The following is a 288,358-nucleotide window of genomic DNA, read 5'->3' as shown; positions in this document are numbered from 1 at the left end:
CCACGAACCCCATCGTTGGGGCTTACTCTCGACTCTCTCGCAGTTGAGGAATTTCCTGCCCACCACGCATGCCAACTGCATTCATCTTGGTAGCAGGTATAGCTCTTGGCTGCATTGGTAGCGGACGGCGTGTCAATGGGCGGTATAAATTCAAAAAAACATTTAATGGGACATTGACAAACGGACCCGGATAATTGGACATCGGTGAACTGCAACCCATAATGGACCCGGACTGGATAATAGGAACAACCAACAGCCACACATAAACATCCTCGTGCTCATCATTCTACTATGATACACGGTAAAAATTCTGCACGCTCAATGTAAGGGAAAAATCCCTTAACTATCCAACATCCCAATCAGCATGATCAGAAAGGCTTTTCCTTTGAAATCGCAATGCTGTCAGTGTTGATTTGAGAACCAAAACAAACGCACCGGAGAAATCAACTAAAAATCACTTCACTTTGCACTAATGTACAAAGCAGTACGATCCAAAGTGAAAAGTTGTTGATTTGATAATGACTGTTTTGGATATGAAAGTAAATACACCAAAACCTCCATTTAGGTAATGAGTCGGGACTGCCTCAATAGAATTTTTACCTAAATGGAGTACAAGGTTGCAAAAAAGTTTAAGAAGGAAGAGTTACTAGGAGATTTAAAGGAGGTCATGCGGAGTTTCAGATGGGAGGGTTGGGTGTAAAGGGGGTACATCTCAACATTGTATCCCCCATACCCCCTTGACACCACTCACTATTTCTTTCCCGTAAACCAACCTTATACCTAATCTTAAGTACTGCAACTGGTCTGAACACAATCGAATTCCATTTAGGTAACGTTACCTAAATGGAGGGACCTAAATAGATTTTACCTAAATGGATCCTACCTAAATGGAGGTTTGAGTGTATAGATGACAGCTGGTAGAAAGTGTTTCGCTTCGAATCGAACCTCTCTAACAGGTGTGAAGTAGTGTAGTGGTAAAACAGATGATCGTCAATCTCAAGGTCCTGGTATCGAATCTGGATGCGGAGAGCACTTTTTTTTTTAAATTCTAGATTCGAATTCGAAACATTGTCAACAACGAACTGAGTGAGGTTCAATTAAAATTGAAGAGGCTTTGGATGTTCTTTTTTGAAAGATATTTAATTGATAACAAACTGATTAAACAGTAGTGCGAATTCAAGTGCCAATCAGTTCATATCACAGTGCAGATTTTTTACCGTGTAGGGTAGAAAGTGAAAGCAGTGCAACGACAACCAATTCGATATAGTACAATTAGAATTGAATACATTTAGGCGCTGTTCAAAGTGTAAGTACAGCTTCCAATTGGCATCGCTCACGAAGTGGACAAAAGAGCTGTAAATTAGGTTAAGTGATTGAAGAAAAAAAAATAGTGGTGAGTTCGTTGTCAGTTTGTGGATCTCCAAGAATTTCCTTGAGTATATCATGGGATCTACTAACGTAATTGGATGTCTCTAAGAGATTTACGACTAAGGTTCATACTCACACAACCTCAGGTGAAGTTTTGAGTTCGAAAAACCTTTAAGGGTCTTCAAGAACTCCCTCGAGTACAGGTCATCGAATCTACGAGGGCTACTAGTTCAACCTAAGAGCATTGAGGATGAGGTTTATACTCACACAGCCCCAGACATCTATATTCTGTCAAGTGGTCAAGAGCTCTCACGGCCATCTGATCTACAAGTGTAATCAGTGATCGATTTGAGCATTATGAATGCAATTTATGCTAGCACAGCCTCATGTAGCTATGTGCTATTAAGTGGTGAGTTCATTGTCAGTTTAAGAATGTCCAAGAACTTCCTTGAGTGTAGGCCATCGGATCTACTAACGAATATGATTGTCTCTAAGAATTTTACGCAATAGAGAAAAAGTTTAATGGGCTTCTATATTCCCCTGAAGCCGCTCTGAAGATCATTGAGATTACTTGAAACGCTTTGAAACGTCTTTAGAACCCCTATGAAGTCTTCATGAAATGTACCTGAGAGCCTCTGAACCCCCCTGAAACCTCCTGAAACGCCCTGAAACGCATTGAATCGCCTTGAAATGTTTTGAAACGCCTTCAAAAACCCCATGAAACTCCATGAGCCTCTGTGGCCCCCTTAACCCTCTTGAAACGCTTTGAAAAGCTTCTAAAACCCCTACAAAACCTTCAAGAAACATGAGAGCCTCTGAAGTCCCCTAAAACCCTGTGGGCTTCGTGGCCGAGCGGTTAGCGGCGTCAGTCGTTTAGGTGTCTCGTAAGCCTCGGAGTGTGGGTAGGATTCCCGCTCCAGTCGGGGAAAACTTTTCGTCAAACGGAAAGTTCTCCACTGGGTCACTGGGTGTTATATGTGTTGTCCGTTGTCGAATGTTAGTAATGTTCAGTCTGCAGAGGCCGCATGGTCGAAGACGGTGTAATTGTCTTTAAAATCCTGTGAAACGTCTCTGAAACCTTCATGAAACCTTCATGTAATTCACTTGCCAGCCTTTGAAGCCCTCTTAAGGTTGAAGGATTCGTCATTGACATAATCGTCATCATTGAAAATTCAAAAGCAGTTTTCTCGCTCAAAACATGAATGTTTACATTGAAAAAGTATTCACTGTACTCCATTCTGCATCCGCAATACAGTGAATACATTTTCACTGCGGAGTTTTCAGCTTTGAACGAGAAAACTGCTTTCGAATTTTCAATGATGACGATTATGTCAATGACGAATCCTTTAACCTTAAGCCCCCCCTTAAACCTCCTGAAAAGCACTGAAAAGCATTGAAAAGCTTTAAAACGTCTCTAAAACCTCTAATAATCCTCCGTCAAATTCACCTGCGACTCTCTGAAGCTACCCTTAAAACTCCTGAAACCTTCTGAAAGGCCATGAAACGCCCAGAAACGCATTGAAACACCTTGAAAGTTTAAAAACGCCTCTGAAACCCCAATGAAACCTCCGTAAAACTCACCTGAGAGTTTCTGAAGCCCCACAAAACCTCTCTGAAACTTCCTGAAACGCCTGGAAATACCTCTAAATTCTTTTGATCATGATTCGGACAAACGGCATTCGGTCGAACGACCAATTCAGCCAGATGGCATTGGGTCAAATAGCGTTCGGCCAAACGACATTCTGCCAAACGCCATTCGGCCAAATGGCCGGACACCCTGTGCGTCGTTCTCAAACTTCTCTGCAAAGTGATCCTTAACCGGATACAGAAGAAGATTGACGCAACTTTCCGGCGCAGCAGACAGGATTCCGTGCCGGACGATTCTGTGTGGTCCTTATTGGCACGCTCCGTATCATCCTGGAGCAAATCAATGAATTCCTAGAATCTCTTTACCTGGTGTTCATTGATTACGAAAAAACTTTTGACCTTCTCAATCATGAAAACATGTAGGCAGCCCTCAGGCCTAAGGGTGTCCCTGAGCAAATCATTGGCCTCATTGAAGCACAGTACAGGGCATTTTCGTGCAGAGTACTGCACAACGGTTTTTTGTCCGATCCCATTCGGGTCGATGCTGGAATGAGGCAAGGATGTATATTATCATATCACAACTACTGTTCCTCATCGTAATTGACGAGATCCTGGTAGGTGCGATTGATCATGAACCATTACCATGGAGCACCTAACCCAGACAACCAGTCATCGTATAAGATGTTGCATAAGATGATAAAGTGGAGGCCATATGCGTGCATGCCTCCATTTAGGCGCATGTAAAATGTACGCATATCGCCGCCACTTTAACATCTTATACAACATCTTATACGATGACTGGTTGACTGGGAAATGTCTTCGAACTGGTTGATGACGTTGCTCTCCTAGCTCGACGGCACTCTGATATGCAGAGCAAGCTCGATGATCTTGCCAATCGCTCCTTAGCGGCAGGTCTTACCATCAACTTCAACAAGACCAAATCGTTGAATGTGCACACGGTCAACCCTTCCAGTTTACTAGCTAAACTTACACCAGGAACCAATGCGATAATTGTTTGGGACTAACAAGCATCTTCATTTAGTGTAAGAGTGTTAAGGGTCTTCTATTTTTAGACGTGAAAGGGACGGGCCGGAGATTGAACCCATGATTTTCTACAAAATATTAAGAGACGCTGGCCCCTATACCACTAAGCCCATCATCAGTCCATCAACTTCATAAGGAGTGATGAAATACTCAATATTCATCCTAATAGAAACATGTACAGGGGATAGACAAAATGATCGGAACAGGAAAAAATTTTACTTTTCAATTTTTTTCAACTAGCTGTAACTTTTCGAAAAGTGCATAAAATATTCTCAATTTTTTACTGTAAGTTCAATAACTAGTTGTGTATGAGTGGTCTAAATTTGGAAAAGATCGGGCCATTCTTCACGAAGTAATAAAGATTCTTAAAAAAGGTAAAATTATCCGATAGCCAACTTTGAGCTGATATATCTGCGGATTCAATGAACCGAATGCAATGAAATTTTGACTATTTATGACTTATATAATGAGCTATAGAAAACCATTGACTTAACTTAAAATTCTTAACACGGAAGAAAATTATAACGATAAGATTATTTTTCTAATGAATCACCAAACTATTCAAAACATCAACATCGTTTCAAAACTCAAGATGCAAATTATAGTACATTTAATTTCCCTCTAATTGACTTATATATAAATGTGTTTTAAAAGAAAGTAACAACAAAGTCGCCAATAAATTGAAAAAGTAATGGAATGCATCTTAAAAATGAACCAATTTACAAAAAAATCGTGAAAAAATTAAAACTGCTATAACTTTTTCTCTTGTTAAAAATTTCAAGTTAAGTGAAATGTTTTTCAGAGTTCATTATATAAGTAATGAATGGTCAAAATTTCATTGTAATCGGTTCATTGAATCCGGAGATAAAACAGCTCAAAGTTGGCTATCGGATAATATTACCTTTTTCAAGAATCTTTATAACTTTGTGGAGAATGGCCCGATCTTTCCCAAATTTGGTCCACTGATACATAACTAGTTGATGAACTTACAGTAAAAATTTGAGAATATTTGATGCCGTTTTCGAAAAGTTACAGCTAGTTGAACATTTTTTGAAAAGTGAAAATTTTGCCTGTCCCGATCATTTTTTCTATCCCCTGTAGTTGTTAATTGCAATTTTTATCCTCAATTACCCCATTAGCGGTACGGTTGGTCGGGAAGCCTTCTATACACAGTTCAGAAATTATTCATCGCCAACTTCAAAACGATACGATAAACGATACACGCAAGATACGATAATGCGTCTCACAATATATATTGGACCACTGAAAAATGCCATCAACACGCAATTTAAGGACTTAAACATTACTCTACCCCTTGTCCGTCATACTCTGCATCTGCCTCGTCATAATCAGCAAGTGAATTTGATATCAATTTAATAACTTAATACAAAATTTCATTCACGCAGATGTCGGCACAGCGCTTGTTACAACCAACGACGACGGACGAAGCCGCTCTCGATCCTTGCGAGGAGAGTGTTGTTAAGTGTGATTATACTCGCGCTCCGAATTTCCATGACCCGCCGCCATTCGCAATTTCGGACAACACTCCCAGATGCTGACGCGTCCAAATCCCTATTTCTCATCTTGATGACTTAATGATATGTATGGTAGTTGGTAAGCAAGCCATTAACACAACGAGAATCCTAGCGGCGGCGGCGGATGCAGCAGAGCTCGTTATGAACGAGTGCCAGCGATGAAATCGAGTTCGTCGCTCCCGCAGTTTGCGGCGGCGCGAAAACTCCGGTCGAAAATTGAGATCGCTCTTTTGGGGTCCGTTCCGTGCGCTGACTGAGACCCAACGCCTAATGTGATAAAAATTGCATTGCAGCGATTTCGCAGGCTTGGGTCTTTGCGTCGATCGTTCATCATTCATCGGAACGCGTGGGATCGAAGCGATTGGACGAGAGGAACAAGTGATTTCCGACGTGAGATCGACAGACACGCGAAATTGTCATTTGAGGTTCGGATAAACGCTTACAAGGTGGAATGTTTGATTAAGTCATTATGGAGATTTTGTTGGTGTTGTTCAACTTTGTTTGGTCCGATTTTGTCCGTGTAGTAGCCCGAGGGGTAGATACACGTTGGCCCTACTCAAGAAAATACTTCACCGAGAAAAATTCTACTCAATGACTGAGTAGGTCTTATGGGTTGTCCCACTTTTAACGGAAACTGAGTAAGAAAACAAAGGATTTTTCGGTTTCTGAGTAAGACCAACTCAGCCACTGAGTAGAATTTTTTCCCTGTGAAGTGTAGTGCGCAAACATAAATTGGTCCTTCGAGCCGGATCATACGCGGTGTGAACTAATTTCGCGCGGATTTGTGCTCCGTTTCGCAGATGAAAAGTGCCAATTTTGGCTGAACAATAAGTGCTTTGTGGAGTGCGGATTAATTCATTGATCGCCATCGCACTGCGGCGTAACGAAGAAAATTGTTGGTGGATTGTGTGTCGACGATCAACGGCGATTACTTTGCTGATACGGAACAACCACCGGTGAACGAAACCCTCATTAGGACGACGGAGCGACGACGGAACCAGGACTCAAGGAGTACTGTTTTGCATGTTGGGTCTGTGGCAATTGCATGAGGAAAGCCACTGTGGGTTAGCCATTACGGTAGCGATTGATAGGCAATAAAGCTATTTTTGCATGCGAAATTGTGTTTTTGGATTTAGTGGATTTAGTGGTCCCTGTGGTGTTCGCAACCAATCGATCTTGGATTCCGCTGGTTCTGGTTGGCTTGAATCGTTCGTTGGTCGGTTTTCCCTCCACTGTTGCTGTCAATTTGGGTGGTTAGTCTCGCGCGGAACGATGAGTCGATCAACAGTTAGCAAGTGCAGTATTACAGTGTGGCAGTGAATAGTGCGGCAGCGTATAGTGCGGTGTTAGTGCACAGTGCAAACGAACTCCTCAGTGTTGTGAACATTCTTTGACTAGTGACTTCAGTGGACAATAGTGAATCATGGCGGACGATTTGCGTGGTTTGCTGAAACGAGAGAAGCGCATACGGAACAGTTTGGACTCCGTGGCTTCGTTTGTGCGTGATTTCAAAGAAGAAGATAAAGATGAGGTGGTAGTTCGTTTGCAGCTGTTAGAAAGTGCATTCCATGACTTTCACGAAGTGCGTGAGAAGATCGATGTGATTCTGGATGAAGCCGACGAAGATGAAGTGGTCGATACAGAGGAGTCGGAACAGGAGCGTCAAGTGAGACTAAACTTGCGGCGAAGAAGCGGGAAGCTGACAGTGCAGTTGTTTCGAGGTACGTGGAGAACTGTTGCTGCAAAGCCAAGGCTGCGTTGATGAAGTGGCAGAATCAGATGAGACCAGCCATTCCAAGTTCTGCGGTCCCAGCTGCACAGCCGTTTCTCTCGAGAGTGAAGCATCCGGAGATAAAGCTCATATCGTTCAGCGGCGTACTGTGAGATTGGGTTTCGTACCGTGACGCGTTCCAAAGTCTGATCCATCGGGACCGGGAGCTCACGGACATGGACTAGTTCACCTACCTCCGATCATCGTTGTCTGGTGATGCACTCCTCGAAGTCAGTTCCATAGAGCTTTCCGCTGCCAACTACTCGGTAGCGTGGGACGCACTGGAAGATCGGCGTCACAACCGAAAGCTAATCGTGAAGGCGTACCTCGATGCCATCTTCGGAATTAAGTCGATACGACGAGAGAGCTACGAAGCGCTGAGCCAGCTCATCAGCGACTTCGAGAAAAACCTGTAGATGTTGCAGAAGATGAAACAGGACACCGAAAGCTGGAGCACGATTCTGGTGCACATGGTCTGCTCAAGGCTCGACAGCACTACCCTACGATTCTGGGAAACGGCGCACAATTCAAAGGAAGTATCCACATATCGAAACCTCATCACTTTCCTGAAGAATCACTGCGCTGTTCTTCAATCCGTCGGTCCGAGTAAAACCCCCGTCGTCGAGATGAAGAAACCGAAGATAAGCATGAGCCATCCTTCGACCAGCAGCACCGGGCGATGCTGCTTCTGTTCGGAGTCATTCCATCCAGCGTTTTTGTGTGGGAGGTTCCAGAAGATGAAGGTACTGGAGCGATACGATGCTGTCAGGAAGAACGGTCTGTGCATGAACTGCCTGTCATCGGGACACTTGGCTAGGAGCTGCAGCAAGGGATTGTGCCGACAATGCAGAAGGAAACACCATACTCTACTTCACTCCGAAGCAAACAGTGCTAAAAAATCCTCCGTTCCGCAGACGTCAACAAAACCCCCAAGTCAATCTCAAGCGCAAGCACAGCCGGGAACACCAACACACCAGCCAGCATCCACCACACACCAACAAAACGAACCATCCACTTCATTATCCATCATCCACACACATTTGAAAAACCCACAATTCGCCACAGACCAACACCCTCATTGCAAAACACTGTCTCCCTTCCGTCACAAATAAGACCTTCCTCAAGGCAAGTCCTGCTATCCACTGATATTGTTCGGATTCGTGATGACGACGGAAGCACGCTGTTGGCCAGAGCGTTGCTGAATTCGTGCTCGCAGTATTGTTTCGTCACATCCGAGTTCTGTCGACGAATGAACCTTAAGGAATTCCCGAGCTACTTGACGGTGAAGGGGATCGGAGGTTTAGCTAGCGTCTCCCAAAGGGCTGTGAGTGACACGGTCAGTCCACGCTTCGCAAGCATCTCAGATTTCGAGGAAGCAATGCGTTTCAACGTGTTGCCGAAGCTTACAATTCCACTACCATGTGAAGGGTTCGATGTCAGTCCTCAAGAGAATCTTCCCAAAATCGTGTTAGGGATTTTCCATAATTACTAAGAGGGACTCTCCCAGAATCCTGAATGGATTTCTATGAGCAACTGCTTCAGAATAAAGAAAACAGAGTTCTACTGGGATTCTCGTAGAATGCTGAGATGGATTTCTTCCGAATCCTAAGAGGACTCACAAATCTATGCAAGGGATTTTCCAAAATCCAATTTTTTCTAGTGAATTCTGCCCAGAATCTCGAGAGAGATTCGTCATTAATTAATAACTGCACTACAATCTTGAAAAATATAACCCCAGAAACCCAAGGATTTCCCCAGAATCATGAGACAAATTCCCCAGAAAATTTCCCCAGATACTTGATGGGGAATACCCCAAAAAGCTGAATTTTCAGAAAATCTTGGGAAGAGTACCCGCAGAATACTTAGTGATATACCCCCAGAATCATAAAAGGATCTAACGCAGAATCCTGGGAAGGATACCACTAGAATCCTGCGTGGGATTCCCCCAGAATCCTCAGAAATATTCTCCCAGAATACTGAGAGGAATTTCGCCACAATTCTGAGAATGCTGAGTATGATTTTCCAAGAAGCCTGAGAGGAGTTCCTGAGAATGCTGAGAGAGATTTCCTCAGAATTCTGAGTGGGATCCTAAGTGAGGATCTTCCATAATCCTTAGAGGAATCAACCCAGATCATCCAGAAATTTCTTAGAATCTTGAAAGCGATTTCACCCTTGGTAGGAAATACCCCAAAATCGCGGAATGAATTCCCTTAGAATCCAAAGATTGCCTAGAATTCTGATAGGTATTCCCATATAATACTGCTAAGAAATAAACCTCCAAAATTTTTGAAGGGACTTTTTCATAACTCTCCTAGAGTTTCTTCGTGTATTCCTCCTGGAATTCCTTTGGAGATTCCTTCCATTATTCTTTCGTAGATTCCATTTGGAATTCCTTCGAGAATTCACCCTACAGTTGCCATTTAGGTAACAAATCCATTTAGTTCTAGCGATTGCTGGACCATACCAGCTTTCAGGTAACGGCACATGGAAAGCATAATATTCTAGCGTAACATTTGTATAGGGCCTATCTGCTTTTTCTGAACAAACATGCTTCTGCCTCTGTAGAGCCTATCTGAATCTACCCACGCACTTCAACATCCTTACCAGATAGCTTGAAGGTTGCTCATTCTGATAAGGGTGTTGACGTGCCGTGCTAGGGTGGATGTCAATAGTCCCTACAAAGACAGAAACATTCTCAAACGTTACATTAGAGTTTACACCACCTCTACGACTAAAATGATGTGACATTACAAGATTTTTTATTTGCTGTGTAGCAAGAGAGGCTCTTAAGTGACTTGCCCAGAATGACATGGAACGTGCCAATACGGTCCTTATAATATGTATACAAGATCGTCCTGTATGGAATCCTATCTACCGCCATCGCAGAGTTGCGACAATATTTTCCTGTATTCGGCTCAAGATCACTTTACAGAGGACTTTGAGAACAAAACAAACCGATCATAGGTTTCCCGACTAGATGGGAAAAACAAAACTATTACAGGCTATGTTATTTTGTTACAATGATTTTTGTAACAACGGTTGTTATAAAACATGTACCGTTTGCCGAGCAGAAATGAATAACTGACCCATAACTGCAGCATACCAAAATCAGGTATCATACCAAGACAAGGTATTGGTCAGTTACCCAGGTATTGAAAATAACTTATTTTGGTATTTTTTAGGTATTGATAAAATACCTCAACGAGTTATTGGTTTGGTGTTGAGGACTGCTCGAGATATTATTCAATTATGGAAAAATCACTATTTGTATGGAAAAATCGCCGATTATTATTTAGGTATTACCATATCTGATGTCATTATGCACAGAATACACACCAGTTATTATTTTAGGTATTTTACCTCTTATGCAGGGCTTCTTAATACCTCATTCAGGTTGTAGGTATTCAGTTTCCCATACCTGAGTTTGGTATTATTCAGCTATTTTCTCCTGCTCGGGTAATGGTTAAAATAACAAAAATCGTTTCAATTCAAACAAAAAAAAATAACAAGTTGAGATATAATCATAACAAGATTATATCAAAATTTGATAGACTAAACATGCGAAATCATAACAAAATTATAACAAGTCCTGTTATATATTTCAGAACAAATTTGTTACAAGTTTTGTTATGAATCTCTTGGATCGAGTGACCAAAATAACAAAAAAATAACAATCTTTTTCACAACAACACAAAAAATCTTATAAATTCTGAAATAATTTAGTTACAAAAATATAACAGAGATTGCAATAAACGTGTTATGAAATAATGTTAGAGACAATTATATTATAATGCATAATGTAACAAATGTTGTAATACATCTGTTTGTATCAATGAAACAAGTTTTGTTATAATTTTGTTACTAAAATTATAACAAATGATAATATAAGGGGTACTCACGAAACAGATTAAATTGCTGCGTAAGCCATGATTTTCGGCTTATTTGAAATGTTTCACGATTTTGCGAATGAAATAATCAAAGATTGCCTTAGTGATCGCGACGTTTAATCAGTTTACGCTGTTTAGTAAATCCCCCTATAGTTTTGTTATGGATATTCACATGGAATAATCCTTAAAACAGAATTATATCAACTATTGTTATTTCTAACAACAGTTGTCATAATTTTGTTATGCCTTTGTTATGTACTTCTGGTCGTTTTGGCACTTTTCCAAAAAATGAAAATACATAAAGAAACGAGCGGATGCCTTTAAAACGCTTTCCTAAGAATAATGCATAGCCAAATGTTGGAAGTAAGCACCAAGTTTGCACATGAATCAAGCCTCGTAACAAACCGATGGCAATCTCCAAAATAAAAGTCTCGTTACCAAATGATCGCCCAGCAACGTCGCCATTGATTTTCTTCTTTTTGCCACAGTCGGAAGCCATCCCCTCGAATACCACGTCGCTGTTATCGTGCGTTCCTCGAAGCAATTCAGTAGCAGCAGTGTTGCCATCAAAATTCCTCCGGGGACATTTCTCAGCGCAATTTATGGATCATTGTCCTGCCATCGCCAATCGCGACGCACACACCACGATTGATATGGTGGTTTCGCGAATGCCGAATCTCGAAAGTGCCGCCCTTTGTCTTTTCGATTTTCTCGCTTTTTCTTCGATTCCGACCATCTGTTTTTGGAGTGGGCCTGGAGTTACCACCACCAAAAAAATAAATAAAACAAGACCTACCGGAATGTGATCCGGATTGTTCGTATTTGTTGACGAATGGCGCGAGCAAAGCAAAATTTAGTCAATTAAAATGGATCATGGCTGGGAGCTCCGATTGGAATCGAATTCCGTCGCGTTTTTATGCCTTTGTTTTTCGAGTTCAGAAAGGGATAACCGCACGCATTGGAATTGCCTTTATTTTGTATTTCGGCTTTGATTGGCGCGATGGAAAGCATTCCGATTATTTGGGAATTTAAACGGACTGGCAACGAATACGACATCACTTTTTGTTCTTTCAGGATGAGCTACTTCAGCTTATGAATCGATTCACAAAACATTCAAATATTGGACTTTCGCGAGTAAGCGCCTTAAGATCTACAAGCGGAATCGATGGATTGTAGTTACATTACTGATACCGTGCAACATCCTACAAGTTCTTTGAGCATAGTTCTGTAGAGACGTAGTTTTCAAAGATATTCTTGAACCTCCGAGTACTTCCGCGAGTACAGGCCTGAAAATCTACGCGCGTAATCAATTAATTGTTGCTATATTACTGATGCGGTGTAACATCCTACAGGTCCATGGAGCATAATTCTGAAGAGAAGTTATTTTCAAGGATATTCTAGGGCATCCAAGAACTTCCGCTATTAACGGCCTTAATATCTATAAGCAAAATCAATGGGTTATTGCTACATTACTGATACAGTGTATGATCCTATAGGTCCATGGAGCATGGGTCTGTAAAGAACTAGGCGCATGGTTCTGTAAACGTGTTCTAGGTCATCCAAGAACTTTCGCAAGGATATGCCTGGAGATCTACTAGCCGACTAGCGTATTCTATCAATTGTAGTTACATTATTGATACGGTGTAAAATCATAGAGATTTATGGAAAACGGAGATGTAATATGCAAAGATGTTCCAGGACATCCAAGAACTTCCGCGAGTAAAGGCCTTAAGATCATAATCAAGCATAATCAATAGATTATTGAACATTACTGATGCGTTGCAACATCCTATGGAGCATGGTTCTGTAGAGAACTACTTTCCAAAGATGTTCTAGGTCTTCCAGAATGTCCACGAGTACAGAGTTTAATATCTACAAGCGTAATCGATGGATTTTTTCTTTACATTACTAATACGGGGTAACATCCTACAGGTTCATGGAGCATAGTTCTGCTGAGAAGTTATTTTCAAAGATGATCTAGTGCATCCAAGAACTTCTGCGAGTAAAGGCCTCAAGATCTATAAGCAAAATCAATGGGTAATTGTTGCATCACTATAGGTCCATGAAGCATAGTTCTGTAGAGAAATACTATCCAAAATATCTAGATCATCCAAGAACTTCCGTAAGTAAAAGCCTTAAGGTCTGTAAGTATTATAATGAAATGTTGATACATAACTGATGCGGTGAAGCATCCCACAGGTCCTTGGCGGGTTCTGTTAACGTGTTCTAGGTCATCCAGAACTTCCGCAAGTAAAGGCCTGAATCTACTAGCGTAATTAATCAATTGCTTTTACATTACTTATAAGGTGTAACATCATACAGATTTATGGAGCACGGTTCTATAGAGAAGTTATGTTCAAAGATGTTCTAGGTAATTCAAGATCTTTCGCTAGTAAAGACCTTAAGATCAATAAGCTTAATCAATGGACTTTTGTTGCATTACTGATGCGGTGCAACATCCTACAGGTCCATGGAAGACAATTCTGTAGAGTCTTCATTTCCATGGATGCTCTAGGTCTTCCAAGTTCTCTTGCGAAGTAGGCCTTAACAAACAACTATCGACGGTAACATCACGCTTGTGATGCATGTAATAAACGCTATATTCCAATCACGGATTATCACTGCACGATATGCACGATGGTTTTGGGATTGAATCTTCAAACATTTGCATTATGGTAAACAATTGGACCGCAATTCCAAATGTAGTATTGCAACAATGCATTTGGAGATTTCTTATGCGGGAAACGTTACTTTCGTACGAGTGATTTTTTGGGTGAAAGAAATTCGAGCGTTTGTCATTTAGGTATTTGGAATTCGATCGGATGACATTCGAGTCTTGTTTCCAAAGCATCTCACTTTTTGAGTATAATGAGGTACTTTTTGGGTATGTATAATCGGTAAAACTAACTTATAAATCAGCAACATTTATTTTTCGTGGCGACCAAGCCCAAACAGAAATTACTCAATCATCTCTCTTTTGGATTTATTACCAATGCGAGAACTCAATAGAGTCGCAGTCGCAACCGGAAAACCTGAAGCATGTTGGATTAATCCTAGAATTCCACCGTGGATTCATCCAGGAATTCCTTTAAAAATTTATCCAGCAATTCCTTCAGGAATTCCTCAATGAAATTCTGCAGGAATGCCTCTAGAAATTCCTCCAGGAACTTCTCCAGAGTTTCCTTCAGGAATTCTCCAGGCATTCCTTTATTAATGCGTCCAGGGATTCCTCCAGATGGTTCATAAGGGATTACTTCTGAAGTTTCTCCTGGAATGCCTCGGATTTCTCCAGTAATTCCTTTAAGAATTCTTTCAGTAATTCCGCGAGGAATTCCTCCAGGAATTTCTCCAGGAATCCCTCCTGGAATCCCTCCAGGACTTCGTCCAGGAATTCCTCCAAAAGTTCCTCCTGAATTTGCAGAGATTCCTCCTGAAATATTTCCAGGGACTCTTCCAGGAAAGCCAAACAAATTTCTCAAGAATTCCTCCAGGAGTTCCTCCATAAATTCCTCCAAAAAATCTTCAGCAATTCCAGGGATTTCTCCTGAAAACTTTCCAGGGATTCTTCCAGTAAAGCGTCAAAAATTTCTCCCAAAATGTCTCAAAAATTCCGCTAGAAAGTCATGCAGGAAATCCTCAAGAAATGCCTCCAGCTATTCCGCCGGAAATTCCTCAAAAAATACCTCCAGTAAAACCAGGGATTTGATTGATTTGTCTTTATAAAAGAGACTTTCAGCCCTTGGCTGGTTCGTCTCTATAGATAAAATCAGGGATTCCTTCTGCAATTCATCAAGGAATTCCTCCAGGAATTTCATCAGGATAGCCTCAAAAGTTTCTCCAACAATTCCTTCGTAAATTTCACCAGAAATTCCTCCAGGAATTCTTCTAAAAATTCCCCCAGAAATTCCTCCACGTATTTTTTCAGGAATTGCTCCAGAAATTCTTCCAAGAATTTCTCCAGGAATTCTTCCAAGGATACTTTTAGAAATGCCAACAGGGACTCTCCAAAAATTTCTCATGGGATTCCTCCTGAAAAGCATACATGAATTCCTCCAGGGAATCCTCCAGGAATAACTCCATGGATTTCTTCAGGAATGCCTCCAGGGATTCTTTCAGGTATTCCTCCTGAATGTTAAGCAGGGATTCCGTCAGGGTTTCCTTGAAGAATCCCCCCTGGAATGCCTGCACGAATTCCTCTAGAAATTCCTCCAGAAATTCCTCCACGGTTTCCTGCAGGAAATCTTCCAAGGATTCTTTTAGTATTGCCTCCAGGGATTCCTCCAGAAATTTCTCCAGGGATTTATACTGATGGAATCCTCCAGGAATTTCTTTTTGAATTTATCCAGCAATTCTTTCAGAAATTACTCCATGCAATTCTGCAGGAATTCTTCTAGAAATTCCTCCAGAAACTTCTCCAAGCATTCCTTTGTTAATGTGTCCAAGGATTCCTCCAGAAGGTTTTTAAGGGATTCCTCTTGAAATTCCTCATGGCATTTCTCCTGGAATGCCTTATAGGATTCCTCCAGTAATTCATTCAAGAAATCCTTCAGTAAATCTTCGAGGAATTCCTCCAGGAGTTCCTCTAGGAATTCCTCAAGCAATTGCTCTATGAATTCCATCAGGCATTTTGCTCGGATTTCCTCCAGAAAGAATTCCGCCTCAAATTCCTTCAGGAATTCCCATAGGAGGTTATCCAGAAATTCCCGGGATTTCTTCTGAAATTCTTCCTGGGAAAGCCTCTAAAATTTCTCAAAAATTTTATCAAAGAATTCCTCTAGAAATTGCTCCTGGAATTCTTCTAGGAATTCTTCCAGGAAATTTTCCAGAATTACTTCCAGGAAATCCTCCAGAAATTCCTGCAGCAATTCTTTCAAAAAATCCTACAGTAATTCCAGGGATTCCTTTTGAAATTATTTTAGGAATTCCTCCAGGAAAGCCTAAAAAAATTCTTTGAAAAGTCCTCCAGGAATTCCTTCATAAATTCTTCCAGAATTTTTTTCAGAAATTCCTACAGGAACAAACTTGGAAATTTCCCCAGGAATTCCTCCTGAAAATCCTCCTGGAATTCTTCCAAAAATGCATTCGCGGATTTTTTTTCAGGAATTTCTCCAGCAATTACTATAGGGATTCTTCCAGAGATTCCTCCACTGATTCCTCAAGGAATTCTTCCAAGGATTCCTCCAGGAGTTCTTCCAAGGAATCCTGCAGGAATTTTTTAGGAATGCCTCTAGGGATTCTTTTAAGTATTTCTCCTGAAATTTTTTCCAGCGATTCCTTGTGAAAATCCTCCGAAAATTCCTCCTGGAATTCCTACACGAAGTCCCTCAGGGAATCCTCCAGGAATTCCTCCATGGATTCCTCCAGGATTTTTTACCAAGAATTCCTTCAGGAATGCCTTCAGGGATTCCTTCAGGTATTTCTCCTTAAAATTTTCCAGGGATTCCACTAGGGATTCCTCCAATTATTCCTCCGGGAATGCTTTCACAGATTCCTCAAAAAAATCCTTCAGGAATTCCTTCTGAAAATTCTTCAAGAATTCCTCCTGGAATGCCTACACGAATTCCTCCTGAAATTTTTCCAGGGAATCCTCCATGGATTCTTCCACGAATTCTTCCAAATATTTCTTCCGGAATGCATCCAGGGAATCCTTTAGGGATTCCTCCTGAATATTTTCCAGGAATTTTGCCAGGGGTTCCTCAAAGAACTCCTCCTGGAATGTATACAAGGATTACTCCAGCCAGGGATTCCATCAGGGATTCCTTCTGAAAGCTTCAAAATTTCTTCAGAAATTCCTCATAGAATTCCTTTATAAACTCGTCCATAAATTCCTCCAGGAATCTTTCCAGGAATTCCTCCTGGAAGTCTTAAGCAATTCCACTAATTTCTCCTGAAATTCTTCCAGGGATTCTTCCAGGAAAGGCTAAAAAAATTCTCAAAGAATTCCGCTAGAAATTCCCGCAGGAAATCCTCAAGAAATACCTCCACCAATTTCTCCCTTAATTCCTTCAAAAATATGTCCAGCAAATCCAGCGATTTCTTCTGCAATTCTTCTAGGAACTCCTCCAGGAATTCCTTCAGGATAGCCTCAAAATTTTCTCCAGCAATCCCTTCGAAAATTCGTCCATAAATTCTTTCAAAAATTACTTCAGGAATTTCTACAGAAATACTTCCATAAATTTATCCAGTAATTGCTGCAGAAATTCCTCCAGGAATTTTTCCACGAATCCCACTAGAAATTCCTCTCGTAATACTTCCAGAGACTGTTCCAGAAATTCCCACCGGTATTCCTCCTCAAATTCAATAATTTTATTCAGGATTTCGGAGTGACGGAGGAATCCAGAATCCAGAAGATTCTCCAATAATTCTTCCAGCAATTCCTCCAAGAGTTCGTCCCATGATTCATCCAGTAATTCCTCGAGAAATTCCTCCAGTCATTCCTCGAGAAATTATACAGTTTTGCAAATATTTGAAATATTGTCCGTCCACTAAAAGCGTAATATCTCAGCTTCTGGACAAGATATTTTCATTTTTTTAGAGAAATGACGCATTTCTATAGTACTATCAGATAAAACTGTCATGGTTGATAATAAAAAATATACATGTGTTTGTTTAGCAAATTTTTAAGAAATACTCTTAAAAAATAATCCTTCTACCAGCACTACATCGGTTCTTCAGTCAATAAAAACACAATATTTCAAAAACTAATACCCGCCAAGAATCTCCTATCCATAGAAAAATACAAAAATATGGAAAAATTCAGAAGATGAAAAAATATTACGAAAACATTATTTTTTTGAGAATTTTCATGAAAAAGGGTATTTTTTCAAAAATCGCCCTGGCGGAATCTCTAAATAAATTTTTAGAAAATCAAAATGTTCTGCAAAAATGCTTAAAATATGCATATCTATCATTTAAGGGTTGAGCACCTTAACTTTTCGAACATCGATTTTTTGGGGAAAGCCTAATAGGCACGGGGAAGTGATTAATCATGCTTTCGTTACCATTATTATCCCTTTCAAACAATGATTTCTTGTTCGACCTAGTTTTCTGTAAAGTACAAACCAATTTGAAGGTCCCTCAAAAGCAGAAAATTGCAATCACCTTCAACAAAACCCACAACCCATTTACCGCCGTCGTCGACGGGACGGAAACTGCACAGCCCAGGCCCAATTAAGAGCCCGTTGCGATTCTCATTACGACCCGTAAAAATTTACGACACTTCGTTAAAACTGCCCGTGCCCATCGACATCTTCCCAACTGCCAGACAGACAGACAGACCAATCACATCCGTGGCTAATAAAATTTGCCAATAAATCATGCCCTTAATAATGGTCCTCAAAACAAGGCCAAATTGGACAAAAGGGAAAAAGGATTGCCCCTTCGCGATGTCGTTAGCTGGGCGAAAAGTTTATAATTTTCGCTCTCATTTCGAGCTTTCTTACGTCATAAAATGGGCGCACTAAAGGGGAAAATTATGAATGCCGTCGTCGTGTTCCTCCAAGCTTCAAGAACTGAACTCCAAGAGTTGATTGAGTGGTCATAAAATTTTATCGATTTTCTGTCATTTGTGAACGTGTGGCTTCGGGGCTCTCCTTCCCTGAACTGAACTGAGCTGAAAACAAAAGTCCTGACCAGCCTTATTATGTTTTTTTTTGTTTACTGGTCGTAAATACGAGGGCAGCATGAAATTGGGATTTCGTTAACAGTTGCGAGACGCTTCATTACCGATTGTTATGACTACCTGAATTTGCTGGATCGAGGAATTTTTTTTCTCATGCCATGTTAGAGAGAAGATCGATTTGGCAGCTCCAGAAGACTTTTTTCAGGTGGGAGCCTTGGATTCTTTCCTAACAGAACCATACCCACACACCAGTGTGGACTTCCCGTGTAGAGTTGACCTCCCAATTGACCCAACATTTTAAGTTTTTTTTTGCTCTATAAGAGATCTTCATGACCAATTTCATAAAACTTGCAATCAAGAGCGTAGCCAGCTTTTCGGCCAGGGGGGGCGAGCACCCTTACACTGAAAACCACTTTGTAGTAACAAGGAGTTCAAATACTTCATCATTTAAAAAAAAAATAAAAGTGAAGTATGAACTATGGGTGAGTTACAGGAATGGTTCAATGGAAGAATCATATATGATTATAATTCTGAGGAATTTCTCAAGATATTGCTTCAGGAATTTCTTAACAAATGCCATCATGAATTTGAATTTATGCAGCAGTTTCTCCAGAAAATTCTTTAATATTTTTCCAGGTTATTTTAATGTAGATATTCCAGCAGAAATTACCTTCGGAAAACTTGCAGTAATTCCGTTGGGAATACCTTCCGAAATTTCTTCAATAATTCCTCCAGAAGTTTTATTACGAACTTCACCATGCATTCTTTTGAGAATTTCCCCAGTAATTCTTTACAAATATCATTCTTAATTATACCAAAAATCCGTTTGAGAAGCTCCAGAAAATACTTAAAAATTTCTCCGGGAATTCTTTCAAAAATTCCAATCAAACTAAGATTCCTTTCCTTGAGGAACACCCTAAGAAATTTTCGGAGAAATTTCTTCGAAAAATCCTTTAATGAATTCCTTCGGAATTACCGGAAAAAAATCTTTAAAAATTTCTAAAGGAATTCCTTTGGAAATTCCTGGAGGAATATCTTTGGAAGTTACTAGAGGAATGTATTCGGAAATTTTTAAAGGAATCAATTAAAACTAATTTCAGGAATTTATTTCGAAAATCCTTGAGGCATTCCACCGGAAATTCCTTGACAAATTCTTCAGAAATTTCTTGAGGAATTCCTTCATTTCTAAAGCTCCTTGAGAAATTCCATAAGGCATTCCTTCGAGAGTTCTTCTACGATTTCCTTTAGAAGATTCTTCGGGAATTCCTTGAGGAATTTCTTTGAAATAGATTTAGAATAGGGAAGTGGAACCATCTCGGCAGGGGTCCTATTTTGGACAGTTTTCTGCAATAACTCAATCAATTCAGAACCAATTGACACAGTTTTTGGAACGCGATGAGATACTGTTAGTATCTAGCCGTGTACAAAATTTCAAGTTATAGCGAAGAGAGCCCAAAATACCGGCCGCTGCCCAAGTTGGTTCGCTACCCTATTCCTTGAGGAACTCCTTCGGAGTTTTCGTGAGGAATTGTTCCGAAAATTCCTTGAGGAATACCTTCAAAAATTCTTGGGGGAATTCATCCGGAAATTTCTCTAAGAATTCCTTCCCAAATTCCTGAAGCAATTCTTTCGAAAATATTGAAAAAATCCACTAAAAGTCTCATGAGATATCCCTTCTGAAATTCCATAAGGAATTTCTTTAGAAAACTTTCAAAACTTCTTTAAAAAAAAATTCGGAAATTCCTGAAGAAATGCTTTTTGTGATTTTTTTATTTCCTAGAGGAACTCATTCGGAAATTCTTTTAAGAATTCCTTTAAAAATGCCTTGATTAGGAAAATTCGGAAATTGTTAAAGGAGTTCGTTTGGATTTTTTTTGACATATGTCTGAAATGTCTTATGGAATACCTTCGGAAATTCCTCAAGAAATTCCTTCAAAAATATATTGCGGAACTCCTACGAAAACTTGAGAAACTTCTTCAAACATTCCTTCAGAAACACGTTTGGGGATTATGTGAGAAAATCCTAAGGAAATTTTTTGAGGACAACCGTCAAAAATTTTTGGAGGAATTCATTCGGAAATTTTTGGAGGTATTTCTAGGCAAATCCATAAGAAATTTCTTTGGAAATTCCGGGAGGATTTTCTTTGGAAATTCAAAGAGGAATTCCTTCAGAAATTCAGGAGAAAATCCTTTGAAAATTCCAGGAGAAATTCCTTTGAAAATTCCTAGAGGAATTCCTACGGAAATTCCTAGACAAACTTCTCCGGAAACTCATGGAGGAATTCTTCGGGAACATCCTGGAGGAATTCCCTCGAAAATTCTTGGAGGAATTCCTTCGAGAATTCGTGCAGGATTTCCTTCGGGAATTCCTGGAGGAATTTCTTCAGAAATTCCTGGAGTAATTCCTTCGGAAATACCTGGAGAAATTTCTTCCTGAAATTTCTGGAGGAATTCTTTCAGAAAATCCTTGAGCGATTCCTTCGCAAAAGTCCTGGAGGAATTCCTTGTGAAATTTATGGAGGAACAACTTCGGAAATTCGTGAAGGAATTCCTGGAGAAATTCTTTCGAAAATTCCTGGTGGAATTCCTTCGGACATTCATGAAAGAATTCCTTCGGAAATTCCGGCAGGAAATCCTTTGAAAATTCCAGGTGAAATTCCTTTGAAAATCCCGGCAGGAATTCCACCGGAAATTACTGCAGGAATTCCTTCGGAAATTGCTGGAAGATTTCCTTTGGAAATTCCTGAAGGAATTCCTTCGGAAATTTATGAAGGAATTCTTTCGGAAATTCCGGGAGGAATTCCTTCGGAAATTGCAGAAGGAATTTCTTTGAAAATTCCTGGACGATCTCCTTCGGAAATTCATCTGAAAATTCATGGAGGAATTTCTCAGGAAATTCCTGGAGAAATTCGTGAATGAATTCTTTCGGAAAATTTCTGGAGCAATTCCTTCGGAAATTCATGGAGGAATTCCTTCGGTATTTTCTGGAGGAATTCCTCCGGTAATTTCTTGAGGAATTTCTTCAGAAATTCGTGGAGAGATTCCGTCGGAAAATTTCTGGAGCAATTCCTTTGGAAATTCTTGTAGGAATTCCTTCGGAAAATTCTTTAGAAATTCCTTCGCAAAATTCGTGGAGGAATTCATTTGGAAATTCATGGAGGAATTCCTTCGGAAATTCCAGGAGGACATCCTTTAAAAATTCCAAGAGGAATTTCTTGGAAAATTGCTAGAAGAATTTCTTCGGAAATTCTTGGAGGAATTCCTCCGGAAATTCCTCGAGGAATTTCTTCGGAAATTCGTAGAGGAATTCCGTCGGAAAATTTCTGGAGGAATTCCTTCGAAAATTCATGGAGGGATTTCTTCGGACATTCATGAAGGAATTTTTTCGGAAATTCCAGGAGGAAATCCTTTGAAAATTCCTAGAGGAATTCCCTTGAAAATTCCTGGAAGAATTCCTTCGGAAATTCCTGGAGGAATTCCTCCGGAAATTCTTAGAGTAATTCCTCCAGAAATTTGTGGAGGAATTTTTCCGAAATTTCCTGGAGGAATTTTTCCGGAAGTTCCTGGAAGATTTCCCTCGGAAATACCTGGAGGAATTTTCTCGGAAATACATGGAGGAATTCATTCGGAAAATCCTGAAGGAATTCCTTCGTAAAATTCCTGTTGCAATTACATCCGAAATTCATGTAGAAATTCCTTTGGAAATTTCCAAAGGAATTTCTCCAGGAATTTCCGACAGAATTTCTCCTGGAATTTCCTAAAAACCATCCTTCAGGAATTTCCAAAAGAGCTTCTCCAGGAATTTCCGAAGGAATTTCCAAAGGAATTTCTCCAGGATTTTCCAATGGAATTCCTCCGGGAATTTTCAAAGAAATTCCTCCAAGAATTTCCGAAGGAATTCCTCCAGGAATTTCCGAAATAATTGCTCCACGAATTTCAGAAGGAATGCATCCAAGAGATTCCGGAGGGATTTCTTCAGGAATTTTCGAAGAAATTCCCCTAAGAATTTCCGAAAGAATTTCTGCAGGAATTTCCAATGGAATTCCTCCATGAACCTTTAAACGAATTCGTCCAGCAATTTCCGAAGGAATTCCTAACGGAATTTTTAAAGGAATTCCTCCATGAATTTTCGAGGGAATTCCTCTTGGAATTTCCAAAAATAAAATCCAAAAAGACTTTGCGAAAAAAATTCTCCAGGAATTTCCGAAGGAATACCTCCAGGAATTTCAGAAGGAATTCCTCCTGGAATTTCCGAAAGAATTCCTCCAGGAATTTCCGAAGGAATTCTTCCAGTAATTTCCGAAGAAATTATTCCAGCAATTTCCGAAGGAATTCCTCCTGGAATTTCCAAAAGAATTCGTCCAGTAATTTCCGAAGGAATCCCTCCAGGAATGATAAAAAATATTCCTCTAAGAAGTTTAGAATGTTTTTTTTTCAGTAATGTCCTAAGGAATTCATCCAAGGATTTTCTCAGGAATTTCTCTATAGATTTCTGAAAGAATTCCTCCAGAAATTTCCGGAGATATTCATCCAAGATTTTTCGAGGGAACTCCCCAAGGAATTTCTGAAGGAATTCCTCCAGAAATTTCTGAAGGAATTCCGAACAAATTTCTTCAGGAATTTCCGAAGGAATTCTTCCAGGAATTTGCGAAGGGAATCCTCCAAGAATTTTTGAAGGAATTCCTTCTGGATTTTTTGAAGGAATTGCTTCTGGAATTTTTTTAAGGAATTCCTCCAGGATTTTTTGAAGGAATCGCTTCAGGATTTCCGAAGCAATTCCTCCCGGAATTTTCGAATGAATTCCTCCAGGAATTCCTAAAGAACTTCCTTCTGGAATTTCCGAATGAATTCCTCCAGGAATCTCCGAAGGAATTCTTCCAGCAATTTCCGAAGGAATTCCTCCCGGAATTTCTGAAAGAATTCCTTTCGAAATTTCCGAAAGTATTCATCCAAGATTTCTTCCTTGCCAAAGAATTTGCGATGGAATTTCTCCAGAAATTTCCGAAGGAATTCTTCCAGGATTTTGCGAAGGGATTCCTCCAAGAATTTTGGTAGGAATTCCTCCAGAAATTTCCAATGGCATTCGTCCAGCAATTTCCGATGGAATTCCTTCAGGAATTTCCGAAAGAATTCCTCCAGGAATCCTTAAAGGAATTTCCGAATGAATTCCTCCAAGAATCTCCAAAGGAATTCGTCCAGCAATTTCCGAAGGAATTCCTCCCGAAATTTCTGAAAGAATTCCTCCAGGATTTTTTTTGAAGGAATTCCTAATGGAATTTCCAAAGGAATTCCTCCCGGAATTTCCGAAAGAATTCCTTCAGGATTTTCCGAAGGAATTCTGCTAGGAATTTCCGACGGTATTCCTCCAGGAATTTCCAAAAAAAAAATCTAAAAAGAATTTCCGAAAATTTCCTCCAGGAATTTCTGAAGGAATTCCTCCAGGAATTTCCGAAGGAATTCTTCCAGGAATTTCCAAAAGGATTCGTCCAGCAATTTCCGAAGGAATTCCTCCAGTAATTTTCGAAGAAATTATTGCAGGAATTTTCGAAGGAATTCCTCCTGGAATTTCCAATGAAATCCGTCCAGCAATTTCCGAAGGAATTCCTCCCGGAATTTCCGAAAGAATTCCTTCAGGAATTCCTAAAGGAATTCCTCCTGGAATTCCAAAGGAATTCGTCCTGCAATTTCCGAAGGAATTCCTACCGAAATTTCTGAAAGAATTCCTCCAGGGATTTCCGAAGGAATACCTCCTGGAATTTCCAAAGGAATTCCTCCAGGAATTCCGCTAGGAATTTCCGAAGGAATTCCTGCAAGAATTTCAAAAAAAATTCCAAAAAGTATTTCCGAAAAAAATCCTCCACGACTTTCCGAAGGAATTCCTCCAGGACTTTCCGAAGGAATTCCTCCAGGAATTTTCAATGACATTCGTCCAGCAATTTTCGAAGGAATTCCTCCATGAATTTCCAAAAGCATTCCTCCAGGAAGTTTGGAATTATTTTGTCCAGGAATTTCGTATGGAATTCACCTAAGGATTTCCTCCCGAATTTCTCTATGGATTTCTGAAAGAATTCCTCCAGGAATCTCCGAAGGTATTCATCCAAGATTTTCCCAAGGAACTGCCCAAGGAATTTCCGAAGGAATTCCACCAGGAATTTCCGAAAGAATTTCTTCAGGAATTTCTGATGGAATTCTTCCAGGAATTTGCGAAGGGATTCCTCCAGGAAATTTGGATGGAATTCCTTCAGGAATTTCCAAAGGAATTCCTCCAGGTACAGGGTGCGGCAGGAAAAAATGCGAAAAGTTCAAGGCACTATTACACGCTAAATATGGGATATATATGACTATTTTTTCATGACAGTATATCAGTCAATGTCTATATTCTAGCACTGAAAAATAAAAATGAACATATTTGATGTTTAACATGTGATAATGTAGGCCTAATAAGCGGATATCAACAAACTGCGCGCCCAATGGTCATTAAACAAAATGACTATAACAGTATCAAAATTAGCTCAAATTCGATGAACAACCAAACCACACTGATCCAGAGCCATGTAGTTTCACATACCAGATGAAATAAGTACATATATTTGATGGTATTGTAGAGAAAATCAAACATTTTGTTTTATCAGATGCGAAATTTAGCGACCTGTGCGATTTTCTGCGGTTTGAAAATTCTGGTTGTCTTCATCTTCAGGCGCCGCCCTGTAAAGGTTAGTGACCAAAATGGGAAATTTTTTAATTAACTTTTCAGAAAACTAGCCTATTATAGATCATGGAACGTTGAAACATAGATTGGTTAATGTCAAATGGACGAAAATGAGGTTTGAAGTTGAAAAACACTTTCGCATTTTTTCCTGCCGCATACTGTATTTCCGAAGAAATACCCTCAGGAATTTTCGAAGATATTCCTCCAAGAATTTCCGAAGGAATTCCTGCATACATTAAAAAAATACGAGGATCCAGGAGAATTTTATTTTTACTAGTCAAAAACAGCTCTGATCATCTAGGTTTTTCGGTTAAGTTAGAATATAGTTGCTCGGTCAGGGGGGGGGGGGGGGGCAACGCCCCCCCCCCCTGCCCCACTCTGGCTAAAACTGATTTATACATCAAAACCTCTTGATAACCTTTTTAAGAGCATTTTCCGGCCATGTGGACCACTCTCGGAGAGGTGCTTCACCTTCCCCACATTTATCTACAACCTGACGTAACAGGCACCATTGTCGCCTAAAAAAAGAAAATCACCAACACTCACACACTGAAGATGCCTGCTTTGTCCCCGGCAGATACCTCATTGGCTCCCTGTGTGTGTGTAGCTGGTTTGGCGATACTGAAGTAGCATCCACGGGTCAATCAAGCTCAAGCTTCTGACCAATAGCAAAATTTGATATTTGAAAATCAATCAAATAGCTCACTGCTATTGGTTAGATCTTATCAAGAGCTAAATGTGCTATGAGGACGATGTTCCACGAGTAAACTTGAAATATTATTTTAAGTATTTTTACCTCTTATCTCAAACAAACAAATATCACTTACTGATCTCCAGATCAAAATTTGCTATTATTGAGCTTTTTTCCTCTGCTCGTGTTATCACCTTTGGTACCGGGAGGTGACCGAGTACCAGGGCATACGGATTGCTCAGGCGAAAAAAGCCTTGACATGGCGGGGCCCATCCGGATGCAACTCTATACAAGCGATACGGCACCGCTTCCAAAGTGTCACATGGCGTGCCATGTCCAAGATGGCGGCCACAGTATGGTAGTTTAAGCTATGGTACCATTCAATATGGGTATCTATCGATCGGGCTTTATAAGAGTAGAGTAGAGGGTCAGGGTAGATGCTAGGGTAGCGGGTAGGGTAAACGGTGGAGCAGACTGTCGGGTAGAATAGAGGAAGTGGAGTAGAAGAGTCAGGAATTCTTTCCAGGATTTCTTCTGTTCGAGAATCTTCCCAGGTTCATTCCCCGGATTCCTTCAGATATTGCTTCCGAGATTGCTGTACGGATTGCCCTGGAGTTCTCTGCAGGGATTTTTGCAGGGGTTGCTTTCGGAATTCCTGAAAGGATTCTTTTAGTTATTTTTTTCTGCATTCCTTAGGGATTTGTGCTGGAATGCTTTCGAAGATTCCTTCCAGGATTCCTGCTGTGATTCCTTAAGGGATTCCTCCCGAAAAAAATATGAAAAAATATATATTCCTTCCGATATTTTTTCAGGCAATCCTAGATCATAGAGACATCTTTTATGGTTCTTGCAGGAATACCTGCTCAGCTTCTGGCCGGCATTCCTGTCATCATTTCTCTAAGGATTCCATTATTCTTTACGGGATTTCTTCAGGAACAACTTCAGAGATTTCTGCCAGAATTTCTTTAGAAAATTCTGAAAGGATTCTTTCTGAAATTTTATCCACCATTTTTAATGAATTTCTGCTGGAATTACTTCACAGATTCATTTAAATATACTTTCAAAGTGTTCTGTCGAAACATATTCAAAAAATCCTAATGGAATTCTATCTACGAGCCGGAATCCTCGCTCGGGATTCATACAGTAATTTCTCACGGGATTTCTTCTGTGATTATTAAAGGGATTCCTACCAAGCTTTCCGCTGAGATTCCCTCTGAATTCTACCAGATATGCCTTTCAGAATTCCTTCAGTAAATCCTTCCGGAATTCCTTCAGGGATTTCTACTGGGAATGTTCTCCTCCCCCCCCCCCCCGCGTTATGTTTTTCAGACTTTTGTACGTAATTCTAAATTGCAATTGGTACATCGAATAAAATTTAATTTTTGGGTGGTTTATCATTTTTTCATGTAGCTGAAAGACACATTATCTTTTCGATGTAACTTTGATAGTACCCAGAGTAACACCATAAAACCCGCATATTGTTCACGAATAAAAAAACCAGATTAATCCACCTAGTGGTGATAGTGCCTTTCTCGTCGAATTTGTACTTATGAACTTTCCGTCGACGTTAGCCAAAATGTTCCTGAATCCTGAAAACACTTTATATAGAAAAGCAACAATTTTAACAAAGCCACCATCGATTTGGGAAACTTATTGATGGTACATATTCCGATGTAATGTTCAACAGCAAAACAGAGCTGAAAAATAAATGGTCAGCTAATGCATGTATGATTTTGGTTTACTTCTATTAAATCACTTCCAATGGAACACCCGCAACCGATTCTGAAATATTATTACATGTTCTACATGTGGCCTGAGACAATTTTCTTGTTGATCGTTCATCAGATTATCAAAAACGCTGCTTTGGTTTAGTTCCCTTCTATATTTTACCACTTCCGGTGGGTTACTCGTCTCGTTGCCAGTTCTGGAACACTACCAGTTCTCCCAAATATGGTCTGAGACTATTTGTTGGCTAACCGTTTATCATGTTACTGAATAAGTCATTGATATGTCACATGTATTGGTTCTCCTTTACATTTGTCCATTTCTGGCGGGACGCCCGGAATCGGTTCCGTAACACACTGATATGTCGGGGCCCGTGGCGCAGTGGTCCACACGTTCGCTTCATAAGCGGATGGTCATGGGTTCGAACCCAGCCCCGGCACTTGCAATTTTTCGTCAGTTGCTCTTCCCCCCGAGAGCAGCTGGCACCTGACCCTCTTCGGAGCATAAAGCTCTAACGGACCCGGAATTTGGATATCGGCGAACCGCAACTCATAATGGACGACCCCCAATTGGACTGGAAAAGGAACAGCCAACCACCAGCATCATCGTGCTCATCATTCTACCGTGGACAGGGTAGAAAAGTTGAGGCAGCACAAGGCACCAGTTCGATACAGTTGAATTAGAATAGAATACATGTAGGCGCTGTACAAAAGTGTAAGTGCAGCGTCCAATTGGAATCGCTCACGTAGTGCCCAAGTGGACAAAAGAGCTGTAAATTAGGTTAAGTGATTAAGAATAAAAAAAAACACACTGATATGGCTTGCATCCATTTCCTATAGTCTCTTAAATAGTCTGAGCCTATTTGCTTGCAAACGTTTATTAGGTTATCAAAAAAGCCGCCCTTTGCTGTGTCGCATGCATGGGTTGGGTACAATTTTACATTTAGCCGCTTTCGGAGGGAAACCCGGAACTAGTTTCGGAACCACTGACAGTCCATAATGTGGTCGTAGTATTTTTCCTTGATAACCGGTCATCAAGGTGTCGGAAAAGCCGTGATTTTATGGTGCATGCGGCACGCAAAAGTTTTGTCAAATTTTATATACGGCCACTTCCGGTGGAACTCCCGCAACCGGTTCCGTAACACTACTGGTTCAGATATGGTCTGAGTCTTTTTTATGCCAACCTTTCATTATCAAGAAAGCCGCGCATTGATATGCCTAATGCATGGATTTGGTTCTCTTTAATATTTGGACACTTCCGGCAAGACACCCGGAACCGGTTCCGGAACACTCCCGGTTCAGATATGGCCTGAGACTGTTTTCTTGCTAACTGTTCATCAGGTTATCGAAATTGTCGCAAGTTTGATGTGTCGCATGTATGGGTTTGGATCACTTTTATATTTGACCACTCCCAGCGGGACGTCCTCAACCGGTTCCGAAACACTACCGGTTCAGATATGGTCTAAGTTTTTTTATGCCAACCTTTCATTGGGTTATCCAAAAAGTCGCGCTTTGATATGTCGCATGCATGGATTTGGTTCACTTTTTTATTTGGACACATCCGGCGTGACATCCGGAATCGGTTCCGGAACCCAACCGGTTCAGATATGGTCTGAGACTGTTTTATTGCTAACTGTTCATCAGGTTATCGAAATTGCGGCAATTTGATGTGTCGCATGCATGGCTTTGGTTCACTTTAATATTTGGCCACTTCCGGCGGGACACCCGGAACCGGTTCCGGAACACTACCGGTCCAGATATGGTCTGAGACTGTTTTCTTGCTAACTATTCATCAGGTTATCCATAATGCCACAGTTTGATGTGTCGCATGTATGTGTTTGATCCATTTTTATGTATGGCCCCTTCCAAGGGTACTGGTCCGGAACACCTAAATGGCCATAACTCCGGAACGGCTGGACCGATCCGAACCACTTTCAATAGGAAACAATGGGATCAGAATACGCGTCGAATGAACCGTCGGTCATTAAAATCGGTTGAGGTTTACTGCCAAAAAGTGATGTGAGTTTTTTTGTACACATACACACATACATACACACACACATACACACACACATACACACACACATACATCACCTCAATTTGTCGAGCTGAGTTGATTGGTATATGTGAATCGACCCTCCGGGCCTTCTATCAAAAAGTCATTTTTGGAGTGAACATATAGCCTTTCCAGTACACTTAGTGTACGAGAAAGGCAAAAACATGGAGTAGTACAAACATAAGTGGAGGAGCCGTGTAGTGTATATGTGGTTGAAATTTTATATCAAAACATGGAATGATGATGAACCTGGGCGTGTTGGTGGAATACCTATGAGTGCGAGACACTGCTCTGAAGACGATCTTATAGTTGAGGTCGAAATACGTATCTGTTAAAGGATACAAATTGAAAGGAACACGATTTTATTTTTAAAACATGCAAAATTTATGAAAATCTCACGTATGGTGTGTACGTAAAGAGAGATAGCAGGGTACTGAATGAAAACTCAATTACTTTATTAGAAATCATTAGCTGTGTAAAATCTAATTTCTACAGTATTTTAACTTTTGGATATGCTACACATAGTGGGGCAGCAGGGACGGATGTCCTGGGGCCTGACGCACCCCCCCGCTTGCGAGTCAGCCGCGTAGTTGCCGGCTAAGAATAGGACTACTAACCCCAATTCAAGGTGTCAAGCGACCCGTGCCGAGGAATGAGTGATCGAGGGGGTGAAAAAGATGCTCGATCTTTAACGGAGCCTGTGGGGCACCTGGGCACCCCCCACAGTAAGCTGTCCCTTACCGCGTTAATGCAGAGCTCTGGCGTGGTGGACATTCTTTCTCGTGCGACTCGTGGGAATAAAATATGAGTAACAAATCAATTCAGAAATCTAGTGCAACAGGTAGTAGTGGTGCGATCAACCCCTTCGCAAGAAGCGGGTTGATGAGGTCTCCAACAAGGAGAAGCGAGGAGTCAGGTGCTGGAAGCTGCTTACGCAGCTCAAGCGTGGGAGCTCCTGTCCACTCCACGGCAAGCCAGCCGGCGGAAATTATGGACGGAGCATGGTTGCTGAGGGCCATCAGCCAAGTAGCAGGAAAAGGACGGCCCGCATTAGAGGTAGCTGAGCAGCAGCTTGGCAAAATTATCGACTTTGCGACAACTAAGTCGAATATAAGCAATGACCTGAAAACGGCCTTGCTTCGGCTTAGAGCGTCTGTCGATGAGGCCAAGCAGGAGCACGCGGTCGCGTTGCTGGCTGCAGCAGCGGCGGAACCCGCAAAGGAGAAAGCGTCTAAGTTTACACAAACGGAGGCCTTCTCCTTCGCGGGTAGTCCGAAGAGAGTGGAAGCGAATGCTCGTGACAAACGTGACAAGCATTCGCAGAAGCGGGCGAGGCAGCCGTCAGATGAGGAGCTGTCTGGCGGCGCCCGCAAGGCCAGGCGTATAATAACCCCGAAAGCCGGTGGTAATGCCGAAAAGTCGGACCCCAGCCAGGGTTCCCGGAAAGCTGGGAAGGGTGGGCCTGAAAAGGCTGGCCCGTCCCGGAACGACGGGAACAAGGGGTTGCGACCAATGGTGGGCCCTCAGCAGCCACTGAGCAGGGCGATCCAAGGAGAGGACCCTTCTTGGACAAAGGTAGAGCGGAAGAGGAAGAAGAAGGTGAATCCGCAGGCAGAAGTGCAGGACGCCAAGCCAAGGCGTAGGAATTCAGGTGCCAGGCGCGAGAAAGGCGACGCTATCCTCATCAAGACCGAACAGTCTAAGTACTCGGACGTCTTGAAGACGATGCGAAGCGACGCCAAGCTTGAGGGTCTTGGAGCCGACATACGCAGTATTAGACGTACTCGTACGGGTGAGATGATCCTGGAGCTGAAGCGCCAGAAGGAACACAAGGGCGCCGCCTACAAGAGGCTGGCAGAAGAGGTCCTTGGTGAGTGCAGGTGAGGGCTCTGACACATGAGGCGACTCTGAAGGTCAAAGACATTGACGAGATCACCGAAGTGGAAGAGCTCGTCACGGCACTGCGGCAACAGTGCGATGTGCAGGTGGCCGCCGCAGCCGTTAAGCTACGGAGAGGGCCAGCAGGGACACAGATAGCCTTGGTTCAGCTACCTGTGTTGGATGTTAAAAAGTCCGTTAAAGTAGGAAGTATAAAGGTGGGCTGGTGTGTATGCCACCTGACATTCCACGAGCCACCAGAGGTTTGCTTCAGGTGTCTGGAACCAGGACACAAGTCGTGGGACTGCAAAGGCCCCGACAGGCGCAAACTGTGTAGGCGATGCGGCGCTGAAGGTCATAAGGCCCAAAGCTGCACGAGTCCGCCCATTTGCATGATCTGTACCGGGAAAACCTCGAAAAACAGACATACGATGGGTGGTCCAGGGTGCCCGGCCTTTAAGAAAGCCGCAGTGAACAACAAATCACAGTGCAGGTAACGCAGCTGAACCTGAACCACTGTGATGCGGCTCAGCAACTGCTTTGTCAGGCGGTTTCTGAGTGGGAGACGGATATCGCCATCATTTCGGACCCATACCGAGTACCCGCCGGCAACGGCAACTGGGCCTCGGATGGGACCAGGAAAATGGCGGCGATATGGACTACGGGTAAATACCCCGTGCAGGAGTTGGTGTCTACTACCTACGAGGTGTTCGTGGTCGCCAAAGTAAACGGGGTCTTCTTCTGTAGCTGTTATGCGCCTCCGCGGTGGCCGATCGAGCGGTTCACGCAAATGCTGGACTGCCTAACGACCGTGCTAACAGGGCGAAGGCCGGTGGTAATAGCGGGTGACTTTAATTCCTGGGCCGTGGAATGGGGAAGCCGTTTCACGAACCAGCGGGGTCAGATCCTGCTAGAAACACTGGCCATCTTAGATGTCGACTTGGCTCACGTCGGTACCAAGAGTACCTATAGTCGAAACGGAGCGGAGTCAATTATTGACGTGACCTTTTGTAGTCCTGGCTTAACAAGTAGTTCGAACTGGAGAGTAGATGATGGCTACACTCCCAGCGACCACCTGGCGGTTCGCTACAGTATCGACTACAACAACAGCAGACAGCGGATAGAAGAAGAGGCGGCTAGGCCAAGGCCAAGCCCTCGTAGGTGGAAGACATCATACTTCGACGAAGAGGTATTTAGGGAAGCGCTCCGCCGTGAGCGAAACTTAATCGGTTTAGACGGCGACGAGCTGGTAGCGGTGCTCTCACGTGCGTGTGATGCGACCATGCCTAGGCGAGTCCACCCTAGAAATGGGAGGCCACCGGCTTACTGGTGGACCGACGCGATTGCGGACCTGCGCCGCGCCTGCCTACGGGCTAGGCGGCGGATGCAGCGAGCACGATCAGAGGAAGAGCGAAACGAACGGCGGGTGGTGTTCGCCGCTGCAAAAGCCGCGCTTATTACCGAGATAAGAGCAAGCAAAAAGGCCTGCTTTGAGGGTCTCTGTCAGAGTGCCAATACGAACCCGTGGGGTGACGCCTACAGGATCGTTATGGCCAAGACGAGAGGTGTGATGGCTCCTACAGAGCAATCTCCAGAGATGTTGGAGGGGATCATTGGAGGACTTTTTCCGCGTCATGATCCTAGTCCTTGGCCTCCTTTCGTAGGACAGCCGGGGACTGGGGCTGGCGATGAGGAAAGGGTCACCGATGTGGAACTTGCGGGGATAGCTAAGTCCCTCAGCGTAGGTAAGGCCCCAGGTCCGGACGGAGTTCCGAACCTGGCCTTAAAAGTAGCTATTGCAGAGGCTCCCGAGATGTTCAGGTCTACTATGCAGAAATGCCTGGACGAGGGCGTTTTCCCAGAAGCTTGGAAGAGGCAGAGCCTAGTACTATTGCCAAAGGCGGGGAAACCACCCGGAGACCCGTCGGCATATAGACCAATATGCTTGATTGACACGGCGGGGAAGGTGCTCGAAAACGTCATCCTCAATAGAATGTTGAGGTTCACCGAGGGCGAAAATGGTCTTTCGAGCAACCAGTACGGTTTCCGGAAGGGGAGGTCCACCGTAGACGCTATCTTGTCGGTTACAAAAACCGCCGAGAAAGCACTCGAGCCTAAGAGGAGGGGAATTCGCTTCTGCGGGGTAGTGACTCTGGATGTAAGGAATGCATTTAATAGCGCCAGTTGGGCTGCTATTGCCGATGCGCTCTTGCGTCTGGGGATACCGGAGTACTTGTACAAGATTCTCGGAAGCTAGTTCCAGAATCGCGTACTAGTTTACGACACGGAGGTGGGTCGGAAGTGCTTTCACATAACCTCAGGAGTCCCGCATGGTTCCATCCTGGGTCCGGTGTTATGGAATGTCATGTACGACGAGGTGTTGAGGTTAGAGTACCCAGTGGGAGTGGTGATTGTCGGATTTGCCGACGATATTACGCTCGAAGTCTACGGTGAAACGACAATACCTTCTTGGTGGTTCCGGAGAGACGTAGGGTTTGGCGACCATAGGAATGTGTTTTAGTGGGTCGAGGAGAAAGTAGTCCTGGCTTCTACTGGCGTTGTAGAAGACGGCCTTAACCCCACACTACCCTAACCTTCCTGTTGGGGTGTCTGATGAGCAGATTTATCCCCCTATGGTTTAGAAAAAAAAACACGTAGTGAGCATTCTTTATTTGATTTGTTTAAAAAAAAATGAGAAATGTTGAACACTGCAGTCGAAACTACAATAAATTACAAGGACCATGCATTGCATACTTTTAAGCGTTTTTCGAGTTACATTTCTGCCCCAATTTATAAGTCCTTTTTCCATTTTTTTTGAGTGATTATCATCTCTCTCACTTGTTTAGAACTGTATTGTATTTATACGGATTAGAATACAACGATGACGTAGAAATTGTGCTGAAATAGAACTCGAGAAAATTATCAGATGTTGAGGACCTACAATGAAGACATTTTTTGGAACTACACCATAGACTTCCATTTTTTTCGTCAAATCATGCTTATTTTATTGGAACTTGACCTTTGATTACTAATTCATTTAAAGATTTAAATTGTGAGACGTCTTGGGCATCAACGGGTTAAGATGAAACAGGCTCCGGGTCCGGATGGTAACCCGACATCAAAACGTCCATCGAGGCATGTCTTGATATGTTCAGAACGGCTCTGCAAATGTGCCTGGATAAAGGCGAGTTTCCGGAGAGATGGAAAAGGCAAATATTGGTTCTGATGCTGCCCATATCCGAGAAGCCACCCGGTGACCCGTCGGCATACAGACTTAGCAGCCTTCTGGACACCGCCGGGAAACTGTTGGAACGAATCATTCTGTCAAGGCTGATGGTCTATACCGAGAAACCAGATGACTCTGGCCTCTCGAATATCCAGTTGGGCTTCCGGAAGGGTCGATCGACGGTGGATGTTATACAGGGCTTTAACTAAAACGGCCGATAGCGCACCAAATGATATATGTTACGGTTTGCCAAGGCTAGTTAGGCGGCATGCAGACTTACCTTTGTTTCATCCCATGGGCTGCTGAGCCTTCAGATCCTGTTGGTTACGACGGGCCATAGCCGTCGGATGCTGGACGCCTGGTTCACTGGCTCCCCGAGCGGGGGTGGTTGATAGAAGAATATTTCTCCAGCCGACAAGTCAGCACCGTATTACATATAACTCGTAGGAATCATATAACCACTTCTGAGGGTAGGTTTCAATCTTCGGATACATTTCACTGCGGAGGACACGGTTTCTTCACGCGATACGGTTGTTCGGAATTCTCCTCGTAATCTCTTTACGTTATTGCTTTTAGCAATAGTTTCACAGCACCAGCGTACCTGAGCGACTAGACCAATGAGACTCGCCCTTGGTTCGCCAGTCTGGGACGGAAAGTGTGGGATTCCACCGATCATGGCGGTCGATAATTGCCCATGACACCAGCCGAACGGGAGCACGTCTTACCTGGATGACTGTCTGCTATCGAGAGAGGCCGTAACAGTCAGCCTTAGGGAGTCGTTCGTGTTCGAGCCGAACGACGCCGACCTACACGGAGAACTAAAACTACCTATTTTTTGGGTTTATTTTACTAAACGTAAGTATATTAGCATTGGGCAAGTTTGACTGACACATCGGTTTTTGTGAATCGATTCAAATCCGACCAGCAGAATCGATTCACCGATTTAATCGAATGCTTTGAATCGATGTTTTCACATCGATTCGATTTTATACAATGTTGCAAAACCATAAAATGATTCATTTGCAGTATGGAGTACATACAAGTTCATGGGATGATTTATTTGTCTAAATAAATTTAATATCAAAAATTGAGATTGAACATCGAACCGTCTCTGGAGGAATTCCGGGATGAATCCGTAGAGGAATTCCTCAAGAAATTGCTGGATGAATCCGTTGAGGAATACCTGAAGCAAACCCTGAACGAATCCCTAGAGGAATTCCAGGAGAATTTCCTGATGGACTACCTGGAGAAATTCTTGGATGTATGCCTGGAGCATATTCTTGAAAGAATCCTTGGATGAACTCCTGAAGGATCCCCAAGAGCAGGGCCGGATGTACGGGGGGGCCGGGGGGGCCCGGGCCCCGGGCCCCCACATTTTAGGTTATTACACACCAACTTTTTGTTTCATATTGCTCAAATACTGTTTGAAAACAATGAAATTTGTTTTGTGTCCATCGTCAAGGGGCCTTCGCATCCGCTCGGGCCCCGGGCCCCCACAATCCTTAATCCGGGCCTGCCCAAGAGGAAATTTGGGAGGAATCTTTGGAGAAAAACATCTTGAGAAATTCCTTGAAGAAACTTTAGAGAAATTTCTGGAAAAACTCTAAGAAGAACTCCTGGATCTTCTGGACAAATTCCTGGGGGAATTCAAGGGAAACTCCTGGAGAAATCCCTAGAGGAATTCTTGAAGAAATCTCTAGATGAATCTTTGGAGGAATCTCTAGAGGAATTCTGGAAGGAATCCGTGGAGAATTTTCTGAAGAGGAATTCCCCGAGAACTATTTCTTGAGGAATTTGTAGAGGAATCGTCGGAGAAATTACTGGAGCTATCTCTGGAAGAATCCTTAGAGGAATCCCTGGAGAAATTTCTGAAGAAATTTCTAGAGAATTTCATAGAGGAGTTCCCAGAGGAATTCCTGGAGGAATCCCTTAAAAAAATCCTAGAGGAATTCCTGAATAAATTCCTGAAAGAGTTTCTGAAGGAATCCATGGAGGATTTCCTGGAGAAATTCATAAATTCCTCTATGTAGGAATTTCCAAAGGAATTCCTGGACCAATTCTTGGAAGAATTCCTGGAGGAATCCCTGAAGAAATACCTGGGGTTATCTGTGGAGTAATTCTTGGTGGAATTCTCGGAGAAGTCCCTGGAGAAATATCTGGACGAAATCCTAGAGGAATGCCTGGAGGAATGTCTGGAAGAATACCTAGAATAATTCCTGGATATATTCCGGGAGGAATTCCTGAGGGCGTTTCTGAAGGAATCCCTGGCGGATTTTTTGGAGAAATTTCTGGAGAAATTGTCGTAGGTATTGTGGAGGTATTGTGGAGGTATTCCTAAAGGAATTCATGGAGGAAAGCAATCCCAAGACGATTTCTTGAAGGAATGCCTGTAGGAACCCCTGGAGAAATTCTTGAAAACATGCGTGTATGAATTCCTGGAAGAATCTCTAGAGAAATTCTTTGAGAATTCTCTAGAGGAATTTCTGGAAGAATTCCTGTATATATTCCATGGGGAATCGCAGGTAGAATTTCTGCGAAAAAACTACTGAAGCACTTTCAGGAGAAATTCCTGGAGGAATTCCTTGAGGTATCTCAAGCGGAATACTTGTAGGAATCTCTAAAGGAATTCCTAGAGGAATATCTAGACAAATTGCTAGAGGAATTCCCGGACGAATTCCTGTAAGATTTTCTAGAGGAATCCATGTAGGAATTCCCAGAGGAATCCTGAAGGAATCCCTTGAGGAGTTCTGGGAGGAATTCCAGGAAGAATTCCTGAAGAAATTCATGGATCAATTTCTGAGGGCATTCTAAAAGGAGTTTCTGAAGAAATCGATGAAATTCCAAAGAAAGTTTTGAAGGAATTTCAAAAAGAGTAAGCAGAGCAACTTTTAGTGCATTCCCTGTTGCAGTTCCTGAAAGAATCGCTGGAGGAAGCTAAACCGTTCCTGGAGGAAGTTTTAGATTAATTCTTGAAGGAGTTTCTGGAAGAATTCCAGGAGCAATTCCTTAAAGGATCCCAAGGAGAGTTCTCGGAGGCATTTTCAAAATTATCCTGGAATTTGTTCCTGAAAAAATCACAGAAGGAATTCTCAGGTGAATCCCTGGAAGAAGCTTGGAGAAATTTGAAAAAAAAAAACCATGTAGCAATTCCATGAGGAATTCCTTAGGGAATCTCATGAGAGCTCGAAAGAAAAATCGAATGTAAAAAATCGATTTGGTCGATTTTGTGAGGCTTCAAAATCAATTCAAAAAATCAATTATTCGAAAAGAAAACATCGATGTTGCGAACATCGATTTAAAATTGCCCAACGCTAAAGTATATCGATTAAACTTTCTACCCAAAATTAGGTTGTTTTCTCTTTTTCCCCCACCGATGTTGTCAAAAACAAAGCGAGCTGCATCGACCCACCGGGGGTACTTTGGGTCAATAAGCCAATTTTGGGTAACTGTCGTTTTTGTCAAAATTAGGTTGAAAAAACTCACGTTTGAGTTTAGTTTACCTACTCTTCAGTATATTTTTTTTGCTGGAGTTAAAGGCAAACTACCTAGTGTGAGTTTGATCGATTTACTCAGATTTGAGTTATTGGGCCAAACTATGGGGTTGCGTCAAAAGAACTCAAATTTGGGTAGTTTGGCGGCTCCGTGTAGGCGTCGCGTAGGTCGACTAGTGCTTGTACTGATGTAGCTGTCAAATACCTAACCCGTCAGTGTTGTCCGAGGAGTACATCCCACAGAAAGCATACTCGCCCTGTTTTTTCTTTATCTCTTTCTTCCCTCTTTGCTCGTTCTGAGTAGAGAACAGATAGTTCGCGCTCGCCGGGTGTCGACTTGTGAGTGGGTTTTAGGTCCGCTTATGTGCGCGTTCGATTAAGAGCTCATAATCACTAGAGCCAAAGATGGAATTTATCGGTGAGTTCGATCCATATTAAATCAACTATTTGATGATTTATAAAACCAAACCATTCGTGTATTTTAGCACCAAGAGTTGAAGGGCTCGTCACGTCAAGTGTCGGCACAAGTGTCCAAATCTCCTTATTAACCTTTCAGGACGCACACCATCAAGCAGCTGAAACTGCATCGCGCACGCGCAGTATACGACGAGCGAGGTTTTTGGGTAGTGTTGTACTATTTACAACGGTGTGCGTCCTGAAAGGTTGAATATTTTTATTTAATTTATGCATTGACAAAATTATTTTAATAGTTCGTCATCCTCGGTGTCAAGTCAAATGTTCAAGTCATAATGAATACGTGTTTTGATTCAAATAAAGTTTTTTTTTGTCGGGATTTGAACCACTGCTACCATTGCTGTGATCTATTGTGGTAAAATAAAGGTTGCATGATCACATTACGTATCAAAGTGAACCCAGATCATGTAAGTTTCTCCCCTTCCCACTAACAAAAACTCCTTCCCGTGACAGTCGTGTTGCTCGATCTCCAGTAGCAACGTACGTCACACTAACATTCCTTCCCTTCTTCGATAACCGTAAGGACGTTGCCGGTCCCGTTATTGACTTAATATAGTTTGGAAATCTCGAAAATGCACATTGAGAGCGATAGCTACTCCCAAGTTCCGTTTGTTGGTTCCTTGTGCAATTTCGATTATTCTGGTCAATCACGGAGCAGCAACTACAAATTGTATCGTCATCTATGCTCATGCTCACGCTCAATTGGTTCAAAATTGACTGAGTTATAGCAAAAAAGTGACTTCGTGGTCGTGTGGCTAGTGTCACCAAGCATTTAGTCGCATCGTGCTAAGGAGCGCGGGTTCGATTCCCGCCGCAGCTGTCAGGAAAAGTTTTCGGCTGTGCCACTGGGCGTTGCATGCTAGTCCGTTGTCTAGTGTCGTGCTTCCTTCAAAGAGCGAACAGTTCACTGGATGTACTAAACGTGTCCGTGTTTTTTGAAAAAAGTGACTAAAATAGTGGGAGTGGAAGAGCGACGGACAGAATTCGAATCGACGACGACGGACAAGCTGTGGAGCCTCCAACGCTAGACGAGGTCAAGACAGCCATTAGGGGACTGAAGAACAACAAGGCTGCTGAGAAGGACGAACTCCCGGCCGAGCTTCTCAAGCACGGTAGTGAGCAGCTGTATCAACTCTTACACCGTATTATAGTGAAGATATGGGAGGAGGAAGAACTGCCTGCTAGTTGGTTGGATGGTCTCATTTGCCCTCTTTTACAGAGGAATAACACTCCTCAATTCAGCGTACACAATTTTGTCCGGAGTTCTGTTCCACAGGCTGAAACCGATTGAGGAGTCCTTCGTCGGTGAATATCAGGCAGGATTTCGTGAGGGCCGACCAACGACGGACCAGATGTTCGCCCTGCGGCAGGTTCTCGATAAATTTCGGAAGTACAACTTGCAGACCCATCATCTGTTTATTGCTTTCAAGGCGGCGTACGATTCAGTGAAGAGAAACGAGTTATGGCAGATTATGATCGAACATGGATTTCTGGCGAAGCTGATTAGACTGATTCGTGCGACGCTTGACGGATCGAAATCAAGTGTACGGGTTGCGGATGAAATTTTGTCATCGTTCGTAACCTTCGACGGACTGAAGCAGGGCGATGCTCTATCGAACTTACTGTTCAACATAGCACTGGAAGGAGCGATAAGGAGAGCTGGTGTGCACAGGAGCGGAACCATTGTCACGAAGTCGCATATGCTCCTGGGCTTCGCGGACGATATCGATATCATCGGAATCGATCGTCGGGCCGTGGAAGAGGCGTTCGTACCATTTAAGAGGGAGACTGCGAGGATTGGACTTACGATTAACACTACAAAGACTAAGTACATGATTGCTGGTGTTCAACGTCGGTCCGGCCGTTGTAGTGGTGACGAAGTAGTGCTAGGTGCTTATCTTGGTACTCTAGTGACGTGCGATAATGATGTTACCCGCGAAGTGAAAAGACGGGTTGCGGCTGCAAATCGGGCCTTTTTCGGTCTGCGAAACCAGCTGAGGTCCCGCAGGCTGCAAACGAAGACAAAACTCGCGTTGTACAGGTCTCTGATTCTCCCGGTCGCTTTATACGGTCATGGAACATGGACGTTGAAAGAAGTTGATCGGAGAGCCTTTGGATTCTTCGAACGTAAAGTGCTGCGAACAATACTCGGCGGTAAACTGGAGGACGGCATCTGGCGGAGTCGCATGAACTACGAATTGTACCAGGTATATAAAGAGATGGATATAGTGAAGCGAATACAACACGGCAGGCTGCTGTGGGCTGGACACGTAACTCGTATGCCGGAGGAACGACAAGCTAAAATTATATTCAGCAGAGAACCAGGAAGCGGTCGTCGGCTTCGTAGAAGGCCGCGCACACGTTGGCTTTTGCAGTTGAGGAGGGCCTAAGGACTCTATCTAAACGTTCAGGGTGACTGGAAGCGATTGGCCCAGGACCGAGACCAGTGGAGGCGAATGCTTCATTCGGCGTAGACTCACCGCTACGAGTGGTAGCCCATCAAGTATCAAGTAAGACTAAAATAGAAGCCCTGCCAAGAAGGTTACATTTCCCTACTCATCACTCTTGCCAATTAAAAAATTGTGAGCTCCGTATTTAACGCTCACAGGGCTTAGCAATGTCCAGTGGCTCGTTTATGTGTGCAAGTGCATGTTACCCGAACCGAACACGTAAACCCAAAAGTGCATAAGTCTGCTCTTACACTGCGCGCGTTTGCTTTTGAGGTTGGCTCACTGATAAGAAATTCATGAAATGCAAAATAAATCATCGGGTGCGAAGTTATGCCCAACGTCGTCGTTGCTGGTTCAAAAGCGCACTGGAAAACTGCAGACAGGGTCTCTTATCGGTCCTGTCCTATCAATATGTTTAATTAACGCGCGCGAGTGCGCTACCACTCGTATACGGCCAGCGCAGCCAGTCAGTGCACACAGCACACACATAGCGGATGCGGAAGGAATTCAGGGCATCAAATATTTCAACGGACCGCCACGCTGCTGCTCGAGTTTCGAGCTGCAGCTGACCCCTGCGGGAGCCAGGAGCTTTGGCGAGTCGTGACGGGGCTTCGGGCGTGGCCCAGTTAGGTATTTTCAGTAATCGATACTTTGGCACTCCTACCGAGAGAGGACCACGCTCGGAAGAGGCCAATCGTCGCGGAATCACTTATTAAGTCATTAAACTGCCTCCTTCATGACCCTAATTTGGCAAACCACGGCCCACGAGAGCACAAAGTTGAGAGCCTACAAATTATTGCAGAGCAAACACAGTGCGTCCACGCTGGCTGGGACCCCCGTTGATAATGGTGATGATGATAATGACGGGGATGTGCTGCCTGCCCTGGCTAGGATCCTTTGGCAGGGGGGTCGTGATTACATTTTGGTAAAGTTTTTTTTTTTTTATTCGAGGGTCCTTCTTGGGTCCGCGTGACTAAACTTAGTGGTCGGCTATTTTTGACGGTGGAATTGAATTTGAATCGCCGGTCGTTAACACAGGATAGTTATTTGAGCAAAAAGCGGGAATGCAAAATCAGTAATCAGGCTTGGACTTTCAAGTACTGTGATTAAACGAAGGTTGGTCCACAAAATCCACTATGAGTGAGTCGATGACGGCTAATGATGTTAATTTTTAAACAAATTTTGAAACAAAAAGCACACAAAGGCAGCATGGACACCCTCTAGGATTGCGCCTTTGGGTAAGAAGAACAATCTGTGAAAGATTCAGCTCAATTTGTTAAAGATTGAGCTGTCACAATTAAGATAAAGTTTGTATGGGGAATTTCGTCCAACTGCATGGGAAATTGGCTGATATTTAATCTTTGATTCAGTTTTTTTGATAGCTTTTGAAGATTTAAGGAAACAACAGGGGCCGTCCATAAACCAGGCCGAATATGGGAATTACTATAAAGATTTTTCAAAAAAGATTCCCCGCATTGTAAAGCATTCACACGTGGATAATATCATAGGGTCAAATCCAAACTGAATTCTTCTGATCTCAACAATGAATGTTACCGGATCTTATTTCGACAATCAGGAAAAAATATATTGCACAAGTTTTCACTCGCAGGTGCATCTTTATACACGATGTCCTATGCGCGAAGGTAACACGCATACTGTGTCAAGCTTCTCGCTCAATCCGTGATCTTCTGTGCAAGCATGTACGTTACGTTTCAGTCTTGGGCACCCACGGTGGTGCAGAGGGCCGAATTGGAAGATCGCCATCCTGGACGATTACCCGCCATGGCTTTGACCTGTGACCAGGTGAAATTTCTGTCGACTAGATTGCTGAGGCTGTGCTACCATGAGCCTATGGGTCTGCCCTTGCTGCGATGTCCTGCTGGGTTTCAATCTAACGCTTCAGAATTCGTTTCTGCCCCTGCATAGAGTGTGGTCGACCCCATTTCTCAAACTCGCAGAAGTAGCCCTCGCCTTGTTGATTCGAGCACCTATGTAGACCTTGGAGACCTGCCGCCGAGGACCAATTGGCAAGATCATCGAGTATTTTCTGCATATCAGAACGCCGTTGAGCTAGGAGAGCAACGTCATCAGCCAGTTCGAAGTCATTTAGGTGCTGCATGGTAATGGGCTGCCCCAGCAATCCACCATTTGGTTCAAGATCAATCGCTCCATCCAGGATCTCGTCGATTACGATGAGCAACAGTAGCAGGTGATAGTTTAAATTAGAGTGGGTCATCGTTTATATGGAAAAATGAAAAATTCAATGGTATCCCATCGGATCAAAGCTTTTTTGATCCCATTTCGGGACCCAAATAAGTGTGCAAAATTTGGGCACGATTGGTTATGTCTACGTTTTGCGCATCGCGTTTGAGATTTGTATGGGGTTTTACATGGGAAAACACACTTTTTTTTGCATTTTTCTCATAACAAGCTCGATTTTTTCTAAAATCGTGTAACCGATAAAGTGAAAACATAGCCTAGGGTGTCCTGAAAATCTTTGTCGAAGACCGCGAAGTGATGTGATGCTTATGAGAAAAGTTATAGCGTTGGCATTGCTTGGCGAAACAGCATGATTTTGTTGCTATTGTTATTCCTATACATGTTAAAACATAAACACATGCATGTGGTTCGTTGGTTATCGGATCGCTTTGCGGTCTTCATCAAAGTTTTTCAGAACATCCTAGGCTATCATTTTACAGTATCGGTTAAAAAGTTTCAGACAAGCTTTTTCAACTTATGACTAAAATGCAAAAAAGTATGTTTTCTCATACAAAATCCCATACAAATTTCAAACGCGATGCGCAAACTGTAGACGCAACCGATCGTGCTCAACTTTTGCACAGATACTCAGGACCCGAAACGGAATTAAAAAAGCTTTGATCTGTGAAAACGGTTCCGATGACCCACACTAGTATACATTCTTGCTTCCCGGGTAGAGGCTAATGGCAAACAAAGGACAAAATAATAACTGGTTTTGCCATCATATCTCATTTTGCCATTCTTCTGTTATTATGAAAAACTTAAAATGGCAAATCAATAGCAAAATATACAATCATAGCAAATCTTGTCATTGATATGTTATTCATGAATAATGCTAAATAACACATCAATAACAAAAATTACTATCATGGTAAAACTTGCAATTTAGCACCTTTTATAATGAATTGTATAAAATATCAAAAAAATAACATAATTTGCATTCCTAGCTAAATTTGCCATTATTTTGATATTGTGAGAAACTATTTATAAACTTAGGCACCATAACATATTTTACTCTTAATATACCATTAACTATTGTATTGTATATTTCAAGCATAACTTTTCAATTCGACGTATCTCGCAAAAGTAAACAAATCCTCAGCTGTGTGTTTGATTCGCAATGGATTCTATTTGATGCACATCAATTCATGTTAATTTAGAACTCAAACAATTAAAGAGTATAATTTGTAAAACGACGTATCTATCTTTTTTCGACGCAACGGTGGCTACGTTCACCAAAGTGAATTTGATTTTTAAGTTCGTTTCGTTTTGAGTTTTTAATTTCCACAAAATAAAACTGTTTTTTCATTGATTGATGTACTTAAATTTTATTGAAGAAAAAAAAAAGAAATAGCTCATTTTACCTTTCTTCTGCTACTTTGAATTAATAACTGAATCTACCATTATTTTAAAATTGAATTTGAACAACTAAACCTACCATTATTTTGATCGCCACATAAACAGCTAAATTTGTTCTTATTCTGTTATCAATAACTCAAGAATGTCATATTTTGTTATTCACCGATTACAGTCAATTTGGTTCTTATTTTGTTATCAATATCTCAATAATAACTTATTTTGTTCTTCAATTTAATCCGCATGCCTAACCATTACTTTGTTATTACAATGGCAAAATAAGTTATTTTTAAGTTTTTCTGCTACCAAAATTTTGTTATTATTTTTGTTATTTTAACTCTTATTTCAAACAAACAAATGACACATTTTGCCATTCAAACATTCTGTTTTAATGGTAAAATTTGCCATTCTTTTGCCATTAAGCTCTACCCGGGTTCACTCCAGCACAAGGATGGAAATCTAGTGATCATGATAGGATCCCAAACGTGTCGCGGTTGGAAGGCATTGCGCGATCATAGCAACAACGATAGAATTTTGTCAACCCATGCTCCGCGAATAATGAATCGCTCGGCATGTGCGGCCGCGATGCGATCGTTATCATGAAGTCGAAATGATTAATTTCGATTTTCGATCACTTTTTGTGCATTCTTATTGCTGAAGCTTCACGATTTGCATATGAATGTAATATTTCAGATCATGAATTTTGGTTCCGGGTGCAAAAGTGGCCATAATCGTGGTGAATAAAGTTTATCGCGACTTGTAACATGATCCGATAACGATAGATCCCGCGATAAAGCGTGCATCAGATGTTTGATTGCTCTGTGATACGAGCACAACGTGAGGGTGTCGCACCAAGCTACCGCAAGAGCAACGGCTACCTTTGATTGTTCGTATGGTGTATCATTTATCGTTAGAAGTGATTTTCTTCCATCCTTGCTCCAGCCCAGCAACGACCCGGATGGGATCGGATAAAACACCATTGTGCAGTACTCTGCATGAAAATGCCCTGTACTGTGCTTCAATGGGGCTGATGATTTTCTCAGAGACACCCTTGCGCCTGAGGGCTTTCCACAAGTTTTCGTGATTAAGACGGTCGAAAGCTTTTTCGTAATCAATGAACACCAGGTAGAGAGACTCTTGGAATTCATTGATTTGCTCCAGAATGATACCGAGCGTGACAAAATGGTCCACACAGAATCGTCCGGCACGGAATCCTGCTTGCTGCCGTCGGAGAGTTGCGCCAATCTTCTCCTGTATCCGGTTAAGGTGAATATATAACGAAGCCACACCTCGAATTTTCAAGAGCACAAATCTGAGAAATTAAAAGACGGATTGTGCTGAAAAGTTGATCGATTGGTGACCCGCTGGTGGTGACTAATCGATCAACTTTTCAGCGCAAACCAACCCTCGGTTCTTCAGATTTGTGCTTTTGAAAATTCTTTGAGAACGATGCACAGCAACATGATGCCCCGCCAATTATCACATACAGTCAGATCACCCTTTTTTGGTACCTTTAATAAGACGTCTTGCATCCAGTAGACCGGAAATGTCGCGGTTTCCCATATGTTGCAGAATATTTGATGCAGAAGTTGTGCAGATACTACGGGGTCAGCTTTGAGCATCTCGGCTGAATGCGATCGAACCCCGGGGCCCTGTTCAATTTCATGCTACAGATGTCTGTTTCTATCTCCTGCAATGATGGAGCGTCGGAGGTTTCCAAAGTGCTCGAACCAGCGTTTCAACAGGTCAGCCTAGTCAATAGCTGTCCAGATGTGTTTCATCTTAGTCCCACAAAGGCAACGTGAGGCAAAGCAGAGGAGATGAATGTCACCGGTATTTACGGCTTTCCCACCTCCGTCGGCTAGGGAGTTCGCCCACGCTCTTTTGTCCTGCCTACATGAGCACTTCACTTCCTTCTCGAGAGCCGAATAGCGCTGACGGGCTACAGATTTGGATCCTCGTGTTTTCGCTCGCTCTACCGGTGGCGATAAAGGCGTTTCTGTTGGCGCACCATTGATCTTCTACGCTTCCACCTTCCGGAATACCCGCAGCACGGTTCTCCAGCTCCTCGAAGAAAGACCTTTTCACCGCAGCGTCTTTCAGTTGGCGTGTGTTGAACCGGCACACGATTTTCTCCTCCTGTAGAAGGATCCTCGCAATGCGCAGCCAGATCTCGCCGATTAGGAGATGATGGTCAGACGCACGCTACGCTTGTTACGCACATCAGGAAGGCTCCGTTTTCATTTTCGGCTAATGCAGCTGTGGTCGATTTGATTATCCGTGACGCCATCACGAGAAACCCATATAACTTTGTGCACAGCTCGATGAGGAAAGAGTGATCCCCCAATCAGCATGTCATTGTTGCCACAAAACTCTGCAAACAGCTCTCCGTTATCGCTGATATCTCCCATGACGTGCTCATAGCCCGAGTTGGTGGTACCAACCTTCGCATTGAAGTCGCCCATGAGGATCTTGATATAACCTTTCGGAATCATTTCCACGATAGCATTCATCGATTGACGCGTAACATTGGATCATGGTAGGGTTTCGAACCCGTGTTCTGAATCTGGCTACATTTATCCTCTCATTAATAGGCTCCCACTTCATGAGCGCTGCGTGGGCGTGAGCGCTGTTCAGGAAACCTACTCCACGGTGGCGAGGAGCGTGTTTACCTCGTGTGCCAGAGTATAGCAGAATTTGACCTGACGCCAATCTGTGTTCTCCAAAGTTCGGTCAACGGACTTCGCTCAGTCCTAGGATCTCAAGCTTCATATGGCATGCCTCATTGGCTAGTAGTGCCAGTTTACCCTGCTGGACTAGAGTTAATCTAGGGCCGGGACAGCGTCTAATACCAATTCTAATACCTCCTACAGGATCGTGATGGCCAAGACGAAAACACCGATCACACCGATGACTCCTACAAAGAAATCTCCAGAGATGTTGGAGGGGATCATCGGAGGACTTTTTCCGCGTCATGATCCTAGTCCTTGGCCACCTTTCGTAGGACAGCCGGGGACTGGGGCTGGCGATGAGGAGAGGGTCACCGATGTGGAACTTGCGAGGATAGCTAAGTCCCTTAGTGTAGGTAAGGCCCCAGGTTCGGACGGAGTTCCGCAGAAATGCCTGGACGAGGGGGTTTTCCCAGTAGCTTGGAAGAGGCAGAGCCTGGTACTATTGCCAAATGCGGGGAAACCACCCGGAGACTCGTCGGCATATAGACCAATATGCTTGATTGACACGGCGGGGAAGGTGCTCGAAAAGATCATCCTCAATAGAATGTTGAGGTTCACTGAGGGCATAAATGGTCTTTCGAGCAACCAGTACGGCTTCCGGAAGGGGAGGTCCACCGTAGACGCTATCTTGTCGGTTACAAAAACCGCCGAGAAAGCACTCGAGGCAGCCAAAGAAAATCTATGGATATAAGATTCTTCAATGCTTTCAGGATCGAAAATTATGATTAAATATTATGATCAGGGATGTAAAATTGTAACGTAGTTACAAAAGGTCAACAAAAATATAATTTTTATCCAAACCTAATCGCCAAGTAAGATATTTTTCAATTTCAAAATATGGGACCAGGGAGGGTTATCGATTACCTTTTAGTAACTTGAGAGCCCCTGGTGGTGGGATTTAGAACCACCAATTTAAACCTATCCTGCAGCAAACTTACTGGGAGGATCTCATCACTAAAACTAATGACGATTAGCCTCATCAGTTTATACGAGAACTGAAATATTGTTTTTGCCAAAAAAAAAAAATACAATAGATGACTATTGAAAAGAGGGCGTCGCGTAGGTCTAGCATTGTTAAGTCATCCGATGATCTAGCATTCTCAAATCGATCGGTGAGCAAGCTAGATGTGACCAAACAGTTAATAGAAAAAAGTGTAATCTTCTCCTTAGTGATTGAAGATCGAACGAAAGATTGTGTAAGCATGTAGTGTAAACCTGAAAACAGAAATCAATTTACATTACTTATTTTTCAACAATTCTCGCAGATAGAAAAACCTTTGAAATAAGCGTAAAAACTGAAACACTGTAGTATCGAATACTCCCACGAGGCACAGGTAATGAGTGATTATGAGGTTATTGTGACTGTGTTATTGTGTTAATGCGAACGTTTGTTATATTTTCTCCTTGAAGGACACTGCTATCCTTCAAGCGAAGGTGCTAGTGTAGCGTGTAGGGGATAGCGACCAACCACGCTGTCTCTAGGGACGAGGCAGAAGCTCGGCGGCTTGTAGGCTCGCCTCGTCGTCCGCGCCAGTATTCGACCCTCGCGCACCCTGGGCCGAAGGAATCCACGCCTTCCGGAGGAATTCGGACGCTACTAACCGAATATCGCTCCATCGGTCTCGAAGGGGGATTCACACCACGTGAGCGCATTGGCACAGCCCATCACCACCCCGCCTGTCGAACCCCATCGATCGGTGCTAGCAACACGAGAACGGCTCGTAGCCACGAGTGATAAGCACGGATGGTGGTGTGATAGCCCGTCATCGTAGTTCGACTGACAGCATCCCCGGTCGAGCGATCGGACTGCTCGAATTACTTCGATAGCCGAGAGCCGAACCCGCTCCGACCCGGTATCACGAGTGAGCAGAGAGACGGTACCGCGTACGGTGTCACGTGTACGGATCGACCGGTAGTCCACCGGAGTGACGGCGACATCGCAAGGATACAGCCAGGACCCTCACGGCTGCAAGCAGGTCAGATCGTTTTGGTTTTTTTTTTTTGGTATATGATAATCGTTCGCATTGAACACCCATAGACCCATTTTTAGTCGAAGAAGCGTGCACGCATTAGGGAATAAGAGATATCTAGAGTGTAAGATTTTATTGCCCCCTACCTCATTATAAGATGTTTTCACCCTGAATAGATTTAGAACCGTTTTATGGCACATACTAGTAAATTAATCGAAAGAGGAGAGAAAGCTTGATCATTGGTTCAGTTTGTTTTCGTCAGAGATTTGCCTCATCGTTCGTTGGTTCTGGGTATGCAATTTGAACAGTTAACTGTTGCACGGTAGGTTCGGAATTGATCTTAACTTGTGACAAGGACACGCCTTGAGGAGTCTGGCCGGGATACTCAAGCTGATCCACATGCAAGCCGATTGGAAGTGCTTGCTTGGCGCTTAAGTGGATGCAGTTGATACCAATCTGACCTCGTAACACGAAACCGTTGCAAAATGTCAAAAAATGTCATATGGTGTGTGAATATTGCGCTACTCACCGAAACAATCCGTTCCCAGCCATCTTAGCAAACTACAGTAGAATCACTTGGCATTGTACGGGGCTCACGATCCGGGCGACTTACTCCGCCAAAGCTAAACTCCTCAATGAGGCAGCATCACACTGACGACGTCGGTATGATGCTTGCTAGGGGAAGGGCAGGCAAGGGGAATAATACTATCGCTGTTCACACCCCACATGGTTATTTGCCTATTTCACTGTCCCCAGCAAAACACATTTATCGACGACACCGTTAAAGTGCTTTGCTACTTTCGACAGTTTTATATTATCTTAAACAATAAGCATATTCCATCGAGACATGTATCAATTTTCATTATTGTCTGACGAAGTTTTAAAAGGGAACCAAAACGGTGTCTCCAGGGGAAATGGGTCAAGGGAATTTAAGAGGGGTTCTTGAAATAATTGAGGGAGGAAACAAAGAAGTTCAGGTGGTTAAAACAGGAGGGGGTGGATGTTTAAAAGGAGTAGCAAAAGCGGGTCTAATGGTTGTATAAGGTTTAACCCAGGAAAAAGAGAGTCTTAAGGAGTTTCAAAAAAGGGGCACGTTGAAAAAGGTTTGAGGATTTTTTATGGCGGTGACCAGGCTTGTAAACATTCGACATTTTTCACTACCTTCGTTTCGTTGCCGCGGTCGGGTGTCAGCTTGCTTTGTTTCATTCGAGCGCAACCGCTACCTCTTACACACAACACGAGCGGCAGAACGAAGATCAATAAACAAAAAAGTGGATCAAATCATCGTCGTCTGACACGGTGACATTTGTCTAATTCCAGCATTTTGCAAGATTTCAGCCAATTTTGATTAGGATTGGTATAAAATTAGTTTATTTGTGTGTGATAAATCGATTACGATACATACATTTATACAAAACAGCTCTCTTTATGGGAAAGCCAGGAATAACAAAAACCGAACGATCTCCCGAAGATGCAATCGTGGTCAAGCGCATTCATTCGACATTTTTGTTCCGGACAGTAGTTTGATCGCTTGTGTTGCGAATGTTGGAGACAAAGGCAGCCGAATATCGACAAAAAGTGTCAAAGACTGTGATCGCTAACAAGACTGGCGGTGACAAATGATGGTTTCAGGGGGGGGGGGGGGGGGAGGCGGAATCTACAGAATGGCAAAACGTAGCCTGAGTAGTGAGTAACGAGGAATGTTGAGAATCGGACATCGGACGTTCTACAGTGGCGGAGGCAACTGAGTGTTTCAGAAAGTTTTGAAAGTTGAGCGAAAGAAATCCTAAGCCACTTAGAGAACAAAAGAAACCCTCTCTGGAAACGAGTGTAGAATTAGCATTTAAGTTAAAATACACATTAATAAAAATGAAAAAAAAAACCTCTCTGGAAACCCTTCATGCTTCCTCCCCAAACTTTGACCCCTCCACTCTACACCCAGCGAAGTAAACTACCGAAATTCATCAAAATACCTTATGAAATTTAGCCATAACTGTAAAGTATGGATGTCATAAGAATACCTTATGAAAATTGAACATGCTTATTATGACCTAATTACATAAGATAAACTTATGAAAAGAGCAGAAAAATCACAAAATGATGCAGACTGGAATCGATCCATGAACGTCGAGATCACTGAGCTCGTGCCCAACCCACGCAGCTATCGACGCTTGAAAATATCGTGTTGCTAAATGTGTATAAAAGCCATACTGTGAGTCGACTCCCGAGCAAAGTCCAACAACAAAATTACAGCAAATCGAAAACATGATTTGTATTCAGCAGCAAATTGATATCACATTTTGATATCATTTTATCTTTACTTAATTTGATTTCAAATTTTGCTTTCGGTTTGCTGTCATTTTGAATTAATGTAAATATTTAGTGTTACTATAATGTTCGTGTTCTATACTTTAAAACACGAGAAGATGATCAGTAGAAGGTGGACACACGCGAGCGGACTTGATACGGAGGGTTAAGTATCACTAGAGGTTTAGGGTTATGACTCTTTAGGGTTTCACTTTCGGAGCTGTCGAGAAGAAACGTCTTACTCGTATGGTGTCTGGAATCAAAGAGAGCCCGACAGTCGCCGGTCTGTTTATTGAACGCTGTATGCTATAAAAGTATTTGACATTTGTCAACTACACAGTTATCTGAATGTACTCATTTTTAGATATAATTAACACATTAATTTTATAGCAAAAGCACTTCTAAAATATACATTTCAGAGGACATATCAGTCCTTCCCCTTTTAGAGTTTTTGAATAACTAATACAAATTCGATAGAAAATTATTCCTAATAAAACATACAAAAAACTTTCGATTATTCGTTATCATAAACATTGGAATTCACTATTGCAATCAGTCGTTCGCGTTCGTTTCGAACGCCATGGCTGGCCATAGAGCGCCAAATCTTTCTTAATTTTCTGTCTCCGATTCGGCTTAACCGATGATGATATTCTTCTTCCGTCCTTGTCGCACTCCGGGAATCCCCGGAAAGGCTCCTCGTCATCGATCGCTCCTCGCAGTGGTAGTGGGTCGGGATCACGAACCCGGAAAGGCTCCTCTTCATCGCGACTTGGTAGTGGCAGTGGATCGGTTTCATCGACATCAGGATCGACACGCACCACCAACCCCCGACGGACCCCTCTGCTAGATTCATTGCCGATCCTGATTTGGCTTCTGTGTGCGGTTGTAGTTATGCCGTTTCCAGTTGTAATCTGTAAGATATGTTTACAAACACGCTTAATAAAATGCACTTTTAACCATTTAGCCTGATGGTGAGGATTATGGTTTTTGTACCATAGTACATCTCCCGCCATCAGACTGTCCAGTGGATCTTTATGAACCCCATTATTAAGGTTATAGTTAGATCCGGTGTAAGGCTCATCATTGCGGTTGTTATTATTAGTCACTTGTATGTTATGATGGTTAGAATGTCGCCTTGGATTAACCAAATCGATTAATAATTTCGGAGTATATGCTAAAACTTTTTCGGAAGGGAAGAAACCCTCCATCGTCAAACTATTGTTCCTAAAATTTATTAGAAATAAGTTTATCAAGTCTTCCAATTCTACTTTCGCGTATTCTGGGTCAAGAAGTAACTTTTTCAAAACATCTTTAACCGTACGAACAATCCTCTCCGCCTGGCCATTGCTAGCAGGATTGTATGGAGGACTGTTCAGGACCCTTATTCCTTGCCTTTCAAGAAAGTTCTTAAAATCATAACTATTGTATGGTTGACCATTGTCTGATACTGAAATATACGGAAAACCAAATCTAGCAAAACATGCTAGTAATTTCTTTATAACTTTCGAACACGATGTATCATTTTTCAATAACTTATTTTCCACCTTTTTAAAAAACTGGCATTCTTTTACTCTGCCAAAAAAATGCAAAACAACTGCACCAAACGCATCATAGACTACAACGATTTGTTTTCGTGGATTGGAAAATTCAAGGAAATCTTGTCCAGGAAGTAAACTGTTTGATTTTTTAAAGAAATTGTTAAAACTACCATTCCAAATGAAAATAAATTTGTTCTTCAACAAACTATACAACCGATATAGTTTGTAAGACCAATCTGGAATGTATCTTTTATTGTTATAGAAGGGAGTTTTCCATTGCAACAAACCTTCTTTGCAAATGGCATGATACAGATATTTCAGCCAAAATACAAACACTTTCGTAGCCTTCCAATTTGCCTTAATATTAGCTTTAGACAATCTACCCAAAACAATAAAAGGTTTTCGTCTGTAGTCTGCACTATTTTGCATGAGAATTTCAAAATTCTGACAATCTGGACTATCAAAACATTTAGTTACTTTGTCCCTCAACCTGAAGGAAATGTCATAAACTTTCTTAAATTGTTTTTCTGTTTTTAAAACCAACTCGGCTTTATAACCTCTAATAGGAGAAAAAAATTCATTGAGAAAAACATCAGGAAATTTATCCTTAATTTCATTCTGCAAAACATTTTGTTTATCATCAATCACATTATTAACAGTTATTAATTTGTCAAAATAATTACGCCAGTTGGGAAAGAAAACATCCAACCATGTTCTGCCTAAAAGAGGAATAAAATTATGCTCACAATCCAACACCACAAGTTTTAAAATGCTCGTTTTATTCCGAAAGTCTACCGAAACAATAGCTTCCCCAGCAACGTTCAAACTAGAACCATTCACCACAATTAAGTTTCTCGAACTTTTCTGAAGAGGAATATCAAATTTAGTAATAAATAGCTTTTTCCCAATAACAGAAACAGAAGCTCCACTATCGACTTCCATCTGCAATATTTTCCCCTCAACAGTTAGTTCTAGTAAACATGGACTGCTTATTTGGTTAATTGTTGAAATGTGCATACATTCTAATTCACCTTGATCCAAATTATCGCTTTTGTCCTTCCAGGTCATCTGATTCATCATTTTGGATAACTTGTTCTTCATGCTTGGGCCAGGTTGCTCCAGGTCGATGTTGTTGATCGGGTCCTTCTTGAAATGCTTCAAGTGGAAACAGTTCCTCTCCACATGTCCTCGCACACCACAGTATTCGCACACTCGTTGTTCGATTCTATGCTGCTGGTTGTACCTCATTTCCGCAGGATAAACCGCTGCATCCTGGTATCGGCGATGCTGTTCCTGGAACCGCGCCGGTCTGGACTGCCAAGAATGACTACCTCGATCGTTGTACCTGTTGTACGGCTGTACTGCAGACTGAAACTGGGGCCTCTGCCCTAGTCGGCTTTTCACAGGACCACGACCCCGCGCTAAAGCTGTGATTCGCTGCAAAACAGCACCTCGCCCTCCCGTCAGACTACCGATGGAGGCGATTTGTGTGGAAGAATCTTCCTTTGTTAACGCTTTTGCATGAGAAGCAGCCAGTTCCCAAGTGGTAATCATCTTCTCAGCTTGGGCAAGGTCAAAATTTTCCCCTTCTTCGGCCAACAATTTCTGTCGTAGGGCGTCATCTGACAAGCCAATGAGGACACGATCAAGAATGCGACCATCTTTGTCGTTCTTGAAATCACAATTTTCTGCTTGGAGCTTTAGTGAAAAAAGAAAATCACTGGCCGTTTCACCAGGTTGTTGAATCCGAGACCCGAATTTAAAACGTTGAATCAAGGCTGAATCTGATTTATCCAATTTTTGTTTCAATTTCTGAACTAATTCTTCAAGCGGAGCTGCATCAAGCAACTGCTCGCTGAGATACAAATTCTGTGCCACTTCAAAAAGGTATTCGCCCCCCAAAAGGAACATCTGGTCCTTTCGATTCTCCTCCGCCACCTTATTGATGCGAAAATGGTATCCAAGTCGCTTATACCACGAAGCAAAAGATTGCCCTTTGCGGTACGGGGCAATATTCGGGGATACGTAGGCCATTTCAAATTCTGTTCAAGCAAACTTGCTCTTCAAACGCCGAAAATTAAATCAGAAACACTAATATCTCACACACCGGTAATTCCAGAATAGAAAAAAAACTCGTTTTGTTCACCGTTAATCACAATTGTCCTGCACTAAACAGAAATAAAAAAGAAACACTCAAGTTTACTGAATTAGCTTTCACAAAGTAAAACAATGTGGGTATTGTGTAACCCCTTTCATTAAAACAAAAGAAATCACTAAGCGTCGGTTTATGCAACAAAATGGCGTTTGCCTAGCACAAAACACACAATTGGTCGTTAAAAAAAACTTTCTTTGTTTCTTACCTCTACCAAAACCCGTCGGAAATTCCTCCGCTACGGTAGAAATCCGTCGAAACCTTTTACCGCTTCCTGGTCCGTTCAGCTGATGAAATCACCGCCACCGGGATCGAAAGGGTTGCGGTCGCCTTGAAGGTCAAAACGTCCGACCGTCGAAGATCAAAAATCCGGGCGAAAAAGCCGTCGACTGGAATCTCGCAGCCGCCGTGAAAAGGAATCCGGCCGCCTTGTTGGTTCCGTCCGCTGCTGTCCGGCAGCACAACTCACCTTTCACTCCTTACGCGTATAACTTTACTCATCGGAAGCTTCACTTCACTTTTTGTTCTGTTTTTCCTCGTCGCCAACTGTAATGTTCGTGTTCTATACTTTAAAACACGAGAAGATGATCAGTAGAAGGTGGACACACGCGAGCGGACTTGATACGGAGGGTTAAGTATCACTAGAGGTTTAGGGTTATGACTCTTTAGGGTTTCACTTTCGGAGCTGTCGAGAAGAAACGTCTTACTCGTATGGTGTCTGGAATCAAAGAGAGCCCGACAGTCGCCGGTCTGTTTATTGAACGCTGTATGCTATAAAAGTATTTGACATTTGTCAAATACACAGTTATCTGAATGTACTCATTTTTAGATATAATTAACACATTAATTTTATAGCAAAAGCACTTCTAAAATATACATTTCAGAGGACATATCATTACAATAGTTTTTAAATCTTTTAGTAAACTATGTGAAGTAATTCTAGGGATATATCATTAGTGCAATTGTATTATTGCATTTACGATTTGATATCAACCGAAAAACTCTACATTTAACGATTTTTAATTTTTCTTGCGCTGATAACAAAAACAGTTATCAATTTGCTATCATCGATAGCAGGAATGGTTTTCAATTTGCTGTCACAGGAACATTTTTCTGCTCTCATTTTTGATGTTTTAACCGTTAAAACGACCAAAACGACAACAACCTGAGTTATCAAAATTTGCAATATCACAACATCAAAATTAGTTTTCAATTTGTTATCAGACTTTGCTCGGGCTCTGCGTCATAGACCGACCTTATGAAAATCGTGCTAGCCGTTTTGAATTGTTTAAAGACCATTTCATAAGTTAGACCTTATGATAATCTTAGTTTTATTTGCCTGAGTGTACTTCGCCTTTTATCATTGAACCTCCATTGTATTTGCATTGAACACTACATAAACATAGGTTTCTTAATTTCTTCAATGCATTATGACTTCTATGGAAAACGGGGACCATCGATATTCTCAATCATTTGAATTGGTGTAGGGTATCGCGCCACTTGGGCGGTGGCTTCTATATTCGTCTGTTTGCCACTATAACTCAGTCAATTTTGAACCAATTGACTTGAAACGTTGTACACGGGTAGATACTATACCTATCTCACTGCATTCCAAAAATTGTGCCAATTGGTTCAAGTTTGACTGAGTTATAGCGGGAAACAGACGAAAATAGAAGCCACCGCCCAAGTGGCGCGATGCCCTACTGCAATTCGAACGAATGTTATCCAATTGAATCGATCGCATTAGTACTTTTTTGCGTTCGATTTCGCAGCATGCACCTGAAGCCGACTGGGCTCGTTTGATTCACAAACCACCGAGAGAGGTGATAATTACATCGTCTCTAAGTGTTAATAAAATAAATCTTCATAGAAGCAATAACAGCGCAGAGTCCAAACGACGACGACGATGTTATTTCTGCATTTGCCAACCATTACCACCGGCTCCCATACACTAATGCTCTGGTTTGGCTGGGAAGCTGAAAGTGAATGAACCAACATGATTTCAAACCTTGATATCGATTTGTTTTCCATACGCTGATCGTGTTTCGATTCGACTAATGGAAGGCCATTTGTAATGTTTCGAGTGGAGTGTTTACGAGAAATCATAACTATAAAATCAATTCTGAGCGATTGCATTGCTGTTCGCAGTGGGTGCTGGTAATTAGAAGACGGGAAATGTGTTGTATAATTACTAAAGATATCTGTCTTGCTGTGTTTTGTGTACGAAAAATTGTAAGTTATGATATTCTCACCGGTTGGTATTCATTAGAATTAGTAACAGTAATTTCTTTTTATTTTTATCTAAATTTTAATTTTTTTCGTCTTTGATCCTTTTCAAATAATTTTCTTTGTAAAAGTATTAACTGCATACCAAAGCTTTTCAAGCAATCAGTGAGTATACAATTGATTAATACCAAAAACTGCAGTTTACAATCCTGATGGATGTATAATGACCGAAAATGATGCCTCTTTGCTGAAACCGATCGATCGATCGACCGCGATCGTTCGAGCGATAATGGGGAAAATAATCGAACGCACGAAACAGACGGCGGCAGGACTCATTATCCTGTGGCCCGATCGGCAGTCCCGAGAGGTGCAATGTTTATGCAGTGCGAATAATGGAAAAGAAATTGAAAATAAATATAAAATTTTATTAAGTCATTAAAATTTTATAAAAAGGGCAAAACTGGCGCGAATGGGGTGCCCTTTCCTCACGATTGGAGGAAACGCGAACAGGAGGACGACCGCTGAAGAGGGGGGAAACTAGCAAACAAGAACATTACCAAGCTTTATGGCTTGTATCTTGGCATCCCCGGAGCGATTCCGTCGACATTTTTTCCCGTAATAATTTTATTAACAACCGAGTGCGCCCCGGCTTACAGACAGCTCACTTTTCTCGATAATGTAGATAATTTGGCGAAATTTCGGTTTCTTATTTTTCCATCGCCGGGCTCCCCAATTTCTGGTGCAGCTCGTTTAAATATAATAATAACCGATAACATGTTATCCGTTTAGTTTGGCGAGCTTGTTAACTAAGATGCTTGGAAAGGAAGCAGAAAAATCTGCCATCGCAGAAATTATCAGCCCGTATGTCATGGGAACCCGCGGAGCACAATAATTTCCCGCACGACACAGCACCCCCCGTGTGCCATGGAGCTAATTCTGTTTTATAATAAGTTTAAATTTCCAATTCAGATTTTTTTCTGTGGAGTTCTATGGATCAGAAATTAAAATTCCATGAAAGAAGCCAAAAACAAAAGCCAAGGAAAATCTGTCTAGGTTTTTTGATATAACTATTTCAATCTTTATTGTCATCATGATTATCACTATCTTGACTGTTATCTTTTTTACTATCACTTATTATTATCATTTTATTTCTTATTTTGTCATCATTATCATCATATTTGTCATTATATATTTCAATGTGTTTGCAATGAACACTTATTTTATTACTTTTGTTGCCAATTTTTCTTTTTTGTCGCACCATCACCGCTACTCAACCTGCCCAGTTGCAGCCAGGATATCGCATTCATTTGGCAGGGGCCCTATAATCAGTGTGATCAGTACCCTTCGGTGGAGCCGGCTGAAGCTGTGGGCCCCAGAACAAACAAAGAGCGAGCATCCTCGCAGCCGTGGTCGTGGTCTTCGCCGTCATCAAAAAACGCAGAGTGCGCAGATCGACTCGTAGCTCCTGCCATCAGGTAGGCTTGTTGGCGAACAATGTTGTTGAAAGATTCCAATCGGCAGCGCCGTCGACAACGGAACCGAGAACACAATTGCTGTTGATTCCGAGGAACTCAATGCGGTATTCATCATAGCTGCAAGTTGCGATCAATCGGTCCATGTTTTGATTCAAAAAATGCGAGGGCTTTGTTCGATGGTCGTCCCTCTGGGTTGCGGCAAATCTAGTAGCCGCGTTCCTTAATTAGGGAGGCGTTGCGTTTTACCGACGGAACATCAAAGATGGTTGGATGAATTGTTTCAAATGTAGATCTTATTTATGAACAAGTTTTTTGATCATTTCTTAGTTCAGCTCGGAGCCCACGATTCCCTTCTTAGAGAAGAATTCACATGTAGCGAGAATTAATGTTAATACGTTTTGCGGGTTTTACGTTTTTTTGTCTTATTTCGGCTTTCGTCCAGTATGTGAAAATTGCGGAACAACCATTGCAGGCAACTTCTTCCGATCCTCCTGGGCGTATTTCAATTTATTTATGCAAACTTATCCCGTTATCAAATAGAGGGGAGTCTGCTCTATCTGTTACTGGTCTGAGATTACATGAAAAATACGCTTGAGGGGCGCGAGAGCTGAAATTTGAAATGGTTGTTTCCCCCTTCTCAAATGTTGGTCTAGAGATAGTGTCGCTGTTGAATACTCGACCATTATGTAAACAACAATTGGTGAGGTTATCGTGGATTGTTGTGAATTCTCTTTTCCCCCCTTTTCATCTGATTACTCAGCTCAGTATGGTAGAGAGCTTTCTCAAAATATTTGTAACGCTCAAATACACATCTAAGCGCAACAGGGGTGGAGTATGCTCAGACGCAAGAAAGTTTGGATCAGAATGATATGCGGAGGTTTTACGAAACTGTCAATGGCGTGCGGAGAAAAACAGCGCCTTCTCCCGTCATGTGCAACGATCGTGAAGGAAACTTGCTGACAGACAAAACAACGGGGGCTACCAGGTGGAGAGAGCACTTCGAGGAATTGTTGAACGGTGGGAATGGAAGAGCGACAGGCAGAATTCGAATCGACGACGACGGACAAGCTGTGGAACCGTCAACGCTAGACGGGTTCAAGACAGCCATTAGATGGCTGAAGAGCAATAAGGCTGCTGGGAAGGGACGAACTCCCGGCCGAGCTTCTCAAGCACGGTAGTGAGCTGCATCAACTCTTACACCGTATTATATTGAATATATGGGAAGAGGAAGGACTGCCTGCTAGTTGGTTGGATGGGCTTATTTGCCCTCTATACAAAAAAGAGCATCGACTGGAGTCCGCGAATTACAGAGGAATAACACTCCTCAATTCAGCGTACAAAGTTTTGTCCGGAATTCTGTTTAAATGGCTGTGGCCGATTGAGAAGTCCTTCGTCGGGGAATATCAGGTGGGTTTTTGTGAGGGCCGATCCAACGACGAATGAGATGTTCACCCTGCGGCAGATTCTCCATAAATTTCGGAAGTACAACTTGCAGACCCATTATCTATTTATTGATTTCAAAGCGGCGTACGATTTAGTGAAGAGAAACGAGTTATGGCAGATTATGATCGCTTTTGGCTGAAACTGGGCGATGTTCTTTTGAACTTACTGTTCAACATAGCGCTGGAAGGTGCGATAAGGAGAGCTGATGTGCAAAGGAGCGGAACCATTGTCACAAGGTCGCATATGCTCCTGGACTTCGAGGATGATATCGACATCATCGGGATCGACCGTCGGGCCGTGGAAGAGGCGTTCATACCTTCAAAAAGAAGACTGCGAAGATTGGACGATTAACACCACAAAAACTAAGTACATGCTTGTTGGTGGTCAACGTCGGTCCGGCCGTGGTAGTGGTGACGAAGGGGTGCTAAGTGGTGAATAGTTTGATATTGTGGACGAATTTGTTTCTCTTGGTACTCTAGTAATTTGTGATAATGATGTTACCCGCGAGGTGAAAAGACGGAGCGACAGCTGCGAATCGGGCCTTTTTCGGTCTGCGAAGCCAGCTGAAGTCCCATAGGCTGCAAACGAAGACAAGACTCCCGTTGTACAGGACTCTAATTCTTCCGGTCGCTGTATAACGGCCATGAATCTTGGACGTTGAGAGAAGCTGATTGGAGAGCCTTGGAGAGCGCACGGCTTTTCGGGCCCGTATGAAGTTGATCACCAATATTAACTTCTTACCCGATCAGCCTAGATAACTGTGTTGTGCCGGTAGTGGTTGATTCAACTGGCTAAGAATAGAACTACTGACCGCCTGTTCCAGTGGTAGGAGTCCACTAACCATCCTAGCTTGAGTCTTGCTCTGCATGCAGGTCCACTTAACAGTGAAGAATAAATTTCATTACCGCTCTGAATTCAACATACCGCTGTATGAAGGGCCAAAAGGGGGTGTGGCGGACCCGTAAGTAGAGACACTTACGTGAAATCCGCGGGTTTATAAGAATCTTCTTCCAACAGTATGATCCAACAGGGTGAATAATGAGATTCACACTTGGATTCACATCACTTGTCAAGCTTTCTACGGGATGGTTTGTCACAAGAAGGGCGCGTCAAATCCATTGCAACTGTTGGGATAGAAGAACCCATCTACAAGGATGTTATAGTATCTTCTCACCTCACTTCGGCTGGCAATCCACTCCGTCGTACAGTTACAACTTCAAAGATGCCCTGATGCTCCCTCCCGACCCCATATAGTTATATAGTTACATAGTTATATAGTTATACTGTTATAAAATCATATAGTTATATAGTTATACAGTCATATAGTTATATATTTTTATAGTAGTATAATTATGTAGTATAATTCAATATGATGAAATATAATGATGCAATGTTATGCAATCAATAATTAATAATCAAATATAATAGGGGGATTCACTTAACAGCGTAAACTGATTAAACTTATTAAACGTCGCGATCACCAAGGCAATCTTTGATTATCTCATTCACAAAATCATGTAACATTTCAAATAAGCAGAAAATCATGGCTTACGTAGCAATTTAATCTGTTTAGTGAGTACCCCTAATGTATATCATGTATCATATGTATATGTATATGTATATAATGTATATAATGATGTACCCTCCCAACCCCATATAGTTATATATTCCATGTTTCAGTTCATTATAATTAGATATAATATTCTGATGAGATATGATCAATCAACTAAAATAAATGAAATAAAATGTAATGATGTAAAATGTAGCAAAATGAGATATGGTATCAATTTGTGGATAAATTAAATGAATATTATTCGCTGTCGATTCCTTTCGTGATCTGGATGATATGATGGGACATCATTACATATATATTATTACATATATATATATATATATACATTAATAATCGGTTAACGCGATAGTTTATATATTATTATGATCAACCCTCTAGTGATCTGTTGTATTTTGTACATCACCATGTGAACAAATCTCGCCTTTTGTTCTGAGCATTATCGCGTTGCTGGCGGTGTTGACCAACCACTCGAATTACGGAAGATAAATAATGTACTATAATGTATCGACGAATAATATGAGTCAGTAAAAGATAATTGTTTGAGAAAAATGAATTTAGTTTTCTGGATTCCGCATTCCACTGGATGAAGATCTAAAAGTATGGCGGACTTGTAAGTGATGCGCAACCTGTGAAATGAAGTAAATCTTACATAATGTGGTTCCACACGTCTGATATTATAATCTGCAGCACTCTTTAAGCTTTCTACTGGATAGTTTTTAAGAATTAGTAGCTCGTCCCATCCTTTACCACTGTTAGAGTTGAAAAATCCATCTACAAAGATGTTCTACAGTCTTCTCTGTTTACTCTGGCTGGAAACCTCTCTACCGTCCGGCTGTAACTTCACCTGATGCTCCATCCCAACCCCATATAACGATATAATTGTTCCGTCAATGCACGTATAGCGCCTCCACTTTTGTACGCATAAGGCACTTTTGCTGCATCTTATGCGATGTAACTTTAACGCATAAAAGTACGTATAACATGAACATAAACTTCATTATACGTGCAAATTGGTTGTCTGGGAAGCCAGTCGGTTGAACAAAATCCTAGCAAAATCTAAGGATTTTCAAGTGAACGAACTTCGTTTGCCTAATGGTGATTCCACTTCCTCTGATGAGGAAGTTTTGGAATGTTTATTCAGTACACACTTCCCCGGATGTGTGGATATTACATCTTCGGATGAACCTGATGTCTTTTCTTGTAGTAATGATTCTTTAGCTTCGGCTCGGTGTATCATATCTTTAGAATCGATTGAATGGGAACTTGATAGCTTTGCTCCTTTCAAATCTCCTGGGGCAAATGGGGTTTATCCTATTTTGCTTCAGAAGGGATTTGATTATTTCCAACATGTTGTAAGTATCGGGTCAGCCAATCGGGAGCGTCTTAGAGACTCCCCGACTCAACTGCCTCATGGTCGGCGCCTACCCTTAATTTACCGCGGGACAGGGAAATTTCGCACTAGACCCAGGAAAACCACAAGCACTTCACTTTTACAACTCCCACTTTATTTCTTACCTTAACAATGTTCCTGGCTTCTCCTTATCTTTCGCTTTCTCCCACTTTCTTACTAACTAATCTGACCTTATCTTTTCCTCTTCGGCACCCCTCTGTTCTCCTCCAACCACCTGACTTCTTGTTGCTCGCGGCCTGGTAATGGCCGCCGATGTCCTCCTTTTGTACTTTACGGTTTCGGCCACGTCTGGCCACTTTCGTTTTCCGCACGGTTCTAGCGGTTCTGGGCTGCAGCTTTCTCGGACCTTCCTCCGCGTCCTAGGCTACCGATATTAGCGGATCGGTCGTCGGCCAACAACGATGCCGGAATTTGCTCGAAATGGGGCACTAGGATGACGTAGGGCTTATAATAGAAATCTGGTGATTTCTATATAAAAACGACGGGGTCCGGTGGTAAACGAAACAGTATATACAAATATACGTGACTTCACATCTGACTTTTTGAAAAGAAATCTTTTTCTTCACTTATGAACACTAAGTCCCGAATTTTATTAATCATTCACTTTTCACTTGCTACATAAGTCTTCCCTACGGCTGAAGGCCACACTTTTCTATCAGACTTCACTTAGAACTTCTAACTGCTCGCACTCAAGGTTTTCTACTTACTGACTGGCCTCGACCACCTGGGCTGAGGGCGCACCTGCGTCCTCCGGTGGGGCTCGATGAGAATCTTGCTGGCATCAGCGAAAGGCCATCGGATGATGTTGGCCTGGATTGCGTCGATCGAAGTATTGGTGACCGTTGCCGTTCCAGGGGCATTGACACGCGTCGCTCGGGGCTTCGATGTTGCCAACGGTCGGTCCTCATGGTGGATTGCTGACTGCGTTGTCAGCAACTGTATGCTCGTCGTCCAAAGTTCGTTGTCGCCAAGGGTTGATGTTCGTTGTCGTCAAGTGTTGGTGTTCATGGCGGTTTGCCAAGTGCCTGGTCAGCATCTAGTCCACGATGGTAGAGACCGTAGATCGTGGGTAGAGCTTAGGGATGTCCATAACTATATATTTCAAACCACGGTTCTAGAGCAAAGGTGGTTCACGGCATTACCTGATGTCCACTTTCGCTTCCTTTTGTCCTCTTCCTATACTCTTCCACTAACACTTGACTTTTTAACTCCACAACTTTATTGGTTTTCGAACTTTGGTCACTTCTAATCTCTCCAACAGTATTCGAGCAAGTGAACGAGTGGAACTCTAGTCTCTGCCTTCGGGGTTCTTGACCTGAGGCATCGGTCATTGCCCTTCCATTCGGGGTTCTTGCAATGGCCCCAAATTCGCCCTCCGTATGGCCGCCTGAATGATACCCTTCAAGACATCTGGTGGTGGGTTTCTGAAGCTCCTTCGGTGGTAGCCAGGAGATAGGTGGTGGTAGTCAGGGTGTTTTCGCCTACTAACGACCTACTTCTATGTCAGGTGGGTCTGCTAGGGAAGAACCTGCACTAGAGCAAAGTCTACCTGTCCTATATCCTTTTCCGCATAATTAAACACAAAATCACTACGATACAACCAATTAACAAACCAAACACTTACAATGTTTTGAAAAAAAAAATACTTGTTTGCAGTTTTGCTACAGGGTATATTCCCAAATCCTGGCGGGATATGACTGTAAAGTTTATTCCGAAAGTGGTTCGTGCGTCGTCTGAAGAAGCGAAGAGCTTCAGACCTATCCGTTTGACCTCTTTTCTTCTGAAATGCTTAGAACGCATTGTCGATTATTACATCCGTGATGTTCATCTGGCCAATGTGCCTATTCATGTGAACCACCATGCTTACCAATCTGGAAAGTCCACTGTGACTCTTTTACACAAAGTTGTTTACGATATCGAGAAGGCATTCGCTGAAAAGCAATCCTGCTTGGGTGTTTTCTTAGATATCGAGGGTGCCTTTAACAACGTGCCTTTCGATGCCATATTGGAAGCCGCACGGGGTCATGGTATATCGCCAACGATTTCCAATTGGATTCACCAAATGCTCAAAAACCGACATCTTTTCACGACTTTGAGTCAAGCGGCGATTAGGAAATTGAGTACTTGTGGATGCCCCCAAGGGGAAGTCTTGTCACCGTTTTTGTGGAATCTCGTAGCAGATATGCTATTGAGGCAACTCAATAATAGCGGTTTTCCTACTTATGGTTTTGCCGACGACTACCTTACATTGTTAGTCGGTATGTGCATCAGCACCCTTTCCCGAGCAGAAGGGAATAACAAAAGCATAAGAGCCTGTGTTATTTGGATAAAATAACTGAATAATAGAATCGATTATTTTTAAGTTATTAACATAACAGATTATGTTATAAACTTGTCTGTCATAAGCGGCAAAATAACAAATATCATAACAAAAAAATGTTCTTGGAAAGCCATTTTAATAACTTGTTTTGTTAGTTTCAATAACAACTTAATAACAGTGCATTTGGAAAATATGTCAATAACACATTTTAATATTAGTTTGTTAATGATAATAATCGGAAAGCAAAATTTGTTATTTTATCAAAATCGTAACTAAGTAAATTATGAGACTTATTATATAAAATAATTAACTTTGTCTCACGAACCCACAAATAACATGAGTAACAATACTGTAAAATGTAAATGATCGAAAAATATACTTCCAGAAATTTCTCCGAGAGTTCTTCCACGAAATCATTCACAGATTTTCAAAGACTTCTCTAGAAATTCCTTCAGAATTATGAACAGAATTCCTTCACGGATTTCTTCAGAACTCCCCGTGATTATTTGTCCCGAATTTCATCTTGAGATTTCTCTGAAATTTTTTTTGAGAATTTCACCAGGAGTTTTTTTTTCCGAAGAATTCACCTGGAGTTTTTCAAAAGATTTTGCCAAGAATTCTAATAATTGCTCTGAAGTATTACTTTGGAATTTCTAAGAAGGAGTTCTTTTGAAGACTTCTCCAGGGTATCGAAGGGTTCCTCCAGAACTTCCAAATGTTTTCCTAAATATTATTTAAGGAATTTTCAGAGAATTCGTTCGGAAATTTCCTTCCTAACTGAACACAAAAGTGGAACAAAACAAAAGGACAGATCATTATTATCGAATTGTCGCTTTGATTTCAATACTTGTTACTGTTGTGCTATTGTTGATAAGTTAATCAATAGTACAACAATAACAAAACTTGTACTTCAACAAAACATGTTATTGAAATGTAATTGAGTGAATGTATATCAATAGCTTGATTATAACTAAATGAGATTGTCCAACAAAATTTGTTATGGAAAAGCTATGCCTTGATAATTAAATAATAACAAAACAAGATATAAAAACAGGTTATGTGATTTCGTAGTTATTAATTTGATATTCTCCTCTGCTCGGGTTTCGACCTGATGCAAAGCGCCCTTCAGGTAGTTGAGGGTTGGTGTCGCCAATATGGTAAATCCGAGTAAAACATCTATTGTTCTTTTCACGGAAAAGCGAAACCGTAATGGTATTCATCCTTTACGTCTCTTTGATTCTGAAATCAATGTGACTGATCAGGTAAAGTACGTTGGAGTCATTCTTGATTCCAAGCTTTCCTGGACACCTCATGTTGAATTCAGAATCAAGAAAGCTTGTATGGCCTTCGGGCAATGCCGGCGAACCTTTGGTAAAACTTGGGGTCTAAAATCCAAGTATATCAAATGGATTTACACAACTGTTGTTCGTCCAATATTGCCACCACACACAAAAGAGCGAAGTGAGAGCGGTCCAATCAAAGTTAGGCCATCCCCATTGCGATTAACTTAGGAAAAAATACGACTCGATACAACCAGCAAAGACCCAGGCGACGAAATAAAGACTACGATTGGAAACTTGGAACATGGAATTGCAAGTCACTTGGTTTCACAGAATGTGACAGGATAATCTATGACGAACTACATCCCCGCAACTTCGACATCGTGGCGTTGCAGGGACTTTGTTGGACTGGACAGAAAGTGTGGAAAAGCGGGCATCGAGCGGCTACCTTCTACCAAAGCTGTGGCACCACCAAAGAACTGGGAACATGATTTATAGTGTTGGGCGACAACGTGCGACAACGTGTGATCGGGTGGCAGCCGATCAACGCAAGGTTGTGCAAGTTGAGAGTTAAGGGCCGTTTCTTCGACTACAGCATCATTGACGTCCACTGCCCACACGAAGGGAGACCTGATGTCGAGAAAGAGGCGTTCTACGCGCAGCTAGAGCAAACATACGATGGTTGCACGCCGCGTGACGTGAAAATCGTTGTCGGCGACATGAACGCACAGGTAGGAATGGAGGAAATGTACAGGTCGGTAATCGAGCGAACCAGCCTGCACGCCGTATCGAATGATAACGGCCAGCGATGCGTAAACTTTGCAGCCTCCCGTGGTATGGTAGTCCGAAGCACCTTCTTCTCCCGCAAAGATATCCACAACGCAACCTGGAGATCACCCGACCATCAAACAGAAAACCAAATCGACCACGTTCTAATCGACGGTAAATTCTTCTCGGATATAACCAATGTCCGCACATACCGCAGTGCGAATATAGATTTGGATCACTACTAAGTAGCTGCATGCATGCGCTAAAAACTTTCAACAATTTATACCACGCGTCGAAGTCGAACGCCGTTTCTCAACATCCAGCAGCTGAACACTTGAAGATGGCTGGAGGGACATCCGATCCGCCATAGGTAGTACCTCGGCTACAACACTAGGCTTCGCGACTCAGAACCACAGCAGGAAGAACGAGATCGCGGAGCGATAAAAGAGCTGTACCGCGCTAAGGATACGCAAAAGTTCTACGAGAAGCTAAACCGCTTGCGCAGAGGCTTCGTACCACAAGCCGACATGTGCCGAGATAATTACGGGAATATTCTCACGAGCAAGCGTGAGGTGGTCGAGAGGTGGCGGCAGCATTACGATGAGCACCTCAATGGCGACGTTGCAAGTATCGAAGATGGCGTGGTAACAGATCTTGGAGTATGAGCACAGGACGAAAGACTTTCGGCCCCTGACCTCCATGAGATTGAGGAGGAGGTTGGCCGGTTGAAAAACAACAAAGCCGCTGGAGCAGATCAACTACCAAGCGAGCTTCTAAAATACGGTGGAGAAGCACTGGTGAGAATACTACACTGGGTCATTGCCAAGATTTGGGAAAAAGAAGTATTACCAGAGGAATGGATGGAAGGTATCGTGTGTCCCATCTACAAAAAGGGCGGTACGTTGGATTGCGGGAACTATCGCGCTATCACACTACTGAACGCTGCCTTCAAGGTACTCTCCCAAATTTAATACCGCCGTCTACCACCGATTGCAAGAGAGTTCGTGGGGCAATATCAGGCTGGATTCATGGGTGAACGCGCTACAACGGACCAAATGTTCGCAATACGCCAGGTGTTGCAGAAATGCCGCGAATACAACGTGCCCACACATCACTTGTTCATCGATTGCAAATCGGCTTATAATACAATTACGGCTTATATACAATAAACTGATACGATTGATCAAGGCGACGATGGATCGAGTGATGTGCGTAGTTCGAGTATCGGGGATACTCTTGTGTCCCTTCGAATCTCGCAGAGGGTTACGGCAAGGCGATGGTCTTTCGTGCTTGCTATTTAACATTGCTTTAAAGGGTGTAATAAGGAGAGCGGGGATAAACACGAGTGGGACGATTTTCACGAAGTCCGTTCAGCTGCTTGGTTTCGCTGATGATATTGATATTATAGCTTGTAAATTTGAGACGATGGCGGAAACGTACATCCGGTTAAAAAGTGAAGCCAGGCGAATCGGATTAGTCATCAATGTGTTGAAGACAAAGTACATGATGGCAAAGGGCTTCAGGGAGGAATCACCGCGCCCGCCACCCCGAATTTATATCGACGGTGATGAGATCGAGGCGGTTGAAGAATTCGTATACTTGGGCTCACTGGTGATCGCCGACAACGACACCAGCAGAGAAATCCAGGGGCGCATTGTGGCAGGAAATCGTGCTTTCTTTGGACTCCGCAGAACTCTACGATCGAATAAAGTTCGCCGTAACACGAAGTTAACTATCTACAAAACGCTGATTCGACCGGTGGTCCTCTATAGGCACGAAACATGGACCCTACGTGCAGAGGACCAACGCGCCCTTGGTGTTTTCGAACGGAAGGTGTTGCGTACCATCTACGGCAGAGTACAGATGGAAGACGGAACTTGGAGAAGGTGAATGAACCACGAGCTGCATCAGCTGTTTAGAGAACCAGCCATGGTACATACCGCGAAAATCGGGAGGCTACGGTGGGCAGGTCACGTCACCAGGATGTCGGATAGCAACCCGGATAAAATGGTTCTCGAGAGTCATCCGACCGGTACAAGAAAACGTGGTGCGCAGCGAGCTAGGTGGGTCGACCAAGTGGAGGACGATCTGCGGACCCTACGCAGAGTGCGGAACTGGAGACAAACAGCCATGGACCGAATGGAATGGAGACGGCTAGCCTGATCTGTAGGTTAAGGTAAGGTACCTATTCGTTAAGGAAAATATAATTTGAGTGTGCTTATGGTAACACTAGTTTTAGTTTCGTTTTCCTTATCTTCTTTTACTTTTTAAAACATTTTGGCTTAATTCCTAGGCTTCGCTATTTGTTTCTTTTTGTATTACTATTCTTGATTGCATAAAATTTTATTTTTTTATCTTTTTGTTCTGAGTCTTCTTTAAGGTGCATTGGCATCTCACCATTAACTTGCTTTTCAGAATCCGATAAGAGCAGTTCCGCCAATTCAAGTCCATCCAGATCAGGACTCCCCCTGCAGAAGATGCCTGCGGGTAGTTATTTGCATCTTTTTTTTTCGGGACGATTTCACTTCGCGCCACCGCCGCCAGGAATCGCACAATCGTAATTTAAGAGCACCAGTTATTCGCACCTTTTGTTTCCACTGCACTGCACTGTCAGTCCGCGGCACCGAGAAGTAGTTGTTGCTGGTGGAGAAAAAAGCGCCCCTGATGGGACTATAAGTGCCCTTTGGAAGTTTTCGGAGGTATCAGATTGGAACGCAGTCCTGCATAATTTTGCTCTCGTCCACGACGCGAAGGGAGCCATTTAGCGAGTGATATCATATGTTTATTCAGCTTGGTGGTGGTGGTTGTGGTGGTGGCGAAGCAGTGAGAAATCGAGTGTTAATTCGGTTTCGATTGCTCAATCAGGGGGGCACTGGGACACATGGTACATATATCTGTGACCCGGACGCAATTGGGTTCCGAGAGGGGCCTCTATAATTAGGATGGTCCGCGACGACCGAGACATGGGAGAAGAAATTCACGTCTGAATCGTGGATTCCGTCTCGGACTGATTGATGCCAAGACGACTCGAAAGTACCCATCAATTTGAGATCAAGATAAGACAATGTAGGTATGATTCGTCATTTCGCGAAGGTTATCGGTTTGTAATTGGCAATGGAAATGACTGAATTTTGTTTCACCATCCAGGGGAAGCAGTTATTCGGCATAATTGGATGAACCTTTTTCTACGTCGTAGTCGTCTGCCTGTGCGAAAGGTTATTGGATGCTTCCGGAACATTTTTGGTTTTTATGAAAGAATTACATTGTCATGGGAGATAATGATTGTAGCGGATCAACAATGATGCTAATTCGTCATGTTCAAAGATCAGTTATTTCTGTTTCTCTGCTTTCATCGCCTAGAATTTAACAAAGCTGTTGAAATTCTTCTATACCTTATTTGGCCACATTTCTACGTATGCCTACATAAAAATGAATGAAGATCTCAGTTCAAAGTTCGATAACGCAAAATTTTTGCCAAATACATGTTCGGCAGTTGCGAACATGATTTAACTGATTTGAAAACTGCGTCGATGGGCGATGCTCGCTGTCTTGACGCCTATCGTTGGTGGCGCCAAATCTCATGTCAAAATGTTATGATTTATCGAGGTCTAGGAGGAAAGGTTATATGCAGATTTAGCCACAACCTCGTGTCTCGTGTTTAACTTTGTGACCATATGTGGAAAACTAGCGGTCAGTATATAGTGAGACAAGGCATCAACCGTCTTTGTCGAATATGTTGTAGGTACGCGTGAACGGCACGAGCCAAGATGATCGACAATGATTAGGATGAAAACATTAGCTTATCGAGGACCTGTTCGCACGAGATGATGAATATGACCACCTGCATCTCATCGCATAATCAATAATAGTAGGTGCGGTGTTGTCTGTTTGATTTATGCTTGTTGAAAAGATAATAAGTAATTGATTGCGCTCGTGGAAAGAAAAAAAAATGTTGTAGACATTTTTTCGTTTTGTCTATCAAATTAACATGATGACTCCATTAAGAAAATGTTTGGAATCCTATTTTGGCTTTTTTTTACAGGACTTGAAGAACAAACTGTTCATAGGGATTTCAAATAATAGAACAATAACATTCGCGAAGAAAGTTGGGATCCACGAATTAAGCGCTGTCTGAGAAGGCACTCACCTGCAATCCTTCTCATTACCTGTAAGGTCTATTTAGGTTATGACGCGGGACTCAATCAATAGAATTATCTCCTAATTGAATTTCAAGGTTTAATAAAAGTTTAAAAAGCACGAGTAGCTAAGGGTCATCCATGAAATACGCCACTCACAGGGCTCTGGAAAGTATGACAAGCAATATATTATACATACACTATCCGCCATAAATATGGAATCGCATCGTCTGGTATTGCAACACCCCAATTGAATATTGCAGCACCCCCAGAAAGTTTGGCATCACCTGAAGATTTCATCATTTTCAATACTTTATCTCGAAAATCGTATCCCCTGCAAAGTTTAGACCTTCAGCAAAGTTGATCAGAGGGTTTGTGGCTATCAAATGGTGGCAAGTTTAGTGCGTAATTCCGCCGCCATGTGGCGCCAGTGTGCATTTAAAACGAAGTATTTTGATATGGTTTATCTCATGATTCTGACCACCTAGAAAGTTCGTGTTTTCGGCAAAGTTGGTTAAAAGTTTATAACTCTCAAGTGGTGTAAAATTTGGTTCGTAATTCCACTGCTTTGTGGCGCTAGTGTGTATTCAAAATATTTTTTCTCAAGAAAAATATAATCGCGTTAAATACTGTTCTACTTAACCTGTAAACACCCGGGACGATCTACTTTTGGTAGAAATGCAATATCTTCTTTGTTTTAAAACATTTTACCCCTGATTTTTTTTTTATAGTTAAGGGGAATAGATTTGCTAAGAAATGCATGGCACCTCCCCCCTCTGCACCCTTCCCCCCTTTTTCAAGGAGCCGAAAATACGTGGCTTTTTTGTATTTTTTATAAATTCTACATGTTTTTGCTCAAATTCCATCGTTTTGCCTGATCGTTTTTCACTGATCCTTGACATGCAATGTATTACTCCCCATCATAGTCTGTTGAAGTTTTAATCCCAGAGCTATTTTAAGGCCTCCAAATTACTCCGAAGTTTGTGACACAAATACGGTACTCAAAAAGCCTCGAAGCACCCCATTAAATTCATGGTACATGAATTGGGTGATCTAAGTTATTCAAACTACTCTGGAATTCATTTTCTTAAGATCTACAACATCTACCGTCATTAATAGTGTTCACTCTGTTCAAGAAATTTAGTCACGTTGATATCCATTAGACCTCGCAATTCTACGAGCAACTTAATATTGTGGTAGTTGGACATTCCGTGAAATACAAATGGCCTCCAAAACACTTTGAAGTTTGGGCTACGATATCTACATACATTTATCATGCTTTAGTTGTAAAATTTTTTCGTGGAATGTAGTGTATACTGCTGATGGAACCTCAGTGCACAGCTATAATGTTTTTGGTTCATTCATGGGATATTCCAGGCTTTCCAAACTATTCTGGAATTAGGGCCTTCAAGGTCTACAGGCTCTACTCTTGTTTTTCGTCACTCTATCGGCATAATTCTTCCACGATTGTGTCTGTTGCACCTCATTATATTACGAGCATCTCTATTTATTGCTATTTGGGTGTTCACTGGCATACAGATGGAGCCAATGTAGTATGGGTCGCAATATCTGTAAATCTTAGGATATTTTTATTGTAGCGAATGCTCGCGAAACATAATCTACGCTACTCTTAGTGCCTCAGAGTGCAATTCTGATAACTTAGCAACATTCACTTTGTGATCTAGGTCATCCAAACTATTCTGGACCTTCAAGCTCTACAAGCTCTACTTTTGTTTCTCTTTACTTTATCGATGTAATTCTTTCACGATTACCTCTGTTGTATCTCATAATATTTTGAGTATTTCTTTGTGTTACTTGTGCATCCACTGACAAATGATTTTTATGATAATTTGAAGTGTCGGAAATTATCCTAGAATTCCTCCTGGTGTTCCTTGGGAATTCCTCCAGGAGTACCTCAGAAATTCATCGTGATGTTCTCCTAGAATACCTCTACGAGTTCCTAGGGAATGATTCAGGACTTCCTGAAATTCTTCAAGAGTTTCCCCGCAGTTTCTCGAAAATTTCTTCAGAAGCTATGCTGGAGTTCCTTCAGGAGTTCCTCAAGAATTACTTCAAGAACCTTTCGGAAAATCCTGCAGGAGTTCCTCGGGAATTCCTTCGGAAGTTCCTCAGGAATTCCTCCCGAAATTCCCCGAGGATTCCACGGGAGTCCCCCAAGGACTTCTCCAGGCGTTCCCTTGAAACTCCCCAAGGAAATTTTTCCAAGAGTTCCTCCAGAAATTTCTCCTGCGATTTCTCCAGGGAGTTTTCCAGGGATTCCTTGAGAAATTTTCCTAGGAATTTCTCCAGAGATTCCTCCATTGATTTCTCTAGAAATTCTTCCAGGGATTCCTTTAGGAATACCCCCAGGGGTTCCTTCGCGAATTCCTAAATGGATTCCTCATTCTGCAAATTCATTCAGGTATTCCTCCAGGAACCCCTCCAGAGCTCCTTCAGGAATTCATCCAAGATTTCCTCCAAAAACTAATCCAAGGATTTCTTCAGGTTTCAAGGGATTCTTCCAGAAATTCCTGCAATTCTTCCAGGGATTACTCCAGCAATTCCTCCAGGGAATTTCTCCGGGTAATTTTCCCGGGTAATTTCTCTAGAAATACCTCCAGGAATTTCTCCATGAATAACTGCTAATTTATCCATGAATTTATCAAGAGATTCCTTCAGAAATTACTCCAGGGGTTCCTCCAGGAATACCTCAAGGAATTCCTCCACAAATTTATCCCGCAATACCTCCAGAAATTCTTCAAGGGGTTCTTTCCGGAATTCCTCGCAGGAGTTACTACAAGAAATGTTCCAAGAATTCCTCCAGAAATGACTACAGGAATCCCTGGCCAAATTCCTTGAGGGATTCTTGGAGGAAATTTTGACAGAAGTATTTGAGCAGGTCCTAAAGAGCCTGTCGGAATTCTTGAAAGAATTTCTTGGAGAAATGCCTGGACGGATTTGTGGAGCAATAACTGGAGAAATTCTTAGAAAAATTCCTGGAGGAATTTCTGGAGAAAAATTTGGAGAAATTCTTGGAATATTTGCTTGAGACATTCTTGGAATAATTCCTTGAGAAATTCTTGGAGGAGTTCTCGGAGCAGTTCCAGGAGAAATCCTTGAATGAAATCTCTAAGGAATCCCTGGAGTTGTCCCAGGAGTATTCACTTGAGGAATTTCTGGAGGTTTCATGATGAATTTAGGAGGTATTCATAAAGGAATTTTTGGAAGATTTTTTGAATGAATTCTTGAAGGAATTTCTTGAAAAATCCCTGGAGGTATTTCTGAAGAAATTCCTGTAGGGATTCTTGGCAGAAATCTTTGAGGGTTCTTTGGTGAAATTCTTGAGAAGGTCCAGTAGGAGTTTTTTGAATTCCTGGAGGGATTCTTGGAAGAATTCTAGGCAGATGTCTTGGAGGAATTCCTGGATTAATTCTTGGAGAAATTCCTAGAGGATATCTTGGGGGAGTTCCTGAAGATACTATAAAAGGAATTCCTGGAGGACATCCTCAAGGAACTTCTGGGGGAATATCTCGAGGAAACTCTGGAGGAATCCCTGGAGGAATTCGTGGAAGAAGCCCTTGAGGAATTCCTGAATGAATTCCTGGATGAATCCATGGAGGAATTTTTGGAGGAATTCGCGAATAAATCCCTGGGGGTAGGAATCCCTGGGGGTATTCCTGAAGGAATCCCTGAAGGAATTCCTTAAGCAAAAATAGCTAGAGAAATCGCTGGGGAAACCCCTGGGGGGCTGTTCATAAACCACGTAGACCAAATTTTGGCCATCTCAACCATAAAGATCATTTGTATGTTAGTGGATGTACAAGTAACTCAAAAAAAAAAATACTCAAAATATTATAAGATACAACAGAGATAATCGTGAAAGAATTAAATCGATAAAGTAAAGAGATACAAGAGTAGAGCTTGTAGAGCTTGAAGGTCCCAAGTCCAGAATAGTTTGGATGACCTAGATCACAAAGTGAATGTTGCTTAGTTTTGAAATTTGCACTCTGGGGCTCTAAGAGTAGCGTAGATTATGTTTCGCGAGCATTCGCTACAATAAAAATATCCTATGATTTACAGATATTGCGACCCATACTTCAAAATACATTGGGTCCATTTGTATGCCAGTGGACACCCAAATAGCTATTTGTTGCTATTGACTACAGCTATAGGTGCTCATTTTATAATGAGGTGCAACAGACAAAATCGTGAAAAAAAATATGCCGATAGAGTGAAGAAAAACAAGAGTAGAGCCTGTAGATCTTGAAGGTCCTAATTCCAGAATAGTTTGGAAAGCCTGGAATATCCCATGAATGAACCAAAAGCATTATAGCTGTGCACTGAGGTTCCATCAGCAGTATAGACTACATTCCACAAAAAAAAATTACAACTATAGCATGATACAAGTATGTAGATATCGTAACCCAAACTTCAAAGTGTTTTGGAGGCCATTTGTATTTCACGGAATGTCCACGGAATGATCTGGCGATAATTTCCATGTCGTCTGCAAAGCACACAAATTCACCGGATTTTGTGAAAATCGTTCCCCGGCTGTTGAGCCCGGCTCGTCGCATCACACCGTCCAGAGCGATGTTGAAGAGTAGGCATGAGAGTCCATCCATCCATGTCGCAGTCCCCAGCGAGATTCGAATGAACTGGATAGTTCACCCGAAACCCTTACGCAGTTTTGCACACCGTCCATCGTTGCTTTAATCAGTATTGTCAGCTTCCCAGGAAAGCCGTTTTCGTCCATGATTCTCCATAGCTCTGCGCGGTCGATACTGTCGTATGCTGCTTTGAAGTCAATGAACAGGTGTTGCGTTGGGTCCTGGTATTCACTGCATTTCTGAAGGATTTTCCGAACGGTGAAGATCTGGTCATCCTCGAACAGTTATTATTGGGACTCTCCCTGATGTTTTTTTCTGGAGTTCCTTATGGCATCTTTCACGAGTTTTCCTTCTAAGATTTCTCCCAGTTTCTTCTTGAATTCTTTCAATTGATTGATTGATTTATCTTTATTATAGTGACTTTCAGCCCTTAGCTGGTTCGTTTTTAATTCTTTCAAGAAAGAATTCCAGAAGGAATTCCTTCAGAAGGTATCCAACTAACCCTCCTCTCTCATTCCCAGCCATTGCAAGGACATAGCCTGGGAGCTGTTGACTGATGAACGATTGCGGCAATCTTGTCTTAAAGTCATGGATTAGTTCAAAATCTCGTGCTTTGGTAATATAAGGGTAGGATGTAACCCTTATACAATAGCCTTGAACTATATCACTGACGTTTTTTTTCGTATTGCAGAATGCTGATGATAATGTGCACCTTTAAATATTTTTAAATGAGTTTTCATGTATGGAACAAGAAGGCGATTCTTTCGGCCGTATCAGTCTTCGTAGCAGCAAAAACGGTTTTGCATCTACATCAGACGGTTTCGGTAATTTATTTTACCTTTTTCAAGGATTCTAAAATTTTACAAATAGTTTTAGTTTTACATAATTGTTGCTGTTTTGTGCATTAACTTACAAAAGCTCGTTTTCTTGTGAAGACTCAATTGAGCTCTACGGAAAGTTGTCCATGTATTTGATTTAAAATGGCGCTCACTTTGGCTAAAGGCAATAGAATTAGTGATCAACTAAAACTCTTTTTTAACAAATTTTAAAACTTACTGCATGTGTGTCAATAATTGTGGTGCACACTGTATCGTAGGTGGCGTGTTTTATGCACAGTGACTAAATCCCTGCCTCTGATTTTCGCTATAAAATTTGGTTTTTCTTCTCTACGTTCCACTTGTTTGACAGCCTACTTGCTGGTTTAGCTAACTTTGTGTGTATTGTTGTGTGGATGGGCGATCGTTGGAGCTATGTGTATATAGGTGTTTGCATGTGTATCTGTGTTGTTGACATTCGCATTTTCGTTTTGGTTTGTGTTTTTTTTTTGTCTTTCCTATTTCATATAGAATGCCGGCGTAGTCCGAGTACAGACCTTCAGTATCCGATTTTCTGTTTATACTATTTTTGTTGTTTTTTATGTGACACATTTCTAGAAATTGTAGTGTACGTGTGTTTTTGTGTCTGTCCAATACTTTTACCTTTTTCAGGTCGAAGCGGTGTTGTTTAAGGACGAAACGGACGGTCTGGGAAATATCCGCCATTCCTCTGTTGCTGCTAAGATGGTTATCTCAGATTCTACTTCATATTATGGAACAAAAACTTATCATTGTGTATGCTCACTTGTAGTGCATATGCTGGTTGATTTTCAGCGTCTTCTGTGCAAGATTACCATCTTCAAAATCGTGGGGTAAATTATTAGAAGGGGAGGGAAGATAGGAAAATTTACACCGTGTCCCGAATCACCTTAATAATGCTATGGCTCATCAGTGCCGTTCGTTCCCCTAGTGTTGTCATCTGTGGTTCATCGATGTTTATGTCCTGTTTTAACATTTTATCCAGCTTATTATAGTGTGATTGATGCCCGTTCATCCTTGTTTTTAGGCGATTAGACGTCATCCCTACGAAGTGTATTGCAATCGTTGTATCGAATGCTGTAAACAACATTCGTATGGTGATCCAATGGTTCTTCGTCCTTCACTTTGGTGAACATATCCTTGACTGTTTTCACGTTGTATTTGGCAAGTCGTATGTTGTGGTAGTCCTACTATAATACCATGTCTATTTTTGAAGACAGGCGAGGTATGAACGGAATGCGGCGGTAGGTATGTTCCAGGTTATCCAGCTGCAGTGACCGCTGCGTGAGGACTTCATCTGAGCTATTCTCGTTCATTCTGTTTGCTATTCGGTGCCTCAGAGACTTTGGACAATCATAGATTTTCAGCTGTTCATCAATGATTTTGATCTTGCTTACAATGGGTTTCTGATACCATAATGCTCTTACCTTTTGGTTGCCCTGCCTGATGAGGAGCATATCCAAGAAGGGTAATCTGTTGTCCACCTCTAGTTCGTAGGTGAACTGGATGTGGACATCATAGCTGTTGAACGTTTCTAGTACGTGTTGGAGTTGATTTAGTAGTAATGGCTGTTATAAGATCGTCCACAAACTTTCGCAGAAACGGTAGGGAAATCTTGAGCATGCGAAGCACGGTACCGAGCAGGGTTTCCATCACCCAGTGAGAGCGGGTTGCCCATGCCTGTATCAAATTCTTGAAGGTACACACTTCGAAAAAATCTTGTAATTTTGTGTCATATAAGTCCGACATATAAAAGCAACACATTTGACGCAAAATTGTGTGCGATCTTATTTTTACAGGAAACGGAAAATGTTTGACTCATGTAATTTTACCGCAACAGCTCAGCGTGTCGGCTGCTTGTATACATGATTGAGAACTGTGCTATTTATAGCACCGCATGAAACAAAAAAAAATACAAAATGTTCCATTCGGGAATCGAACTTCGATCCTCAGGGTGTCAGTTCTCGATCTTCCTCTCTCGGCTGACCCACCACGTTGAAGGGATGGCAGTCGAAGATGAACATCTTCTACCATAAACGAACTTGCCAGTTCGACTGTCGCGTCGTCACTGCTGCGTGTATGTATGTACTGAGGCAGCCGTCATCGCAGCCAAGCAGACAAAGCCGCCTTCTGATTGACTGAGCGTGGCTGTTTTCGTTTACCACTGCATCGGCTGATGGCAACGGATTATCAGTTCCAGGTTTGTGGCTCAACTCGGTGTTAAATTTATGAGCGGTTTTCATGCTGTTTCACCTTCGTAATAAACAAATTCCCGATCGACTGCAATCTTCATCTGATTTTGAAAGGTGCTGTTTGACAGTTCAACATCAGTAATCATTATGTTTCTGTGACATATCGCGTAAATTTACAGCATAGAGAACTAAATTATCAGTTCTGTGATTTAAAATTATGGCTGGAAGAACTCAAACAATATATACTTAATACGTACGTCACAAAAAGTGTAAAAATGTGGCACATTTATGTTTATGTCAAAGCTTTTTCAGGTAGTTCGATCAATTGTGTCACTATTAAAATTGAGATTTTTTTAGTGTGTAGTGTTGTCCGTCGAACCGAAAGTAACTGCTGTCAATGCAGAACTCCTCGATTTCGAGGAAGAGGTCCAAGTTTATGTTTGTATTTGAACTGATTGTACTGTTAACTAGGGATTTTGGTATCGACGTGAACAGTGCTTTGACATCCAAAGAGATGAGCACATGATCGTCGGGTAGGGTGATGCCGTTTATGAATTGGCAAAACGAGAACGAGTCTTTTATGCTGTAGGAGCTTACCAAGGATTGTTGGATGATCTACCCTACGTATTTGGACAGGTCGTACGATGGGGATGTCATGTTTGGTACGGCAGGTCTCAATGGTAGTCCTGGTTTATGAGCCTTGGGCTGTCCGTAGATTCGCGGGCATACAGAAACTTGGTGAGTCTTCTGGCTGTCCTGTCATCAATGAGGTGCAGGTTTCGAAGTCGTCTCAACAAGTTGTTGTTCTCTCGCTCGAATTTGGACATCGGGTCGCTCGTAACCGGACAGTACGTCTCTTGGTCGTTCAGCAGTTCGAGCATTTTCTGTTTGTAATCGTCAGCTTCCATTAGAACAGTTTTGTTTCTTTTGTCGGACTTGTCGTGATCACGTTTGGATTCTCCTGAAGAAACCTACGGGTGATTCTCTCGACGTGATTGTAGATTCGGGGAACTGGTTCCAGCTGTGGTGCTTGATTACGGCTGCTGTGAATGTGGTTGAGCATCACGTTAGCTACCGCGCATCGATTTTGATGTTGGATTTCGGGGTTCTCGTTCGGCGATGTGAGAACTTGTTCCACATCTGCCATGAGGTGGTAGAATGGGACGTTTTCTGCTTCGGTGATGGGTAGCACGAACTTTGGCCCGAGGCCAAGTAGAACTTCCGCCTCCGGTGGGATGTCCAATTGGAATCCGTTATGAAGTGTATTCGAATTGAGTGTTGGTAGTTCGTCCCCGACGGTTTGCCGAGCGTTGCGCTCTATGATGCTCCGAAACTTTCGTTTTGTTCTAACGGTTCTTGCTTGGATGTTCCTCTCATTGACATTTTCTTGACTGTCCAGAAAAAAATGATTCTGGAATATCGGAACTCCTGATGGTTTCTGCCAGCAACGCTAGCTTTGACTTAAACCTGTCGATTTTGTGGTACGTTTGTTTCACCTCTAGGTTAAGGATCGACTTCATGAACATGTTGATGCAGTTTTGAACCTTCAGATGTATGGAACTTGCGTTTGTGAAGCTTTAATCGCCCAAATAACATTTTCAAGATAAATTGATTTGAGGAAGTCCTTAGGCTTAGAGTCATCAAAATAAAGGTGCTGAGGTTTTGTAATGGCTTTCAGAACCCTATTGTAGACCTATTGTTGAGTGTTAGACACGTGCGAAGCGAGAATCGTTATGGCCTCTCTAAGTCATATCTATTTCAAAACTTGTTTTCATTCAAATTATTCTGTTATGAGAATTTAATATCAACGATTGAAGCTATAACTCTCAGTCTTGGCTCTGATAAAAACTGGGATTCTAAGGGCATAAAGTGGGTGGCAGTGATCTGACTAAACATCGGGTATATGGATGGAAATGCTCCCATTTTTGTTCTTTAAAGACACACTTTGCACACATAAACTGAAATAAGCTTCGCAAATACACATGTTTGCATCCTAGCACACATAACAACACCTCACTTTCAACGGCGGCACTACTTTGAACTGCAGAAATCTCCATACGACCTTCTGAAGTGGAGCAAGACCGGCAGAACATCTCTTCGACACAAAGGTTATCTGTCTCAAAAGACTGTGCGATCGCTCACTTAGTACCTACTTGATGAGTCTCCGTGAAAAATACCATTGCAAATCCATTGCACATTTGCCCAGCCTCGTCGCCAGCAGCCACAATGCTCGTCTTTATGATCCACCTGGCACGGCGGAGCGAAAACAAACGCGGCACGGATCGGATGAAGGTGTTTACCATGCGTCTTCTCAAGAGTCAGCCGCCTATGCTAGGCTAGATCTATCAAAGCGCGCGCGCGCAAATCGCTGCACACATTTTCCACGCATGACGCAATCCGGCGCGGCGCGGATCTAGTTTGACGACGCTTAACCCACTTTACGCACGGCGCTCAAGCTTCAGCAGATCAGCCAGTCACAGACTGCTTCAAAATGGATCAACCGAGCGTGGATAATCCACGCGTTCACACGGTTTGTGCACCTCTCAATCACAATTTGTTAGCCCAGTGCAGTGATGATGAGTGAGCCATTTTGCCGCAAGGCGAGTGACATCAACGGGCATGCAAACGACGAACCGCGGCGACGCGACGGTAAACTTCCCCGAGTTCACTTGGCAACGAGCGAGCAGCCTGATGCCCGGGTAATCGCTCAAGGAACAATTTTCCGAAAAAAGGAGGCTGATTTTATTTTCCAAAAACAACGATCCGGAATGGTTGATTAAGAGATAATAATAGCCATTACGGGGTGATTTGGCCTTACATCGTATCGGGGCCGTTTCACGGAGGAACTTCAAGTCAGCAGTTATCGCATCGCAATCGCCAGTGTGCATCGAGCGGGATAATTGCTTTAATGGGCTGGCTGATAATGTCGCCTCGTTAGCAACTACATGGAGCCAGATTGGAGCGGGACGCGCCGTCTGATCGATAAACGCACCGGCAGTTTTTGGAAGATTTCCGATGTAGTAGAGTACTTCTAGATTGAGTTTAAATAAGGGCGAAAGTAACATGAGCGAGTTCTCTTCATCGACTCTCTATTCTGCAAATTAAAGTGACAATATGCAAGTAAGGTTGCACTTTTTGGTCATAAATCGCTAGGTTGCGATGCAATCTAGTGTCTAAGTGTAAAAAGCATCTTGTCACTTTAATTTGCAGAAGAGAGAGTGGATGAAGAGAACTCTCTCATGTTACTTTCGCCCTTATTTAAACTCAATCTAGACTTACTTACCTAACCTGTCAGATTAAGGCCTGAGTGTCCTCTGCTGTACGTAGGAGTCGTCTCCATTCTTATCGGTCCATGGCTGTGCGACTCCAGTTCCGCACTTCACGAAGAATCCGCAAATCGTCCTCGACTTGATCGTCTAACCTAGCTCGCTGCACACCACGTCTTCTTGTACCGGTCGGATGACTCTCGAGAACCATTTTAGTCGGGTTGCTATCCGACATCCTGATGACGTGACCTGCCCACCGTAGCCTCCCGATTTTCGCGGTGTGGACGATGGTTGGTTCTCTCAGCAGTCGATGTAGCTCGTGGTTTATTCGCCTTCTCCAAGTCCCGTCTTCCACCAGCACTCCGCCGCACACGATACGCAACCAAGGATGGAAGAAAATCACTTCAAGTGACAAATGATACAGGCTACGAACAATCCAAGATTGCCTTAGCTCTTGCAGTAGCATGATGCCAACACCCTCGCCCCGTGCTTGTATCATGGGATCACAGGCAATCAAAGCATCTGATGCACGCTTTATCACGAGATCACACGTTATCGGATCATGCTACAAATCGCGATGAGCTTTATTCAGCACGATTCAAATTACTTTTGAACCAATAAACAGCATTCATGATTGAAAACAATATATATCTTGATATAAGAGCAACAAGGATGCACACAAAGTGAATGATTTTCGGTATGGTCCATGGTCCACTGCACGAATTTATGCTGGCCTGCTTACTCTCACAAAAAAATGTGTCGGCACCGCTCAAACGTCTTTCGTGTGAGAGTAAGCAGGCCAGAATAAATGCGTGCAACTTCATGATAACGATCGCATCATGGGCGCATATGCCTGTCGATTCAATTTTCGCGGAGCGTTTATTGTTATAATCAGTGCTGAGAATTTCATTTCGTCATACAGATATTCTTCGATATAACGTACCCTCCTCTCCTCTCTCCTCTTCTTGACGTAACGTCCTCACTGCGACAAAGCCTGCTTCTCAGCTGTTCAATGAGCACTTCCACAGTTTTTAACTGAGAGCTTCCTCTGCCAATGACCATTTTGCATGTGTATATCGTGTGGCAGGCACGAAGATACTCTATGCCCAAGGAAGTCAAGGGAATTTCCTTTACGAAAAGATCCTGGACCGACCGGGAATCGAACCCATCACCCTCAGCATGGTCATGCTGAATACCCGTGCGTTTACCGCCTCGGCTATATGGGCCCTAATAACGTACCCTCGATGTAGCGAATTCGATATAACGTACATTTTGCTTCGATATAACGTACAACATTGATTTTTTTATTTTTTCCCAGGAATAACCCTTCGCAAACTACGAAATCATTCAAATAAAGGTTTTGTTGCAGCATTAACCTTTTTACCCATAATTAGCGCAATTTGGGGAAAAATTTGGTGTACGTTATATCGAATTACAAAAAACGAAATTAACTTTTCATGAAAACTCATGTTTTTCATTATTAGCTTTGTGAATTTCACCGAACTCATTGATTGGGGTTAATTTCACGTCGAATACATCAACACTAGCACTAAAAATATTATTTTTTTCTCTGCTTCGATTTAACGTACACTTCGATATAACGTACAAAGAGAATTTTTTTTGTACGTTATATCGAAGAGTACCTGTATCTAAATTCAACCACATACAGCTCATTTTAGAAGCTGAACCTGAGAATATGATGCTTGACGACAAGGTTCTATTGTTGTTGCTATGGTCGCGCGATGCGCTTCAACCACGACACATTCGGGATCTTATTTATTTATCAGGATCACTAGATTTGTTGCGTAACCATCCGTTCGAAAACTCCAAGAGCGCGTCGATCCTCTGCACATAGTATCCATGCTTTGTGCCCATAGAGGACCACCGGTCTAATCAGCATTTTGTTGATAGTTAACTTCGTGTGACGGCGAACTTTGTTCGATCGTAGAGTTCTGCGGAGTCCAAAGTAAGCACGATTTCCGGCCACAATGCGCCGCTGAATTTCTCTGCTGGTGTCGTTTTCGGCGGTCACCAGTGAGCCCAAGTACACGAATTCTTCGATTTCATCACCGTCGATATGAATTCGGGGTGGCGGGCGCGGTGATTTCTCCCTGGAGCCCTCTGCCATCACGTACTTTGTTTTCGACACATTAATGACTAATCCGATTCGCCTGGCTTCCCTCTTTTGTCGGATGTACGTTTCCGCCATCGTCTCAAATTTACGAGCAATAATATCAATACCATCAGCGAAACCAAGCAGCTGAACGGACTGCGTGAAAATAGTTCCTTACTACACCCTCAAAGCAATGTTAAACAGCAAGCTCGAAAGAGTTGCGTTGCGGTGCGTTGCGTTGTAACGGAGTAATTCGTAGATTGCATACTGAAAGTTGTCATGTTAAAACTTTAATACTCCTATTCTAATTGCTTATGGAATGCTATTTAGGAAGAAACAGCTATCCAATCAGAGGTTGAAGTAAAAAAGACATGAAAACTTCCATTGCCGGCCACGCCCATCTTCTCCGTTACGAGGAAAGGAAAGGATGTGATGATATGGCACCTACTTTATGAAAGGCCAGCGACTCACCGGCGCCCCCATAGGTGTCAAGGAGTTGGATTTTTGGAATTGGTTGATAGGGGATTCACTATAAGCGAGTGATGCGGCAAGATTCAGATTGTGTAAGTGTATTTGAGTTGATCATGTAGATGTGTTGATGCGAGTGTAAGTGATTTTTTAACACCAACGTTGGGAGTGACGTAGCTAAGAAATTGTGTCACTCCATGGGCCTTTTTGCTTCCGGGTTGGGACACAGGCATTTGGACCATGTGTCCTGGCTAACAAGCCTAGGCTTAAGCGCTATTGATTGCTCTCTGAAACGATAAGAAACACGTTATGTGGATTGGAAGGGAAAATAGGGAAGGGATGACATCTATTTATCGCGATGCCTGTGACTCACCGACGCTCTCGTAAATAGAAAGGAAATAGGATTTTGGAACTGGAATGATTTGGAATTTAGTATGGTTATATTACGCTGGAATTTTGATGAGATGTAAAGGGTGAAAAACACGACAAATACGTCAATCAAATAATTTACCTTTATCGCTGAAACAGAAAGTATTAGGAATAATTTTTCAAAACCTAAATAAAAAAATACCTTTTTATGACGTAAATGTTCATTTGTGATAAAATGCCATTCCCTACTTCCGATTTTTGCTCTACAGCATCAATGAGTTTCTTCGAACTCGAAACAAACGGAATTAGATGAATATAATGCCATAGTTTTAAAAACAAGATTGTTAACTAATTTAGCAAACTATTGATAAGCAATCAATTTTAGTTATACTCAAACTGATTAAAAACAGGATCATAAAATTATAGTCACCGCATTAGAGGAATGTGGGAATAAGGAAACGATTAATTTAACGGCCTGACAGAACGCGGAACAATTCAAAAGAAAATATAAAATTTATCAAAAACTCGGCGGTTACAAAGACAGGCACGAAAACGGGGAAGTGATAAGATCTGAGGACATGTTTCGTGACCTTTCATGAATTATATCTGGAGTATTTACCGACGTCATCTTTAAAGTCGTGCTTTAAACCGTTTTTGCCCACTGTTCACCCCCCCCCCTTTTAAGCACTAAAATTTAGTCGATAGGCAGAGATATCTAATGCTCTCTCGCCACGAACCGTGAATTGATTCGTGCAATCCCAATCTCGTCAAAAAAACGATGATAGTTGTTGAAAAGTTTTGCGCACCATGCGATGCGATCCACCGACCAACCTACCTTGATAACAATGTTCCACCGGTCTTGGAAGTGACTATCGACGTCCTTCTTTATAACGTCCGGCCAGCCTTGCGGATTGCGCGAATTGCTGATGATCGGATAGAAGATTCCATCCACTATCGCGGCAAGCTTATCGATCGGGTTCGCCGGCAGATCCACCGTACTTACATGAACAGTCCACATCCAGAAAGATTTTCCGGATTTTGATGAAAAAGCACCGCTTGCCTTCCCCGTTCGCCGGGAAGAAGTCCGACATCCGGAAATCAAAACAAAAACAAAAATAGAGTTGCCAAATTCAATGAGCAGGGTCGTGTAGGGTGACCAGTTTGTCGAATTAAAAGTTTATCCCGGTTATTCGACAACAGTCGGTGTCGTATTAGCGGGGTAATACGGAATACAAACTTCCCTCAAAGCGTACCGCCAATCATATTTTTATCTAATTATTTTTCAAACTATCCGTCCAGCATAGAAAAAGAGCTGTCTGTAGAATATTTCGTTGCAAAAGGATTCATTTTGAATTTTTGGCAAATTTTTGAAATTTTGATCCTTTTCCATACCAACGCAAATTGCAAACTTTGAGCTCCATTTTCTCGCTTTTGTCGAATTGCGACTGTTATGCAGATATGGGTAGTTCTGGAAGTTAAAAAAAAAGTCTGAAGACATTTCAAAATAAACTATAAAAAGAAATTCGGATGAAATTCCCAGAGGATTCCCAAAACTTCTTGGGAAATCGCGGAAGAAAGTTCTAGAAGGAATTTCCGAAGGTATGCGGGAAGGAGTTCCTGGAGATACCTAGGTCTGAGCTCGGATAGAAAATTTTAAGAATCTCATAAGGGATCACAAATAAAAACTTCGGAAGGAACCCTTAAAACGAACTTCAGATGGAGCTCTCTGAGGAATCACAACAGGAAATCCTAGAGGGATTCTATAATATAATTGTGAAAAAACTCCTGGAGAAATCTTAGGAAAAATTGCTGGGATAATTCTAGAAGGAATTGCTGGAAGAAACTTGGAATTACTCTACAGATCATTTGATAGGAATTTCTAAGGGATCTAGGAGCTTCTGAAGTAATCAGATGATATGTAATGGGCTGTCCATAAACCACGTGGTCATTTTTTTGGGACTTTTCAACCACCCCCCCCCCCCCCGCGTGGTCATTAGTCCATACAATTTTTTTTATTTGTCCATACAAAATGGTCAATGGCCGAACCCCCCCCTCATGACCACGTGGTTTATGGACAGCCCCTAAGTATTCCTTTACAGTGGTTTTCGACTGGTAGATTCTGTTACTCGGAGTTTTCGGCTATTCAGTCTTATGATTTCAAACGGTAGTTTGTTAACTGCCCGACGTTTCGGCTGTTCTTGGCAGCCTTCTTCTAGGGGAAATTAGATCTATCGTTTACGTTTGTGAACATATATCGTGTGTTGGCTTGTCGTACATTTTTAGCGTGAATAGTTGTGGGTGGTTTTAGTTTGCTACTAATTTTCTACGTTTTCACCACTGATCACGGACACTGTTTAAGATCTAATTTCCCCTAGAAGAAGGCTGCCAAGAACAGCCGAAACGTCGGGCAGTTAACAAACTACCCAAGCAACACACATGTTATATTAAAGTTACGACAGCGCAAGTTTTGGTAATTTTACGTAATTCTAACATTGTGTTGGAATAACGTCAAATTAACTTCTATACAACCAATACTTGCGCTGTCGTAACTAATATATAACATGTGTGTTGCTTGGGTACCGTTTGAAATCATAAGACTGAATAGCCGAAAACTCCGAGTATTCCTTTAGATATCCCAGAAAGAATCTCTGGAAAAATCCCGGAAGTACTGCAGGGAAGAATCCTGGCAAGAGTTTTTGAAGTTATCCCAGACGGAGCAGAAGAAACTCCTGGAAGAACCCTAGAGGAAACTTTTGGAGGAATCCTAAATGAACCTTCGGAAAAAAATATGAAGAACTCCCTAGAAATCCCAGAAGAAACTTTTGAAAGATTCCTGGATGGAATTCCTGTTTAAACCCAGAAGGAAACACCCATGGAAGCTGGCAAAATTTTTCTAAGCCACAATCCGAAACAACAAGGCCACGAAACGTCAAAGACATCAACACTTACCTTAGCAACAGCGGCATGCTATGCCCTATCGACATCCTAGCGATCCTTACTTCGTACGAGCCGGAAACAGTTATAGGCCTTGATGGCGCCACAGACAGTGCTGCCGCCTGAGAAAAAAAACGAGACAAAACACGATTGTTTATTTTATACTTCTTCACGCACACGATGACAGATACAAAAGGAATCTTCCGTTGAAGTGTGTGCATTTTTACTACCGTCAAAGCCAATTGGGTTGCGGACGAGTCCAAAATGGCGGCAACATGGGCAATGGGTTAATCCAGTGTATGAGTTGGTGTGAACACCTCCCGAGCACTTTGTGGTCGTCAATATGAACGAAGGCTTTTTCTAAAACTGATAATTAATTTGCATTGCCTTTTCTCGGTGATATTAATACAACTCAAAGAAGGAGAGAGAAGTAATACAGGCAGGGGAAAGCAACGAAAGAAACTGTGGATAGAATCGCAAGAGTGCGACGAGAAAAATTGAATAGAAGTTGAAATTAACAGTGGGCCATAATTGAACAACATAATCACAACGACGACCTCTTTGCCTAACGCCCTGGTTTTGAGCGGCTAGGGATTAGTAGTCCGATGATGACAGTAGAGTTGACTAGATGGCACCAGCTGTGGTAATTTCTTGGTTGTAGAAAGGGAAAGCTGCTTCACTGCCTATATTCGCATAGGTGACGTAAACGCCACATAGGTCAAAATCCACTTTTTTAGCTTAACATATCCTACACCATGTATAGCATATGCTCCAATTATTGAAAAAATGTGTTTGTTCTAAAACATGTGAGTATATTGAAAAGAACGTTTTGACGTAACCACCATGTGGTCGCAATACTGACGTCTGTGTACAAGAAAACTAAAATCTCCCCATAAAACGTTATTGAACACAATTTATTGGGATAATTTATTGACATAAACATAATTTATATTTGAAATATCTAATTATTTGATTTCAGATGCATGAAAATCATTTTCAATATCAACAACTTTCATAGTGAATATTATCAATTATGTTTAATAGTTATTATGGATGCAATGTAGATACTGAAACATTTATGATGCTTTGACAACAATATGCGAATAATTTAACAAATTGATACTTGAAAGCCTACAACTCGTAATGGTGAGTCTACGCCGATTAAAGCAATCGTTTCCACTGGTCTTAGTGCTGGATCAATCGCTTCCAGTCGCTCTGAGACTTTGGAGCCCCTTAGGGCCGCAAAATGCAGTTGAGGAAGACGTAAAAGGCCAACGTGCGCACCCTACTACGAAGCCAACGGCTCCTTCCTGGTTCTCTGCTAATATGGTATAAGTTTGTCATTTCTCTAGCATACGAGCTACGTACCCAGCCCACCGCAGCCTGCCGTGTTTTATCCGCTTCATTATACATCAGTTAACGGATTTTGTCAGCCTGTTTCGGGGACACATTTTTTGTTCTCCTTAAATATCTAAGTAGATTTTCAAGCAGTAGTTTAGTGATGACCATGATTGAATTAGTTAAAGTTTGATAGGGTTCATACTGTATCGATTTATTTACATACTTGGTACAATTCGTAGTTCATGCAACACCGCCATATGCCGTGATCTTGGTTAGCGGCGAGTATTGTTCGCAGGTAACGTGCTTACTTTAAATTACTCTAAAATGGGTGTTTGTCAAATCTCCTAAGTATAGAATCCAAACACCTCATGTATGAACAGTTATATTTTTTGTATGGATGGTTGTGGTAGATCTCTATCGCTTCCTCTGAATTACGACGTAAACTCCTCAAACCCCCTTTCAGCTACTTACTAAGTGCTTGAAGCAAACTCATTGAAACCCGAAACGTGAGTTTTTGTGGCATTGTGATTGATTAATGAAATAGTAAACTCATGGTTAGCTACGAGTAAAATCATTCCACAGCAAAACTATATTATAAGTTTTACGTTCTGTTTCAAAACCATCATTGAAACAATACTACTGAACTGTTGTGGCTTTTCAGTCTAACAAAAGTGAAACGGTCAGAAGTTTGGCATAGCCGTTTTAATCCTGTTAGACTGAGAAAGCCACAACAGTTCAACATTTCTTCCCAGTCGTAAACATCCTCCAAAACTTAGATAAATTAAATCCATATCTATCTGATTAGGCGTTGGGTGTATGAGCTTTTGATGTTTACTAGTTTAATTGTAAAAACTTAGTGTAGAGGAATAGTACAAGGTTATTAAAATGAAATTAGTTTCGTAACAATCCGTAATTTGTCGAATATGAGAAAAAATAAATGAGGCCCGTGGGTGACACTTAATGTTTTAGTTTATCAAGTAAATCTAAAAAACCCAGATTAATCCACCTAGTGGTGATAGTGCCTTTCTCGTCGAATATGTACTCATGATCTTTCAGTCGATGCAATCAATCTTGCCTTAGAGTCAGTGATCAGCCCCAAATCTCTGTGCTTTGGTAACGAACGAGAAGGAGGAAATGCTCATAACAGCGATCTGGGACTGTACCACTTACGAGTTTCGGAATCATGAGAATACTGTATTTAGAAAATCCAGAATTTTATCAAAGCCATTATCGAATTAGGGCACCTCTTCCGACGTTATGTTCAACGTATGGGCAGAGCAGAAAGTATCAGTCCTTTCAGTTGACTGCTTGACCACCATCACTGGAGACTGTTTCATACCAAGATGACAATTACTAGCCAGGATTAAACTTTTTTCACAGAAATCACTTTGACAAAGTTTTATCTGCACACTTTATGCTATATTTTATTATCATTGGTTACAAGATTCATGTAAATTTTTTTATGAAGTAATTAGTTTGAATTGCCAATGCTATATCACATTCAAATATCAACCACATTAAAGATCTCGCCCTCCAGTCACATCAAAATTTTGTGCAGTAATTTTAGACGCAAATAAAGATTTAAAAGAATGTTCGGGGCTGATGCGCTTGAATTTCAATTTTTCCATACAACGTTGACCCATCCTACTGTAAATTTACGTTTCAGGAATCCAAAATGGTGTGATTTGATGAGATCACTTTTGTTTTTTTTATAGGTTTTTGCATCTCTTACACATATCCATCGCTTGCATTGATTTAGTTCATTTTCGTAATTCCGCTGAAGAACCCAAACGCTGCCTGCTTCTGCAACACCACCGCCTCTTATGTAGTCTGAGTCTATTTTGTATTGCTTACGAGACCCCCGCAACTAAAAATTCTACCGGTAGTAACTTCGGTGGACTGTGGCTATTTTCTTATTATCCATGCATCAGGTTACTGACAAAAAAGCGATTTGATGTATCGCAAGCATGGGTTTGATGCAATTTTATACTTGTCCACTTCCAGTGGGACACCCTTAACCGGATCCGGAAAATTTACATGGTTCATTTTTACATTTGACCAATTCCGGCAGGACACCTGAACCGGTTGTGGAACACTACCGGTGGTCTCTAACGTAATCTGAGCTGATTTTCTTGAAAACCGTTCATCAGCTTATCGAAAAAACCGCGATTTGATGAAGCGCATGCATGAAGTTCGGTTCCCTTCTACATTTGACCACATCCGGAGGGACACCGGGAACCGATTCCGGGACACTACTAGTTTTCCCAAGCATGAACTGAGATATTTTTTCTTGGTAACCGTTCATCAGGATACCTTAAAAGCCATTTGATTTGTCGCGAATATTTTTTGGCTCTCTTTTAAAGCCTGTATCCGCAATAATCGGGACACAGAAGTACGGCTGTAGCTCTGGAATGAATCGGTAAAATTGGCTAAATAATTGACTGAGAACTATTTGGTGTATGTTTATTATTTGTGCCAAATTTCATAAAAATCGATGCATTACTTTTAACTGTGGATGAAAAACAAACAGACGTGGTTTTAAGAATTTTGTACAATCATGACCAAATTCCATTCGCATAGTAGATGGTTCTTTTACGCTCCAGTTCAACGTTCTGTGATGATAATTATTAAATTTCGTTAGCAGTTATGATACTTATAGCGACACTTTCTTGCAAAATTTCATCAACTTTTATCAATTGGTTCGAAAACTACTGGTGTTTATATGGGTGAGTGTTAGTGAAAATTTTTCGTGTTTTTCATGTGCGATGTTTGCCTATTCATAACTTTTAAATTTCTTTGCCAATTTTCATGAAATTTTTACAGAAGGTAGTTGATTATGTGTATATTATGTCTGCAAAATTTGATGATTATTGGTAAAGTACTTTCAATAGTACAATCGATACAATAAAGGGTGCTGACTAATTGCTGTCTGAGGGGCTAAAATCACGTTCAGTCCCAATACATGTTTCAATTATAAAATAGTTGATAGTGCATCGATTTTTTTGAAACTTTGCCTATGCAACGAATGTAGATTGAGAGGTTTGTGTTCGAAATTTCAGCCATTTCCTTTGACGAATTCAAAAGTTGCAGCGCTGACAAGCAAAGCTAGGGGCTGTACAAAATTCAATGGCGCACATTCTACTCTTTCATTGCTACAACAAAAAGTACTGCACCGATTCACATGAAATTTTGTAGGTGAGATGAACATATCTTAAGATTTTATTAGGCCAAAATTGAGCAATTTTAGTGTATCTAATACGGAGTTACAGATATATTTCTGTGTCCCGATTATTGCGGATACAGGCTTTACATTCGGCCTCTTTCAGCGAGACACCTCGAACCGATTCCTATCAGTAGTTTCTATTGTGGGCTTAGCTTATTTTCTTCCTGATCGTACAAGTTATCGAAAAGGGCACGATTTGATGTGTCGCATGTACGAATTAGGTCACTTCCGGCGGGACACCAGGAACCGGTTTCGGGATGCTACTGGTTCAGATATGATCTGAGACTATTTTCCTGCTTACCGTTCCTCAGGGTATAGAAAAAGCTGCGATTTGATGTGTTGCATGCAAGGGTTTGGTTCACTTTTATATTTGGCCACTTCCGGCGGGTTACCCGGAACCAGTTCCGGAACACTACCGGATCAGATATGGTCTGAGACTATTTTCCTGTTTACCATTCATCAGGTTACAGAAAAAGCGGTGATTTGATGTGTCGCATGCATGGGTTTGTTTCACTTTTGTAATTGGCCACTTCCGGCGGGACACCCGGAACCGGTTCCGGTATGCTACCGGTTTAGATATGGTCTGAGACTATTTTCCTGTCTACCGTTAATCAGGTTATGGAGAAAGCTGCGATTTGATGTGTCGCATGCATGGGTTCACGCAACCTGAGATTGGCAGATTCTAATACAATTGGGTATGAAACATATACAAATATTGTATTAGGGCCTTGCAAATACAAAATTGGTAGATGGCAGTATACCAAAAATTGTATTGGCTTCCTAGAATCTGGAAAAGGAAAATTTCGCGTGTGTGCGTGTGCTCTGTCGCACTGGTTTCTCATTATTTGTTCTATTTTTAGACTGATCATGGCAGCAGCGGCGGCATCAAATACCAATACATGTATAAAAAGAAATACGGGCGGCGGCGGGAATCGAACCGAGACACTATCATGGTAATACACAGTATCCTGCGCTCTAACCAGCACGGCTATAACTGCACATGAATAGACAAGAGGCTGAATGCCATCATGATCAACACAAACGTGGCTTGGTGATGGAAGTGATACAGCCGCCACACTGCACAATGGGTCCAGAGCCGTATTTGCGAAGACAAAACTGTTTATGCTTCAGCCTTAAGTTTTTTGACGCATATTGTGTTTGAGAAAGTTTATTTTCAATTGTTGACCCTATTCCCTATTATTGTTATGTTAGGGTGGTTCGTCTGGTTAAACTGATTCAAAAATCTGCATTCTAATAATTTTATTTGCGATGCCATGATGGATGGTGATGGATCGTTTAATTAGAAATTCCACCAATAAACGGCAAATTCTAAATTTCATATATCTCAGGACTCTCACCACTTAGAAAGTTGGTGTCTTCGACAACGTTGTTAAGTGAGTCAAGGGCTTACAGTTAATGGTCCACTAGGTGGCGCTAGTTACACATTTGCAAAATCATTCAAATGATTGATATTTTTTCGTGAATTAATCAACAAGCTGTAAGTTTGTTTTCTTTGAACGTGTCTAAGTCAAGTCAAAAGTTTTTCAAAGAGCTATGTATTAGTCATAATTGTGCAATGTCGCATTTCATTCGGTTCACTTGATCCAGAGATATAGCAATTAAACGAAGAACACTCAAATATGAACTACTTTATTAGAGTTGCTCCAATTTTATGTAAAGTTATCCAATCGAGCCCAAATTTGTACCGTTTATAGCTTACTAGTTGTGCAACTGGCAGGAAAAATTTTGATTACTTGTTCCTCAACGAGTTTGATTTAATTGGTGCAAATTTGGGCTTGATTGATTATTCAACTTTACACGAAATTAGAGCCCTTCTATCTATATCTAGTTTTTGACTTCCGTTTATCACATTACTGTACCTTAGGACTAAGCGAACCGAATTATATTAAATTTTGAAAGTTTGTGACTAATGTATTGGTCTTCATGTATCGTTGGACTCGACTAAAATATAACCAAAGGCAAAAAAGTTGCAATTTATTGAAAACTTTTCGAAAAGTTCTAATGATTCGAATGTTTTATCCAAGGGCTGAAAGTCTCTTGAATAAAGACAAATCAATCAAATCAATCGAATGTTTTAATTTTGTAAATTTGCTATAACTTTGTAAAACATTCTGATATTGTATAGAGAATAATTAATCAGCAGATTTTTGGATAAGCCACACTTGATTGACCGTAATCATTTCACAATAATGAAAAAAAAAAGAAATGACAGAACTTAGCAGAAACATTTTTGTCTTCGTAAATACGACTCTAGACCCATTGTGCACTGAAAAGCCCGCATCCAGCAGGTTGCTGTTTGCAAGTGGAAAATTCCATGTAGACAATAGGACGCGAAGCTCAGCAGCGAAGCGAAAGTTATTTTTAGACGCAACCCGGTTCAACTTCTCGGGTTTGAATGGAGGTGTTTGTGTGTAGTGGTATGGAAGCTATGGAACCGTGTAGCGCATCTTAATACAACGAATGGATTATGATTTATCACATTTTCTGTACGTTTTTAATACATAAATTGGTAGAAAAGGCATATCTCAATTTTTGGTAGCTTTTCTTGTTTTGCGTGTTTGGTTCACTTTTATATTTGGCCACTTCCGGCGGGAAACCCGGAACCGGTTCCGGAACACTACCGGTTCAGGTATAGTCTGCGACTATTTTCCTGCTTACTATTCATCAGATAATCGAAAATGCCGTGGTTTGATGGGTCGCATGCATGGGTTTGTTGCAATTTCATATCTGGCCCCTTCCTGGGGTACCGGTCCGGAACACCTAAATGGCCATAACTCCGGAACGGCTGGACCGATTCAAACCATTTTCAATAGGAAACAATGGGACAATATTCCGCTTCGATTGAAACCAAAAGTGTTGAAATCGGATGATATTTACTATCCAAAAGTGAGGTGACATTTTTGTACACATACACGCATACACACGCACACACACACACACACACACACACACACACACACACACACACATACACACACACAGACATCATCTCAACTCGTCGAGCTGAGTCGAATAGTATATAAGACTTGGCCCTCCGGGGGTTCTATCAAGACTTCATTTTTGGAGTAAACATATAGCCTTTCGGTACACCTTGGTGTACGAGAAAGGCAAAAATGTAAATATTACTAAGGTATTTCTTAATAAATAGTTACGTACAACACCATATTTTGGATAAGGCATAAAATAATTTTTTCAACATAGACTGCCTTAATTGCAAGGTGCATTGGAAGAAGCCGTTAGGATCCATCGCAGAACCTGGGGATTAATGTTAATTCAGGTATTTTGCACACATTAAACGAAATAAGAAAACTGGTCGGCGTAAAGCCCAATTGGACTAGGCGATTTTTTGGACAGGTAAAGATAAGCCAAGGAATCATAGTATTTCAAGAAATAATGCACATGCTTTGATATCCTAATTTCTTGCAGGACATTTTTCCATAATCATTGAAAACAGTTGGTCCGGTCTGATTTAAATCCGACCAACTGTGAATCTTACTACGATGCCCACGCTTTATGGTACGCTCGACCGCACTATCAGATAGTTCACATTTTCAGAATGTGAAGTGTTAGCTTTTTTTCTGAAACCACGGTTAGTACATCTTCTTTCGAGTCGGGACTGCTGCTTATCAACAAAAAATGTATTTAACGCACGAATACGGACATTCAACCGGAGACCCGGGTTCGATTCCCCGTTCCGGTCGGGAAATTTTTCTCGACTCCCTGGGCATGGTGTATCATTGCACTTGCCTCACAACATACAAATGCATGCAATGGCAGGCAAAGGAAGCCCTTCAATTAATAACTGTGGAAGTGCTCAAAGAACACTAAGTTGAAGCGAGGCAGGCCAAGTCTCAGTGGGGACGTAGAGCCACATAGAAGAAGAAGAAGAAGACGGACATTCCGGAAAAAAATCTAACACGTGTTCAGAAAACGGGTACCGTAATAGCTAACATAACGGTCATAGCAATTTGGTTGTTACGTCAACTTATCCGTGTAATCATTCATCAAAACGACTGAATGGTCGCATAAATTGACGTACACGTTTTAAATATGGAAAAATTACATGAAACAGCTTTAAATCATTGCGGCTCACTTTTTGTAGCTGTAATCCACAAAACTGACAGATTATTTCACTCAAATAGTCGGTGCATATGTAAATCCGGAAAAAATCTATAAAATTGTGTTTTCCCATCAGAGCAGACGTTGGTGGTTACATCGGCTATGCGAATATGGGCAGTTCAGTTTGCCTACAATCACAGTGATCACGTGGTGGCTCTCTACAGTATCGACTATGGCAACCCTAGGCAGCGGGTGGAAAAAGGGGCGACCTACTGGAGGCAAAACCGTTGCAGGTGGAAGTCATCATACTTCAACAACGGGGTATTTAACCCTCCTTAGATGTTCAGTTTTTCGCACCACGATAGCATAGGGGGATCATCGGGGGCTCTTTCCGCATCATGACTTGAGTACCTGACCTTCTTTTATAGAGCAAGGGAGGGTCACTGATTAGGAACTTGGGGGATTGCAGAATCAGCGTAGGAAACGCCCCAGGTCCGCATGGAATTTCGAGCCTGTCCTGCAGAACTCTCGAGTTGTTCAGATGTATAATATGCAAACATTTCTGGACAAAGGAGTCTTCCCGGAGTTTTTGCATAGACAAAACTTGATGTCATTTCAAAGGAGGGAATACACCCGGTGACCTGTGGACATATTGATGGGCAAAACATGTAAGGTAAATAACTAGTTCGACTGCCAAAAGCAGTGATTGACTAGTGGAACCCGCTGGTGGAGACCAATCGATCAACTTGTTTAATGCAATCCGTGATTTTAGTAAAATAGTTCAAATAGTTACTTCAAAACTTTCCAGTTTTCTATTTCTCCTGAGACTTCATAATTGATTACAACTATCTTCGTACATCAATGCTCTGCTAGTTCAATCATTATACATTCACAGCATCAACATTTTTTCCCGTATCTGCCAAAATCGTGACAAAACCTGAAATTGAACTTGTTAAATTCACCGACTTCAGCCGTTTTAATAATCATTAATTATTTCCTGAACTGGTAATTCCACAGCACGACACAATACGCTCAAACGGAGAATGCTCAACCACGAACTGCCAACTTCCCGGAGTCTCGAATCGAACCGATGTTTCCCTTTAATTACACACATTCAACTACGCTTTGCCATTCAGATTCAGCAGAAACAAAACCAAAACAACCCGAAACACGAAATGGACAAAAAACCGCAGGGCAATATCAGCCTGCATGTAAAACCCAGCCCCCTGCCCAACTGCAGCAATCGGAATAAAACAAACATGGTCACGCATATCGGCGAATCGCGCGCCCAATTCGCCATGCACCTTAAGTTGAAAACCATCCGCCGCGGTCGGTCCGCCAATCCTCCATCTTGTCGCATCATACCCGCAAACAGGGCTGGGAAAGTGCAAATTTATGACGCACTGTTATCTGTCATTAAATCGTAATTTCTTAATTTCCAGTCCTAGTCAACCCATTGGTGGTGGTGCTGCGGTTGGTTCGTTGGCTGGTTGATTGGTTGGTTTGCATCGCAGTCGCACAGATCAACCGGCGGCGCTGATAAAGATCGTGTAACCAAGCGTAGAGCATTTTCCGAGCAGATACAATTGCAAAGTATCAATAACATCACCCGGTATGTAACAAAAGCCGAGAACAAGCGACTGCATGATTTATTCGAAGTTTTTTTTTTGGCTACGAACAACAGCGTACAACTGAAAATTCGGTGCGGATCTTCAAAGGGTAGAAGGTTTTTGCACTATTTAAACGACTGGTCTGCAGCATAATGAAGGTAAAAATACAATATTCGCCTGGTGGGATTCCTCAGGGGGTTCCAAGGGACCTAAGGTACGCTTCAAAAGGTCTCAGGTACGTTCCAGGAAGTTTCACGGACGTTTATGGTGGTTTCGGGGGGCTGTAAGAAGATCTCATGGGCGTTTCAATGGAGTCACGGGGGTTTAGCACGTCCCAGGAAGCCTCAGGGGTGTTTCAGGGGACCTCAGGGTCATCTCAGACGGTTTCAAAAGGTTTTCAGTGGCTTTCAAGGGGGTCTGACAGGGTTTTAGGAAATGTTTCTACAAGTTTCAGGTGGTTCCAGGGAGCTTCAAGACACTTGAAAGGATCTTCTTCTTCTTCTTCTTTATGGCTCTACGTCCCCAGTGGGACTTGGCCTGCCTCGCTTCAACTTAGTGTTCTTTGAGCACTTCCACAGTTATAAATTGAAGGGCTTTCTTTGCCTGCCATTGCATGAATTTGTATATTGTGAGGCAAGAACAATGATACACTATGCCCAGGGAGTCGAGAAATTTTTCCCGACTGGAACGGGAATCGAACCCGCCGTCTCCGGATTGGCGATCCATAGCCTTAACCTCTAGACTAACTGGAGACCCCTGAAAGGATCTCAGGGGCATTTCAGGGAGTATCACGAGCGTTTATGGTGCCTTCAGAGAGGTACTAGGAGATCTCAGGAGCGTTTCAGAGGGTTTCAGGGGGTTTCAGGTGGTCACATGATAACTCAGAGACGTATAAGGGAGTCTCAGGGTCATCCCAGGTGGTTTGGGGGATTCCAGGGGGTCTCAGTGGTTCTTAATGGGTCTCAGGGGCGTTTCAGAGAGTTTCCGGGGGTTTTCTGGGGGCCCAAGGACGCTAAATGGGTCTCAGGGGCACTACAGGGGATGGCAGGAGGCCTTAAGGAGCTCAGGGACGCTTCAAAAAGTTCAGGTGGTTCCATAGAAGTTCCAGAGAGTCTCAGAGATGTTGACATTTCAGGGGATTTCAGAGGGTACCATAAGGCCCAGGGTCGTTCCAAATAGGATCAAAGGTCATTTCAAGGACGTGCCAACGGGAACCCAGGGGGTTTCAAAGGACACCAGAAGGTCTCAGGGACACTTCAAAGTATCTCATGGGCGTTTCAGGGAGTTCCATGAATCTAAGGGTCAGCAACTGCACCAGCAGAGAAATTCAGAGACGCATTGTGGCAGGAAATCGAGCATACTTTGGACTTCGCAGAACTCTACGATCGAACAAAGCTCACCGTCACACGAAGTTGACTATCTTCAAAACGCTGATTATACCGGTAGTCCTCTATGGGCACGAAGCATGGACCCTACGAGCAGAGGACCAACGCTCCCTTGGAGTTTTTGAACGGAAGGTGTTGCGTACCATCTACGGCGGAGTGCAGATGGATGACGGAACTTGGAGAATGCGAATGAACCATGAGCTGTATCAGCTGCCATCCATCGTCCATACCGCGAAAATCGGGAGGCTACGGTGGGCGGGTCACGTCATCAGGATGTCGAATAGCAACCCGAATAAAATGGTTCTCGAGAGTCTTCCGACTGGTACAAGACGACGTGATGTGCCACGAGCTAGGTGGGTCGATCAAGTGGAGGACGATCTGCGGACCCTTCACAGAGTGCGGAACTGGAGACACACAGCCATGGACCGAGTAGACTGGAGACGACTCCTACGTACAGCAGAGAACACTCCGGCCTTAATCTGACCGGTTAGGTAAGTATGAATCTCAGGGTACTTTAGGAGGTCTCAGGGTTTAGGGAGAGTTGTGGGAGGTGTCAGACACGTTTTAAGGGGTCCCAGAGAGGTTCGAAAGGTTCAAGGCATCTTAGGGATTCTCAGGGCCGTTTCATGGGCTCGCAGGGAGGTTCAATGTGGTGCTTTCTCAACTGACAATGAAAGCTGAATAATAGCTTATTTAGCTAAAAACAACTTGATTTAAGAGCGGTTTATCTGTTGCACGGCTACAATGTTTGTTTGGTTGAGACGCTTCAAAGGGTCTCAGGGAGTTCCAGGAAAGTTCCAGAGAGTCTCAGGGGCGTTTCAAGGAGTTTCAGGGGCGTTTCAGAGGGTTTCAAGTAGTACCAGTAGATCTCACACATGTTTCAAAAAGATCCCAGGAGATCAAAGGGGCATGTCAAGAGGGTCCCAGGGGGTTCAAGGGGTATCATGAAGCCGCTGAGGTGCTTCAAGGGGTCTTAGAGGTTTCATGTGGCCTCATGGACGCTTCAAAATGTTTGACAGAGTTCCAGGGATGTTTCAGATTGACTCAGGGGTCTCTGAGATGTTTTAGGATTCTTCAGGGGCTACCAGTAGATCCTGAAACCCCTTGGAGCCACCTGAGGTCCCCCTGGAGCCTTCTTGAAATCCCTTGAAACGTCTCTGAGACTCCCTGAGCCCCTTGAGAACACCCCGAGACTTCCTCAAACGCCTCTGAGACCTCCTCGTACCACCTCTCACACCCTGGGACCCCTTGGAAACGCCCTTGGATCTCTTGGTACTCCTGAAACTCCCCAGGACCCCTTTTGAAGAAATCCTGGGGTCATGTAATAAATAGCCCATTTCCTGCTCTACCAGTCGGCTAGTATGTGTAAAATAGACGTAAGAAAATGAAACAATTAAAGGCAAAGTGCGTTTAACTGACAAATTGAGAGATAAATTTATGAAATAATTACCAGTTTTTTTTTTTTGGTGGAATTCGAATCCACTATTCCATATCGCTGGTCCTACACGATATTTGTTGGCCGCAAGAGTGCAGGTGATTGACATCTAAGAGCCGACGGAGAAATCCAGTTGTAAAAGGTAGACCTAACTTAAAGTAGAACCATTACTTGTTATGTGGCTTAGATGGTTAAAGCGCTGGACTTGTGATACGAAGACGTGGGTTCGAATCCCACCAAATTAGTGGTAATTTCTTCATTAATTCATCTCTACATCACTCATGTCAATTGAATGCACTTTGCTTTCAAATGCTTCAAGTTTTTACGTCGACCCTGAAATCTCCTGGTATACTCTTGAAACCTCTTGTTACAGTCCTGATCCCCCTGAAGCGCCTCTAGAAACCCGCTGGAACTCCGTGACAGCCTTTGAAGTGTCCATGAGGCCTCCTAAAATCCCCCTGGGATCTCTTGGGATCTGCAGGTGCTCCCCTGGAATCCCTGAGACTCCTTAAAGCTCCTTGAACCCCCTGGGACCTCCAAAAATGGCCCTGAGTTCTCCTGGTATCCTCCATGAAACTCCCTGGGACCTCCTTGAAACATTTTTTTGTCCTCCTGGTATCACCCTGCCTGAGAGCCCATGGGTCCTCCATGAAATGCCACTGAAATGTCTTGGAACATCCTGAAGCTCCCTGGAATCCCTTGATGAGACCCTGAGGTTACATGGAATCATGCAATAAAGGTATGTTTAGTGCAGATAAAATGTCCGGGGTCTGAAAATGACAGCCATAATATTCAAGATGGCGGCCCACAATTCCACATGGCGGCTGTTTTAAGGAGTTATTGGTTTTAAAACCATGCAATATGGATATATTTGGTACACCAAAACCTCCATTGAGGTAACGACTCGGGACTGCCTAAATAGAGTTTTTACCTAAATAGATAGATTCAGTTCATTAGCTAAATTTATTTGAAGATTGCAATGAAGTTTAAGAAGGACGAGTGACCTGGAGATTTAAAAGGTGCCACGCCGCACAATGGGAAAAAATAGGTATAAAACGCGAATAAATTCAATATCTCTGCTCGGAGTGAATGGATTTGATTGAATTTTTGACACAATCTACGAAATTCTCTATAGTTTCAGATTAGGAACGTGTCATTCGCTGCACGATGCTAGAAGTCAATGTATTTAGCTCGTTTTACCTCACTCTCTCCCTTTTTCACCTTTTTCGAAAATTTCTGAAGTGCAAAATAAATGTTTTTTTAAGTCGTCCGTAGTATCGAATGGAGCTGATTTGGCTCACCGAACGGCTTTAAAAATTTAAATATCTTCAAATAACCCCGATATCCCCTATTTCTTTGAAATTTCACATGTATCTCCGCCCAGAATGGAACGCAATCGATTAGAGCAGGACCAACCCTATGTTAAATTGCCGATACCATGGAAGTTTTTACACAAATACGAGTTAAATAAGTCATTTATTTTGCGCGCCAATCGGGAATAGATGAGGATTTTCTCAAAAAGTTTTTTTTTTTTAATTTCTTTGTATTTGTGAATTTTAACTTAATGCTAATTCTTCACACTCAAAAAGGTGTATGATAGAGAGAGTGGGGTAAAACGAGCTAAATTTACTGATTTCCAGCATCGTGCGGTGAATGACACCCTCCTTATCTAAAACTGTAGAGATTTTTGCAGTTTGTGTCAAAAATTCATTCAAATCCATCCACTCCGAGCAAAGATATTGAATTTATTCGCGTTTTATACCTATTTTTTTTCCACTGTGCGCCGGGTTTCAGAGGGATTTAATGGGAGTTTCAGGAGGGGGGCGGGTGTCAGAGGCGTTACACCGGGAGGGGGGGGGGACTTCAGGGGTGTTTCGGGGAATTTCGAAGGGTGTCAGGTGCGTTACATGGAGTCCAAGGGGGTTTTAAGGGGATTTCGAAGGCATTTCGAACAGCTTCAGATGATTTTTGGCGAGTTTCAGAGGTGTTACTCAGGCGTTACGTAGGCGGTTTCGGGGGTTTCTGAGGGTCTCAGGGTTGTAACAGGGGATTTTGAAAGGGGTTACGTGGACTTACAATTTCTGAAAATACATTTCGGCTCTCAACTCCCCTTAACTCCCCTTAACTCCACTTGCAACTCAATTCCCTCAAACCAACCTTATCCCTAATCTAAAACTGCTATGAACAGAATCAGATTCCATTTAGATAATGTTACCTAAATTGATGGACCTAAATATATTTTACCTGAATGGATTCGACCTAAATGGAGGTTTGAGTGTATTGAGAAGTTGTTCGGAGTCCAAATATGTGCGACCAAAATATCCAGAATGACGACTCAAAATCCAAGATGGCGGCCCAATGATCAAGATAGCTCATTTTTGTTTCACTTGATGTTGATGTATACTATGGATGCATCAAACAGTTCATCCCTCTGCAAACCGTCTCAAGCAAACCATAGTAAGTCTGGGAATTTATGCGAACGCGGACTCTGTAATTACGTTGGCTGCCTGGTAGTAGCTTCAAACCATACGATCCGTTCGTGGCAAGCGAGCTCCATATCGATAATAAAGACCTCATAATGTCAAATTTCGTTAAACAAAATGACGTTGAAAAATGAAATAATTGCTTGATTTATGCGGAATTAATGTAGTGCGAGGAGAATAAATCTTCCTCCCATCGCGCATCGCCATCGTCGTGCTCCGTGATTGAGAAGCAACCTCCAACATCTCCGCTCAACCAAGTTGTTCGGTCGCTTGGCTTGGTTGCACTCTAATTTACATACCTGTTCTTGTGTCGAAAATCAAGAAAGATGCAAGTCTGGTGCTGCTGCTGCTGCTGCTGCTGCTGTTGCTGCTCCTACTGATCACCCTCGCAGATTTCAAAGGGAAAAGGTTCCGGTGCTACTTGTTTCGGTTCCAGTCGCAGTCAGTCAGTGGGCCCACAGAGTCTCAGGTTATTTGCATGATTGAATTGAGAAATTGCCAGCTCCAGGCAATTCGTTATCTCAAAGTTGGGATCTGGAGTGGAATTTGTCAGATTTTTTCTCTGCTCATTATTCATCGTCAAAGTAATTATTGGTTCTAACCGGTCACAGTGCTTGGGTCTTTGTTTTATCTTTATAACGCTTTCTTACGAGGAATTTCCTGTTTTAGCTCTGGCTTCAAAGGATATTTGAAACTACCTATCAAAGTATATGTAGTAAATAATAAAAGGAAATTTCTTTTTATTCTTCTAGCTTCAATTACCATCCATATATGTACATTTACACTAGAACTTCTTTTAATGTAGGTTATTTTTATGCACTTTTAATTGATGCACCTTTTTTGCACCCTGCTTAAAAAGAGGAACATCTACTCAGACCCAAAATAATGCATAAGAAGATGTGATAATGATGGAAACTATAGCAACGGTGGCCAGGGAGCGTTTATAGGAGATAGTAAAGGGAGGTAGCAGGGACATTTCAGGGGGTCTCAAGGCGTCTCAGTGAGGAAACCAGGAGGTCTCAGGAGCGTTTCAGGGAGTCTTTATGATATTTCAGGAAGCCTCAGGTATCAGAAGGCCGGCTCCAGAGAATAAAGCCTCATTGGCGCTTTAAAGAATGTCGAGGAGCTCTAGTTGAGTTCCAGCGGGTCTCAGGGGCATTTCAAGGGGTACCAAGAGGTCTCAGAGGCGTTAAAGGGTGCCTCAATAGTGTCTCAGCGGGTCCATGTATGTTATACTGAGGAACGCTGCATAACAGACTTGCTTATTATAAACCTTTGGGACATCTAGTGTCGTCCAGACTGTTCTATAATGAAGTCCTTCAAATCAACAAGAATAATTTTATGTGTTTTCACCAAATATAATAGTATTGTATAATCTGATGGGGTCCGCGAAGCTCTTGAAATCTCAAATGTCATTCAGAGACACTACAAAGATATTCCAGGTCAGCCAAACTATCTATGAGTTCAGAACTTCAGGTCTACACTCGTAACAACAGCCATATCTTTTATACTGAGTAACGTTGCATATTTATCCGTAGTAACTGGACCAATCTGAAGTCTACTTTTTTATTATTAACCTTTGGGACATTCAGGTTCGTCCAAACTATTCTATAATGAAGTCCTGCAAATCTACACAAGAATAACTTTATGTGCTTTCGCCATAAATAATAGTATTTCATAACCTGCTGGGATTCGCTAAGCTTCTGAAATCTTAAATGTCATTTGGAGGCACTACAGGGATATTCCAGGTCATCCAAACTACCTTGGAGTTCAGAGCTGCAGGTCTACACCCGTAACTGTATTCATATCTGTTATACTGAGTAACGCTGCATAATCAGCCGCAGTTACTGGAGCAATCTGAAGTCTACTTTTTTATTATAAAACTTTGGGACATTCACGATCATCTAAACTGTTCTATAATGAAGTCCATAAAATCTACAAGAAAAACTTTATGTGTTTCCACCATAAATAATAGCATAGCATAATCTGATGAGATCCGTGCCACACGCGTGCCACTGTCCGATCACTTTTGTACATTTTGAACGCCTTGCCACGCCCAAACCTGTGAAATAAGTTACTTTTACACCCGTAGATTTTAGTATCTAAACTCAAGAACAGTTTGGATGACCTAGGATATCCTGACTGAGCTGATACTGCCTATTGAACTTTCAGAAGACTAACTGGACATGATCGTAGCTTTGTATAATGAAAGAAGTCACTGTTCACCCGTAGACTTTCGGATCCAAGCTCAAGAACAGTTTGGATGTCCTAGGATAAGGATAATTATCCCGACTGATCTGATAGTGCCTATTTACCTTTCAGGAGACTTACTGGACATGATAGATTACAAATCGCAGCTTTGTATAATGAAACAAGTTACCGTTACACCCGTAGACTTTAGGATCCAAACTCAAGAACAGTTTGGATGACCTAGGATGTCCATAAAAAATATACCGCATAATATTCTACCGTTTTCATACAATTGAATACAAAAAATACAGAAAAACGTAGATAAACTTCAGAATAACGCTTGGAAAAATTCCGGCTTCAAAGTAATCCTATAAATTCTATAAACTCTTGTGAGAATTCCTGAAAGAATTTCCCTAGAATTTCTTCAAAAAACTTTCAGGATTTTTTGCAAAAATACTTCCTGGGATTTTAAGAAAAGTTCCCCCAAGATTTTTTGGGGGTTTGCAAGAAATTCCTGATAGCTACTTCAACATTTTGTCGAATGATTCCTTAAGAATTTCTCACAAAGATTCCTTCGTGAACTCCTTCGTGAACCTGATAGGGTATCAGAAGGCCGGCTCCAGAGGCACGTTATCCTCCATTTGGGACATTTGTGCCATCGCCAAAATAACAGCCTATTTCATCATCTACCTGAGGAAAAGGAAGGAAAAAGGATTTGCATGGGGATAGGGACAGGTAGGGAAATAGGAAAAATACCCTGGAAGAGGGTACTAACGCACAAGCGTACCACAATGGGTTCAAACAGCGCCCTGAGAAGGGCACTGTAATAACGCATAAAGCGAAAGAGAGCCTATAGCTCTTTACTACAGCGGGTTAAGAACAACAGAATATCCTGAAGATTCAGGTTTCTGAAGTCAGTTTCACTTAATAAGTGTTTACCGAATAATACTCGGAAACGCAGTTGCGCGAAAACTGGACAGTTACATATCAAATGATACGAAGTTCCATAATCGGATTCACAGCTATCGCAGGCAAATGAATCAGCTTGCTGAATATTCGCCATGTGATAGCTGAGTCGGCAGTGGCCAGTCAATGCTTTAACCAACATGCTGCAATTCTGCTTAGACAGATTAGTTAGATATTTCGCCACCCGTAGAGATGGCTCAGCACTATACAATTTGGTTTGACGACATGACTCCAAACTATACCAATATTGTCTGTGTTGAGTGACAGCCCAGGTGTGAATCTGAAGCTTAATCCAACACTTCGATATCGGAATAGCTGGCTCAGGGCCAATGAAGTCATGTGATGCTCCAGAGCGAGCTAACTCATCAGCCAATTCATTTCCAGCGATGGAAGAATGACCAGGTACCCATAGAAGGTGAACAGCGTTTGCTGAATTCAGCTCCTCGATTTGAGTTCGACAAGCGATAACTATCTTCGACCTGGAGTTGGCCGAAGCAAGTGCTTTAATAGCAGCCTGGCTATCTGAACAGAAGTATATTACTTTGCCCATTACGTGCTGCTGAAGTGCTGATTGCACTCCGCACATAAGAGCAAAGATTTCGGTCTGAAAAACGGTACAGTGTCTACCAAGTGAATAAGACTGATACAGCCTTAGCTCACGAGAATAAACACCAGCACCTGCTCGACCTTCGAGAAGGGAGCCATCAGTGTAACATACGATGCCGTCTGAAATACTTCTTTCCAGATAACCAGATGTCCACACTTCCCGGGAAGGGAATTTCGTGGAAAATGTCCTATATGGAAAATTACAAGCAATTGTAAGATCACTTGGACAATTTTGTCCCAATTCACCAAAAGTGGAAACAACGAGGTGTGTGTTGAACTGCGGTTCACAGGAGTTTCCTCTAGTAGACCGAGTACCCGTAACCGGTAAGTGCAAGAAAGGGCTTCTTGTTTGAGATGAATGTGTAGTGGGGCAACGTCAAAGAGAACTTCTAGCGCTGCCGTAGGAGTTGTAGAGAACGCTCCAGACATCGCCATTAAGCACATCCTTTGGAGATGGCCTAATTTTGATTGGACCGTTCTCACTTCACCCTTTTGCCACCACACAAGACATCCATAAGCCAATATTGGCCGAACCACAGTTGTGTAAATCCATTTGATATACTTGGGTTTTAGACCCCAAGTTGTACCAAAAGTACGCCGGCATTGCCCGAAGGCCATACAAGCTTTCTTGATTCTGAACTCAATGTGAGGTGTCCAGGAAAGCTTGGAATCAAGAATGACTCCAACGTACTTTACCTGTTCAGTCACATCGATTTCAGAATCAAAGAGACGCAAAGGTCGAACGCCATTACGGTTTCGCCTTTCCGTGAAAAGAACAATAGATGTTTTACTCAGATTTACCGAAAAGCCATATTGGTGACACCAACCCTCAACTACTTGAAGAGCGTTTTGCATCAGGTCGAAAAAGGTGCTGATGCACATACCGACTAACAATGTTAGGTAGTCGTTGGCAAAACCATAAGTAGGAAAACCGCTATTACTGAGTTGCCTCAATAGCGTATCTGCTACGAGACTCTACAAAAGTGGTGATAAGACTCCCCCTTGGGGGCATCCACAAACACTCAATTTCCTAATCGCCGCTTGACGCAACTTCGAGAAGAGATGTCGGTTTTTGAGCATTTGGTGAATCCAATTGGAAATCATTGGAGATATACGATGGCCCCGTGCGGCTTCCAATATGGCATCGAAAGGCACGTTGTCAAAGGCACCCTCGATATCTAAGAAAACACCCAAGTAGGATTGCTTTGAGGGAATACTTTCTTGATATCGTAAACAACTTTGTGTAAAAGAGTCACAGTGGGCTTTCCAGATTGGTAAGCATGTTGGTTCACATGAAGAGGCACATTGGCCAGATAAACATCACGGATGTGATGATCCACAATGCGTTCTAAGCATTTCAGAAGAAAAGAGGTCAAACTGATAGGTCTGAAGCTCTTTGCTTCTTCATACGACGCACAAACCACTTTCGGAATAAACTTTACAGAAGTATCCCGCCAGGATTTGGGAATATACCCTGCAACAAAACTGCAAATAAGTAGTTGTTTCGAAACATGTTTGAAATGATCAAATCCCTTCTGAAGCAAAAGAGGCTAAATCCCATCTGCCCCAGGAGATTTGAAAGGAGCAAAGCTATTAAGAGCCCACTCAATCGATTCTATAGTTACAATACTCCGAGCCGAAGCTAAAGAATCATAACTACAAGAAAAGACATCAGGATCATCCGAAGATGTAATATCCACACATCCAGGGAAGTGTGTGCTGAATAAGCATTCCAGAACTTCCTCATCAGAGGAAGTCAGATCGCCATTTGGCAAACGAAGTTCGTTCACCCGGAAATCCTTAGATTTCGCAAGGATTTTGTTTAACCGACTGACTTCACTCAAGCTGGAAACATTTGTACAACGGTTTTTCCAGCCGGATCGTTCAGCAGACCGGAGAGCTTTCCTGTAGGCCTTGCGAGCCGACCTGAAAGCCTCCGAACAAGCCGAACGTCGTCTGTTCCAACTCTTTCTACATTGTTTCCTGAGTTTCGCCAGATCAGAGTTCCACCAAGGGGTTCCTCTTGTGATCTTCACAGACCGTAGAGGGCATGCTTCTTCAAAAGCTTCCATGATGAAGGTCGTTGTAGTATCAACGGCATCATCTAAATCACTTGGAGTGTCAATGGATGGTGAATATCCATGAAATTTGGCTGCAACCAAATCAGTATAAAGATCCCAGTTTGTTGACCGAGGATTTCTGAAACGCAATGTTTGCGAAGTAACATTTAAATGTTCAAAAAAGATGTAGCAATGGTCAGATAAAGATTCTTCATCTGACACATGCCAATTGGTCAGCTCGTGACTAATTCTGCTAGAGCAAAGCGTTATATCTAACACTTCCTCTCTAGCAGATACCATGAAGGTTGGGCGGTTGCCTATGTTAAGTAATGCAAGATCTGTACTACTTAAGTACTCCATCAAACTGGAGCCTCTCAAGTTAATGTCTGAGCTGCCCCAGATGATATGGTGAGCATTAGCATCACTGCCAACAATTAGCGGAAGGCCTTTTGAAGTGCAGTATGCGATGACTTGTTTGAAAGCATCCGTAGGGGATGGTTCATCATGTGGTAAATACACAGAACAATAGACGTATTTCCTGTTGAGGTTTCCAACAGATACATCAATTGTGATAGCACATACATCTCTGGTGGCTAGTTCAGAGATGAGTGTAGCAACTATTGCGTTGTTGACAAGCACACAGGCTCGAGGCATGACACGCGAGTTTGCCATTTCATGTTTACTGAAAGTGGCAAACACCGGGTTCACAAGGTTTCCTAGATAGAAATTTCCCTTACGAAAGTAAGGTTCTTGTACCAAGGCCACTTGGGCTGTACCATTTTGCATAAGTCTGCAAAGATTGATCGTTGCTGTTCTTTTATTCTGAAGATTGATCTGAGCTATCCTAACCGTAGCCACTACCCAAACTAGGTAAGATTAAACTCTTCACAACAACAGCACAACAAAGAACAGCAACAATAAAACCAAATCGGTATCGATTGGAAAACGCCAAAGGCGAGGATACACAGAATACACTGTGTAAATCGCATAATGCGAAACCATATAGGTGAAAATTTAAACTAATTAACAACATCTTCATAATCCCGCCCTTATTTAGCCTCAAGTGAGACTAAAGAAGGGCAGCTGATTGTCTCGGAGAAACACAAGGTCCACTGCACCATTGCTCCGGTTAGCGCAGTAAGGGCTACATACTGTGGAGGGCGCCCTGGTACTCCACAGGCTCCGTTAGCGGTTAGGTTTTTATTAGACCCCCCTAGCCATTCATTCCTAGGCACGGTAAGCATAAAGCCGCATCACACCATGAATTAGGGGTCACCTGTTGGTGGATTCTTACCACCGGAACAGGCGGTCCGTAGTGTTATTCTTAGCCAATTGAGACAATCGCTACCGACACTACACAGCTATCTAGGCTGATCGAGAAAAGAAGTTAATATTGATGATCAACTTCATACGGACTCGAACAGCCGAGAGAATTTCCCTAGAATTTCTTCAAAAAACTTTCAGGATTTTTTGAAAAAATACTTCCTGGGATTTTAAGAAAAGTTCCCCCAAGATTTTTGGGGGTTTGCAAGAAATTCCTGATAGCTACTTCAACATTTTGTCGAATGATTCCTTAAGAATTTCTCACAAAGATTCCTTCGTGAACTCCTACCTAAGTTCCTCCTTCAATAAATTTCAGAATTTCTTCCGAGTCATGCTTCAGGAACTACTCTTATACTCCATCCAGGCAAAGTACCAAAAAAAAAATCACCAGAAATCACCAGACTCCTCCTAAAATTTCAAAAAACCTGAGTCCTGGAGAAATTTCGAGAGGAGTCTGTGGAAGAACTTCTGGAGTAGTCCTTGGAAGAAGATCTTTTGAAAAAAAAAACTTCAGAGAGAATTCGTGAAAAAAAATCCAAGAAGAATCCTTGGAATTATTTCAAATAGGAGGAATCCTTGGAATAACTCCTTGAGAAATCTGTAGAAGAATTTCTGGAGAAACATTAGATGATATTTTTGTGGGAGTCCTTGGCAGAATTTGTGAACAAATCCTTGAAAGTATTTTCGAAAGAATCCTTGGGAGAATTTTTAAGTAATCCTTCAAAGAATTCTGCAGGAACTCATGGAAGAACTTCCGGAGGAATGCTTGGAAGAATGTCTTTGAAAATCCTGTAAAGAATTTTCTATACATCCTATGAAGAAAAAATCTTGATAGATACTGTGGAAAATTTACTGGAGGAATCTCGTGGCAAATTCCTGGAAGAATTTTTGATAAGTTTTTGGAGAATTTCTTGAAATGACTCCATGAGGAGTCTTTGGAAGAATTCCCGGAAGAATGCTTGGAAGAATTTCTGGAAGTTTTGGGTGAATATAAGGAGGAATCCTTGAAATTTTTTTTTTGAGTAATCCGTTAAGATTTCCTAGATGAATTTTTGGAAGAATTTTTGGAAAAATCCTTGGAAGGATTCCTGGAGTAATCCATGGAAACATCCTGGAGAAATTTTCGAACAAAATTCTGGAGGATTCTTTGGTATAATTCCTAGATGAGTCTCTGCAAAAAAATCCTGAAGTAGTCCTTGGAAGAATTTCTGGACGAATTCTTGAAAGCGTTTTTGGATTAATCCTTGGAAAATTTCCTAGGCGAACTCATTGAAGAATTTCTGGAGAAATTCTTAAAAAAAATACTTCATAAATTCTTTGGAAAAACTATTCGATGAATCCATGGAAGAAATATTGTGGAAATTCTTGGAAAAATTCTGGAGGAATCTTTGAAAGAATTGCTTGGAAGTATTTCTGGAGTAATATTTAGAAGAATTCCTAGAAGAACACTTGGGAGAGTTTGTGGAGGATGAATGAAGGAATTCATTGAGGAGTTTCTGGAAGAATTTCTGCAGGAATTCTTGAAAGAATCCTTTATAGCTCTTTTGAAAAAAAAAATACTGGAGAAATTCTTGGAGAAATCCTGGACAAATCCTTTGTAGGGACTTGCAAAGAAAGACGTGCAGTTTGTACTTCAGTGTTCTTTATTGTGACACCTCAATAACTTTATATATCACAACCCGCTACACCTTGGAAGAGTTTTAGGAAGAATCCTTGGAATAATTATTTGGAATCTGTGTGAGAATTTCTGAAGATATCTTGATAGAATTTTATCAGAAATAATTGGAAGAATTTTCAAAAGTATCCTTGAGAGCATTTTTGGAGAAATCCTTGGAAGATTTCCTACAGGAACTCTTGGAAGAGATTGAAATCCATGGATGAATTTGTGGAGAAATCCTTGAAAGAATCCCATAAGGAATTCTTTGAAAAATCTTTGGAAGAACTTCTGGAGAAATTCTAGAAATAATTCCATCAAAAGTATTTGGAAGATTTTCTGGAGGAATACATGAAAGGACTTCTGCAGTAATGCTTGGAAAATTTCCTGGAAACCCTTGAAAGCATTTCTGAAATAATTCTTGGAAAAATTCGTGGAGTGGCTTTTGGAAGAATTTCTGGAGAAATACTCGAAAGAACTCTTTTGGGCATCTTTGGAAGAATTACTGAAGAAATTCTTGGAAAATTCCCTGAAGCATCTGTGGAGAATCTTCGGAAGAATTTCTGGAGTCATCCCTGAAAGATTTCTGGAGAAGCTCTGGGAAGAATTTCTATAGAAATCCCTAAATGATAAACATCTTAAAGAACGCTTGGAATATTTTTTTTTGGAAGATTCCTTGGAAGATTTGCTGAAAAAATCTTTGAAAAAAATCATGGAGGAATCTTTCGAAGAATTTTTTGGAGGTATTATTGGAATAATTCCTTGAGGAGTTATTTGAAGAATTCTTGAAAAAAAAAATCCGCAGAGCAAGGAGGAATTCTTGAAAAAATTTTGAAGGAATTTTTGACCGAAATTCTTGGGAAAATTTCTAAAGGTCTTTTTAAAAGAATTTGTAGATGGTTTTTGTAAAAATCTTGGAAGAATTCGTGAAGGAATCTTTGAAAGTATTACTGAAGGAATTCTTGGAAGAATTTCTGGAGCAATCTTTGAAACGATTCTTGGAGGAATCTTTTGGGAAAATCCTGAAGGAATCCTTGAAAAAGAATACTTGGATGAATTCCTGTATGAACGTTAGGATAAATTCTTAGAGGCATCCTGGATAGAAGTCCTATAGGAATGCTTGAAAAAAATCCTAGAGAAACTCTCGAAAGAATTCCTGGAAGAATGATTAAAAAAAACCTGCAAGAATCCTTGTGTAAATTCTCGGAGGCATCATTGGAAGAATTACATTCCTCCAGCATTGGTGGCGGAACTCCTGGAGGAATCTTTGAAAGAATCCCTGTAGGAATCGTTGGAAAAATGCTGTAGGTATATTTGGAAGAACTCCTGGAAGAATGCTTGAAGAAATTCCTGGGCAAACTGCGACCAAGCAAAATTCAATGTATTTATAATTAAAAATCCGGTTTTTGCCTTTCTCGTACATCAAGGTTTACGTAAAGGTTATATGTTCACTCCAAAATCGAAAATTTGATAAAGTCTTCGGAGGGGTCAAGTCTTATGTTCCAATCAACTCAGCTCGACGAGTTGAGATGATGTCAGTGTCTATGTATTTTCTCTCATCTCTCATCTTGGCGTAACGTCCTCACTGGGACAAAGCCTGCTTCTCAGCTTAGTGTTCTATGAGCACTTCCACAGTTATTAACTGAGAGCTTCCTCTGCCAATGATCATTTTGCATGTGTATATCGTGTGGCAGGCACGAAGATACTCTATGCCCAAGGAAGTCAAGGAAATTTCCTTTGCGAAAAGATCCTGGACCGACCGGGAATCGAACCCGTCACCCTCAGCATGGTCATGCTGAATACCCGTGCGTTTACCGCCTCGGCTATATGGGCCCTTGTATTTCTAGATAGTAAATATCAACCGATTCAAACGACCGATAGTTCATTCGACGTGGAATTTTATTCCATTTTTTCATATTGAAAATATATCAGATCAGTCCAGCCGTTCCGGAATTATGGTCATTAAGGTGTTCCGGACCGGTACTCCAAAAAAGCGGTTGAAAGTGCAACAAACCCATGCATGCGACCCATGAAATTGCGGCATTTTTGATAATCTGATGAACGGTAAGCAGGAAAATAGTCTCAGACTACACTAGAAACTATCGGTAGTGATTCGGATTCAGTTCCGGGTGTCCCACTGAAAGTGTCCAAATATAAAAGTGAACCAAACCCATGCATGCAGCATCTCAAATCGCGGCTCTTTAGATAACCTGATAACGGCTAGGAAAAATAGCTTCAGATCATATTTGGGACAACCGGTAGTCTCAGATCACATGTACATTAGAGACTACCGGTAGTATTCCACAACAGGTTCCGGGTGTCCTGCCGGAATTGGTTAAATGCAGAAATGACCCAAACCCATACAATGCAGACCCAATTGGTTAAATGCAGAAATGACCCAAACCCATACATCAATTGGCTTTTTTTAGTAAGGTACACAGGGGCAAGTTAAAACGGCTGGGGCAAGATGAATCGCGAAGTTTTGCAATAGAGTTCAATAAAATTTGGAAATTTATCCTCCGCTAAAAGTTTGCTTGAACAAAAACAATGTGTTATGGCAATCACATTGTATATCAACATTAAAAAAAAAAACATCATTTCAACCCGCTGTTCACTTTCCACTTGCCCCGGTGGAACTTAACCTGATGAACGGATAATAAGAAAATAGACACAGGTCACATAAGCTACTACTGGTAGTGTTACTAGTTCCGGGTGTCCCGCTAGAAGTGGTCAAATGTAAAAGTGAACCAAACCCATACATGCGAAACATGAAATCGCGGCTCTTTAGGTAACGTGGTGAACAACTAGCAATGTAATAGTCTCAGGCCATATTTGGGACAACCAATAGGATCGTGGAATCGGTTCCGGGTGTCCCACCGGAAGAGACCAAATGTAACAGTGAATCAAACCTATGCATACAGCACATTAATAGCGTTTCTATCAGTAATCTAATGAACGGTTAGCATGAAAATAGGCTCAGACCACATTTAAAACTAGCGGTAGTGTTCCGGAATCCTGAATTGTTCTCCATATATTGCAGTTTCTTGCCGAGCAAACTGCGATCCTTGCACTTCAGAATACTCCTGTTTCAATTTTGCAATGATCCGAACGATGTCGATCAGAAACAGAAGTCTCCGCTGTCAGATCACGCTCAGTTTCATCCGACAGACCGACAAAATCTGGAATCGATTCATCCAAAAAAGAGTAGCAGACGTGGGCAGATCTCAATTGCTGGCTGCCGTGATTCCTCCCCTCCAAGAACCCAGCTCCACATCGTCTTCCCGGTGAACTCGAGCTCGAATCGATCCATATAAATTAAAACAAAAATAATCACCCCGTCTTCGGCAAACCAAACAAATCCTGCCTCTCTGTGCCAGTGCTTCTTGGAGATCCTCGATGGCAAAGCCGGTGCAGGACAAGCTAAAGAAGACGTCAATTTTGCTTTCGGAAAAACGTTTGGTGAAGGCGAGGCGGGGAAAAATATGGATTTATGAAGCATCTTCGATAACACTTCTCAGCTCGTATATTCTCACCTTGCTCCGGACGGCGGCGCGGCGGTTTGGTCGGTGCAGCCACCTTTTCGACGTGGGTTGGCCAAAAATGCATACGGCCGGGTATGAAGATGTCCGTCGCGTCGTCGCCACAGGCTCGCCGATCTTCGCCGGTCTTCGGGATGCTCCGAGAGGATACGCAGATCGTTGCTGAAATTGCTCGGCAATAAATCATTGCGTTTCGTTTTGAACCGTACTCGACGGAGATTTCGGCATCCAAAGGCGATCAATTTGGATCGAATGAGGGGCACCCGGTTTCCGGAGGCCCGGCTTGATATAGTTGTAATATCGAGGAATTAACTGTTATTATGACTCGCGCAAGGAGTCGCGTTATTTATTACCAAAAGTTCATCTTTGGTGGGAATCAACGAGGGAAAAAATAATTTGATTAATTCAAATGCAGCGTGGTTTGTATCAGCGTGGCAGGATCCAATACGGTATGATTCTTCGATCAAACCGGTATTGGGTGATCGCGAAACGCTTCCCACGCATTTGCACTCTCTATGCACTGTATGCTAGTGCTAGATGTACAGAAATAGAAGTGTTTGTTTTTCGCAAATAAATTTTCAACCTGTCAGTCGGATAAATCTTCCTTTGATTGGATGCTAACTACGGACGGCCACGCACAGTTGACCCTTCCATACTGTTTCATCTATAGTAAGGTTTCAACATGTAGACGATGATGTTTGTGACCTTCGTCCAACGGTCAACGACGACCAGTAATCATTGCAAAGTCAATCGACGTGACCTCTCCGGTGGATTTGTTTGCATTGTAGCGACGACGTTGAAGACCACATGAACATGTTTGGTGATAACGAAAAAGCCGTGAGAAAATATATCGTATGTGCGGGATCAGCGATTCAAACGGACGTTAGTGCATAACATGATTACTTACTTACCTTACCGATCAGGCTAAGGCCGGGGTGGCCTCTGCTGTACATAGTAGCCGTCTCCATTCCACTCGATCCATGGCTGTTTGTCTCCAGTTCCGCACTCTGCGTAGGATCCGCAGATCGTCCTCCACTTGGTCGACCCACCTAGCTCGCTGCGCTCCACGTCTTCTTGTACCGGTCGGATGACTATCGAGAACCATTTTAGTCGGGTTGCTATCCGACATCCTGATGACGTGACCCGCACACCGTAGCCTCCCGATTTTCGCGGTATGGACGATGGTTGGTTCTCTTAGCAGCTGATGCAGATCGTGGTTCATTCGCCTTCTCCAAGTCCCGTCTTCCATCTGCACTCCGCCGTAGATGGTACGCAACACCTTCCGTTCGAAAACTCCAAGGGCGCGTTGGTCCTCTGCACGTAGGGTCCATGCTTCGTGCCCATAGAGGACGACCGCTCTAATCATCGTTTTGTAGATGGTTAACTTCGTGTGACGGCGCACTTTGTCCGACCGTAGAGTTCTGCGGAGTCCAAAGTAAGCACGATTTTCTGCCAAAATGCGCCTCTATATTTCTCTGCTGGTGTCGTTGTCGGCGGTCACCAGTGAGCCCAAGTACACGAATTCTTCAACTGCGTCGATTTCATCACCGTCGATATATATTCGGGGTGGCGGGCGCGGTGATTCCTCCCTGGAGCCACTTGCTATCATGTACTTTGTCTTCGGCACATTAATGACTAATACGATTCATTTGGCTTCACTCTTTAGTCGGATGTACGTTTCCGCCATCGTCTCAAATTTACGAGCAATAATGTCAATATCATCAGCGAAACCAAGCAGCTGAACGGACTTCTTGAAAATCGTCCCACTCGTGTTTATCCCCGCTCTCCTTATTACACCCTCTTAAGCAATTTTGAACAGCAAGCACGGAAGACCATCACCTTGCCGTCACCCTCTGCGATTGTAACAAGGTTACAGTAATTCATAAAAAACTTAAATTTAAATTTTACTTTGCAATCCCATCACCCGAAAAACAAAAACAAATACAAATAACAAAAATGGAAATAAAAGCTAAAAAAATATTTGACCTTAAAAAGTATTTGAAATAGAGCCTTTACTGTCAGAAGCGAAGTTGGCGTTCCGTGTCTCTGACTTAACGAACGTACCTAGAGAATCCGATAAATGAGTTCGGTCTTTAAAAATTAGCTCACTTTCAAATTAGGCTCCGAAAATAGCCGAATGATTAGAATCGGGTCGCGCGTAGGTTTGTTATAACCAAAATCTGGGTTGAAGATTCTCTTTCATTCCGACTGTCGACAGTTACAGAAGTCTAGTGGCAAACCGTGATAGAAGAAAAATTATAGAGTGTGAGAAGGGAGTCAAAAGTTTTAAAAGTAGAAGTTTCCTTTTATACCAGAAGTATATTAAAAAAGTGCTATTACAAAACCACGTGTGCCTAGTAAGGCAGAGGCCGTTAACGCTGCAACCCTCGTGTGCAAGCGAGAATCTGTAATAGAAACGAATTTTTCGAACCAACCGATCAAAATCATACAGATCCCTTCAAACGAGGGTGCACCCCTAGGGCCCGGACGGCGTGACATCACAGAACTGATCGTTTGCGTCATTCTGTTGGACCGATAAGGCGGTGACGAAGCATACATCGTGCAGCATAAATCGTGACGTCACTCGCTGGTGTGTCAGTTCAACTCACCACGCGGTCTGTCCAAGCCACCAACCGCAAGCGTTTCCACGGGCAACCGATAGAGGGCGACTCGTCACCATCCAACACGATCTGTCGCATGCAAGCCCGGCGGTTTGTTGCATGAAAGATTGCACGCCTCGCCATCACCTGCGTATACGCCACGTGACCGGTCAAAGGCGTAAGTTTGACCACGTTGATGACCAGTAAGTGCACTTACCATCCTCCGCTGGACTCCGTGGGACCACGCCATCGTTCCTGGTAGCCGTAAACCAAGTAAGGTCGACCCATTTTGTAAATACTAACCCCCCCTATACCAATGTATATATTATAAGAAAGCGCTAAGACAAAGATCGTAAATTGCCATTTTAGTTCCACAAGTTATTAGGGAAATAAACGAAGAGCTCTGCAAACGCATTTTTTAAGCAATTCTTAGTTGTTGCAGTTTTAGTGTCTGAGAAGTTTCAACACAGTTCGTTTTTTTTTTTCTCGTTGGATTAGAATAGGCTCTGGAAAGGGACTCCTTATTGGTAACCGGACCACCCTGTAAGTTGTACATATTTTGAGTTAATCTATTCCTTCGGTTCGGTTTCGGTTGCGCTGAAGTTTCGATTGTTGGGTTAAGGACTGAAGAAAGGACTCGCCCTGAGGATTCCTGGCCGGGTACGGGACTTTCCGATAGAGTTGTGGACACGCTCCTTCGCGGTGGTTGATAGCCACCTGGCGCTTAAGTGAAGGTTGTTTTTCTCCGAACCTTATCTTCCGCTTTTTCCCAGTCCCGTTACATTTGGCGCCCAACCAACGGTTTGGTTTGTAAAATTTGTAAATATTAGAATTAGTGTACTTAGTAATTGAATATTGGTTGAATTGGTTTAGTGCTTAGTTGATGAAATAATTATGAACTCAAAGTATAGATTATAGTGAATTTTCGGATTTGGTTTGAAATTGGTTTTGGTAATAATAGATTTAGCTTTGTAAGACATTTATTGATTTTATTTTTCATCGGCTTTAGGATTACTATTAGATTTCAGATTTTGCCAACTCTTGAGTCCGGGGTAGAATACCTGAAAATAGATCAGAAAAGTTTGTTTTTAAAATGGAGTCTCAAGGAGGTGATAAATTGGATTACTATATAAATCCTAACGATTTGCTGAATGATGAACTCGACTACGAATTAAAGATAAGATGTTTGCCAATAGATGGATCGCAAGAAACTAAACGTCAGCTTTTAAAACATGCTCAAATGGAAGAAGTTCGGAAGCCGAAAATCTTACGAGCAAAATTATCAATCGTTCAAGAGGTCGAAGCCATTAAGGGGAAGGTTCAAGACATTAAGCACGCGATTCAATTTTTCCCTGAGCCAAAGTATATTTCTCGCCTGAGACATTGCAGATTGAGAGTTATTCGATCGAATGCAATGACTAGGGAACAGAAAAGGATGAAAGATGATTTTTTGGCAGAAATTGAAAACTTGCTGGACCGTTATGGAAACCCAATTGACAGAAGAGGGAGTCAGTTGCCACCAAATCTGAATTTTGACATATCAGAAGTGGCGGGACAGAATGTAGATGCGAAATCCTTGTTGAATTTTTCTCAAATATCTGGTGTAAACCACTCAGTTCATATTCAAAATCAAAACACAGTGGGTCTTGATAGAAATGATCAAAATGAGTCAGGATTGCTTGATGAAGCGGTGGGAGGACAAGAATCTTCAACGAGCTTCGATGAAGACCTAAATTTGCTTTTTGCGGAATTCCGCCACAATTCTCAAAGGCAAGAACAGATTGTACAGGAACCGCTTCTTCCTTACAGGAGAAATCAAAATGTACCACAAAATCCTACAGGGGTACAGGGAGAAAACTGGAAAGAAGAGATTAATCGTTACATCCAACAAGCTCTGGAACAACAGATGTCAGCATTGATGGCAAATTTGAATCCGATACTAACCAATCAAAGAGCTTCGACACCGGTTCCACCACCGTCTCCACCACTACCACCACCACCCCCAGTGGATCCGCAACCAAATATTACATCCGCCCAACAACCTCATAATCAACCCACTACAGCTCCATATTTAGTGAATTTGGAACCAACACGACCACAACAACGCTTTGAGAATCCAGCCTTATTTCAAAGAAATCGGGTTTGTCCGAATTCAATTGCATCACACGTGTCATTGGCGGGAGATTTTGAGCCAGTACAAGCCGATCGACCAAATTATGATTCACGCAACCGCTGGCAAGTTCCGGTGAGTAAATGGCGGATAAACTTTAGCGGAGATTCTAGAGGTCCGACAGTCACTCAATTCCTTAATAAAGTAGAAATACTAGCGAGGAACAACAAAATTAGCGATCAGGAACTACTAAGTCAAGCAAACTTCTTCTTCAAAGAAAATTCTGAGGCCGAAGAGTGGTATTTCACATTTTGTAGTAAGTTTACAACGTGGGCGGGTTTCAAACACCTTTTGAGATTACGATTTGAACAACCTAACAAGGATATGGTTATCGAGCGCCAGATTCTCGATAGACGACAGCAGCCGAATGAAACATTCAATGCTTTTTTGTCGTCAATTGAAAAATTGGCGCAACAATTAACAAAACCCCTTTCAGAGGAAAGAAAGCTCAATATTCTAATTGAAAACATGAGGGACTCCTATAAGCCTTTTTTGACCATTTACCGAATTGAACGGATTGAAGAGCTCACGACTATTTGTCATGGCTTAGACAAGTCCATGTACCGAACTTACAGCAATTATCCTAGAAATAGAATGCCACAGGTGAACAATGTAGATGAGGCTGAACAAGCTTGGGAAGAAGAAGTAGATCAGGAAGAAGAGTTGAATGCTATCGGTCAAGCAATGCGTAGAAACAAAATTAGTGAAAAGCCAAAAGAGCTCGCGAATGCAAATCCTAAAAATGTCCCAGAGGTCGAAAATAACATACTTTGTTGGAATTGTCGCCAGTATGGCCACTTCTGGCGTAACTGCGACAGGCAGAAGAAAATTTTCTGTCACTTCTGCGGGCAAATGAACTATCTGACCGCGAACTGCCCCAACAATCATCGTTTTCCAAGTAGTCAACAGGGAAACGAGGAGTCAGGAAGATTGTAGGGAGTAATCTTTCTGATCCACTTCAGAACTCACCTCAGTTGGTGCCAGAAGAAAAAACTCCCGATAACCAACCGTATTCCAAATACGCGACAACCTGTTATATTAATACCAGACCCAGTAAATGCCCCTACATAAATGTTGAAGTGCTGGGAAGTCCAATTGTCGCTTTATTAGATTCGGGAGCGAGTGTGAGCATTTTGAGCTCACGAGACCTGGTAGTCAAACATGGCTTTAAGATCCATCCGATAAATTTGGTAATTAAAACAGCTGACGAGACAGCCCATAACTGTGAGGGTGTAATACAAGTACCCTATACGTTCAATGGCGTAACTAATGTTGTTCCTACATTACTTGTTCCCCAAATTTCCAAAAAGTTAATTCTAGGGATGGATTTTTGGGACGCATTTAAAATTGCCCCAGCCTTTGTAAAAGGCGATGCAGTTAGACCAATCCCAAGCATTGAGGGAAATGTCATTAACATGATTGAAGACTTTTTTGCTGAAGAAGAGGAAGTTATCGTGTTGTCCGTTGAACCCCAGGGTCACCCACAGTGTGTGGAAGATGAAAGGGTCGAAGATAACAGCTTAGATCTACCGTTTATCGAAGATGTGGAAAACAATAAGGCTCAAAACATTACGACCGAACATGACTTATCAGCCGAAGAGCGAACCGAATTGAACGAAATTATAGAGATGTTTAAAGCAACTAACGGGGGCAAGCTGGGGAGAACAAACTTGTTAAGTCATAGAATACAGTTGATAGAGGGAGCTCAACCAAAAAAGCCACCCCAATATAGGTGCTCTCCTCATATCCAAAAGGAGGTAGACAAAGAGGTTGCGAGGATGCTTGAGTTGGACGTGATTGAGGAGTCCACCTCTGATTGGTGCAATCCGTTATTGCCTGTTAAAAAAACGTCGGGAGAATGGCGAATATGCCTAGACTGCCGTCGTATTAACGACATAACGAAGAATGAAGCATATCCTTACCCGGACATGCTAGGCATTCTTGGGAGAATCGAACGAGCAAAATACTTCACGGTGATCGATCTATCGAAGGCATATTGGCAGATTCCCCTGGAGGAATCAAGCCGCGATTACACTTCTTTTAGAGCCGGCAAGCAATTATTTCGATTTAAAGTTATGCCCTTTGGGCTCAAAGGAGCGCCAACGACTCAAACCAAACTTATGAACAAGGTCCTAGGGATAGACTTAGAACCTTACGTTTATGTGTATTTAGACGATATAATAATAACGTCAAATAGTCTAAAAGAACATTTTCGTCTTTTAAGACTGGTTGCCGAAAGGCTGAGAAAAGCTAATTTAACAATTAGCTTGGAGAAATCCAAATTTTGTCAAAAGACAATAAGCTACTTAGGGTATACTTTATCGGAACAAGGCCTGGCCGTAGACAGTACAAAAATTCAGCCAATTTTGGAGTATGCAACTCCAAAAACACCTAAAGAAGTACGTCGGTTCGTTGGCATGGTAAGCTTTTACAAGCAATTTATTGAACGTTTCAGCGACCTAACAGCCCCTATTACGGACTTATTAAAGGGGACAAAGGGGAAGATCTGTTGGACAAAAGAAGCAGACGAGGCGTTCCTAAAAATTAAATCAGTACTTACCTCTCCAAACGTTTTAGCGAATCCCGACTTCCAGCTTCCCTTCATAATTGAATCGGATGCCTCGGATGTTGCAGTGGGCGCAGTCTTAGTCCAGGTGATCGACGGGATAAGACGGCCAATAGCTTTTTTCTCCAGGAAGCTGTCCGCGACCCAACGGAAATACGCCCCAACGGAGAAAGAATGCCTGGGAGTAATATTGGCCATCCAAAAATTTCGGCACTACGTAGAAGGCTCCCGGTTTACAGTAGTTACCGATGCCCAAAGCCTCATTTGGCTGCGAAGAATTAGCGCCGAAGGGGGCTCGGCTAAATTGGTCCGGTGGGCCCTGAAGCTCCAGCAGTACGATTTTGAACTGCTGTACAGAAAGGGGTCGTTGAACATTACTGCCGACGCCCTATCACGATCAGTGTTGACCGTGGATTCGGTGGATCCGGAATATGAGGACCTAAAAAACAAAATATTATCAAATAACGTCAAATTCAAAGATTTTAGAGTGGTAAAAGACAAAATTTACAAAATTGTGACATCAAAGTTTATTGACCCTAGGTTTGAATGGAAATATGTCCCTCTGACTCGAGAACGTATAAAATTAATTCAGGAAACCCATGATGCCATGCATTTCGGTAGATTTAAAACTTTAAAGAAATTACAAGAACAATACTACTGGCCACTAATGGAAAATGACGTCAGAAAGTATTGTCAAGGATGCGATACGTGTAAAAAAACAAAGTATCCCAACATAAATCGAACACCGTTGATGGGGAAACAAAAAGTTGCATCACTGCCATGGCAGACAATTTCTGTCGATTTTGTGGGCCCGTTTCCTCGTTCAAAATCTGGAAACTCAGTTTTGTTGGTAGTGACAGATTTGTTTTCCAAATTTGTCATCATTCAACCCTTAAGAGATGCCAAAACAAAACCACTAATTTCTTTTTTAGAAAATATGGTGTTTTTGCTGTTCGGAGTCCCGGAAATACTTATATCCGACAACGGTGTCCAATTTAAATCAAAGGAATTTGAGAAATTCTTAAGCAACTACCATGTCACTCATTGGAAAAATGCTAATTACCATCCGGCAAATAACCCGACGGAAAGGGTTAACCGAGTGATTGGAGCAGCGATTAGGACATACGTGAAAGATGACCATAAGGAATGGGATCGGGATATCCAAAAGGTGGCCATGGCTATAAGAACCTCAGTCCACGAATCAACTTCTTTCACGCCATATTTTGTAAATTATGGGAGGAATTTTATTAGCTCAGGTGCAGAATATAAACGCATCAGGGAGACTAACGATGATGCTGGCTATGATCCATTAGAACTCAATGAAAACCTGAAATCAATCTTTGAGGCGGTTAAAATAAATTTGAAGAAGGCCTATGACCGTTATGCAAAGCACTATAATCTACGGTCGAGCAAAACCATCCCAAGCTACGAAATAGGGGAAATAGTGCTTAAAAAGAACTTCTTTCTGTCGAGCAAGAGTAAACAGTTTTCCGCGAAATTAGCGAATCCATTCTCATTGGCAAAGGTTGTAGGCAAAATAGGGTCAGCTTGTTATGACCTAGAAGATGTGCAAGGCAACCGTTTAGGAGTTTTTCATGCCTCACATCTCCAGAAAAAATAATCAACTTCCTTTTAAAGCTATGTCTGAGGCCAAGTGCACAGTTACTATGAGATTTCGTTCCAATAAAACACAAACTTACGGTTTGGTTACTCCGAGCAGAGCGGGAGGGGCTGGCTTCAAAAACGATTCCATACTACAAGCAGTTCCCTCTTCGCCTCTCGATGATCCATTCTCAGGGCTGGTTGAAACCTAAAAGAAAAACAAGCGTTAGTCCTGAGAATGTAGATACAGCTATGTATAGGATGGAGTACAAGTATAGTTTGTCGCCCTAGAATCATCAGCCAGCTTACCCACCCAAGCCCGGAGTTCACCGAGGTGAACTGTGAAGGGAGAGTACTATGGAAGGAAGTGCGAGTCTGCAGGGCCAGATGATGACCAGGCTGAGATTCGAACTCAAAATATACTTGTACACACCATAACACAACGTTGAAGAACACCAAAACACTACAAACAGGGTCAATGTTCACAATATTAAGCTATGTAGGTACACAAAGAAAAGAAAACACTGTGAGTTTGCCGCAGGATAATTCAAGTAAACACTGTACATATCGGTTGTAAATAGCCTAGAAGTAGCACTTTATACTCGTTAACTTTAGACCGTTCAATAGCCGCATCAGAAAACACAATATTTACAATAGTTCAATGAGTTTTGGGTCCACTAAACACAGCATTGAAACAGTTTTGGTATCAGTTTTGGCACACTTACAACATCACACTTGGCAGCATTCAGGATTTCCGTAGCCGTTTACATCACACAAGCAATAGTTTCTGTTTTTTCTTCAAATTTTGGCACTTTTTAATAGTAGATTCACTTTTGTTCGCTTTCACTTTCATTTCACCACTTTCAGAGGAAATCAAACCAAAACAAATCCGATAATTCAGAGAAACGTCAAACGCAATTTATCGTTTGTAGTCGTCGGCCAGTTACAGTAGAGGCTGTCGAAGTAGGGATACCATGAAAGTTAAGGTCATTTAGAGCGCGATTGCGTTTGAGTAAAATGTTATGATTATAAATGAGAATTTCAATAGAATTTTGTTCGGATAAATCTGAAAGTACATAAAATGTTTCAGTTTGGATTAGAGGATTTTGTCGAGAATGTTCTTGACGGCTCCCTGGTGGAGATATGTTGGTCGTGGAAGCGGCCAGATTTATGTTCTAGAATACTAGGACGGGTCTTATGAGACTTTGGGTTATAGAGGTGTAATTTTGGCAACCGTAGTGGTATCCCGGAATTAGATTTTGTAGTTCATTTTTTTCTTATTGGTTCTTACAGTTAAAATTTAAAAAAATATATAAGTAATTAGATGATACGTAGAATTAAATGAGTTCATTTGTTTTTCTTCTTTATATAATTTAAGTACTATTTCGGTCAGTTGAGTTAAACCAAATCAACTAACATTAATAGAAGCATTAAAGAAAAACTGTTTTATTTTTTAACATAAAAAAAAAATAAATTCAGAAATCTTCATTTATTTTTTTTAACCGTTGGTAGGGGGTAATGTAACAAGGTTACAGTAATTCATAAAAAACTTAAATTTAAATTTTACTTTGCAATCCCATCACCCGAAAAACAAAAACAAATACAAATAACAAAAATGGAAATAAAAGCTAAAAAAATATTTGACCTTAAAAAGTATTTGAAATAGAGCCTTTACTGTCAGAAGCGAAGTTGGCGTTCCGTGTCTCTGACTTAACGAACGTACCTAGAGAATCCGATAAATGAGTTCGGTCTTTAAAAATTAGCTCACTTTCAAATTAGGCTCCGAAAATAGCCGAATGATTAGAATCGGGTCGCGCGTAGGTTTGTTATAACCAAAATCTGGGTTGAAGATTCTCTTTCATTCCGACTGTCGACAGTTACAGAAGTCTAGTGGCAAACCGTGATAGAAGAAAAATTATAGAGTGTGAGAAGGGAGTCAAAAGTTTTAAAAGTAGAAGTTTCCTTTTATACCAGAAGTATATTAAAAAAGTGCTATTACAAAACCACGTGTGCCTAGTAAGGCAGAGGCCGTTAACGCTGCAACCCTCGTGTGCAAGCGAGAATCTGTAATAGAAACGAATTTTTCGAACCAACCGATCAAAATCATACAGATCCCTTCAAACGAGGGTGCACCCCTAGGGCCCGGACGGCGTGACATCACAGAACTGATCGTTTGCGTCATTCTGTTGGACCGATAAGGCGGTGACGAAGCATACATCGTGCAGCATAAATCGTGACGTCACTCGCTGGTGTGTCAGTTCAACTCACCACGCGGTCTGTCCAAGCCACCAACCGCAAGCGTTTCCACGGGCAACCGATAGAGGGCGACTCGTCACCATCCAACACGATCTGTCGCATGCAAGCCCGGCGGTTTGTTGCATGAAAGATTGCACGCCTCGCCATCACCTGCGTATACGCCACGTGACCGGTCAAAGGCGTAAGTTTGACCACGTTGATGACCAGTAAGTGCACTTACCATCCTCCGCTGGACTCCGTGGGACCACGCCATCGTTCCTGGTAGCCGTAAACCAAGTAAGGTCGACCCATTTTGTAAATACTAACCCCCCCTATACCAATGTATATATTATAAGAAAGCGCTAAGACAAAGATCGTAAATTGCCATTTTAGTTCCACAAGTTATTAGGGAAATAAACGAAGAGCTCTGCAAACGCATTTTTTAAGCAATTCTTAGTTGTTGCAGTTTTAGTGTCTGAGAAGTTTCAACACAGTTCGTTTTTTTTTTTCTCGTTGGATTAGAATAGGCTCTGGAAAGGGACTCCTTATTGGTAACCGGACCACCCTGTAAGTTGTACATATTTTGAGTTAATCTATTCCTTCGGTTCGGTTTCGGTTGCGCTGAAGTTTCGATTGTTGGGTTAAGGACTGAAGAAAGGACTCGCCCTGAGGATTCCTGGCCGGGTACGGGACTTTCCGATAGAGTTGTGGACACGCTCCTTCGCGGTGGTTGATAGCCACCTGGCGCTTAAGTGAAGGTTGTTTTTCTCCGAACCTTATCTTCCGCTTTTTCCCAGTCCCGTTACACGATATTCGAAGGGACTCAAGAGTGTCCCTGATACTCGAACAACGCACATCACTCGATCCATCTTCGCCTTGATCAATCGTATCAGTTTATCCGGGAATCCGTATTCGTGCATAATCTGTCATAGCTGTTCTCGATCGATTGTATCATACGCCGATTTGAAATCGATGAACAAGTGATGTGTGGGCACGTTGTATTCGCGGCATTTCTGCAACACCTGGCGGAAGGGCGAACATCTGGTCCGTTGTAGCGCGTTCACCCATGAATCCAGCCTGATATTGCCCCACGAGCTCTCTTACAATCGGTGATAGACGGCGGCATAAAATTTGAGAGAGTATCTTGTAGGCAACGCTCAGTAGTGTGATCCCGCAATCCAACTTGTCGCCCTTTTTGTAGATGGGACACACGATACCTTCCATCCATTCCTCCGGTAATACATCCTCCTCCCAAATCTTGGTAATGACCCAGTTCTCTCACCTGTGCTTCTCCACCGTATTTCAGAAGCTTGCTTGGTAGTTGATCTGCTCCAGCGGCTTTGTTGTTTTTTAACCGGCCAACCTCCTCCTCAATCTCTTGGAGGTTAGGGGCTGGAAATCTCTCGTCCTGCGCACGTACTCCTAGATTTGTTACCACGCCACCTTCGGTGCTTGCAACGTCGCCATTGAGGTGCTCATAGTAATTCTGCCGCTGGGTTTAAAAGCTTCCCGATCTTTAACGGAGCTCGTAACGTAGGTAGATCAACTTGTTGTGTTGCGTTATGGTGAAAGATCTATCATAACAAACCCTAGTGACATCCGGTTTGTCAAGCTGGGGTAATGTGTTTTGGCAATAAGGATTCATAGTACAAAGTCCTTGTTTCTGGTGACAGTTTCTAAAATTGCATTTATTCTGCCTTGCTGATAGTTTAAGCCTCGGACTTTGCCTACCCGAGACTACACTTGATGTTCGGAAAACGAACATGCCTTACGTATTGCGTACTAAACTCTTAAGGGCTGTTAAGTTCTGGTAATTCAAGGACTTAAGGCGAAACTGGAAGCTTTTCCTCACTTTTTTGGTTTTTGATTTTTTATAAAATAATGAAGCAATATTTTCAAAATCGGTTTTCGTTCACATGTAGAGTATGGATCAAGGTACCTCCTGAATTTTCTCCAGGTGGAAAATGTTTTTCGTTTTTGCAGAAACCATTTTTTTGTGAAATTTTATTTAAAATGGATTCTGCAAAAACCAAAAACATTTTCCATCTGAAAAAAAAAATCAGGAGATACCTTGATCCATGCGCACGAAAACCGATTTTGAAAATATTGCTTCGTTATTTTATAACTAAACTAGAAGCCAGACATGGATGGGGCTAGAGTTCTAGTACACTTAAACCCCAATTTACGCTCAAAACCGGGGAGTGTAAATTGGGGGAGCGCTATTTGGGAATTGATGCATAAATCGGGGAGATATTTTTTTTCAGTTTTATAATTTGTTTGTGAAGAATCACATTACAAAGTTTGAAACCTGTGAAAAGGTTGTAAGTTATTTGATTAAATCAATTATTTTAGCAGTTTTGCTAAGTCCAGTAGTTCCCAACCTACGGTCAAAAACCGAAGGTGTGAGGATGAAGTGAAAAAGTTTTTCAGTTTAGCACTTCAGGGCGCACTTATCTCAGGGGTTCTCAGGGGGTTTGAGAGATCTCAAAAGGCCTCATGGGCACTTAAGAGGGACGAGGAGCATCTGAATGGCCAAAATTTGGTCAACGTGGTTAATGAACAGACTCATACTAGATTATTATACGTCAAATAGACCGTTACCGGAATCACAAAGCTTTTACCACCTCTTTATTGTAAGAAGTGATCCTTGAGGACTCCTCGGCTTTTGAGAAACTAGCATGGCCGGTGATCCCAGATTGGGAACCACTGATTCCATGATCAAAACACATTTTAACTTTATCATCGCACTTTATAATCTTGAGAAATTTGCATGGCCCGTGACCCCAGATTGGAAAACTCTGAAGTTTACAACACCAGTACATTGTAATAAGTACTACTTAAAACGCAAAATCTTAAAAACATTCACACCTTCTCCTCAGACTTTCGATTCTTGCTAATTCAGCATGGCCCATGACCCCAGCTTGAGAATTACTGAGTTTTGAAACGCCACTTTATTGTAACAATTACTTCTTGAGACGTAGAATTTAAAAACCATTTTTACTTTCTCGTGGCACTCTAAATTCTTGAGAATTTAGCATGGCCCGTGACCACCAGATGTTAAACCTTTGAGCTTTACAACATCACTTTAATGCAATTAGTGCTTCTTCAGATATAGCATCCAAAATCATTCCAGACTTCCCTCGGACTTTCAATAATTGCAAAATTAGCATGGCCCGTGACCCCAGCTTGAGAGCCACTGAAATTTTGAACGCCACTACACTGTGATAAATGCTTCATGAGACGCAGAATCGGAAAACCTTTTTCACTTTCCAATCGCACTTTCGGTACTCGAGAAATTAGTATGGCCCGTGGCTTCTGCTTGGGAACTACTGATCTGTGCAACCCCACTTTACTTTAAAGTACATGCTCCTTGAGACGTGGAATCAGAAAAAAATCTTACCCTCACCTAGGATTTTCGGATCTTGGTAAGTTCGCGTGATCCGTCGCTCAAGATTGGAAACCACAAAAGCTTGCAACACTGCTGGTGGTAGTGCGACGAGCAATTTGAGAAACAACTTCAAATTTCCATTATATGTACGTACAATGTATCACATGTTAGTTGTTTCCGAATACCTAGAACCCCAATTTACGCTTAAGGTGCGTAAATTGGTGGAGCGCTATTTGGGAATTAGTGCGTAAATGCTGGAGGGGGTTTGGGTGTAAATTGAGTTTGGAGCAAATAATAAAGTGAGTGTAAATCGGGGTTTTAGTGTATTCCCAAATTGCATGCTTTTTAGAGACTAAAACACCTTATTACCACCAACTTGAATCTTGAGCTGCCATCTTGGATTTTCGGTCGAGATCTTGAACATTCTTGTCGCCTTTTTTGGACTCCCGGACATCATCTGTATGCCAAATATACCCATATTGCATGGGTTTAGAACTTAAAACTCCTTAAAACAGCTGTCATCTTGAATTTTGAGCCGCTATCTTGGATTTTAGGCCTGGTCAGCATTTCTGAACTCTAAACATCTTTCCATATCAAATATACCCTTATTGCATGGCTTAAGAGCCCAAAACTCCTTGAAACAACCGCCATTTTGAATTTTGGGCCACCATCTTGTATATTTTGGTCACCCTTTTTGGGTCTCCGGACATCTTTTCTATGCCAAATATAATTTGGAAACCACTCAAAGGGGTTTTCCTTCTAACAAAATTGAAATTTAAAAATGAATAAGTTATTCTCTTTGAAGGTTGTCCATTTATTACGTAAGGAAATTTTCACAATTTTTCGACGCCCCACCCCCCATGTAAGGTTTTTTTGTATGAAACCCTTAATATTTTTGTATGCTTCGTAAGATTTTAAACCCCCCTCCTCCACCCACAAACCTATACGTAATTAATGGACAACCCCTTGGTAAATACACTGAAACCTCCATTTAAGTCGATGCATGGCTGATCGAAAATAATTTTTACCGTGCAAGCAATGACTAAACTATACAGTTTTATATTTTTGACAAATTTCCTTAGTCATGCGAAGTGTTAAAAACCCAGATTAATCCACCTAGTGGTGATAGTGCCTTTCTCGTCGAATATGTACTCATGAACTTTTCGTTGACGTTAGCCAAAATGTTCCTGAATCCTGAAAACATTTCATATAGAAAAGCAACATTTTAACAAAGCCATCATCGATTTTCGAAACTTATTGATGAAACATATTCCGATGTTATGTTCAACAGCAAAACAGAGCTGAAAAATAGCAGACCTCTCAGATGACTGCTTGACCACCTTAACCCTAGTCATGTATTGGGGTCATTATGACCCCATTCCATCCGCTACGGTAGCGGGGTGAGCGTCAGCTATATTTTACCACTTCCGACGCGTTACTCGTCTTGTTACCTGATCTGGAACACTACCGGTTCTCCCAAATATGGTCTGAGATTATTTGTTGATTAACCGTTTATCTTGTTACTGAATAAGTCATTGATATTTCGCATATGCATTGATTCTCTTTTTAATTTGACCATTTCTGGTGGGACACCCGTAATCGGTTCCGTAACACACTGATATGGCTTGCGTCTATTTTCTTGCAACTGTCCAACATGTTACCTAAAAAGCCGTGATTTGAGCTATAGCATGCATGGGCTTGGTGTCACTTCCGGCCCGGAACCGGTTGTGGAGCACTACCGATAATCTCTTAAATAGTCTGAGCCTATTTGCTTGCTAAAGTTTATTAGGTTATCAAAAAAGCCATGGGTTTGGTTCAATTTTATATTTAGCCGCTTTCGGAGGGAAACCCGGAACTAGTTTCAGCACTACTGACAGTCCATAATGTGGTCTTAGCCTACTTCCTCAAAAACCGGTCATCAAGTTGTCGAAAAAGCCGTAGTTTGATGTGTCGTATTCAAAAGTTTTGTCAACTTTTATATACGGCCACTTCCGGCGGAACACCCGGAACCGGTTCCGAAGCACTACCGGTGCAGATATGGTCTGAGACTGTTTTCTTGCTAACTGTCCATCAGGTTATCGAAATTGTCGCAATTTGATGTGTCGCATGCATGGATTTGGTTCACTTTTATATTTGGCCACTTCCGGCGGATCACCCGAAACTGGTTCCGGAACACTACCGGTTCAGATATGGTCTGAGACTGTTTTCTTGCTAACTGTCCATCAGGTTATCGAAATTGCCGCAATTTGATGTGTCGCATGCATGGATTTGGTTCACTTTTATATTTGGCCACTTCCGGCGGGACATCCGGAACCGGTTCCGGAACACAACCGGTTCAGATATGGTCTGAGACTGTTTTCTTGCTAACTGTTCATCAGGTTATCCAAAATGCCGCAGTTTGATGTGTCGCATGTATGTGTTTGTTACATTTTTATGTATGACTCCTTCCAAGGGTACTGGTCCGGAACACGTAAATGGCCATAACTCCGGAACGGCTGGACCGATCCGAACCATTTTCAATAGGAAACAATGGGACCAGATTCCGCATCGAATAAACCATTGGTCATTAAAATCGGTTGAGGTTTACTGCCAAAAAGTGATGTGAGTTTTTTTTGTACACATACACACATACACACACACACACACACATACACACACACAGACATCACCAGCAGCAGGGACGGATGTCCTGGGGCCTGACGCACCCCCCCCGCTTGCGAGTCAGCCGCGTAGTTGCCGGCTAAGAATAGGACTACTAACCCCAATTCAAGGTGTCAAGCGACCCGTGCCGAGGAATGAGTGATCGAGGGGGTGAAAAAGATGCCCGATTTTTAACGGAGCCTGTGGGGTACCTGGGCACCCCCCACAGTATGCTGTCCCTTACCACGTTAATGCAGAGCTCTGGCGTGGTGGACATTATTTCTCGTGCAACAAATAACTTAGGTGGAAGTAGTGGTGCGATCAACCCCTTCGCAAGAAGCGGGTTGATGCGGTCTCCAACAAGGAGAAGCGAGGAGTCAGGTGCTGGAAGCTGCTTACGCAGCTCAAGCGTGGGAGCTCCTGTCCACTCCACGGCAAGCCAGCCGGCGGAGGTTATGGACGGAGCATGGTTGCTGAGGGCCATCAGCCAAGTAGCAGGAAAAGGACGGCCCGCATTGGAGGTAGCTGAGCAGCAGCTTGGCAAGATTATTGACTTCGCGACAACTAAGTCGAATATAAGCAAGGACCTGAAAACGGCCTTGCTTCGGCTTAGAGCGTCAGTCGATGAGGCCAAGCAGGAGCACGCGGTCGCGTTGCTGGCTGCGGCAGCGGCGGAACCCGCAAAGGAGAAAGCGTCTAAGCTTACGCAAACGGAGGCCTTCTCCTTCGCGGGTAGTCCGAAGAGTGTGGAAGCGAATGCTCGTGACAAGCATTCGCAGAAGCGGGCGAGGCAGCCGTCAGGTGAGGAGCTGTCTGGCGGTGCCCGCAAGGCCAGGCGCATAATAACCCCGAAAGCCGGTGGTTATGCCGGAAAGTCGGACCCCAGCCAGGGTTCCCGGAAAGCTGGGAAGGGTGGGCCTGAAAAGGCCGGCCCGTCCCGGAATGATGGGAACAAGGGGTTGCGACCAATGGTGGGCTCTCAGCAGCCACAGAGCAGGGCGATCCAAGGAGAGGACCCTCCTTGGACAAAGGTAGAGCGGAAGAGGAAGAAGAAGGTGAATCCGCAGGCAGAAGTGCAGGTCGCCAAGCCAAGGCGTAGGAAGGCAGGTGCCAGGTAGATCTGTGCGCCGACTATATTTTGCTCGGCGGCGGCGTGAGGGCCATTTTTGGCCGGCGGCGGCGGCGTCATCGGCGTCACGCCGGTGGCAGCTATCGGCGGCGGCGGCGGCGGCGTGAATCGGCGTTACCAAAATTTTACCATAATGTCATTGGCAAAGAAGTTGTCATTACGCTTATGAATTTGTAGTCTGAGCTTTTTCATGACCATTGATGACATAAACTATTACGTATCAATGTTTGTATGCCTTTTCTATTTCTGTTCGGGTCCGTCACAGCCACCACATTTCCCGTATCCTTAGTGTAGTGCATGTTGCATTTCTGCAGTTCAAATAAGGAGCTATAAAATATCGACTTTGCTACAGTTTTTGTTTTGTTTTCTTCGAACCTACAGAAGCTATCACATTTGATATTGAGGTCGCATTATTTACACTGAGGAATCCCCGAATGATTTCAGGGAGGATTCTCAGAAGGCATTCCAAGAGGCGTCTCATGGAAACTCTTGGAGGAATCCATGAAGGAAATTCTGGACTCTGCAGGAACTGCTGTATTCAACCCTGAAGGAACTTCTCCAGGAATCTCTGGTGGTTTAAAATCTCTCTTGGAGAGATCCCTGCTGAAACTTATGAAGAAATTCCTTGATTTTTGAGGAATTTATAAGTAAATCCAGGAAGAATCATCGAAAGAATTCCCGAAGGACTCCCCAAATGAATTCAAGCAGGAATTCCAGGAGAAATCCCCGAATGAATTCTAACGGGAATTTCTAAAGGAATCCGAGAAGGAATCCTCTAAGGATTTTTAGGAGAAATTAACGAAAAATATCCAGTACGAATCTCTGAAGGATTTCCCAAAGAAATCCCTGAGAGAATTCCGGGAGGAATTGCCGAAAGAATTTCACGAGGAATCCTCGAAGGAATACTAAGAGGAATTCCCAGAGGAATTCCGATAGGGAACCCCGAAGGAATTTCAAGAGGAATCGTCGATGGAAGTTCCCCCAGGAACTCTGGGAGAAATCCTCCAGAACTTTTGAGCCAGAAGAAATGTTTAAAGGAATTCAAGGCAGAATCACCATAGAAGGAAACCCCCAAACATTTCTAGGAGGAAATCCCGAAGGAACTCCAGGAGGAATCTCCGAAGGAATTTTAGGAGGAATCCTCTAAGGAATTCTAGTAAGAATCCCCGAAGGAACTCGAGATAGAATTTCAGGAGGAATCTCCGAAGAACTTTGAAGAGGAATTATCTAAGGAATTTCAAGAGGAAATCCCTAAGGAATTCCAGAAAGAATCTCCGATGAAATATTAGAAGGAATCCCCGAAAAATAATAAAAAGGAATTCCCGAAGGAATTCCAGCAGGAATGCACGAAGGAATTCCATAAGGAATCTCAAAATGAATTTAAAAAGAATCCCTGAAAGAATTATAGGAAGAATCTTCGAAAGAATTCTAGGAGAAATCCCTGAAGGAATTCCAGAGGGAACCACCGAAGCCATTCTGGGAAGAATCTCCGAATGAATTACAAGCGGCATCTTCAAAGGTTTTTCAAAGGAAACCCTGAAGGAATTGCAAGAGGAATACCCATAGGAAGACCTGAAGAAGAAATTCAAGAAGGAATCTTCGAAGGAACTCTAAGAAGAATCCCCAATTTCCAGGAGGAATTTCCGAAGGAATTGTGAGAGAAATCACCGAAGAAATTCAAGAAGGAAATCCAGGAGAAATGCCAGGAGGAATCCACGACGGAATATCAAGAAGAATTCACAAAAGAATTTCAGGAGGAATCCACGAAGTACGTCCTGGAGGAATCCCCAAAGGAATTAAAAAAATCCATGGAATTTCAGAAGAAATCCGAGAAAAGATTTCTAGGAGGAACCATCGAAAAATATCTAGGAGGAATCTTCGAAGGAATTCCATAAGAAACATCTGGATAAATTTCATGAGGAATCCCCGAAGGAATTTTAAGAGGAATCCGTGAAGGCATTTAAGGAGGAATCTCCGAAGGAGTTCCAAGAGAAATCCTCGTATGAATTTCATGACGAATCCCTGAAATAATTCTAGGAGGAATCCCCGCAAGAATTCCAAGAGGAAATCCCGAAAAAATCCAGAACGGATTTCAAAGGAGTTCCAGCTATAACACACAAAGCAATTCCAGCAGGAATCACCAAAAGAATTCCAAGGAAATTCGAGAAAGAATCCCCAAAGCGTTTCTAGGAGGAATCAACGAAAAATATCCAGGAGGAATCTCTGAAGGAGTTCCAACAGAAATTCCTGAGGGAATTCTAGGAGGAATCACTGAAGGATTTTCAGAAGACAACCTCGAAGGAATTCTAGGAGGAATCCTCGAAGGAATTTCATAAGGAAATCCCTGCACGGGAAAAAATTCGTTGCCGGATCCATGACTAAAATGTTATGAAATCATAAAACTTGTCGCTTCATGATATTGTAACTACAAATCATGATATCGTGACGTTAACAACGATTATCATGAATAATAATAACTGATTCCATCAACAAAAGCCATGGCCGTCAAAAGCGTTATGAAAAAATTAAGCTCGTTTTCATAAATTGAATACTATAAAGCTGAGTCATGGTAGCATGGCTCTGAGTCACAAAACTATGACGCTGAGTCATCTCAACCAGACGCTGAGTCGTATAAACATAACGCAGAGTCATAAAATCATGAATCACAACAAACGAATTTGGGCACTGTAAGCGTTACGCAAACCCTCGCGCAGAATCACCTACGCCATTTTTGTCACTTCTGTCAAGGCGCCTTTTGTGAGCGGCAGTGTTTTCCGGTGAGATTTTTTTTGCTTTTCGAAAAAGTGTTGTGAATTGTTCTTACTTAAATAGTAGTAAACTATATAATTATTGAACTACATTCCAGAAGTTGAAAGTAGAAAAACTCCATATTCCGGCACAAAACTCCGGTTAGCTTCATCAGCAGCAGAACAATCAAGCTCACGCACAATTCCGGCACAAAATTTTGGCTAAATGAATGACGTAATCTATGGACGCCCCCTATGTCTATGGACCATTTTACGAGACGGTTCAGAACAACTGATCGCTCATTTTATGAATGAAAATTTGACAGTATGGAGCCAGGTCATTTTGACAGATCTCACACGAGCAAGAAAAGGTCGGCAAACTGCAAGAAAATTGTTCGTGTCTTTCTTGCATGTGTGTGATCTGTCAAAATGACCTGGCTAATGTCAAACATTTCGAGGTTAGGTTTCGTGGTGTAATAAAGAATAGACTTGCGTGGTGTAATGAAGAATAGACTTTGTTTTTTTGCAGCCAAACAAGACAATAGAAATCTCAAAACGTGCAGCCAAATGACAAATACCAGAATCATAAAAATTACTTCAATATTCAGGAACCTTGTTAATGATTTCAGAGTGCGTGCTTCACGATAACATGACCTTAAATGCCACTTTGCACCAATTAATCCGATAGTATAAATTACAAATACTAGAATCATGCATACTGCTTATGTTTTTAAAACATTGGGTAATAAATTAAGAACATGCTTTATGATAACATGACCAGTACTACCATTTTTCGCAAATCGATTCAGTACCATAAATGACAAATACTTGCACTATGAGTAATGCTCAAGCTTTCATAAATTTAGTTCATAGTTTGAGTACGTACTTCATGATAATATGAACCGACTTACCAAATTTCGCTAATAAAACTGGAACCATAAATGACAACTACTAGTTCTATGAATACCGCTTCTGGTTTTATGAATCAAGTTAATAGTGCTGGTATTCATGGGTATGATATCATGACTCAACTTACAAATTTTTGTCAATAAATATGAAAAACGTAACGCCAAGGTGACGTTACGGCAACATGAGTCATGAAAGTATGACCTTTTTTTGTGGTGTATATTTATAACATGAAAACACACATTTTACGCGAAATCATGACTCATATAGCAGGTTTGAAGCAGCGGATTTTTCCCCGTGTGACAAGATCCCCGAACAATTTCAGGAGGGATCCCCGAAGAAATTCAAGGAATGAAATCTCCCAAGAAATTTTAAGAGGAATCACCTAAGCAATTCCAAGAGGAATCACCTAAGCAATCCCCGAAAGAATTCCAGGAGGAATCCCCTAAGGAAATGCAGGGGGCATTCCTGAAGGAAGTCTCGAAAAAATACCCGACGGAATTCCTGGAGGATTTTTTATCCTTGAGGATAATTCCAGCAGATATCTTCGAAGAAATAACATGGGAAATCCCTGCAAAAATCCCAGGGAGGACCCCTGAAGGAATTCTTGGAGGAATCTCCGAAGGATTTCCAAGCGAATTAGTCGAAGGATTTTCATGAAGCAACCCCGAAGGAATTCCAAGAGGAATCCCCGTAGGAACTCTAGGAAGAATCCCCGAAGGAATTTTAAGAGAAATCTCCCAACGAATTCCAGGAGGAATCCCCTAAGAAATTGTAAGAAAAATCACCGAAGGAATTCCAGGAGGAAATCCATGAGGAATCCATAAGGAATCTCCGAAGAAATTCTAAGAGAAATCATCAATGAAATTCCAGGAGGAAACCCCGAAGAAATTTCAGGAGAAACCCACGACAGAATACCAGGAGGAACTCCCGAAAGAATTTCATAAGAAAACCATGAGGGAAGTCCAGGTGGAATCCCGAAGGAATCCCAGGAGAAATTCCAGAATAAAGTCTAGGAGGAATCTCCGAAAGAATATAAAGAGGAATCTCCGACGAAATTCCAGGAGGAATCCCTAAATGAAGCCCAGGAGGAATCCCTGAAATAAAAACCAGAAAAATCTCAAATGGAATTCCAGGAGAACACCGCGAAGTAATTCCAAGAGGAATCCACGACGAAATATCAGGAGGAATCCCCGAAGTTTTTCATGAGGAATCCTCAGAGGAAGTTCAGGGGAACCCCCGGAGATATTACAGAATAAGTCTCTGGATGAATTGCAGAGGGAATTCCCGACGGAATTTCTTCGGTGTCCTTGGATTCTTCTATAAGATTCTCTGAGAGAACTTCTGTAGCAATCCCTGAAAAAAAAAAAACTAAGGAGGAATCACTGAAGAAACACCCGCAAGAACCCCTGAAACTCCTGGAGGAATCTCTGAAGGAACTCCTGGACTAATTTCTGTAAGAACTCCTGTAAGAATTTCTAAAAGAACTTCAGAATGAATCCCTGCAGGAACTCCTAGACTAATTTCTGAAGACCTCCTGAAGGAATCACTTGAAAAGCTTCTTACGAAATTCTTGATGGATCTACAGGAGACATTTAAGAATCCTTCTGAAAGCCTCTGAAGGTACTTTTGGAAGGACACCTGAACGAGTTTCTGGATGAATTCCTAATGAACACCTGGTGGCATCCCTCCGGGAGCAATTGGGGAGTTCCCTAAACGAACTCTTGGAAAGATCCTCGAAGAAACTTCTGGAGCAATCCTTGAAAGAACTCCTGTAAGAATGTTTGGAAAATTACATGAGGCATTCCGATGTAATTCCAAGAGGAATCCCCGAAGCAATTTTAGGAGGGGTGCTAGAAGGAATTCTTGTAAGAACCCTTGATGAAACTTCCGGAGTGATATTTGAAGGATCTTTTTGTAGGATCCCTACAGAACGTCAGTAGAAATGCCTTGTAGGAATTCCAGAGAAATTTCTGATGGATCTCCTGGAGGAATCTCTGAGGAAATTCTTTTACTAGTTTCTGAAGAAACTCCTGTAGGAATTCCTGAAGGAGCTTCAGAAGGAATGCCTGAAGGAACTCTCAGACTAATCTCCGAAGCACCTCCTATAGAAGTACATGAAGGATCTTCTGGATGAATCTCCGATGTATTTACAGGAGGCATCCCTGAATCCTCTTAAAAAAATATAAAGGAACTCCTGGAGTTTGACCTGAAACTTCTCCTGTCGATATTTTCCTAAGAGATCGTCTGAATAAAAACAATCAATCCTGGATCAATAAAAAACCTGGAGGCATCCCCGAAGGATTTTTTGGAAGAATCCCTGATAAATCTCCTGGAGGTATCACTGAATCTTTTTGGAAGAATCTTTGGAGAAACTTCTGGAGAGATGTGAATGATGAATAATGAATGGAATCTAATGAAAAATGTAAAAAAAGTTCTTAGAGTTTCGTATTTGAATGGACACCCAGAAAATTTCTTCAGGAGTTCTTAATAAGAGTCTTCTGCAGAGTTTGTCTAAAGCAATAGACAGACCAAAGATTCAATGACCGGATTTCAAATTGTTAGAACGTACTATTTTCAATATCAATATCATAAGGGCATAACTTTAGTGATTGAATTTTTTATTGATATTCTCCTCATAGTATTGAAAAAATCGATGATGAGAAGTGTATTGCAGTCAAATTCTTATGATAAGAACTGTATAGGAAATTACCTATAAATGTTCAAAAAGCTCTATCTCGAAGCACGGTTGGTCTTTTTTTCTGGTTCTTCTATTAAATCTTCACAATATAGTTAACTTTAGAACAGCTTGAAGAAATTTGGAAAATGTTTAGTAATATTGAAAATATGGTTCTATGAGTATACCAGACAAAATAACAATCTATACAAACTGCATTTTTTAATATTTTTTTAACGTTTCAATAATTTCTAGCGAAAAAAATGTACGGGGAAAAATCTGGAAAATAATGATTATTACTAACATTTATGTACACATAACATATCACTCAATAACGACTTTTAAAATTCTTATTTTGGATAGAAAAACCTCCCATGTTTAGGTCTATCCCAAAAAAACAACCTTTTGTTCAAAATTTGGCGCTTTATTTCAAATATCTTCAGAAGTTATAAAATTCCATTCCCTGATAAAACTACCTCTTCAATACATTTAAATACATACCCAATTGAAAAAAATGTAAATTTTCAACTTTATGTTTTGCCTTTCTCGTTCACCTAAGTGAACTGAAAGGCTATATGTTCACTCAAAAAAAAATTTTTCGATAGGAGGCTCGGAGGGTCAAGTCGCATATACCAATCAACTCAGTTCGACGAATTGAGATGATGTCTGTATGTGTGTATGTATGTGTGTCTGTGAACAAAATAAGTTCACTCACTTTTAAGGCACTTCCCATTGGCCGATTTTTCGGATTATAGCTCGAATCGAACCGGAATTTTACCGCATTGTTTGCTATTGAAAATGATTCGGATCGGTCAAGGCGTTTCGGAATTATGGCCAATTTAGTGATCCGGACCAGCATTTTTCACCCGAGCGACAGGTGTAACAGCCTGCTTAAGTTGGTGCGCGACGACCGCCACGACGGACGCCGCAGCTCGCAGCACACCACCTACACTGCAAAAACTGCAAATATTTATTCTATGTGAAAATTCACATCGATCCAATTGACCTTCCCACACATAAATTTTATTACCTAAAATATAATCAACATGTTTGTTATCTATGCTTTAGATTAGTTTCACAAATAGTTGGTATGTGTTAACACCCATAGCAAAAAAATATGTGTGTACACACATAATAACGATGCATGGCGTCGTTGTCAGCCGTCCGCGATCTGCAAAGTGAAAAAATGGTGACGCGTTTCAGTTTACAAAGAAAAAACTGCAGGAGTTGCAGTTCCCAGTGAAGTAATTTGACCAAAATCATAGCGGTTATGTGCACTGGAGCATGAAAAAGTCATCTTCAATCGCTTGAAATCAAAAAATTATCGGAAACTTGGGAATTTTTAGAAATTTTCACAGTTTGAAACATAACTCGGAGGTGCAAAGCTTGGTATGCAAAGTTAACCGATTGGTCACTCACTGGTGGTTAACAATCAACCAACTTTTCGGTGCAATACGATATTTGGCTTTTTTTTAAATGATCTCTTGGATTTGTTTTAAAATCAATTCCAAGATCAATTCTATAGTTTTATGGATCAAATTTGTAATTTTAATCCCCGGTAAAACTTCTATACTCTCATATCAAAACCATTTGAGCGCATCTATTGATTATATTTGTCATTCTGTATTGTTTTTATGTGTAATCACACATCAGAACGATAAATACCAAAAAACAGTTCGTTATGTGTGTCACACATAAACAGTATTTGTCTAGACAAATTGCAAAAATATATGTGTACGAAACATAAAATGAATATTTGCAGTTTTTGCAGTGTAGGATAGGATGTGACACCTGCAACTTCTCTGTCTAATATCACAGCTTGCTGTCTTGTTTTTCCGCGTTGCTAAGATTATTGGTCCCCAAATTGGTCTCTTTTGGGCTGACTTGTTGTCGTATCCTATCCTAGCACACCACGAGAACGAAAGTAAGAGAGAATGTGAGAGAAAACGACGACGACGAAAGAGCGGCGCTAACGTGCTATACATATAAGCAAACAAAGCCTAGAGTTGTCACCCATCACTAACGAACCACGTATGAGTGTGATGATGGCAAAAATCGTGTTTTGGGACCGTTCATAAACCACGTAGACTTTATGGGGCGAAGGGGGTGGGTCTGGCCAAAGTCTACGCTCTATACAAATTTCAAAATTTTTGTATGGACATAAGTCTACGAGGGGGGGGGGTGGTCTGAAATGGCCAAATTTTGGTATACGTGGTTTATGAACAGCCCCTTCGGAATGACCCCGATTGCCCCCCTCCCCCTAAAGTAATACGTCACCCCCAGCGCTTCGACGCCGACTCAAACCCACCCGAGTGCATGGGCTGGGTGAAGGTGGCTAATCGAGCATAGCACCCAACCTCACTGCCATTCATGGTTCGATAGCGATGGCGATGCTAAGTGACAGTGACGGACGGGAGGCAGCCGAAGGTTTTCGTTTTAAATTACGTTCTGGGCGTTCTACGTTCGAAACTGGGCCTACACTGAAATAAATTTTGTTGTGGAAACTACCGATTCCATAGTAAAATTACTAACCGTACCTATGATTCTCAACCGACAACAAAATCTGTTAAGGAAGCTGAAATATGCTTGAAATTACAATGTATTGTAGTAAATTCAACTAAAAGCATAGTCGTCTCAACACAAAACATTGTGAATTTTTCCAGGACACGCATTTTACAAAACAGTATGGTTAAAAATACATTGCTCATTTGTTAAATTAAGATTATTTTTGGTAATGTTAACTGCACTGCTAGTTAAGTTGACAGTGTTTTAGTGGAATTAACTGGAAAATGTTGTCGGTTGAGAATCATAGGTACGGTTAGTAATTTTACTATGGAATCGGTAGTTTCCACAACAAAATTTATTTCAGTGTAGTTTTGAAGTGCATCCCACCAAGGTATTTACATATTCTAAGGTAGTCTTAGATGTCAAAACTGGTTGAGCGGCCATTATTTTTTCACCGTGAGAAATTCAGAAAACAAATCCCCCGCCACCTCAAATTCCTTTGAAATTTCGCTTCCTCTGCTTTTCTCCACAAACTAAACGTCATGCTCAACCTTACAATATATAAAAACCTTGCATCCCACTACCGGCACCAATACAACATATGTTGACAACATATTGACATTGATATTATCATATAATATCAATGCTGGGATAATGCGAGCGAAATGGTTGTCACTCGCGAATGATGTTGTTTGCCCACCGAAAGACTGGTGCGCGCGGGCAGGATCAGGATCACGCACACAGCCAGCGGTGATGCGCGGAAATAACAAACAAAGATTGTCTTGGTGACCGCGATCGATAGCATTCGCGCAGCTTTCAGTGAGTCGCATACGTTTTCTGTATTCTGTATCGCGTAAGCCTTCGCTGGAAGAAAACGTCATGTTGTTCAGCGAAGCAAGGAAAATTTTCAGTGAAAAAAGCAATATTTATTTACGCGCTTTATTAGATTCTCATACTGGCTACTGTGGAAACGGGTAGCTTCAGATTCCGCCAGAACGCAACCGTAAGATCTGCAAACTGATTTAGAGAATTACAAAAGGCTAACCTTATGAAGCAGCAAAAGACATAACCATTTCATACAGTTCCCATGCAGTTCATAATGGTTTCCAAAATATTACCTAATAGGTATGTAATCGTGCTCTAAGCTTTTTATTAATAACGAGCTCGAAATTCATAATGAACTACATGAGCAGTTCCACCACGTCGGAAGTTTAGCCACATGCCTGCAACAGCTTGTATAAATCAGTTCTGGACGAACATTTGAAAAGGGCCTATCTGCTTTTTGTAAACATACATGTTTCTGTCTCTGTAGGGCCCATCTGCATCCACCCACGCACATCAACACCCTTATCAGAAAGAGTGTTCTTCAAGCTATCTGTTAAGGGTGTTGATGTGCGTGGGTGGATGCAGATGGGCCCTACAGAGACAGAAACATGTTTGTTTACAAAAAGCAGATAGGCCCTTTTCAAATGTTCGTCCAGAGTTTGTAAAACCAAACCTGTAAAAGATACCTATATCCGTATGCATCTAGGACATTGGAAATTCTCGATACTTTACATAATTTCAGGCATTTCTCGGAATGTTTAAGGTTTCAGAACTTTTGAATTGTCGCGAATATGCAAAGAAATTTAAAGCAAATTCAAGCTCAGTAATTTAAGGAAACTAATATTAAAAATTACATTTTATTTAAACCACGTGGCAAATGCGATTCTACTACAAATTCAGAGTCAAATTAAATTTGATGATGATGATGATGATGATTGAAGTGTACCCACCATCAGCGCAAGGATTACCTATGGCTGCAGAGTCACTCCGGGAGGGAATGATCTACCTGATGGTTTGTTGTAGCAGGGTGAGTTAAAATTCCTGAATTCCTTCGGTAGTCAACATAAAGTTGCTAACTCATGACAAAAGACTGGCTACTCCACGAACTTAAGTCCGGGCATCAGTTCATTTAACTCCCTTAGGCTACCCCCCCCCCGTGTGTGTGTAAACCCCGTCATATACATATGGAAATTGTAATATATTGTAATACAAAAACAATGGAAAATTTAATAAGATAAATCTCAATTGATATATCTCTACCCAAGTAACACAAAAAACATTTTTTTAAATCAAAATTTCAAGAGATGTTATAACTGTAATATAAGTGTTTCAGTAAAGAATAATAATAATTTTTATTCTTTGGTATCAGGAAACATATTTTGGAGTTAATAATGTTGGCCGATTACAAACAGCAAAAACAAATCATAGTCTGCACGAAGTATTAAATGAGTAAATTTAACTAATCTATAACAAAACCGGAGAATCATGCAAATCAATCATGAAAGAAATAGTGTTTTTATTTTATAACAGCGCCTAATTCAAGTTTGCCGAATAATTGCAAAATTCAACACAGATTAATGCATAATTTTTGGCCCATATTTGGGTTGCCATTGATCAGAAAGATCACCGACGCGGACTACATTGTCGAGATAGATTTGCATTAGCAATAAAATTTGTGCAGGGCGCCGTAGACGATGGCCAGAGAAAAGTTTGTTATGGGCAAATTGTTATTGAATTTCAGGACGCCCAGGACGCCATTCAAAATTTCGTGTACGGCCGAACAATGGCCATTCTTAAATAGCTTGTTGTGTTACTTGGGTAGTAAGTCTTATTCAGAAACTTTTAAATTGAAATACTGGATTGATCTCACCAAAATTTACAGTTGGACTCCACCGCACATCTCATCCGTATATTGTTTTGGCAGCAACCTTCGTGCAACAGACCCAACGAACCAATGGCACAATGTAGCTTCAGTTTCTCAGCGCTGCAGTTCCCATGCTTTCCATTTCGTCCCTCGTCGATATTTTTTCATTCGCCCGACATCTCGGTAAAAGAAATTTTCACTTATTTTGACGTGAGCAATTTTCTTCACGTCCGTCACTTTCCACAGCACACTACGATGATTCAGAGTCAAATTAAATTTAGATAAAAAATAAAAATTTCTCGTATTCCTTTAATTGTCATTCTAGGATAGTTTTAAATGTCATTCTGCTATTAAATGAATGGACCACATTATATATATATGATTCATCTATTGATCCGGTTCTAGCGATGGCTAGACCCACATTCAACGGCGGCGGCTGATTTGCTGCGTTAAGATCTAATTCGTGCATCACTCTTACGAGTCGACTTCATGTGCAGCAAACGGCTCAAACATCCGTCATCATTTTTCGGAAACGTGATATCAGGGAACGTCCATAAATTTCGTCACGCGAAAATTGCCGATTTTCAAACCCCGTTCCCCCTATGTCACACTTTTTGTATGAGAACTCTAAAAAAAATGCTCACACTTTCACACTTTGCTGAAGCCCCCCTCCCCAACAACGCGTGATGTATACGCTCAAGAATTTTTGCCATGTTCCCAAACGTGTATCTGGCGAACAGGATGCTGTTTAATCATCAAAACAGTCATCATGGAGCATCCATTACGTACGTCACGCTAAAATTGGTAATGTACATCCCCACCCCCTCTCGCACGGGGTTTTCTGTGCGTTTTTACGAGTCAAACTATCCCAAACCCCCCTCCCACTCCAAACGTTACGTTTTTTATGGGTATTCCCTTATATAATTTTTCTTATAAGAGAAATAAATGTTCTTATTGGCCGTTGGGTTTTAAGATGTTTTAAGAGAAAAAATTCTACTCAGTTACTGAGATGGATTTATTTCAAATTATTTTTTTTTTCCTGCTCAGTTTCAGTTAGAAGTGAGGCAACTCATTGAGTTGTCTCAGTTTTAACTTAACGGAAATTAAGTAAGAAAATAAAAGTCTTTTCTTTTTCTGAGTAGGACCAACTCAGTGACTGAGTAGAAATTTACCTCGGTGTATGAATGTAGTAAGGCAATGGCACGTCAGGTAACGGTAAGTGATAATGCTAAGTTGCATACATCTGGGCGTTAAATTGGATATTTAAGTAAGACCAACTCATTGGCCAAGTGGAAATATTTCTGCATGAGTATACGTTTTCGTTTGGGCACAAGCCCAATGTTCTCTATTCCACAGGTTCGGCCCATCAGACAAAGTGGTATTTGTGATGTGATATTTTTAAAGACTTTAAAAGTGGCGCGAGGAGTTTCTAGGACATATCCTACCCTATCCTACCCACAAAAAATGCTGGGTTGGACAGTCCATATGTCCTACCCACACTCTTAGAAAAAATCATGTAAATTAAAGCTCACTTGGATGCACATAAAAGGAGCGGCCCGTTTGAGACAAATTTACGTCTTCTATCACAAATAAAGTCGAGCTAGCAATCGCTAGAGCCGAAGCGAGAGATAAAACATACGTATGTAAAAAAAACAAACAGGATTTGAAATCTGATCTGCTGATTGAGAGGCACGTGCTATACCTCTCGGCTGTATCTCGGAGTTGAAAAATAAATGATAAATGTAAAACTGTTTCTACCTATCTGGTTAGATAGATTTGTTGACATCTTGTGCAATTGAGTCAAATTTGCCATTCAGTCATGAAATGTTTACGTATGTTGATGGTTTACGTCATGTGTAAATTCCTAATTTTTTAAGAGTGCAGATTTGTGTACTACTAGATCAGCCTCACCGCTGTGTCAAATGTACACAGTTACTTTTCCGGCTCTGGCGCTGTTATGAGAACAAAATTAACAATTATTATTGCACTGATCGATTCCTGATAATGCATGTCATCGTTCAGAGAGAAACTTATTTAATAATTTTGAACTTTGCTCCCATACCATGGACTTAATTTGTCACTTGTGTTTTGTTGAAAGAATATTTTATGGCACGAGAAAGGCACCATCACCGCTAGGTGGATTAATAAGGGTTTTTTTTATTTGCGTTATCGTTCTTTGGAGACGCTTTAAAAAAAATCCTCGAAAAATGGCCTTTTTTTTCATTTTTAAGATTTGCGCTAAACTGCGGAGGGCATTTTTCATGATAAAAATAATTTTCCTATATCATGAGCATTCTGGAAAAGAATATATTTGCGCAAAATAAGAGAAAAAATTGAATATTTTCCCACAGTTTTCGTAATTTTAAATTTTTAGGATTTGTCCAAAATTTTAAAAACATATGTGCAATCTTTGAGATGCAAGTCCAAGTTAAATGATATTTTTTGATAATCAGAACTGCCATTCTTTATTTAAAAGATTTTTATAGTATCTCCAACATAAAAGTTATGTTTATTTCCAACAGATTATTTTTTAGGCAACTGTGAACGTTTTTAGGTAATTTCCGATACAGTCCTTAGTTATCGTGAGAATTTGTTTTATCTCAACTTTATGTTAACTTAATTTTATTCGTGCACTGATCACCGGCGCGAAAAATAAAAATCGGCGGCGTGACAAAAAGCGGCGTATGGCGCGCCGCCGATACCTCGGTCGGCGTCGGCGTGGGACAAAAAGTGTCGGCGGCGGCGGCGTGGCGCGGCGGCGCACAGGTCTAGTGCCAGGCGCGAAAAAGGTGACGCTATCGTCATCAAGACCGAACAGTCGAAATACTCGGACGTCTTGAAGGCGATGAGGTGCGACGCCAAGCTTGAGGGTCTTGGAGCCGACGTACGCAGTATCAGACGTACTCGTACGGGCGAAATGATCCTGGAGCTTAAGCGCGAGAAGGATCACAAGGGCGCCGCCTACAAGAGGCTGGCAGAAGAGGTCCTTGGTGATGGAGTGGAGGTGAGGGCTCTTACGCATGAGGCGACTCTGAAGGTCAAAGACCTAGACGAGATCACCGAAGCGGAAGAGCTCGTCACGGCACTGCGGCAACAGTGCGATGTTCAGGTGGCCGCCACAGCCGTCAGGCTGCGGAAGGGGCCAGCAGGGAAACAGATAGCTCTGGTTCAGCTACCTGTGGCGGACGTTAAAAAGTCCGTTAAAGTAGGGCGGATAAAGGTGGGCTGGTGTGTATGTCACCTGACATTTCACGAGCCACCAGAGGTTTGCTTCAGGTGTCTGGAACCTGGACACAAGTCGTGGGACTGCAAAGTCCCCGACAGGCGCAAACTGTGTAGGCGATGCGGCGCTGAAGGTCATAAGGCCCAAAGCTGCACGAGTCCGCCCATTTGCATGATCTGTACCGGGAAAACCTCGAAAAACAGACATGCGATGGGTGGTTCAGGGTGCCCGGCCTTTAAGAAAGCCGCAGTGAACAAGAAATCACAGTGCAGGTAACGCAGCTGAACCTGAACCACTGTGATGCGGCTCAGCAACTGCTTTGTCAGGCGGTTTCTGAGTGGGAGACGGATATCGCCATCATTTCGGACCCATACCGAGTACCCGCCGGCAACGGCAACTGGGCCTCGGATGGGACCAGGAAAATGGCGGCGATATGGACGACGGGTAAATACCCCGTGCAGGAGTTGGTGTCTACTACCTATGAGGGCTTCGTGGTCGCCAAAGTAAACGGGGTCTTCTTCTGTAGCTGTTATGCGCCTCCGCGGTGGCCGATCGAGCGGTTCACGCAAATGCTGGACCGCTTAACGACCGTGCTAACAGGGCGAAGGCCGGTGGTAATAGCGGGTGACTTTAATGCCTGGGCTGTGGAATGGGGAAGCCGTTTCACGAACCAGCGGGGTCAGATCCTGCTAGAAACACTGGCCATCTTAGATGTCGACTTGGCTAACGTCGGTACCAAGAGTACCTATAGTCGAAATGGAGCGGAGTCAATTATTGACGTGACCTTTTGTAGTCCTGGCCTAACAAGTAGTCCGAACTGGAGAGTAGATGATGGCTACACTCACAGCGACCACCTGGCGGTTCGCTACAGTATCGACTACAACAACAGCAGACAGCGGATAGAAGAAGAGGCGGCTAGGCCAAGGCCAAGCCCTCGTAGGTGGAAGACATCATACTTCGACGAAGAGGTATTTAGGGAAGCGCTCCGCCGTGAGCGAAACTTACTCGGTTTAGACGGCGACGAGCTGGTAGCGGTGCTCTCACGTGCGTGTGATGCGACCATGCCTAGGCGAGTCCACCCTAGAAATGGGAGGCCACCGGCTTACTGGTGGACCGACGCGATTGCGGACCTGCGCCGCGCCTGCCTACGGGCTAGGCGGCGGATGCAGCGAGCACGATCAGAGGAAGAGCGAAACGAACGGCGGGTGGTGTTCGCCGCTGCAAAAGCCGCGCTCAAGACCGAGATAAGAGCAAGCAAGAAGGCCTGCTTTGAGGGTCTCTGTCTGGCACTCTGACACGAACCCGTGGGGTGATGCCTACAGGATCGTTATGGCCAAGACGAGAGGTGTGATGGCTCCTACAGAGCAATCTCCAGAGATGTTGGAGGGGATCATTGGAGGACTTTTTCCGCGTCATGATCCTAGTCCTTGGCCTCCTTTCGTAGGACAGCCGGGGACTGGGGCTGGCGATGAGGAAAGGGTCACCGATGTGGAACTTGCGGGGATAGCTAAGTCCCTTAGCGTAGGTAAGGCCCCAGGTCCGGACGGAGTTCCGAACCTGGCCTTAAAAGTAGCTATTGCAGAAGCTCCCGAGATGTTCAGGTCTGCTATGCAGAAATGCCTGGACGAGGGAGTTTTCCCAGAAGCTTGGAAGAGGCAGAGCCTGGTACTATTGCCAAAGGCGGGGAAACCACCCGGAGACCCGTCGGCATATAGACCAATATGCTTGATTGACACGGCGGGCAAGGTGCTCGAAAAGATCATCCTCAATAGAATGTTGAAGTTCACTGAGGGCGTAAATGGTCTCTCGAGCAACCAGTATGGCTTCCGGAAGGGGAGGTCCACCGTAGACGCTATCTTGTCGGTTACAAAAACCGCCGAGAAAGCACTCGAGCCTAAGAGGAGGGGAATTCGCTTCTGCGGGGTAGTGACTCTGGATGTAAGGAATGCATTTAATAGCGCCAGTTGGGCTGCTATTGCCGATGCGCTCCTGCGTCTGGGGATACCGGAGTACTTGTACAAGATTCTCGGAAGCTACTTCCAGAATCGCGTACTAGTTTACGACACGGAGGTGGGTCGGAAGTGCTTTCACATAACCTCAGGAGTCCCGCAAGGTTCCATCCTGGGTCCGGTGTTATGGAATGTCATGTACGATGAGGTGTTGAGGTTAGAGTACCCAGTGGGAGTGGTGATCGTTGGATTTGCCGACGATATTACGCTCGAAGTCTACGGTGAAACGATCGAGGAGGTGAAGTTGATTACCGACCACTCGATCAAGGTTGTGGAGGCGTGGATGCGGTCCAGAAAACTGGAGCTGGCTCACCTCAAGACAGAGGTGACGGTCGTGAACAACATGCAGTCGGCGCAGCAGACAGAGATCAGTGTAGGAGAGTGCACTATCCTGTCGAAGCGCTCTGTCAAGCACTTGGGCGTGATGATCGACGATAAGCTTACCTTCGGTAGCCACGTCGATTATGCCTGTAAAAGAGCCTCCACAGCTATTGCGGCACTGTCCCGGATGATGTCCAATAGCTCAGCGGTGTACGCCAGTAAGCGCAAGCTTCTGGCTAGTGTTGCTACGTCCATACTTAGGTATGGCGGCCCGGCGTGGGGTACCGCGCTAAGTACTGAATGCTACCGACGGAAGCTGGAAAGTACTTACAGGCTTATGTGTCTGAGGGTTGCAAGCGCGTACCGTACCGTGTCACACGACGCTCTCTGTGTCATTACTGGTATGGTGCCCATCAGCATTCTTATCAGTGAGGATATGGAGTGCTTCGAAATGCGCGGCACAAGAGGCATACGCAAGACTGTCAGGATGGCCTCTATGGTCAAATGGCAGCGCGCGTGGGACAGTTCCACCAAAGGAAGGTGGACCCATAGGTTGATACCGAGGGTAGATAGTTGGATTAATAGGCGCCATGGGGAAGTTTCATTCCACCTGACACAGGTCCTCACAGGTCATGGTTGCTTCCGACAGTATCTACACCGTTTCGGGCATGCGGATTCTCCCGAATGCCCAGTGTGCAATGGTTTAGAGGAAACGGCGGAACACGTTTTGTTCGTGTGCCCGCGTTTTCGCACAATGCGTGACCGCATGCTTGCCACATGCGGGGAGGACACAACTCCGGACAACTTGGTCCAGAGAATGTGTAGGGATGAGATTAGCTGGAATGCCGTTTCAACGGCTATCACCCATATCGTCTGGGAGCTACAGAGGAGGTGGCGCGTGGACTCGGAGAATGGCTAGTCCAGATGCAGTACAAGAGGTGGTCCAGGGGTTCGAAGTCGGCTTCGTAGGTCATACCGGTGCCCTGCGGTCGAGATCGACCCTTACAGCGATTAAGTGGCCGCGGAGAGGAAGTCCCGGTAGCGGTGCTGTCGTGGCGTCAGTCTACTGGGTTGGATCTGAGCCCGCGGTTGGAAAGGGGTCCCCGGCAAGGGTCGGGGTAGGTGAGACCCTGCTGTCTGCAACCTACGGATGCATCTGATAGGGCCTGAAGGGTAGTAATACCCTTCCTTTGCGGGCAGGTCAGATCGGGTTGCATGTGGGCATCAGTTCTTGATGTCCGCTCAGCAGTAGGGCGCGGGCGGGGTTGACCCTGCCCGCCTTCCGAGGACAAAGGGAGTGGCGAGGACCACTCGGGAAACTGGCTAAGCGCCAGCATGCTATCGTGATGGACTCTCCAGAGCGAGTCATCGATGTTCGTTGCTGCTAGGCTACGGCAGCTAACCTTGAGGGTGCGATATGCACTAGCCCCTCTCTGAAGCAATACCTTCTTGGTGGTTCCGGAGAGACGTAGGGTTTGGCGACCATAGGAATGTGTTTTAGTGGGTCGAGGAGAGAGTAGTCCTGGCTTCTACCGGCATTGTAGAAGACGGCCTCAACCCCACACTACCCTAACCTTCCTGTTAGGGTGTCTGATGAGCAGATTTATCCCCCTATGGTTTAGAAGAAAAAAAAAAAAACACAGACATCACCTCAATTCGTCGAGCTGAGTTGATTGGTATATGTGACTTGACCCTACGGGCCTTCTATCAAAAAGTCGTTTGTGGAGTGAACATATAGCCTTTCCAGTACACTTAGTGTACGAGAAAGTCAAAAATATAAAAGTGTTTAGTTTTGTCATTGCTTGTACGGTAAAAAATATTTTCGTTTAGCCATAGTTTGACTTAAATGGAGTTTTCAGTATATACCCATATTACATGGTTAAAGAACTTAAAACTCCTTAAAACAGCTGCCATCATGAATTCTGGGCTGCCATTTTGGATTTTGGGAAGCCATTTTACATACTCTGGGTCCCATTTTTGGACTCCGGACATCTTCCCAATACCAAATATACCCATATTGCATGGTTTTAGAGCCTTAAACTCCTTGAAACAGTCGCATCTCCTAGTTGTGGGCCGCCATTTTGGATTATAGGTCGCCATTTTGAATATTTGGCCTTATGGTTTCCATTGATGATTTCCGCATAAAAATCGGCAATTATGCTAAAGTTTACAAAATTCGGCTAAATTTGATGTGTCGCATGATAGAATTTGGTTCAGTTTTATGTACATAATGACCATAACTCCGGAATGCCTTGACCGATCCTCACCGTTTCCAATAGCAAACAATGCGGTAAAACTCCGGTTCGATTCGAACTACTATAATCCGTAAAATCGGCCAATATAAAGTGCTTAAAAGTGAGTGAACTTATTTTGTGCACAGACATACATACCTAGACATACACATACACATACGGTGGCACACATTAAGGTGGCCCACACTTATATGAACAACAAAAAATTCGAAAAATGCCAAGTCTTACCTCCTCAATCTGTTGTTTTGGACTCCCAGAAGCTACGTTCAAAATTTGAGCAAAATTGGTTGTGCCTAAGGAGGTGCTCAAAACGCTTGAAGTTTGTATGGGAAAACTTGGCCAAATGTACGCAGAAATTTAAAGTTTTCGAATTTTGCCGCTAGATGGCGCTGTAAGCGTTCAATAATCAAACCCTTTGGTATTATTGTAGGTGACTATATGCCAAACAACTTTGTCGAAGACCGCAAAGTGATCCAACGTCTGTGAAAAAAGTTATACCCTAGGAAAAGTGAGGATAAACTTTATTGTTATTTTTCCAATACATGTAAAGGAATAATATCATTAATGAAATCTCAATACTTTGCCTCACTTTGCCTAGGGTATAACTTTTTTCACAGCCGTCGGATCACTTCGCGGTCTTCGACAAAGTTCTCTGGCATATAGTCACCTACAATAATATCAAAGGGTTTGATTGTTGAACGCTTACAGCGCCACCTAGCGGCAAAATTCGAAAACTTAAAATTTCTGCATACATATTTGGCCAAGTTTTCCCATACAAACTTTAAACGTTTTGAGCGCCCCTTTAGGCTCAACTAATTTTGCTCAAATTTTGAACGTAGCTTCTGGGAGTCCAAAACAACTGATTTAGGAGGTAAGACTTGGTATTTTTTGAATTTTTTGTTTTTCATATAAGTGTGGGCCACCCTAACATACATACATCATCTCTATTCGTCGAACTGAGTTGATTGGTGTTGTATGTACTTAGGAAGAGTAGCCAATTGATACAAATTCAACTGCGTTATTGCTCCGGTTTGATTGTACCGCATGAGTCATAACAATTCGTCATGTTTCATTGTTTTTGCTAAAAAATAACTTAGCGTGGATCAGAGCAGAGAAAATTGTCGACCTAAACGGTGAGCTCTTATCCAGACACCTTCGGGCGCGAACCCACATCAAAACCCAACAGCTCGCATGTTCTCTCGTGAGTACACTCCAGTTCTCCCGCTGGCTGTCCGAAAGTCAGTGGATGTGCGGTGTGGATTAAGCCGATGGCTGAGTTGGTGGAGGCGATATTAGAGAGAAACAACCACCCGTCACCCAAATGGGGAATGGTATGCAAGCCGGATTAGACCGCTTGGAGCAACACGGAACGCCGAAAGCAACGGTTCTTATTGTAAGGAAACAAGCACGTCTTGACAAGGGATGTGAGAACAACAAGATGAGGAACGGCGGGGAGGCTGCAAGGCGAAGGTACTCAGGCCGTGAGAGAGATTCATTGATCTAGGGATTTCTTAGAGGTTTGTTGTGTTGTTCTGCTGAATTGAAAACTATTGAATAATTGACAACGGAGGGTAGGAAGATGATTGTTTTATGATTGTTTGTGATTTATTCAATTGAAAATGAATGTTTGGTTTATAGCTTTGTTAATTACGATTTTTAACTAATCCTCATGAGAAGATTCCATTAAGTTTACAAAGGTCTACTCATAGATAATGACTTATTTGGACTCACCTAGAACCCCAATTCGAGCGTGAACGAACCATAAAACCCTAATGGGCGTTTCAACAAACAGGAACTTATTAGTTGAGACTCCGTTGAAATCTTAGCAGCACCAGAATCATTGAATATTTATGAACATATTCGAGTGTCAATTACGACCTCCCTAACATCCAACCCTCCTGCTTCAAACCATCATCATCACTGTCCACCCGACCATTGTAGCAAATAGATTTATAACAATTGCCATTATAATCGATCCAGCTGAGACATTGAACGACATATAGCTGCTATCGAGCCTCCATACACATATACCTTTGAAGTGCTGCCCGCTCATTGAACAGACAATGGAGAAAAAAGAGCTAATCAGAAAAATAAACTACCCTCGCCGGAGCAACTTACTTTTGAAGGGTGAAGGTCAAATGTGGCATGAAGTTTATAGCGCAGTGCAAGCCGTTCCCAGCAGCAGTTCATGTGAATTTTATTTCACTAATTCAATATTTGCTTACAATTTGCCGCTGAACGTTGTTGGTTTGGTGTTGGTTTATGGTCGGTAGTGGATTTGCAAATTGATCAAATCGTCGTCAGCGGCGACGACAAGTCACGACGTCGTCGTCTCATCGAGTAGGCATCACGTGTATTTTCTTCCATGTGGTAAAAGATGCTGAAATGCAACGCTGCTGATATTCATAGGTTTATTAGGCACAAGCTGTCCCGGCAAACGTCGTACTGTCAGCCTACTGTGTTTTTTGACATACAACTCCATAGGGACGACTCCCGCAAAGTCATCTGTATGGGAGCCCCCCGTTCCAGAGACCGGAGAAGTCCCGCACCAAGCTAAGAACCTTCCCCGGCCCCACAAATATCCACATACAAAATTTCACACCGATCGGTTCAGTAGTTTCCGAATGCATAGCGGTCAGACAGACAGACAGACAGACAGAAATTCATTTTTATATATATAGACTAGCTGACCCGGCAAACCTTGTATTGCCCATTTTAAATTTGTTGGTTTATTTTTTTTTACAATTCAGGCCAAACATGTCTAAAGGTCCTATCTGCAGAAGAGAGTCTCTCTTTGGTTTCCCTCTCTTTTGTTAATATTCCAGCTGTTTATTTGTATTATGATTGTCTCCTTGCATTGAACGATGGTCAAAACAACCGTCTTTTGATTTGTACTGCAAAAATAGTTGAAAAGTGTACCATTACATTGCAATAATTGAAAGAGAAACAAAGAGAGCCTCTCAAATGCAGATAGGACCTATTGAAATGTTTGGCCTGAATTATCTACCGCAATTAATATTATTTTATTGTGTTGTTTTTGAAATTCTTCGCATCTCATGCATATTTTAGCAATGTTATATTTTTAAACATAAACTATGTTTTTGATTTTACCAAATTTTTATACATCTAAACATAGCCACCCTGAAGTCGAATTGAACCGTGCATAAAATAATGCCGATCGTTCTAATATTTCATCGAGTTGTAACAAAGTAAGTTGTATATATAATAGAACGTCGTGTATGTATAATAGAACAGATTTTCTATCAGAACATGCTTTATACCTGAGAAATATACAGTTTGTGTTTGAATTGCCCGAACAAATTATAACGATGGTTTCATTTTTGTTAATAAAAGGCCACCCTTTCATTACAGTGTACAATTCCTGGAAAAATCTCTGGAGGAATCCTTGGAAGAATCCCTGGATTCTTGGAATAATGCGTCCAGAAAGATGAGTTCCTTGAGAATCTCCTGAATAAATTGCCGTTGTAATTACTTAACGAATTACTGGATAAATTTCTGCAAGAATTCCTGAGGAAATTTCTGATTTCCTGTTGTAATTCCTGGTGTAGTTGTTAAAGGTATTCCTGGAGGAGTCTCAGAATCAAATCCTGAAGAAATGCCTGGATGAATCCCTGGAGGAATTCCTGGAGGAATGCCTTGAGGTATTCCTTAAAATACTCCTGAAAAAAATCCTAGTGTTATCCCTAGAAGATTCCCTAAAGAAGCTCCTGATGGAATGCCTGGAGACATGCCTGTGCCTAGATATTCCTTGAGGAATATCTAGAGAAATTCTTTGAGAAATCTTCAGAGGAACTCCTGGAGGAATTTCTGGAGAATTTTCATGAATAATCGCTGGAAAACTTCCAAGTAGAATCCCTGGAGGAATCCTTTAATAACTTTCTGGAGAAATTCCTCGAGGAATCCCTAGTGGAATTTCTACAGGAATTTCAAGAGATATCTCTAGAAAAATACCTGTAGGAATCACTTGAAAAATTCCTCGAGGAATCCTTGAGAAATCTCCAGAGGAACTCCTGGAGAAATCCCTGCAGAAATTCCATTAGGAATTTCCAGAGGAATTTCTTGATGAATTTCCAGAGGAATTCCATGGAAAATTCTTGGAAGAATATCTGGACGAATTATTGGAGGAATCATCATTGGAATTCGAAGGAATCTCTGAAAGAATCTTTAAAGGAATCCCTCTAGGAATTCCTGGAGGGGGAATGCTGATGGGATTCCTGGAGGGATCCCTTGAACTAATTCCTAAAGAAATCTCTGGAGGAATCCTTGGAGGAATACCTGGAGGAAAATTTTCTGAAAAAAATCCTCAAGGAATCCCTGGAAGAATTCCCAGAGCAATCCCTGGAAAAAGGAATCCCTGTCGAATATACTGGATCAATTCTTGGGGTAATTCCTGGAGGTATTCTTGGTGGCAATCCTGGATGAAATCCTGAATTCCTGAGGTAATTTCTGCAGAAATTCCTGAGTTAATATCTGCAGGAATTCATGGGTTAATTCCTGGTGGAATTCTTAAAGGTATTCCTGGAGGTGTCCCAGAATTAAATCCTGAAGGAAATCCCTGGATGAATCCCTGGAGGAATCCCTATAGAAATCCCTGGATTAATGCCTGGAGGTATTTCTAAAAGAATTCCTGGAGGAATTCCTAATCCCTGAAGGAATTCTTTGACAAATCCCTGAAAGAATTATTTGATGAACCCCTGGTGGAATCTCTAGAGGAATTGCTTGAGGTATATCTAGAGGAATACCTGGAGGAATTTCTAGAGGAATCTCTAGCGGATTTTATAGAGGAATTCCTGGACGAATCCCTGTAGGAATTTTTAGACGAATCCCTGAAGGAAATCACAGAGGAATCCTGGGACAACTGCTTACGCAATTTCTGGAGGAATCCCAAGAGATTGCTTAGAATCATTTTTAAAATAATCCCGAAAGTTGTTCCTGAAAAAATCATAGAAGGAATTCCCGGGTGAGTTTCTGAAGAATCCCCATGAGGAATTCCTTAGAGAATCACAGGGAAGTTTTCTTAGCGAATTCCTGGAAGAATTTCTGTAGGAATCGCTGGATAAAAAAATCTGAAGAAATCCATGTCTGCAATAATTTCTAGACGAATAATTGAAAGAACAATTGGACTCCTAAAGGATTTTTTTGAACGAAATGTTTGAGGAATTTCTGGATTAAATTTTGAATAATCGCTAGTAAAACTTTCTGAAAGAATTTCTGCTATTCATTCCTTTAGAAATACTGCGAATACCAGATGTAATAATTGGAGCAATCTCTAGTGAAATTCTGGAAGTCATCTCCGAAGGAATACCTGCAGAAATACCTTAAAGGATCTCTGGAAAAATTCTGAAGGAAACCGCGAAAACTACACTGGAACAATCACTGGAGGAACCTCTAAATATATCTAAATCTCCTTTTAAGGTCAATTTCCCAAAGAAATGTCTGGTAGAATCCGTCCACATCATGCAAAAATGAATGGCTTGAACGGAATTAGGTACCGAAAAAAAATGATTGTTATTTGGTGCTGTCAATAGAGAGATGTCGGTCTCAAAGGTAATAATAGCTTCACGGTCGTCCTTGGCTGTGTCAATTCTGCCAACGTCGAATTGTGCTTTTTATTCGAATTTGAATACGTAAGTACATGCAGTATCGGCGAATTACCTGACCGACAGCACTAAGGAACGTATGTCATTCCGGACTTCTTGCGGTTCACAATCCACATTTAAAATGATGTACCTACCTACATACACTATGATCGTCAGTAACTTTGCAATAGCAGGTATATGTCGTGAAATCTATCGATTAAGGCGGTTCCGCGATCAATAAATAAAACAGTTTCAAAATTGAACCACTTTTGAAATGTTTATTGCACATAGCTGTCCCGGCAATCGTCGTACTGCCTGCCTACTGTGTTTTTTGACACACAGCTACTTAGAGAAGTGCCCCGAAAACTCATCTGCATGGGTGCCCCCCGTTCCAGAGACCGGAGAGGTCTCACACCAAGCTAAGAACCTTCCCCGGCCCCAAACGCACTTACATACAAAATTTCACACCGATCGGTTCAGTAGTTTCCGAATGCATAGCGGTCAGACAGACAGACAGACAGACAGAAATTCATTTTTATATATATAGATATTACAGCACCTGTGGATTTGGTAGAATTTAAAGATTTGAAGTCTCTTTAATAAAGACAAATCAATCCATCCGGGGCCCATATAGCCGAGGCGGTAAACGCACGGGTATTCAGCATGACCATGCTGAGGGTGACGGGTTCGATTCCCGGTCGGTCCAGGATCTTTTCGCAAAGGAAATTTCCTTGACTTCCTTGGGCATAGAGTATCTTCGTGCCTGCCACACGATATACACATGCAAAATGGTCATTGGCAGAGGAAGCTCTCAGTTAATAACTGTGGAAGTGCTCATAGAACACTAAGCTGAGAAGCAGGCTTTGTCCCAGTGAGGACGTTACGCCAAGAAGAGAGAGAGAAATCAATCAATCAAAGATTTGAATAACAATTAACTCAAATAACAATAATACCGGTGGCACAAGAAATTAATAGTTTTTTGGATACTATCAGGGTTCTACTTGATTGAGATCCCTGTGACTCTATAGGATTCCGCAGAAATCCGTAGGATGTTCAAAAAGTATCGGAGCGTCTTAGGTGCGCTACATGGGGTTCGAGGGAGTATTAGGGGGATTTTGGAGGCATTTAAGGAAGTTTCAGAGCATTTCCAGTGGGATTCAGAAACGTCACGGAAGCGTAACGGAAGAGTTTTCGGGAGTTTCGGAGCGTCTCAAGGTGCGCTACATGGGGTCCGAGAGGGTTTTAGGAGCATCTTTGAGGCGTTTCTGGAAGTAGCAGAGAATATTCAGGGACCCCATCCCAAAATCCTTTTAAACGCCTCTGAAATGCTATTTTATTTAAAGATGTTCTTGAAACCCCCTGTTACCTGACCCTGAAATACCACGAAACGCTCCTGAAATGCTATCATACCCCCTAAAATCTCTAGGAACACCCTTAAAATGCTCCTGAAACCCCCTGAAATTACTCTGAAATGCCGTAAAACGCCCTTCAAACCCCTTGTAACGCCTTTTAAAGGCTCCTGAGAGCTCCTGAATTGCCCTTAAAGCACCTTGAAAAGTCCCTGAAACCCCCTAAATTCTATTGAAATACCCCTGAATTTCCCGTAATCCCATTTAAACGCCATCAAAACCTGACAGAACACCCTTGAAAGGCTCCCTTGAAAAAAACCCAAGACCTGTTCTCACGAGCTAGATTTCCTCATTAAAGCCCAAACTTAATTTATGCACAAATTTCCCTCATTTTATGCCTTTTTTAATTTATGCACATTTTTAATTCATGCACCCCCTGAAGGATCAAAGTAGGCTTCGCCGCGAACGGACGCGTTTTTCTTCAACTGACACGTTTTTTTCGCGTTCCAGTTTTGTGTGGTTTGAAAGAAAGCTTGACTGGTGCAACGCCATCCGGTAACAGATCGCGTGTGATTCGAGAAGTCCGATGGAACTCTTCGTATCTTATCGCCTGTAACGGCGCAATTGTTATGTTGTGAATTTGTATGCTGAATACCTATTTGTTTTTATCGGCAAGTGGTTGAAGTGTGCATTATTCGCTGTAGAAGTGATTTAGAACAAGTCGTAGGTACAGAAAACGCCAACGCCATCAGTGAAAAACTTCTGATGACTTGACTAGGAAAAAGTGGAAATGAAATCCGGAAGAAAGTGATGCCTGAGGAGGTTTGTTCGCATGCGTGCAAAATGAAGAATGTGCATTAGAATCATGATTAGAATTTTGTGCTAATTTGGTAGTTTTAGAAAAAAAGTAACAATAAATAATAAGTGCAGCCGTGAAAAAGGAAAAATGATACGATCACATCGCCAAATTAGCGAAAAAAACGGGGCATTGGTAAGCATTCCTTGCATGTTCAAGCTGCGAGTGTCGAGGATGCATGAAGGCTTCTGTCGCTGCTGTTTGGTGATCGTCACCATGGTGATAACGATATCGCCCGAGCTGAAGGAGATATCCCAAGTAACATTTTAAGTTTTGTTCGGCTCTACAAGAGATCTTCATGACCAATTTCATAAAACTTGCAATAAAACTGATTCATACATCAAAACCTCTTGATAACCTCTTTAAGAGCATCTTCCGCTTAAGTGGACCACTCTCGGAGAGGTTTTGCAAACCGCATTAAGAGTAGCAATAAACCCGTTTTAAAACCTAGTTGACAAATTCTCGATTGTTGTTGTTTTGCCTTTCTCATACACCAAGGTGTACCGAAAGGCTATATGTTTACTCCAAAAATGAAGTCTTGATAGAACCCCCGGAGAGCCAAGTCTTATATACTATTCGACTCAGCTCGACGAGTTGAGATGATGTCTGTGTGTGTGTGTATGTGTGTGTGTATGTATGTATGTGTGTGTGTGTGTGCGTGTGTATGTGTGTATGTATACAAAAATGTCACCTCACTTTTGGATAGTAAGTATCATCCGATTTCAACACTTTTGGTTTCAATCGACGCGGAATATTGTCCCATTGTTTCCTATTGAAAATGGTTTGAATCGGTCCAGCCGTTCCGGAGTTATGGCCATTTAGGTGTTCCGGACCGGTACCCCAGGAAGGGGCCAGATATGAAATTGCAACAAACCCATGCATGCGACCCATCAAACCACGGCATTTTCGATTATCTGATGAATAGTAAGCAGGAAAATAGTCGCAGACTATACCTGAACCGGTAGTGTTCCGGAACCGGTTCCGGGTTTCCCGCCGGAAGTGGCCAAATATAAAAGTGAACCAAACCCATGCATGCGACACATCAAATCGCAGCTTTCTCCATAACCTGATTAACGGTAGACAGGAAAATAGTCTCAGACCATATCTAAACCGGTAGCATACCGGAACCGGTTCCGGGTGTCCCACCGGAAGTGGCCATTAAAAAAGTGAAACAAACCCATGCATGCGACACATCAAATCACCGCTTTTTCTGTAACCTGATGAATGGTAAACAGGAAAATAGTCTCAGACCATATCTGATCCGGTAGTGTTCCGGAACTGGTTCCGGGTAACCCGCCGGAAGTGGCCAAATATAAAAGTGAACCAAACCCTTGCATGCAACACATCAAATCGCAGCTTTTTCTATACCCTGAGGAACGGTAAGCAGGAAAATAGTCTCAGATCATATCTGAATCAGTAGTATCCCGAAACCGGTTCCTGGTGTCCCGCCGGAAGTGACCTAATTCATACATGCGACACATCAAATCGTGCCCTTTTCGATAACTTGTACGATCAGCAAGAAAATAAGCTAAGCCCACAATGGAAACTACTGATAGGAATCGGTTCGAGGTGTCTCGCTGAAAGAGGCCGAATGTAAAAGAGAGCCAAAAAATATTCGCGACACATCAAATGGCTTTTAAGGTATCCTGATGAACGGTTACCAAGAAAAAATATCTCAGTTCATGCTTGGGAAAACTAGTAGTGCCTCGGAATCGGTTCCCGGTGTCCCTCCGGATATGGTCAAATGTAGAAGGAAACCGAACTTCATGCATGCGCTTCATCAAATCGCGGTTTTTTCGATAAGCTGATGAACGGTTTTCAAGAAAATCAGCTCAGATTACGTTAGAGACCACCGGTAGTGTTCCACAACCGGTTCAGGTGTCCTGCCGGAATTGGTCAAATGTAAAAATGAACCATGTAAATTTTCCGGATCCGGTTAAGGGTGTCCCACTGGAAGTGGACATGTATAAAATTGCATCAAACCCATGCTTGCGATACATCAAATCGCTTTTTTGTCAGTAACCTGATGCATGGATAATAAGAAAATAGCCACAGTCCACCGAAGTTACTACCGGTAGAATTTTTAGTTGCGGGGGTCTCGTAAGCAATACAAAATAGACTCAGACTACATAAGAGGCGGTGGTGTTGCAGAAGCAGGCAGCGTTTGGGTTCTTCAGCGGAATTACGAAAATGAACTAAATCAATGCAAGCAATGGATATGTGTAAGAGATGCAAAAACCTATAAAAAAACAAAAGTGATCTCATCAAATCACACCATTTTGGATTCCTGAGACGTAAATTTACAGTAGGATGGGTCAACTCAACGTTGTATGAAAAAATTGAAATTCAAGCGCATCAGCCCCGAACATTCTTTTAAATCTTTATTTGCGTCTAAAATTACTGCACAAAATTTTGATGTGACTGGAGGGCGAGATCTTTAATGTGGTTGATATTTGAATGTGATATAGCATTGGCAATTCAAACTAATTACTTCATAAAAAAATTTACATGAATCTTGTAACCAATGATAATAAAATATAGCATAAAGTGTGCAGATAAAACTTTGTCAAAGTGATTTCTGTGAAAAAAGTTTATTCCTGGCTAGTAATTGTCATCTTGGTATGAAACAGTCTCCAGTGATGGTGGTCAAGCAGTCAACTGAAAGGACTGATACTTTCTGCTCTGCCCATACGTTGAACATAACGTCGGAAAAGGTGCCCTAATTCGATGATGGCTTTGATAAAATTCTGGATTTTCTAAATACAGTATTCTCATGATTCAGAAACTCGTAAGTGGTACAGTCCCAGATCGCTGTTATGAGCATTTCCTCCTTCTCGTTCGTTACCAATGCACAGAGATTTGGGGCTGATCACTGACTCTAAGGCAAGATTGATTGCATCGACTGAAAGATCATGAGTACATATTCGACGAGAAAGGCACTATCACCACTAGGTGGATTAATCTGGTTTTTTTTTCAACAAAAACTATGACAGCTCAAGATGCAGAGAAGCTTCTTCGATGGCACGTAAAGTTCAGGAGGATACATCATTCGTAAGTAGAAAGCGATTATTTCAATGCAATATTTTAGTAGTTATTGTGCTGGTAGGCTTATGCGCATTCGAATTTACCGTGAATATTGGGGTTGCAGAATCATAAAATTAATGCGCTTCGAAAATAGTGTATATTATCATCTTGGAATGAAATAAATCAATTTGTGAATTTAGTAAAACTATGTCGAATCACAAAAAAACTAGAGTTTATTTATGTGAGCATGTTATGGAAATGGTGGCAAACTATCAATTCATTGCTAATTTGAGCAAAATGAACTATTTTTCATTCATTTTATCTAATTCTTCAATATGGTGACAACCATAATCAGCGAAAATAAAACGAAAGCAAGTTTACTTTTATGATGACCGCAATAAACCTAGCAGTGTCGTAGGTCTGCTTTTCCATCAACAGATGTCGTTACTAATCGAACGGATCGCCATCTGTTGAGAGTTTTAACAGTTTTATTGTGGTAATAATGACTGCAGAAGGTTTACATATAGGAAAGTTTTGTTTACTCTTAAAATCTGTCTTTATTGATATCTTCAAGTATACTATAAAACATTTTTATCAATGGTTTTCATAAAAGCAGTCATAAAACTGTGTGTTTTAATTATTGCTGTAATAAAACCCTAATAAAAATCAAAGAAAACCAATCAGCAATGAAATTGTTACTTGGGATATGCGTACATGCTTTCATTTAATCACGGGTAAAGCGTACGCATATCGCCTCCACTTTAGCATCCTATTCAACAGCATGTGCGATTGTTTGATATCATAACTAATTTTGCTTACTGAATGTTATCAATAACTCTTTAATATCAAAATTTGTTATTGAAATATTTCCCAAATTCACTGTTATTAAATTGTTATTGACACTAACAAAACATGTTATTAAATTGATTTTCCAGGAACGAATTTTTGTTATGTGACTTGTTATTTTGCCGCTTATGACAGAAAAGTTTATAACTCAATATGTTATGTTAATAACATAAAAATAACTAATTCCATTATGCAGTTATTTTGCCAAAATAACGCATTTTGTTATGCTGTTGTTATTCTCTTCTACTCGGGTAATTTAACAATGATACTTTGTTTACTACTAATAAACGTTTTATTTCAGGAAGATTCAGGTAAATCTACTGTTTCATATACATAGGAGGGTCTAGGTAATTCTATAATTTTCCTTTTCTATTTCAGATTTGAAATCGAACACCCAACAAGGACAGGGAAAGGAACCAGGCATCAACCAAAAATACATATTTTGTGCACCTGAACGTTGACCAAACGTTTCCTTTGAAGTTTACCCTTCCACTACCACCCAAATTCCCGTGACGCCTAGGCCTGAAAGAATGTAGAGGTCTCTATGTACTTTCATAGGTGTCCAACTAATCTTCCTTTCCCATCCCTCAGCTGTCGCAAGGACGTGGCCAGGACAGCACTCGACCGTTGGAGGATTGCGTCAAACTTGTCTATGAGTCAGAGATTAGTCCCAAATCTTTGTGCTTTGGTAACGGACAGGAAGGATGCAACCCTCATAACAGCGATCCAGGGCTGTACCACCTACGAATTTGTGCGACTTGCTTAATGCTAATGCTAATTTTTAATTCATGCACCCCCTGGCATGTGCATAAATTGAGGTTTCAGTGTAGTAACTTGTAATTGCGCACTCGTACATAGTGCGGCAGACAATTAAACGTTCCAAAATAAATAAAAGAATCCATAAGTAATTTTTATGTTACGGCATGCATTATATTACACTGGAACCTCTTTTTATGCACATGGCTGGGACTCCATAAATTAAAAATGTGCATAAATTAAAAAAGGCATAAAAAGAGGGAAATTTATGCATAAATTAAGCTTGGCCTTTAATTAGAAAATCTAGTTTGCGAGAACAGATCTTGCTCCTAGGCAGATGAGGTGGGGCTAAGGGGGTTTCCAGAAGGATCCCAGAGAGTCCAAAAAGGGGGTTCCAAGGGGCTTCAGGGGCGTTTTAAGGGGTTGTTTCGGGGGGTTTGAGGAGCCTTATAAGGGTGTTCTGGCAAAATTTTTTGGTGTTTCCATGGGATAACGAAGAATTCTAGGGTATTTCAATAGTATTAAGTGGGTTTCAGGGGCGTTCCAAGGGGCTTTAGGGGCAATTCAAGTAATCTCAGAAGTCTTTAAAGGGCGTTCCATGAGGTTTGAGGGGCGATTTAAGGTATTTCAGGGTCTGTTCTGAAACTTCCTGAAATGCCTCAAAAATCCCCCTTGAACCCCCTGGGACCCTATGTAACGCACCTGAGAGGCTTCGAAACCCCTGAGAACTTCTCCGTAACGCTATCGTAACGCCTCTGAATTCCCCGAAAATGCTCTGAAATGTCTTGAAATGCCTCCAAAACCCCTTTTAAATCCCCTAGGACCCCATGTAACGCACCTGAGAGGCTCCGAACCCCACGAAAACTCCTCGTAACGCTTAAGTAACGCCTCTGCATCCCGCCGAAAATGCTCTGAAAAGTCTTGAAATGCCTCCAAAATCCCCCTTAAACCCCCTCGGACCCCATGTAACGCACCTGAGAGGCTCCGAACACGCTGAAAACTCCTCCGTAACGCTTCCGTAACGCCTCTGAATCACGCCGAAAATGCTCTGAAACATTTTGAAATGCCTCCAAAATCCCCCTTAAACCCCCTCGGACCCCATGTAACGCATCTGAGAAGCTCCGAACACCCCGAAAACTCCTGCGTAACACATAAGTAACGCCTCTGCATCCCGCCGAAAATGCTCTGAAACATCTTGAAATGCCTCCAAAATCCCCCTTAAATCCCCCTGGACCCCATGTGACGCACCTGAGAGGCTCCGAACCCCCTGAGAACTTCTCCGTAACGCTATCGTAACGCCTCTGAATTCCCCGAAAATGCTCTGAAATGTCTTGAAATGCCTCCAAAACCCCTTTTAAATCCCCTAGGACCCCATGTAACGCACCTGAGAGGCTCCGAACCCCACGAAAACTCCTCGTAACGCTTAAGTAACGCCTCTGCATCCCGCCGAAAATGCTCTGAAAAGTCTTGAAATGCCTCCAAAATCCCCCTTAAACCCCCTCGGACCCCATGTAACGCACCTGAGAGGCTCCGAACACGCTGAAAACTCCTCCGTAACGCTTCCGTAACGCCTCTGAATCACGCCGAAAATGCTCTGAAACATTTTGAAATGCCTCCAAAATCCCCCTTAAACCCCCTCGGACCCCATGTAACGCATCTGAGAAGCTCCGAACACCCCGAAAACTCCTGCGTAACACATAAGTAACGCCTCTGCATCCCACCGAAAATGCTCTGAAACATCTTGAAATGCCTCCAAAATCCCCCTTAAATCCCCCCGGACCCCATGTGACGCACCTGAGAGGCTCCGAACCCCACGAAAACTCCTCGTAACGCTTAAGTAACGCCTCTGCATCCCGCCGAAAATGCTCTGAAACGTCTTGAAATGCCTCCAAAATCCCCCTTAAACCCCCTCGGACCCCATGTAACGCATCTGAGAGGCTCCGAACCCCACGAAAACTCCTCGTAACGCTTAGGTAACGCCTCTGCATCCCGCCGAAAATGCTCTGAAACGTCTTGAAATGCCTCCAAAATCCCCCTTAAACCCCCTCGGACCCCATGTAACGCACCTGAGAAGCTCCGAACACCCCGAAAACTCCTCCGTAACGCATAAGTAACGCCTCTGCATCCCGCCGAAATTGCTCTGAAACATTTTGAAATGCCTGCAAAATCCCCCTTAAATCCCCCCGGACCCCATGTAACGCACCTGAGAGGCTCCGAACTCCACGAAAACTCCTCGTAACGCTTAAGTAACGCCTCTGCATCCCGCCGAAAATGCTCTGATACGTCTTGAAATGTCTCCAAAATCCCCCTTAAACCCCCTCGGACCCCATGTAACGCATCTGAGAGGCTCCGAACCCCACGAAAACTCCTCGTAACGCTTAGGTAACGCCTCTGCATCCCGCCGAAAATGCTCTGAAACGTCTTGAAATGCCTCCAAAATCCCCCTTAAACCCCCTCGGACCCCATGTAACGCACCTGAGAGGCTCCGAACACCCCGAAAACTCCCCCGTAACGCTTCCGTAACGCCTCTGAGTCACGTCGAAAATGATCTGAAACATCTTGAAATGTCTAAAAAATCCTCCTAAACCAAAACCCCTTAAAACGCCTCCGTAACGGCTTTGAAACCAGCCTAAAATGCTCTGAGACTCCTGAAATGACTCCGGAGCCCATGTAACGCACATGAGACCTTCGGAAACACCCAAAAACGAACCTGTAACTATCCTTTGCTCTCTTCTGTAAACACCCTCCGGTAGCTGTTGCAATAGTTCCTGTCATTATTGAATATTCTTATGCACAATATTGGTTCTGAATAGCTTTCCCTCTTTTTATGCAGGGCATAAAAAAAGGTGCATAAATTAAAAATGCATAAAAAAACATGCATAAAAAGAGGTTTTAGTGTATTAGGACCTGAATTATAAACAAACGTCATTATGACGTCACGCGGCTAAAAGCATGCATGCTACACCATTACATGATTTATACACCTTGTGTGAAAAATATGATATTCGTAAGGATTTTTTTTATGATGATATATAAATGACTAAAAAAGTAACTAAAATATCAACAGGATCGTTGAACGTAATATTTTGTTTATTCGGCGATGAATGACATGCATTCGTTTTGGGAGCGTTTAAACTTAAATCGATCATTTTCTGAAGATCATTGAGGAAATTCTAAAATCAGCGGCGTGATGAGTTTTAAGCTGGCGGCGTGCTGGAAAATCAAAACATCCGGCGGCGTGAAATAATAAATCTCGACGGCGCACATCTCTAGTCTTTGAGACAAAATGAGATGAATATAGGTACTAGGTCGAAGAAGGTGGCTTTTACCCTACAATTTTGCAACATTACGCCAGCATTCTATTTGATTCTACAGAAGCTCTTTTTATGTTCTGTTGGAATCACGACGATTTCACGAATTTCATGGTATGCTAAAGGATTTCATATGATTCTGTAGAACTTGGTCAAAAATTCACAGGATTCAGCCATTACTTTGTAGACGTTTGATCAGGATGCACAAAGAATACATTCGGAATCTTCATAGATTCACAGCCTAGTACCTAGTACATAGCTAGTCACACTTTTACAGACTCCCTCCTAAAATGCCACGTCGTTTATGGGGTGTCCCTCTCTTTTTAGATTTTATGATATTCCGATTTTTTGGTATTCGGATTTTCAGTTTTTTATGTGTTTTTTTCTGGTTTCATGACTCTGCTTTTCAGGGTGGTCGGCGATTTCTACAACATCCTTTCAGCTTCTTTGAGAAGCTTCCGAAATCACCCGTAGGAAATCAATTTCTTCGACGGCGTACACACAAAAACATCGCCCTTTGCTGATTAACGATCGTGAGTCGTAAGCCGTATGATCATTTAATAAAAATGATTAATTTTCTTTTGCACTTTTAATGACGACCCTCGTAACTTGACAACGTCCGTCGCGTCGCTCGGTCATCCATCCGAAGGGAAATTATGATTGAGTCAATGTTCAACTCCGTGCAGCACAAATCAACTCTCTTCTTGTCAGACGATGTCGAACTGGCCGGCCGTCGGTTAATTAATCAGACTGCATTGGGCGAATCAGTGCAGCCGCAGCGACAGGACCAGACTCGAGCGAGATACTCGATCGAAATCACCCCAAAAAAGAAACCAAATCAAATCAAGAGGCCTTGTCCATTACTCGGCGAGCTTGTCCAGTTCAGTTCTCCTCGTTCGGCCTTCGCCTGTGCGTGTTGTTCTCGAAATGCAAAAACAAGTCAGTCACGTGTTCCTTCCCCTACCTGATCGTCCGTCCATAACTCAATTTCGTGGTGTAATTTACGATGTGCCATGAGTACACAAGCTAATCGAACGGATGGATCGTTCTCGCTCCCTTCTTCTTCTGATCGGCAGCCCAGCCAGGGCAGCTAGCAGCAGTGGCCAGTAAAGATCATTCCCTTGGATCGCTACGTCGCTGCGTCGCTGCATGTATGACATACTGTCCGTCGTCGCAGTCGTCGATGTTGTCGGTGCTGCCTCGGGGGTCATTTTGGTGGTTCCGATACCTGGTTGGCCTTACTGGGACCAAAAACTGAAACAAAAAGTAACCTCCACTTGATCACCGCTCTGCGTTCCAAGATATGCTCTCGTAATTGTGAGCAGTTGGTCTTACAGCTCCAGCCTGCGTCTCATGGACGTTCGTCGCAACATAATCACCTACAACGAGTGCACGGGAGCTCACTATGCGAATAAATCATCCGTGCTTCCACGAAGAAAAATTCTTACGATACCAGATCACATCTCCCTCAAATCACAACATTGTAACAGAGAAACTGTAAATTCTCCCAAAGTCACCTCAAAGCTCGGCCTTTCGAAAGATCGCATTTCCACCTGACCCTCAATCGTCGTCATCATCAGAGTCGGTCGGTCGGTGCGCGACATTTGTGCGGCTTCTTGGACCCTTTCTTGGGTTCGTTCTTATCGCGACATGATTTACGATCGCAAAATTGTTCGAAATTGCTTGTTTACCGAGCTTTATGTATTGCCCCAGCTTGGCGGGATGTGGAAAAAGGGGCAGCTCATTAAGCAAATTTCTGCCCATTTTGAGCGCGATGCGGTAAGGACGACAACGGCGAAATGTCTTATCAGCGGCCGGTGATCGATGACTTTATCAGGTTACACCAATTTTTTTTGTTGTGGAGGGGTTCAGACAAGTTCAGAAGAGGAATTGGTTCGTAAAATATGTTTCACCAAAAGTTGCAAAACTCTTAGTTGAGTACTTCCAATTCCAATGTTCTCACAGTAGATCTCTAGTTTGATTCGATTACGCCACCGTTGGAAATGATTTACAACCTGATCGAATTGCACCATCTCGAAATCCAAACAAAGTCGTGCAAAAATGTGTTCACTCTCAACATCGCGTACCCACAAAAGCCGCACAAACTTCAAATCACGGCTGCTACCGGCCTGCAGAACGTGGAATCTTCGACACCAACGAACGCGCAGTCGTGCATCTCACATGGCGACGACGGTATCCGGTAGTTGTCGATCGTCATCGCTGCCAACGATCGTCTCCATGCAGTCTGAAAAGTCTAGCACTAGATTGAAATCGAGAGTGTTTTATGCTATCGTTGTTGTCATCATCATCGGCGTGATTCTGATGGTGTCTAACGTTGGAGAAGATCTACCGGATTGCACAGCTTTAGGGAATAGCGACTGCATAGTGTGCGCTTCCGTGGTCCAATTAACACTCGCTGTCATAAATAAGACCAAAATCACGATTCACGAAACGGATGACGACGATATGCAGTTGAGCGTTTTTTGGTTTTCCCTTTTTCAATCACAGTAGATAGCGCACCAGTTATTGCCAAATTTACGTAACCATCATACCTAAAGCTTGTGTTGTGGAATAACGGAAAAGCTTGTGTTATTTATTTGCGTAGAAGTATAATTTGATAATCAATCTTCAGTTCACCTCCCGTCACCGTCGTTAGCATTATCGAGTAAAATACTTATTTGTGTGAAAATAGTAGTAAGATGTAACTGTCAATCAAAACGCTACAAAACAGTGAGTTAATAAGGAGAACGTCCAACATAGCTCTGGTCCTCACAAATTCTTACCTCATGCTTCCACGGGTCAAGCGATGACAAAGACCGCCAGCTAAGAGTTGTGTGCTTAGCTGGTAGTGCAGCCTGAGCACTGTTGTCCTTCTGACTTCAGCTAGATTGAGGAGGTACGACCCGAGCGTCTGTTCACCGAGGAGGTGCGACTCAAACACCGTCTGTTCTGGCATCCAGTGGCTGAATAAGAAACGCTGCACCACGCCCAGCTAGATCGAAGGTGGTAGCCCCATCAGCGTGGTCGTCCTAGTGTTGGTTGGAACGTTAAACAGAACTGGCACGGCGAGACAGAAATGTTGGCGTAGGCCCAATAAGCCACCCGTAAAAATTGCTGTTATTCGCAGAAATACGACTCAATACAATCGGCAAAGACCCACGCGGCGAAATAAGGACTACGATTGGAAACTTGGAACATGGAATTGCAAGTCACTAGGTTTCGCAGGATGTGACAGGATAATCTACGACGAACTACATCCCCGCAACTTTGACATCGTGGCGTTGCAGGAACTTTGTTGGACTGGACAGAAAGTGTGGAAAAGCGGGCATCGAGCGGCTACCTTCTACCAAAGCTGTGGCACCACCAATGAACTGGGAACACGATTTATAGTGTTGGGCAAGATGCGACAACGTGTGATCGGGTGGCAGTCGATCAACACAAGGATGTGCATGTTGAGAGTTAAGGGCCGTTTCTTCAACTACAGCATCATCAACGTCCACTGCCCACACTAAGGGAGACCCGATGACGAGAAAGAAGCGTTCTACGCGCAGTTAGAGCAAACATACGATGGTTACTCGCCGCGTGACGTGAAAATCGTTGTCGGCGACATGAACGCGCAGGTTATCGACGTCAGGACCAATCGTGGCGCCAACATCGACTCCGACCACTATCTGCTGATGGTCAAACTGCGCCCAAAACTCTCCGTCATCAACAATGTACGATACCAGCGACCGCCACGGTACAACCTAGAGCGACTGAAGCAACCGGATGTCGCCTCAGCATACTCGCAGAATCTCGAGGCCGCGTTGCCAGACGAGGGCGAGCTCGATGAGGCCCCTCTAGAGGACTGCTGGAGCACAGTGAAAGCAATTATCAACGACGCAGCCGAGAGCACCATCGGGTACGTGAAACGGAAACGACGGAACGAATGGTTCGACGAAGAGTGCAGAACGGTTTTGGAGGAGAAGAATGCAGCGAGGGTGGTAATGCTGCAGCAAGGGACTCGACAGTACGTGGAACGTTATAAACAGAAGCGGAAAAAGCAGACCCGCCTCTTTCGGGGGAAAAAGCGCCGCCTGGAAGAAGCGGAGTGTGAAGAAATGGAACTGCTGTGCCGTTCCCAAGAAACACGGAAGTTCTATCAGAAGCTCAACGCATCCCGCAACGGCTTCGTGCCGCGAGCCGAAATATGCAGAGATAAAGACGGAGGCCTCTTGACGGACGGATGTGAGGTGATCGAAAGGTGGAAGCAGCACTTCGATCAGCACCTGAACGGCGTGGAGAACGTAGGCACGAGAGCCTACGGCAACGGAGGAAACAACGACGCCAGTGCAGCGGAGGACATAAATGAACCAACTCCCACGCTGAGGGGAGTTAAGGATGCCATTCACCAGCTCAAAACCAACAAAGCAGCTGGTAAGGATGGTATCGCAGCTGAACTCATCAAGATGGGCCCAGAAAAGTTGGCCACCTGTCTGCATCGGCGAATAGTCAGGATCTGGGAAACCGAAGTGCTACCGGAGGAGTGGAAGGAAGGGATAATCTGCCCCATTCACAAGAAAGGCGACCATTTGGAATGTGAGAACTTCAACGCGATCACTATTTTGAATGCTGCCTACAAAGTGCAGATCATCTTCCGTCGTCTGTCACCTAAAACAAATGAGTTCGTGGGAAGTTATCAAGCCGGCTTCAATGACGGCCGGTCGACAACGGACCAGATCTTTACCGTACGGCAAATCCTCCAGAAATGCCGTGAATACCAGGTTCCAACGCATCACCTGTTCATCGACTTCAAAGCGGCATACGACAGTATCGACCGCGCAGAGCTATGGAGAATCATGGACGAAAACGGCTTTCCTGGAAAACTGACTAGACTGATTAAAGCAACGATGGACGGTGTGCAAAACTGCGTAAGGGTTTCGGGTGAACTCTCTAGTTCATTCGAATCTCGACGGGGACTGCGACAAGGTGATGGACTCTCATGCCTACTCTTCAACATCGCTCTGGAAGGTGTGATGCGACGAGCCGGGCTCAACAGCCGGGGAACGATTTTCACAAAATCCGGTCAATTTGTGTGCTTTGCGGACGACATGGACATTATTGCAAGAACATTTGGAACGGTGGCAGAGCTGTACACCCGCCTGAAACGCGAAGCAGCAAAGGTCGGACTGGTGGTGAATGCCTCAAAAACAAAGTACATGCTGGTAGGCGGAACTGAAAACGACCGGATCCGTCTGGGTAGTAATGTTACGATAGGCGGGGATACTTTCGACGTGGTGGAGGAATTCGTCTACCTCGGATCCTTACTGACGGCTGACAACAACGTGAGCCGTGAAATTCGGAGGCGCATCATCAGCGGAAGTCGGGCCTACTACGGGCTCCAGAAGAAACTGCGATCGAAAAAGATTCACCCACGCACCAGTTAATAAGACCGGTGATCCTCTACGGGCACGAGACATGGACCATGCTCGAGGAGGACCTGCAAGCACTCGGAGTTCTCGAGCGACGCGTGCTAAGGACGATCTTCGGCGGTGTGCAGGAGAAGGATGAACCACGAGCTCGCTGCACTTTACGGCGAACCCAGCATCCAGAAGGTGGCTAAAGCCGGAAGGATACGGTGGGCAGGGCATGTTGCAAGAATGCCGGACAACAACCCTTCAAAGCTGGTGTTTGCAACTGATCCGGTTGGCACAAGAAGGCGTGGAGCGCAGAGAGCACGATGGGCGGACCAGGTGGAGCGTGACCTGGCGAGCATCGGGCATGACCGAGGGTGGAGAGCGCAAACGGAATGCTCTATGAAGCCGAAATTTTGACTGATTACTAACCAAAGTTGGTTTAACAAACTGTTAAAATTTCAGCTTTATAGAGCATTCCGTTCCTCAGATATATGTTTGGGAAGCATCAGAACCCGACTCCGGATAATCGAGTCCGACCTGTATATATAAAAATGAGTTTAAAGTGTCTTTGAGGCAACAAAACTCCCGAACGGATGAACCGATCATCATGACACTTGCACGGTTCGATTTGTATTCATGGTGGCAGTGTTTATATGTATAAAAAGTTATGAAACTCAAATAAAAAGGTAAGAAAATCGATAGAGTACTGATTTTTCATGAGCTGGGAAGGAAATCATTCATACGATCGTAATGAAACCAATCTAGAGTGCGGTGATATTATGAGCTCAACAGTTGTCAAACCATCACAGCTTGGCAAGACAAAGTTTGCCGGGGCAGCTAGTACTAAATAAATGAATGAATGAACGCGCAGGTTGGAAGGGAGGAAATGTACAGACCGGTAATCGGGCGAAACAGCCTGCACGTCGTATCGAATGATAACGGCCAGCGATGCGTAAACTTTGCAGCCTCCCGTGGTATGGTAGTCCGAAGCACCTTCTTCCCCCGCAAAGATATCCACAAAGCCACCTGGAGATCACCCGACCATCAAACAGAAATCCAAATCGTAACACGTTCTAATCGACGGTAAATTCTTTTTGGATATAACCAATGTCCACTCATACCGCAGTGCGAATATAGATTCGGATCACTACTTAGTCGCTGTATGCATTTGCTCAAAACTTTCTACAGTTATCACCACGCGTCGAAGCCGAACGCCGTGGCTCAACATCGAGCAGCTGCGTAACGTAGAAGTGGCTCAAGACTACGCGCAGCAGTTAGCAGTGATCCTACCAACGGAATAGCAGCTTGGCGCAGCTACATTTGAAGATGGCTGGAGGGACATTCGATCCGCCATAGGTAGTACCTCGGCTGCAGCACTAGGCTTCGCGACTCCGAATCACAGAAACGACTGGTAGGACGGTGAATATGAACAGTTGAAAAACGAGAAGAATGCAGCATGGGCGAGAATGCTGCAACACCGTACGAAAGCGAATTAGGCACGATACAGACAGGCGCGGAACAGGCAGAACTCAGTCTTCCGGATGAAGAAGCGCCAGCAGGAAGAACGAGATCGCCAAGCGATGGAAGAGCTGTACCGCGCTAAGGACACACGAAAGTTCTACGAGAAGCTGAACCGCTCGCGCAGAGGCTTTGTGCCACAAGCCGACACGGGCCGAGATAATCACGGGAATATTCTTACGAACGAGCGTGAGGTGATCAAGAGGTGGCGGCAGTATAACGATGAGCACCTCAATGGCGACGTTGCAAGTACCAAAGATGGCGCGGTACCGTGCGCAGGACGAAAGATTTCCAGCTCATAACCTCTAAGAGATTGAAGAGGAGGTAGCCACTGGAGCAGATCAACTACCAAGCGAGTTAATAAAACACGGTGGAGAAGCACTGGTGAGAGCACTACACTGGGTCATAACCAGGATTTGGAAGGAGGAAGTTTTACCGGAGGAGTGAATGGAAGGTAAAGTGTGTCCCATTACAAAAAGGGAGACTAGTTGGATTTCGGGATCTATCGCGCGATCACACTACTAAGCGCTGCCTACAAGGTACTCTCTCAAATTTTATGCCACCGTCTATCACCGATTAGAAGAGAGTTCGTGGGGCAATATCAGGCTGGAATTATGGGTGAACGCGCTACAACGGACCAGATGTTCGCCATCCGCCAGGTGTTGCAGAAATGCCGCGAATACAACGTGCCCACACATCACTTGTTCATCGATTTCAAATCGGCGTATGATACAATCGATCGAGATCAGCTATGGCCGATTATGCACGAATACGGATTTCCGGATAAATTGATACGATCAATCAAGGCGACGATGTGATGTGCGTAGTTCGAGTATCAGGGTCACTCTCGAGTCCCTTCGAATCTTGCAGAGGGTTACGGCAAGGTGATGGTCTTTCGTGCTTGCTATTCAACATTGCGTTAGAAGGTGTAATAAGGAGAGCGGGGGAAAATACGAGTGGGACGATTTTCACGAAGTCCGTTCAGCTACTTGGTTTCGCTGATGATATTAATATTATAGCTCGTAAATTTGAGACGATGACGGAAACGTACATCTGACTAAAGAGTGAAGCCAGGCGAATCGGATTAATCATTAATGTGTCGAAGACAAAGTACATGATGGCAAAGGGCTCCTGGGAGGAATCACCGTGCCCGCCACCCCGAATTTCTATCGACGGTGATGAAATCGAGGCGGTTGAAGAATTCGTGCACTTGGGCTCACTGGTGACCGCCGACAACGACACCAGCAGAGAAATTCGGAGACGCATTGTGGCAGGAAATCGTGCTTACTTTGGACTCCGCAGAACTCTACGATCGAATAAAGTTCGCCGTAACACGAGTTAAAATATCTACAAAACGCTGATTAGACCGGTAGTCATCTATAGGCACGAAACATGGACCCTACGTGCAGAGGACCAACGCGCCCTTGGAGTTTTCGAACGGAAGGTGTTGCGTACCATCTACGGCGGAGTGCAGCAGATGGAAGACAGAAGTTGGAGAAGGCGAATGAACCACGAGTTGCATCAACCATCGTCCATACCGCGAGAATCGAGAGGCTATGGTGAACGGGTCACGTCATCAGGATGTCGGATAGCAACCCGATTAATATAGCTCTCGAGAGTCATCCGACCGGTACAATCAGACGTGGTGTGCAGCGAGCTAGGTGGGTCAATCAAATGGAGACATATCCCAAATCATCAACCATCGCGATGATGCATTGCCTCGACCAATAAATAAGATTACTTGCTTCAACCGTGACGTCCTTCAATTATCATCGAAATTCCAATTCCTGTTCAATGTCTGTATGTTTACGTGTATCAGTGCAAACTAAATGCACAATTAGCCTGTGCAGCCTTCGATGCTGTCTTGCTCTCTCGCACAGGAATTTTGACGTTTACTGAGGTCCCCGTTTTCAAAAGTTACGAAGGAGTGAGGAAGATAGCAGAAACTGCTGCAAAGGCTAATACGGCAGAAGCTCGTTTTAAAAATAAAGAAGTCGTCAATAATTGGTGTTCATATGGTCTTCGTTTAAACGCCTGCTTGTCGACATGACTGAGAATCGATAAAATTTTATTACCACTCAATCAACTCGTAGTTATAAGGATTTTCCTTGCATTCGGATTTTACGATGTAAAATGTTCGAAATAATGGCGAAAATAACTGACTTCTGATCATGGTGTTTTTTTTAAGCCAGACGTTCAGCAGGGTTTAACGGGAGAATGATACATGTTTTTTTCTGACACACTTCTGAAACAGTTTTCTTTTTTCGCAAAATCATAGTAGTTGAAATCACGATCATGTAGTTCACGAGAAGTTCCAGGGATAATGATCACCAAATCACCATGATCATCAAAATGATAGCAAATCGAAATTTCGATTTGTATTCAACAGAAAAATGGTATCACATTTTGATGCCAGTTGGTCTTGACAAATTTGATTTCAAACTTAGATTTCGTTTTGCTGTCTTTTCAAACTATTAAAAAAGAAAGTTATTTCACAACTTCTAGGAAATCTTGTATAATAACTTCAGGAATATACCATTAGTGTAGTTATCTTATGGCATTTAGGATTTGATATCAATCGAAAAACCTCTATATTTAACGATTTTTCCATTTTTTCGTACTGATAGCAAAAACAGTTATGAATTTGCTGTCACTGATAGCAGGAATTGTTTTCAACTTGCTGTTACGGGAACATTTTTCTGCTCTCATTTTTGATGTTTTAACTGTTAAAACTACCAAAACGACAACAGCCTGAGTTATCATAATTTGCAATATCACAACATCAAAATTTGTTTTCAATTTGCTGTCAGACTTTGCTCGGGATCCCACTCCCGACAAACTCACAAAATGTGAGTTCTTCCTTCGGAAGGGAAGTAAAGCGTGGGTCCCGAGATGAACTAGCCAAAGGCTAAAAATCTCGTTGATACAGATAAAAAAAACTTTAGAACTTGCTACGAACAACCAGCTTTTTTGTTAGATTGTTCATCAAATCTTGCGCAAACGGTTCCAGTTATTATCACATTACACCATAGCAAACGTTGGCGTATACATACATCTACATAAAGTCATTGGAAAATTCCTCAATTGACGGAACTTCCAACACAGTCAAGCCAATTTTTTGGCTCCCACCACGGCTTACTTTGATTAATTGAATAATTGGGATTAATTTGATGGGAAAGCGTAGTGCAGCACGAGAACAAAGTTGCACCGGCCGACCTCGGCCATTGGTCACCCGACACCAAATAAATCATCTTCGATAAGACTTGGCCCATCGTGATCTCCAGGAAGTGCACGAATTATGGTTACAGTTGGTAACAGCTTTATTTCTGCTCCGAAAGGACGGCGATGTAATCAATCTTTTTCCCCCGCGTTGTTGGTCCTTTAGTTGATTTTTCCACGACCCAACACGTACCTACATATACCTATTGGCACACAGCTTACCCAAAATTACCCGAAATTACTCCCGGGGCTCGGGTCGTCAATCATCCACGGGTTCTTTCTGTAGGGGCCGCGCGAGTCATCCGTCGGGATCGTGTGTTTGATGCGAACTGACCGGTGGTGCAAGAGGATCTTTCGGGGCAACTTCAAAGCGATTCGACGCCGACGACAATGGCGAGCAGCGAGCAGCGAGGATGCATGCAGTCCAGGTCTTTTGTTCTTTGTTTAATGTTTAAGTTAAGACATCACCGGTGATAAATGGCTTTATGAGCTGTCTTTGATAGTGCTTTGCACGTCGTAATTTTGCACTCGGTTATCATATCAGATGCATCAATTTTCGAGGATTTTTTTTTGTCAGGCAGTACCATGGGGTAGGTTGCAGTCAGTGTATTTAAATTCAGCCAATTGATTTGAACAGCTTTGTTAAAGGTGTAGTTGATTTGATATCCTATACATTTAGACATTATTTTACTTACTTTATGGAGAAAAGGGTTAGTCATCTCATGATAAAATCGACGATGGTTACTCAAGGTATCTAAACTTTTGGAATGTTTACAGAAAGATTTTTTTGCAGGGTTTCTAAAAATGATTTTAAGCAAGAATTCCTCTTTAATCATTCAGAAATTTCTCTACGGATTTTACAGTAATTTCTCCAGAAGTTTCTCGAGCATTTTTTCTTGGAATTACTTGTACAGTTGCTCCATAAGTGAAAAAATATGTATTATTTCTAAGAATTGAGGGGGTTTCATAAGGGTTTTCATCAGGTATTCTCCTAGGTTTTACCCAAGACATTCATCCAGGAATTTCTCAAAAGATAACTTCAGAAATTTTTGTCCAGGGATTCTTCAAACGTAATTTCAAGAATTTCTTCTAAATCTCTGAGAGTTTTTAAGGGATATCTTGAGACAATTCTTCCAGGGATTTCTTGAAAATTTCTTCAGGGATTCCTTAAAGAATTCTTTAGAAATTTTTGTGCAATATGTGGAAAAACTACCGAAAAATCTCTACAAGAATATTTGAAAAAAATCTGCAGGGATATCAGGGATATTTAAAGACATCACACGAGAAATAAAATGGAACTGGAAGTGCAATTTAAAAAAAAAATCCTTCTGCAAAAATCACTGAAAGGTTTTCTCAAATAATTCTTGAAAAATTTAGAAAGAATTTCCGAAGCAATCTAGAAGTAGAAACGTTTGATTGCTCTGAAATTCATGCACGTGTTTGATGAACAAATTGAGATTTGAATAATGAAAAGACGTGCTCCAATGGGAATCGAACCCATGACTCCCAATTCGCTAGACGGATGCTTCATGCCTCCAAGCTACGAAGCCATCTGATCATCTCCACTCTCAATCTTCAACATTCTGAAGAAGTCTGTGGAGATAAAAACATCACCAAAAAGTTCAGAAGGAATCTGAAGTAGTTAAGTATGTCACTTTGCTACTTTCAACATTGAACTAAACATGGTAGTAATCGACTTTCAAACATAGACTGTTGTATGGATTACATCATTCTGTAATAAGCGTTCGAACATATAAGAGGTGTTGTCGTCCTCATTTCGCCTGCTACAAAATCCCAGCAGGAATTACTGAAAACGAAAACTCTGAAGTAATTGCCGAAAAAATCAATAGCAGAACCCCTATAAAAATCTTAGGAAGTACTTTGAACGAACCTCTGGAAGAAATCCCAGAAAAAGTCTTGAGGAAATCCCAGGAGGATTTTTTCACAATTTAAAGGAGAAATACTTGGAGAAACTTCTCCAAAAACACTTGGTCGAATTCCTGGAATAAATATTCAGAAAATTATAATAAAAAATCCTTGAGAAATCTTTTGATAAAACTCCTAGAAGATTTATATTTTAGAGGGATTTCTTAAAAAAAAATCAGAAGTAATCTCAGCAGGAATTACTGAAACAATTGCTGAAGAACGATTCGGCAAAATCACGGAAGTTATTGCAGGAAGTACTTCTTATGAATAACTTGGAAATCCTTAGTTGAAATCATAGAAAAAAAATGAGAAAATATAGGAAAATTCATAGAGAAATCTTTAATTAAAATTCTTGGAGATTTTTTTTAAAGTATCCTTGGAGAATTCTGTGGAAAAATTTCTTAGAAGCACCCCGAATACCTTAAAGTAACGAATAAATATGCGTCTGCAAAAACTCCTAGAAAAAGAAACGCTTGAAATGTTTACAAAGGAATTTCCGTAGAATTCTGATGGAAATATTTTTGAATATTTTTTTTTAATTCGTGGAGAAATGATTGGAGTTATCCTTAGTAATGCATAGAAGAATAAAAAAAGGAAATCCTAGAGGAGTCACTGTAAGAACTTCTGCTGGAAACTCTGGAGGAACTTGCCTTAATCGATGAAAGTTAACATGCAAGAGTCTCCGGCGAACTGTCTGCGTGATTTTTTGGATCATTTATGCAATTTTTGGTCTAGTTTCAGACATGTGTCTGTCTTCCTGAGAAAACCCCTGGTAAACTTCCTGAACAAATTTTCGAAACGCCGCGTAATGGCCACATTACCAGTTGTTTCAAAACTACCGTTGCAATGCTTTACACAAGCGCACTTCATAAGCTTGGACGTCCGTTCTCTGGTGCTTCTACATAATCATAAGCATTTTATTTCAAAACCGTATTCTTCATTACACCAACAAGGCTAGCCATGAAAGTGTTTGACACTTCTCAGGTCATTTTGAAATTCTAAGTGGAATTGAGAGGAACAGTACTTAACCCGATTTTCTTCTAAAGACTGGTCTCAAAAAAAGCGAGACACATAAAACAATGTACCGTAATCCGGGTTCAAATTGATCACTTTAAAACAACTTTTGCGGATAACATCAGTGCCAATTCAAATATTGCCAAAAGAATTTGTGTAAAACCAGTACCCTGTGGATATCCATGGAACCATGTGATAGAATTTCGTTCAACAAATTTAAACTTTAAGTTAAATAACTCCAAATATCAATAAATTGGAAATGCCACTTTGGGGCGAAATTTATCAGTATACAATTAAGCATCGGTTGGAAAGGAAAAAATCCTTATCCGCTTAATTTTACTCTTCTAAAACCGAATAAAGCGTTTAAAATCTTATAACTAGTGAATTTATTACTTAAAACGCAAAATAAAATTTTGAAATTTCCCCTTAACGCAGCGTGCATAAACATAGCTGATTTTTCGACCAGAAATAGTACATTATGTGTAGCTGATACCATAAAAATTTCAACAAAATCGATTAAGTGTTGGCGGAGATATAGTCAAAACAAGAGACTCACCATGTGTTTAGGAACATTGGGCAAACAAACACTTTAAAAATATCCCATTTTAACCTTATACTGTAGAGCCAAAAATACTGAACCGATTACAAAGAAAATTGGTTTGTACGTTAAGTATGTATAAAGAAGTGTTGTGTCAAAATTTCATCTAATTTGATCTAACCGTAAAAAAGTTATAGCCATATATGTAGCACTACGTCACAATAAGCAGATACAGATTTTGGTAATGTGAAATCCAAACTGCTACTGAAAGTATTCACCAAAATGGTTGAAAATTTCACTAAAAACAATTCAACACAACAATTTTACACTGTCGAAGTTTTATAAAAATCGGGACAGTCAAAATAGTACACACTAAATTTAAAATGCTAGAAAGTGTCCAAAATTTGAAAAGAAAAGTTTTTTGGTTCGAATTGTTAAAAAAGTATTATGGCACCAGCACCAAACCCAATAGCGACGTTTTGGCTGGCGACACATTTTCAGTACCGGGTGTAGTGCGCTGTGTGCGTTTAATGATGCATTGTCATATTCGTCACTTCCGATGTATGTTGTAAACAACCCACAATTATCAATTTTTTTTTCTCAAAAAAAGTTTTTTGATTTCCAACCAAATTTATAATACTAATCCAATGATGGTGCATTGCCACCACTTATTGCACCTTACTTGAAGAACTTACAATAAAACTTTTAGACGTTTTGATAAGCTATCAACAAAGTTATAGCCTAAACCGTTTTGAAAATGGATGCCGTCCACTTCCAAAATCACATTTTATTGTATCAACAATATCTACGCCAATACTAAATCGATTTTGTTATAAATTGTATAATATCAACTACACATAAAATACTATTCCTGGATAAAAATTCAACTATTTCTATGCACGCAATCTAGATGGCTTACGTTTATTCAAACTTTAGTTTTTTTTTCTATTCATTAAATTGACAATCCAAACTAAAAATAAAACAACATTGGCGTAGATTGCTTTTTCTTTTTTCTCACTCACTCTCCTAAACAAACACGAGAAAGAGAAGAATGAAAGAGAGGACACAGGCCCCCTCTTGCATCCCGCTTTTTCTCGTATTTGTTTAGGAGAGTGAGTAAGAAAAAAGAAAAAAAAACTAGCTACGCCAATGTATAACAGACGGCTCTTTTTTGTGTGTTAGAAAAATCGAACTTTCTCGGTGAATAAGCTATTCCGGAACATGGAGTAAACAAATAAGCTGCCAATCCGAACCATTCTTGATTCACTAATTTTTCTCAAAACTTTCCCGTTTTCCAACAATTAACGTTTTTCGCGATTTTCCAATACGATTTGACAGTTCTTGACTACCATTCTTCCGTGAGCTTGATGTGAAAATTTGAGAAAGTTGACAACGGAGAGTAGCACAAACGATGGATTGAATACAAGTGACAGTGTCGCCGCCGAGCTGTCATCTCTGGAAGCTAGATGCATTGAAGGTTCTTGTCTACACTTTTCGCTGCAGGCATCAACTAGAAGCATTCAATGGAGAAGTAAACAGCTTTTACCCTATTGTAGGTAATCCGCAATAATAATACTTTTATTTTCAGTGCAGTAGTGTTGCCAGCTTTCAGAAAAAATACTTTGTTGTACGCAACATTAAATGGCATTTGACGCCCACATAAACTCCCGTTCAAAAGTTTGGGGTCACCCCATCAAAAACATGTCACTTTTTATGGCCCATATCTCCGCCAATTTGCGTCCGAATTTCAAAACCCTAGGTATCATTCAAAAGATAATAAGTCAAAGAAACTTTGAACATGATTTAAAAGAAACTTTTTCAAAAAATTTTGTATGTAAACTTAACCCAGAGTGTAAGTTATGCCGAACCATCTGATGGCTTGTAGACATTTTGGCAGCATATGATTCTCTTTGAACAGTGTTGCCATATAACAGCAGAAATAATAATATAAGCACATGAAAAATGAACAGAATACACACCTACTGTATATATTGTCTGAACACGCAGTTTATGTCGTTAGCGGTTGCCCATTCGTAGGATGCATAAATCCGTTGATGCGCCGACTGACACACATACTCAGATGTAGGCATTGGTAATCAAGTGCATTCTGCGTCACCTTCGCCGCATAAATTCATTGATATGGTTATTTCGCGTCAATAGAAGCATTTTAGTATGCGACATGTCAACGATCCATCCGCAAAGATAGTAATTCCGGCGGGAGATTTACGACGCATAGCTGCAGGTGCAAAGCGGAGTCCAGAGTTGTGGGAATGGTGTCCTCTGATGAGTTCCCACATTCGAGCGGGGGAAATTTGCATAGACGTTCTCGGTTTTGCGAAGTTGTTTATGATTTGGCAGTGGTATAGAAGTTCTTCATGTTTATGAGCATCGGCGGTAATCAGTCATTCTATGCATAATTAGTGCTTTCATTTACAATAGACATTTCTTAGAACATGTGACAATGGAATCTAGAATAGCAGGAAATTTCCATTTATGGCTGAGGAAGTGGTCAAATAACACTAAAATTAGGAGCAAGATCGCCCCCGTTTGATACGTCACAAAGAGTAAACATTTTTCAGCTTCAGAGGATTCCAGACAAGATTCAATATTGATCATGGAAAATACAAGCGGGAAGCTGAGGCGCTGGTATTCATCCACAGCTTCCACAATGCATTCCGAGATAACTAGGAAGCGCATCAGAAGCCAGTAATCCAAACATAAGGATGACTATTGAGCTATTGATTAACTATCTAAAGCACGTTTTAATAACCCTCAGTTTCTCAGTTTCATTGCCGGGGTCATACATGATCCCTTCGGCACCAATGAGTTAAAACTGTTAAGTAAAATAATAAATAAAAGTTTTTTTTTCAATCGTTTTCAAAAATTTAGATTTAATAAAGATAATTGGTCCAAATAATTTGTTTTTTTTGTGGCTTTGATTTTTTGTCAAATTGCAATACTCCCCATTTGTATCCAGAACCGTAATTCGCATGTATTTGTGTCAACACCTCAATTTTTATACAAGATTGCACCACCACAAATACGTAGATTGATGATAGCAATTTTATTTCACTAACACATTGTCAGCCAGGATTGCTGGATATTTGAGCCTTAATGATGGCCGTTCGCTCTTCCATGCCGCGATCCCATCTACTGCTCTCAAGTCAAAGGCAAAGAAACCGCCGCGCCGCCACCACAAGACGAGAGCAGCGCAGACCACTCCAGAGAATTTGTGAATTATTCAACCCACGTAGCGTCGGAGGCAATTCAACCAACAACGCTCGACATCGACCACCATCGCATCGCGTCGTCGTCGTCTTTCTGATCTACGGCGGCACAGCGGTGGAGATCATTCGCAGCGGAACACAAGAAGCCCTTTTTGATAATGGACTTAGGATAAGGCTCGTAACGTCATAAACCACACTGAGCAGTCAGGCATGACACTGACGCCACGCCGGATCAATGATCAATCGGAGGTTGTGATGGACACACGTCTTTTGTAGTGCCTATGATTAATCGCAGTTGCGTTCGCAATCGGAATTTTCAAACAGTTGACGTACTGTGGTTTCATGGTTTGGTAGCCACTCGTTAGGAAGAGGAAGATTGATTTCAAGCATTCTGTTACTAGATAAATAGTCCACGAAGAATTGCTGAATGGAAAATGGTTTAACTTCTGATTTTTTTTTCCTGGCGGAAAATGTTTCTCAGTTTAAGAGAAACCATTTTTAAAAGACAAAAATTGCTTCTGGAAAATTGATCAATATTTTTCACCTGAAAAAAAAAATCAAAAGATACCTTGATCCTTTTTATAAATGTGTAAGGAAATCCACCTAGTGGTGATAGTGCCTTTCTCGTCGAATTTGTACTCATGAACTTTCCGTCGACGTTAGCCAAAATGTTCCTGAATCCTGAAAACACTTTATATAGAAAAGCAACAATTTTAACAAAGCCACCATCGATTTGGGAAACTTATTGATGGTACATATTCCGATGTAATGTTCAACAGCAAAACAGAGCTTGAAAATTGCAGACCTCTCAGTTGGCTGCTTGACCACCTTAACCCAAGTCATGTATTGGGGTCATTATGACTCCATTCTATGCACTACGGCAGCGGGGTGAGCGTCAGCTAATGCATGAAGAAGGTTTGCTTTATTCACAATCACATCGCCAATGTTTATTTCATCACACTTAAGGCTATATTTTATTACCATTGGTAACACGATTCATGTAAAATTTGACCTTCTTACAAGAAAAATGCAGAAAATGTAAATTTTCCATTCAAATTACAATCGCAATGAGAAGAACGAGTGCTCAACCAGCCGCACCCAGATTGTGAGCAGTAATTTTAGAAGCAAAATGAGGTTGATGATTGAAAAAACTGTATAAAGTGTTGTTGCGATTAAATCATAATTTTTCCATAAAACGTTGATCCATCCTACTATACATTTACACCGGTGAAATCTAGAAATGGTGTGATTTTAGGAGATCGCTTTATTCACGATTTTGTTCTCTTGCATATATGAAGACTTTGACCATTTCTTCACTTATAATCTTACCCAACATTCAAAAAAACACGATTTGATTTATCGCTTTGACATTTATTTTGTTTGCTTTTATAATTTCGCTATTTGATGTGCAGCTTGCATGGGTTTTGTTAACTTTTACGTTTGCCCACTTTCGGTGGGACGCCTGGAACCGATTCCGGTTGTCTCAAATAAGGTCTGAGACTATGTTCTTGTCAACTGTTCATCGGGTTATCTAAAAAGCTGGAAATTAATGTGATCTGGGGCTATTTTCTTGTCAACCATTCAGCATTTTTTTAAAAAGCCACGAATTTATGTATCGCATGCATGATTTTGGTTTACTTCTATTAAATCACTTCCGATAGAACACCCGCAACCGATTCCGATTCTAGATGTGGCCTGAGACTATTTTCTTGTTGACCGTTCATCAGCTTATCAAAAACGCCGCTATGGTTTAGTTCCCTTCTATATTTTACCACTTCCGGTGAGTTACTCGTCTCGTCGCCAGTTCTGGAACACTACCGGTTCTCCCAAATATGGTTTGAGATTATTTGTTGGCTAACCGTTTATCATGTTATTGAATAAGTCATTTATATGTCACATGTATTGGTTCTCCTTTACATTTGTCCATTTCTGGCGGGACACCCGCAATCGGTTCCGTAACACACTGATATGGCTTGCATCTATTTCCATGCAACTGTTCATCATGTTACCTAAACCGCCGTGATTTGAGGTATCGCATGCATGGGCTTGGTTTCACTTCCGGCCCGAAACCGGTTGCGGAACACTACCGATAGTCTCTTAAATTGTCCGAGCCTATTTGCTTGCAAACGTTTATTAGGTTATCAAAAAAGCCGCGCTTTGCTATGTCGCATGCATGGGTTTGGTAGAATTTTATATTAAGCCGCTTTCGGAGGGAACCCCGGAACTAGTTTCGGAACAACTGACAGTCCATAATGTGGTCGTAGCATTCTTCCTTGATAACCGTTCATCAAGGTGTCGGAAAAGCCGTGATTTGATGTGTCGCATGCAAAAGTTCTGTCAAATTATATACACCTTGTCCTTTTTTTACGTCCATGCTTGGCTGAGCGACAAAAAATTCTACCGCTAAGACAATGAGCAAACTCAACAGTTTTATATTTTTTAAAACATCGTCGTGATTAGCAGAAGTGTACAAAAATATAAAAATGTGTATTTTGATCATTATTTTGTCGGTAGATTTTTTTTTCGCTAAGCCAATAGTGGACGTAAATCAAGGTTTAGGTGTATACGGCCACTTCCGGCGGAACTCCCGCAACCGGTTCCGTAACACTACTGGTTCAGATATGGTCTGAGTCTTTTTTATGCCAACCATTCATAATCAAAAAGCCGCCCTTTGATATGTCGCATGCATGGATTTCGTTCACTTCAATATTTGGACACTTCCGGCGAGACACCCGGAACTGGTTCCGGAACACTACCGGTTCAGATATGGTCTGAGTTTTTTATGCCAATCTTTCATTGGGTTATCCAAAAAGTCGCGTTTTGATATGTCGCATGCATGGATTTGGTTCACTTTTTTTTTGGACACTTCCGGCGGGACATCTGGAATCGGTTCAGAAACCCAACCGGTTCAATGGTCTGAGACAGTTTTATTGCTAACTGTTCATCAGGTTATCGAAATTGCCGCAATTTGATGTGTCACATGCATGGCTTTGGTTCACTTTTATATTTGGCCACTTCCGGCGGGACACCCGGAACCGGTTCCGGATTACAACCGGTTCAGATATGGTCTGAGACTGTTTTCTTGCGAACTGTTCATCAGGTTATCGAAATTGCCGCAATTTGATGTGTCGCATGCATGGCTTTGGTTCACTTTCATATTTGGCCACTTCCGGCGGGACATCCGGAACCGGTTCCGGAACACTATTGGTTCAGATATGGTCAAAGATTGTTTTCTTGCTAGTTGTTCATCAGGTTATCCAAAATGCCACAGTTTGATGTGTCGCATGTATGTTTTTGATCCATTTTTATGTATGGCCCCTTCCAAGGGTACTGGTCCGGAACACCTAAATGGCCATAGCTTCGGAACGGCTAAACCGATCCAAACCATTTTCAGTAGGAAACAATGGAACCAGATTACGCGTCGAATGAACCGTCGGTCATTAAAATCGGTTGAGGTTTATTGCCAAAAAGTGATGTGAGTTTTTTTTGTACACATACACACACACATACACACACACAGACATCACCTCAATTCGTAGAGCTGAGTTAATTGGTATATGTGACTCGACCCTCCGGGCCTTCTATCAAAAAGTCATTTTTGGAGTGAACATATAGCCTTTCCAATACACTTAGTGTACGAGAAAGGCAAAAAACAACAAAGCCCTAAAAATAGGGAAATGCATTAAGTTTCGTCGTAAGCTGGCTCATACTAATGTTGACCGACTCTTGCTAATTGTTGAACTATGGTCGAAACTTTAAATTATCTGTCACATATTTGTCAGATTTTTATTTTCAAGTTTCACGTGAGTTTCAAAAGAGATTCGAAGGGCATTCACGACGTGACGCGGGACAATATACGACACTTATGTATGGACGAGTTTCTCCAGCAATTCTTCCAGATTTTTTTAAAGAAGTTTCTGGAAAACCTTCTAAGAAAATCCCTAAAGGAATATCTAAATCAAATCTGCAGAAATCCCACGAGAAAATTCTACTGGAACTAGGAATTTAAAAAAAATCTTGTGGGAAGTCCATTCATCGCATGTTATGCTTTATATTATACACTCAGATATGCTTCATGAGGAAAACGAAATGGTAAAAATATATAACATTTTCTAATGCATTTATTATGGATTTTTTTTCGTGTAGGGTGGTCTGGTCGCCAACCGAAAAGTTTGTTAAGGCAGCCTATTTATTGCACCCATAAATAAATAGAAACGCTGAAAACGGTCTAAGGATAACAGGTTGAAAAGCAAAATTTGATTTGAGGTCAAATATTTATTGTACGAAAAAAGGAGAATTTTATATTCAGCAATTCGTATTAGGCCATAGGTTAACAAACAGTAAAAGGTAATTGCAACTAAAACAAATTGCAAATGCTCCATAGAAAATCAAAAAGCGCTCCATAAAGAATGAACATATGTACTATGAAAATGTGCAATGTTACCCATAAATAATTGAAAACGTTCCATACTTTATAAAAAATGTACCGGTAAAACACAAGATTTTCTCATTAAACGTGAAATTTTGCACCAATAAATAATACTGAAGTTCTCCATAATAAAATACAAATGCTCCATAGAAAAACGCAAATGCTCCATAAAAAATTAAAATTGTAACCATAGAAAATTGAATATTGCTCCATAGAAAAATTAAATTGCACCATAAAAAATTTAAATTGCACCATAGAAAATAGACAAATGCTCCATAAGTATTATCAAACTTCCATAGATAGCATATTCTCATAATTTAATCCGACAGGGCTGAATTGCTTTACAATGCACTGCTTTAGTGGTGCAAATGTTTAAAGTTATGGAGAATTTTCATTTTTTTATGGAGCAAATTGTATTTTATGTGGTGCAGTTTGATAATACTTATGGAGCATTTGTCTATTTTCTATGGTGCAATTTCAATTTTTTATGGTGCAATTTAATTTTTCTATGGAGCAATATTCAATTTTCTATGGGTTCAATTTAAATTTTTTATGGAGAATTTGCATTTTGCTATGGAGCATTTGTATTTTATTATGGAACATTGCTATATTATTTATTGGTGCAAAATTTCACTTTTAATGAGAGAATTTTATGTTTTACCGGTACATTTATAAACGTTTCAATTATTTATGGGTAACATTGCACATTTTCATGGAACATATGTTCATTCTTTATGGAGCGCTTTTTGATTTTCTATGGAGCATTTGCAATTTGTTTTAGTTGCAATTACCTTTTACCGTTTGTTAACCTATGGCCTAATACGAATTGCTGAATATAAAATTCTTTTTTTTTTCGTACAATGAATATTTGACCTCAAATCAACTTTTGCTTTTCAACCTGTTATCTTTAGACCGTTTTCAGTGTCGAAAATTCGATCAATTTAACAACCATACCGAGATAATAGAGTCACTGCAGGAAGCAGTAATTCAAAGGTCTTCCGTGCGTACCTACAGCATCCGTTGAATTGCCATTAAACACGCAATGCTTGATCGATTGCTTTGCTTATCAATTTTAACCGTCAACGACGGCAGCGCGCCTCCACCGAAGACCCCTTTACGTGGCGTCCAAAATGGTTCTGCCATTCCGGACGGTACTTTAGCGATCCCTCACGAACACACGAACTGCCAAATTACTATGTGAAAACAAACAGCAATCGAGTGCGAGATTTTGTCGGTTGACGCCCACTTGGACTGCTGCTTACTGCCGTCGAACTGATTTCGGTACCTAGTGCCTAGCAACGGGTAGCGAGGCACGACCTTCCCTGATTAGCCCGCGTAGTGTGGCGGTGACTCTGACCTCTACTAGCGCAGCAGGCCATGGACTCCTCAGCAAACCGATTGGCGAAGCAAAACCCAAAACAATGTCAAAATCAATGTAATCAATGTGTCTTGCGAAATTTCCCGGCCATCGAAGTCGTTGTCGAACTGATGACATGAAATTAAGTAGCGCTTTAATTCCATGGTTGCCAACTATACGACTGCAGTACTGACTGTAGCGGACAAACGCGTCCAGGCAGTTGGCAGCTAATTGAATGGAATCGAAATCCGGAGGCGAACTGAACTGGCCGTTTCGGTCTGGATTCTTTGTCGCTCGTTGATAATGACTTCTTTATAATTGTACGGAGTAGTGGTGCCTAAAATTGAACCGGTTCCGGGTATTGTCAACGAGCCGTTGTTTGTTTACGGGGAAGTCATTTACCGCCAACCGAGCGCCATAAAGATGACAGATTTAGCATATTGAAGGGATGGCTCATTAACAAGTTCATGATGTTAAGGACTCGAGGTATCAAGTGGAGGGCGATCTGTGAACCTTCGCAGAGTGCGAAACTGGATACACACAGCCATGGACCGAGTAGAATGGAGACGATTACTATGTACAGCAGAGGTCACACAGGCCTTAGTCTGACCGGTATCAAAGATAGGGATGGCAAAACATATGTACATTTGGCTTGAACTTGAATTGGATTGGACTGTGAACAGCAAAAACAATATTAGAAAATAACGAGAAAGTGTTTTAGCCATCAATACCACTTATTTCATCAATATTTTACAATCAATAAGACTTGACAAATGATATCCAATGCACCGATGGTACCTGAATCGAACAAATCACAAACGATTGAAAAATGAACCCAAGGTGCTGGACATAACCTCTTCACACACGGCTGACCAGCAAGTGCATCGCTTGCTAGCGCCATGCAAAGCCGGTATTTTTTCCCACAACATCCAGCGCCAAGAGAAGCGCCAGCTTACCAACCTACTATCACTCTGGCAACGACAGCAACGCTGACAGCTGGACAAACAAATCCGCCAAGGGTCATTTCGATTGACTTTGGCACTGGTTGCTTGCGATGACCAGCAGTGACAGCTGATTCGGCTCTAGGATGAGTGCAATGATAACTAGTGGTTACGAAGGAAGAGTTGATAATGCGTAACCCCAGTCTGCGTAAAAAATCAGTGGATTATTGAACAGGTTTTTAATTTATTGGAAGAATACTACGACATCAACCATCATCCGTAATTCAAGATGAAACACGCAGTAGGCAAGACAAAGTTTGCTGGGGACAGCTAGTTGTTTATAAAAAAAAGTAGAGAAAAAACCAAAATATAAAAAAAACGCAATCAAAATATGCAGTAATACATTTATTAGGTCTGAGGCATACACTCTGTTAGTTTACTCTTCAGAAACTTCGCTATAAATCTCAAAACTAATTCAACCAGTACACCTACGGGTTTTCATAGGCCTTCAAAAGCGGTCTATCAATAATCTCGAAAACAGTTCACCAGAAATGCTACTCAAAATATGCTTGTGATTGTCAAGTCAAATGATTTTCGGATCTCGTAAAACCTGGAATGAATTTACCAAATATGTATCTTATCAGTCACGGTGTACAGAAGGTGATATATTCCCGAAATCAGACAGCTTTTTGATGACGTAATTCAAATCGTTCATAGGTGATCTAGTACTAGAAGAAGGGTTCCCAACCTTTTTGAGGTGGCGACCGACCCCCTTTAAGAATTGTGAAAATATCTAGGCCCAATGAAAACTTTTAGAAAAAAAAAATAAATTAAATGAACGAAACCAAGTTTTTTGGGTATACAAATGTAGCCAGAATGTTACTGTGGGAGAGATTTTCGACGATCAATGATACGTTTTTTTTTATTTGACACTTACATTTCGTTAACAATGATGTCATGTACATCCGCGCAGCCTAAAATTTTTTCTTCCGAAGGCGTTTTATACTGAAAATTTGCTCCTCAAATTGTGGCTTTTGGGGGTGACGGTTAACAAAATTAAAAATTGGTATAATTTGCACAAAATAGAATAAAAAAATTCAACATTTTTTTTTTAGTAACATGGTGGCCCCCCAGGGGGCCGCGGATTACCGGTTGGGAACCCGTGTACTATAACGACGTCACATGTTTACATCCAAAATAGATGTCCATAGGTAACTAGCCTGCCTGTGATCCTGTGGAGCCTTGGTTGGGATGTTATGCAGCTAATCAGAAAATTTCATGTAATAAAAAGTTCATTTTATGAAGAAATAGTCATTTATTGTAATAGAAATCACTTATTTCAAATGAAATTGCCTACCTTTAGGCGTTTAAGGGGAAATTTCAAAATTTAATTTTTCATTTAAAGTATTAAATTCACTAGTTGTAAGATTTTAGACGCGTTATTCGGTTTTAGAAGAGCAAAATTAAGCGGAGGAGGAAATTTTCCTTTCCAACCGATGCTAAATTGTATAGTGACCAATTTCGCCCCAAAGTGGCATTTCCAATATTTTGATATTTGAAGTTATTTAACTTAAAGTTTAAATTTGTTGAACAAAATTCTGTCACATGGTTCCATGGAGATCCACTGGGTACTGGTTTTACAGAAATTCTTTTGGCAATATTTGAACAGGCACTGATGTTATCCGCAAAAGTTGTTTTAAAGTGATCAATTTGACCCCGGATTACGGTACTGAAATGAAAAATTCGCATATTTTGTTTATGGAAATTTTGTTTGGAATAAGAAGAATCCCTAAACAGTTCATGGAGGAAGTTTAGAAATAAACCCTAGAGTTGTTGTTGGAAGAATCACACACAAAAATCACGAGTGAATCCACGGAGGAATTCTTAAAGGAATACCTGGATGAATTTCTGAAGAAACCCCATGAGGAATCTAGCAAGCAATCCCATGAGGAATTCCTTAGGAAATCCCAGGAGAGGTTTCGTGATGAATTCCTGGAAGAATATCTGTTGAAATTCCTGAAATAAAAAAAACCAGGAGGAATTCATGTCCCAGTAATTTGTGGACGAATATTTGAAGGATTCTTTGGATGGTAAGGAGCCTAAGGATTTTTTTTTGTACAATATGTCTAAGGAATTCCTGGATTATTTTCTGAATAATCTTTGGTAACATTTTCTAAAAGAATTCCTGGAAGTTGCTGTGGAAGTACTTCGAATAATTCTTGAAGAAAAATGTGCATGAATCCCTGATGAAATCTCTGAAAGTATACTTGCAGAAATGTCTAAACGGATCTCTGGTCAAATTTCTTTGAAGATTCCTGGAGAAATTCATGGAGCATAAATAAAAGCACTGGAACAACCACTGTAGGAAATAAAATATTTGGTGAAATCCCTAGAGGAATCTCTGGAGGAATTCCTGAATCATTTCTTAGAACAAGCTTTAAAACAATCACTATCGGAACCCCGCAAGATGTCCCTGGATGAATCTATAAAGATATTTCAGAGTGTTTGTTCTTAGCATAAAAATTGTTTAAATTTAATACTAGTGAAAATTCTTGAATTTTGAGCTACTACTCTATAAGCAGCATATGGTTTTCGAAAGTTTTTCATTTTCCCTACCGAAACCGGTTCCGGCATATTCGGAAAATTTGGCATGTTGATGTCAAATTGAAATTTTGTAATTGTCCATTAAACGCCTGAAGGTATGCAATTTCATTTGAAATAAACTAGTTCAACCACTTTAAATCAGTTTTTCAACTAAAACTGACCCTGATTCATATCAAAAATAGCTACACCACATCATGATCAAGCTTCCACAAAAATGTGGACACAGAGGATTTACAATTACTTCTTGTGGCAATCTTTAGTTTGGTGCCAACGGTTTCGGCTATTTAAGAAACACGTCAAAAAACCATTAAAAAAGACTAACTTTTTGTAAAAACTAAAAAGTCCACATTCATCTTTAGATTTTTATGCACCAGATAAGGTATGAATTTTATGATCATAAGGGCGTTCAAAAATTGCTCCTATAGAATTACAATTAATTCCACGGATGATCAATTTCACCCCCTGATCAACATGGCCCCGGATTATGGTTCCCAACATACCTCCTTCGACACTACGATGCCGAACGCGCGGTCCTTCAGCCTGGGAGTGCTCTCAATGAAGTTGATAGATCAGGTTCCGGGTCATTTTGCCGAACGCCGTTTGGCCGAAAGAGTCATTTCCCGAGCAAAGACCAATAACAAAGTGATATCACTTTGATAACAAACTGTGTTATCGGTGTTATCATTTTGTTATATTTGTTATCATCTTCTCCAATTGATGATAACCAAATGATAACAAATTTAGCTATCGATAATTTTAGTCTATCGCGATAACAAAAAAAATCTAAATGATAACAAAATATGTTATCAGCTTCAAAACGCATGTCAAAGTTTTCCCAAAACTGAGAGTTTGATGAACCTCGAATCTAAAAATAGATTCCACTTTCCAATGCGTTCAAAGCGTAGCCTTCAATTACTCTCACTCTCACTGAGTCCCGTTGATATAGGGGCTATCGGCTACGACCGGCAATCACTCGATCCGGGTTCTAGGTCCGCCTAGGCTGGGTGCAATAGTTGAAAACATTCGTTGTAAATTATAAGAAACTTTTTTCAATTGCTAATGATGTCGGTTAAGTCGATTTTTACTATTTTAGTCGATAAAATAGCTCTGAATGGTAACTAATTGATAGCAAAACCAGTTATCATTCAGCTGTATTTTTTCATGTTGATAACTAAATGTAATGTTGAACAAAACATTGTATAACACAATTAGTAATCAACTTGCACTCAATGTTAACTTAATTTCTTATCATTTTGGTATTCGCGAAGTAAATTTAAGTTATCATTTTTTTTATGTTGGCTCTTAACTCAACTAAAATAATAACAAACTTGATTATCAAACGAATGATAACCAGGTAACAGAACTTGTTACCATTGTGTTATGCGCCTTTGCTCGGGTATGCCAAATGCGTTTGGCCGAAAATGAATGATGAACTTAAGTGACCATGCCACTGTTCCCAATCTGAGTATAACTTGAAAGAACAGCCTATGAGTCAAAGAAGGAAAAATCTTTGATAAAGTTTAGGCAGTTTCAACGCCCACTTATCCCTGAATGTTAAAACTAGACAGAATAGCCTATGATGAAAAGAAGGAAATATCCTGATGATCATATTGGCAGTTAGAATGTCAAAAACTTCTTCTGAATTCTTTTGATCACGATTCGGCCAAACGACTCTTTCGGCCAGACGGCATTCGGCCAAACGGCATTCGGTCAAACGGCCTTCGGCCAAATGGCCGGACAGTTCCGCGTACCGAGTTTCCAATCGCAAGTCCTTTTTGTTTGGTGGGATCAAAACTGTACTTATGTTCAAAGTTCGTTTTAAACACAAGTACGAACATCTGTACAGTACACATCTAGCGTTAAGTATCATACAGGCGTATCTACAATGATCGATTTTTCTTCATTGATTTTCTCTTTGGATTATTCCGGGAAATACGACCAATGTTTGGATGATTTCTTGGTGTATTTCGGTGAATGACGACTAGGACTCGCTTATAAAAAACAAAAATAATCGAAGATGATTAGCCGGCCAAGTTATTAACCAAAGAGAAAATCTATGAAGACAAATAGATCACTGTAGATACGCCCATATGATACTGAGCGCGAGACATGAACCGCGCGAAACGAAGTGGGAAGCGATCGTGCAAAAAATAACTTTCTCGAACGACGATTTTCAGTTCGGCATAACTCGTTTACCAATCCGAAAGCCGCTTCGGGTTTCATTCTCGGTTTGCGCTCGGTTTTATTTTCGTTTTGTACTGCGATACTGCGAGGGTCTTGTACCATTTGGGCAGGTGTACCTATTTTGGGCACTTGCCGCTATAACTAAGTCAATTTCAAACCGATTGATTTGAAATTTTGTATAGAGTTAGGCACGTACAGTAGCTAACTGTGTACAAAAATTCAAATCAATCGGTTTGAAATTGACTTAGTTATAGCGGCAAGTGCCCAAAATAGGTACACCTGCCCAAATGGTACAATACCCTACACAAGTTTTGTACTTGAATACTCTTCGGTACGGAGAACGCTTGCAAACATGGGTACTTTGCTGTTAGGCGTTTGATGTTCAACACAAGTGCGAGAAAAAGTACAGAAGTTGAGCATGTGTAGAGTTCGTGGGAAGACTGAACTAAACTTTATTGCTCGGTAGCATGTGGTAGCAAAGGGTCTATTCGGTGCTCATTCGCGTACTGTTCGATTGCAACTAACGACTGCCCTGGTATCTACAGTGCTACCAAGGGTCAGTGGTGAATTTGAAACACGATCAGGAGCGATTGCTTCTATCGGCCTACCTGGTAACAGTGATAAAGATGGGAACCTAATTTGCGAATGACACATTCCACGCACTTCTACGCCAAGGGTGTGAAATTTCAAAGTGATTGTTTCGCCCCAAGCTTTCCAGCATATGAAAACGGGTAGATTCAATCTTAGGAAAACCATTTGTTTTACTTAAAATTTGACTGGTAGCGTATTTAAATAGCTAGGTGAAGTAACAGCATTTCATGTAAGAAAAATGCTATTTTTCATTGATATTTTCCAAATATGCCTGCTTGCTTGTTAAAGTTCGAAAACATTAAACCTATTTTTCATTAATGTAGTATAATAACGTATATTTTATACATCAAAAGGATACTTTTCATAAAAATGAGTTTTGACATGTTTAAAGCACTTTTTGCAATAGCCGCAATTTAATGGTGTCCCGTTACGAAAATAGTATATTTGTTGTAATAACGAATTTATTACGAACTTTAGAAAAATGATTTTCAGGATTCTCTTAGAACTCGTGGAGATCTTTCTTCCAACTAATATGGGTTACCTTGATCGACGTGTTATCTTAGGCGTTACAATGGGTGCGTAGGCATGGTGTCCCGTAACGGAAATTTTAAAGACATTCATAAGTGGGATAAATAAGTTTGGTTTGATCAAATATTTAACCAGAAATCTGTAACCATGATGAAATTATATTATAGGGTGTATATATTTTCATTATCCTTCTTGGTGTAACGCCCCTACTGGAACAAAGCCCACTTCTCAGCTCTTCACACGAAAACTACATAAACAAAGGGCAGGTATTCTGGTGGATCAGTATAAAAAGTGATATTTTATTAAGTTTTGTGGTGACAGCATACTCTTTAAATGCTAAAACCTTTTTAACATGTCCAATGAATTACCACCATGCTGTAGAAAAAGGTTTATAGAATCACACAGTGTTCCAAACTTGAAGATCCCGAAGTGATAGTTGGCATTCCTTTTTTACTCCATTCATCACCGTATAATTCACTTTTATGATGACAAGCATATTTTGAAGCTTATGTTCTTATTGAAAACAAAAAAGTGTAAAATGCATCACGAAAATGGCGTTGCATTACTTTTTGTGACAACAATCAATGATTACTAAATTGATTGAACGTCTAGCGACCTCCCTCTTGTCGTTTTGGTTGTCAACTTCTTTTTCTTCTCGAAATCCGTTTGTATCGTTCCTGGTTAGCTAAATATCAACGAAAAGCCCCTCAAAAAAAAAACTTTGTTCTCTCTAACCTCGACCAAACGGCAAGTTCGACGGTTCCCCAAAACTAACATACAATGAAAGAAAAATCCCCTTGTAAATATAAAATTTATTTCAAATGAAATATGCTCCTTTATTCCCATGGCACATGAGCCTTCAAATAAATGATTAAATAAAAAAATGTGTTTTGCAATGGATAAAATCAGTTAGATAAATAAACGATATAAAAGTTAAATATTTGGCAGGATTGTAGACTCGACTACTAAATAAGAGTCCTCGCTTTTATAGTTATTAATTCAGTAGGATGATGCTGACAATAAAACTGTTCCTGAGTATCTTGTGCAATTGATGCCTGTTTTTCCAAATGGCTAAAAGTGATTATTTCGTGTGTGTTATTGTGTTTGAGAGGCCCCCGCGGAACCTGTTCCAGGTGTTACGGAGCGGCCATATCAGTTGATGCATACTTAAGTCATTTTTTTCTGTCCCATTCTTTCGAAATCATGAAGATTGATACGTCGCTCGGCATGTTTCGGTTGCAAACCAGAAATGTCCCCGATGACACCCCCGTGGAACCTGTGCTATATGTTCCGGGGTGGCCATATTAGTTGATACATACTTAAGTCCATCGTTTCTGACTCAGTCATTCGAAATCATAAAGATTGATATGTCGCACGGCATGTTTAGGTTGAAAACCAGAAGTGTCTCCAATGAAGCCAGAAACCAGAAGTGTCTCCAACCACCCCCCCCCCCCCCGCGTGGTCATTAGTCCATACAAAATTTTTTTTTCGTCCATACAAAATGGTCATTGGCCGAACCCCCCCCCCCCCCTCATGACCACGTGGTTTATGGACAGCCCCCTATCACGGGGATCCGGATGTGTCAACTTATTCAAATCTGGTTATAGCCGTTGTGTTTCACTGTTCGCAAATTTCGTCGGAAATCGATGGTTCAAATAGAACAACACACGAAATAATCACTTTAATCCATTTTGGCAACCCCCTGAGCCTAACACATTCCGAAATATCGCCGGAATGGTTCCGGATATTGCATGGCCACTTGAGTATAATAAACTAGCACCAATATATGATCAATTGAGGGTGACTTCAAAAAAATCGGATGAAAATTGACGAAAAGCCAGCATTTTGAAAATGAGTTGTCGGGGGTCGGCTACGTGAAAGGCCTCGAAACAGGTTCCCCAGGGCCCATTCCGATGGCCACCATAGGGCCAGAGCAGGTTTGAAGGTGTTTTTGTGTCCTACCGGACAGCTACCCTCTGTCTGAAAAACATTGCCGAAGACACCAACATTCTATCTAGCGTAGCATTTGATCTACAACTAGATGTCTTCAGCCGTAACGGGACACCATTTGCAAAACACTGTTTTCACGCGAGCGTAACGCTGCACTCCAAAAACTGAATCAAGAATATTTCCTAAACTATACATTTCTCAGTAAAACTCACTTCGGCAATCTTGTTCACATCAATCCAAAGAAGAAATGGCTAGAAGACTCTGTTATTCAAAACCTAATAACAGAGCAGATATACGCATTTTAGTTTGATTTTTTTTTAAAATAAGATTTTTACGATGGTGTCCCGTTACGAAATGTAACATGTTATATAAAGTAAATTGGAACCAAAACCCCATAGAACAAGTATTGCGTCAGGAAGTACATCTAATAAGCTTGTTATTAAACCTGTTAAACCATACGGTCATGAACATTATTTTCGATTGCAGACGTCATTTGTTTACGAAAGTTAGTTTCACGCGGTGTCCCGTTACGCTGGAATGTGTCGAATGATAAAGCGAGAACACTAATGATAAGAGATTGTGGAACTTATCTGTGCTGCCAGAAGGGCTGATATTACTGGGCTTTATCAGGATCGTTGGCGTTGGTCTCGGTTTGTACAATTCTGTTTCTGATTTTCTGTTGCAATTTTAATTCACGGCCGACTGGCAGGGTCAGACACTTACCTCCTACTCTCTGAAAGACAAAAATGCATACACCGAGAAAATTTTCTACTCAGTGACTGTGTTGGTCCTACTCAGAAATTGACAAATACTTTGTATTCTTACTCAGTTTCCGTTAAAAGTGGGACAACCCATTGGAAATGGGTTGTCCCACTTTTAGCTGAAACTGAGTAAGGGGCTGTTCATAAACCACGTAGACCAAATTTTTTCCATCTAAGACCCCCCCCCTCGTAGACTTTTGTCCATACAAAAAATTAAAAATTTGTATGGAGCGTAGACTTTGGCCAGACCCCCCCCCCCTCCCCCCAAAAAGTCTACGTGGTTTATGAACGGCCCCTAAGAATACAAAGGATTTTTCGATTTCTGAGTAAGACCAACTTAGCCACTGAGTAGAAATTTTTCTCTGTGTAGCTAAGCTCAGAGTCCTTCCCTGGCACTCGAACGCAGCTAATTTATTGTTTGCTTTGCGTTTCTCTTCTGCGACAATTTAATTCACTGGTCTGCCTCCTTTGAACGTTCGTTTCATCGTGCGACGGACGAACAAAGCATGGTGAGAAATGTAAATTTACTCAGCCTACCTCACATGAATAACTCAAAATTGTGTTTAAGTCGAGCAACAATGTAGTTTTCTCGTTTAGGTAATATGATGCTTCAAACCACCCAAACCATTGACAACAATTTACAACCATTAACGGTGAGTATAATTAGCCCAATAACTGCTTCCAATCGACAGCACAATCAACAATCGATATCAGTGTCCGACTATTCAATCAACGAGCCGAAGCATTCGCAGAAATTGCAAAGTTAGCTTTTACCTTGGCTTCGAATTGATGCCTGTATGTAGTTTCTCCAAATGGCAGCATCCATTAACAGTTCCATCCTGCCATTCGTCAGTTTCATCCCAGATTACACATCGTTATCCTAATTACAGACTCAGTGACCGAATGCGCACGTATTCTGCTCTTTCTTGATTGAGCAATCGAATGATCGAAACCTCATCGAATCAATGGAAACAACGCTAAATCGAGTCCCATTAAACAAGCGTAGCGTTGGTTTAGTTTGACCCTGACCAAGAAGTGCAGAATAATATCAGTTCTCAAAACTCAAACGTATGACTTCTTATTCTTCGGTTGGGATACGACTGGGATGATTTTGCTTCGGAATGCTAAACTCAAAAATGTCATGCGGAAGTTTTGGTATAGATTGAGTCTGTTCAGTTTTAAACCGTCGCGATGTGGACGATCTCCTACCTATCGGGCGGTCTAAAATTCGGTCCCGATTGAACCCTTGAAAAAGGTCCCATACGGACCGAAACGTTGGGAAAAATCATAAACTAATGTTTTTGATTCCCCCAGAAGACTGCAAAGCCAACATTCTTATTTTTCTTAAGATAACTTCTGAACTGAAACTGAACCTGCTTCTCAACTTATTGTTCTACGTGCACTTTCACAGAGTTATTAACTGAGAGTTCGATGTCGAGTCACCAAAATCCCACTTCCCTGTCGATCCGATATCCGTCAAAAATTTTGTAGCGATGTCATCAATAACAGTGACATCCACCCAACAACGAGTTCTCAACAGAATATCCATGGAACCAAATTGAAATGGATTGACCACAGCTCCTACTGTTTGCGCACACTCAAGTTTGCAAGTTTTTGACTACCGACTGCAGCAGCACAACTGACTGGCGGGCGGGTGCACTCGATCTTCACGCTCTCGCCTGCCTGCCTGCCCGGGTCGATGATCGATGATCACCATTAGCGGATTAACATAAACGGGGGGTTTATGCAAAATTGGCATTATGAAGCTGAATGACAGTCAGCTCGACACCGCTGCTGTTGCTCTGACCGACATGAAGCCGATTCGCATTTGATTGCAGATAACGGGAACCAGACGGACGACGATTCGTACCTACTATAGGTATTATTGGTTCGCACCATCAGTACAGTGTGAGATGATTGATCATGTGAATGTAGTGATTTGGGCTCTTTGGTGCGATTATGTCCATTTTGCTGTCTGTCGACAAATCGGTTGGCACGATTTGTCCGGATCGGTGTTGAATGTCTGATGAAATTGATGGTTCAGCGCTTTTTTACTTAAATCGGTTTTTTTAATCAATGACAAAAGGACAGATTAATCCACCTAGTACCTAGTGCGAGCGACCTTCTCATCAAATACGTAGCGACTCACGATCTTTCCTTCGACATAGGCCAAAGTGTTCCTGATAATACTTTAGAAAAAGTACAATAAACACAAGCTTGGATATCTAGTGGCTACAATTTCTTATTCATATACCAAAGGTTCTGGGTTCAATCCCTGACGCACCCCTTCCTCTTACTTTGTATCGTTTTATCCATTTTCTCTTTGCCCTCTTCTCAACATATACATCTCATGTATAAACGTTTGTTCGTAGTCATCGCAAAAAGTAGAAACGGATTGAACAACATAACCATTTCCCCTTCCTTCCAACTTTCACAGCACTGTGTAAATCTATCACATAACGCCCAAAAGTTATGCAACCAAGTGATCTATGCCGCTTCACAGTAATCTTCACACAATCTATCACTTTACGCATGGCATCCACGCACCAAAGCGTGAACCCATCTACCAAATATAAACATTTCCCAACAACAGTCCGACATCCGTATATCCTTGTGCAGGCGCACAAGACCAAATGGATGTGGCCAAGCGATTGTGCGGCTGTTCGGGTTCGTTTGGAAGTTAACCATCAATGTTAACTTCTTTTCCCGATCAGCCTAGATAGCTGTGTAGTGTCGGTAGCGGTTGTCTCAATTGGCTAAGAATAACACTACGGACCGCCTGATCCAGTGGTAAGAGTCCACTAAACAGGTGACCCCTAATTCATGGTGTTATGCGGCTTTATGCTTACCGTGCCAAAGAATGAATGGTTAGGGGGGTCTAATAAAAACCTAACCACAAACGGAGCCTGTGGAGAATTAGGGCGTCCTCCACAGTATTACGCCCTTACTGCGCTAACCGGAGGAATGGTGCAGTGGACCTTGCGTTTCTCCGAGATAATTCAGTTGCCCTTCTTAGGTCTCAAATTTGAGGCTAAATAAGGGCGGGGTTATTCAAATGTTGTTAATTCGCTTACATTACTGCCTATATGGGTTCGCTTAATGCGTTTTCGCCATTGGCGTTTTTCAATTGACACCGATTTGGTTCGTTGTTGATGTTTCCTTTTTGTGCTGTGATTGTGAAGAGTGTAATCCTGTCTAGTTTAGGTAGTGGCTACGACAAGGAAACCTCAGATCAATTTTCAGCGTAAAGGCGTATGTAGCCCAAGTGGATCTACTTCAAAAAGTTCAATTTCGTAGGGTATCAGGTATCAGTAGGTCGGCTCTAGAGGCACGTTCTCCTCCATTCGGGAAATTTGTGCCATCGCCATGAACACGAGCCTATTCATCATTTACCTGACGGAGAAGGGAAGGAAAAAGGATAGGACATGGGAAAGGACAGGTAAGGGAATAGGATCGTCATACTCGCAAAAGCGTACCACAATGGGTTCACATAGCGTCCTGAAAAGGACACTGTAATAACGCATAAGCGTGCCACAATGGGTTCGAACAGCGCCCTAAGAAGGGCACTGTGATAATGCATAAAGCGTAAAGAGAGCCTATAGCTCTTTACCACAGCGGGTTAAGAACAACAGAACGTCCTTAAGATTCAGGTTTCTGAAGTCAGTTTCACTTAATAAGTGTTTCCCGAGTACTCGGAAACGCAATTGCGCAAAAACTGGACAGTTACATATTAAATGATACGAAGTTCCATAATCGGATTCACAGCTATCACATGCAAATGAATCAGCTTGCTGAATATTCGCCATGTGATAACTGAGTCGGCAGTGGCCAGTCAATGCTTTGACCAGCATGCTGCAATTCTGCTTTGACAGATTTGTTAGATACTTTGCCACCCCTAGAGATGGCTCAGTACAATACAATTTTGTTTGACGACATGACTCCAAACTATTCCAGTATTGTTTGTGCTGAGTGGCAGCCCAGGTGTCAATCTGAAGCTTCACCCAACACTTGGATACCGGAATAGCTGGCTCAGGGCCAATGAAGTCATGTGATGCTCCAGTGCGAGCTAACTCATCAGCCAATTCATTTCCAGCGATGGAAGAATGGCCAGGTACCCATACAAGGTGAACAGCGTTTGCTGAATTCAGCTCCTCAATTTGAGTTCGACAAGCGATAACTATCTTCGACCTGGAGTTGGCCGAAGCAAGTGCTTTAATAGCAGCCTGGCTATCTGAACAGAAGTATATTACTTTGCCCATTACGTGCTGCTGAAGTGCTGATTGCACTCCGCACATAAGAGCAAAGATTTCGGCCTGAAAAACGGTGCAGTGTCTGCCAAGTGAATAAGACTGATACAGCCTTAGCTCACGAGAATAAACACCAGCACCTGCTCGACCTTCGAGAAGGGAGCCATCAGTGTAACATACGATGCCGTCTGAAATACTTCTCTCCAGATAACCAGATGTCCACTCTTCCCGGGAAGGGAATTTCGTGGAAAATGTCCTATATGGAAAATTACAAGCAATTGTAAGATCACTTGGAGCAAGGACAACTTTGTCCCAATTCACCAAAAGTGGAAACAACGAGGTGTGTGTTGAACTGCGGTTCACAGGAGTTTCCTCTAGTAAATCGAGTACCCATAGGCGGTAAGTGCAAGAAAGTGCTTCTTGTTTGAGATGAATGTGTAGTGGGGCAACACCAAAGAGAACTTCGAGCGCTGCCGTGGGAGTTGAAGAGAACGCTCCAGACATCGCCATTAAGCACATCCTTTGGAGATGGCCTAACTTTGATTGGACCGTTCTCACTTCGCCCTTTTGCCACCACACAAGACATCCATAGGCCAATATTGGCCGAACCACAGTTGTGTAGATCCATTTGATATACTTGGGTTTTAGACCCCAAGTTGTACCAAAGGTTCGCCGGCATTGCCCGAAGGCCATACAAGCTTTCTTGATTCTGAACTCAACATGAGGTGTCCAGGAAAGCTTGGAATCAAGAATGACTCCAACGTACTTTACCTGTTCAGTCACATTGATATCAGAATCAAAGAGACGTAAAGTTCGAACACCATTACGGTTTCGCTTTTCCGTGAAAAGAACAATAGATGTTTTACTCGGATTTACCGAAAGGCCATATTGGCGACACCAACCCTCAACTACCTGAAGAGCGTTTTGCATCAGGTCGAAAAGGGTGCTGATGCATATACCGACTAACAATGTTAGGTAGTCGTCGGCAAAACCATAAGTAGGAAAACCGCTATTATTGAGTTGCCTCAATAGCGTATCTGCTACGAGATTCCATAAAAGTGGTGATAAGACTCCCCCTTGGGGGCATCCGCAAACACTCAATTTCCTAATCGCCGCTTGACGCAATGTCGAGAAGAGATGTCGGTTTTTGAGCATTTGGTGAATCCAATTGGAAATCATTGGAGATATACCATGACCCCGTGCGGCTTCCAATATGGCATCGAAAGGCACGTTGTCAAAGGCACCCTCGATATCTAAGAAAACACCCAAGCATGATTGCTTTTGAGCGAATGCCTTCTCGATATCGTAAACAACTTTGTGTAAAAGAGTCACAGTGGACTTTCCAGATTGGTAGGCATGTTGGTTCACATGAAGAGGCACATTGGCCAGATGAACATCACGGATGTGATGATCGACTATGCGTTCTAAGCATTTCAGAAGAAAAGAGGTCAAACTGATAGGTCTGAAACTCTTTGCTTCTTCATACGACGCGCGACCCACTTTCGGAATAAACTTCACAGTAATATCCCGCCAGGATTTGGGAATATACCCTGTAGCAAAACTGCAAACAAGTAGTTGTTTCAAAACATGTTTGAAATGATCAAATCCCTTCTGAAGCAAAATAGGATAAATCCCATCTGCCCCAGGAGATTTGAAAGGAGCAAAGCTATTGAGTGCCCATTCAATCGATTCTAAAGTTATGATACTCCGAGCCGAAGCTAAAGAATCATAACTACAAGAAAAGACATCAGGTTCATCAGAAGATGTAATATCCACACATCCGGGGAAGTGTGTACTGAATAAACATTCTAAAACTTCCTCATCAGAGGAAGTGAAATCACCATTTGGCAAACGAAGTTCGTTCACTTGAAAATCCTTAGATTTTGCAAGGATTTTGTTCAATCGACTGGCTTCACTCAGACTGGAAACATTTGTACAAAGGTTTTTCCAACCGGATCGTTCAGCAGACCGAAGAGCTTTCTGGTAGGCCTTGCGAGCCGACCTGAAAGCCTCCGATCCAGCCGAACGTCGTCTGTTCCAACTCTTTCTACATTGTTTCCTGAGCTTCGCCAGATCGGAGTTCCACCAAGGGGTTCCTCTTGTGGTCTTCACAGACCGCAGAGGGCAGGCTTCTTCAAAAGCTTCCATGATGAAGGCCGTTGTAGTATCAACGGCATCATCTAAATCACTTGGAGTGTCAATTGATGGTGAGTATCCATGAAATTTGGCTGCAACCAAATCGGTAAAGAGATCCCAGTTGGTTGACCGGGGATTCCTGAAACGCAAAGTTTGCGAAGTAACATTCACATGTTCAAACAAGATGTAACGATGGTCAGATAAAGATTCTTCATCTGACACATGCCAATTGGTCAGCTCATGACTAATTCTGCTAGAGCAAAGCGTTATGTCTAACACTTCCTCTCTACCAGATACCACGAAGGTTGGGCGGTTGCCTATGTTAAGTAATCCAAGATCTGTACTACTTAAGTATTCCATCAAACTGGAGCCTCTCAAATTGATGTCTGAGCTGCCCCAGATTATATGGTGAGCATTAGCATCACTACCAACAATTAGCGGAAGGCCTTTTGAAGTGCAGTATGCAATGACTTGCTTGAAAGCATCCGTAGGGGATGGTTCATCATGCGGTAAATAAACCGAACAATAAACGAATTTCCTGTTGAGGTTTCCAACAGATACATCTATTGTGATAGCACATACATCTCTGGTAGTTAGTTCAGAGATGAGTGTAGCAACGATTGCGTTGTTGACAAGCACACATGCTCGAGGCATGACACGTGAGTTTGCCATTTCATTTTTACTGAAAGTAGCAAATACCGGATTCACAAGGTTTCCTAAATAGAAATTCCCCTTACGAAAGTAAGGTTCTTGGACTAACGCCACTTGGGCTGTACCATTTTGCATAAGTCTACAAAGATTGATCGTTGCTGTTCTTTTGTGCTGAAGATTGATCTGAGCTATCCTAACCGTAGCCACTACCCAAACTAGGTAAGATTAAACTCTTAACAATCACAGCACAAAAAAGAACAGCAACAATAAAGCCAGATTGGTATCGATTTGAGTGCGCCAAAGGCAAGGATGCACAGAATACACTGTGTAAAACGCATAATGCGAAACCATATAGGTGAAAATCTAAACTAATTAATAACATCTTCATAATGCCGCCCTTATTCAGCCTCAAGTATGAGATTGAAGAAGGGCAGCTGATTGTCTCGGAGAAACACAAGGTCCACCGCGCTATTGCTCCGGTTAGCACAGTAAGGGCAAATACTGTGGAGGGTGCCCTGGTACTCCACAGGCTCCGTTTGCGATTAGGTTTTTATAAGACCCCCCTAACCATTCATTCCTAGGCACGGTAAGCGTAAAGCCGCATAACACCATGAATTAGGGGTCACCTGATTAGTGGATTCCTACCACTGGAACAGGCGGTCCGTAGTGCTATTCTTAGCCAGTTGAACTAACCGCTACCGACACTACACAGCTATCTAGGCTGATCGGGAAAAGAAGTTAATATTGGTGATCAACTTCATACGGGCCCGAAAAGCCGGTCTACGGACCGCCTGATCCAGTGGTAAGAGTCCACTAAACAGGTGACCCCTAATTCATGGTGTTATGCGGCTTTATGCTTACCGTGCCAAAGAATGAATGGTTAGGGGGGTCTAATAAAAACCTAACCACAAACGGAGCCTGTGGAGAATTAGGGCGTCCTCCACAGTATTACGCCCTTACTGCGCTAACCGGAGGAATGGTGCAGTGGACCTTGCGTTTCTCCGAGATAATTCAGTTGCCCTTCTTAGGTCTCAAATTTGAGGCTAAATAAGGGCGGGGTTATTCAAATGTTGTTAATTCGCTTACATTACTGCCTATATGGGTTCGCTTAATGCGTTTTCGCCATTGGCGTTTTTCAATTGACACCGATTTGGTTCGTTGTTGATGTTTCCTTTTTGTGCTGTGATTGTGAAGAGTGTAATCCTGTCTAGTTTAGGTAGTGGCTACGACAAGGAAACCTCAGATCAATTTTCAGCGTAAAGGCGTATGTAGCCCAAGTGGATCTACTTCAAAAAGTTCAATTTCGTAGGGTAACTTCTGTATAGGTTACCTTGTGAACCCAGCTTTACTTTTTTCATTATAGATGAACTGTCGTGCCTCGAGCATGCTATATTTTAGAATAACGGTAACAGTATGTTTCAACCTTTCCTTATGGATGCCTTCAAGCAAGCCCTTGTTTTCAGCATTTTTTGGCTGATATTTGGCATCTGAAGTAGCTCAAACATTGGTTTGAGATGCTTCACTTTGATGGAATACTTAGGTAGTACAGTTCATGGTTAACTTAACATAGAATTGCACCTAACCCAACTCTGCATGAGCAGAATTTGTCATGAGTTGACTGATTGGCATGTGTCAGATGAGGACTCTCCATTTGACCTTTTTGCACTTTGGAGTGTTCCTTCGCAAACTTTGCGTATTCAGGCGTCCCTGCTCAACAAGCTAGGGAACCTGTAATAATTGGTTGCGATCACATTTTATGGATAACTCGCTTCCATTGCTACTCCAAGAGAGTATCATTATGGTTTTGTTATTACAACGCCCTTAATTGTGGTATACCATAGCTACTGCTTTGAAAGAAGCTTGTCCTCTGCGGTCTGTGCGGACCGAAAGAGGTATTCCTGAATGGAACTCGGACCTGTTCAAGTTCTAAATATCTTCAGATAAACCAGTCTTTTGTATAGCTACGAATCTTTAGCTTCTACCCCGAGGATTGTAGCTATAGAATCGATTTAGTGGGCACTAAAAAGCTCTGCTTACTTCAAATCTCCTGGAGCAAATGGGGCTTTGTCCTATTTTTTCTCCAGAGGGATTTGAGTTTTTCAAACATGTTTTGAACTCTTGTAGTTTTCTATTGGGTATTTTTATGGCGTGAAATTACTCTGTAGTTTTATCCCGAAAGGGTGCGTGCGTTGTAAAAAGAAGGAATGAGTTCTGTAGTGAATACGAGGCGAATAGTAATGAGTAAAATTGAATCACCTTTACGTAGTTTACGTTGAGTGTGTATTGATGACAGATACTGAAATGAACTGAATGGAAGAAAAAGAAGCGAACGGCTCGATAAAAATTTCCCTTCAGTTATATGATGTGTGTTACAAAGAACGGTCGACGTAAAATTAGAATTTTGTTTTTGTTAATAATAGTAGTAGATTTCGAATACGACAAGTTCCAGATTTATCTGGTAACGTCGTTCTTTCTGAAATGCTCGAAACGCATTGTCGATTATCACATCTGTGATGTTCGTCTGGTTAACATGCCTGTTCTTGTGAACTCACATATCTCCCAATTTGGGATGTCCACAGTGACTCTTTTACACAAAGTTGTATACGTTTTCAAGAAAGCACTCGCTCAAACGTAGTTTTTGCTTGGGTGATTTCTTGAATATTGAGGATGCTTTTGATGACGTGCCTTTCTATGTCATATTGAAAGTCGCATGACGTCGCAAGCTACCTCCAATGAGCTATAGGCTCTTTTTACGCTTATGCGTTTTACAGTGTCCTTTTCAGGGCACTGATTAACTCCGTTGTGGTATGAGCTATGAGCTCTCGTTGCGCTTATGCGTTCATTCCCTCTTCTAGGGCACCCCTTCCTATTTCATCACCTTTCCCTTTCCCAATTCCCATCCCTTGTCCCTTTCTCCCTTAGGTAAATGATGAAATAGGCTCATATGTATGGCGATGGCACAAATGTCCCAAATGGAGGATAACGTGCCTCTGGAGCCGGCCTTCAGATACCTGATACATAACCATTTCCCTTTCCTTCCATCTTTCACAGGACAGTGTAAATCTATCATATGACGCCCAAAAGTTATGCAACCCAGTGAACTATGCCACTTCACAGTAATCTTCACGCAATCTATCACTTTACGCATGGCATCCACGCACCAAAGCGTGAACCCATCTGCCAAATATAAACATTTCCCAACAACAGTCAAACATCCGTACATCTTTGTGCAGGCGCACAAGACCAAATGGATGTGGCCAAGCGATTGCAATCTTCATTTCCTTTCCCATCTAGACCTGTAAGCCGCCGCTCTACCTTGCGGCCGCCGTAACTTAATGTCTCTCACCGACGCCGAACGAGGTATCGGCGGCGCGCCGTACGATGCTATTTGTCACGCAGCCGATTTTCATTTTTCACGCCGATGAGCATCAGTGCTCAAACAAAATCAAGTTTACGGTTTACAAGTTGAGATAAAACATTCCCACAATCACTACCATAAGAGTCTGAAAAAAAAGATCGTTCTAACAATTTTAGATCTGGCCATTGGTGCTTTGGTATGCCCATTTTTTCTTTCTGCTTCTATTATTCTAGGCAAACTATGCAGAAGTCTCGTATTAAGAACTCCAAGAGAAATTTTAACATATATCCAGTGTGACACCTCTCCAGAATATTCTCCAGATTTTTCCAGAAGGATTCAATGATGCCTCCAGAAAATGCTTGGGATTAATACAGAAGTTCCTCCAAAGATCGCTCTGAATTTTTTTTCAAAGGTTCTTCTAAAATTCCAATCAGGGAATTCTCCAGAAATTCCTTTGAAGATATCTTCGGGAGTTCTTCAGGTATGACTCCAATAGTTCGTTCAAAGATTCATCCAGGATAATTCAGAGATGCCTGTAGGAATGTGAAGATGTCCAAGATATGCCAACAGGAATTTCTTCAGGGATCAATCAAGGAGTTTCTTCAGAGATTCCTCCAGGAGGAGAGATTCATTCAGAAGTTTTTTCAGGGATTTCTGTCGGAGCGATTAGACTAGGAGTTCCTTCAGAGATGCCTCAGGGGGTCCTTCCAGAATTCCTCTAGAATTCCAATCAGGGATTTCTCTAGGAGTTTCTTCAGGTATTGCTCGAGGAGTTCATTCAGAGATCTCTCCAGGAGTCCCTTCATAGATTCTTCCAGTAGAACTCAGGGATGCCTCCAGGAGTTCCATCAAGGATTCCTATAGGAGTTCCTTTTGGGGTCCATCTGGGAATTTCTTCAAAGACTCCTCCTGGATTTTTTTCAGGAATTACCACTGGAGTTCCTTCAGTAATTTCTGCAGGGGTCCCCACAGGGATTTCTTCAGGAATTCCCTGTGAAATTTCTCCTGGAATTCCATCAGACGTTCCGCCTGAAATCCCTTCGGGATTCCTTTAGGAATTCCATCGAAATATCTAATGGATATTTTTCATTGATATTTCCAGAACTTATATTTGGTATTTCTCTAGAAGTTCCTTCAGGTATTTATACAGAAGTTCCGCCGGAAATTAATCCAGAAGTTCCTTCGCGGATTTCTGCAGTTTTAGTAGTTCTAGCAGGGATTGCTCCAGAACTTCCTTCAGGAATCTCAGTGGATTTAGCGATATCTCCAGACTTCTCATACAGGATGGATCTAGAAGTTCCTTCTGTAATTCCTTAAATGGTCCTTTAGCGATAACGATTTCTTCTGAAGTTCCTCCAGGAATTCTAACAGGAGTTGCTTCAGAGATAAGTCCAAGATGTCTTCCAGGGATTTCTTCAAAAGTTTCAATGTAGATTGCTCTAGGAGTTATTTCATGGATTCCTTCAGAAGTACCTGTAGGAATTCCTACATGAGATCCTTTGCTTTAGGAATTTCTTTAGGACAATAATCATGCATATTTCCAGTGATTACTGCTGCTATTTTTGCGAGAATTCCCTCGGGAATTCTTACTGGAGATTCTTCGTTGGTTTCTCCCGGAATTCCTTTGCAGATTCCCCCTTAAAATCCCTTGAGGATTCCTGTTTGAATTCCTTTAGGGATTCCTTCTGGAATTCCCTTGAGGATTCATGTTGCAATTCTTTTGAGGATTCCTGCTAGTATTCTTTCGTGGATCCTGCTAGAATACTTTCAGGGATTCTTTTGGGGGATTCTTCCTGGAAATTCTTCGAAGATTTTTTCAGGGATTCCTTTCTAAATTGCTTCTTGGATTCCTCCTGGAAATTCCTTTGGGCATTCCTGCGGGAATGGCTTTGGATATTCCTGTTAGATTTTTTTTTGAAGATTCCAGCTGGAGTTTTTTCGGGGATTCTTTCAGGGAATCTTTCTGGAAATCCTTCGAGTATTCCTCCTGGAAATCTTCAGGGATTTCTCCAGGAAAACCTTCTAGAATTGCTCTTGCAATTCCTTCGGAGATTTTTCCCTGGAATTCCGTGGCGATACCTCTTGTAAAAGCTTCGGCGATTCCATGCTGTAATTTCTTTGGGGATTTTGTTGGAATTCTTTCAAGAATTTCCTCGGGGATTTCTCCTGGAATTCCCTTTGGAATTTCTCCTGTAAAGCCTTCGGAGATTGCTTTTCAAATTCCTTCGAGAATTCCCGTGGTGAAATCTGCAAGATTTTTTTCGGAGGTTCCTTCGCGAATTCTTCCTGGAAATCCTTCGGGGATTCCTCCTCCAATTGCTGGAATTCCTTTGAGGATTCTACTGGAATTGATTTTAAGAACCGTGCTGAAATTCTTTCAAGGATTCCTGGTAGAACTCTTTAAGGGATTCCTCCTGCAATTTTTTTCGGGCATTTTTTTTCTGGAATATCTGCTGAAAATCCTTCGGGAGATAGCTTTTTGAATTCTTTTAGGGATTTCACTTCACTTTCCTAAGGGGATTCCTGCTGTAATTACTCTGGGGATGTATGCTGTAATTCCTTTAGGGTGAATTTGTTTCGGCCATTCCTGGGGATTATCCTGGGGATTTCTTCGGAGATTCTTCCTTGAGGTTCCTCCTGGAAATTTTTGGATTCCTGCTGAAAATTTTTCGGGGATTCCTGTAGGAATTCCTATGTGGATTACTACTGGCATTCTTTCGAGGATTCCTGCTAGAATTATATATGCGATTTCTTCGGGGATTCTTCCTGGGATTCCTGCTCGAATTTGGGGATTGTTACTGGAATTGTTTTTGGTTTGCTGGAATTCTTTCAAGGATTCCTGGTGGAATTCTTGCGGAAATGTCTCCTGCAAATCTTTCAGGGCTTCTTCCTGGTATTGCTTCTGAAATAATTCTAAAATTTCAGTCAGAGTTTTCTCTACAAGCTTCTGCAGGGGTTTTTGGTTGACCAGGGATTTCTGCAAAATTTCCTTCAGGGTTGTATACAGCAGTTACTTCAAGGATTCCTCCACGAGTTCTTTCAGAGATTCCTTCAGATGTTTCTCAGGGATTTTCCTGCAGTTTCTTAAAGGAAACTTAAAACCCGCTTGAGAGGATAAGACTGCCACAGACAACGGAAAAGTCCATGAATCGAGTGTTGCAGGGCATTCGATGGAACTCAACCATACCATAGACTGGCATCAATCGAAACTCAAGAAATGCATCTGAATGCATGGGAATCGAAAGGAAAGGAAAAGAAAGAGAAAAAAGTGAATAAGTCAATAAAATGTTTAAATAAGTGGTAAACAAGGTGTTCTAAGGACTGCAGATCCAAGAGATATGGCGGGCTAGGTATGTAGAGACGCAGGTCAGATTACCGTAAATCAGTGGATGAATTCAACACTATTCATTCTGTATTTGCATTTTGGGGAGTTTTCTACCCTTCTCTCATCTAAACTTGCCTTGCGAATCAAATGCGGTTGACCTGGCGATTGACGAAATTTATCCTTGGTGCCGTCCACAAATTACGTAACGTTCTAGGGGGGGGGGGGGGTGGGTAGGTAGAGTATGGCCAAGCGTTACGGCCCATACAAAAAAAAATCGAGTGTTCATACAAAAAAGCGTTACGGAGGTGGAAGGGGGGGGGTTGAAAAATGTCGATTTCAGCTTTACGTAATAAATGGATGCTGCCTTTGACGTAGAGCCATCTTAAACATATGGACTGGGCTGGACACTGAAACGACTTCTTATAAAGGTTCGTCTGCGGGTTCGCTTTTTAAACCTAAATATTCGAATCGAACGTGACAGATTCCTCATGAGCTGTTATGTGTTTCAAAATTTAGTCAAACAGGAGCCTCATTTTTGCAATAACGGTTAAGCACGCTGTAATGATACTTATGTACCTCGTCACCCACTTCATGCAACTACATTAGTGGTCTAATAACACTTAGCGCGCTAGGCATAGTTCCATCATGCCGCTCAAAGTGTTGCCACAAATAATGCTTAGTTTGCATAACTCGGTTATCTGGCTGGTGGGGCATGGGAGCCTAAGCTTCAACTTATAATGCAATCAGAGACCACTCAGATTTAGACGTGAATGATTCTATATATGAAGGGTTGTCCAAGACGCTCTCTCCCAAAGTGCATTCTAATAATGTTGAACTTGATAGGTTCTAGTCCGCACAATCAAAGATAGTTTCATTAAACATTATTTTCACGTTTATTCGGCTAGAAAGCCTAAGATGCCATTAACAGGAGGAACATGACAAGATAAAATAACATTATATGGTTTATGTAATGTAAAACAATAAAAAAAACAATACAACATAACAAAAGAGAACCATTCCAAAACCATTTTTTAAAATGTTTAGCCAGTAGTGAAATTATAAAAAAATAAAACAATATATTTACGGTGCATTTTATTGTTTGAAATGTACCATATAATGTACGGTATATTAAAACCTACGTATCAGTATTCAGAACAGTTTATGCTCTTTAAAGATCTCATTACACATGACAAATATTTGGCCAAACAAGCCCGACAAAACGTGAATCATGGCAACCTTGGATAAATGTCGGACTACAATGACAAACATTTGGTATTACGACAAACTCTAATGACACCTTAAGCTATGGTTGCTAAGATTCCAGAAAAATATTTGTTCGCACTTCTGACTGGCGCCAACATAAAATCTTCATTGTCATCTCAAATCTAATCACAACCGAATATCACTCAATGCCCCACACATGAACAACCCTCGTACGCCGTTAATTGATTTCCCATCCGATTTGCCAAGGCAGCAGCCCCGCAAAGCATTCATCCAGCGCCACCATGATGTTAACAAGTTATTGATGAGTTAATAAAAATTAATAAACACGATCATTGTTGCTCACTGAGCATTTCGAGCTCTGTGTTCATGCCTTGTCATACCCAGTCAGTAGAGTGCCAAGCTGCCCGCATTTGGTTGCGCGATGATGTTCAGATTAAATCGGACATCCATCCACAGCGGTCCAGGTCCAGCCAAAGTGAGCCCAAAGTTGCTGCATGTCGCTTTCCTTCCATTGGACCGAGGAAATTTCTGCTGACTTTTGACTGCCATTCATCATCCGCGGATTGGGTGCGAGCTTGTACCTACATACAATTGCCATCATCAGCCAGGAGAGGCGTCACAGCGGGTGTCACTTCGGTCCAGGCTTTCGACTTCTACATTCAGACAGAGCTCAGAGGGGGGAGTTCTTGATTGGCTCAGGTTCACGCTAAAACTGTTCAGCACTAAAATGTGTAAGACCTACTCATAAGTGCATAATTTCCAGACCACACAAAAATGTGTAGCAGTTACACATTCTCAAAAAACAGCTCGTACACTCTTCTAGATGCGAAATGTTGATTTTTTTTTGTTTTCCAAGGTCACTAGTAATCCTACCTAGATTGGCGAACAAAAATTTTTGTGATTTTAACAATTTTGCGGACACTGGAGCAGATTTTGTAAATGTGCAAGGGTTACACATTTTTGGTGTAGTCTGGAAATTATGCACTTTAGTGCTGAGCGGCGTTAGCGTGTTGATATTCATGTTGGCGCGAATATTGCTCTTGATTGACGGTTAACAAAAAACTGGCACAATAAATGTGTGCAACGTAATGATAATAATATTTGCTCAAGCTACTGGTGCATACGATGTGGATTCGATTCGGTTGAATTGTTGCGCTGTTGGATGCCAAAGTAATCCCACAAAACAGGTTAATTCACTTGTAAGATCAATCATTAAGAGTCTTCCATGATATCCATTTGCGATCCCCTCTTTTCGAGTGTGCTATTGAAATGTATCATCTTATCTTTAAAGTACAAATATGTGCGAACTTTTTCTACACCATTCAAGTGCTCATTGAAGTGCTGCTTCCACTTTCCGATCACCTTACGTCCGTACGTCAAGAGACTCCTGTCCTTATCCCTGCATTTTTCGGCTCGCGGTACGAATCCGTTACGGGATGCTTTGAGCTTCTGCTAGAACTTCCGTGTTTCTTGGGAACGGCACAACAGTTCCATTTGTTCGTACTCCGCTTCTTCCTGGAGGTGCTTTTTCTCCCGAAAATGACGTGTCTGCTGTTTCCGCTTTTGTTTGTAACGTTCCACTTTCTGTCGGGTTCCTTGCTGCAGCATTACCGTTTGCGCCTCCTAAATCGTTCTGCACTCTTCGTCTAACCATTCGTTCCGCCGATTTTCTTCCACGTACTCAATCCCTGATGACTGCTGTTACTGTACTCCAGCTGTGGGAACGTCCATAAATTACGTCACGCTTTTAGGGGGGAGGGGGGGTTCAATAAAGTGTGACAACCTATACAAAAATTTCAGAGGTCTCATACAAAAAGTGCGACACAGGGGGGAGGGGGGGTTGAAAATGGACAATTTTTGCGTGATTTAATTTATGGACGCTCCCTGTCCCTCCCTGTCACCCTCTTCTGGTAACGCTGTCTCGAGATTCTGCGCGTATGCTGAGGCAACAAAGGTTGATGCAGTCGTTCTAAGTTGTGCTGTGGCAGTCGCCGATACCATACATTGTTGATGACGGTATGTCACGATACGTTTTGGCGTTTACAAAGTCGGAGAAGTGCCATCCATTTGGTCAGAACGTGGTCGATTTGAGATTCCGTCTGCTATAAAGATCTCTACATGTAACGATAAGGCAGGCTGTGTCGGAAGAAAGAGTGGCGGCAAAATTTGGTAGTCATCGGTCTAAATTCCTTCCCCTGGCCTACCTGATCGTTTAGGTCCCCTATGACGTCGTAGTTTGAGCAGCGGACACACTGGCCTGTATGATATTGAACACAAGAATTGCGAATTTATAAATATCACACACAACAAACGCAGTCAGCAATGGAACCACCAACCATCCAAAAACAACGCATGCGTCTCTCACATCCGCGATCTTCTACGTTTCAAAGCAATCATCCTCATCCCTGTTACTCTCAGCTCATGCTGAGCAGAGGCTTGCCTTCGTCGATTGCCTCCCTTACAACAGGAACCGTTGCTTTCGTGTTTGGCTTATTTTTTTGTGCTTTTCTACCACCACGACGAGTCTGCTCTAATCCGGCTTGCATTCCTTACTCTCGCGCGATATAGTCATCGTTCTAGCGAAACTGAAGGTATGCACCTACCATGCTTGCTGCGGCCCATACGATAATAGGATGTGACTTGATCTTCTAACAGATGTTGGGAGAGTGAGTGATCATGATTGAACCGATTTGTTTCATTTCAGCTGCTGAACGGCTTTAGCTTAGCGTGCTTTAGTCGACCTAACGATCATTTACGCTCAGAGAGTACTAGTTAGCGGGAGACTAAAATTGAGAAATGTGCTGGGACTCACCGTTTAGGTCGACTCTCCGATTTATTGCGGAGTAGTGAGTGGTGATCGTTTCTTATGCTCTTCATTGAGAATTCTTCGATTGAGCGGAAATGGTTTGTGAAATTTGTGTCAAGAAAGATTTGCGAAGCTTGTCAGTTCAAATAAAGATTTTGAATGGTTCAATCAATGCTAGTTCATGATATTTCAATTTGACCCTGCATGTTCGTACAATACCATCAATTTCGCGTTTATAAATTAACAAAAAACCTAGAGAAAGTTATTACAGATTATGGCATACACCGTATTATTGATCTCTTCCGGTGAAAGAGCAATTCATATTCAGCTGCTGGAACAGCCAGAACAGACGCTCGGGCCGTACCTCCTCAATCTAGCTGAAGTCAGAAGGAAAACTTTTAGCTGGCGGTCATTGTCACCGCTTGACCCGTGGGATCATGAGGTAGGAAATTGTGAGGATCAGAGCTATGCTGGACCTTATCGACTCACCGTTTTACAAACCGAAATAAAAGAAGTCGACAGAAATTTAACTTGGTCACACACCAAAGCGATTACGAACAATCGTCCAGGAGGGAGATTTTTCAATTCAGCCCTCGAAATTGGAAAATCTGGCATGTCTGGTTTATATCTTCTAATTACATTGTTTCACAAATTCATAAGATTCGACAGGTCGGATATAAAATATTTATGAACTTGCCATTCTTCCGGGGCCGGAAGTTTTCGGAATGTGGCTAATCTGACAAATAATGCTGAAAATTTTGGTAAATACTTATAAATTAAGGAAGGGCTAACGCTTGTATATACGGTACTGACGGTTGCCTCGGAACGATCTAAATCAGCATAAACAACTGGATGACATTATCACATACGTCCAGAATGTCGAGGCTACGTTACAAGCCATGATCTCTCTCTCTCTGAACGACTGCTGAAATACAGTCAAAGCTACTATCAACGATGCAGTCGAGAACACTGTATGGTTCGTGAAACATATATCGTAATACATTGTATGTAAAAAATCGTAAGTATACTTTTATAAATTGAATCAGAATAAATATATGTATATTTGTTGGCAATGCATGTGTAAAATCGGATTTTATGCCAAATAAAATATCAATTTCGATTTTGTTTCATATAATCGCCTCAGATCATAAAAGGTGCTAGATATAATCGGTAGAATCGTACAGAATCGGATAGAATCGTGAAAAAAATCATACGTTCATAGTGTCAAGCTGCCTCGTATACGTGATTTATATGAATCGTGTAAATCGTCGCTTCACATCGTATGTATATGAATCTGCTAAATCGAGCTTGCTACTTAAAGGTATGATCAAAGTCGGTGAAATCGTATACAATGTTTTATATTGATCGTTTGCGTCATACTTGCACCGTATACGATGCAAACAAAATGGAAGAAATAGTATATTTATTTTTACAGTCGCATATGATTGATACTTCACTTTTAGCAGTAGAATCTTGATCTCTGAAATCGTAAATGATTTTGTTTACATCTTTGTATGATGGAATAAAGGAAAAGGTTGTGTTCATCACAAAATTGTTTTTCATTCTATTTTGTTGTGACATGCCAACTATTGTAGCAATAATTTCTACCAAATATGTAGGGTTTACTACTATTCGCATACTCATGATGACTTATAATTAACGGTGTATAAATTTGATCAACGATGTGAAGTCCACCATAGGTCTCGCATTGTGTCGTGATAATTTTTATTCGTTTCAGCCCATTCCCTTTGAACCCTCTTTTTTCAACTTGTCATTGTAGCCATTAGAGATAACGCACAGTTCTCAATCAGATTCCCACTGAACACTGTTTTTTTTTTAATTTCAAAATCTTGAGTTGTATATTGCTATGCATAATCGTAATAAGATTATGCATAATCGTATATTTAGACGTAGAAAATCGGCAAAATCATGTTTTTTTTTCGACAAATTGTTAATTATGTTATATGGAATCGCTGTAATCGGTTTTATGTTTTTATTTGGCCACTTAAGTATGTATATATGTACCTGTTTTGTGTATTGAATACGATTTCTTCGGTGCTATATATGTGTGGCTATTTTATTTGCAATTTCAATATAACTACCAAATTGCTGGCTGGGCAGTTTCTTCTACAGAGATTCCTCTAATGCGAATATAGAACGAAGCCACACCTTGAATTTTCAAAAGCACAAATCTGAAGAACCAAGTATCGCACTGAGCTGAAAAGTTGATCGGTTGGTCACTACCAGCGATTGACCAATCGATCAACTTTTCAGCTCAGTGCGATGTTTGGTTCCTCAGATTTGTGCTTTCCAAAATTCAAGGCGTGGTTTCGTTCTATATTCACCCTAAAGGAAGAAATTTCAGCAAAAAAATATTCTATAAAATATTCCATGCTTGAGAAATACCTCCATAGATTATTTAACAAATATCTCTATGGAATTTTTCAGAAAACCATCCACGGATTCTAGACATAGCATTTTATTTTTAGAAAATCAGAAGTTCAGAATTCGTCCAGAAATTTCTCTAGGGATTTCTTCAAAAAGTTTTCCGAATATTTAGAAATATTTCTTCGGAATGCCTTAAGCTACTCCATAAATTGTCCTAAGAATTTCTATAGAGAGCCTCTTGAAGTGATTCCTTCGAAATTCCATAAAAAGGTCACGCAAAAAATGTCTTTTTTCAAACCCCTTCCCCCTATTGCACATTTTTTGTATGAAACTTCCTCTGAAATTTGTGTATGGGTTTTCAAACTTTTCGTCTCAACGAGTAACGTAATTTAAAGACGTTCCCCTTAAGAAATAACTCCAGGAATTTCATTCCCGAAGTAATCCGGGAAGTAATTAGAAAATTCTTCAAGGTTTTTCCAATAAATTTCTTCAGGGCATGTCTCCAAGAAATGCTCCAGAAGTTCTTTCGTGATTTTGTTTAGTGATTCCACCAAATTTCTGCAGCTAAGCATATAGAGATATAGTTCACCAGAAATTCCTCCAGAATTTCTTGCAGGAAAATATTCGGAAAGTCTTACTCAGATTCTTCAAGAAATGCAGAAACTTGTAGAGAAACAATTCTCAGAAAGTTTTATATAAATTCCTTTGGAAATTTCACATAAAATTTGTCTATAAATGTTTAGAAAAGTTTAAGAGTTTCTCAAGATATTCTTTGAGCGATTCCTTCAAAAATACGTTCACAAATTTCTCCGGAGATTCTCTCGAAAAATTCTTCGTGAATTTTGGTACGAGATCTCTTCAAAAAATCTAAATATTTATTGAAAAATTCCAAATTCCAATTTATAGGAATTCCACCAAGGGTTTCTGAGGGAGAGTTTCCATAAATTTCTTTAGCAGCTCTTTCTAGAATACTTTCAGGAATTCCCTAGAATTCTTTCACATAAATCGTTTGAGAATATCTCCAGGGATTTGTATAGGAATAAGATAGACATTTATTCCAAAATTCTTTCAAGTATTCTCTCAGAAATTCCTCCATGCATTCCCTCTAAAACATTTTTTTCTGTATTAACGAGACTTTTAACCCTAGGCTAGATCATCTCGGTACCCACATTTTTGTGAGTATGTCAGGAGTGGGATTCGATCCTCAAAAACTTATACAGGAATTTCTTCAGAGATATCACTAAAGTACTAAAGATTCCTTCCTCAGTTTAAGGATTTCTTCATGAATGTCAGTAAGAGAAAACTTCCGATTTTTCTACTATGGATTTCTTTTCAAAATTTTCAGCGGATCCTTTGGGTATTCTTCCAAGTTTTGTCAGGAGTTACCGAAAAAACCACTAGAAGGTTTCTTTTTGAAATTCTTGCACCGGTTTCTGCAGAAATATCTCCTGGGATTCCATAAGAGATTTCTCCAGGAATTCTTTCAGATATTTTTCCACAGAATGATTGAAAATTTCTTGATTTTTTTAAATTTTTGTGTATTTTAACTTAGATGCTAATTCTACACTCCATTTCCTGAAATGATTTCTGAACAAATATCATTGAAGCAACTTTAGAAACAATCGTTGGAGGAGTTCTTGGAGGAATCTCTGGGGTGAACTTCTGGATGAACTTCTTGAAAAGGATACACAGTAGGCCGTCCCTTATTTTGCAAAAATTGGAAATGTTAAAAGTTCGTTAGTGGAAAACGATCGTTTTAGCTAAGAAATGATCGTGTCAAAATTTGAAGTCCGTATCTCAAGGCAAAGTGGTCCCTCAAGGGGCCTAAAGTTGTCAAAAATTGTATGGGACCAAAAAAACATGAAATTTTTTTCGCCAAAATATACGCTATTCTACTAAAACCGGTGATTTTAGGACCCTAAAGGGCCAAAAATGTGCTTAGATTTGCGATATCTCTACTCGTTTTTGAGTTATTAAACAAAATAGGATAAGTTTCCTTCGGAATCTAAAAAAATGGTCAAAAATGCTGATTTTTCAGTTGTTTTTTGTCAATATCTTGGAAATGAGTAGAGATATCGCAAATCTAAGCACATTTTTGGCCCTTTAGGGTCCTAAAATAACCGGTTTTAGTGGAATAGCGTATTTGTTTTGTCGAAAAAAATTTCATGTTTTTTTGGTCCCATACAATTTTTGACAACTTTAGGCCTCTTGAGGGACCACTTAGCCTTGAGATACGGACTTCAAATTTTGACACGATCATTTTTTAGCTTAAACGATCATTTTCCACTAACGAACTTAAAACATTTCTAAATTTTGCAAAATAAGGGACGGCCTAATACACAGCAAATTATAGAATAATTTTATGAGAAACTTTAGGAGAAACTTAAGAGCAAAACCCCCGCAGAAGCTTCTGAGTAAATCTCTGAATGGATTTCCAAACGACATACTCGAGAATTTTTGAATTGAATGTCAAAAAAGTTTCTGAAGGAAGATTTTGGAAAAAAAATCTTTGGGAATCCGTGCAAAAATCTTAGATATCATGGTACTGGAGTTCTTCAATAGATCTCTTAATAAATGTATGAAGGGGTTCCTGGAGAATAACTTGGCACAAACCCTGGAATTCTTGGAAAATTTTTGTGCAAAAATGGTATTAATGGCTAAAAAATCCCAGAAGCAGCGAATTTTAATAAAATGGAAGAATTCTTAAAACAATCTCCAAAATTTCTATGAAAAAATGATTTTTTAAGGAATCAATGCCTGGAAACTGGAGAATGCTGTGCAGTAATTCCTAGAAGAATGACTTGGGACATTTCTGGAGAAATGTCAGGAAATAAATCCCGCAATGATTTCTAAAGGAGCTCCTCAAAGAATGTCTGAAAGGTCCTGGAAAAAAAAATCTGATCCCTAAAGAAACGCCTGAGAGAATCCATGGAGGAATTCTGGGAATGAGTTGTAAGGGAATATATAAAGAGATTCATTAACTCTTAACCACCCGGGACGATACTTTCTGACTTTAAATTGCTCGTTCCCTCGATGAATTCCAACAGGGATTCCTTCATGAATTCCTCCAGGAATACCTCCAGAAATTTCTTCAGGAATTCCTTCATTGATTCATCCATGATTTTCTCCAGTAATTCCTCTGGAAATTGTTAAAGGAATTCCTCCAAAAGTGCTCCTAAAAATCCTTCAGGAATTCCTCTAGAAATACTCCCAGGAGCTGCTCCAGATTATTCTCCAGAAAATCCTATAGAAATTTCTGCCAAAATTCCTTCACGGATTACTATAAAAAATTCTTAAAAAATCTACAGGAAAGCTTCCTGGAAATCTTTCTAGAATTCGAGAAATTTCACCAGGATTTTTTCAGGAATTGCTTCAGGAATTCCTCCATGGATTCATCCATGAACATCTTCAGAAATTCCTTATCAATTCCTCCAGAAATTCATCCAGATGGGATCCTTTTGGAATCCAAAAATAGCCATTTCTACCGGAGATTCCAAGGTCCCCAGAACCTGTTCCGTGGCCACCGGATGACCGGTTGACCTAATCAGGGCCGAAATTATATGTGTCGAAACGTTGGGCAAGTAATAAACATCGTTTGCTAATTTTAAGACTGCGTAGCCGTTTTTAATGATAGTAATAATTTAATGTTCTTTTTTAATTTTTGAAGGATCTTCTAGGTAATTTGCATCTAGGATGCAAACAATGGGATGAAACAACATATTATTTATTTTTTGACCACAAAATACGAGAAAAATAGAAAATTTTCCTTTTTTAGCCGAATTGTAATTTTTTTAAAATTCCACAATAAAAACTTTCAAATTTCGAAAAATATTCAGCATGTCGACCTGCAGTATAGATCAACTTGTAAATCATGAATTTGATCTTTTTTGGAAGTGTTGCGATATTAGTTTTACATGCATCTCATATAAATATGTTATAACATTGAAAATGTTTCCGAATTGAGATTTGTTGTAGTTATTTTCTTCGGAAGTGTTTCAGAAGATCCTAATAAAAGTATCACGACGAGTACAGGTTAAAAATCTACAAAATAAAAAAGTTTTTAACAAAAAAAAAGGCCGCAAACCATAAAAAAAATCTATTGGTACCATAAAATATGATAGTGAAATATGATAGTATCACTTGCATAAATCACAGTGTTTACTACTATTTTGTTTTCTTATGGCTCCTAACATCTTCTAAACTGTATTCTGGCAGAAATAACATACATTGGACGCCTCACACTTTGAGAAATGGCACTCAAAATATTCAAATTTCTAGCATGAACTTCTAATTTAGACGTTCTTTTCAAATAAACCATGTTAAAAATGAATGTGGTTCAAATCTAAGCCTCATTTATTATATATTTCTTCAAATTGAATGAAATAAGCCAATGACTCAGCTAAACGAATGCCTATCACTGTAAGGGGCTCCCCGCCAAATCATTGTTAAGATATACTCTTCCCCTTGATGATACTTCAAACCGAATGCAATTTGGTGCCCTAGTTTCGGAGAACGAGCTATTTGAAGTCCCGGGTGGTTAAGGGTTAAGGAACCTCTCGTGGAACTCCAAAAACTTCAGAAATCTGAATTTCTCAAGGAATCGAAGAAATTATATTCATAAGAATTATCGCCCTGATTAGGAAAAATCAAATAATGTAATAAGGTTCAATATCAAAGTTATTTCCCTCTGGGCGTAACTTGAAGTACCTACCTATAAGGGGTGCAGGAATTTGAAAAATTTGAGTAACCTGCTTTATTTCACCATGTAAAAATGGGTTTTAGAACAGAATACCCTTAGAAGAGACGTATGATTTTGTGAATTTCTACAAAGAGGAATTCTTACAAATATTCACCAGGAAGGTGAACGTCCTTAAGGATTCTCTCGAAAATCTATAGCATCTTGTGTGAATAGTTTTTATTGGAACCTATGATTTCAATACGTTTAAACCTTTCGAAGGCTTCATAAGCAGATGGTCATGGGTTCGATCCCAGCCCCGGTACTTTCGTTAGTTGCTCTTTCCTCCTGAGAGTTCTGAGCCCATGGCTCAAATAGACTCGGATACTTGGACATCGGCGAACGGCAACGCATAATGGACCCCTAATCGGACTGGAAAAAGGAACAACCAACAGCCGCACATCAACAGCCTCGTGCTCATCATTCTACCATGATAGGGTAGAAAGTGAAAGCAGCGCAACGGCAACCAGTTCGATACAGTAGAATTAGAATCGAATACATTTAGGCGCTGTAAGAAGTGTAAGTACAGCTTTCAATCGCAAGTACCCTAGTGGACAAAAGAGCTGTAAACTAGGCTGTAAATTAGGTTAAGTTATTAATAAAAACCTTCCGAACAAGGTAGCTGAAATTTGTTCTTTGGGCGCATACAGCAAATTATTCTGTATTGAAGCTTTCAAAGGACTAGCGGTAGCAATTCACACGCCGATTACGCCGCCGCTGCCTCACATCACTATAAACGCCGCTGCCGGTGAAATCTGCTTCGGTGCACACGTCTATTTTTGAGAAATAGAAAGGTGGAAGCAGCATTTCGACGAACATGCCAACACAATGATGTGGAGAACGTAGGCGTGGGAGAAGGTTGCGAAAGGAATGACTTAATCCGCAAAACAAAATACTGGAATTGGCCTTGTAGGTAGACAACATAAAACTTTGACAGATACGTATTTCTTATGTAAATTCTTAGTTAAATTGAAAGCAACAGTACTTAACCCGATTTTCTTTTTACTTACAGGTATCCCACTAACACGCCCAGGTTCATCATCAACTTAAACCTTAATTCAGTAAGCGTTGTACGACGTTCAACAAGTCTTCAGAATAAATTCCATTTAAAACTGAATAAGGAAACAAACGATTGTTTTCGATAATGGATCATTATTTTACGACTGTGTTTACCGGATAGTCAAGTGCGTAATGGGCGTGAACTTCCTACCACCATTATTGAAGAAACCTAATAGGAAAACACCATTATTAATTTCGATATAAAAGCCATTCGTCGCTACTTACAACAACCGTGACGAAACGTTTCACACCCGATCCGACCCGTCTCGACTCTGTTCCTTTTATTCTCACGATCATAAATCACCGAACGGAACTTCCAAACCAGGAGGAACCAGCGCGCGTCGAGGTCTACCATCTCAACCGCCATCCAAACCTTCACCGCCATCGCACCGCAACGCAGTTGCTTGTTTAATTAACTTTTGATTTCTTCGGGTCATTCGCACTCTCGCGACGTCGATGGCGGTGGTGTCCCTCAGTCGTCGTCTACTACAGGAGGGGCGTGTAAATCGAATAAGGAAGCATTCGATCACCCGAACAAGGCACACACAACACCACCGACGGGTGTGTTGATTCGAAAAATGGCAAAAGGTTTGTGCAACTCTTATTTTTTTGTTTTCTTACCTTCTGTGATTTCTTAGAAGAAAGCAGCAATGATCAGTCATAATGTGAGTTCTATGGTCGCGATTATTGATTCAAAAAGGCTACGATCCCCGATCCCCTTAATTCCCACCTTCCCCGTTGGACTGCGTCTTATCCGGAGTGGAGCCAAGTGGGCAGTCCATCCCGCACAGCCGCTGCAATAGGCCAAGTGGCTTGAAAAATGACCTTCACACCGCCACACGTGTGTCGTCCGTGTGGTAGCGGATCAAATAAACCTAGGAGGAAAGTACGGGTCCAAGCAGAAGGAAAGATGACCACTGACCACTGGATGCTGGTTCGGTTTGTCCGTTTAAGCCGTTTAGCAAGTTTGTGCGCTCTGGCTTGCGGTTATTATTGAACGAACGTCGTCGTTGGCGAGCGCATAAGCCGCTGACTGGCTGGCTGTCGTCGGGAGGGCTTATGACACTACTGCCATTACCTTTGTACGTTTGTATACTGTGCAGCACAAAGTGTAAAGTCACCAGCATTCGTTCGAATGACGACGGCCCCGGAGAGTACAAAGATGTGATGACAGTGTCCATTTCTCCACGAGTCGGTCACCAGACAAGGCAAGGGGAAAGGGAATCGTCGAGGAAGGTGAACCGTTAAATGACGGTAGAGATTAGAAATTTATGTATCGGTTGTACGCCTACTCGAATGAGCCTATAATTCCATACTTACATGCCAGGTTGTGAGCATGGGCAACGTACGCAGCTATGTAGCATATTTGGTCACATTTGACGAACTAAAGCAGTTAAGGAGTTTAATTCTCTTATCTGGATGTAAAGACATAGACGTGGGTTGTTTTGTTTCTGAGAGTAGACCAAAACTTTATGTTGTGGAATATTGGAAAATTACTACCACGCTTACCATTGATGGTATTGTTAACAACCTCTCCTTCTTTCCTGTACCAGAACCAAAAAAAGAGCTATGACACGCTTCCACAGATATACACTATCCGCCATAAATATGGAATCGCATCGTCTAGTTTTGCAATACCTCAATTGAATATAGAAGCACCCCCAGAAAGTTTGGCATCACCTGCAGACTTCATCATTTTCTAAACTGTGTCTCATATATCTCGTATCACCTGCATAGTTTAGACCTTCAGCAAAGTTGATCTGAAGGTCTATGGCTGTAAAATGATGGAAAGTTTAGTGCGTGATTTCGCCGCTATGTGGCGCAAGTGTGCATTTAAAACGAAGTACTTTGACATGGTTTATCTCATGATTCTGACCATCTAGCCCATACGCAGCAGTTTGTCATGCCGCCGGTTTTTATTTTTCGCGCAGGTGATCAGTGCACATTCACAATTAAGTTTTCATAAAGTTTTTTAGTTCAACTCACGATCACTATCGTAAGAGTTTCTCATTATGGAATTCCTCCAGGAGTCCTCCTGGAATGTCTTCAGGGATTCCTCCTAGAGTTCCTTCGGAGATTTCTCCTGAACAACCTATGGGGTTTCCTCTTGGAATTCCTTCGGCGTTTCCTCTTGAAAATCCGTCGATTATTCCGATTGGAAATCCTTTGGAGATTCCTCCCAGAATTCCTTCAGTTGTTTCCTGCAGGGATTTCTCCTGTAATTTCTTCGGTGATTTCTCTTGGAATTCCATCAGGAAATCCAGTATTATTCTTTCTGGACTTCCTTCAGGGATTCCTTCGGAGATTCCTCCTTGAATTCTTCCGGAGATTCCTCCTAGAGTTCCTTTGAGGATTTCTTCTGGAATTATTTCGGAGATTGCTCCTGAAGTTCTTTCGGGAATTGCTGCTAAACTTCTATCAAGGATTCCTCCTGAAATTTCTACGGGAACTTCTCCTGCAACTACTTCGGAGATTCCTCCTGGATTTTCTTCGGAGATTCCTCTTGGAATTCCTGTTGTGATTCCTCTTCGAATTTCTTCGGAGATTCTTCCAGAAATTTGTCATGGAATTCCTCGGGGGTTTCCATTCAGAACTCCTTCGAGGTTTCCTACAGGAATTCCTTGGGAGAATTTCTTCAGGAATTCATTCGGGGATTACTCTTGGAAATACTTCAGTGATTCCTCCAAGAATTTCCTCACGAATTTCTCCTGGAAATCTTTGAGAGATACCCTCTGGATATTTTTCGTTGATCCCTTCTTCCTTGGGGATTCTTCCTTGAATTCCCTTGAAAATTCCCACTGGAATTCTTTTGGGGAGTCCTCCTGAAATTTCTTGTGGATAATTGTTGGAATTCCTTTGGGATTCACGCAGGGTTTTTTTTCAGAAATTTGCCCTTGACGTTCCTGCGGGGATTCCCCCTAAAATTCATTCGAAGATTCCTCATGGAATTTCTTCGAGGATTCCTCTAGGTGTTTTTATGGTTCCTTCTAGAAATCTTTTGAGGATTCCTTCACGAATTACTTTGAAAATTATTTTTCGAATTTCTTTGGGGATTCCTCCTGGACTTCCTTCATGTATGCCTTCTGAAATTCTTTCGGGGATTCTTCTTGATATTCCGTCGTGGATTCCTCCGGGAATTCCTGCGGGGTATCCTCTTAGAGTTCCTTCGGGGATTTGTCTTGGAGTTCCTTCGAGGATTCCTGCTGGACTTCCTTCGTTTCTTCCTCAAATTTCGTCGGGTATTGCTCCTAACATTTTCACGGTAACCCTCCTGGAATAACTTCGAAGTTTCCTTTTGAAATTCCTGTGGTGATTTCTCTTTTATTTTTTGCGGAGATTTCAACTGGAATACCTTAAATTCTCCATGGAATTCCTCCAGGATTCCTCGTGGAATTCGTTCAGGGTTTCCTTCTTGAATTTATTCGGTGATTTCTCCAAGAAATCCTTCGGAAATTTCTTCTAGAATTCGTGGATTCTTCTAAGAGATCCTTCGAGGATTCCTTCTTGAATTTCTTCAGGGATTCCTTCTGATTTCCTATGGGGATTCCTCTTGGAATTCCTTCGGGATTTCTCCTTTAAAAACCTTTGAGGATTTCGCTCGGAATTCCTTCGAAGATTTCTCCAGGAATTCTTTCGGTGGCTCCTTCTGGAGTTTCTGCAGAAATTAATCCTTTAATTTCTTGGGAGATTCCTCCTAGACTTCCTTCGGTGATTCCTTTTGGAATTCCTGCGGGGATTCCTCTTAGAATTCCATCGGGGACTCCTCCTAGAATTCTCTCAGGGATTTCTTCTGGAATTCCTCCAGAAATACCTCTAAGGTATTTTTCGTTGATTCCTCTTAGAAATCCTTTAGAGATTCTTTTTCTAATTCTCTTGGATTTCCCACTAGAATTTCTTCTCGAATTCCTTTTTGAAATTCCTGATGGTTTCCTTCGTGGATTCCTGCTGTGAATACCATAGGATTTCTTCTTGATTTTATTTAGGGAATCCTCCTGAATTTCCTTCTGAAATTCCTGGATAATTTCAATCATGTATTCCTTTATAAGTTTCTGCAGAAATCTCTCTAAGACAGATTGTTGAATCACCAGAGATTTCTGCAGAAGTTTCTTCAGGATTTCATGCAGCAGTTCCTGAAGAGATAAGTTAATAATTTTCTTCATGGATTTCTCCAGGAGTTTCTTTTAAGGTTACTCCTGGAATTCCTATTGAGATTCCTCCCTGAAATCATTCGGAGATTGCTAAGACTAAATAGTGCGAGCTTATTATCAAATTTGATAGCTTCTGAATGCTCTAAGTAAACGAAACAAAAAACTGTAGCACAATTGAATTGCCTTCATTTACAATGGAGTAATGCAACATGAACTACACTAAGGATGCAGGTAATGTCACAATAGGTTTAATCACTGATCGCAGCGACGGATCTTAACAGGACTGAAAAAAGGTATTCATACAATCTTAATAGTTTATGTCATCAATGGTCATGAAATAGCTCAGACTATAAATTCTAGAGCGTAATGATAACTTGTTTGCATTGCCAACGTAACACCATGGTCAAATTTTGGTCACGCCGATTCACGCCGGCACTGCCAGCAAGAAAATGGGCCTCACTCCGCCGCCGAGCATAATAAAGTCAGCACACAGATCTAGGTGATCAGAATCATGAGATAAACCATGCCAAAGTTCATCATTGTAAATGCACACTGGCGCCACATAGCGGCAGAATTGCGCACTAAATCCTCCATTTGATAGCCATAGACCTTCTGATCAACTTTGCTGGAGACAAGAACTTTCTAGGAGGTCAGAATCATGAGGTAAACAATGTCAAAGTACTTCGTTTTAATGGCACACTAGCGCTATATAGCGGCGGATCTACGTAACAAACATTCCACCATTTGAGTGTCATAGGCGTGCTGAACAACTTTACGGAAGCGCTAAGCTTTGCAGAGGATACGGTTTTTAAGATATAGTTTAGTAAATCATAAGTATTTCAGCTAATGACAAACTTTTCGGGGTGCTGCAATATTCAATTGGGGTATTGCAATACTAGACGATGTAATTCCATATTTATGGCGGGTAGTATATGGTTCCATTGTTTGAAGCATACCATACACTTATTTTCACTAGGACGCAGGTCAGCGTTTTGTTTTGTGGTGGCCCATGGGGTACCTGAGCACCTCCCCACCGTATTCTGTCCCTTACCGCGTTAATGCAGGGCTCTGACGTGGTGGACTTCCTTTTCCGTGCTACTCGTGGGATCCAAAAATCATCGACTTTGCGTCCATGAAGTCCAACATAAGCATGGATCTTAAAACGAGTCTGTCGCGACTTCGTAAGTCGATGGACGATGCCAAGCAAGATCACTGGAGACTCGTGAAAACTGCATCAGCGGCAGAACCAACGAAAGCAAAGGTTACGAGGTCTACCCAGACGGAGGTTGTCGCTTTCGCTGGAAGCCCAAAAGGTGCGACAGATGCGACTGCTCGCGATAAGCACTCGCAGAAATGGGTGAGGAGCTGTCTGGCGGCGCCCGCAAGGCTAGGCGGATCAGAACATTGCTCTCCAGCAAAATGGGAGATTTGTGTCTCCGTTCAGACGGATACTAGTGCCGAAGGTCGGCAGTAAGGCCAGCAAGTCGAAGCCTACCCTGGCGCCCCGGAAAGCTGAGAAGGGTGTGCCTGAATAGGCTGGCCCGTCCCGGATGGAAGGGAACAGGGGTTGCGACCGTTGTTAGGCCCTCAGCAACCACACAGTAGGGCGAAAAAATAGGATTACCCCCCCCCCCCCCCCCGTGGACGACAGTTGTACGGAGGAAAAAAAGATAAAGCCGCAGGTCGAGGAAGCTAGGGACGTCAAATCAAGGCGTAAAAAAGCAGGTGCCAAGCGCGAGAAAGGCAACGCTGTCGTCATCAATACCGAACGCGAACCGTCTAAGTTCTCGGACCTCTTGAGGACGATACGAAGCGAAGCCAAGCTCGTGGATCTGAGTGCCAACGTGCGCAGTATTAGACGTACTCGTACGGGTGAAATGATCCTAGAGATCAAGCGCGACAAGGAGAGCAAGGGCGCCGCCTACAAAAATCTGGCTGAAGAGGTCCTTGACGAAAGGGTCGAGATGAGGGATCTTACAGCGGAGGCGACTTTGAAGGTGATGAACCTAGACGAGATCAATGAAGCGAAAAAGAACGTTACGACGGCACGGCGGCAACTATGCGAGGTGCAGATGCCCACCGCAGCTGTTCAGCTACCTGTGGCGGACGTAAAAAACGATCAAGCAGGGAAGTTCAAGGTGGGCTGTCAGTATGCCAATTGATCTGGCATGAGCCACCGGAGGCTTGCTTCAGGTGTCTGGAATCAGGACACAAGTCATGGGACTGTAAAGACATAAGGCTGCACGAGTCCACCTATTTGTTCGATCTGTACTAGGAAATTTCTTTCAATAACAGGCATCCAGCGGTTGTTTCAAGGTGCACGGCCTTCAAGAAAACCGCAGTGAACAAATCACAGTGCAGGTAACGCAGCTGAACCTAAATCACTGTAACGCACCCCAGCAACTTCTTTGTCAGGCAGCTTCTTAGTGGGGGACGGTTATCACTATCATAGCGGATCCATACCGAGTACCCGTCGGTAACGGCAATTGGGCCGCGGATGGGTCCGGAAAAATGGCGGCGATACGGACGACGGGTAAATACCCCGTCCAGAAGTTGGTGTCTACTACCTATGAGGGTTTCGTGGTCGTCGAAGTAAACGGGCGTTTTTGTAGTTGTTATGCGCCTCCGCGGTTGTCGATCGAGATTTTGATGCAGATGCTGGACTGTATGACGGCCGTGCTGATAGGGCGGAGGCCTGTGGTAATAGCGCCCAATGCCTGAGCCGTGAAATGGGGAAGGCGTTTCACGAACCAGCAGGGTCAGATACTGCTATTTAGAAGCACTGGCCTGAACATCATATTATTTATTATTTCTTAAGGCCAGACGGGACGGTGGATGAACAGCTAATTTATATCTAAATGATGATCTGTTAGCTTGTCGGTTTGTCTGTAAAGTTTGAAAGTTAAGCAAATTTTCATTACAAATCTATGATCGACGCGAAACCAATCACCATCAGCTTGGTATAGCAAAATTTTGGCAAATTTATCGTTTCGTTACTGGAGGCACCGTTTTAGCTCACGTAGGGGAGATCGGGGCATAATGGACACTCTTGGCGAAATGGACACCCCTGTTTTTTGCCGGAACCGTTGACTTTGATGTTAAACTATTAATTCATAAGTGCTAAGCAACAAGTCATTGTCCTATTTGTCAAAAGTACAATTTATATGTCATCAAAATATCAAAAATAGCAGCAAATAAGGTATTACGAGCTTTTTGAGCGTGTTCACCATAAAAACAAGTGAATTGTTACCTTATCTGTATGTATACGCATATTTAGCTATGTTGAAGTATTTTATTTTTGATCGGAATTTACTCAAAATAGCAATTTTAACCTTTGCGTCTCCAACGTATTTTGCTCACTCAAAATTTGATGTTCATTTAGCTCTATTTTCTTCAATGTTTATCCGATTTTGATGACATTTTGACAGAACCACCGGAAATGACTACCATTTCATAGAATGCACCGGTTGGTGAAGTTGCATGGCCAGCAGTGATGGAGTTTACTCGTATATGGAGTATTATATCTGTGGTATTGATCTCAGTAGGCAAATTACTTGGCTCGTAGATGTATACAAAGAATTAGCATAAAATATGCAGGGGTGTCCATTATGAGCCGATGAATGTCCATTTCGTCCCGTACCTTTCCTGCCAACCCTAAAAAACACACGGTTTACAATTCATTATTTCTTCACAATAAAGACATTCTGACTGCTGTAAATGATTGAAATATGTACTGCCCATATTCGGATAGTTCACGTAAGCGCCACTGTGGGTTTCAACATACTTTTGAAACTTTTACAATGAATAATGGAAATTTTAAGGTTTTTTTCACGTTGACATCTAACTAGTGATTAGATATTGTACTCTATTGTTGATACTGGTCACAATTATGTACATGCGATAGATATTAGTTTGTGAATGCTGACTTTGTCAATGGTGGTTACGTCGACTATGCGATCATGGGCAGTGTGGGTAACAAGTTAAAGTTGTAAGCCTACTGATAATATGTTAAGTTTTTCTGTGTTGTCCAGGCCTACTGTAGGCATTTGCTTAGGGTGTCCGTTATGCTCCTAATCCCCCTATTTGGTTTCTAGGTTTCGTTCCGCATAATAGTCCCAGTTTCGTCTTGAAATAGATCCCTTCATAAATCACTTGTCAACGCTGCTGGAACGTGGTGGACATCCCGTACTGAACAAACCTTCGACTGACATACAACCGCAGGCAACTGGTGTTACCAATCTGTTGATGACGGCACACCGCACGTCATAACCCAATCATATGAGCAAAAGAAAACGAAATCACCACACCACCGGTTCAGTCACTGATTTCTTTCCTTGATGTAGTAAGTAGATCTACCTAGGTACTCCTAGAGAACCTACTCGAATTCGTCTTGATCGTTATCTTTAGTGCAAAAGCGTGATTCTGTCGTTTTGCCGGAGCATCACCGCCGCGCAGTCGTCGTGCAGAAAGTGTACGTGTGATATGAGACTGATATGCGTCACGACGACGAACACCGCCACGCCGCACCAGGGATTGAGATTTTTCAAGATAGGTATGTGCTCTCTGGTCGTGCGACGACGCCGTTGCTCTAGAGCATTGTGGATCGTGTGTGGGTGATGGGTTGCGTAATCCGAGTGCCTCTAGGAAGCACGGCTAGATTCCTAAATTGGATATTTTTCGGTTTTGCACACACTCTGCATGGGAATATTTGTTCAGCTGGATAGGGGCATGCGTTACACTGCACTGTTTTATGATTCTAGCGAAACTTTCAAGAGGGTTTTCTGACGAAACTGTTTTAGTTTATGCGTGCAACGTTGAAAGGCTGAAAATTAGTTTACAAAAGAACAACGGTTTGTTCAGTGTTCCTTTTTCACTCAATGAATCAAAACTTTCAGTGTAATATTTGATTGACAAAACAAAATACATATTTGAAAAAACCCACTCTTGTGGGATTCGAACCTATGACTCTGTGTTACCTAGACCAGTGATTCAATCAACTAAGCCACAACACACGATATGAGTTAGTGAAGTGGGGAGTGAACATTAACGAGAAATTTAGCTATAAATTGTTTTAATTGTATCCAAAGTCTTTTATGAACCGACTGCGTACGTAGAGTCCCATTCAAGATATTCCATTAGAAAATAGGCTTTTGCTGTTATTAAAGAAACTAAGCATGTGATAGGTAGTTTTGCCTTAGAAGTATCTTCGTTGTTTTCGGTCGTTAACTTTATACCATATCGTATACCCATGGTCAATAATGCGATAATCAGTCACGGTGAGGTACCTTCCTTCTAGAATGGTGCATTTTCCCTTCCCATTTCGTCGTCGTGGGACGACTGTTGTGATGGTGCCATAGATGCAAATATTCATTAACAACCGCCAGCCGAGCCCGCCGCCGAACTGCTGCCACATATATCACTTTTCAATTTATGTTCGGTAAGATTAAAAGTGACGCTAAAAATTTTGAACCCGGAGGGTGCACTGGAGACTCCGAGTCCAGCCGGCCCCACCCGGACCAACTGGGGCAAATCGATGGACGGACGCCTAATCGCCAGCTGAAAAATTACCACCAGAGATAAATTAAAAAGCCTGTTGCCAAAGTCCTACGCAATTGCGAGCGATCGAAACGTGTCGTGGGACCGTTTGGGTTCGCTTGGGTAGGTGTTGTTCGCCCATATTGGAGCATAATTTGGTTGCTGGAAACGTGAGACACCTGCTCCGGCGAACATTTGGAACCTGTAGGTACGATATACAACACTGTTGTGTTTACTCCTACACGAAGCATTTGGAAGCAAAAGAGTTTGATATTAATTGCCGTCATTACAGGTAAAAGCTTGATATCGGTCGTTATTCTTAATTTGAGTGTGCAGAATGACCCAATATGATTGTCATAGGATACTGAAGACTGAATGTTTCGAAATGTTTAGAAAACGATCTTTCTCAATTCAATAGTTAAAAGGCCCCGTTAACCATCGAGGTTCCTATCAAGTTTTTTTTTTAAACAATAATAACATCTTTTAATAACTCTGGAGCAAGGATGAGAACACTCACTTGGAAAGAGTTACAGTCACTTGCAGTTTTCTCAACTCAGAAGCGTGCAATCAAGAAACAATGTATGGGCGACTTTTACCTTGTGAATTCGTCTAAAACTTTGTCGAATAGAGTAGGGGTCGCACACGCATAACGAAGTCGTGAGGGAGCTGCGAAGGCAACTCTCCACGAGGTGAATGTAAACTACACTCACCTCGTGGAGAGTCGCTTTCACAGCTCTCTCACGACCTTGGGATTCATGTGCGACCCCTACTCTATTCGGCAAAGTTTTAGACGAAATCACAAGGCAAAAGTCGCCCATATATTGTTTCTTGATTGCACGCTTCTGAGTTGAGAAAACTGCAAGTGACTGTAACTCTTTCCAAGTGAGTGTTCTCATCCTTGCTCCAGAGTTATTAAAAGATGTTATTATTGTTTAAAAAAAAACTTGATAGGAACCTCGATGGTTAACGGGGCCTTTTAACTATTGAATTGATTTCTTGATTGCAAGTTTCTGAACTGAAAAAAATATCAAGTGAATGTAACTCGTTGCAAGTGAGTGTTCCCATCCCTGCTCTGGAGATTTCGTCAGAAATATTGTCTGGGATTCCTTCAAAGATTACTCCAGAATTCTTTCAGCAGTTCTTCCTCAAATTGCACAAAAAATGGCTTGAGGAATTATTTATTTTTCAAAGGAGTCTATTAAGAATTTTCCGAATCCTTGAAAGAACTTCAGAAGATACCTGTGAAGATTCCTAGAAGAAATTCTTGCAATATTTCTGGCAGGATCAAAACTCTGAAAGCATTCCAGAAGTAAAATGGCTTGAAATAATTCTTAGGGGAATACATAAGAGAATTACATGATATATCTTAGAAGGCATTCCTAAGGAATTGCATGAGAAACTTAGAAATAATTCTTAGAAAAAAATCTTGGAGGCATGTCTGTACACATTTCTGGAGGTACTGAAGGAATCCCTGAAGAAATTTCTGAAACAATCTTTGATAGGACTCAAAGAGATACATCGGGAGAAATGCTCTGAAGATTTTCTTGAAACCCTCTAAACAACCTGGATACTGCAGATACTCCTGAAATTATTTCTTGAAAAAATCCTGGAGAAGTGCCAAATGAACAAATCTCTAGAAAACTTCCTGAAGGGTCATCTGTGACGTGTCTGTATGAATTCCTCACGAAAGGTCAGAATAAATCCTAAAATGAATTTTCCTTGGAAAAATATTGAATTTCTAGAAAAAATACTGGAGAAATAGAATTCTTCTAAATTATTTACCAGTACTTAATTCTAAGGAATTTTTTGAAGGCATTTTATAAACAAAATCCATGAAAGAATTCTCGGAGGGATAACTGGAGAACTTCCTGAAGAAACCCGTGGACTAGTTGAACATAATCTTTCTAAAGTGAAACTTCTACATTTTTTGTTTTGTTTTTATTAACGTGTATTTTAACAGGGCGCTTTTTCTACACTTAAAACTTCTATAAAATTAATTGGGACTAATTGCCCAGATGCAAAGGGGTGTAAGCGACCTTTTTGTCGATTTTGAACTGAGCATATAAAACATTCTTCAGATTTAAATTTTTTAAAGATTGTTTTTAAGATGATTAGAAAAATTACAATAAATCGGAGAAAGTTGATCGATTTAGGAAATCCATCCGTTTCATATAAAAAGAAAAATTAACTAATTAACCCTAACCGGTGGAAGTTATGTTCTTTGATAAGGCTTGTGTCAGTGAATCAGTGTTTTTTATGAGGAAAGGAAAAATTGTATCTAATAAATATGATGATAAATTATTTGAAGAGATTGTTGGGAATTGAGAGTGATGAAAGAATGGTGGGTAGGCTGTGAATGATCCGAGAAAAGAGCAAAATAGAAAGTAACACGGAGTTCCAGTATGATCACCCAAGGAGCATACGGGACACCGTGTTAATTTTGCTGTGTTCATGTGTACACACGCATTTTCACTAAAAAAGTAATATATTCACACACTCGCTCACTTAAAGGCTCACTCACTAACTCACATGCTCAATTGCTCACCCATACACTCGCTTATCAACTCACCCACTTATTAACTCATATAGTTACTACTAATACTCATTAACTCACTAAATCATTTACTATCTCACTTATTCACTCTCCTACTTATTCACCAATAGGTTCACTCACTCATTAATACACTAACTCACTCACTCACTCAATAACTTCCTACATCACTCACTAACAGTCTTACTCAATCACATCCTTATTCACCAACTAACAGTTTCACTCAGTTATAACAGAGGAATTCATTCGACGTTGAAAGGGCGTGGGAGTGTGAAACAAAGTGGCATCTGCGATGGCGTAGCACAGTCGCTTAATCGATGACGATGAAAGTCAGACTGGGCCACGACAATGGCGTATTGTTTCCATTGACGATTGAAAACATTACTTAGATACTTCATCTGAAAATTTCATTTGAAATTGAAAATGGAGGGCCCTTCTCATACATTCATTCACTAACAGGGTCACTAACTCTCTCTCTCTTACTAGCACACTCACACACTAATTTACTCATTGACTTACCATACAACTCACTATTTCACTAAATCATTCATCAACTCACTACTTCACCTAATATATATCTAAATTACTCATTAATAGGCTCATCCAGTCCACTCACATACTCACCACTAGCACACTAACCCACAAACTTTCTCGCACATTCACTCACTAACAGACTCTTGCACTCACTAATTCACCAATTCAGTCACTCATCAACCTAATCATTCACTACTGTATTCACTAACCCGCGAACGTTGACACGGGAGACCACGGTAACAGAAGCAGGGGGCAGATATGATCCAACTCCCAGGCTGAGAGAAGTTTACATACCAGAATATTGAAATTCTTTCAGCACAAGAAAAATCAGCAATTGAAATTACTGATTATCAACAAAATTTTGCTGAATTGCTGTCAAAATTACTGGATAGTTCAGCACCGAAAAAAAATGCGGATACACAGCAATTCGTATTACTCAACGCAACCAGCTCGAAAAAATCAGTACAATTCCATATGTGAAACGACCATTTGTGAGAAGTTCAGAGCGATCACCATTTTAAATGCCAACCACAAAGTGCTATCCCAGGTTATTTTCAATCGTACGTCACCTGGAACGAAAGAGTTCATGGGAAGTTATCGAGCCGGCTTCATCGACGGCCGGTCGACAATGAACCAGATCTTCACCGACACTCCAGATATACCGTGAATACTGTCGGATTTTCAGGCTGGCTTTCGTAGAGGGCAGAGTATCAAACCGCTGTTCTGAGAGTATACGACGACCTTGGAAACATTGTCGACAAAAAAGCTCTGGTATACTGTTACTGCTGGACTTCTCCAAAGCTTTTGATACTATCCCGTATGGAAAACTATTGGACAAATTGGAATCGCAGTATGGGTTTTCCACTAGCGCAGTGAGTCTTATGGAGTCATACTTGTCTGGTAGGAGGCAGACGGTCTTCTGCGGCGAACATCACTCTATTAGCGCTGTAGTTTCTTGTGTGCCACAAGGGTTAGTTGTTGGTCCTCTACTTTTCAGTTGTCATATAAATGACCTACATACCTATTCAAGTTTACGCTGATGATGTCGAACTTTACATTGGCCGTCTAGGTTCTTGTGCCCATGACCTCGTGAGGATGGTGAATGAAGACCTCAAACGTGTTGCTGATTGGTCGCGACGCAACAACCTTCAAGTAAATCCAGCCAAGAGCAAGGCACTATTCATCACTAGCCGACGTCGGAACGCTGATGAAATAACTTCATCCGTCCCAAGAATCGTGATGGATGGTCAGAACATCGATTGCAGTTTACATTTTCCAAAGTGATTTACAGTGGGACAGATTGATTGGAAAGATCTACGCCAGTCTTCGAACGTTATCCAGTCAAGACTCCTACTACACGGCTTCCGTCTACACGGTCACCTATTACACGACAGTCCGTGTTGTAGAAATCCCAGAGCTTATGGGATTTCGCCCAATTGGGGGTGTGAGCGAATATCTCAAGCGTATTAAAAGATAGTGCCATACTTTCTTTGGCGAAGTTGTAATACTAGAATAGATCCATCACATGATGCCAACTAACATCCAGTTAGTTGGCAATTTCCCCGCTAGAGGCGTTATGTAGAAGTGGTAGCTATGTACACTCGCCAGTAGAAGCACTCATGAGTTATCATATGCGATATCTCAAGAACAACTTTATTTAGAAAAATGCTGCTTTGGGCAAAGTTGTTTAGTAGGTCAAGAACAATCCAGTGATTCATCAATAGGCCTGTGATTTCGCCGCTAAGTGGCGATAGTTGTCAAGTAAAATTTCAAACTTATCTATCTCGGCATCCACAGCAGTTAGAGAAAAATGTTGTCTTCGACAAAGTTTTTCAGCAAGTCAAGAGCTATCTAATGATTCAACAAGTAGTTGGTGATTTTGCCGCTAGGGGTTCTAGTTGTCAAGCGACTCTAGCCCGCGATCCAGAGCAGATAGAAAAGTGTCGACTTCGGCAACGTTTTTCAGAAAATAAAGAGTTATTGATTCACGGCTGTGTTCGTTATGTCTACGGACTCAATCGCTATGATCATGTTAGTCACCTACAACGGAATCTCACTGGATGTCCTTTCGATGCCTTCTTTGCACATCGTTCCTGCGTTTTTCTGAGAAGTCGGCAGATAACACGAACCCCAGCAACATTATATGGAAGACGCATACAGTGCCGGAGTCTTCGATTGCAGAACCTGATTATTTCAGCCAATAATACAGCATGCTACGGAAATTCTTTGTTCGAACGAGGTGTGGAGAATTGGAACGAGTTACCACCAACTTACCTGCCTCAGAGAGCAATTCTGATAACTTAACAACATTCACTCGGTGATTTAGGTCATCCAAACTATTCTGGAATCGAGACTTTCAAGTTCCACAAGCTCTACTCTTGTATCTCTTTACTTTATGGGTGTAGTGCCTCCATAAAATCCATCAGGAATTCCTCCAAGACTCGCCAAGAGGAACTCGCCAAGAATTCCTCAAAAAATCTTTCCAGATATTCCTCCAAGAATTTCGAGAAATAGGTAATTCCGGGAAGAATTACTCCAGAAATTTTTCGAGAAATTCCTCGAAAATTCTTCCAGGAGTTCCTCCGAGAATTCTACCAGAAATTCGTACAAAAATCGCTCCAGGAATTTCTCCGAGAATTCCTTTATGAATTTTACCAGGAATTTCTTTAAGGATTTCTTCAGATATAACTCCAAAAATTCTGCCAAGAATTCCTCATAGAATCCCTCTAGGTATTTCTCCAGGAATTCATCATAGACGTCTGCAAAGAAATTCTCCAAGCATTAGGGGAGACTGAGGAGACTTGATCCCTGGGGAGACTTGTTCCCCCCATATTTGCTTGGAATCAAAAACATTTTTCTTCTAACATATTTTTTCCAAAACTACTCCTGAACAAAGGACTATGTTTTGGCTATAAGTGATTTCGGTTGTACATTGCATTATTTTTTAACGGCTGATGGTTTGTTTTCAGTCCTTCAGAAATCTTTTAGGCGATTCCGAAAAACCTCAATAACTTTGTGAAAATTGAACCAAACCGTGTCAAAATTTCACAGTACATAGTTTGAATAAAATACTTTCAAACTTATTTATCCAAATAAGGGGCTGTCCATAAACCACGTGGTCATTTTTTTGGGACTTCTCAGCCCCCCTCCCCCCCCACCGCGTGGTCATTAGTCCATACATTTTTTTTTCTTCCATACAAAATGGTCATTGGCCGAACACCCCCCCCCCTCCCTCATGACCACGTGGTTTATGGACAGCCCCTAAGGCTGTTGTTAACACATTTTAATTAATTCAGCTTAGTATACACAACAGTGACATGGGGAGACTTGATCCCTCGAGGATTACACACACATTATACATGTGAAAAATAAAATTCTATTCGGAAGCCTCTATTTACTTGGAATTCTCGTCTATTCAACGATAAAATGTGTCAGACAATTAGACCTTCAGTACAAACCAATAAAAGGGGGATCAAGTCTCCCCATTTTGAAAATACGGCATATCCTTAAAAATTTAAGGAAATCTTACAATTTCAAACACTCCATATTCATCTAAAATACAAGAAAACTCGAAAAGGAAATGAATAGGAAGACTCTGGGATTATTTTCCCTTTAAATAAACCATGTGCTCAAAGGGGGATCAAGTGTCACCCATTTTTGAAAAATGCATCATAAGACATGCCTTCGTAAAAACACAGTTTTGAAAACTTTAACAATAATTTGAAGGCCTTCTGTTATGTATTAACTTGCAATAGATGTTTACCTGCCATTTTGTACGGAAATCGGATCTAGTTTTGTGTTTTTCTTTAAGTTTTAGGTAAATTAAGAAAAAGGGATCAAGTCTCCCCAGACTCCCCTACTCCGGGAATCCTCAAAGAATTTCTCCAGAAACCCGCAGGAAATCGTCCAGAAATTTTCCAACAATTACTCCAGACATTCAGGAATTCCTCGAAAAATTGGGTTCTTTAGGGGTATCAAAATTATTTCAAATTCGGAATCTCCGTTCAAAAGTTAGTCGAAATCCAAAATTTCGTCATTTTTGGTGCCCGGGAACTACATATGTATTTTTAAAATACAATTAAAGTTTGTATGGAGAAAACTTTTTGTTCGGGGCGAACTGTCATTTTATCGATTCAACTGTCATTCTATCCACGGAAATTAAAACTGTTTTGTTTATTTAACAATTAAAACGAAGGACGTGGAACGAAATAAAATCACATTATACTCAGTAAAATGATCTCTTTTGAATAGGCTATAGAAAATAGCAATATTGTATTCATTAAACATCCCAATTCATCCAGGGATTTTTTTTCAAGAATGCCTCCAGAAATTCCATCAGGAATGCCTCCAGGATCCTTAAGCAAACCTCTAGTATTTCCTCAAGAAAATACTCCTGGATTTCTCCTGGATACTCAAAGGATTCGTTCGAGAATTTCTTCAGGGATTTCCTCAGAAGTTCTCCAAAAATTGTTGAGGCATTACGGCAAAAAGTCCTCCCAAAATCACTCCAGGAACTCCTTAAGAAATTATTCCAGGAATTCTTCCAGGAACTCTTTCAGGAGTTCCTTAATAAATTCTTCTTGGAATTCCACCACGAAGTCCTACAGGAATTCTTTCAGGTATTCCTCTAATAATATCTTAAGAAATTCCCCCAACAATTCACTTTCCCCCCTTCACCAATAATTCCTCAAGGATTTCCTCCAAGAATTCATCCAAGAGTTCTTCCAAGACAACTGCATTGAATTCTTCCAAGAACTCCTCCAAGAATTCCTCCAAAAATCGTACAGGAAATACCCCATGAATATCACCTCTATAACTTCTGCCAACAATTTCTTCAGGAATTTGTCCACAAATACCTCCAAGGATTTTTTCAAGAAATTCCTGAAGAAATTCCTCCTGGGACAACTCCAGGAATTCCTCCTGATTTCCTTCAGGTAGTCCCCCAGGAACTGCTCCGAGACTTCTTCTCGGTATTTCTTCAAGAATTTCATCAGGAATTACTCCAAGAATTCTGTTAAGAATTCCTCCAAGAATTCCCTTTTGATTTTTTCCAAGAATTTCTCCAGTTATTCCTCCAAAACTTCTGCTAAGAAATCCTCCAAGAATCCGTCCAGGAATTCATCCAGAAATTCTATCAAGAATTCTGACAGCAATTCCGATAAGAATTTCTCCAAGACCTGCTCCAATTCTTCTGTCAAAAAATCCTCCGAAAACTCCCCCAGAAATTTAATCAGGGATTCCTTTATAAATTACGCTAGGAATACCAGGGGTTTAAAACAAATCATCCAGGAAATTCTTCAAAAAATCCTCCAGAAATGCTTACAGGAACCCCCCAGGAATTCCTTCAGGAAACAATCCATGAATCCCACCAGGAATTCCTCCAAGAATTCCTCCAACAATCCAGAATTCCTTGCAGAATTCCCTGCAATGAATAACTTTAGGAATACCTTCAAGACTTTTTTCAAGAATTCCAACAAAATTCTCTCTAAGAATTTCTCCAAGAATTCCTTGAATTTTTTTTCAGCAATTCCTCAAAGAATTCTTCCAGGAATTTCTTGAATAAATTTCTGGAGAAAACCCTGGAGGAATTTCTGGAGTACTTCCTGGAAGAATTCATGTAGTAATGAGTGAGAGAATTTTCAAAGAATATCCTGGGAAATTCTTAAAGGAATTCCTGAAGGATTTCCTTGAGAAATTCCTGGAGGAATTTCCAAAATATTTTTTTTTTAATTTTTATGTGTAAGATTTTCGACTTAATTTTTATTTTCTGGAATTCCTGGAGAAATTGTTGGAGCAACTCCTGGAGGAGATTTTGGCGTATTTCCTGGAAAAATTTCTGGAATATTTCTTGTAGAAATTCCTGGAGTATTTTCTGGAACGATTCCTAGAGGAATACCTGTAGTAATTCCAAGAGGAATTCCTTGAGTAATTCCTGAAGAAATTCTTGGAGGCATTCCTGAAGGAATTACTGGAGCGCTTGCTGGATGAATTTCTGGAATATATCCTGGAGTATATCCAGAAGGAATTCCTGGACAGATTCTTGGAGGGATTCTTAGCAGAAGTTTTGGCAAAATTCTCAAACAAATTGCTGGAGGAAATTTTGGAGAAATTTTTGGAGAAATTCTTGGAGAAATTCCTGATGGGATTCTTAGAGGAATTCTCAAGAGAATTCTTGGAGTGTTTTCTGGACAAATTTTTGGAGGAATTCAAAGAAGACTCGGAGCAGTTCCTGGAGGTTGTCCCTGGATTATTTTCTTGAGGAATTTCCAGAGGTTTCCTGAAGAATCTTGATGAAATATCTGGACGATTTTTGAATAAATTCTTGAAGGAATTTCATGAAAAAATTCTTGGAGAATTTACTGGCGAAATTCCTGCAGGAATTCTTTGCAGAAGTCTTAGAGGGACCCGTGGGAAAATTCTTGGGGAAGGTTGTGTAGGATTTTTAGAGGAATTCCTGGAGGGATTCTTGGAAAAATTCTAGGCATATGTCTTGGAGGAATTTCTGGATGAATTTTTGGAAAAAAATCTCTGAGGAATTCGTCGAGAACTTCATGGTAGAATTACAAGAAGTATTTATGAGGAAACTCCAGAAATGGTTCCAGGAGTATTTCCTGGAGGAGTTCCTGGAGGAATTTTGTGAGGAATTTTTGGCGTAACTCGTTATCAGTTTCCGGAGGAATTTCTGAGGAAATCCTTGAAGGACCCTGGGGGTATTCATGGAGGAATTTCTGGAGAAATACTAGAAAAAATCCTGAAAAACTCCAGGAGACATTCCTGAAGGAATTCTTCGATGAATTCCTGAAAGTAATGATGAAATTTCTGAACAATTCCTGCAGGTTTCTGGATTAATTCTTTAAGGAATTACTGGAGAAACTCTTTGAGAGCAACTTTTAAAAATTACAACAGGAATTCTTGGACAAGTTTCCGGAGAAACGCTTTGAGGAATTCCTGGAGGAATGTTTGGAGAATTTCTTGGCAGAAGTCTATGAGGAATTCCTGGAGAAATTCTTGGAGAAATACCTAGAGGGATTTTTTGAGAAATTCTTGGCAGAATTTTAGTGTAATATCTGGGACGATTCTTGATGAAATTTCTGGTGCAATTCTTGAAGGAATTATTGGAGAAATTTCAAGAGGGATTTTTGAAGGAATTTTCGATAGAATTCTCGGAGGAACTCTTGGATGATTCTTTGAGGGACTTCTTGAAAAAATCCTGGATGAATTCTTCCCAGTTATTGGCAGAAATTCCCAGAAGAATATCTAGATAGATTCTTCGAGGAATTCTTGGCGATAGTCTTGGATTTTCTGGAGGAGCTACACCGATAAAGTAAAGAGATTCAAGAGTAGAGCTTGTAGAGCTTGAAGGTCTGAATTTCAGAATAGATTGGATGACCTAGATCACCAAGTGAATGTTGCTAAGTTATCGGAATTGCACTCGGAGGCTCTAAGTGTAGCGTAGAGTGTATTCTGCGAGAATTCACTACAATACAATATCCTTAGATTTACAGATATTGCGATCTGTACTTCGAAACACATTGGGTCTACTCGTATGCCAGTTGACACCCAAATAGCAACACTTAGAAATACTCGTAATATAACAAGGTGCAACTGACACAATCGTGAAAGAATTATGCCGATAGAGTAAACAGAAACAAGAGTAAAGCCTGTAGACCTTGAAGGTCCTAATTCCAAAATAGTTCGGAAAGCCTGGTATTTCCCATGAATTAACCAAAAGCATTATAGTGGTGCACTGAGGATCCATCAGCAGTGTAGACTACATTCCACGAACATTTTTTACAATTTTAGCACGATAAAAGATGTAGATATCGCAGCCCAAACTTTAAAGTGTTTTGGAGGCCATTTGTATTTCACGAAATGTCCAACTACCTCAATTTTGAGTTGCTCGAAACATTGCGAGGTCTAATGGACATCAACGTAACAAAATTTCGTGAACATAGTGAACACAAATGGTTGTAGATGTTGTAGATGTTAAGAAAATGAATTCCAGAGTAGATTAGATGACCTAGATCACCCATCTCATGTACCATAAATTTTCTAGGAGTGCTTTGAGGCTTTCTGAGTACCGTATACTATGTTCGGTGATGATTTATCGTGTATCAAATTTAGTTCAGAATGTTTGTGACACAACACACGGAGTACTTTGAAGGCCTTAGAATAGCTCTGGCAGTAAGAGTAGTTTGTTCCACTCTTGTACAGCTAAAATGTTTGTTGGGATACGTCAGTATCTATTGCGTTGTGGCTGTTCAGTCCCAGTCTCTGGTTTGTCTAGACTCACAAACATTCTCATTAGTGATCGATCTAAAGTTACAAGTACGATTTAAATCAATCACGAAGTTGCAGCAACAACAACGTGAACAGTCAATCCTATTTTAGCGTAAGTTAAAATCAACCTGTTTCTCTTTCAGCAATTGAAAAAGTGCCATTTCTTGGTGGAACCAACAATTCCCATACAAACAGCCATTAAAAATAAATTTCGCAAACATCCGACTAAATAGCATCCACCAACCACAAAGCTCATCCGGGCACATTTAATACCAAATAGGCTTAAGTGGAGAAGCGGGAAGAAGCCATGGCAGCGATGAAGGAGAAATGGAATCCATTCGTGCCACCGATAAATCACCCGCACGTTTAGCAAAACCATCAAGACGCTGCTTCTGCCTGTGTCTACAAATTACGAACGAAGTTAGCTCCCCGTCGTCATCATCGTCGTAGCCAGCAACGATTCCATACCTAGGAGGATTGGCACAACGGGAGCCGTGCCTTCGTGACCGAAATCCGTGCCCGGCAAATTACTATTAGATGGAACTCTGGTGTGGATATTGATTCTAATTATGTGATCATTTCTCATTTTAGGGGGGCGATGTACCAGAAGGGTGGTGTAAAGATCGTGACGCGTGATGTATGGCATTGGTTGCGAGGTGAATTTTTCTTCCAACAGGTTACAGGAATTTCTACGGAGGAAAGCTGTCCCCTCGAAAATAACAGAAATCCTGCGTGCATGTGCATAAATTCAGCTATCAGTTCAATAAATAATACTTCCTCAGCCTTGTCTCGGGTGAGGCAGCACTTCCAGTTCCCGAAAAGGACCTCATTAATCTGGGTCAGTGTATAATTTACGACCGCCGCAGACTGATCTTGTTCTTGCGACTTGAACAATTTTTCTCGGCCTTACAAGTATGTAGTGTATGTATCCAAGCGGAATCAAAATCTGGAAGTTGGAAACAAGTCACCCCGAAAAAGAAAACCACATGAGCCCGAGTTAACTGTCCTTTTTGGGGTCGTAAATAAAAACTGGCTCTATCACCACTTCGGTCCAATGCAATGCAATGGGAGACAGGGCGGGGGAAGTCGAGGATGCAGCGATAAACGATACGAACCGGACGAGGATCCATTAGCAATAGTGGGGGACTGCTGCAGCGAGCGTGGTGATCGCCGATGCACCGAAACATTTCGGCAGCCTCAGCCAAGCCAAGCAACGAACGGGAGCAATAAACGCCATTTTATTGCACCAACAACAAAAGTGGTCACCGATTTGGCAAGAGCTGCGTCGCTCCGGTTCGGTGGGGACCCTGCGCGGTGATGGTGGTGGTGATGCAGCATCCAAAAATCTGCTCGGTTCGATCTCCACCAGGCTCTCAACCGGCAAAAAGGTGATTGACTTGCTTGTTGGTCATTTTTTGGGGCTGGTCCTGCTGTTTCATTGCTTGGTGCATCATCAGACGGCTGGCTGGATGAGCTGGTTTTGCACGAGGAGGCTGTTGGACGAGTTTCGGCGGTCAGGTGGTCAACTGATTGGGCGTGCACTGCACTAGTGGATGCGGTGACGTGACTTGATGGGGATGGATGGAATGAAGTTGCATTGGTAAATTTGTTGTGTGAAAATACTTTGATTTTCGATAATTCCGATAACTGATGAAAAATTGTACTTTTAAAAATGCTTGAGCATAGGCATAGATGACCGCACAATACGTAGTTTTTATTTCGTGATTGCCCAGCATATTCGAAATTATACACGAAACCAAAAAAAACATGGCTTGGGAGTAGCTTGCGCCGATGCTTGACGTGACGAACTTTCCAATATTTATTGAATATAACACAAGGAAAATAAGGATTAGTTTAATAAAACATAGCAAATATAATTATTGAAATACGGATCGAAACTCACCGGTATTTATCAACCCATGTGTCCACCCAGACAGTTAGAAATCGCATAAGGATGCACGCTGTACTTCGTATAAAGTATTATTTTAAGTCACTGTCGCATATATGTACGACTGAGGGACAATTTTCATCGCATAAGATGTTATTTTTTGATCTTATTGCGATGTATCTGATAAAATCATATAAGAGTGCAAATTAACTTTTATCATGTACCTATGACTACATCGTAGAAGACGATGTTCTGATGTTTTATTGCGACGAACTTTGTTCATTCGCAAAAGCGTTCGAACTGAATCGCATAAAAGTTAAAATAAACTCGCATAAGCTAGAATAGTTAACGTTGGCATATTGCGATGTTATACGTGATAACAATGTTCTTGGAGTACCAAAACGCTACAAGAAAGTGTGCAGTCATCAATATGGTGACAAAACAAGTTCAAAAGTCTTCATTTTAGTTTCGTTGAACTGATAATAAACAATGAGTTGTGCTAGCAAGAGAGGGGTAGTGATAACTGTGCAGAAAATCACGCTTCATCATTTTGAGCTCCAGATAGCCTGCCGAACCCGTACAATGCAGAGAAACCAGGTGCATTCCAACAAACACTGATGTGAGTTAGAAGGTCATGACCAGTGTTGGTAAAATCACACTCAAAGCAGACTCATGAACCGCTCCTGCGTGAGCAAACTCGCGCGCGATTCTGAATCATTTTCTCACGCGCGAGATTTCCATGCAAAATCTCGATCTCACGAGTCTAGCGCCGAAATTTCATTCGCCTGTAAAACGAATCCAAATAAATTTGAACGGCATTCGATGTTATTGTACGCTAGATTTGCTTTTGTTCTATCATATAATTCTAAAAACTTCAATGTAAATACTAAGAACACCAAGAAATAAAGCAATGAGTGAAATCACGAGTCAACTCACGCATGATTTTTTTTGGCGATGAGTTTAGTGAGTCAAGAATCGCGCATGAAACAACTCAACCATGAGATTTGAGAATTTGAGTTTTTACCAACACTGGTCATGACAATTAGCCAGTGTGGACTAAAATATTAACGCGCACTGAAACGGCAAAAAATAGCAATAGCCAATATCTCACAGAAATAATATTAAAAACTATCAAAGTCTTTGATAACAGAGAGATGCTCCTTCTTTTAATCATCTGCTCAAAAAACTATTGAAAAATATCCATAGGATTGCCTTGCCAGTCATTCAACAAAAATCGAAATTTTTATTGCTTCACCCTTACAAAGTGTTAGGCGATTTTGATCAAGTTTATTGCTAATTTCTAATTTTTAATTGAGCGATACTGAGGTGACAAGATTTTTTTTCGAATATTATAAAGTCGCATAAGATGATATACTACGTCGCAATAGTGTACACCGTGCATCGCATAAGATATCGCTTCAAGTCATATAGCGTTATTATTTATCCATCAATGCACGTATAGCGCCTTTTGTACGCATAAGGCACTTTTAATGTATCTTATGCGATGTAACTTTACCGCATAAAAGTACATATAACATGAACATAAACTTCATTATACGTGCAAATTGGTTGCCTGGGCAGTGATGATTTACTTCTAATCGGCGTGGACAAAAACGGCTCTAATCACTCTTATTAAGAACAAATTGAATATTTTGATGAAACTGTATTCCAGGATTTCACGTCGAAACATATAGTGACGAATTGTACAATGTGTGTTTATTAAATTTGCATATGGGATTTTTTTTATTATCGTACAAATTGGGCCAAAGTGTCTCAGATTTTCATGAAACTTTTTCCACAGGCAGGGCTCATCCCAAGTAACATTTTCAGAGCTCATTGGATTTATTTTAGTTTTATTAGAGGTTTAAAACGGCAATCGATAATGCCATCGGTTGAAGTTTTATGTGACAGTAGAAGCATTCTAAGAAGGATCAATAAAATTAAAACAAAACGCACAAACGCTGCAACCTGTTTGCTTTATGGGAGGTTTTATGTTGGTCGTAAAGAGTACTTTAAAATAAACATTGAAAGAGTAATCATTGCAACTTATCGTGTCAGCAGATGCACAATGTCATATTTGGTGGCTAAAAATAACGCCAACTATAACCATGACTCAAATGCATTTGTTATATAAATATTATATAATGTATTATGTATCGATTTAAAAACTCTATCTCAAATACAGTTATTTCTGTATATTGTGATTCAAATTAATAAGTTCAGGCATTTCATGAAACATTTTTGGCCATCCATAGCCGACCATTGTGAACTACTCTTCACGATCGATCTGAGCGCCATCTCATAGTGAATAGCGGTAACTTCAAGTGGATTTTTTGGGAGCCTAATAAGGTAATGTCACGATGAATTAAACTTGTTGAGACTATAACTAAGATAAATTTGATTTATTGTCGAACGCAATTTTGTTTTTGGGAAGCTGCTGCTGCCATATTGAAATTGAAAACTTTTCCACAGCGCGGAATCGATAAACACAGCAAAATACTACATACCTTGATAATTTACCGCTTATTATGAGAAGCATGATTATAAGCACTACCAAGAGAATCATTCTTTGGCACAATACAAGTAAAATCAGACACTTAATATACACTTCGAATCCATGTATTTGCTGGAAATTACACTTTTGGTGAGGCGCGATTATTTTATGCACGTATTACCAACATTTTAGCGGTAAAACAGCTCTTGCACATAAATTTAATCACTACGAAGAACGCCAGAGCCACATTTTTCTGCTTACCAAATAAAGTTATTCCTATTATGGCTGCGATGCCAACAGAAAGTTTGTTTACTTTTTCTCGCACGGATGAAAAATAATTATTGGATGTCAAATTTTTCGAGCAGAAATGAGCATCTTGAAATTTTTATTGCAGACTTATTGCTGCTCTTAATGGTTATTTGAAAATCTCAATAAGTGTGGTCCACTTGGTCGACAATCGTTCTTATAGCGGTTAACAGAAGGTTTTGATGGATAGGTTGGCTTTTTTATCAGTTTTATAAAATTGGTTGGGAAAATCGCTTAGAAAGTATCATAAACCTCAAAATGTTACTTGGGTATGGATATTTGAAAAAAAAAAGAGAAAAAATCAGGGTCGCCTCTTTTCCCGGATAACTCAGGTGGTTTTTTTTTTGTTCTCCCCTGACACTCATTCATTTATTTAGTTAACATCAAATTCATGATAATACTGAATCAACAATTTGCCGCCATAATACTCGATTTGCAGCTGCAGCTCTCCAACGTCGGTCACGCCCAACACTCGCCAGATCACGCTCCACCTGGTCCGCCCATCGTGCTCTCTGCGCTCCACGCCTTCTTGTACCAACCGGATGGTTAGCAAACACCAACTTTGCAGGGTTGTTGTCCGGCATTCTTGCAACATGCCCTGCCCACCGTATCCTTCCGGCTTTGGCTACCTTCTGGATGCTAGGTTCGCCATAAAGTGCAGCGAGCTCGTGGTTCATCCTTCTCCGCCACACACCGTTCTCCTGCACGCCGCCGAAGATCGTCCTTAGCACCCGTCGCTCGAAAACTCCGAGTGCTTGTATGTCCTCCTCGAGCATCGTCCACGTCTCGTGCCCGTAGAGAACCACCGGTCTTATTAACGTCTTGTACATGGTACATTTGGTGCGGGGGTGAATCTTTTTTGACCGCAGTTTCTTCTGAAGCCCATAATAGGCACGACTTCCACTGATAATGCGCCTTCGTATTTCACGGCTCACGTTATTGTCAGCCGTTAGCAAGGAACCGAGGTAGACGAATTCTTCTACCACCTCGAAAGTGTCCCCGTCTATCGTAACATTGCTGCCAAGGCTTGTCCTGTTCCGCTCAGTCCCACCTACCAGCATGTACTTTGTCTTAGCCGCATTCACCACCAGTCCGACTTTTGCTGCTTCACGTTTCAGGCGGGTGTACTGTTCTGCCACCGTTCCAAATGTCCTAGCAATAATATCCATGTCATCCGCAAAACATACAAATTGGCTGGATTTCGTGAAGATCGTACCCCGGCTGTTGAGCCCGGCTCGTCGCATAACACCTTCCAGGGCGATGTTGAATAGTAGGCAGGAAAGTCCATCACCTTGTCGTAGTCCCCGTCGAGATTCGAATGAACTGGATAGTTCACCCGAAATCCTTACGCTGTTCTGCACACCGTCCATCGTTGCTCTTATCAGTCTAGTCAGCTTCCCGGGAAAGCTGTACTCGTCCATAATTTTCCATAGCTCTGTGCGGTCGATACTGTCGTATGCCGCTTTGAAGTCGATGAACAGGTGATGCGTTGGGACCTGGTATTCACGGCATTTCTGGAGGATTTGCCGTACGGTGAAGATCTGGTCCGTTGTCGACCGGCCGTCGATGAAACCGGCTTGGTAACTTCCCACGAACTCATTTACTTTAGGTGAAAGACGACGGAAGATGATCTGGGATAGCACTTTGTAGGCGGCATTCAAAATGGTGATCGCTCGAAAGTTCTCACACATTAACTTGTCGCCTTTCTTGTGGATGGGACAGATTATCCCTTCCTTCCACTCCTCCGGTAGCTGTTCGGTTTCACAGATCTTGACTACTAACTGGTGCAGACAGGTGGCCAACTTTTCCGGGCCCATCTTGATGAGTTCCGCTGCGATACCGTCCTTACCAGCCGCTTTGTTGTTTTTGAGCTGGTGGATGGCATCCTTAACTTCCCTCAGCGTGGGAGTTGGTTCATTCCCGTCCTCTGCTGCACCAACATAGTCATTTCCTCCGCTGCCTTGGTCCTCCGTGCCTACATTCTCTTCGCCATTCAGGTGCTCGTCGAAGTGCTGCTTCCACCTTTCGATCACCTCACGTTTGTCCGTCAGGAGGCTCCCGTCCTTATCCCTGCAGATTTCGGCTTGCGGCACGTAGCCTTTGCGGGATGCGTTGAGCTTCTGGTAGAACTTGCGTGTTTCCTGTGAACGGCACAGCAGTTCCATTTCCTCGCACTCCGCTTCTTCCAGGCGGCGCTTTTTCTCCCGGAAGAGACGGGTCTGCTGCTTCCGCTTCTGTCTGTATCGCTCCACGTTCTGTCGGGTTCCATGCTGCAGCATTACCGCCCGCGCTGCATCCTTCTCCTCCAGAACCGCTCTGCACTCCTCGTCGAACCAATCGTTTCGTCGACTCCGTTCTACGTACCCGATAGTGCTCTCAGCTGCGTTGTTGATGGCTGCTTTGATTGTACTCCAGCAGTCCTCTAGAGGGGCCACATCGAGCACACCCTCGTCCGGCAACGCTGCCTCGAGATTCTGCGCGTATGCGGTGGCGACATTCGGTTGCTTCAGTCGCTCTAGATCGTACCGGGGCGGCCGCCGGTAATGAACGTTGTTAATAACGGAGAGTTTTGGGCGCAGTTTAACCATCACCAGGTAGTGATCGGAGTCGATATTAGCGCCACGATAGGTCCTGACGTCGATAATGTCGGAGAAGTGCCGTCCATCAATCAGAACGTGGTCGATTTGCGATTCCGTTTGTTGTGGTGATCTCCAGGTGTAACGATACGGGAGGCTGTGCTGGAAGAAGGTGCTACGAATGGCCATGTTCTTGGAGGCGGCGAAATCGATGAGACGTAGGCCATTTTCGTTCGTCAGCTGGTGGGCGCTGAACTTTCCAATCGTCGGTCTGAATTCCTCCTCCTGGCCTACCTGAGCGTTTAGATCCCCTATGATGATCTTGACGTCGTGGTTTGGGCAGCGGTCGTACTCGCGTTCGAGCTGCGCGTAAAATGCGTCTTTGTCATCATCAGTGCTTCCGGAGTGAGGGCTGTGCACGTTTATTATGCTAATGTTGAAGAATCGGCCCTTGATCCTCAACCTGCACATTCTTTCGTCGATCGGCCACCAACCGATCACGCGCCTCTGCATGTCGCCCATCACTATAAAAGCTGTTCCCAGCTCACGTGTGTTGCCGCAACTCTGGTAGATGGTATGATTACCTCTAAGCGTTCGCACCATAGATCCTGTCCAACACACCTCCTGCAGCGCTACGATTCCGAACCCGCGGTCCTTCAGTATATCGGCGAGTATGCGGGTGCTCCCGATGAAGTTGAGAGATCTGCAGTTCCACGTACCGAGCTTCCAATCGCAAGTCCCTTTTCGTCGCTGTGGTCGTCGCCATTGGTATCGGTTCGCATTCTTCTCTTGTTGATTTTCCGGTGCTAGTCTTTTTTACGGCTGGCTCGCAGGGCCTGACACCAACCCACTAACCCAGGGAGCTGGGCTTACCTTCCCGGAAGCTACGGGTTCTGCATTGGCATTTCCTCCAACTACAGTGCTAAATAGCTAGGCTCGAGCGCCAGTCTTCGCCGGGGGTGGTGTTTTTAATGGGCGCCCAGGAGATAATATTTTACCTGAGCTTCCACCCCCTCTCCCCTGACACTACTTACTTTGAAAAATCATAACTAAAGAACGAAGCATCGTAGAAACAAAGTTTTGTTTAGAAAATGAAAACAAATTTGTAAGCCTATATTATATGATCATTTTTACAAAATTTGCCACAACTCAGGAACGAACATTAAGTGCATTCCAAAAATTCCAGCGATCAAAGCTTATAAAAAAACCTTCTCAAAAATATTGTTTTTTTTTTTCGAAAAATTTTCACGAGTTCGGGCATAGTTATTTTGGCTTTTTATTATGAATTTTCCCAACGGTGGAAAATTTTGTGGAAAACTTTTTCCACTTCATATTTTTTTTTTAATTCCTGAGTAAATTTGCTTTATTTTCATTAAAAAACTTTGTTTCTACGATGCTTCGTCCTTGAGTTATTATTTTTCAAAGTAAGAAGTGTCAGGGGAACACAAAAAAATCCACCTGAGTTTTCCGGAAAAAATAATGACTCTGAAATTTTCTCAATTTTTTTTTGTTCATATATCCATGAGCCGTGCCTGTGGAAAAAACTTTATGAAAATCTGAGACCCTTCATACCCAACTCATACAATAATAAAAAAAAATTCCTAACGCAGAACACCCAGTGGCCTTAATAGAACTAATAGATTCCTTCATTTTCTTCCTTGTGAGTGAACCTGATATCTTTATGTATATTGTTGATGACCTCTAGAACCTTAAAGCTTCCCGTTTTATCACACTGAAAATATCGTCGACGTACCTCCACCATTTCTTCGAAAGTAAACTTTGCTCCTATAGCTTGGTTTCCAAATTGGCCATGAAAAGCTCACCTAAAAATGGAGATAGGGGATTTCCCATGGGGCATCTTTGGTCTACTTGTAGAACTGTTCATGGAATGGGAAGTAATTCTCATCCAGGCACAGTCTAGCTAAACGTAAATAAGTCTTAATTTTTCCTTTCCAAGCTGCATCACACTTTTGGGGTAGTAACCAATCCTCGAGAAGATTAAGAGCATCCTTTCCAACACAATGTGTTATAAACTTGATAGATTTTTCCTATCGGGATGTGCTTCTTGACCTTAATCCTATGACTAACGGGTGTTGGTTTCTCCTTTTGACACTTCTTCAGAAATACCACGTTAATCTGAATGCTGATGATAGATCTCTTCAAATTGATGAAATAACTCTGCTCCATCCACTTGGCAGCCATGCTGATGATGAACCTGGGCTTGTTAGTGGAATACCTGTAAGTAAAAAGAAAATCGTGTTAAATACTGTTCCTTATAATTCCAATAAAAGTTTGCATCCTTTGACAGATCCGTATTTGGACCTCAACTGGAAGGTCTTCTTCAGTGTCTTGTACTTGACTTAGCTGAAGAGATCCATCGCATTCTACACGTTTTATACATCTTAGGTAAAAATAATAGGTTACTTAATCTGGGTAGTTTTTCTTCCCCGAGCATTCAAAAACTTATCTCTATATTAACCAATGGATGTAAATTCTTAGTGGAATTAAAAGGAACAGTACTTAACACGATTTTCTTTTTACTTACAGGTATTCCACTAACAAGCCCAGGTTGGTCATCTATGTAGGATTTCCAGAAGGAATTTCCAATCATTTTCAGGAGCAATTCTTGAAAGAACTCCACGAGGAATTCCAGAAGATAAACCTGGATGGTTCTCTGAAACAAATCCTGTAGGAATTCTTGTAAAAATTCCATGAAGAAATCCTGAAAATATGCCTGATTCTAGTCCTTAAGAAACTCTTGAAGCAACTCCTAGAAGAATCCCTGATAAAACTCCTGGAGAAATTCCTGAAGAAACTTCTAGAGAAATTTCTGGTGTAACTCCTGGAGTCATCTCCAAATTTTCCAGGAAAAATCTTCAAATGAACTCCACGAGCGATCCCTGGAAGAACTCCTGGAAGAATCGCAACAAGGCCTTCTGGAGGAATTTTAGAAGGAACTCCTGTACTAACCCCTGAATGAACTTCTGTAGGAATCCCTGAAGAACCTTCTGGTGAATCTCTGAAATCTCCTAGGGGTGTCCTTGGATGCTCCTTGAAGAATCTCCGAAAGAAATCCTGGAGAGATCTCTAAAGGATCTCCTGGAGAGACTCCTGAAGAAATTCCAGGAGGAAATTCTGAAGAAACATCTTTCGTGTAGAAAGATTCAAACTCCCGAAGGTATCTCCGAAGGAACTCCTGGACTAATTCCTGAAGCAACTTCTGAATGAGTACCTGGAGGAAATCACAAAAGGACCTCCTACAGGAATTGCTGAAGAAACTTTTCGGGTAATTCCTGATAGATATCCTGGAGGCACTCTGAATCCACCTGAAAGAATCTCTGAAGGAACTTCTGGGGGAATACCTGAGGAATTCCTGATGAAATAGCTGGAGGAAATTCTGCAGAAATCCTTGATCAAACATCCCTGAATCCTCCAGGAACTCCTGGGCAGATCTCTGAACGAACTATACTGCAGGAATCCTTGAAGGATATCCTGGATTGGGTCTCAGAAGATCTTCTATAGGAATACCTGAAGGAACTCCTAGAAGAATTCCTAAAATAACTTCTGAAATAATCTCTGAAAAATCTCCATGAGACACCCCGTAGAAATTCTAAAAGGTATCATTGAAGGAGTTTTCGAGGGGATCCTTGCTAAAGCAAGGATGCCCTTTTCTCTTGCAAGAGGTTTTGAGAACTACCAAGAAAACAAAATGATTTATTTTGGCTTTATAACGTTATTTATAGCTCTTTTGGAATCTACTCGACATGAAAATGTTATTTGGGTGAAGAAGTTCTCAGGTGTTGGATTTCTCGTCTATGCAGTCACCAAACTCCTTGGAACGACATCGGGTAAACTCGTTGTCGTTCCAAGGAGTTTGGTAACTGCATAGCCGAGAAATCCAACAACTAGTGCATCAAAACAGACGAGCACTCAAACCTCCAGAAGTTCTCAGGGTTGGGAACTCTTGTTGGAACAAAAGACGAAACTCTTGGAGAGATCCCTGAAGGAACTTAGGGACTAATTGTTGGAAGAACTCCTGCTGGAATTCCTGAAGAAATTTCAGAAGGAATCCCTGAAAAATATTTTGGATGAGTCAATAATACTCCTGGAGGCATCCCCGAATCCTCCTGAAAGAATAGCTGAAGGATCTCCTAGAATAACCCACGAAAGAACTCCTGTCGGAATACCTGGGATATCTTCTAAAAAAATCCATGATGATACTTCTGGAGGAATCTAGATGAACCTCTGAAGAAACTCCTGAAGAGATCATTAAAGGAACTTCTGGGGAAATCCTTAATTGTAATTTTTGAGAATTTTATGCATGAGTTTAAGGAGGAATTTTTGAAGGAATTTTGTAGGAATCTCCGAAGAAACTCCTGTATGAATGGCTGAAGAATTTTCTGGCGTTTATCTCAACTTAATTTGTTTGTGCACTGGTCATCGGTACGAAAAATGAAAATTGACGGCGTGACAAACAGCGTCTAACTAGAGGAAGACTCAGTTAACTGTGAAAGTGCGCCTAGAACACTGAGCAGGCTTTTGTCCCAGTGGCGAGGATATGTTCCAGAGAAGAAGCAGAAAACTGCATAACTGTTTAGTGTATTCTCACAATTTCCTTAAGCTTGACTCGATATCCAGCTGACCCACCACCAATACGGTGGGAATCCAGCGTCGGATGATGATTTCATTTCTTAATCACAACTTTCCCAGCCATCGTCAGTTCGATTAGGAATCGCCATAATTCCAGCCAATTAACTGCCGCCACCGCCGTTTCGTTTCGATTTCGTTTCCAGTAATCGATATCGACCCCGGTGACATGTCATATAAAGTAACACCTAATTAAAAATTCCACAATTGTTTTACGCACGGAAAATCATCGACAGTAGTGGCCTTCACACGAAACACGGGACGCCATTTTTTTTGGGAATGCCCCTTTCGTGGGTCGTAAAATCCTTCGAAAGGATTTCGACAGGAAGGAACGAAGAAAAAGTGCAACCCCATAAAGCGCATTCTTTACGGCCATCAACCGAGGCCGGGGCGCGTTCGCGTAATTTTGTGGCCCTCGCCGGTTGTGGAATGGCCATAATGATCAACATGTTATGCATGTTTCGGTTTTATGTGACTGGGTCGATTGAGGTAATATTTCTGGGGTGGACAATGGTACCCGTCTGTTGGAGGAGATGAAGAAATTTATGTGAAAGTGATTATGATGGAACATTCTCACTTTTATGGCAAACAAATTCCGTTTCTTGGTGTCAATTTCTTGATTTTGCTTTGGCTGACCAAGCCATGTGGGAAATTATACTATTGAAAATGCTTTGACATTCATGTGCACAACAGAACATGTGCTCGATGAACAAATTGAGATTTGAATTATGAAAAGAAATCCACGTACTCCGGTGAGACTCGAACTCACGACTCCCAATTCGCTAGACGGGCGCTTCTATTCCTTCAAGCTATGGAGTCACTTGACTATCTCCGTCGCCAGCAGGCCTAGAACTGAACTCGATTCCACAGTCGCGCATAGTTATCTTCTTTTCACAATCCAAACCTCCTTCGGATGGGATTAGAATCTAATCATTAGATGGACATCTAACACATACACTGTTGTACACATGTCGTTATTCAACAGTGTCCGTTTCTTGGGTTTGCAGGCCACACTGAAAAAGCACCCTAATTAATCCACCTAGCGGTGATGATGCTTTCCTGTGCCTTCGAAAATACATTTCAACAAAACTCAACTGACATGTTGATGAATATCACACTTTCATACGTTAAACAAAAATCCATTACATGGCACCAGAAATCATATCGTTTTAAGGACATACATGAGCGAATCCAAAGATGGCCGTCACAATGGCTGCCTTGCAAATACCGAAAGCACGGATCTCGTCATCTAAACAACAAACAGAGCTGAAAAAGCAATGAGTAGCCTTGCTCACTCGTGATAAACATTGAGTAGCATTTTCGTTTTTGGGCGTTTTGTGGATGACGAGATCAGTGCTCTCAAAAATGCGAGTCAAAAATGCACCTGGACGCTCTCCCATTTCACCATAACAAAAAGCCGCTATCCTGGACTTTAAGCCGCAATTTTGAATTTAAGTCCGCCATCTTGACTATTCTGGTCTTTATTTTTAGACTCCACATTTCTTTCCCATACCAGACATACCCATATTGCATGGTTTTAGAGCCCAGAACTCCATTGAACAGCCAACACTAGAGCCAACATCTTGAATTTGGAGCCGCCATCTTGGTGTTTGGGCCACCATTTTGCATATTGCGGTTGCCATTTTTGACTCCAGACATCTTCCCTATACCAAATATACCCATATTACATGCAGTTAGGGTCTAAAACTGCTTTAAACAGTCACCGTCTTGAATTTGGAGCCACCATTTTGGATTTTAGATCGCCCTCTTGGAAATTGTGGTCGCCATTTTTAGACTCCGGATATCTTACTTATACCAACCCATTTTTCATTGTTTTAGGGCCTAAAACTCCATTAAACAGCCTCAATCTTGATTTGAACCCACCATTTTGAATTTAAGACCGCTATCTTGGATATTCAGGTTCCCATTTTTGGACTCCGGACATTTTCCCCATACAAAATATAACCTTCTTGCTTGGTTTTAGGGCCTAAACTCCATTATACAGCCTTGAATTTGGAGTCGCCATTTTGTATTTTAGACCGCTTTCTTGGATATTCATTCATTATCGGATTCCGGACATCTTGCCCATACAAAATATACTCTTATTGCATGGTTTTAGAGCCAAAAACTCCACTAAACAACCACAAAAATTTGGAGCCGCCATCTTGAATTTTGGACCGCTATACCAAATGTACCCATATTGCATGGTTTTAGGAAACGGCCTCCATCTTGAATTTTAGAACGCCATCTTGAATGTTCAGGTAGCCATTTTTGGACTCCGGACATCTTCCCCATACAAAATATATCCATATTGCATGGTTTTAGTGCCTAAAACTCCATTATACAGCCGCCATTTGGAATTTTGAGCCGCCATCTTGAATATTAGACTACCATCTTGGATACTCAGATCGCCATTTATGGACTCCAGACATCTTCCCCATACAAAATAGACCCATATTGCATGGTTTTTGGGCCTGAAACTCCATTAAACAGCCGCCATCTTGAATTGGAGGCGCCTTCTTGGATTTTAGACCGCCATCTTGGATATTATGGTCGCCATTATTGGACTCCAAACATCTTCCCCATACAAAATGTACCCATATTAAATGGTTTAGGGCTTAAAACTCCATTATAAGCCGCCATCTTGAATTTGGAGCCGCCATTTTGGATTTTAGACCGCCATCTTGAATTTTGGACTGACATCGTAGAATTTTCGGTCTCCTGTGTTAATATCCGCACAAAATTCGTCAACCATGCTGAAGGTTACAAAAATCGCCGCAGTTTGATGGGTCGCATGATGAGGCTTGGTCAGGGACTTGGTTCTTGTGGCCAGTTCTACCGGTGCTGGTCTGGATCACTCAAATGGCAATAACTCCGGAACGCCTTGACCGATCCGATGCGGTAAAATTCCGGTTCGATTCGAGCTGTTATCCGAAAAATCGGCTAATGGGAAGTGCCTTTAAAGTGAGTGACCTTTTTGTACACAGACATACATACACACATACACACATACACACATACACACATACACACATACACACATACAGACATCATCTTAATTCGTCGAACTGAGTTGATTGGTATATGTGACTTGACGCTCCGTGCCTTCTATCGAAAATTCGTTTTTTGAGTGAGTACACTTTGGTGTACGAGAAAGGCAAAAAGACATCTTAAGTTCCAGAGTAAGATTACCAGCTCATTTTTAATTGCCGTGTCTTCAAGTTCCATAATTTTGGATTCAGCAGGATTTCAAGATTATGGTTCATAATTCAGGATAGTTTACAAAATCTTCCATTGCCTGACACCTCAAACTAATAAGTTCGTGGGAAGTTATGAAGCCCGTATCTTCGACGGTTGCTCGACAATGAACCAGATCTTCACTGTACGGCAAGTCTTCCAGAAATGCCGTGAATCTGGTCCCAACGCGTCAAATTGCAGTCACCGTACAACATTTCTGCCAGGAATCACTCAAGAAGTTTCTTGAGCGATTTCTTCCAAACACGAAAACAGGCTTTAAAATCAAGGGCTTTCGCTGTTCCAGTCCTCTAAAATGGGCGATGGAGACATATCTGTATTTACAACTGATACAGATTGTTTTTAAAGTCTATACAACCCGATATAGTTGATTTACAAAGGTAAAATTCTTCAGAAGCCTTCACTATAAATTCCGTACATAAAAAAAACACAATGTTGCAAACGAGCATTCCGTGCCCTATTGTAGCGACCAGGTTCCATTTGTTTGCCCTATGCTAATTCAGCGTGTCAGCGCGTAATGTATCTCTCCGTCTCCGGATGATATATTCCATCACGGTGCTACGATGGCACAACAGTATTAACGGTGTTGAAAGCTTGCCACCCACGTACTCGTGCAGACTTTTCGCTTTTCTTCCACTCTGTTTCTCTACCGGCAACAAAGTTCCTATACACCGAGCGCGCGCATTTGCAACCCGCATTTCAACGGGGCTATTTGGCCGACAATTTTACTAGAACAAGCAAGCCACGATTTTCGTCGAGCACGGTTTCTACCCGGCAAAACGAGTGATCATCATCCCACTCAGCAGCGGCCTCCTTCGATGTCCCGCGTTTCGCGCGTCTCAAATCCACGATCGCCACAGCATTCTCGCAAATAAGTTATCAAACCGGCACGATCAACTGCCGCCCGCCGTCGTCGTCATCGGACGAACGTCAAACGCCGCAATTCCGCTCGTAAAGTGCGGCATTTGATGAGCGCGGCCGAAATTTCCTTCCAACCGAGAAGCGAAAAGTCCGAAAATTATGACAAGGGGCCCCGGAAAACAACGCGCAAATTTACAAAATTGTCATCGAATTGCGCGTCAATAAACTTGTTGCTTGATGGCTGGCCACCAAATGAATCCCATAGCCGTCGGTCAGTCGGTTTGGTCAGCTGAACGGATCATTATCTGTTTTCTTCTTGGTGTCGCTACGTTTCAACTGGCGCTGATCCCGAATTTCGGCAGTCATTATCAACTGAGAACTTTCTTTAAGTGTTGACAATTTGCGCTATTGCGAGAAGATCCTCAATACGATCGGGATTCGAACCCAGTAACTGTTGTTGAACACCCGTATGTCCATCCCCTAAGCCGTATTGGTCACTAAATCAAGAGGATCACTGTGGTGTAATTAAATTAGCCTTGTGGACCTCCTACTCGTCCGGTTCGTTTGGGTTTAAGGCCAACTGATTGCGATGATGGTGCATGCTAAATGTTGACTTGTCACCACGCGATGCAGTCCAGCGAGCTTATTGGGTGAAATTAAATGGTGAGGTTTATCTCATCAGTTTACGGTCTGGCAATTTCGGATGATTGTCTTGGAAGGCTCAAGTGAAATTGTTGATATAATGTTTTGGGAAGAATACATAAGAAATATTATTTGAGGTTTACTCAACGTCATTAACGTCATAATATATACTCCAATTTTATTAATTTCAATGTAATTATTTCACTGATAAAAGACGACTCCTTGCACGGGTAAAAAAACGGAACCCAAAACTACAAAATGTGTCATGATTGTCATTATTACAATTATTATCATAGATTCTGTATGCAAAACAAGCACTTACTTCCTGCTGCAGACGATCCTCTACCTCAATTCACACGACTGTGCTGAAAAACTTAACACTACATGCACATTGTTGATAATTAGTTTGGAGTAACATAATTACACTTTTTAAATTATAAAAAATACTTTGTCTTACCACGATACCGCAAATCGAGATGGGGATGATAAAAAAATGGCTTCACAGGTTTGTGTAAAGAGTACAAAAACCGCACTCGTTTGTTTTGTTGCATGCCGGTGTTTCATAGTTTTATGACTCAGTGGCATGATTCTGTGACTCAGCGTCATAATGTTTCATAAAGGTAAGCAAGAAAAGGTTTGTCGTAACGTCTTTGCTAACCATGGCTTTTTTTATGAAAATTGTAACAAAATATTTTTGATATTCGTCATTATCGTCATGATAATATGACTTGTAGTTATGTTATTATGAAGCGGCATATTTTATGATGATTTCATGACTTTTTCGTCTTGTTTTGGGTTCCAGATTTGTACCCGTGTGGTTAAAACTAATAACAAAACACGCAGTAAAAATACGCTTCGCCACAAGGATAGTGGCTTTTTTTTGAAAATAAATAACAAGATGTACACACCAAAAATCGATTGAGGGTTCCAGCAAAATTTTGCTGAATTTTGCCGAGCTGAAGGTTTCAGCAAAAAAAAAAAAATGCTGAAATTCAGCAAAATTTGCTGATTTGTTCAGTAAACTCTGCTGATCACCAGCAACGTTTTGCTGAATTTCACCAAACTTTGCTGAAAGTTCAGCACAAATTTTTGCTCGGCAAAATTCAGCAAAATATTGCTGAAAGCGTTTGGTGGGTACCATAAAGATATATGTTCATTCCATAAATGATAACATAATAGATAACTGCGTACACTGATTTGGATCAGTAATGGTACATTATATGTAGCTTGTACCATCACATTTTCATCAACATCGGTCTAGTATTTGCGGAGATATTGTTGAACCCTGAGATCTGCAATTTTAAAATTTTGTGTATAGAGGATTCACAAATAAGAACACATTTTCACTATTTTATTTATAGAGTCAGAGATAGGGTCTGGGACCATTTGGGCAGGAGCACCTATTTTGGGCACTTGCTTCTATAACTCAGTCAATTTCAAACCAATTTATATGGAATTCTGTGGATGGCTAGATACTGTGCGTATCTAACCGTATTCCAAAAATTAAGTCAATTGGTTGAAAATTGACTGAGCTACAGTGGCAAGTGCCCAAAATCGGTGCTCCTGCCCAAATGGTCCCAGACCCTACTTAACCGATTTCAATGAAAATTTCTCTGTATGTGAAGTATGCATATAAAAATGTTGTTTAAAAATTGCATTCAATTTGCTGCTACAACTTCGAAAGTATTCATACAAAATGGCTCAAAATTTTATTAAGAACATATTTTCGTAAAAGTATTATACTGTAAAATTTTGATAAAAATCGGAGCAGTATTGGTAGTTCTATAATCAAAATTGTGCTTTACTGACCTTAAATTTCCAAAAAAAATAACTATAGAGCGCCTTTGTACAAAATTTTAAAAAGGTAGGTCGATGGTTTTATCTATATATCAACCAATACTGAAACGATTTTGATGAAAATTTTATGGTGTAAGCTACATATAATGTTGCATTTCTGGTCCAAAAATCAGCTGTTTTGGTGTACGCAGTCTAAAGTTATGAAAAAAATTGTGTGACCAAATTTTGACCGTATAAGCCTTTAAAAGTCAACTCACAAGGGAAGGTTACGATGGTGTCCCCCGGGGATTTCAACCGGACTATTTTTTTTGCATTCTACACGTGGAAATATGAATAAATCCAAAGCCTTTCGGGTGATGGGCCAGTGGTGTAGTCAGGAGGGGCTCTCAAAGGGGCTGTTGCATCTCGCTCCACCGTCGTCGGCGTCGTCGTTGGCTGCTTCTAGCATGCAGAGCGTGTGCAGAAGCAGCCCATTGAAGAGCCACCACATCGACTCCACAGCAGCCTGATCATGCGTTGGGCTCCCTTCACGCAGCAGAGCAGCGCACAGCTGCTATTCATGTTTTTGTTATATTTGTATCGACCGTACTAGCAGTCGCCTATAAAAGGTATATAGATATAGGTGTATAGATATAGTGTGTTTCGTATTATCACCATCGAGTGGAGCACTGGCACTCGATGGTGCAAATAAACGTAATTAAACTCGATTGCGCATCTTTCTCTCGTCGCCCGGTGTCCCGTCGGTAATATTTAAAATACACAACGTGGGGCCGTCGCATCCTGGACGAAACAGGGGCAAATTATGCTAAATATAACATTATTGAAAATGCTCAAACGTCATTAAAATGCAAATTTCACAATGTATTTTAGTAGAAACAGACAAAATATGCATGGAAACATGATTTCGTATCAAATTTAATTTACCATAGGCGTTGCCAGGGTAAAAACCAGTTGAAGTTATTTTAACAAAAATGTATCACCTTGTTTGTCACCCATCTCACCCTGGCAACGCCTATGGTAGATTATTTTCATTACGAAAGCATGTATTTATGCATATTCTGTCTGTTTCTAATGCAATACATATTGAAATTTGCATTTTGATGACGTTTGAGCATTTTCAATAATGTTATATTTTGCATAATTTGACCCTTTGTGGGCCCCTCCTGACTACACCGCTGGCCCATCACCCGAAAGGCTTTGGATTTATTCATATTTCCACGTGTGGAATGTAACAAAAATAGTTCGGTTGAAATCCCTGGGGGACACCATCGTAACCATCCCTTGTCAGTACGATGCGTTTAGATGATATCGGTGTGTGATTGTGAATGTGTAAAACACGGTCACGATACTTTCAGGAAGTAAATGGAGTAATTTTTTCACTCGCCTATTCAAAAATGTTTTAGTCATTGAACAAATTGTTAAGCATTTTCAGTATGTTTAACGCTGCCTTAAATGTCGAAGAAGAAGAGGGGAAGATTTAGTTTTGAATCCCTAAATGTAATATAAAGTTAATGGAATAGACATCAACAGAGCACCAATGAATAAGACTGGCTAACCATTCTCAACGTGCATAATTCGAGAATTTAACATTTGAAAAGTCGTGTTCGACATCTGTTCAGTGTTGTCATAGTTAAATACTGGATGTTTCCAAATTTTAACGCCCCTATGCCGGTACTCGCCAATGGAATTATATTGCTTTTGCACCAGCTAAGAATAATTCCAAGAACATCCCTTCATTCATTATTATTTAACAATTTTTCTCTGTAATTATCGCGAGAGTAGCAAGAGGAGTTTTATTGCTGAAATTTCTATTATAAGTTTTACAAGAGTTCTCTTTAAAATAACTGGAAAATTTTCCTGGATTACCTCCATGAACACTGTCAAAATCCCATTAAGGATTCTTCGAGGATTTGACAGAAAAGTTTTGAAATGTTTATTGAAAGAAAATTCTCGCCGGAATTCTTAGAATGATTTATGCTCTGAGTATTCCTTAAAAATGCATTCCTGCTCATAGATTTCTTGGAAAAATCACCAGGGACTCCTTAAGAGATTCTTTCAAGAATTTCCCTGGAAATTTTCCTTGGCACTTCTTCTTCGGAATTCAACTCCGAAAATTATTTTAGAAATTTCTCTGAATATTATTTTAGAAATTTTTCAAAAAAATTTTCTAGGAATTTTTCTAGACGTTCCGTTTTATCAAAAACTGCAATTCCAGGAGAACTTTTCCACAATGATTCGCAGATTCTTTCAGAAATTACTCTAGAAATTATAATTCCTTATAATTTCTTATAAGAAACTTTTCCAGCTTTTTTTTTAGGAAATTATTTGTTTAATTTTTCTAGAAGTTCCTTCAGGTATTACTCCATTTATTCAGGCATTTTCTCAGGCATGTATTTAGATTTTTTTCTAAAAGAATCTTAAGGGATTTTTTCTGGAAGTTCCTCTAGGGGTGTATCTTAAAGTTCCTTCAGGTGTTCCTCCAGGCATTATTGCTTTGGAATTATTCAGACCTTCATCCCAAGCAACACGACTTGTTGCCAAGCCAGTAACAGCAACATCATTGCAATTTATTCACTGTTCGTACTAAGGACGACAGAACACAATTGCTTCTTCTTTGAAACGCAAAAAGCGCAGATTTTGAATCGTTATGCAACTTGAGCTAGGGGGAATAGAAAAAATGTTAAAAATATGACCAGACTCGAACCATGGACGCCAATAGTATTAACCACTCACCTTACATTCTAAACCAGAAGCTCTGTGAGAGAATTGCTGCTCGATACACCATAAAAGCTATTAAAGTTATGTGTTACTTCATTGCACCATCTTTGTCACAAGTTAGAGAACTGTCAAAATGAAAAGACGCGCAAGTTTTCCGCAACACATTTGGAACTTAATCTGAACAAACAAAGCAGAGTAAGGTGTTTCATGTGTGTTACATAGCACATTTATTGCAAGCTGACTGTACTGTCACTTGTGAGGAATATGTAAGCTCCGCCTCCGTCAAACACGAGGTAGCTTGTGATTCCTATGAAACAAGGCAGCAACTTTACGAAATTCGGAATTTTAATGCAACTCAACTGACATGGTGGAAGTTGCGTGTGCTTTTACAGTAACTCATTTGGGCCAAAGCATAGAAAGCCATATTTGGGATGATGTTGCAGGTGCTGCTTGGGCATGGCCTTTTCTAGAATGAAATGTTTTTTTTAATTTGAAAAAACTCTATGATTTTATTGCCCCTTTCCGGCTATACCAGTCGGCCAGTACGTCTAAAATAGACGTAAAAACTTGAAGTATTTTTAGGCAAAGTACATTTACTTGGCAAATTGAGAGATAAATTTGTGATAAAATTGCCACTTGTTTTGGTGGGATTCAAACCCACGACTCCGTTGACGCTAGTCCGGCGCTTTAACCAACTAAGATACAGAACAAGTTACAATTCCGCAGAATAGAAAATCAACATTCTAAAAACAATACGCGCACTGTTATAAGTTCGTTGCTGGAAAATGATCGTGTCAAAATTTGAAGTCCGTATCTCAAGGCCAAGTGGTCCCTCAAGGGGCCTAAAGTTGTCAATAATTGTGTGAGACCAAAAAAACATGAATTTGTTTTCGACAAAATAATTACGCTATTCTAATAAAACCGATGATTTTAGAATCCTAAGGGTAAAAAATGTGCTCAGAATTTCGATATCTCTACTTGTTTTTAAGTTATTCAGCAAAATATTGTAGATTTCCTTTGGGATCTGGGAGCGTCCATAAATTACGTCACGCAAAAATTGCCCAATTTCAACCCCCCCCTCCCCCCTATGTCACACTTTTTGTATGAGACTTCAGAAATTTTTGCATGTGTTGTCATGGTTCTACCCCATTACCCCGAATGCCACTACCCCGAACGCCATTACCCCGAACGCCACTACCCCGAAAGCCATTACCCCGAATAGGCCATTACCCCGAAAGCCGTTACCCCGAATGGGCCATTACCCCGAACGCCACTACCCCGAATGGGCCACTACCCCGAACGCCATTACCCCGAAAGCATATTTTTAGATGGGTTATTCTGCTGATGGGTATTTTATATTTTTATTAATTTATTAACATTACTAACATCTTTAATACCAGAAGATATCATTGTAAAGAATAACCTTAAAACAAAATAATGGAATAATACGTATTAGAGATGATCTTGTATGAAACAGAGCTGTCAGCAAAGGTCCTTCAAATACTGGCTATCGATATTGGCTCATTAGGCTGAAAAGACATTTGGCCAAAGTATCACTAATAAGTCTAATGATCATTAGGCGAGATCGAATAATACAAATTGCAAAATAGGCCCGGAAAGAACATTTTATAGTTAGAAAAACAAAAAATCCTTTAAGGAGGAATAGACGATTTGGTAATAAAACTCAATAACAGTGTAACTTTAAAAAAAATATCTTAAATGTGAAAAAAATGTGATTGATAGGTTGGCCGTCAATAAGGTCTGCAAGGATATAACTAGAAAGAACAGCATATAAATTAAAGAAGGGCAAATCTCCTATGGGAACATTCATAAACTACGTAGACCGAATTTTTTTCACCTGGGTCCTCTCCCCCTCCTCATCGTAGAATTTTAAAAGACAATTACACCGTCTTCGGCCAGAGGCCGCACAGGCTGTACATTACTAACATTAGACAATGGACAACACGTATAACACTCAGTGTCCCGGTGCCCAACTTTAAAAGAAGGAAAAACACCAGATGGAATTAATAGAGATATGTCGCCAATCAACCCGGTAACGACGTAACTAGAAAGAACAGCCTATAAATTAAAGAAGGGCAAATCTCATACACAGTAAGCAGCTTTCACTCCCAGTAAACTATATAAGTGCAGCTAGAAGAGCAGCCTTTCATGAAAAGAAAAGTTACAGTTTAGTCGCCAGAAAAAAATAGTTAATTTGGTCCAACAATGCTGGATCTACCTTGCTAAGTGAACTGAACTGAATATCTAAAATCCAGTCCAGTACTACAATCTTGAAAAAAAATATTCAGAAAACAATTTTAGGGCTTGATGCTCTGGAAACTCAAAAGAAAATCAAAAGAAATCTAGTTGCCAGTTTGACCGCAAGTCAATTCTGAAAAATTTTACTTGAAAGAACAGCCTATTATTCAAAGAAGAACAAATCCGCTATGGAGTTAGTTATTCGTCTGCAAATAAACTACGTAACACCATAGACTAATTTCAAGACCTCGATGTACCAAAGAAAACCATTAAATTTTCTGTGTCCAGTCCGGTACCCAATAAATATTCATTACCGTGTAATTTTTCCGTGTAAATTGCCTTTTGTGTGAATTATATTTAGCGTGTTACACCGATCTGACAGCTCTGACAGTAAGGTACTAAACATAAATTACGTAAAGTGGGTACCGAGGATTGCTCACAATCTGCGAACTTGACTGCGGAAAAAATCGCGACCATGACACCGCTGGTAACACTCAAACTCGAAAGAGCAGCATCTGATGAAAAAAAGGAAACATTTGTATAAAGAAACTAACAGTTTGGCGTTTGCTGCTTTCGTTTTCACGAACCTTACTTTTGCATGAAGCACAACATACGGAAACCTAAGGGAAACGGAACCTATCTTAAACAATGTGCTCCCATTGTCATGCTATCTACAACGAAGTAAATAAGAGCTATTTGATTTGTGTTTTATTTTTATATTTTTTTTACTCGTTACAAAAAGAAAACGGAAAAAATCGATACCTTAATCGTCTGTTTAAGAATAGAATTAACATAGGAACATAGGATGGAGAAGAGTATTCATACCTACACTAGTTACTGATAACCCTTTTCTAACTTATAACCACCTTTCTTCTTCTTTCTTCTTCTTTTTATGGCTCTACGTCCCCACTGGGACTTGGCCTGCCTCGCTTCTACTTAGTGTTCTTTGAGCACTTCCACAGTTATTAATTGAAGGGCTTTCTTTGCCTGCCATTGCATGAATTTGTATATTGTGAGGCAAGTACAATGATACACTATGCTCAGGGAGTCGAGAAAATTTCCCCGACCGGAACGGGAATCGAACCCGCCGTCTCCGGATTGGTGATCCATAGCCTTAACCACTAGGCTAACTGGAGACCCCTTTAACCACCTTTATCAACTTCTAATCGGTCACCACTTTTTTGGTGATCTCCTGAACGATTCGGGGTAATGGCCCTTTCGGGGTAGTGGCTTTCGGGGTGATGGCTTTCGGGGAAATGGCTTTCGGGGTAATGACCCATTCGGGGTAATGGCATTCGGGGTAGTGGCGTTCGGGGTAATGGCGTTCGGGGTAATGGGGTGGAGCCGTTGTCATAATTTACTGAACCCCCCCTCCCCCCTTAAAGCGTGACGTAATTTATGGACGTTCCCTCTACAAAATGTAAAAAATGCGGATTTTTCGGTTGTTTTTTGTCAATAACTTAGAAACGAGTAAAGATATCGCAATTCTAACCATATTTTTGGTCATTCAGGGTCCTCAAATCATCGGTTTTAGTAGAATAGCGTACATGTTTATTTTGTCGAAACAAAAATCATGTTTTTTTGGTCCCATACAATTTTTGAACACTTTGCCTTGAGATACGGACTTCAAATTTTGGCACGATCAGTTATTGGCTAAAACGATCGTTTTCCAACAACGAACTTATAACATTTCGGCTTATTGTTCATTGAACACATGTTTTTGTTAAGTGCATGGATAGCACGGCGTTACAACATGTTTGAGCTCACCATCTCATTGTTTATAGCTGATTGCAACATAATCCACAGCCCACATGAACCCTAGATGGTATCTTCCTAGAGTATTGCGTGTTAAGAACCAAAACCTTGATTCGTGTTCTTATCTAAACCCAGGTGGTAATTAACGCGTTAGAACAAAACGTACCCTGCGCCGCAACAGGCTATGCTTGCATGCTGATTCGCCACTATAAAGAATAGCTTCAACTACAAATCCCTATATTAAAGCTGCCAATTAACCGTATCGATATTTATTGCATCGTTCGACTTGGCGGAGGTGGGTCTGATACCACATGCACCTTTTGACTGGCGTGGATGCAAGTTGCGAGTCACAATCGGAATCACACGACTGACCTGCTAGACTGGATGGTGGAAGTAGTGCAGTAGCAAACGAGGGAGTAGACCATGGATGAGGGGACCTGCAGCTGGCCTTGTATCAATTTAAATATTGTCACGTCGAGAGATAATGATACGAGGATTACTACTAGGCGGAGAGTAAGTATCGCGGGTAACGCTATACCGTCCACCCTCGTTGCATTAACCGCATTTTATTTGACCCCCTATATGTTAGTAGCGGTTAGTATACACAACGTTTAAACTAAATATGATTCAAACCTAAGTTTTGTCTTAAAACAGTACGAAGATTCGAATCAAAGCTACATGTTTATCGAAACGCATAGAGTCATTAGAACTTTCAATAGATAATAAACCCCGTTGGTTGCCGTAACGTGTTGATCAAATTAACGGAGGCACACGGTATTCTAGACGAGCGGTGAGTAAAAAATATGCATTATACATTGTTGGCTGAATTTGTAGCGAGTGATGAAAACCAGAATGAAATTACACACATTAGGATACAACTAGAAACTTGTTGGTGTTGGAGGCAAATTATAATGATTTTTCACTTGTATCAGTTATTATTAGGGAGAAAATTTGAGGAAATGTAATTAAGCTCTTTTTCAAAGTGTCGAACTACATATCTTGACGGTCGTTTCGTCAGAAGAGCTTACATAACAATTCCCCATTTACAGCATAATACAGCAGGCTCGCTCAATCAGTTAGCGCAATCGTAATCCTCACGGGGATTGACTCAAGCTCAGCTCCATAAAGTAGTGCTTGATTGTCTTGTTTTTACAGTTTGTTTTCACTTCGATTTTCTTTTCCAGTTCCAATTTCGGAGTGCTTAATTGAGATGATAACAACACAGTTCACCAGCGACAATAATGGCGGAAGGAAAAAACACATGTGCTTATTCCGATACTATGAAAGAAGTAAGAGATCAAAGCGTCCGAACAGGTTGCAGTCACAAAGTACTGAATCACTTTTAGGTTAAAGATGCTATGAAAAGCTCAGTTCCAGTTTGAACGTAACGTCCTAAGGAAAAAGAAGAAGAAACATTACGTTACTTCGTCAATACAAAATACACTCCATAATCAACAGAGAATATCTCTTCAAGGTTCCTAAATCCACCAAATGACCCAGAATCAGGCATACATTGAAAGCCTGGAATGTATGTATGGAAGTTTTCACTTTCAATCAACCCAGCCCCAACACTTTCACTATCTTCCGGAAGTCACATAACCCCTCCGCCCGTAAGTCAAGATTAATATTCCAATTGTAACCAGAGCTTTGATGCCCTGATGTTCGCATTTTTCTTCTACCGACCAAGTGATTGATCGAAAATGGCCATCGGTCAGTGGTGTCTGCTGCCCAGCTCGACAGACTGGGACAGAAGAGGACCCCTGCCTCGGGTACTGCGACCGGCAAGTCAATAACGATGCGCAACTATTTAGTTCGCTTTCCACCTCGAAGTACTGTGATGTGGTGTGTTTGGACCCTTCCAGGCTTGCGGACGAGTTATTGATGTTCTGCCATTTATCTTCGGCTCTCGCTAAGCCATGCGTTTGGTTACAAAATCGTCGCTCGTCGACTGTCGTAACCAACCATCATCGTCGTCGTCGTCGTCGTCGTTGAACTCGACTTCATTTACTGAGACAAAATGCTTCATTAGGAGGATAAATGCCTGACTGCCGCGCCGCGCCGTTGCTCGGGTGAAGATGATCAGCGAAAAGCGCCTGTGTGACGATAACGGTGTGTGCGTAGAAGAGAGTGATCTACGATCTAGATTTTCCAGTCGCGACAAGAAAAGTACGCGTGGGAATCTCGGGTCCCAAGCACCGTTCTTGCCGGAGGAAGTTCATGAACTGATGAAACAGACGTCGTGATATCATTGTCCTCGGGATTGAAAGAGTTTTGGCGAGGAGCTTATCAGTTGGATCTAATCAATTTAGACGAGGAAAGCTTTCTTAGGCAATTGTCGCGCATTTCACCGCGCCTCAAAATAAACCGAACCGTGACAGAGTGATCGATCATTGTTCTTCCTTGTTGGCAGGTCATGGGAACCGTGGCCAAGTGTCACGACTGGGACTGACTCGTTTGTGTCATCTCTGTTGATGAATTGAATCCGAATGGTAAATAAAGTTGTCGCACACTGGATCCAAATGGCAATCGTTCAACACCAAAGAAAGGCTTGCAAACGAATTGTATTCTTGTAGTAGGTTTCATCAAATATGGTGCTATTTACATAATATATGACAAATGGGATAGATTCATCATTGTGAAGTATTTAACAAATTGACCAGATAGCACGGACCACTTTTTCATTCGGCTATTCACTTCCAGATCTTGTAAATATGTGCTACAGAAAGCCTTATTACTATTATGCGTAAGACGGCAGAACATCACTACTTGTTAAATCAAACCCTCCATTAAGGACCGAGAGTGCTCGAATGGAAATTGTGATTTTATTTCATTCGTCCGAAATGCATAAAGCAGAAGTTTCAAAAAGTTGATGACGAATGGCTAAAATCACATAAATGTACAACTCGTGCTGCAAAAATCAACATTTTGCAACTCGTTGCATAAATAACTATTACAGCTCTTTTGTCCACTAGGGCACTACGTGAGCGATTTCAGTTGGCGGCTGCACTTACACTTTACACTTACACTTACACACAGATGCATTCAAGAGCAAGCAAGTGGACTAAGCATCCTTATGTTGAACTAGGGAAGTGGAACCACTTCGGCAGGGGTCCTATTTTGGGCACTTTTCTGCTATAACTCAGCCAATTCTGAACCAATTGACACCATTTTTGAAACGCGATGTACAAAATTTCAAGTCAACTGGTTTGGAATTGACTGAGTTACAGCGAAGAGTGCCCAAAATACCGGCTGCTGCCCAAGTGGTTCGCTACCCTATATCATGGTTTTGGACACTGATCAAAAGTTCCAGTTACGCGTAAAATTGGTCTTAATTCCCATTATAGGGTCTGGGACCATTTGGGCAGGAGCACCTATTTTGGGCACTTGCTGCTATAACTCACTCAATTTTGAACCAATTGACTTGATTTTTGAGACACAATCAGATATGCACAGTATCTAGCCTTGTTCAAAAATTCAAGTCAATCGGTTTGAAATTGACTGAGTTATAGCAGCAAGTGCCCAAAATAGGTGCTCCTGCCCAAATGGTCCCAGACCCTAACTTGTGAAGCAAAGCCAAAAACAGAAAAGCACAGTTCCACACACTGCCAGGGCTAACCAAATGATTGCAGGCTATTAGCGAAAAAAGTGTTTTAATAATTGGCTCTGAAACGGGCCGAAAAGTGGACCACCATCGGCATAGTCAAACAACGAACGCCAACAACAACCGTCCACGACCTGGGTCTCTGAGCCGAGTCCGCATGACGAATGATGACAGGTAGCACAGTCCGAATTGAAATACAAGGAATGCCATCCACCTTGGGCCAGAGTCGCTCCAAGTCCTTCAAACTGAAAATATATCATTCGTGTTCTGATCCAGCTCTGCCTCTGGTGAATTCCGATTACAACGACTCACGCAAAAGCATACGCGTCTGATAACAAAAACAACTTCCTCCGCGGGCAGGATGACCCTCGTAATCGGTCCAAAAAGAGCGAAACAAACGAAATTCAAAATACTCCGACCGCAATTACACGCTATTTTTTGTTGTGGCCGTTTTGGACACCGACTTTAACCCCCGAGCTTCGAAACTGTCCGTCTGACAAGCAACGCAGATAGGATTCCACACGCGCAAAAACCGTCTTCGATGGCGAGGTGAAAATAATTTAACAAATTACAAATTTTAGCCAGCAGAAGAACCTGCGCCGCACTTTTAAGGGTCCCGACGAAAGCAACTGGAACTGGAGCAGGAAAAAAATTAACCAAAGCAGCCCGGGCGGTACTGTCAGTCAAACCCGCCAAGTGTAGCGGCGGCAATCGAAGACGGCGGCGGCGGCGGCGGCTACAAATTATCCTATTTTTGCACAGCTCGGATCACGCAAGACACGCTCTCGGTCGGTCCGGACGCACTTGGCAGGCAGGTTCTATGCAAATTCCTTGTCACGGCGAAATGCGTCCGTCCGTGTGTGTGTGGATGTGCGTGCGTAATTGCAGAAACAATTACTCCGTAAACGAAAACAATACTTCCACGGAAGACGTGATTTTTTTTTCGGGGGTCTTTTGTCCTCAGGTCCCCCGAAGGTGAGACGGTTTCGTGTGAAGTGTTCTCTGCGCAGATTCAGGGGCGAGAAATAATAAGACACTTAATTTGGGTGCAGTGGGCATGCAGATCCTTGCCGATTTACCCACCACGACGACGATGGAGGCAGCCAGCGGGTTCTTCAATGCGCTGTCGGTCATTTTGGCAGGTATTGCCAAAAAGTTCGGTCATGTTTTTGAAGTGGGGTCACATAAGATCACTTAATTTTTATCCATACAGCATTGCACTTATCAGTCTAGTAAGTATCGCCGGAAAACCATGTGCTTTCATTCTAAAGAGATGATGAGTCTGCAAGCTGTGTTCATGCACGCAAAAAAATCCGTTCCGATATACGTGCACTCCCAGTCACGGCAACGGGAACAAACGAGAACTATGCATAGCAACAATAAGAAATGTACACCGTGAACTAGATATCACGTTTTCCAGAACTCCCATATTGACAGCTGGAACTAGTTCTAGTTTACGGTGTATATTTGCTGGTTCTCATATTTGCGTTTGTTTGTTTACGTTTATCAGAACGGTTTTCTGAGCGTGTGGAATTGGTCTTTTTTTTTCTCAACCATAGGGGGATAATCGGCAAACAGCCACAGGAAGGTTCACATCGCACCCTCAAGGTTAGCTGCGTAGCCTGCAGCAACGAACATCGATGACTCGCTTTGAAGCGTCCATCACGGTAGCATTCTGACGCTTAGCCAGTTTCCCGAGTCCTAATCACTCCCTTTGTCCTCGGAAGGCGCAGAGTCAACTCCGGCCGCGCCCAACTGCCTAGCAGACATCAAGAACTGATGCCCACGTGCAACCCAATCTGCCCTGCCCGTAAGGCCCTATCAGATGCACCAGAAGGTTGCAGACAGCAGGGTCTCTACTTACTCGGCCCTTACCGGGGAGCCCTTTCCAACCGTGGGCTCGGATCCAACCCAGTAGCCCGACGCCACGACAACATCGCTACCGGGACTTCCTTTCCGCGGCCACTTATCCGCTGTAAGGGTCGATCTCGATCACAGGGCACCGGTATGATCTACGAAGCCGACTCCGAACCCCTGGACCACCTCTTGTACCGCATCTGAACTAGCCATTCTCCGCGTCCCTCCTCTGTTGCTCCCAGACGATATAGGTGATTTTCCAGCCAAATTCATCCCTACACATACTCTGGACAAAGTTGTGCGGAGTTATGTCCTCTCCGCATGTGGCAAGCATACTCACGCATTGTGCGAAAACGCGGGCACACGAACAAAACGTGTTCCACTGTTTCCTCTAAACCAGTGATTCCCAAAGTGGGCGAAATCGCCCCCTTGGGGGCAAAAATCTGGCCCAGGGGGGCGAAAATTTGAAAAATCAAAATTGGGGGGCGAACATACTAAAAAGGGGGGCGATTTTTTCAATGATTGGATATCATCAATAGTATTGAATTACAAGTCGAGAATGTCAACTGAATCATAAAAACCCTGACATTCAAGCTTACAGCAAGGTTGCAACCATTCATTTGCAAAGATTTACTTTCATTTGCTATTATCTCAGTTCAGAAGCATGTTATCGTAAAACAATGTATGAATGAATTTACCCTTATAGTTTTATCTAAAAGTTTTCCGAATAACATTGGGGTCGCACACGCATTCCAAAGTCGTGAGCGAGCTGTGAAGGCAACTTTCCACAGCGCGAATGAAATTTACATTCACGCCGACTTTCGTTTGTTGAAAAACTCCCTTTAAGAACAAAAACATCTGGTTAGGAATATTGAGTGTTCATAGGTGTTTGCAGTCCATTCTTTTACGATTAATCAATGCTCAATCAACAACGATTTGAGAAATATGCACAAACATGATATCAATAATTATATGAGCACGATTAAAATACAGTATATTTTTTTTTTAATGCGGGAAATCAACGCATTTACAAAACAATTTGATGAAAATGAGAGTGACACAGATTTAGATACATTAAATGGCACTACTAGCTTTGCCACAGTAGCGTTTTTAAAGGCTTTAGTTAAGCACAGTTTTATTTTTCTACTATAGAAAAATAAAAATCTCATCTAGGGGGGCGAAAATATTTTTTTACAGCTCTAAGGGGGCGATACCTCCTAAAAGTTTGGGAAACATTGCTCTAAACCATTGCACACTCGGCATTCGGGAGAACCCGCTTGCCCGAAACGGTGTAGATACTGCCGGAAGCCACCATGGCCCGAAAGGACCTGTGTCAGATGAAATGTAACTTCCCCATGGTGCCTATTAATCCAACTATCTACTCTCAGTATCAACCTATGGGTCCACCTGTCCTACGCGCGCTGCCATTTGACCATAGAGGCTATCCTGGCAGTCCTGCGTATGCCTCTTGTGCCCCGCATTTCGAAGCACTCCATGGCCTTACTGATAAGGATGCCGATAGGCACCATACCAGTAAGGGGCCGTTTATAAACCACGTAGACTTTATGGGGGGAGGGGGGGGGGGTCTGGCCAAAGTCTACGCTCTATACAAATTTCAAAATTTTTGTATGGACAAAAGTCTACGAGGGGGGAGGGGGGGGGGTCTGAGATGACCACATTTTGGTCTACGTGGTTTATGAACAGCCCCTAATGACACAGAGAGCGTCGTGTGACACGGTACGGTACGCGCTCGCAACCCTCAGGCACATAAGCCTGTAAGTACTTTCCAGCTTCCGTCGGTAGCATTTAGTAATTAGCGCAGTGCCCCACGCCGTGCCGCCATACCTTAGTATGGACGTAGCGACACTAACAAGAAGCTTGCGCTTACTGGAGTACACCGCAGAGCTATTGGGCATCATCCGGGACAGTGCCGCAATAGCTGTAGAGGCTCTTTTACAGGCATAATCAACGTGGCTACCGAAGGTGAGCTTATCGTTGATCATCACGTCCAAGTGTTTGACGGAGCGCTTCGACAGGATAGTGCACTCTCCTACACTGATCTCCGTCTGCTGCTCCGACTTCAGGTTGTTAACAACCGTCACCTCTGTCTTGTGGTGAGCCAGCTCCAGTTTCCTGGACCGCATCCATGCCTCCACAACCTTGATCGAGTGGTCGGTAGTCAACTTCACCTCCTCGATCATGTCTCCGTTGACTTCGAGCGTAATGTCAACAGCAAAGCCGTCAAACTCCACCCCCACCGGGAACTCTTACCTCAACATTCATCGTACATGACATTCCATAACACCGAACTTAGGATGGAAACTTGCGGGACTCATTGTGAAAGCACTTCCGACACACCTCCGTATCGTAGACTAGTACACGATTCTGAAAGTAACTCTCGAGAATCTTGTACAGGTACTCCGGTATCCCCAGACGCAAGAGCGCATCGGCAATAGCAGACCAGCTGGCGCTATTAAACGCATTCCTTACATCCAGAGTCACTACCGCACAAAAACGAATTCCCCTTCTCTTAAGCTCGAGTGCATTCTCGGCGGTTTTTGTAACCGACGAGATAGCGTCTACGGTGGACCTCCCCTTCCGGAAGCCGTACTGGTTACTCGAAAGACCATTTTCGCCCTCGGTGAACTTCATCATTCTATTGAGCATGATCTTTTCGAGCACCTTCCCCACCACCGTGTCGATCATGCATATTGGCATACGCGCCAACTTGTGACGTAGTTGGGGGGGCGAAGCCTCTCAAAATCAATGAAATTCAAAAAATATCGACCCAATTCATCTTGTATAGGCATATCCACGTGAAAACGAGTGCATTGAGCTAAAAAAAGTTGAATATTGTTCAATTTTGGAGAGCTTCGCCCCCCCAACTACGTCACAAGTTGGCGCCTATGCATATTGGTCTATATGCCGACGCGACGGGTCTCCGGATGGTTTCCCCGCCTTTGGCAATAGAACCGGGCTCTGCCTTTTCCATACTTCTGGGAAAACTCCCTCATCCATGCATTTCTGCATAGCAGACCTGAACATCTCGGGAGCCTCTGCAATAGCTACTTTTAACCCTCTAATACCCAATCCCGCCTTTAGACGGGGTATAGTTTGAGCATTTTTGTAATTATTGTTTCGTGGAAAATCAAATTTTTTATATTTTTGGCTGATTTTTAGGACTGTTTTGTATATCTCAAAATAATTTTTGGTGTATTTTGAAGCGTACTTACATTTTTTAAAAATCGTTGAAAAATTGATGTTTTAGTCACCTTTCAGAAGTCATTGTTTATTTTGCTTTGATTCGCTACAATTAACATATTTTAAAATTTTCCCAAATCATTCTATCCTTGTTTAATAGTTTAAGGAAATCGAATACACTCTAAAATTATTTTCCTTAAAATTACACGGAAAATAAAATTTTATATGAAAAAAAATTGAAATAAAAATATTTCAACAATAATCATAAAATCTCAAAATGTTTTCATCTCAAAAAATCCGTACCCCAAATAGGCTTCCAGGAAAAATATAAAAGTGTGGGAATGTTCAAAAATAAAAATTAGAAAAATCAAAAACTGAAATTCACGAAATCGAGAATTAAAAAGTATCATCTTCCAAAACATGTTTAAATCGATTTTAGATGACGAAAAATGATATTTAGATCAAAATCAAAAATTTGGGTATTAGAGGGTTAATTCCAAGTTTGGAATTCCGTCCGGACCTGCGGCCTTACCTACGCTAAGGGACTTTGCTATCCCCGCAAGTTCCACATCGATGACCCTCTTCTCATCGCCAGCCCCAATCCCCGGCTGTTCGACGAAAGGAGGCCAAGGACTACACACTAAGATTCAGATGTTCCAGCTCAGTAATTTTTTCACTGAGTTCAGTATTTTTTCCATCTTTTTACTGAGTTTTCAACAGCAGATTTATTTCGGTACACTCGGTAATCGTATTTACCGTACTTCAGTAACTTTTGACAGTTTGTGAGCTGAGCTCGGTAACTCATTTACAGAATATCCGCAAAATAAATAACCGAGCGTACCGAGTTAAATCTGCTGTTGAGAACTCAGTAAAAAGATGGGAAAAATACCGAGCTGATCTTAGTGTGTAGGATCATGACGCGGAAAAAGTCCTCCAATGATCCCCTCCAACATCTCTGGAGATTGCTCTGTAGGAGCCATCACAGCTCTGGTCTTGGCCATAACGATCCTGTAGGCGTCACCATTCGGGTTCGTATTGGCACTCTGATCGCTGCATCCGCCGCCTAGCCCGTAGGCAGGCGTGGCGCAATCGCGTCTCCCATTTCTAGGGTGGACTCGCCTAGACATGGTCGCATCGCACGCACGCGCTACCGCTAGGGTTCGTTCAAATATTACGTAACGCTAAGGGGGGAGGGAGGGGGTCTAGCTTTGTGTTACGCTTCATACAAAATTTCAAAATTATCTATACAAAACTTGTTACGTGGGGGAGGGAGTCAAATTTTGCGTTACGTAATATTTGAATGAACCCCTACCAGCTCGTCACCATCTAAAGACCAAGTAAATCGCGCCTCCTCAAATACCCAATCGCCATTCGTCGAAGTATGATGTCGAAGTACGAAGCCCTGCAAAGGGCTTGGCCTTAGCCTAGCCGCCTCTTCCTCTACCCGCTGCCTGCTGTTGTTGTAGTTGATACTATAGCGAACCGCCAGGTGATCGCTATGAGTGTAGCTATCGTCTACTCTCCAGTTTGAACTACTTGTTAGACCAGGACTACAAAAAGTCACGTCAATAATCGACTCCGCACCATTCCGACTCAAGGTACTCTTGGTACCGACATTAGCCAAGTCGACATCTAGTATGATCAGTGTCTCTAGCAGGATCTGACCCCGCTGGTTTGTAAAACGGCTTCCCCATTCCGCAGCCCAGGTATTGAAGTCACCTGCCATCAGCCACTGCCTGACAAAGCAGTTGAGGAGCTGCGTCATAGTGGTTCAGGTTCAGCTACGTAACCTGCACTGTGATTTATCAACTACGGCTTTTCTGAAAGACGGGCACCTCTTGGGTGCATGATGTTCACGGATTTCTTTGTGCCTTATGACCTTCCCCGCCACATCGGCTTCACAGCTTGCTCCAGTCGTGGCCTTCACAGTCCCATGACTTGTGTCCTGGTTTCAAACACCAGAAGAAAACCTCCGGTGGCTCGTGCAAGATCAGGTGGCATACTGATCCACCCACCTTGAGCTTCTCTAATCTAATGGAATTATTAGCGCCCGCTATAGGTAGCTGTACCAAGGCCTCCTGTGTCCCTGCCGGATCCTTCCGTAGCCTAACGACTGCGGTGGCCACCTGCACCTCGCACTGTTGCTGCAGTGCCGTGACGAGCTTTCCCGCGTTAGTGATCTCGTCTAGGTTTTTAAACTTCAGAGTCGCTTCCGCCGCTGTTTGAGCCGCACATCCTTAATGAACAGACGCTCGGGACGTCCCTCTGAATCTGGCAGAAGTCAGAAGGGCATCAGTGCCCAGGCTGCATTATCAGCTAAGCACGCAACACACAATGATCTGGTCTAGGTTTTAAAATTTCAGAGTCGCTTCCGCTTTAAGAGCCTTTATCTTTGCGCTCTCAACAAGGGCATCTTCCGCCAGATATTTGTTGGCGGTACCCTTGCGTTCTTCATCGCGGTTGAGCTCGAGGACTCTGCACATCCTCAACTATGGTTCAAGGGGGGTTCCCACCCCTGTGGTTGCTGAGGGCCTAACAATAGTCACAACTCCCTGTTCCCTTCAATCCTGGACAGGACGGCCTGTACAGGCTCACCCTTCCCACCCTTGCGGGACGCCTAGCTTCAACTTACCAGCATTACTGCCGGCTTTCGGGATAAGCAACCACCTAGCTTTGTGGACGACGCCAAGTAGCTCTTTGTAAAAGAAAAACTAGCCACAGAATATCAATGTCGCGATGTCAAAAGCAGTCGCATTCGCCAAACTCTTTGGGCTACTCCTGAAGTCAAAATCTGGGTGGACTTCGAAAAATTTATCTTCGCCGGTATTGGACTTCTAGGACGCAAAGTCACTGATGGCTGCTGCGCAGCTACCTCAACCGTAAGAGCCCATTTCGATTCTTGTTGATGGCCATCGTCAACCACGCTCCGTCTACTCCCTCTACCTATACCCGGCAAACTACCTGGGAAGGAAATTGTGTTAGCGACGCTGTCGCTTCGTGCACACTGCACAGCTCCTTCCTTCTACTCCTACTTCCTCAATGGGTACCTAGTCAACTCGTAATACCTCGCCAATCATCGCATACAGTCAGATCCCCAGACAACCCGAAATCGCATAAGGATACACGCTGTACATCGTAAAAAGTATTATTTTAAGTCACTGTCGCATATATGTACGGCTGAGGGACAGTATTCATCACATATGACGTTATTTTCTGAACTTATTGCGATGTATCTGACAAAATCATATAAGAGTGCAAATTAACTTTTATCATGTATGACTACATCGTAGTAGACGATATTCTGATGTTTTAGTGCGACGAATTTTGCTCATTCGCAGAAGCGTTCGAGCAAACTCGCAAAGTGTCAATTGAATTCGCATAATTGCGTACTACGATGGTTATACGACTTCGCTTGGTACTTTTCTTATTATGTCAGTTTATCTCGCATTGGTGCATAAACTGAATCGCATAAAAGTAAAAATAAACTTGTTAAAATGTGTATACAAACTCGCATAAGCTAGAACCGTTGGCATATTGCGATGTGATTCGTGATAACAATGAAAGAGGTGCTGTTGGAGTGGCAAAAAGCTACAAGAAATGCAAGAAATTGAGCAGGCATCATTATGGTGACAGAATAAGTTACAAAGTCATCATTTTTGATTTGTTGACCTGATTATTAACAATGGGTTGTGCTAGTAATAAAGGGATAGTGATAACTGTGCGGGAAATCACGCTTCGTCATTTTGAGCTCCAGATAACCTGCCGAACACGTACAACGCAGGGAAACCAAGTACATTCCATCAAACACTGAGGTGAGTTAGAATGTCATGTCAATTAGCCAGTAGGGGGATTCACTTAACAGCGTAAACTGAATAAACTGATGAAACGTCGCGATAACCAAGGCAATCTTTGATTGTTTCATTCGCAAAATCATGAAACATTTCAAATAAGCAGAAAATCATGGCTTACGCAGCAATTTAATCTGATAAATGAGTACCCCTAGTGTGTTTCATAAGTAGTGTTTGGTGTTACGTGTGGTTCGATAATCCAAAGGTTATTAGTTCGATACTAAAGTGACAAGAATTGTTTTGTTTTGAATATTATGAAATCGCATAAGATGCCATATAACGTCGTAATAGTGCACACCGTGCATCGCGTAAGATTTTATTGCATCTTATGCGATGTAACTTTACCGCATAAAAGTACGTATACCTGAACATAAACTTCATTATACGTGAAAATGTGGAGCCTCGTAGCCGTGCGGTTAGGGTCACCAAGCTTATAATCGCACCATGCTATGGGGTGAGGGTTCGATTCCCGCTTCGGGGGTTGAAACTTTTCGTGAGAATAGTTTCTTCCCCGTTTCCACTGGTGCATGCTCCGTTGTCCGTTGTCTAATGTTAAGTTTAAAACAGTCTGTACAGCCGAAAGCTGAAGACGTTGTCCGTGTCTTTTTTTTTTAAATTGGTTGTCTTGGTCATCCTTTTAGGGTATCTTAACTGAGACGCCTTGCATCCAGTCGGCCGGAAATGTTGCGGTTTCTCCTATGTTGCAGAATAATTGATGTAGCAGTTGTGCTGATACTACGCCTACGGGGCTTTGACCATCTCCTGTTACGATGGAGCTTCGGTGTTGACACGGGTAATGCGTCGAACCTATGGCGGTTCATGCTGAGGTGCCGTGACTTGGCCAGCACTTGAACAAGTTTTCCAAGGTGGGAAGCGGACCTGGTGTGATGATTAAAGCGCAAGCCTTTCACACCGAGGACCTGGGATCGAATCCCC

The sequence above is a fragment of the Aedes albopictus genome, chromosome 3 (assembly GCF_035046485.1).
Source record: "Aedes albopictus strain Foshan chromosome 3, AalbF5, whole genome shotgun sequence".
Classification (NCBI taxonomy): domain Eukaryota; kingdom Metazoa; phylum Arthropoda; class Insecta; order Diptera; family Culicidae; genus Aedes; species Aedes albopictus.
The sequence above is the reverse complement of the archived record's forward strand: the minus strand, read 5'-3'. Positions refer to the sequence as shown.